Source organism: Cheilinus undulatus, linkage group 7 (assembly GCF_018320785.1).
Source record: "Cheilinus undulatus linkage group 7, ASM1832078v1, whole genome shotgun sequence".
Lineage (NCBI taxonomy): Eukaryota > Metazoa > Chordata > Actinopteri > Labriformes > Labridae > Cheilinus > Cheilinus undulatus.
The window spans coordinates 32,157,570-32,384,097 of NC_054871.1; the positions used below are offsets into that span (position 1 = coordinate 32,157,570).

A 226,528-nucleotide genomic window follows, 5' to 3' on the forward strand; every position below is an offset into this window, starting at 1 on the left:
GCCATTTTAGGACATTAGCAGAGGTGTCCCTAAGCTACTACCATGTTTTCTTGACTGTGTGTCATTGTCATGTTGGAAGGTGAACCTTAGGCCCAGTCTGAGGTCCTGAGCTCTGCGGAACAGGTTTCCCTCAACCTTGACCAGTCTCTCAGTCCCTGCTGCTGAAAAACACCCCCACAGCATGATGCTGCCACCACCATGGCTCACTGTTGGGATGGAATTGGGCAGGTAATGAGTGGTGCCTGCTTTCCTCAAGACATAACATTTATAACTGAGGCTAAACAGTTCAATCTTGGTTTCATCATACCAGAGAATCTTGTTTCTTACAGTCTGAGAGTCTTTCAGGTGCTTTTTTTCCAACTCAAAGCAGGCTTTCATGTGTTTCGCAATGAGGACAGGTTTCTGTCCAGCTGCTCTGCCAGATCAGTGGAGAGCTGCAGTGATGGTTGTCCTTCTGGAAATTTCTCCCATCTCCACACAAGATCTCTGGAGCTCAGTAAGAGTTACCACCGGGTCTTAGTTAACTAACTTGCCAAGGCCCCAAATTGGTCAGTTTTGCCAGAGTCCTGGTTGTGCCAGACTTCTTTCATTTGAGATTTAGTTTGTTAGTTGACACCAACGTTGGCTGCTACTAGCTAGCCAGATAATGTTGGCTAGCTCACATTACTGTTAGCATCATACCCTTGTAATCATATCTGTTGGACCAAATTGTAATCTTAGCTTAACGATAGCTGTTGGAAGTTGTTTAAAATAGCTAATGACTATAAAAAAAGTCTGCATTATCAGTCCATATTTTTGTACTTCAAACTTTGTTCCCTGTAGTTCATTAGTTCAGGGGTGGTGAAATGACAATGTCAGATCTATTACATGTAAGACATCAAATGTAGTCTACAACACAGGAAGACATTACAGCAACAATTAAGCCAGCAAGGGCGAATACAGTCTATTGATTGATGTCTCTGCAGTTTCCTGAGTGAATTTCACACAAAATGTGAGACAGAATTAGCATTGATGATTTGGCTATGTGAGCAGGCCTCCCACTGTCTCCTACTCTCAATTATGTCTGCATGAACCTCCTCCAACCTACTGACTCAATCAATGGCATATAAAGAGTATTTGGCTATATACAGAGTAGATGGGGTATTGGAGAGGAACCAGCACCCTCTTCTGGAATCTAGGTCTCAATAATGTATTTTTAAAAATGTCATTTCAAGGCTTCAAAGTGGAGGAGAGGAAAGTTGGACTGAGAGAGCAGGAGGAGAGAAGAGGAGGATCAAGGGGCCTCAGGGAGTCATGGCTGACTCACAGGGATTGCAGGGCGGAGGTTTCACTGCTGCCTTGTGTTTGGTTGTTTAGGGGTTGTGTGTTTCTCTTTTAACTGGCCTTTGGAGAAGCTCCTCCACCACACACATATACAAATCTAACCTACACATATACACGCAGGCTCTGGGGACGTCTCCAGAGGCAGGTGCCGAGAAATGGGCTGAGAAAGGCACCCATTCACTCTGCTCTGAATTTTTCAACCTGTGATTAATTATAATTTGGCCTCACAAAGACAGGGGCTGGGGGAATTCCTCTGTTGGTCTGGACTGCAACTTATTGTGTTTTTCCTTCCCGTGCAGGCTGATGCCGGGGCGGAGCAGAGACCTAACAGGGATTCTGGATGCCTGTGCGTCTGACACGGACCCTCGCTGCAGGAGCTGTTGCATAACATGAAAGTATTTCATGTGGAGAGGAAGAAGTGTATAGACTGGAACATAATGTTTAAAGCTCAGCACACATTTCAGGTTAAAGGAGTTAATGTGGCCAGAGAAAGCATATGACTAATACTTGTTTATAACCCCCTAAGACCCTGCATTAACATTGAGGACATTACATTTAGGCTTTCCTGCAGCATAATAATTTCTGCTATTAGAATTTTAGAGAAAATTGTCTAGAATGTCCACTGAAGTTTAAATAATTTTGCTTGAAATGTTGGGGTAGTTTAATATGAAAATTTGAGGAATTTTCATGGAAATTTGGGGGAATTTGCTTTTGTATTTTACAGTATCCAAGGTGCTTTTAGTCCAGTGTTCTCAGTTTCCATAGTCAGTGATGGTTTGATGTGCCATGTCATCTACCGCTGTTGGTCCACTATGCTTTATCAAGTCCAGAGTCAATGTTGTCAGCCATCTTCCAGGATTTTTAGAAGACTTCATGCTTCCATCTGCTGAGAAGCTTTATGGAGATACTGATTTCCTTCTCCACCAGGACTTGTCACCTGCCCAGAGTGAAGCCAAAACTACCAGAAACTGGTTTGCTGACCATGGTGTTACTGTGTTTGACTGGCCAGCCAGCTGGTCTGACCTGAACCCAAAAAGAGAATCTCTTGAGAGATGCCAAGAGGAAGACAAGAGACACCAGATTCAACAAGACGAATGAGCTGAAGGCTGTTAGCAGAGCAAGCTGGGCTTTGTAACACCCCAACAGTGCTACAGACTGGTTGGCTTCATGCCACATCACATAGATGCAGTAATTTGTGTAAAAGGAGCTCTAACCAATTACCAAATCCGTATGACTAATACTCTGAGATATTCTTATATTTTGAGATAGTGTTTTTTTTAGATGCACCTGTATATTTGTATATTTTGAGGGTTTACTTTTGAGGTCTGGGTGAAATTTGCTTTGATTTTGGGGTTTGTTTTTTTCTCTGTATTTTCATGGATTTTTGTGGAGCTAATTTCGACATTTTAATGCATGGAAATTTTGGAAATTATTTGTATACTTTGGGGGATTTAACTTGGAATTTGGAATGATGTTCTTTGAACTTTCGAAGAAATTTTACAGAAATTTCACAGAATTTTAAGGAATTTTCAGTCTTCATGGAATTCTGGACAAAACCTTTGTAGATTTTTGAGAATTTGCTTAGAAATGTTCGGGAGAATTTGAGATGTAGTCTATCTCAGAACGGAAATACACACTAAAACTTTCGAAATAGAATCAGATTAAACTTCCATTGAGGGTAAGGGTTAAGGTAACAGTTTGGATACCAAAATTTTAAAGTTAAAAACCTGACCTGCAAAACCTGAATAAATAATAAAATAAAACATTTAATAAAGTCGAGTTAATAGTCTCCTTTCAGGAAGACAGCTTGTCAAAAACACTTGAATGCAGCCAGCTTAGCTTATGTAGCTTTGTTAGCTTTGTTAGCTGTGTAGGCTACGTAGCTTACAGAGCTGTGGAAATAAGAGCACTACACAGCTACCAGAGCAACATAGTAAATGTTAATCTCACAAAGCAGCTATGTAGATATGTTATCTGCGTAGCTAAGTCGTCTTTAGCTTTGTTTGCTAAAATTCACATTGCTAAAGCGAACTTAGCTACATTGGCTTATGTACTTACAGTACTAATGTAACTAGCGAAGCTATGTTAGCTTTAGCTAAGCTAACGAAGATATAGTGAGACACAGATCTTAGAGCTACTTCTTAAATATAATTACATATACATAATTTACTCTTGGATTAGACCCCTGACCTTCTTTCTGTTTAATTTATAAAATGCTTCTTAGTCTGTCTGTTTACATGTGGTTATTTCATGAATGCAACTGTCAGACTCTGTTTATGAATAAAGTTGTATTAAAAAGAAAAAAACAAAACTGCAAATTACAGCACTTCCTTTCTGAGACATACAGCGTCTCAGATGAACGATCTGTGAGAGTCACCATCAGAGATATTCAGTCTGCAGCCGGATCTCTCTCATATAAGTGGGAGAAACTGAAAATGCTTTCAACCATAAGCTCAGGTCTTAGGAGTTAAAGGAAAAAAATATTTTAATGTACTTGTCCTCATATGCTTTCATGATCAATAAACATATCCTAATTACATGCTTTCCTAACATTTCATTCAATGCTGTGCAACTAATGCAGTACAGACTAATGAAGGCCTTATGACTGATCTGTATCAATACAAATTTGTCCGGAGATCCACTGGATATTCAAGTTTTTGATGTGATTTTTTTTTTGATACCGTAAAATGAACTCTTAATGTGCACTCATATTAGGCGCCAAGCACATCTGACACCCAAAGTCCGCTCAAGTATCTATCTCTTCCTCAGTTCAGGGTTTGTGTCTTCAGAGTGTTGTATGTAGCAGCAGTGAGTCCTTTCAGGCATATCTGTCGTTCATTGCTGTAGTGGGAGAGTCGCTGTGTGTAAGCATGTAAAAAGTCCAGTTACCAACATTAACACATGCAATTTCTGAGGCCTAAAACACTGCTTATGCGTGTAAGGCCAATATGTATGAAAACCTCCTTTTCCAAAACAAACCCTGCATAGAAAGGCCTGAGTGTGCCCTTGTATCTACATTGAGCAGGTTCTGTTAAGGAAATCATCCCTTCCATGTTTCTACAGTGGCCCAGAATGGACAAACCAAACACTGGTTCAAAAAAGGGCCCTTCACATTTTCAGGACATTGTAGATGCTCCTTTGTATTTTAAATACCAGCAATGGTTGTAATCTGCAATAAAACACAAATAATTGTTTGTTTGAGTTTACCCTTATGCTCTTGTGTACTTCACTTTGGTGCATCTGTTCTTTAACATCATCTGTGTGGGAGAAGAGTAAGGATGCCAAATGTTAGACAATACAAGCAAATCCTCATGTAAAGCCTATTTGTTACAGATACATTAACCTCCTGGCTTAGGGATCAGTAGTTTCATCATAGATTTAATCTGTAACAGCTGATATGATATTCTCATATGATACTCAGAGGTATATGGTAAATTGGGCTGCCCTCTAGTCCTTAGGGTTTCAGAGTTTGAATGACAAAAACTAACCGACCCTGTTAACAGCAAAGAGAAACATACAGTTACATCTGCACTCAGACTGTAGACAGCTTGCTCTTTATGCAGAACAGTGAGTATGACTTGGCACAGGAGACTGCAGCTTAAACCTCCCCTGTGTTAACCAAGAACGCCCTTGATTAACTCATCGCTTCTGGATCCACATCCCACTCATTCATTTTTGATTTTTTAATAAACAGAATAACAAAAGTTCATGTGTCCTTTGCTGCCTAGAAAACAGATATACTGAAGTAAAGCTCTGAGCTGTCTGTGAAAGTTGTACTTTGACCGCACAAAATATAACATCTCAACTGAGTCAGATGATAAGTGAGTCAGATAAAACAAAGAGGTGTGTCAACTTCGACCCCAGCTGGTGATTGTTGAATGGGAGATACCCACTAAGAGAAATAAAAATCAACTTGAGTCTGAACAATAACCATATCGCACATAAAAACCCAGTTTGACAGGCTACTCATCTAGTGATCCATCAAGTCCGGAGTCAAGAGTTGTTGAAAAAAATTATTGGAGACTATTTGACATCACAGCCCTCTAAGTCCTGTGGATGGGGATTTGGCATTTATGCTGTGTATCATATTAAATGGAATACTTGAGAATATAACACACTGTGCTAAAAATTTGAAATATTGGTCAAGGTGGAACCAGATCTTTGCTTTCAAGCAACATCTGAAGAGTGAGCTGATAAGCTGTTTGAGAAAAGTTCTGATAAAATACAGTCAATGAAAACCCAAATAATAGCAAATAATAACACGATCATTGGTCTTAATGATTCTGCATAAAAATGTTCTCATAATTTTAATGCACTGATCATTATAATTCATGATAATAATTATAATTTATAATGATTATTATAACCAGGAAGCCAACAGTGAAAAGGATGTTGATGTTTAAAGTTATATCACATTTAAATTTTCTGTTTATACAATAAAATATGGATGTAAATATTTGGAGTTGTATAGGAGATGGACCCTAGATGATTTTCAGGTTTCAAACTGAGCTGTGGCATATGCAAGTTTGGAAAAGGCTGCCTCATAACCTAACCATGGGCGGAGTGAAGGGGGGCTTACGGGGCTTAGGCTCCAAATGTTTTCTAAAAAGCCCTGAATCATTAAAAGTGCAGTGTGATATTTAGCCTAGTAGTATTTAGCAGAACAAACTTGGTAAAAATCAAACATTATATTTATATAGGCCACCTTTTGAATGAGCTTTGTTAGCCGTAGGTGCTTGCTGGGTAGCTGAATGTGTTTCACCGATCGTCGCCAGAACGTCTTACAGTTACAGTTCTCCACCTCATAAATCAAGTCTTGTGGACTTAATATGAGGGATAATGTTTGAAATGTCTGCCCAACTATACAACTCTGCAACAGCAGCACATAAATCTCACTTTTTGGGACAGCAGTGCTAAAATTTACCTAAGATGCTAACACTAAACGTAGCACAAGCAGACCTGAACATAAACACTTTTCTTAGTTTGATTGGTTGATTTGGTGACTTAATCAACATGTCTAAGCATACTAACATGATATTAAACAGAGAGTATTTCACTGAGCTGGAGATAAAATCAGGAACACAAAAATTCAGAAGTCAGATACAGAAGGAGAGGAGATGATGATATCTGAACTACATGTGGACTAGGGAGGATTAAGAGGAGAAAATTTAATGTATGGGGCTGTATTTTTCTCCTGTAGAAGACCCAGAGAGCCATCTTTCCAAATCTTCTTTAATTGTTTAATTAACTTAAATTGCTTCCTGGGCAGATGTAATATTTACTTTAACTGTTATCAGGATTGATAAGCCCGGGTAGTTAACTCTTTTGGCTCCAACGCTGACCCTTACACTAACAGGAAGAGTAATGTGATTTTATTTACAGACTATGTGTGTACTTCCGTCCTGACAATGGTGGTGTCTGACCACAGTGGTCTGCAGCTAGACCTTTTCTGCAACTTTGCAGCCCTCGATGATGAATGAAATAAAAAATTTAACTGATAGTGGGTGCAGTCGCCACCTGCAGGCCGGTGAAAAGAATACCGCTTGAATGTAATTTTGGATTTGCTTCACTTTTGAAACAAGAGGTCCGCTAGTTTCTCATCCACCACTCTGATCTCCACCCTTACACAATGACAGTACTTCATATTGAATATTGCTGCAAAATCATCCAACACTTTACTGATAAATGATTTCACTCTGAAAAAATCCACTCACAGCAACAGATGTGGTTCACTGTTCTGCAAAAACATTGATTTGATTTTTTAGAGATCATTAAATCAGGCATTTCTTTTATAATAAATAGGTTACATTAGCCCATAATTTACAAATAGCAATACACTCAGTGCTGATAATGGGCATCATTTATGTCTGCACATTTAGCTCATTGAGAGGACAAACTGGCTCTTATGGCAGTGTGCTAAAACATGCTAAAAGTAAACGCAACATCCTCATTACTGTAAGTAAAATTTCTCCTAAACAAATCATGATCAAAATCCTTGAATTTCTCAGTTTATAGGTAAATGTACCGTCTGTAGCCGGCCTCCTAAAGAAGCTTGCAGTAGTTAGAAAGTGCAGAGCCCGTACCCGGCATGCCTTCCCCATCTTCCCCCCTTCTCTCCTCATGTTTCTGAGGTCAGTAAACAAGAAGTGTGTGTTTCCCTTTAAGGAGCCCCCACCTCTTGCAGAGTGGAGGGAGGAGCGGCAGGTCTGCGGAACAGCGGCTGAGGAGGAAAAAAAAAAAAAATCCAACTGAGGACGGTTTCAAGTCCCCCCAATAGAAACTGTGCCTGATTTGTGGCCAATGTTGGAGATTTAAAAAAAAAAAAAAAAAAAAGCAGAGAAAGAGAGGGAGGGAGAGGAGAGAGAAGGAGGAGGGAGGGGGGAGGAGGAGAAGGAGGGGGGGAGGAAAAAAACACTAAAGGGGTAGCTATGGAGATGGAGCGTTTTCCTGGCTGCTTTCTTTGACAGGTGTTGAGTGGGGCAAAAGTCTTAAAACAGAATCCAGCATGTACGCCAAAGGTAAAGGAGCAGTCGTCCCTTCCGATAGCCAAGCGAGAGAAAAGTAAGTGAATTATTCGCTTTATGTTGGAGTTTACCTGCTTATCATGCAGGCGAGGGGGGCAGAGGAGGGTAGAGCAACTTTTGAAACTAGGTACTGTAATTTAAAAGGAGTGTGCTGTACTAAAGTGCGCTCCTGCCTGCGGTTACCTCCTCCCCTCTGACCACCTTAGAGGTGCGCCTTTTAAACTTTGTTTCCCTTTAATTTGAGCTCTTGTTTGCACTTTTGCGTCCATGCACTGGACATTTACTAAAAATGTGCGTTTGCTCACACTTCTTCCTCTGTAAATCCGCGCTACATTTTGGAGCACAGCAATGCATTTTATCTCAGTATGAATAAGACACCAGTGCAGCATTAAAAGTCAAAGAAGTCTATTTTATTTCTGGTGCTTCTGTTGGGCTTTGCGCGCTCGTCTCTTTCCGCACAGACTGCTCGGTCCACTTCTGTAAACTTTGAGAGATCTAGCTGCAGGATGGCTGAATTATTTTGCATGTAGAAATGTTGAGCTTGCTCCGGCTGTTTAGTGTGTTCTTGAGGCGCATTGCTGGGCGCAGTAAACCTGGCGATGAAGGGAAAAGTTTTGTCCCGGTCAGTGATAAACTTTTTAGCATGTACTCTCTCAGAGAGTCATGCTGCAACGAGCATGACGATTTTATATTTGCAGGAGCTCACTTTTATGACAATACTGTTTAATTAAGATAGTATTGCACGTGTGCTGATTGTTTTTGTGTCTAAATTCGCAAAAATCAGCAATAAACATCATTTGAAAATATAGTGCTGCTCCATCCTGCTTTGCAAAGCTTGCAGCTTTCATTTCACATTTTTCACAATAAAAGCACCAGTGTCCATGCATGCTTTTATCTGCTACATTACGATCTAAAAGAAGCATACATCTTTTTAAACGTCCGTCTTAGATGAGGGTCTGCCTCCTCTTTATTTCTGCTGCTTAAATGATTTATTTTTGTGACCAGTCTCAGATTTGGACCTTCTTTGCATCCCTCTCTGTCAGATCGGTGCAGTCTTTTATCATCATTTTCTATTTTTACGCACTAAACAGTCAGAGGTTGTAGGAGTCAGGAGGGATCCCTGCTGGGATGCAGCTCTAATCTGAAAACAGTCAGGTCCTGAGAGGCTGTGCTGCTACACACATCATACAGCTGTAATAGAAACAACATTTCTTTAGAGACTCTCTCATATTATTATTTTTGATGCATTGCCGTGTCACATTCAATTGATTAAGCTTTCTAGAGATGTGGCTCGCTTATGTGCTTAGTGTAATCTTCCTCAAATACTTTGTACACTTGTGGTGCCACAAGCGTTTAATTTCACTCAGATTATTGGAAAATTGAGCAGCTCTCTGTGTGTTTGTGTGTGTTTTAATGCTGAGGAGTGAATCCTAAATGAAAACAGTCCCATGTGGTTTTATGAACAGCAGGCAGAGTGACCTTTGATCTGGCATATGATGCTTTAATATTGCATATGGACCACGAGCAGACATCAGGGCTGCTCCTACACCTGTTTGTGTGCTGCAGCTTCATTATACTTTATTTACAATATTTGGAGCAATAGATTATTTAAATGCAGTGTTTTTTCGTTGCTTGTTCAGGCAGCGTGGATTATGTTCCATGTGTCATTGGGAGTGAAATCTGTGCAGAGGCAGCATGTATTTCAAATGATAGTGTAGGAGGAGGATTAATAATTTAACTCATAAGAGATACAAGTCTTTAGAGACGTGGAAATGATGAATGCGTCTGTGTTTGTGAAGAGCAAAATCCTTTCGTTTTTTTTTTTTATCCTTGTTTGCTGGGTTGTGTTTAATTGATTTATCTGAAACTCCATGGTAAATATAACTCTTAAAATCAGTGCTTATGTGTCATGAAATCTTGTAATGTTTGTGTGTCCCAGCAAAGGTCTATAGGTAACATCCACACATAATGGACAGCACTTGCCCTCTCCCCTCACCTGTCTAGTCACACTAACCTGCCCTGCAGGGCCAACACATGTTTCCTTGTAAATGTGGAGCTTACAACAGCTGCCTCAATGCATCAGTGAATGAGCTCATATTTATATTTACATATTCATACAGATCTTTACATATTCAGATGCTGAAAAGAGAGCGCCCCGGATGGACTTGTACACGATTAAAGCAGATTCAATCGTACAGTTTGACTGAATTACAGCTGGAGGATTCATTTTGTACACTTACTCAGTGACATTATTTATATAGTATGATAGCTTTTGTTAACTACACCTTCAGTTTAATGAAGTAGAAGCTGGTGATTAGCTGTCAAAGTTCAGCATATCATCTCTAATCAACAATCAAAAATATCTATCTACTTATATGAGACTCTTTAACCTCTTTATGCTTACCACAGTTACACCGTTAGGCAGGTAATGACTAAACACCACTCTTATAAATTAGAGAGTGGTGTCAGAGAATCGGACTGAAGGATTTTGTTTTTCCAGGTTTGTGATTTTATAATGATAATGTATGCAAGACATGCATCTGATCAATTCGTGCCACAAGCTGGGGTGCTGCCAGGAATTATGGGCCACATGAAAGACATCACATCAGGGCCCAAACTAACCCTGCACAATTGACAGATATTAAAGAGTGTAGACTAGAACCTCAACATTCAGAATTGTTGCGAGTGTTTTTGCACAGTCAGGACAGTGTGAAGTGGAAGTTTTTTACAAGTTTTGATTGAAGACGGAAAAATTGCACATTATTTTGTTGCTGTGGTACACAGAAAAATCACCAGTGTTAATTCAACCCACATAGTGTTAAATTTCACACTTTATCAAAGTTTATATAATTCTGACTGGTTTCAAGCTTAGTTTACACTTTGTAAAGTGTTAAAATTTTAACTGTAATGTTGTAGTCTCTAAACACAGTTGTTTTTACACATTGAAGCATACTTTTAACATAATAAAGTGTTATTTCCTTCACTCTGTGTGCAAATTTGAAGTTTTTGCAATTTTAATAATTGGCAGTTGAAAAGCAATTTTCATACTTAAAGAGTGCCACGTTTTTTTTAAACTCCTAAGGCAAAGTAATGTGTGTAAAAATCAGTACACCACTCTTACTGCTGATTATAGGTGGGAAGTGACTAATTCAGTGGATCACTTCACTCATGGTGCAAAAATGTCTAAGCTAAAAAAAAAAAAGCAATAATACAGTGATCACTGTACAACAGGTAAGATCTAAACACATCTAAAACATCCAGCCCAAGGTCATGATGGGAAAATCTTCTCCAATTTGAATTGGCAGTGGACAGAGTTTAAATCAATGCACTCTACAGAATTTAACTAACACTGATGATTATCACTGAACCAGAGTTATTCCAACACTATTCTAACACTCTGCCCAAGGGCATGATGGGAAAACTGTTCTGCAGATTTGAAGTGGCAGTGAGACTTAGATCATGTGACTCTACAAAGTTGGATGAACACTGTATCAATCAACACTGTCAGATGACTCCAACACTGAAGGCCATTTAATTCAGAATGGAGTTAAAATTATGCTGTGAGTGTTAAAATCAGCTCTGAAATGTTTAACAAAGAGAATTCGACACTCCAATGTGTGCTTTGTGGCTGAATATCGTCTTTTTTACAGTTAAAGTAAGAAAAGAACACATCTTTATCAGGGAAGATTTAAACGAGTCATCTCTTATGTTGATGTATGAAAAAATAATATATATATTTTTTCAGGGCCCCTGTCAGGCATGGACACTTAGAGGCATCATGACTTTTCTGGTGGCTACAAGGAAGATTTCACCAAGGGAAATATTTATCAATGTGCAAATTTAGATGGCTTCCTTTAAAGTTTATTAGGTGTTTTTTTTTATACTGCTCTTATTTGGGGTAATTTGTGTCATAAAACCCATTACTTGCTCATACTTCAGTATTCAACTCTTTTCTAGACCATAAACATGGTCACAATGGTATCATTTTATCTGCCAACAGTGCTTGCAAATATCTAATAAAACTGATTTTTCTGTTTTGATACAAAAACACAAGTCCAATTTGGACCCCCAGTTGGGGTATCTTTTGTTTTGAACTACCCAAAATTTTCAGGCAAAGTTTTACTAAATCTCTAATTGACATGAATACACCAACAGCATTTCAGTACCAAGACATTACCAATGTATTTGTGCATTTCATACATCTTTCTCTCATCTGAAGATCTGAGGTCATTACACAACTTTCTTGTTATAAATCATTAAAGTAACAGAGATTGTTTAGATAAGAGACATTGAAATGAAAAAGTATCAAACATTTTGACTACATTTTTTAATACTATTTTTGAATGTTTTTTGAGTAGCATTAGGCTGCCAAAACTAAGTGTTAGCTACACCAATATGTTTTTTAAATCATTTATTGAATTCACGAAACTTCAGGAGTAAGTCTTGAAAAGCCTTGATGTGATAGAGACCTATACGTGCTGTAGTGTTGTTTGTGCTTCAGGTGCGTTGTGTTTGTGTTGGTATTTTACTTCCTCCCATATTGTCCTTGAAATGATGAATAGAGTTTAGTTCAGTGAAGAGTTTTCTGACTTGCTTGCGCTACTGTATGTCCTTTAGTGTGAAAAATGTTAAAGAAAAGGTAAATGCTCCTCTATGATACAGCTCATCCTCCTGTTTCAATGCTTCAGCTGTCACCTGAACCATTTACACTAGTTCTCTACACAAAATGTTTCAATTTACAAGCTCAAGCGTGCATCAGAGTGTGTCGCTACTGTCCACAAAGCCGTGCCAGCACAGTGTGTTTGGATTTCCTGTAAAACCGTGAAAGCTTGAATTCAACCAGTTTGTTCAGAATCACAACATAAAGATTTTAGTCACACGCACATTTCTCACACATGTGGATCACACTACCAAGGCCTCGCTGCGCTGAAGGTGTCGAGTCTCCTGATTGATTGTCTGGAGGAGTGAAGGGTTTTAAACTTCATGGTGATCAGATGTAAAAGAAGAAAAGATGATGTTCATTATAATAGTGATAAAGGTTGAGAGAACGTGTGTCCTTATGACTCTGAGAATTAATTACTCACCACACTTTGAGCAGAGTTTAATTGAATTTATTTTGAACAGGTTATACAGCAGCTTCACTATTGTTTTTATTTCATTATTTAGTAAATGGGACTGCTTTCAAAGAAGAACCAATGAATCAGGCGTCTTAATTAAAGGTGCCACTTACAAAACATTAAACAGTTTGATCAAACATCTCCTTTTAAAAAGCCTTTTCTTCGTTTGCGTCTGCTGTCTCATCCTCTGTTTGTTTACAGACATTTTTGTGCAATATTGAGTGTTGCTGAATTTGTTTGGGAAAGGAGCTTCAGCTTGAGAAACTTCAAGTTAATCAGCTTGTTTTGAACACGGGAGTCTTTACATCCTCCACTCCTCCTCTGGCTCCTCCCATGTATTTACATGCACTTTAATGGGGATCTTCAGGTCTGAATGCATGGTTTTGATTCTACACAGATGGCTCTGCCATCTGCATTTTAGCCTTTTGAAGGCAGCATAAAGAGCTGCGCACTGACATAGGCAGGAATATTGCTCTAAAAGTAAAGAAACCCTTGATTTACCCTCGGCACCCTTTGGCTCACAGTGCTTCATTCAGAGATGTCAACAGTCAATTAATGCTGCTATTCGTCAGCTGCTTTGGGTGCATCCGCACAAATTTGTTAGTTTTCTTTCTTGAAATAAAGGAGAGAGTATAAATATTGAGACTCCGTGCCTGAAGTTGTTAATCAGTTTGGCAACACGGTGCACAGAGGAGAAGCTGCTTTTCTTTCAGAGAGAAAATGATGCATCTGAGCTGAGAGAAGGTTAAGACAACTTCCTATGTGTCTTAAAGATAAACTAAACAACAGAATCATGTTTTAGTGAACTGTCTTCATTAAACCCTGTGGGAGGGGAGACTGGTGATAACAAAACTATGTCAGCTATGTAGTAAAATCTCTGCACACAGATCATGATAGTTCTCTCCTCGAAGTCGTGTTTGTGACTTTGCTGAAACCATCAGACAGTTGAAGTGTGAGGTCAGAGGGTGCTGACAGGTGAGCCTGTCCACAGGTAACTTTACTAAAACTGTTTTAGCTCCTGTACATGCACTTCAAAAATCAGTCATTAAAATATGTCCTCACAGAAAGTTATCCCTCTAGGATGAGAACTGGAGTGATTGGGGGTCCTCAGGAGGAAGGAAGTGTCATAAAACGGCCAAGCAAAGATGTTAGAGGAGCAAGAGAATCTGAAGAGATGATGACAGGGCCTGACTTTATAACCAGAGATGAAAACGAATAACATTTACTCAAATTACTGTAATTGAGTAGGTTTTTGTGTACTTCTTCTTTTTGAACATTTTGAAATAAGTACTTTTACTTTTACTTCAGTTTTAACAGAGTAACTGTACTTTTACTTGAGTACAATAACCCTGCACCTTTTCCCAGGCCTGCCCACAGAGTTTGCTGGGCCCAGAAAAACCTAGTGCCTGGGCCTTCCCCAGTTCAAACTATTACTGGGTTCTGATGTTCAAATGAATTATTCATGCCACTTTTAGACACCTTTTTTATCTTTGTTTCTACCCATTTTAAAACCCTTTTCTAAACTCATATTGTCTCTTTTAACCAAATCTTTTTTTTTTGCTACTTTTGAGGCTCTTTTCACTACTCTAGATGCCTTTTTTGTGACTTTTTTTTGCCACATTCAACCCATTTTTGCCAACCTTTGCATTTTCATGCCTCTGTAGCCCATTTTTGCCCCTTTTAACCACATTTTTTAATTTTCCCTACTGATTTTTGCCTTTCTTAGCCCAATTTTGCCAGCGTTATCCCATTTTTTTAACCCCTCTTTAGATTGTTTTCACCACTTTTTGCAATCTTTTGCCAATTTCCAGCTTTCTTTGCCTCTTTTTTCAATTATTAAATTAATTTCCCCTTAGAGTTGTTTGAGTTCCTTCTACTTTAATCTTAGGCATCCTGGTGCTTTTGCACATCAGCTTAGCCATGACGTCTGACAAAACATCCCTAATGGTTTATATCAGTGTGCTCATCCAGAGTGCCAACATTACAAAAAAAGGCATTTTTTGAAATGGGATACTTTAAAAAACAGCTATACTGTACTACAGCATGAATAAATGGAAAAATAATATTTATTTTTGTTGCTTATTTTTCAGGCCGGATTTAAAATACGGCTTTACAGATTAACTTTTCAATTGATTATGATTCTCCTTGCCTCCATGCCCCCCCCCCCCATTTGTTTTGGCCCCAGAAAGCGCTCCCCTTTTCCCCTCTTATGGGCTGCCTATAGCTTTTTCGACCTCTGTTGACTACACAGTAGCACATAGCAAGTAGGAATGCATGATATTGTCAGCATGATATCAGTATCTGAAGGTATTAGTTTCTCTTGGTATCTGCAGATATGAAAATTTCCACCAATATTTACAACCAATATTTTGGCTATAAAAATCTGTCTTTATCAGGGGTAAATATTGGCCTAGTAGCAAATCAGTTTGGAGCTTTAGGCTGGACTAAGAGACCTACATAAGCTGAAGTCTTTTTCTTTATTCATCATTGTACTGAAATTTGTCCTTTTTTTAGCTTCAAACTTTAAACTAAGTTTTTTAAGGACCAAAGTGTTAGGTCTAAACTTAATTTCAATATTGATATCAGTATGGGCTCAAATAAATGTGTAAATATCAGCAAATCTGGTATTTAACCAGAGTAACTGTACTGCTAAAGTACAGTCGTAATGTACTTTTTCCACCTCTGTTTATAACTATGCAGCTTGTAGTAAGTCATATGCACAGTGACAACAATAGAGTGGAGAAACACACTGGCAAAGAGAAAAGATATTAAGCATGAGTATGTGAACTAAAATCAAACTTGTGGTTGCGTGTTGCTCCAGGATTGTCTTCCCATCTCCTCTCTGGCACATTTGCTTCTTTCTGTGAAATCTCCAGAATATTTCCTGCTGTGTTCAAACATCTGCATCAGACTTTTTACTTCCAGGTTGATATGAAATATGCCTGTGGAAAGTCAGGGTGAAAAGTTTATGTTCACACATGCAGCTCAGACCTAAAATTTCTGGAGTTTCATGAATGTGTAAAAGGGCCTGAGTCAGGCAGGTGCCGCTGGTGAGAGAGGTACATGTGTGTGTGTTTGAGTGAGTAAATGCACATATGCGTGGATTAACCCATGGCTAAAGCGGGGTGTGTTTACACGCCTACTGACAGTGATTTGTTTTGACAAAGGAGCTGCCATAACAAAGCCAAGCAAACATAAACAGAGTGTGCAGAGGGAATAAGCGGCACAGTATCACAGGTGTCTCACCTACATCTCATACATCACCACTACAGTGTCAGATCTATACTGTCTTTATACTCTGTTTATAAATATTAATATTGAGGAAATCATATCTGTGTGTATTTGATCCAGTGGCTCTTTAGTGCACAGAACAATAAATAATGAATGGTATATATTTTGTACGGGCCTTACTTAATCCTCCTCCATCACTTCCTGAGTCCATACCCTACCTCTGCTGGCCCCTTCTCTCGCTGCTGAATTATTAAAACAAAGACATGAAAGTTAATTTGCTAACTGTTCGTGCTTTAGCTGACTAAACTCAGCAGCCCAGATGCCCTTGTCTCTTGGGGCGAGCGGTGGTAAGGGAAGGCCGGCCAGGGGCAGCCCGGGGGCTAAATGTCAGGTGTGTTTACCAGGGACAAGGCAGCGGGAGAGATCTCCTTGATGTGTGGACACGGAGCAAAGTGCTAGTGAGGCCGCATGAGGTTAAGGTCAGGAGAGGGAGGAAGATCAGAAATGGTGGAACAGTTTGTTTGTTCTTTGAGATACAGTCTGACAACTCTGCAGTCAGTGGAAAATAAGGTTGGAAAGATTTTTAATCTTCAGCATTTTTAAATAACATGCTTTAGCATGATACAATGTCTGTCATTTCAGTAATTCAAAGAATGAAAAGTGGAAAAGATTTCAAGAGCTGGTCTTTTTATTAAGTGCTAACAAGAGGATTAGATCCAGAATCTGCAATCTGACTGAATTGCAGAAATATGTTGCTATTGTATTTGTCAGTGTAAACACTTAACAGTGTTTGTGGACTGTAAGATGGATCAGTGGTTAGTGCTTTTGCCTCGTAGCAAGAAGGAGTTGTCTGTTCTCCCCTGTGCATGGGCTGGTGCTCTTCCTCCCACTGTCCGAGGGCAGACTCATTAGGTGATCAGTGTCCTTAAATTGCCTGTAAGTGTGAGTGTTTGTGGTTGTCTCAGTTTGTCAGGCCTGTGATTGACTTGAGACGAGGGGTAAAAAGTACCTAATTACATTCACTCAAATTGTTGCAGCTAAGAAGCTTTTCTGGTCATCTTTGTGCACATTTTGAAATCAGTAATTTTACTTTAACATTTGTGTATTTGGGGGGAAGTATTGTACTTCACTGCATATTAAAAGCAAAAGCTTAAAGTAAAAATGAGGAGGCTCTAGCTCTCTGACAACAACATGAAACTGGCCAGTAGTTTGGCTTTGACTACAAGTGATGGTCAGTAACAGAGAGAATGACTCCACATCACATCCACAAACAGCTGTTGCATTTCACTTCATTACAAAGGTGTACATTCACCTAAACAGCCTGGTTGGAGATTCATATTCTCATTTTGTTAGTGCCAGTAGGTTCTTTATAGGTGACGCCACGCAGCAGCCGAGAACTCCCCTCTAGGGGCAAGCAGTGATTCTACATAAAGAAACGCTTCCAACGCTACTATGCTACTTTCTGTCCCTAAAGTAGTCAAATATTAGGGCAAATTAATAATTTTAAAGGGCTTCAAAAATGCACAGAGAAACAGCAGCAGGCAGGAAGCCTTCGTGTAACGTCTGGACAAGCGGTGTCACACAATACTCATGTATTGTCCTTTTCTACACAGTGACCTGGTTTGGTTAAGTACAGTTCAGTATGCTTGTTGTGATGGGAAATCTGTATCTTTTTAGAGATCCAGATCGTTTTGCTCAGCTCAGTATAGAGCTAGTTGTTTGGCTCCCAAACGGCTCTGTATTTGGTACCAGTTGGCTTTTTAAATGTGGATTAAATAATGAAAATTATTGGAGGAAAGGAAATTGGCACTCAAACGGAAGCTAGTAACAGTGGCTCACATTAAAGAGCCATTTTGTAGCACAGGCTCGTCTTGGAACAGCACATCTTTCGGTTGAAAGCACATTAACACATTTTTGTGACAAAATGAGGATTTTTTTTTATGTTAAAGGGGCTCAGCTTGCCTCTTAGCTCACTACAAGAATCCTCAAGATTCTTGCCTACCTCTTGACAGATGCTCTGGCACACCCTCTAACTCACACACACACTAGGAGGAAAAGAGGAAAAGTTGAGCAACATGTTTATTTGTAAACTTTACAAATAAACTCGTGGCCTGTTTTGCTACTTGAACATCACTAACCATTTCTAGCAAAGCTGCATTTAGTACATGTTAATCCCTGTGATTGTAATTTCTATTTAAAGGAGCCCAAACATCACATCCATGCCTGTTACAGTCCATATTAGTGGCCACAGCATTAACAAACACTGGGATGAGGTGCTGCTAGCAGGAAAGATCTGCCTTTTTTAAATTCAGTGTCTGCCTCGAGAGTCATGCTGGTATATGTGACAGCAGCAGCATTGCGAGTAGCCTGAATGCTTTTGCATGCAGTGGTGTTAAGTTCTCTGACTACTGATGGAGAGATCAGGCAGACTTAATGTAGATTAGTCATAGAAACAAGAAAACAGGCTGTTCTGGTTTTCATCAAACAACACAGAGGTGGTGGTAGGACATACTTCAGCTAACATGACTAACATTGCTTGTCCTGTGATTTGTCTGTTGTGCATGCATCCATTGCGATCAGGGTTGTAAAATGATTTATCATATAGCTCTTGCCCATGATCCCAAATGGGATAAGCAGTATAGATAAGAGATAGTTGGTCGGATGGATGCAGTGCTTGAATTTTATTTGTTTAAAATTTCCCCAGTGGTAAGATTGTATTCTGTAGCTTTAAAGGAAAGATGCAACATGTTTTGTATCCTTCACATTCATGGAAAGTACAGCTGAAATTATATTTCTTTCGCTCAGACAGATCTTGTTCTATTAATAAAGCATCTATTTTTTAACAAACCTAAAGCTTCTGTGAGTTTGTAGTGATTCTGGCGATGGACAAAAACTCACAAATATCAGCATGCTTTATTTGAACAGTGAAAATGTATCACTTATTAAAACGTTTCTGCACTGTTGATCTACTTGTCTGACACTTACCTGGCGGTAGTGTTTCCAGCCATTAAAATGACTTGTATATAAATACTCAGTCTGTTGCCTGATGTTCTTGTTTGTTTATGCAGCTCATATAGAGACATTACTTTCAGTGTGTTTCATAACTGGTTAAAAATAGCTAACAGGAGCTTTAATGGTTAAATTTTAACTGAGAGGAGAGAGTGAGAGGTGCAGAAGAGGAAACATGAGATATGGAGATCAGTGTTGTGGTTTGTCTTGTAAGCATCTCATCTTTTATTCCTGAGTGACATGTGTAGCCAGTGCAGGGTTCACAGAGATGAATTCAGGTTCCACTGAGGTAAACATCAAGGCCCTGACCTTCATTTCCCCTCTGACACAGCTCTACTGTACAGTACAAACACCTTCTCCTCCCATGTTTCCTTCATCTACCTGGCCATCCTCAGGCTCTGCTCCATCATCCCCCTCCTCCAAAAAAAAAGTCTCCTCTTCAGCCTAGTTACATTTACTGCTTCTGACAGAGTAACAAAAGGTGTCCCCTGAAGCCTGGATTGAATGAGTGTTTTTAAATAATGCATCACAGCCAGAGCAGGTGCCCATCGCCGGGGCATGGAGCCCCTCAGATCACGCCAAGCCCTGCTATGAAAATTTCATTGCTGCGGGAATCTCAATTCTACACAGTGAGGACGGGGTGTAGAGGAGCTGAAGTCTTCTAGTGGGTGTTTTAATTTGCCAAAAATTATTTTGAAGTTTAATAGTAGATCTTTACGTCCTAGGTGATGGGTCTATGTAAAGAGAGATTGGAGTGTCAGCATTAAAGTGAATAACCAAAAACCTCCAAAAAAACACAAGAAGGCACTTCAAATAATATTACAGCTATACTCACTTATCTTGATGATCACTCATAGTGTAGCAAGATTCATACAGATAGCACAGCCCTGGGTGTCAGCTAGCAGGCAGTGGCTGCCTTCCCAGTTGCAAGAGGGTTTTGTAGTTATGTACCATGCATATAATAATTAGATCGATAAGCCTTCACTCCAATGAGCGTGTGTGCTTGCCTGACTGTGTGTATGTGGAGCTCCTGCTGTTCTGTGCTCTCCTGCACTCCCGCAATGCTGAGACGCAAAATGAATTAACACACAGGGACTCAAAATTCTCAGTGTTGTGGATGATAATATTCAGACTCCTGACCATTGTACCAATCAACCCTTCTTTGAAGGCTTTCAACAAGATTTTGGAAGCAGAATGTTGGAATTTGTTGCCATTCATTCTGTAGAGTATTTATGAGGGCAGGCACTGATGTTGGATGAGGAGGCCTGGCTCACAGTTGCTGTTACAGTCCATCCTAAAGTTGCTCAATGTGGTTGAGGTCAGTGCAGGCCGGTCAAGTTCTTCCACACCAGACTCATTAAACCATGTCTTTATAGTCCTTGCTTTGCACACTGGTGCATAGTCATGTTTGAATAGGAAAGGGCCTTCCCCAAATGGTTTCCACAAAGTTGGAAGCATAGCACTGTCTAAGATTTCTTGATATGCTGAAGCATTAAGATTGACCTTCACTGGAGATAAGAGGCCTAGCCCAAACCCTTGATCAACAGCTCATTACCATTATCCCTCCTCCACCAAACTCAAAGTTGGCACATTGCAGTCAGGCAGGTAATGTTTTCTTGGCATTCACCAAACCCAGACTGGTCCATCTGACTGCCAGAGAAGTGTGATTCGTCTCTCCACAGAAATACGTTTCCACTGCTCCATAGTCAGTGTTGGTGTTCTTTGCACCACTCCATCCACCACTCTGCATTGGACTTGGGGATGTAAGGCTTGCATGCAATTGCTTGACCATGGGAACCCATTCATTAAAGCTCTGTTTGCACAGTTTTTGTTCTTACATTAATGTCAGTGCAAGTTCAAAACTCTTCAGCATGGTATCATCGTTGGAAACTTTTATGCACCCTGCGTCTTAGCAGCTGTTGCCCTTGCTCTGGGATTTTTTTGTGTCTGAGTTGCAGTTGTTCCTAAATGCTTCCACTTTCTTATAATATCACTTACAGCTGACTGTGGAAAATACAGGAGGGATGAAATATCATAGACTGTCTTATTGCAAAGGTAGTGTCTATCACAGTACCACACAAAGTCACTTAGCTCTTCAGAACGACCCATTTTGTATCAGAAATGTTGGCAAATGGAGCCTGCATGGCTTGGTACTTGATTGAAACACCTGAGTTCAATAATTAACAGGTGTGGCCAAATACTTTTTCCATATAGTGTATAAATACACTATAGCCAATACAGGATTTCTAAGACTGATACCAAAATGGATTTTAGACTAAAATCCCTGATAACTCATGTGTGATAACTCTCTAAGCAGTAAGGAAAAATATTCACCTTTTCAATTGCGCCATCATATTGTGTTAGAATGTCTGTTCTGATATACTCAGTAGACTGCTTTTATTCTATTTGTCTATTTTTTTACAATAATAACATTATTCAACAATATCTCACATTGTTGTGCAGTGACAATCAACGTTTGTGTTGGTCATTGTCTGCAGGAAGCACTACAGGTAGTGCTGGGAGTGTTGTTTAAAATGGAGACTGAGCATACTGTTATAAAACAGTTTCTGTGTTGGGCTTGAATCTCCTGAGGAACTTTTGCTTTGTGTTTATTTCTTATCTCTTTGCTGATCTTACCCTGGACAAGTTTGATCTGTGTTTTCTTACAAAATTAGAGCTACCACCATGGTGGTGATATGCCTCTCTCACGTATATAAATGTCAGATAATGACAGTACAGTGGTAGGTAGAGAAGATGAAGGTAGTAATGAAGATTTGTTTGATAGTTGGTTTTTTAAAGATCTCATAAGCAAGGGATAAACATGTGGCTCAATGACCTAGACCAGTGGTTCTCAACCATTTTTCCTTGGAGCCTCCCCTACGCATTTCAAAGACAAGCTGATATATATAAACCCTAAGACCATTCTATAAACAGTTTTTTAAGTGCTTTGTCATGATTAAGGGGTCCTAGGGAGTCCCTGACCAAAGGTTGGGAACCACTGACCTAGACCTTTGACGATGTTAGTTCATACTTGAGTCAGAGTGGACATTTGTGCAAAGTTTGAAGGAAATCCCTCACAGAGATTTTAAATATTGTATTTAAAAACAAGAGATAACACTAAACCCAATGACCTTAAACTTTGACCTATAAGCTACAAAGCTTGAAGAAAAATCCCTCTAAGCATCCTGAAATATATGAACATGAGGCCAGATGATAAATTCATCTCTGAGTCATAGTGAATATTTGTGCAAAGTTTCAAGATAACCCCCTTAAGTTTTAGTGTTACAGTTACAAGCAAGGGATGAACATGTGGCTCAATGACCTTGACCTTTGTTTTCCATAATATTATAAGTTCAACTGTGATACCAACTGGACATTTTTGCTAAGCTTGAAGAAGAACCCTTAAAACATTTTTCAGATATTGCATTTACTAACAAGAGATGTACATACAGTAAGGCCTGAGAACCAAAATCAATCAGATCATCATTGCCTCAGACTAGAAATTTGTGCAAAGTTTCAAGAAATTCCCTCTATAGATTTTTTGAAATATTAAGTGCACAAGTGAAAACCCCCAAAACAATGCCTCCAACCTTTGCTAATGTGGTCACTGAGAATGAAAATCTCATCGACAGATTTACAACTCATCGTGGTGTATCTTTCATCCATCCATTAAACAATGATTATTTACTGCCATAAGTATTATAGAACAAGTTTACTTGATATTACCTGATTAAACATAAACGTTTATTTATAAATTAAACTGTGAATTTTTAAAACAAAATTTGTATTCAAATAAAACACATAGAACAAATGAGATTGGGTTTAATAAAAGTTCAGTCATAAAGTGGCAGCGTGTGTCTATAATGTTATTTGGTGGTCAGCAGGCACTAAAACATGGTACTTGTGTACTTTCCCTCCTTTCCCTGAACTCATTTTAAGCCACAGTCTTTGTTCTTTGAATCATCTTGGACTTAAAACAAGCAAGTCATGAGTTAAACACACCTTTAGCAGTTATTTCAGCTAATATAAGATGAATCACTGCAGCACTGAGCTCAAGACACACCAAAACAATCCGGTGCAGTCGACAGGGGCGCTTTCTAAAGCGAGCACGCTTGCTGTATGTTACTGTTATTACAGACGTTAAACTTGGAGAGGAGAGAACACGTTTGACCTCTTTATGGTGCTTTAACGCTTTTAACATTTTTTTGCATGTATATTCTACAAATTGTTCTTTCCAGTTCATATTATTAAATGGCAACATTGCTTGGTCCTTATCCACAAAGGTGTGAAAAGAAGTGAAGTAACATGAACAAATCCCACAGAACTTCAGTTTTATGTTGTTGTCTTTCAGATAACACAAAATTGAACATTTTAGATCATGCAGAAACACAACACTGGTCAGTTTATCTTAACAGCATCTCCATTTGAGGTCAATATTAAACATTTACAAGACACAGTTTGCTCCACTTTTGAGCAACACATGCATGCTGTAACTGGGTCTTTATTAGTGAGAGACACTGACCCTCTCTACGTCACTGCATCATCCCAACATCCACACACTGTGATGAAACTCTCTGTCCGATTCTGATTTCCTCTTTTAAAGGTGTGTTTACACTTCAGTGTTGGTACAGTTGTTTCTGATGTAAGCGAGAGAAATAGAAGAGGTGATAGCATCATCTGTCGAACGCTACTTGAACCTGTTCTGGGCCGGCTGTAGAGATCATTTTATGTTAGCAGGTGGTTGTCAAGATTTTTTGTTGAAACTCAGAGTTATCTCTGAGAGGATCAGGAGTCAGGTCATTCACCTCACCAGCTCATCATTGATTCATTCAGTATCATCAGGTGTCAACCCAAATAACTGTGTCTGCTCTGGCCTTTTTGCATGCGATCAGCATGAAGAAAAGCTACCTCAGTACTCAGGAACACATCGGGTCTCCGCTGCTGTTTCAGACCTGAATACAGTTGTACTCAGACGCTGTAATGACTGTCTAGACTTCTTCATTGTAGTTAAAATACTGAGGTTATTCATTGTTCCTACACAAGGAAAAAGTTGATTGGTGGTGTTTTGTCAAGTGAGGACTTTGCCATTTTTGAATATCTACTAAGTTGATGTTTTTCTCAGGTTCATAATAACACATTTACTTATCATTTGAGTTTTCTCTTTTAACCTGCTGTAGCAGTTTTGGACCAAATTTGCTCATATTGTTAGAAGAGTTGGTAATACTAACAACATACTACATGATTCTCAAATCTTATCTGATTTCAAAAGCATGGGAGACGGCAAGCCGAAGGACAGTTTCAACCTGGTTTTTACATTATGATGTTCTGAACTCACACCTTAGGCAATTTGGACAGACCACACACCGGCTGTTTGTTGTAATGATTTTATACACCAAATCTCACAGACACTTACAGGATCAAACATGCCTTCAGAAGTAAAAAACAAACCTGATGATGATCAGCATCATCATCAACAGGCGTGTTCTGTTTTGCAGCGAAAAAACAAGGAAAGAATATGGGTGAAATCTGGGCTGAAGACGGGACAGTTGGTTTTCCATTTGTGAGCTGTTAAAGTACTTTGCATGGTTGGTGGAGCTACCTAGTCTGCTCATCCTCAGTGGCCAGGTATTCCCTCTGTGACAGCCCTAACCTGAAAATGTTATTTACAATGCCAGATAGAGAAACCGTGACCCAAATTTCTGATATTTTTTCTCAACCAGATTTATTTAATGAGACATAGTGCTGTTTGGACCCCAGATAGTACAAAATATGACAAAACAAAGACTGAAGAAAACACCCAAAGGTTTCTGGCAAAGTATGGTAGAAGATTCCTTAAAGTTTCTGAGGGTGTTTCACACCTAAAAGCCTGGACCAAGGTCCAGGACAAGGCTCATGCTTCTGTTACATTGTATATATTTTTGGCTTGGGTGGTTTTGGTTCACACTGTAATTATGACTTTGCATGACAAACCAATGTGAAATCGTCATTAACTACATAGGTTATGTGTCCATATTTTACACTCATTAGTTGATGTCCACACGTTGAAAAACACATGTAGCTTATATATAAATGAAAGGAAAAAATAGTCATTTCCACCACCATACTACTGTTGATTTACCACCACCAACATTGCCAACTCCAGGACATTATATCTCGCATTTTGTTTTGGTGTTGGATTTCCTTTTTCTGGTTCTCATGCTGTCATTTCCTGTCACGGATACTGAGGTCAGAATCTTTCAAAATAATGCTTTCATGTGGGGCGTGAACTGGACCGTGATTCAGTTTGGTCTGGACCGAACCAGTTGATTGGTCCAGACCATGGTTCGGGGAGGTTTCATACCTGTCATTTAGGTTTGGATCAAATTGAAAAGTTTGACAGTCTGGACTAGATGATGTAGATGAGTAAACACCCTGAGACTCATTCCAGATCAGATTCCAAAAAGTTTTTAGGAAGGTTCTCAGAAATTCATTTACGTTTTCAGGTGAAAAACCCTGTCATATTCCTTGAAACCCCCTGGCAAAGACAGCTGAAAGGTCCTGTGAAAAGTCCTTTTAATCACTGTTGAACATTTTACTTTGGGTCCTGGTCCAACAGTTGAAAACCGTTGATCTAATGTTTAGCAAGCCCAAGACATCAACAAAAGAAGTCATAGGCATGGATCGGCTGTTTAGAGAAGGTGAGCAACCACACAGTTCTTCCAAAAATCAGTCACCTTGATACAGAAAGATTTAAAAACCAAAGAACTCCTTAATTTTTAACAATGTAACAGGTTGTTTCAAGGGTTTCATGATAGGTTTAAAAAGTCTATCATTACTGTGGAAACAGTGGAGGATTCATCAAAGACTGCATTCAGCTGCCACTGAATCTGTTGCTGCATTTCATTCAGGCTTTGTGCTGCTTACTTGTGTGTTGGGCCACAGTTGTTTAACTGTGGTAAATGGTAAATTGACTTGAGCTTATATAGCGCTGTCCTAGTAGTCTAACTCAAAGCACTTTACATCACAGTTCACACCTATCCATTCACAACTTTTCACTTCATCACTCCACATTTACACACTGATAGCAGAGGTTGCTATGGAGAATTCATACCCATTTACACAGCAGAGGGAGCAGTGGGGTTAAGTGTCTTGCCCAAGGAAACAAAGTCATGTGACTGCAGGAGTTTGGGGTCAACTCCCAACCTCCCAATTATGGGACAACTGGCAGTCATCCTGCTATAACATCGAGCCTCAGACATCTAATTGTGTCGCTGAAGTGCTCCAGTAATGTGCAACCCTATCCCCCAACCCCCCACCCACATAATGTTGTGACTCTACAAGACATTTCTGAAAATATCCATAAGTTGTATTTTTAAAAACAGCAATGTTTTCATTTCATAGATGAACTTTCCAAAATGAGGCATAAAAACAATTAAATCTGGCCTTCCTGGTTAACGATGTAAGCAGTCCAAGAGTGCTTTGCAGGTACCTCACAGTGTGAACCAAAAGGCTACTTTTGTGCAACTGTTATCCCTTATCATGTGAAATTCATCCATTAAACGAGAATGTTGCTTCACTGTTAGGTAAATACACCTTATGGAGTGCAGTTTTTGTTAAACAGACTTCTCAAATCAAAATAAAAGTCAGCTGTGGAGTTGGGCAGAGTCGTTGCTGTTTAGACTGAGAGCTCCCCGACTGCAGAATTTACTTACATTTCAGACTATTTTGTAATTCGTAGCAGGCAGTGGCTTCACGGTCTTATATTCTTAATTTAATCAGACATTTATGGATAAAACATTTCTATCTGTAGAGAAAAGACAGTTTCATATTTTATGCCAAAATCTTTTAATGGTGGAATCTTGCATAATCAAAATTTACATCACCATTTGAAAATCATTAGTGAAGCTTTCTTTTTTAAGTGTCATTTGCTATCAGAACACAGTAGCAAGAGGAAAAGTTGTAAATGTGTGTTGAATCGGTTTAGAAAGGTGTGAATATGTAGATGTATGACATGTTCTTTGCCTTTAATACTCAAAAGAATGACCTCTTGTTGTATGTTAAGTTTGTTTTTATGTCCAGTCCTAGTCAAGCACTGCAGTTTTTTGCCTCTTTGTTGTATTTTGCTGTCATTGCTGTGTTTTTTCCTATGATTGACCACCCATAGATCTCATGTCACTCACATATATCGGAAGGGCTCTGCTGGAGCTATAGAGGCCTTTTAACTTGTTAGGTTGTGAGCTTGAACTCCAGGGCGATGCCTGGATGCTCAGTCTTCTAGTCATACTTCATATAATCCATAATGACAAGACATGAACTGATCATTTGAGGACATTTTTGTAAGAGGAGTTTAACATTATAAATACGTCACACACTGTTTTTTCCTGCCTTTACATCGTCATTATTATCATCACTGACCTCTATATAAACCTCAATTATCATTTAGGTTCCCCTTATCTACAATGATGTTGAGTTCCAGAATGAAAAGTACAGATAAAAAGTATTACTATAAAAACCAGAGTGTTAGCTAAGAGACAAAAAGCCCTCACGGAGGTGAAATGCTCTGAAAATTGTCACAGAGAAATGAGAGAGTCAGTCTTAAGATCGTTGTAAATGACACATAAGTATAGACATGCTTATTATGCTGAACAATAACAGGAATAGTCGAAGCAGTATTCTAAAACTTGTTGGACTGGAGTCAGTGGACTACAGGACGACACATCAAGAGGAAAGGAAAGGAGGATTTTTTTTTTTTTTTGTGGGTGAAATCATGCTCTTTTAAAGGCAAATAAAATGTAAAACTCTAATCTCTAATGCTGCATTTTCCCCTCTGTCTCTTCTCTCTGTTTTCCAGGTTAGCTTTATACGTGTACGAGTATTTGCTGCATGTTGGCGCACAGAAATCAGCACAGACCTTCCTGTCAGAGGTAAGACGTTCATCCAGCTTAACTTCCTGCATGTGTGATTCCCCTTCTATTGTACAGCCGCGGATGGAATTCACATTATAAGTTGTTCTTGGTTCAAGCAGCTGGAGCAATCTTACCACAAGCTTTAAACGTAGATAAGTCTAAAAATATTACTACTTTAATCAGCCAAGTGTTTTTTATGACTTCTGAACAGCAGCAATGTTCTTCTGACTGTTTATTAATTAAACACAATGTAAACATGACATCAGTTGGGCTGCTTAATATGATTACCCGCCCTTGTTATTAGCTCTCATTTGTAATCATAAACACTGTGTAATTAGAGCAGTTTGACATATTGTAAGCATGTGTTGTTGCTCACTTTCTGCCCTGACATTTAAGAAGTGAAGCTACTCTGTGCCAAGTTACATCTCTAATATTTGACACAGTTCCAAACAAAGCCACATGTCCCAGGTCTGCTTGACTTATTAGATTCATATGAGGCCTCTGAACCGTCCATGAGGTGAGGCCTCTGATGTGTTGCATCCTCTTCCTTAATGGACGTCTTTCCTGCTAATAGTTCTGTGTTAAGTACATCTCCTGCACCACAACTCGGCTTTATTCAGCTTCACTTAAAATGAATTTAAACACAAAGAGAGTGCCATTCACCTTAAGACTGGCATCATTAAGATGACTTTTTGTGGGTGTATCTCAAATCTCTTAAATAATCTGTCCTCAGTCCTTGGTTAAACCAGTAGGTTTATGACCTGCCACATTGATTGCTGTCTATAAAATCAACGATATGATTAAATAATATCTGAGGTGACAAGGCATCTAATGACAGTGGATTATGTTTTATAACTCTACATTAGTCCCACAATGTTCGATTAACACGGCTTTATAGGGAAAAGATAAAAAATTTGTGAAGTCCACGAATATTTATCACTGACTGAATAAAGTACTGTTTAATCATCCTGATTTCTCATTGGTTAGATACTAAAGTTATTTCCTTGATTGCTTCAAGAAATGAACTTATCTGATGCTATAACAGTTTATACGACATAATATGAAAGCTGAGAGTTGTACCGTGTGCATTTGTCACATTAAAAATGCATCAACAGATGTTAAAATAGATTAAGATTAAACAGATTTAACAACCACAGGGCGATCTTTTCACAGATTACCTAAAATAAAAAGAAGTAAAAGAATCACTGCAAAACGGAGAGACAACTGATTTAAAGCTTTGTAAAACAAAACTTCTAGATAAGGGAGTTTCACATCTATCTACCTCTATGGCTGTTCTAGGTATGAATGACCATTTTAAAATTTTGGATTTATTTATTCATTTTTTAACAGCAGCTAACTTGTTACACCAGACAGACTTTTTCATATATCTCATGCATCATGGCTATATTTCACATTCATCTGAGAAAGCTCCCATAGAGTGCGTGTGGGAAGGGCAGGACTTTAAAAAAAATTCTTGGAAGGTGATTGGAGGAACATTCTGTGCCACATTCATTACGGGCCAATCAGAGCACCAAGACAAAATTAGGTTGTATGCATGCACAGCTGCAGGAAGCTGGACAGGCAAAAGCTGCTGTATCTACCATCAGAGAAGCATGATGTGGATGATACTTATGCCAAGGCCGATCAGGAGAAGAGCGAAAACATGTTCTCTGACATAAATAGAGTTACAAACAGTTTGTATTTTCCATCTCTTAGGGCTAAAGGTGAGGATTCCCCAGACACCTCTTTTCCTGTCTGTTAGCTAAGCTAAGCTAACTGACTGTGGCTTCATGTTGACAGAACAGAGATTAGAATGGTATAACTTTTCTTATCGTACTCTCTGTACAACAAGAAAAAAAAATGTTTTTTAAATTGTAAAACTGAAGTTTTTGTCCCTCAGAAACAGAAGCTTATTCTGTGAGAGAAAAAAAAAACTTAAGAAAATAAAAGCAGATACCAAAAACTAACCAATATCCTCCCCAAATCTCTGGTTTTGTACGTGTCAGTCATGCAGAAACAGTCTGCCTTTGAATGTAGCGAGCAGGTAGACAGGCAGGCCACATGAAGAGCAGAGATCCTGCAGGCCGGCCCAGCTGCCAATGACCACAAGCAAGTGTCTGAAATATGAAGCAAAGACTGTTGAGCAGCAAGGAGAGATAAAGTGGACAGGGTGCAGAGCGCCTCGCTCATTTCAGGGTGAATCTCCTCTCAGAGATTAAGCGTTATATGTGAACTGCTGGAAAGGGCTGCAGCTCTGGGTAGCACACTGATCCACACACACTTGTGGAATCAAACATGGACAGACCGGATTAAACAACACAAACACACACATAAACAACCCTTGTCCACAAGGCGTGCATGCCAAGACTGCAAAGTCAATTTGACGCCAGTTGTCTCAAATGTTGTGCCTGCAACGGTATATTGCTTAATGATAGTGTTTATTTCAGCTGTGCTGTTGTTTGTATTGAGTTGTTTTAAACAGCCACAGTGAGTGTATTTGGATTAGACAGTTATGGATACAGATGGAGCAAACAGCAATTTCACCTTTCCCCTTCATGTAGCTCTTGTTAGCATGTGCTAAGTGTTTATGTGCTGGGTATCTGAGGAAAAGGTGCAAACAGACACGACCTGATCTTCTCATTTACATCAGATGGTGTAAAAATAGCATGTTAGCACTTATCTCATGTTCTCAAGTTTTCTCGAAACAAACTTGAGCGCCCTGTCTTTGATTTTTGATTTAAAAAAAAAATCAAACCATATTAAGAAAAACTTTGATAAGAAAAGGGATAAAACATGAATAATACATGCAAGGAGCTTAAATAATGCTCTGAAAAAACAAGTACAATGCAAATTTTACAATATTTTTAACTTCATCATTGGGACTAAAATGCACTGCAAAAACAGAAATGATGCAAAATTCACAGGTAAAGCAGATGTCATTTAAATGTTGCTGCTTAGTTGTAATTGCAAATTTCGCTCCTAAATGTGCTGCAAAAACAGAAAGGTTGCAAATTTTAATGCACATTTTTATTCATATATGCATAAAAAATAAATCAGTGCATTTTCCACACAAGATTTCTGACTGCAGATCTCTTTACTTCACAGTAAAGGGGTCTCTGGTTCAGGTCTTGGTTTTGGCAGAAATGGAGTCAACTAGACAAGATTTTTTATTATCATTTCAAATTAATTTACAAAGTTATCTCATTATATCATTTCCAGAATACACTAACTTAATAAGCCGTGTGTGTTAAACCTAAGTTGAACTTAATATGTATTTATATAACTTATAAACAGATGGAGCCTGGCACCCTCCCTGAGATCTCACTGACCCCAGGTTGGGAACCAAGGCATTACAAGTACCACTACTTTCTTTTTCTTGCATATTGTTCATAAAAATGCATCACAAAAACACAAATGTGATGCAAAGATTACTTAGAATTTACACTCATTATGTGGGATTAAAAAAACTCTGCAAAAACAGGTATGACGCACTATTTTGCACATTTTTTCCAACACACAGGGCATGAAAAATGCACAGTAAAAATCAACATATTGCAACAAGTTTTGACATTTAAAAAAAGATTTTTTTCTGTATGTGCAGTGTTAATGTGAAGCCAGTTTGTGTCCCTCAGTTCAATTTTTTCTGTTATGCATCTGTTGTTTGAGGCTCATTGTTTTCTGTGTGTGCATGTAGAATTTTTCAGTTTCCACCCATGTACATCTCTCTTTTTCTCACGCACACACAGAAATACACACCAAAATGTTTAAATATACAGGGACATATATTCTTGCAGGAATACTGAAAGCACACACACCTGCACAGTGCCATCTAATGAGAGCGCTATCACCTGGACTCTCCTTCCTCAATTAGCCTCTGTTCCTCTTCACTGAGGCACAAACACACACACAAACTACACAGCCACATTTATAGTATACACACAATAGACTCGTGTCCCCGAGAGGACTTTGCTACTCTCTGCTCTCCTGCACAGCGCAGCACTCAGCTCTTTAGCAGCATTAAATCAACAGGCCCGGCCCACATACTGCACATCACATCACTATAAACTGCACTGGGGAAATCTATAGAATAACAAACAGAGATCTGACGCTGAGATCAACTTTTCTTTGAATGTATAGAAAGAAAAAGCAGGCTAATCTTGCTGCTGTCATGCTGCCCTTACACACCTGGCTGAATAATGTATGTATGCAAGGAATGTGTGTACAGAGTCATGTCAGAGGGAGTGTGTGAAGCAGGGAGCAGGGTCTCCTATCTCTCTCTGGATCTTATCTCGGTGTCCAGATACAGACAGGAGCTCTGCTGGTGTGTGAGGGCAGCATAGAGGGCCGCTGCTTCAAGACAGAAACACTTTCTTATCCACAGACTCCTCGCTGCACTGCACTCCACCGTGCTGCCCGCTGGCCTATTTTTCCGTCCCACTATCAGTCTGCCGCAGTCCGTCTGTCTAAAGTCGGACTGACAGTTGAGCAAAATGATTACATTATGCATAAAACATGCAGCAGTGTCTAATTTTTCAACTCCCTCTTTTGTCTTCTCTCCTCCTCTTAGATCCGATGGGAGAAGAACATCACACTCGGAGAACCGCCAGGATTTCTACACTCATGGTGGTGGTATGTATATGTTCATTCTTCTCTTTTTGACCACCTATGTTTTTCTACTGCTCACATTCACACAGTACAAGTACTCTTGATGGTCTGAAAGAATGTGCAGGGGTGGAGAGGGAGAGTAATTGCAGGGAATGCTGAGTGCATCATTTTACACATGTTTAAGTGCTGTTCTCCTGGCGTCCCTCTGATTGACAAGCGAGCTAACTCTCTATACTCGCTTAGTTAAGCTGGAACTGTTTATTTTAAACCTCATATCAAAGTGTACTGTTCAATCAAAGACAAATCAGACACAACAGGAAGTATGGGTGACAGTATCAGTCCCTGCTTCTAAGCCTACATTTATTGACATTTTGCATATATGCATGATTAAATGAGACAAAATAGGCTTGTCTGTTTGCAAGGCTGCTAAAATGTACAGATAACATCAGTAGACAGTATCTAAGTGACAGCATAGTAGGCAGAACAGTGGAGCAGTCCTATTAGAAAGACAAAGATCCTCTACACTCACATTTTTAAATGCCAAGTTTGTTCAGTTTTACATGTCTTTCTGATCAAACCTTGGTTTTGGTGCTTCAGACCTGTCTGAGGTCACTCTGTGTGCTTCCATGGATTGAAATCAGTCACATATAAATAGGGCTGAAACGAATCCTTGAATTATTTGGGTGATTCAATTTAAAACAATTCTCAAGGCATATTGTCTGCCTCGAGGCTTTGCTCAAATCAGTCCTGTATCCATATACGCCCATGCTGTAAGCTCGGACATCGCGCTGTGTGTTGCACGGCATGCAGTGTTTCGCACGGACGGCTATTTATGTGGCACAATGCACTTGTTTTCAATGTAACTAAAACGTAACATGCATGATTTGATGTGTGTAAATCAGGAGGAAAGAGAAGTTGATGCAGTGACGTTTACAGGCACACGTCCTGTGTTACGCAGCTGGTGTGGCTTCATGGCAAATATGGCACTATGCCTGCACCGGTGAACCTACGCAGATCTCCGACTTTATGCGCTGCCTGCATGACTCGCTGGTGTAAGACAGCGCTCAGTTTGTGTCTGCGGACTTCAGGGCATTTCATAAACTTCTCTGATTGGCCCTACAGCTTTTCCAGAAAACTGTCAGGCGCCACGATTCAAGTCCTGTTTTGGTGCTTTTCCCCTCTCTCTCTTCCTCTCTTCTGTGTGCACATGTTATACATTTAATTATAAATAATTTAAATTCAACGCACTGACGTCTTGATTACAGCGTATTTTTCAATACATTTCAGCATCTCGAATGATTTGATAATAATAATTCATTGCACTTTGTAAAATATATTTTCTTTAGAGAACCTGTTAATACCAATTTTTAATACATAAGTAGTTCATTTGAGGGGCCCTGTTTCTTTTCTCATTTGTCTAGTACTACTTCTCTTAAAAATGCAAAAAAGATTGGTAAAAAAAAATGCAATGTTTCTTATTGGAGTACTCGATTACTCACCAGAAGAACTGATAGAATACTCGATTACAAAATGAATCGATTACTGCAGCCTGCATATAAATGGCAGGAAGCAAAGTTTCTGGCCTCTTTTTAATACCCACAGATGACTGTCTTTGGTAAATTGTAGTGATGTACTTCAAGTCAAACTGCATTTAATTTAAGCAGATATCAGTCTGACTGCTAGGACTGGCTGCCGAGATGCATCCCCACAGCATGATTCTGCCACCACCATCCTTCACAGTGGGGAAAGTGTGTTTGTGGTGGTGTGCAGTGTTGTCTGAAGGCCAAAAGACACCAATTTGGTTTAATCAGAGCGAAGAACTTTCTTCCACTTGACCGTTGAGTTTCTTACATGCCTTTTGGCAACTCTAGTGGAGATTTAATCTGAGTTTTCTTCAACAGTGGCTTTCTCTTTGCCACTCTCCCATAAAGCTTCAAGAACCCAGGAAACATTTTTTTTGTATTCAAAGCTTCTCTCATCTCAGCTGCTGAAGCTTGAAACTCCTTCAGAGTAGTCACAGGTGTCTTGGTGGCTTCTGTCACTAGTCTCCTTATTCCAAGGTTATTCAGGTTGTGAGGATGGCCTGATCTAGGCAGATTTAAACATGTGCCATATTCATTTCATTTCTTGATGACAGATTTGAGTGGAATCTGAGGGATGTTCAGGGCTTTTGAAAGGTTTTTTGACTTATACTTTTCAATAATCTTTTCTCTGAGTTGCATGGTGTGTTCTTTTGTCTTAATGGTGTAGCGGTAGCCAGGAATACTGATTAACCAGTGACTGGACCTTCCAGACACAGGTGTATTTAAACTACAGTCACTTGATACACATTCACTGCATTCAGGCAATCCCCATTTCACTAATTGTGAGGCTACTGGCACCAATTGGCTGGACCTCTGTTGAATTAGGTTAGTCACTTAAAAGGGGGAGGATATTTTTACCATCACTTATTTAACCTTTTATATTTTTTGATAAATCAACATCACGTTGTTTTCTAATTGACATGAAAGAGTTTTTTTTTTAATAAAAATGTTTCCAACAAAAAAGCCACATTATATTGAGCACGATTGATAAAATCTCTTTATCAAGAGGGGTGAGAGGGGGGTTATGTTACACAGTGTTTGGCCGCCCTGTGCGACTGAGGGAGCCTGTCCTGGTGGTAATGTGGCATCAGTGCCTGCCTTCATCACGTGACTGTGAAACCAAAGAAAACTTGATGATTGAAGTCTGGAGTTATAAGGAGTACTTTTTTCCCCTCTAGTTTCTTAGCAGATCTGTCAAAGTCTATATATGATAAATATCAGTAAAATGGACCTCACCAAACTGAAAAAATCACTCTGAATGAAGCTGACTCTCTTGGTGTTAACATTTTACTCACTTTTGACCTAAAGATGGAATGCAATTTTGATGCAAATTGTGAAAATCTTGCATGAGGCCTTTGGAATGGACTTGGTTCTCTAAGTGAGCTGGATGTGACGGTTTTGGTTGCTTTAGTAATTGCAAACTTGCAGTCGTGTTTTTCTTCGTTTAATTTCTAGATTTATTCATTTTTCTATTTTCAAACTGTTTATTTTTCTTTTGTTAAATGTAGCTAGTTATATCTTACAAAATCCACTCTTTTGAAAATGGTACAGGTCTATTCTTTTGTATATGTCAAAATGTGGGCTTTCAACACATCACCTCAACTATTTGTTGGAAAAAAAAAAATCGGTTTACATTTTAATGTAGGAGGGAGGATTTCAAATATATAACACGTGCATTATTATGAAAATATCTGATTTAGTGAGGACACATTTGCTGGATCCTTTCAGGGGCCCGATCATTACTGAGAGCAGGCCTGCTTGCAGTCACATCAGGCACATCTTCTGACAATGCTGAAGTAGTTGAAAAAGCTGAAATTTTCTCAACAACACAATTAAAAGACATGACCCAGGCCAAAGTTTGTCTAACGACAAGTAGCAGCAATGGCTGATATGGGGAGGGGCTCTCTGATTTGTGGGTAGGTGGACCAATCAGAGAGCCATCAGGAGCTGATATTAAATAAAAGGATAGCCCATTTTTAAAGCAGAGTTAAACGCGTTTCCAGCCTGGTTAAACACTTTCTGTGTAATCTCTTTGTGATTGGCGCTATGGCTCATTTGACTGACAGATGGGCACAGTGTAGCCATTTGCCAGGTGGCAAGGCTGTGCCCTGAAATCCACTTTTTTCAAGCTTTGCTGAAAGTTTGTTGGAGTTGGCATTTCCAATATTGCAGCCACCATTGCCAGGCTTCAGAACAGTCTGTGTGGGTGCCACTCCCTTCCCCTTAAATTTTCTATAGTCAAACTTTGTAACTTTTTGAACTGACTTAAGAAACCAAAACATAAATGTGGAATGATCTTTTTCAAGGTGTTCTTAAAAAAAGTCATATTTCTTTATGATGAACAGAGGGCATTATTTTCATGGCTGGAAGGACATTGTCAGTGGGCTTCATGCCTGACACGTACACTGTTTCTCTCCATGTCTGAACGAGAAGGATTGGGAACTCCCACATGTAGGATTCCCCCTTTTCCAGTTGTCAAGCCAGAAGCTAAAAATCCCTCTAGAAGAGGGAAGCAGACAGGCAGGCAGGAGGAAGCTGGGCAGCTGGAAAGGATGTAGACAAAGAATGAAGCAGGCGAGCAGGCAGGGAGGTTGAGAGGCTGAATCCTCTGCAAGGCAGCACGAGAGCCAAAAGTGAGCTGGGATAAGAGGTTTGACAGGGATCGCTTTGTTTGTCATTCATGCTATCCTGCTCATCCCCATAGCCCCCCCCACCCCCCGACTGGCCCTGTATAATAAACCCGGACGTGCCGCTTCATTCATTCATTCTCTCCCTGGCCCCTGTGTGTGTTGTAATTGGGCAGCCTGTTGACACGGTTCATAATGTTCCTTAAAGAGCCTGGCTTCTCTCAACCTGACAGCACTCAATTGGACAGCTAGCTGTAATGCTGACAGAGTGACATACACAAACATACAGTCGGGTTAAGTTTGCCCTCACCAGAGCCAGAGAAGACTCAGGGAGACTGGAGAGAGCGCTGGTAGTCGTGTTCAGACTGTAATGATGTGTTTTGGCTGTGTGGGGGACGACCCAGTGTCTGTGTGTATATTTGTGAGTGGGGCAAGGCTCCTGTGTAGTATGACCTAGCTGAGGGGCGTCTGTCTGGGCCACGCAGCACGTGGACATGCAGACTCACTGGGGGTGGGGTCCGGCTTGGGGGAGAGGGGTTGGGAGGTGGAGTTCTGTGTCCACCAAGCAGACCCCCCTCCAGCCCCCAAAACAAAAGCTCCAGATGGTAGGAAAGCCACCAACCTCCCTCGTCCCTCACCCTTCGCTCCCCCCTACCTCAACCTTTGTCTGGAGGCCTGTCCCTTTGTTTGCGGAAGAGAGACCCCCGAACGGATTAACTCTTTGCATTCCAGCCTCTTTTGTGTTAAACAGACAAATCTAAGACCCCGAACCCGCCGCCCGCAAGAGCAGCCCCGCCCCCGCTGTCCTCCTCCTCAGCACCTCACTGGGGTTTTCTTCCCTCCTGTCTCTGCGGCTGCTTCCTGTAGGATGGCGTTGGTGGTTGTTGATGGGTTGTAATAGGGGGAGGGGGTGATGTTGGGGGCGGCCGGTGGTGGGGGTCACTCATCCACATCTGTTGTTATGGGTGGAAGGATAAAGAAAAGGCTCAGCGAGGGCTGCAGGTGTTGATTGTGTCATTAGCTCCTTTTCTATTGGCTGCTGCTAGTTGTCTCCTCCTTATCCCAAAATCGATGGCTTTAACCAGTTTTCACTGGATGGCCTCCCAATCCTCAATACAGACCCTCCTCCCCCATTCTCAAACCCCCATCCCACACACACATTAAAACCTGAGCACAACAACAGTATTTTTCTGTGTAAAGGTTTTAAGATGGAATTCTTGTTTGTGAGGATCGTGGAGTTTAACCAACCTCTGCTCATGAACCTGCTCGTTGTAACCAGCGGTTCATGGCCTAGCAAGAGATGGACTGACTCTATCAGTTACATCAATTTTAAGTGTAATACAGTCTGCTTTTTTACAGTCTCGTTTTTCTGACTTTACAGTATGTTTTCATAAAAAGAAAGAAAAGTGGTTACAGGTGGACTAGAAGCTGTTAAAGAAGTCACAGTGTGTTTTTCTGTTGTGTGATATACAGTGTCTCAGATGAACGGTCTGTGAGAGTGGCTGTCAGGGATGAACACCTTGGCCTGGCACCCATAGAAGAGGTCAGCTTTGGCACAGTATGGTTTCTCTTGCATGAGAACATGCAAGCGTATGGACATAAAGTATAATGGATGGGAATCAATCTACTTTGCATTATAGTGTAATCAAGAAGTATTAGGGGGCTGGATCTTACCAAAACAGCTCTAAATAAGCCACAAAGTCTGTAGTGTTGCCGTCAGGAAAGACTATGTTAAGAAAACTTGTGTATTTTAAAGTGAAGATGTATGTTCAAGAGGTGACTGTGCCCAGGTGCCCAGTTAGTTCAGGCCAGTGAAAGACTAAAAAGGGGAAGCAGTCCTGCTCAGTATGGGCAACTGTGTCTAGTGTGAGTTAAACATACAGAGTAATAATGGGGTTAACCCTCTTTATTGTTGTCAAAATGTTGTGAGCCTTCATCTTCCAATTCATCTGTCATTGCAGCATAGGCATACCCAATTAAAGTTTATGAGGGCACTCCATGCAGACTTTTCTGACATTTTCTGGGAAAGGTGCATGTTTGAATGCAAACAGTTAAATTGGTTGATCCCTATTTTTATGCCAGCCCCTTAATAAAAAGTTTGTATAAAGTATAGATGAGTCAATGCGTGAACACAGAGGGTTAAAGTCTGTAACATTCAAGAGTGAGCTGACCGGTGATAACCACTGTTCATACTGAGTGGAATCTGAGCGCTGCTATACTCGTCTTTCTACTTTGTCTTGCTGAAAAATCCTTAAACATGTTGTAGTGATTCGTTCATTTCACACATGCACTACACATCTGAAAATTCCCCAAAATAGTCCAGGTAATAGATTGCATGTGTGAAGGAGTGGCAAAAAGACTGTTAACTGTTGCTGACTGTGCTGCACTTGTTGTACGTGGGGTGTATGTGAGGTGGATCTCTGTAGTGCACATCAGAAAATGGGGCTCCCCTGAAACCAACTGTATAATTAAGACACTGGAGGATGAATTTAGATGAACTGAGTGGTTTAACTGATATCAGTTGTTCTGAGACAGTAGGAGTTGTAATACTTCTGATTAATGAACCGAATTGACTTGTAGACAAAGACTGCCTATTCAGGTATTTAAATAAATATTTTTACTTAACTTCTATTTAACCAGATGAGAACCCTTTGAGACTGAGATCTCTTTCACAAGGGTGATCTTGCCAAGAGGTCAGCAGCACACGTCCTAATAAACAATACAGTTTCAAACACATATGTATTATAGCTGTCCAGAAGTTCTCTCAGGTGTCCACCATGACTTTAAGTCGTACCTAACCACACACGTAGCACACTGTTGTTGCATCTTTCAAAGCAGTCAGTCTTTTTGCGATGACAGTTGCTGTAATTATTAGCCACAGTCCAAAGGGAGAGCTCCTGATTTACCTGGCACTGTGATGTGTTTGTTTCCTCCTGCTTGATGAATGCTTTGCTGCTACCAGGAGACTTGCTGCTACTTGAGTTGAAGTAATAAAGACAACTGGAAAGGTTGTGTTTCCCCGCCCCCGCTCTTTGATTGTAACATTTTTTCCCATTAAGAAGAGCCGGGTCTGATAATAGGAGGAGATGAAATGGTTGTTTAGCTGAAACTTCACTTTTTGAACTTTTTTTTCTATCTCCATCTGTCTTAATTTCTGTGTTTATCTTTCTCCTGACTCTCTGACTGACTGCTTTAAGACACACATACACAGACAGGATTATCATGTCGACCTGCCACCAGCAGCCGTGTGCCTGCCTTTCTGTGTCTTTGTTTACTCTCCTTATTATAATGGGAAAGCACATTGTAACCACCGTCTTTGTCCGACCACAGTTAATTGCAAATAATTATCGTGATGGCATTTAATTTTAGTAATTGTCTTCTTCTGGACGGCTGGACGCTAATCCCTTCCTCCTCTGTTCTGGATACAAAGTGTGTGTTTGTGTGTGAGTGTGTGCTCTCACACAGCCAGGCTCGTATTTTTGAGCTTTATTTCTTATTTGAATGAAGGAAAAAAGAGTTTGCATGACCCTAAGCTGTAATTTAAATCTGCCCCATGACTCCTCGAAGTAGAAGTCTTTTCTTTAAGCTGAGTTGTGTGTCTCGACTCCCTGTAATACCATAAGGAGCTTCCCATGATGAGCTGATTAGATTGAAATGATTAGATAATTGGATAGAAAATTTACTATTACAAGGGGGTGCAGAGAACAAGATTTCTTGCAGATTGCTGCAGCTAATTAACCGCAAATGTTGACTTCCAAGATAATTTCTAAAGATTAGTGTTTCTGCAAAGGAAGAGACAACAACGATGACAAGGGTTTTCTTTTTAAATGTGGGTGGGATTGTCAAATATATGTAAACAATGCTCCCATCAAGACTGGATTCAGGGAAGCTGTCATAGACTGTATATGTAGATAGACAGAGCGACACCATCCTGGGAGTGAAGCCAAAAGAGTTATGTTTCCTATGTGTTTCAAAGCTAGAGAAATTTTTAAGATGATCGCTGTAACAGTCCATGCAACAGTCAATGCAACCGCCATGACAGGGCTGCTGTAACAGTCAGGAAATTGTGGCTGTGGAAATTCTGTGTATTAGGTCAAAGAGGAATGCATGAAAAAGCCAGGCAGGCTACTAGAAGCTGCTCTTTATGTTTCTGTGTCTCATTCCTGTGTAGTGCTGCTTGCCTGTAATGGACCACAATTATACTCTGTTATCGGCTGTCTGTTCTTTCACCCAAGCTCCACCCGTAAAACGTACCTCTACTCTATTGAGGAGTGTTTTTGTTTGTTTGTTTGTTTTACAAAAATGACACTATACTGGCGCCGCTTTAGCTCTTATGGTAGAGCAGGTGCCCATATACAAAGACTATAGTCCTCGATGACCTGGTTACCAGATTGAATCCTGGTCTGGTCTGTATGGTGCATATCTTTCCCTGCTTTCTCCCCCCATATTTTCTGTCTCTAACCTCAACTGTCCTGTCAAATACAGCCCCCCCCACCCCCAAAATCTTGATCTTAACCTACTCCGTTGAATCAGTAAACATACAATTTTGTGGAGAAATTTTAATTTTAACATAATGTGGGAGAAAAGCTGTGAAAATGGCTCTTCTTCTGGCCTTGTGGGCAATCCCAGAACTGTGGCCCCTTTAACAGCTTTTCTCCCTTATCATGCAAAATTCATTCATGAACCGAAAACTTTATGTTTATTTTTAGTAAAAATTTAATACGGAGTTCAGTTTCTATTTAAGACTCCACGATTCAAAATAAAAAGTATTTTATTAGTGAACATTTTGAATTAACCCCCAAAGGTAAGACAACTACCAGACCGTCTACTTCCCTGCTCGTCTCTCAGCTCCACTTGACTCGGTTTCTCTTTGAACAGAAGACGCTTGGTGTTTTCTACATTACAAAAGGTTTATATTTTGGTATCAGCCAACATTAGCATGGAAATATCAGCATTTATTAGCAAAAATCCAGTATTGTGCACCTCTATTCTGCAGTCCAATCAACCAGCTCTCTCCCTTCCTTGTGTCTTGGCACAACAATGAGGGGGTGTTTTGGTCTCACTTCTGACAGAAGTAGACTGAAGAATGTTGTCCTTATTAATATGCAGTCAGTGTTTTGGATTGAAATAGACTTTTGCCAGACAAGCTTTTTTTTTTCCAGATAATTCAGCCAATTTCATTAAAACCAAAGTTTTATTTTGTGATCATCTGTTTCTTTAAAGTTTCCTTTTATCCACCATTTTCCACTTTTACTCTACTGAAAAGATTTTTTTTTACCTAAAGAATTAATACCAAAACAATGAAAGTCTTGGTTTTCTTCAACTCTCGTCTACCAGTGATCCTGCTTCAGATTATGCAGAGACTTTTTCCCAGACGCGCTGGTCAGCTGTTTGAATCATAATTTATTTTAGACCCAACAGGCAGTGAGATTTTAGATCACCTTCCCTCTGCTCCTGCGCTCCTTCTTGTTTGTTTCTTTTCTCTTTTAAACTGTAACCTGTGTCCAGTTTCATTTCCCTGCAAGCTGATTGGGTTTGGGATGATTGCACTTTTTCACCACAGCTCGTGTCTGATGGAGCAGCAATCTCTTAAACAGCAAGCGATGGATATAATAATAAAGTCTTGCTCTGTTGTTGAGAGGGCAGCTTAACACGTATATGACCATATTAGGGGTGTGAATCTCTCCTTCTCAAGACGATTCGATTCCAATCTCGATTTACAGACTAGGATTGGATTCACTTACGATTCATTAAAATGCAGAATGATTTGGTCCGATACGATTTGGTCCGGTTCGGTCCTATTTGGTCTGGAACAATCTGATTGTAGAATCAAAATAACTTTTTGCTTAGAGAAAAATTAGCAGAAAGGGGAAAACAAGATAATTTTTTGATAATCCAAGCTCAGATGCTCAGATGTATTCATCATGTCACCAAATCAGTCACTCCCAACAACACGTTACGGCTGTAAACCCCGTCAATAAAGGGGCTGTTGTTACGGTGATAACTGAAGACTTCTCAGAGTTTTAACTCAGAAAAGTGTTTATGTTCGGGTCTGTTTGTGCTGCGTTTGGCATCAGCATCTTAGCTAAACTTTAGCTCCACCATCTCGACAGGTGAGATTTATGAGCTGCCGTAGTTCTTAATCGATTTTCTTCAAAGCGTACAGACAGGCAGACATTTTGAAAGTTATCCTTCCTTCATATAAAGTCCACATGATTTTTTCCTGAGGTGCAGAACTGTAACTGAAAGACGCTTAGGCGACGACCGGTGAAACACATCCAGCTACCGAGCCAGAACCTACGGCGAACTAAAGGTAAAAGGTCACTGCGGGTCGCGCAAGATTACACACGCTGAGCCAGAGCATGGCGCAACGGGCTATGTTAACAAGCAGCAGAGCCTAACTGAACCGATCTCTAACATTAAAACCAGTCCAAAGACTGGTTCGTGCTGCATTTTTACCGATCCAGCGATCCTCGGACCAATGCACTCGGACCACTGACGTCAAGATCAGTTCACTGATCCATATCGGATCATCTTTACACCACTAGACCATATGCTTCATGGACTGTAATATATGTGTTGTGTTGAATTGTCTATTTGTTGCCCACTATCCTTCATAGGAACCATTGAGAAATGAGAGACAAATCCTGTAAAGCGATAAATTTAAACATCTTTTCTGATATAAAATGACCTTCCTGTTACAGGTTTGCTAGCGAGTTTCTCTGACAATCAGCTGATATTTTCTGCTCCATTCTGCAATCTGTCAAATCAAGTGTCACAGCCACTCCTAACATCAGCACAAATGCATGCTTCAGTTTATTTGCACTTTTTCAAACAGCGTCAAAGACTTCCTCTCATGATTTCAGCTGCTCCTTTTTTATTCTCTGTCCATGAAATCAATATCTTGAAGGAGAAGTCCTTAATGGGGACCGGCTTAGCAGGTACTTAATTTCAGTGTAGTAATTAAGGGGTCCATTTGGAGAGGGACCTGGTGGCCCCTGCTGCCCTGGAGGAGCAGGATTGGTCTAATTAACTAATATGAGCATGGCTGATTGGGCAGTAAGTAACATAATCACAGCTGATTGGTCAATAATGTGCAGGTTGCCGGGGCAGGCTGAGAAGAACATTTGGCGACCCGTCCTTCCTGTTGAAAGCTCTGTGGAGCTGGGCTGCAGCTTCAGGAGGGACTGGAAGAGGTAGTGCTGAAGAAAGAGGAGGCTGTGTATCAGACTGTTCTGGGCTTCAAACAGCATTTTTTTCTCACTTTTTCAACAGTGTTGAGCATTCAGTTATCTCATGAGGCAGGTTAGTAGAAAGTCAAAGGTCTGAAGTAGAGGTGTTTAAACTACAGCCTGTGGCCCATTTTTAATTAACTAGTAGGAAATTCCAAAAATGAAATAAAACATGGCCCACATTAAAGTGTGAAACTTGTCCCCTGTTGTACTGTAATTCTTAGTTTTGACACTTGGTGGTGCTGCTGTGTAAATACTGTAAACAAACATTTTGACCACAGTTTTTTTCCATGACTAATGTGAGATGACTGCTGTTTTCTTATTTTGTGTCTGAATGTGGAGATGAGCTGACTGTGTCTCCCCTCTCTGCTACATGGAGTGTCATTCTCATCCTGACCAGGGGTGGATCCAGTATTTACCAGGGCAACTGGGCCTCCCTGAAATCTTTTTGGTTAACTCCAAAACCAACAGTAACCGCTGACTATTTGTCTCATCAGCCATTAATGGAAAGCTGTGATACAGGCTGTTTTTTTTTTCTTTAGTTAAATTGGATATTGGAGCGTGTCTTAACCTTCATTGGATTGGTTTTACCAACTGTAAAACTGCAGATGGGCTTGCTGTTAGGCCGTGCCCCATTTATAACTCCATCCACTGTCCTCCTCTCTAAAATAATTGCATTAAAGCCCCCTTGAATATATCTTAAAAGATATCAGTCCCTGTGATTCTTTTATTTAGTGTGTGTGGCCCTCAGTGGAATCAAGTCTGGGCACCCCTCTTGTACAGGGACCTAAATGTTGCATAATTTACCAATAAATAGTGTTATTGAGTAAGAGTAGTGTGTGGGTTTCTCTTGCAAAGCGACAGAATTGAGAGGGGTCTGGCTGTGGGCCACCACATCTGTCAGAACTGAAATACATGCAAAAAAATTCAAAATAAAATTGGATGACTTTCATTTAGGTTAGGGTAAAGGCTAAGTTAAGGGTTTAGTGACAAAAAGATAAAAAGTCAAAAACCTGACCTGCAAATCTGATTACAAAACATTTAATAAAAGTGAGTAAACAGTCTGCTTAAAGGAAAAAGTTTGTAATCCATGAAAACATTCTATCTTGAAAATGTAGCTTACATTGCTCTGTTGGGTAAGCTATGTAGATAATGGAGCTACAAAGCCAAACATATAGCTAAAGCTCACAAGATACGGATATCTATTCTATCAAAGCTAACATTAGCTACTTAACCTTAGTAGCTCTGTTATTTATCTAGCTCATAGCTACATTAGCTTCATTGGCTTATGTAGCATTATATACATAGCTTGCATAGCCAGTTCTTACTTCTAAAACAGGTCTGTACATAATTTACCCCAGGATTAAACCTCTGACCTTTCTCTCTGTTTTTTTTTTTATGAAATGTTGTTTAATGTAATGTTTGCATTTTAGTTATTTCATGAATGTAAACATCAAACTTTGTTTATGATTAAAGTTAAAGTGGGAAAAAAACCTAAAACTAAAATTTATGGCTGTCAATAGATTGAAATTTTAAATCACAATTAATCTCACAAATTTCATAGTTAACTCGAGATTAATCGCAAATTAATCACACTTTTTTTCATCTGTTCTAAATGTACCATACAGGACTATTTCTTAAAATTTAAATACTCTTTTCAACACAAGTGGACTACCACAATGTAGAGTCAAACTTTAGTCTTCTAGAAGTTAACTCCTCTGTTGTTCTCAGCAGCTTAACAGAACAGCAGATTTCATCATCACACATGTAGATAAAGAACATGGTCAGTGAAGTTTAAATTCCTGTAAAGATCATTCCTGATCCTTCTCTGTGCTACTCAAGAGAAAAAGCAAGTAATTACTTGTAAGAAATTACTGTCATCACACAAAATAAGTCTCAAAGAAGTCTCAGTGGAGTACTTTTTAGATGTAGTAAGAGGACTTAACCATCTTTTCATTCCTCAAATCATAGAAGAGCTACAGATTTAATCTCAAACCATTTTTTTCTTCATAAATAAAGGGTACCCACAGTTCTAATAATGCTTTTCACCTTATATTATGATACTCTACAGAGCTCATTCACTGCTTCACTCTCAGGCTCACCTGTAGCACCTCAGCTGAGTCTTTTACACTTTTGGAGCATCTTGATTGACTGTTTTTTTTTTCTTGGCATTTATTTACAGTTCCAATCGATCATTTTAGTAAGTTCCGTTTTCTCAGAATACTTTCACTTTCAAGCAGGAGCTGCGTGGGGATCGGAGAGGGGTTAACGGAGAAGTGATGGGGCCAGGTAACAGTCAACAGTCAATATAAAGGGTCAGCGCAGCTGTAGAGCTGGTTCATAGCGGATATAAATAAATGAATAAATCACACTAGCCCAAAAGTGCGACGGTCCTCCAGGAAATGCCCAGTATGCCAGATAGCGAGTCCATCCCTGCTTGCAAAGTTGTCTAAGCGTCTCTGTTGTAAACAATCCAGCATGGCTAAGGGGGCGGCTCTCTGCATTGGCGGTGTGGTCATAGAGCTATTTAAGACTACTAACTCCTGGTAACTCAGTTCATGTCGACAGTAGGAGCAAATAATTTCGGTTTTATCTGGCATGATCTGAAAGTTGAACCTGCCATTCAAAAGTCTCTGTCCTTTATCCGTTTCTGCTTGCTTGCACTGCGCCGCTTCCTGATCTCACAAACTATGGGATGGGTCGAGGGTCACACAGAAAGCGCATGCGTTAATCGTGCGACAAAAAAATTAGTGCCGTTAAAAATAATATGAGTTAATGCGATATTAACACGTTAACTTTGACAGCCCTACTAAAAATATGTTGTACTGGAAAAATTCTGTTCTAACCAGGGATGTCCCGATTCCAATCGGGGTCGATACAGCTTTTTTAATTGATCAGTGATGTGGAAATACTTCAAATGCGAGAGTGAAAACAGTCCAGTGGCCTCTTGCAGCATCTGTAACACGACCGTTTCGCATGGCGGTAGCAGCAGAGCTGCGTTTAACTCTACAAATTTGATCCGTTATCTCCGAAGTAAACATGCAGCAGAATACGGTGACTTCACAATAGCAACAGGCAGCTTGCCGAAGATACACACTCCCAACTTTGAAAGAACAGACAAGTACCCTTGAGAGAGTGATATGGCAAAAAGATAACAGAAAAGGTGGCTGAATTCATCACGTTGGACAACCAGCCCATCTCCGTGGTGGAGAATTTGGGGTTTTCCCGTCTTTTTGGACCCACGCTATGCCTTGCCGTCTCAACATTACATTACTGACACTGGCTACCGGAGCTGTACAACAAAGTACGTGACAGCATACTAGAGAATTTAAAATTTGATTTTATGTTTTTTACAACAATATTGGCTGTACTGAGTTAAATGGAATAAGTTTGAGATATCTAGTAGTAACAATTGAAACAGTAATCTAGGTAATTATGAGTATCGGATCAGGACTCGGTATTGGCAGATATTCAATATGAAAAAATCAGATCGGGATCGGAGGTCAAAAATGCTGATCGGGACAACTACTAATTCTAACAGAAAGACAGTTTAACAGAGAGGTCTGTGAGAAAGGCTGTCTGAGATCTGCAGTCTGCCGCCAGACTGTCTTGATAGAATTTGGTACAAAACCTTTTAAAACATCATCAAGGTCTTCTTTCTTGTCTTCTACCTCCTCTGATGCCTGTTCCAGCGTGAGTCTGTCTAGACTTGCTTTTTTACCAGGGGACTGAATGTGGCTTTCCCGGTATCTGAGTATGCAGACAAAGGTCAGCATCTTTGAGTCCTCGGTCCTTCCAGTCTTACTTAACTTTTGTCAAGCCTGGATGTTGACTTACAGCCAGAATTGTGCCAGATGGACTCTTTTGTAACAATTCACATCTACACATCTTTGGGTAGCGTGTCAAATGCTGGTGTGCTCAGGTGTCCTGTACAGGAAAAATCAGGTTTATGTATTGTAAGTAGTTGCTCCCCTGGAACTTTGCATGAAATTTGGCTATAGTGCTATTTCCTGCATATTCATTCTAGTCATCTTTATAACAAGCATTTGTAAAACCTGACATCTGCTTTGGAAAAATATGTTGAACAAGTGTCACCAAACAATTAATTCAAGAAGAAGAGTTTTTGTTGTACCAGATTCTACCTTGGTTTTTGAAAAACGAGAGTGCAACTTTTATTTGTTCACATCAAATACTTAGCATGTCTCTTTTGACAGATAAATACAAAAACATAACAAGCAGGCTGGAAACAGAGATTCTGATAAAAGAATGACAAAAACAGCCTACAGTATTGTACGGAAAATCCACGTTTTACATACCAAATATGCTCAGACAGACTTTTTCAGGGATTTTTCTGATGTTTTAAACAGTTTTGTCACTTAAATTATTATTTTTATGTGGTAAAATAAAGCACACCCATTTTAATCACAGATATTTATGAAAATTAAACTCTTTTTTTAGTACTTGAAGAGCTGGGTAATTGTTCCCAAATCCACATCATAAACAAACAAAGCAGAATCATGAGTGTGTCTCACAGTGAAGTGTCTGACTGCTGCTCTCTTGTCTTGTGTGTACAGTGTATTCTGGGATCTGTACTGCGCCGCCCCGGACCGAAGGGAGACATGTGAACATTCCAGCGAGGCCAAGGCTTTCCATGACTATGTGAGTGAACTTCTCTAACAGCTCGGACACACGCTTTTACACATGGTTCTGAGCACATGCAAGCGTATGCAGACTGTGTATCAGAGAAGAGGCTGTTCTGTGTGCGATAATGCTGCTGGTTCTTGTTTTGACATGTCTGTTCTGCTCTGGATGGGACAGACTTGGAGGCAGACGTCTGAAATAGCACGCGTTTAAAAATGCAGCACCGATGAACACTGCTTGTATATTTTATAGGAAACCCCTTAGACTTCCAGCTTTTAATTTTTAAAGTCTTTTGGAGTCTTTCTGCTTCCTTTCACATGATCAGCCGTGATTAGATATCACTTTTCTATCATGTGCTGAAGCTCTTCTGCTGGCAGCCAGCGCTGCCTGGCTGTTAATTGGTCCACTCAAGGCTTCACAAAAAGGTCAAAGCACATAAAGCAGCTGGCCGATCACACGAGCACATTAACGCACACATTGACCAACAATGCATGAGCACGGAGAGGACACATTTAGAGCTGGCAGACTCTGATCGTTGTGGCTGCAGGGGCTGAACTAGGTGATCAAAGGTCAGGGTCCATGGCTCCTCTAAACCCTCTCATCTTGTGGAGCATAGGAGCAGTCGATCAGTGACCTATTGAGCACAAAAACACACTAATACACAGCGTTGTTGAAGGGGGTGATGTGTGAATTGTGGGTCATTGTTGGTGCAGCTCTAATTATCACAAATGATGACTAATTTTAGGAGATCATTGCCCTTTAGCTTCTGATTTTTGTAACAGGGGTTTGAATGTGAATTATTTTTTCAATTAACAATGAATATTTCACATTTTATGAAATAACTGTTTCATGAGGTGTTGTCTGAACTCTGGCTGCATAAGGAATCATATGACCACTGCAAAAGTGCAAGCTCTATAGTCACATAGCGAGAATGCTTAATGCTGTCTCTGTTTTTTAAATGTCCATGGAGCTTGAAGATAAAGCTGCACATTCAACTGAAATGGGTTCATTACCTCCGCCAAGGAGGTTATGTGATCAGGAGGGTTTGTTTGTTTGTTAGTTTGTCAGCAACATAACTTAAAAACTTATGGATGGATTTTGATGAAATTTTCAAGAAATGTCAGAAATGGCATAAGGAAGAACTGATTAGATTTTGGGAGTGATCCGAATCACCATCTGGATTCAGGACTTTTTTTTTTTACAGGATTCTTTACTATTGGAGATAGGGCTAATCGCTGAGGTCTGCGCAAGTGCTTTTGTAGTTATATTTACTTAAATCACTGCTGTACATATGGTTTTATTACAGAACATGAAATGAATGATGGCACACAGCGTTTAAAACTATTACAATTCTCCAGCTGGTCCATTGATTGGCCTCTGTCGTATGTTGGCTGGGCTCCTGAAAAATCCTGTGAATGTCCCCACCCCATTATTGATATTATTAATGCATGTGTATTGGATAGGTAGCATTGATGCTCTTGGCTAACAGTAACCTCATGTTGGAGCTAAATAGTGTGTTAAACTATTATCAGGTTCTGATATTGGAAATATTTATTTGTGCTACCTTTTTACACTTTTTGCATGTTTTCTGCCCATTTTACTATTTTTGAACTTTTTGCCAATGTTTAGCCACTTGATGCCCATTTTTGCTGCTTCAGTGTTGCACTTTAGTTTCATTTTGCTACATTTTGCCCATTCTTGTCACTCTTGACCACTTGTAACCCATTCTTGTTGTTTTTCCAGCCTTGTTTGCCATCTCTGGCCACTTTAAACCCATTTTCAACTGTTTTTCTCCATTTTTGCCACTTACTGCCCATTTTTTCACTTCTTTTTGGCCGTTTTTTTCTCGCTTCTTGCCACTTTTGCTGTTTTTTGTTACTTTGCAGTCATTTTACCAGGTTTTGTCAACATTTAAATGATGCTTTGTGCAACATCATACGCTGTAACCCCCCAGGGCCGGTGATCCCTGGTCTCTTGCATGTAAAGTTTGGGAACACCTTTTCTAGCAGATGTCCACATCAGTAGAATATATTTGTAATGTGTTTCTTGATGGCCCTGATGAAGGCCATTGGTCTAAAGCTGTTACATAAACTTCCAACTGTTGCTGGAGCTTTCTTTTCCCACATGTCAGAATATAACACAGGACAGATAACCCTTTCATTTTGTGCTTTTCAGAGTAAAAGCCCAGCCTGGCATTCTGCATGGAAACTCCTTTCCTTTGTACAGAATGCTTTTATTCTGAATTTTTCCTGGCTCAGGTATACAATGAATCGAGTCATTTGTAGGGAGATTTTGAAGTAAAAATTGACGAAGAAGGACAGGGCTGCGACAGCAAGGACACACAACCAACATGCTGCACACATACACCTGGACCACATGATAAATGAAGCTATTTCAAGATATCCAAACATACTGAAGTTTTTATGTAAAATCCCAGTAAGCTTCTCTTTGAAGCAGTTAATTAATATTATCACTGAAAATATCAGGATTGAGATATTCTGCCTCATCAAAACCAGTAATATTATTAATTCACTCCTCTAAAGAGAAGCTTACTGGGTTTTTACACTTAATATCATTGAGTCTTATAGTCTTAATTAAGACATGAATATGTCTTAATTGTGTATTTTGTGTCATTTTTAAAATAAATTGTACTGTATGCAATTATTTTGTTTACTTAACTTAAGATACCTGTAATATCAAAACATCTGTGTTTGTGCTGTATTAAAATAGCGTTGCTTAAAGCCCCTGGTCATGCTGTGGATGTCCCAAGGGGCTGAAAACAGCTGCCAGTCTCAGGGAGTATTACAAGGCCTGAAAAGGCCTGGACAAAAGAAATGCCATTGAGCTTGACCTTGGCTCCCGAGCAGCACTCGTGTCATCATGTGTCGAGCTTAACTCTGGCTGCCTTCCCCTGCCTCTCCAGCCCTTGGTTTTGGCACATTGGGCTGTCTGATGAATTCTTAGCACCCTACATACACGAAACTTAAACACATGACTGTGTATGCATGTGATAGTACATCTTATCTAATATAATATCACAGTACAGCCATATTGAGCAGAATGAAAATATGCTTTAATGGTATTTTTGCCCATATCAAGCTGGACAGACTAATTGTACTAGTAGTGTATGTTTCCACCTGTGCAGAAGTGAAATGAGAAATGGATTAGCAGTGGTGCTATTCTTACCATGCTCTCTTCATTCAGGCTGTTTTAGCCGTTAGCCAGTCATCCATTCAGCTGAACTCTCTTATGAGGTTTGACAGCAAAAGTGTGAGCACTTGTCAGCCAAACAGATTACATTTGTTGTGCATGTACTGTGTGTGCGTGTTGGTGTGTGTGGGCGCTGGTTGATTTGTGTCTCCACTCCCGTCAGTGTGTGTGTGTGTGTGTGGGTGTGTGTGCGTGTGTGTAAATGTGTGTGTGCACGTGTTGGACCACCATAAGATTAATTACATGGTTAATTAAACCTAGTAGTTAATTAAATCTGACAACTGTGTCTAATTAATCTAAATGCAATATAATTTCCTACACCTTTCTCCAGAGGTAGGCCAGCTGGATACCTGCATGTCAGCTCTTTCACGGCTGCTGTTTGACAGGCCTGGACAATATACAGCTGAACTTCACGTTCTGTGCCTGTAAAAAGACACATTTGAAAGGTCCACGGCTGTCTGTCTTTGGCTGCATGAATCATTCAGCTGACAGTCAGGATCATTAACACTGCTGAATGTTTGACCCCAGAGGAGATCAACAAAATAAAGGAGCTGAGCCTTTTGGAGTTAATTTGACTCACTGAGGTCTTGTGACCTTGTTTTTAACAGGCTAATATAACTTTGTTGGAGTTCAAGGACTCAGCCTGTTATTTGATCTTTGGCCTGGTTTAGGGTCATGAGGTAAGAGGGAGGAAGATGCCTGAGGAAGAGGGCTGATTTGTTTGGTGATGGGCTGTTAAAAAAGGATATTTTACTTAAATTTGGTGTTTTCGTTCAGGTTTTTGTATGCTGTTTCAGCACATTTGACTTATCATTGACTTTCTTTGAGAAAAAAACATTTAAATGTGGGCCTACTGAATTTTGTTTTCTGATGTAATAAAATGGCAAATTAGATTTTGTTCATACTGAAAGCAAAGTGACCCACATTGGATCGTTTTTCTTGACAGTGTGTACAGCACATGCAGCAAATAAAGGTCAGCTCTTTTGCTGTATACCCTTTGACTTTGACTTGTAACTCTTACACAGCGCATGTGACTCAGTATGTTTACATGCACAGTAATAGCTCAATCAGGCTATTTTACGGGACTACTGTCCTTTTCTCATGCACAACAAGAGAGTTTGATTATTGACAGGAGCATCTCCACTTTGGTAGAATGTATTATGCCCCTTTTAAGCTAGTAAATTTGAACCTTTTTGTGGACCTTTCTATCAAGTTAGCCAGCTTTTAACTGTATTTATGTTGAACAGTCAAAACAAGACAAAAGCAGACTAGAGCGTTGAATTCTGTGTTAAACATTTCAGAGTGGACTTTCACCCCCAAAGGTTAATTTTGACTCCTTTCTGAGTTAAATGCCCTTCAGTGTTGGAGTTACTTTACAGTCTTAATACATTTCAAGTCGAAGGGGCGGTTTCTGGCAGATTATTGTTGTTTTTGATGTTCGGGACCATCCACACAGACGAGTTTGGGAGTATCTGCAAAAGTATTTTATCTTATTGGCATTTTATCCACATGGAACCGGTGTTTTGGGAGCCTGAAAATTTAATGTTTTGAATCAAGGTCCCAAAGTGAAGAAAGTCTGTATCCGCCATTTCATTTCCATGTGAACAATCAAGTGCATCTTTCCTGAAACTATTACATAACAGCCTGCATGCGCAAGACAGCTAACAACATCAATAATGGCAGATTACATGATTGTGTCTTCTGCTCCTCTACTACCACCATGAGGAACAGATGGTCATGGAGAACAGCCCAAGTTCTTAGATCCACCACAGAGTGCACCCAGAAGGGCAGCCAGGAGAATGTTTTGCATAAGAGAAAGTTTTGGGTGTGCTTGCCTCATAATCTTCTTCTCTGTTTTTGGTGTTTTTCGTGGCAGCGTGACAGCGCCACTTACATGCCTGGCATATATACTACAGTGTTTTCAGTTTGTTTTGAATGGTGCAGTGTTTACCGAAAACTTTTTCTAAATGAATCAGAAATATGTTGTTTTCATCTCCATGTGGACAAGGCTTTAAATAAATCTGCACCTTGATCTCCTGCATGTGCCTCGGAGTGATGTACAGGAAAGGTTGGTGTGCTGATTGTCATCATAGAGTGTTTTCTGACTGTTCATACGTCTCTTTGTTCCATCTATACAAGAAAACACCTGACTTTAGGGCAGGTGTCCAATACAAAATGGAAATTATTACTTATTATGAAAAATGCATAGTAATGGGTCAGTAAATAAAAGTCTTGAGTTATCTTGTACACATAAAAACAAAGAAACAAACAAACAAAGATACAGAACCCTTTACATAACCCTGCAGATTTAATCCACATGGGTAAAAATACATTTTTTGTTGGTCTTGCACCATAATATACATTTCTAACTGCATGTAAACGCACTGGCCGTTCTGTCTGGAACAGTAGACTGCTAAAGATGGGACTCCTTAGATAAGCCAGCTTCTCCTTCGTACTGATTTATGTGATGTCATGTCCCACGTCACAATTTTTAACTTAGAAAATATGATAGGGTTGATTAATGTGAAGAGATAAACAGTACTAAAGATTAAGTCAAAATTGAGCATTAAGTCTTGCAGTGTGAATCTCTTCTTAGATCTCTTGAGTGTCATTTTTTTGCACATTTCTCCAAGACTTACAGTCATTTCTGGATTTTTGGATCTTCATTTTGCAAACAGACTCATGCATCTGTGAATAGTGTTTAGCTGCACAGCATGAGTTGGTAATGACTGACCCAGGGGGGCGCTGCTTTTTAGTCATGCTATTCCCTAATAGGAAATGCTTCAGTTTTAAAACATTTTTTCATCCTGTTTGATTTGCTGCTTTGTCGATCATTAATGCTAAACTGACGGCCAACAGTGAAGCATGACAGTAGTGTGTTTGCATGCACAGAGGGTGTGGCAGCACCGTAATGCACAAGTAGGTGCGTGCACGCTTTTGTGCCTTGTGTCCGTTACTGTTTGTGTGTCTGTGTGTGACGGGAGAGGGGGAGTGGGGTCGCTGCGTGTGAATCCCTCGGGTGATGAGGGGTCTGTCTGTCTCTGATTAACTCCGGCTCCTCGGTCCCTGCAGACCGGCGACCTGATCAAGTCTCTATCACGGCCCCCTTGCTGATAACAGCTCCCTTCCCAGTCCCTTTGGATCACAGAGTGAAAAACAACACAACTCCCAGGAGCCGCACTCGCTCCTCTGTGTGAGAGTAAGAAGAGTCATAAGATAAATGATTTTGTTTTTCTGCCTGTTTTGGTCTTTAATAGTTTATTAGCGGTGTGGTGTTGTTGACACAGGCTGTTAAACTGATATTTAGAAATGTACTTTGCTTATTTGTTTCCTTGAACTAATCTGGTTGCTAGGCAACATTGAGCCAGAGTACAGTCTTAGTTACAGATTTGGTTTGGCTCAGCTCAGTTTGGCTCAATTTGGCCCAGCTTTGAAGGGACTTCTTACTCAGCCTTGTCCTACTGGCCCTCATTGTGAGCGCTGATGTAGACTTTGTGGACTCTCCAGTTTTGGGGGAAGATAATGGAATATAATGTGCTAATCCTCAGATCTGGGGACTGGTTGACAGCTAATCCAGGGGAATGCTGGGATTGGAGCCCTGGCTGCACTCCCAGAACTGGAGGCCTCTTGCTGGTTGGCTTCACCCCTGGATGGTGAATGTGCAATCGTAGCCACTCGAAGTCTCGCATAAACACACGCAGGCACACTTTGTGTGGGTCTCACACACCCACACTGGAATGCAAATGAACGCAAACACTCAAAGCGAGCAGGATGACAGTGTATCATAGCGTGCTGGAACAGCCTGAAGTCTTGTACCTCACTAAAGTCATTTAAGTGCTCTCTCTTGTCGTCTTAATTGTGGGAGTTTTGTTTCTGTCCTTCCTCTTCACACTGCCTTTTAATCACGTTTATTTCCTAAAAGAGATCCGCTCCTCTTATAGTCCTCTTTTCTTTTCTGCTGGAATTTGGATGTTCCACAAAAGAGCACTTTGTTGAGGAAACGTGTTTGATTATAAGAACATGGCACGTCTTTAGTAACTCAATATGAATGATTAAAGGACGGCAGCTTTGTGATGAAGAAAGCTTACATATTGACGCGCAGACACATATTCTTTCTCACATAAAAGTGGGCAGAAGAATGAGTCTCTGTTTTCTCCCTCTCAGACACTCTCTTACAATCACAGACAAACAGTCTTTCAGGAAGCGATACACTCGGCCGTGTTGTCACAGACGTTTTGCTTGGCCCCAGCCGGGAGGTCACAACCCCAAACATCTGCAATTCATGCCAATCTGGGTTCATCGCCCGCGGATTGTTACAGATTTAGTGCCACAAGTGCGTCACTCACATCGCAGCGCTTCACCGGCTCCACTCAGCTCTTGGCTTATTGATGAAAACTGTCAGGATGATGGGGGAGATGGAGGAGGCGAAGATGGGCATCAAAACATTTTCTTTAAAACGTCACAGCTCGGACAAAAATAGATCATATTTGTAAAAAATAGAGCAGAAAACATGTGAATTTGATCTGGGTCTGAAAAGATTTTCAAACAGTACACCAAAACGCACTGCCTCTAGCTTTTTAACCAGAGGAGAATGGCTTTTTCTCTGTTATGTGCCATTTTAACTTAAGTTTAACTGAATTGATTTGATTGATTAAATTTTATTGAGTCATGCATTAATAATATGTTCAGCCCAAAACAGCCTCACCGGACACAGTCATTAGGAGACCAGACACCAAAAACAGACACATGATATTAGAAAGAAGCGACACTGTTATATCTGTTCTTTCTATGCTATACAGTGCATTTGAAAAATATTTAGACCCCCTTCACTTTCTTCAATTTTGTCATGTTGCAGCCTGATGCTACAGTAAAAACGAATAAAAAATAAATATTCTCACAAATCTACACTCAGTATCCCATCATTACAAGGTGAAAACAGAATTTTAGAAGTGTTTGCAAAACGCCCCACTTGAAATTAAGCTCAGGTTCTTCCCATTTCTCTTAATTGTTGCTGAATTTTCCAGTGGTTTTGCAACAGGTCTGAACTGAGTGTAGATTGTTTAGAATAAATCAGCCATCACTTCAGGCTGCAACATAACAAAACTGAAAGGTGAAGGAGGTCTGAATACTTTCTAAATGCACTGTTTATTGCAAATGGAAAAAAAATACTGGCAGTTAATCCAAATAAAGGCATTGAATTTCTTGAGACATTTGAATTTTACTTCCTTTTTTTTTTTTACTTAGAAGTTGATGTCTGTTTTTAATTAGGCCCGGATTATGTGGATGCAACATGAACTGGCACGCAATCCTCCCCTTCTGCCATAAATACGGGGGGCAGACCGATTATTGGCCTGGTTGATTATTGATCAGCATTTTTTCCCCCCCGATAATCAGCCAAAATCAATTAATTTAGAGGTGTGCAACTTTGGCTTAACTGCAAGGTGTGTCTTCCTCTCTGGTTTTGTTTTCACTCTCTACTGTCTCATCAAATGTCCTACCCACAACACCATCACACAGCTACCAGCCAATCAGCTCTGAGGCCTGGGTGGCACTCAGACAGAGAGTGTAAGGCATCACTTCCTGTTTCCTGCTGCAAATGTGTTGCTCTGTGCTATTTCTGATGCTGACAGGGGTAGTGCTAAATGGTTTATTTTCTGCAATTTTTTGACATTTTAGTTTTACCACACAAAGTAATTTTGTTTGTCATAACAAATGCATATCAGTTCCAAATACTGGAATTGTGGGGCTCAGGTGGCCCAGTGGTTAAGTCGGGCCTTATATGGCAGCCCGGGCTGTGGATCTTTTTTTAACCACATGTCTTCCCCCGCTCTCTCATTGCTGTTTCTTGCTCTATCCACTGTCCTAACTCATATAAAGGCAAAAAGAAAAGAAAAAATCTTTAATAAAGGGGGGACAAAGAAAAAAGGGAAACTGTTTCTCAAACGAGAACCAGCTTCAGCTCATCCGTGAAGGTCACATGACAACTCCTTCATAACTTAACTTGCCTTAAGTTGAGTGGTCATTTCATGGCCCTACAAGATTAATTTGTAAAATAATACATCATTGTGTCCTTTAAAAACATGTTTATGACAAAATGAGGAAGAAACGCTGTTAAAGAGGCACTACTTGCCTCTTAGCTCCAGCCCTATCCATTTGTAATACCAGCAGCTGCAGTGTGTCGTGTTTTTTTGCTTGTCCCTTTTCAGCAGACAGCATGTAGGGATACCAAGCCGCAATGAGAACGCTGTGGTAATGGTGCAGAGGCTGTTTGCAGAACAGGAGGGCAAGGGATTTCAGTATCAGGGTGTCTCTGAAGATGTATCATTAGTTTACAGTATGGATGCACATACTAAAGTTCACTTTAACTGCCCGCTAATGCAACACCTAAACAGAGCCAGAGTTTTGTGTATGTGGGCACACGTGGGTGCTTAGTGTCCTCAGTGGGTGAAACACCCATGAAAATGTTGCTATGATTGAGAAATCTAATTTCAAGATTCTTAATAAGTTAAATTAAAATTCTACTTTGATTTTAAATGATTGCAAGGAATGCATATTGGTTTGAAATTTTAACACAGAGTTTTATTCTGGACTAGTGCAATCAGATATTTTTAGATTTGAGTTTTTGCAGTGCTGGCATGATCTGGTCCCATCCCAGCATGCATTACGCACACAGTTGATAGACGGAGGTGCAGTGTAGGCTGTTGCTCGGGGATCCTGTGAGAGGGTTAAACATTTGTTCTGCTGGACCACAGTAACAGGTGGCACTATGGGAGGAGTGGTGCTCTGTAAACAAGCACTGACGGCCAAGCCTTTGTCTGGACTCTGTGTGCCATTTCATTCGTGTTTCCATCTCCACTCCTCACCTCGTGCTCTTATATCACCACATCACTCTCATCGCTTTAACGCCACGCTCACATCTGCTTAAATCCCGTCCTGTCTTTGTCTCTGGACGTTTCTACCCATCCTGCAGCGCTTCTCTCCTCTCAGGTCGTTTACAGCACCAACACACCCCGCCATCATCATCCTCCTCCACCTCCCCCTTGCTGTTTCTTCCCTTCCCTTCCCTTTCTTATTCTCTCCCTCCTTTTTACCTCCCTCCCTCCCCCTCTCTTGCAGAGGAGATTGATTGGGTAATCTGGCGAGGTGCCAGTAGTGCCCGCTTTCTTGCTCGGGGGAAGGAGAGAGAGAAGTGGGGGGCAACATGACGACATGCAGGAATAATAATAACATCCACGATACAGGCAGAGTAGGTAAGAATGAAGGGATGAGGGGAAGGAGGAGAGAACGGCAATGTCTTCTTCATACAGATTCTCCTGGACTTTTTTAGTTTAAATATAGCTTACACATGCCACAGGATTGTATCTCCATTTCTCTATCTGTCTATCTCTCCCCCCTCCTCCGTTAGCGCCTGTGTCGTCTTTTAATATCAAACAGTGCGTGGAGTGCAGGCTGCAGGCAGACGGGCGCTGAGCGAGAGGACGCCGTCTTTGTGCGCCGTTGTTTACCTTTGTTACCGTCTAAATGAAAAAGGCCAGTTGGCTCCTCTGTCTGTGTATACCTTTTCCCCGATCTGAAGGAAGCAACAAAGCCTGAAAGTGCTGCCCTCAAGCTGTGTCTGTGTTCGGCTGGAGGTCTGCGAGTGACAGAGGCAAAAAGAAAGATCAAATATTGTTTATGATTCCCCTTCCTTGCAGGTTCATCCTGGGATAGCTTTAAAATGTGCCGGGGTGTAAGCATTTGATCTCGACTCGGCGAGCGAGGGGGCTCCCGAATGTGTGTTTGACAGAGACAGACATGAAGACAGACATATGGAGACGACGAAGCAGGGACAGAGACAGAGAGGAGAGGGAGGGAGATGTGTCAGCCTGCGGGAAGAAAGAGGTGTCTGAAGTCACTGGGGACTCTTTTTGAAGTCTGCATTTTTCACAGTTTTATCTGAGTTTTGGTGCGAGGAAAGCGGTGCATCTCGCTAGCCAGAGCGACGTCAATTCCATGAATCCACCTGAGCAAAGTTTTTGCATTTACTCTCCCTCTTTGCACGTGGATTTCCAACTCACTCCTATTTAATTTCCCTAACCCAGTTACCCTTGAATGCCCTCTTAGTTGCAGCATCATCATCCATAAAATTTAATGCTTTAAATGAATACTGCATTCTGGGAAATAGTGGAAAACTCCTCTGGGGGGCATTTGTTTATCTCTTCCAGTGAATGCTGCCAATTCCTGCTTCAGTGTAGTCATTTTCAGGAAACAAATTATGGTTCAATAATTAAAAAAAGAACATTTATCACTTGTTTTTCTTGACTGTAACCAGTTCACTGTGGAGAATTAAAGGGAGCAATTTGTAGAGGAGGGGGGGTTGGAGGTTTGAAGTTAACCCTCCATGCCGGGGGTGTTTTCATCAGTGGTGTTTTACACAGACAGTCCAAATTCTCTACACTCCGATTCATGCTGCTACCCTGGATTTACACCGTAGTCTACACCATACATCTACATAGCTCTGCACTGTACACATGTGACACGCGCATGCTTAAAATGTGACCACATGGGGCGCAGATGGCCTAGTGGTTAGGGTGTGCTGCATGTATGCAGTTGGCCTGGGTTCAAGTCTGGCCAGTGGCTCCTTTCCTTCATGTCTCTCCCCCACTCTCTCATCCCTGTTTCTGATTGAATCCACTGTCCTCTTCCAACAATAAAGGCATAAAAAGCCCCAAAATATATCATTAAAAAAAATGTGACCATATGTCACAATGAAGCAGACTTCAATTCCTGTGATAGGTCCATTGTTAGCTCTGCTGACTGTCAGTCCTGGAGTATGTCTTCTAGCATAAACACGTGCCTGAACTCCCGGTCAAATGCTAATTTAAAACTGTAATAAAGCCTCAAAGCTTCCGGTAGCTTCAGTGAAGCTACTGCCTTCCTGTCAGAGCTTTCCCCCGGCACTTTGCTGGACGTAAATATGAGAAGCTTCAAGGTAGCATCAGAGGAAGAGTGTGGTATCGCAGATCTTTTTTTTAAAGTAACAACTGGGAATGAAGTTGTATGCAGGTAATTGATGGTTATACTCAGATTTAACTAACTATTTAACTGAAGTGATGAGTAACCATCATATGGGGCTTTCACACTGGGGGCCCGATACCAGATCAGAGTACTCTTGAGGCCAAAGTCTGGTTCATTTAGGACAGTAAGAATGAAGACAAACCGCACTCAGGCACCAGGCCCAGATCCATTTGGGAAGGTGGTTCTTAGGGCGATTCAAGTGGACACGGATCTAATGAGATGTGAGTGTAACAGCGCTGCGATACAGCACAGAGAGTTCAACAGAGGCAGTTTGTTCACATTTCCCTATAAACAGTCACAAATGCACTTTACAGATGACAACAAGTTAGAGTCAGAGAGATGAGTTTCAACCTTCCTTGAGCATCCTTCTGTGAATTTGCATTTTCTTTAACTTTCTGGCTAAAATCTTGGAGCCTAGAGCTGAGCACACTGGTGTCATAATGAATGGTTACTGTCTGGAATATTTTTACTAGAATTTTCCTCTTAAACTAAGTCATTTTCAATGTTTCAGGAGTTTTCTTCAAAGTTTTCCTCCCTGGTTGAATTTCCAGCTGCACAGCTCCCCGTTCACTCTTCCCACTGCAGATCTTGGAGCAGCACTCCATCGCTGCCGTTCCTCATTAGGCCTTAAACACTGACGATGGTTATGAGGATTGTCAGGCAGGTCCCAGAGAGTGATACTTATCTTTAAACACACACTCCTGTTGGTTCACTCTGGGAGCTAAGACACAAATTCTTTCTTTTTTTTTTTCTCTCCAAGTCCCAAAATTCAATCAGCTCATACTGCAGGCAGCTGCTGTAATGAATGTAATAGAAGAGAAGTTTGATTTTGAGGTGATTGCTTGCTGTCACAGAGGTCCTGGAGCTGTCAGTTGAGGAAGTTAGTGTTTGATAAGTTATGCAAGTTGAATACAAGAACAGTGTCGTCCTGTTGAGGTGTATGAAGACTTCTTTAAGGCAAAATTTAGTAGGATTCACCTCATTTAAGATTACGAGTTCACCAACTTTACTGAGGAAAGAACTGGTGAATTTTATGACTCTGTCACACCTCATGCAGATGGTGAAGCCAGTGACTCTTTCATTCAGATGCATGTTATGAACTTAAAGCATTTTCCTCAAAATATGACGTTCACTTACCTGGACTTTGTTAGCTCAGCAAACTGAAACTTAAAGTTTTGGAGGAACATGATATTTTTACAAAGTTCTCCATTAAACACCATTTTACTGCATGCTAACATCTCTGGATTTCTACATTTAAGGTGTGTTTCACTCCTATAAACACAAAAATAGTGGGGTTTCCATCCAAAAAACAGAAGTTTATGCCTGTCTCTGTCCACTGCTCTTACATGGGCATTAGAAATCGACATATCGGGTGACTGGCGCTACTCTTAAGAAAAAATAGTCAACAAAAGCAAGAAATACTGCAGAAGAAGAAGGCTCTACGCCACAGTGCATTCTGGTCAAAAATATATTGGAGCCTAGTGAGGAGATAGACCAAACAAAGCAGGATTTAACCAGCAGAAATGGAGAGTTTTGAAAAACTTTATCCAAACCTGTGTGCTTCCACAGGAGTTTTCGCAACAGCCCTGTAGGTGCTTACTGTTGATCCGTTGTTTAAACTGCTTCCACGGCAAATGCCAACTTTTTCCAACTTCTCCCAGTGTTTAAACTTTTTTTGCTGCAGCTCAAAATTTTTCAAATGTGAATGATTTCCAGTCAGGTTTTTTATGTGCAAATTAAAATTGTGCATTAAAACTGGTGGATGGAAACCATCCATCATCACTGTCAGACATGACTGTTCTTAAGCCAGGGGTCGGCGACCTGTAGGTTGTAATCTACTCATTGATGTTTCAGACATAAGGATTAGATCTCTAATACTATCCATGCATCACGCCTAACTCTGAGATTCCTGGACCTCTTTAGTTTTCATGAAATTTTCAAATTCTCAGGAAATCAAGCTGTTGAAAATGTGTTTTAAACTGGCACACACTGTTCCAGTCTTACACTGATGGTTCATTTAAGTAGAAAGTGTGAAACTTTTATGACTTTCATTTTAGATTAGACCAGGAGGTCTCGTATTTTTCTATGCAAACTGCCTCCATTATCATTAGCCTGAGGTGAGAGCCCCCTCGCTAAATTCCTTAAAATGTCTTTACATTGCAGTGGAAAATATCAGATATTCAACGTGTTTCCTCTGAATATCTTCCCTTATTTTAAAATAAGATGAATCATCTTAGTCTGTCATTTTATTCTGTTAGGGTTTTTTTTGTAAACTGTCTTATAATTGGAGTCTTCACAATCATCAGCAGTTAAAGTCTTCCTAGAATTTTTCCCCTCATTCATTAAATGAAATTTCCTTCTTTTATTAGTTGTATTAAAAAAGACAGATCCACTGTAAAACCAAAAAGTTGAAAATACTTAAAATATTTATGGTAAGTGATTATGTCAAAGTTTTTAAGTAGTGGAAATACATTTTTTGAGTAAGACTCAAGTTAGAAAATATCATTTCATTTTACTCATTTGTTTTATTTATTTCTTAACTTTTATGTTTCATAAACTCAAATTTATTACCAACATTTTGAAATATAAGTTCTACATACTAGATTCAAGTGATTTGATGATATTTAAAATGAAATTCAGCTCACTCTTTGATACTCACATTTATAATAGGCTCAATGTTTGTTTGACTGCAAGTAACAGAAACTGAATTTGACCCAGAAAGTTCCCTTCTGTAGAGTGCAGTTCATCATTCGTGCTATGTTGAAATAGGTCCTCACAGTTGGCAGGGCAACTTCACTCATGGTGCAAAAGCATCTACTGCCCAAGGAAAAACTCTGCAGATTAAGGGATGATTTAAAGTAATTTAAGGACAGTGACAAATAATTTAAAAATGTGGTTTTAATGGTTTTTATTGGGACATTTTTGGTCTTGAACACTCTGAGTGTGTACAAAGACTGTACAGAGCTTGTGACAGGTTCTGGTTTTACAATTGAAAAATTCTGTTGATAAAACATACCCTTCTAAATATATGATGTCAGTCAAAATAATCAACAAATGAACAAAAAGCTTTAAATGTCCTCAACATCCTCTGTTGGTTAAGCTTTGCTGAGCTTTGCAGACATGGAATCTAGCCAATCCATCAGCTTTGCAAGGTTAGAAGATTTTATATACCACCCTAAATGTGGGTCAAATTAAATTATATATATTGAAAAGTAAATATTAGCTGTTTTTTATTTCGTTGGGAATTTGTGCTGGTAGATCTTGCTTTCTCTGCAAACCTCTACTGTGGATCTTTTGTTGGAAAAGGTTGGTGACCACTGTCTTAAGCTGTTTTCAACAACAACACCCCTGAAAGGTGGCGGCCATGATGTTTGCCAGTGTCTCGGGTGAAAGAAGGCCTGAAGTAACAGATTTTGCCTCATGCTCTGTTTCATTGGATGGGATCACAGTATCAGTGAACAAATTTCACCTGCAGGCTTGGTGATCACACCTGTTGCCTACCACTCACACATTTTGAATGTCAATAACCTCGCTTGCTCATTCTCAGTGAATTGCCTGAATACCTGAATCAGCTGACACGTTCACACGTTGCCTTCATGCAAGAGTAAGTGAAAACACAATTAGTCTCCCATGCACTGATCATGTCCATAGGTGTCTTTTGATACCTCTTTTCATGTGCTTTTCTTGATCATTCTACTTGTTGCATGCTTGTTTTTGCAATGCTTGTAGTTACAATACCATTCCCCCAGTGAGCCAGGGGGGCAAAGCTTTTTAACAACTTAAAATGCAAATGCAGCAGCTTTAAATCACTAAGTTAATTAATAAGAAGCTTCACCTCCTCCCTCAAGTCAGAGCTGCTTTCCTGTCTGACACTCTGGAGTTTACTGAAATCTTCTCTTTCTAATAAAAGTCACTCTGTTTTTTTCTTCTTTGTCCACTCTTTCTTCGTGCTCCCCTCCCTCCTTCGCCTAGCCTCTCTTTTTTTGTGGCAGCGGGCAGGCTTGTTTCTGGCAAACGTTGCCGTTTGGCTCGGTGTGTCCCTGGCACAGCGTGTGCATGTCTCTGAATGTGTGTGCTGTCTGCCAGTCCACCAGTCTCAAGTACCAGCTGGGCACCCAACTCACAACCAAAATAAACTGGCCATGCTATCAATGAGCGCGGCGCGTGTGCAGGCCTGTGTTTAAGCTTGTGTTTGTGCGTGTGTCGATCTGACACCCTGCTTATTAAGTCTCATTGAACCAAGTGGTGAAACAAACACAGTCCTGCCTCAGATGAATGCCTGAGATGTTTCGCCCGTCTCAACTTTGCATTTACGCTGAGGCCCTCCCTGCAAGGATTAAAGACTAAAACAATTACAAAGACTGATTTGCAATTCAAATTCTCTTAAATGCAGACTTAATCCCCATTTTCCAAAGGCAGCAACACTGAGAGGCAGAATAAATGTGCAAAAGAGAGCCTCTGTCGGGGTTTCTGTTGCTAAAATAACACTTATAAGTTATAGTGAGGGGGGATAATGAATGTGCTTTGAGCTGGATGAGTTATATTTGGAGAACGGTTTGTTTCCGTTAAAAGTCTTTGTAATGACGGGATAAATGCTCAGAATCAGCAGGGGAGGTGCTGATTTTGTTCAGAGAGACCTACTGATATTCTCAGGAATATTTGCATGTGTGTATTTTGAATATTCACACCCGGTGTTAAGGTGTCCTAATGGCAGCGGCCGCTGTGAGCGTTCTTTACTGCCACCGAGGGTATATTTACAGACAGCGACTTTAATGCGGTGTAATGATTATTTTTATTCCAGGTACTTCGGCAGCCCATTGGCTCTGAGTAGAATGACTCCCTATTGGCCTGCTGATTACCTCTGAGGCTGCTGCCACACCTGGCTCCTTCAAATCTACTCTCTCTCCAATGATACACCTTCAGAACCTGCTTTGTTTTATTGCTGCACCCTCATCTGTTCACATTTTCTCCTTTTCTTTCCCACTATCTGTACAGATGCTCTAAATGCAACATTACTTTATTATTGAGTTCTGTTAAAAACAGCAAAACCCGCTTAAATTTGCTTGCATTTTCTAATTGAGGGTAGCACACAAACAAATAAACAGTTTACTGACTCGTGATAATACTGAACACTAGCTGCTGCATTTCTTTTTGTGTGTTTTAAGTTCATCTTGGTTACTTCTTTGTCTTTCAGGAGAATGTCCTCCTCTCTGCTCTCTAGATCTTTCCGACAGCTCTCACCTTGAGTTTGTTTGCACAACAATCCTCTTCATTTTTTTGGCAGACTGAGAACCATTAAGCAAAAGTGGAAGATTGTTTTTTAAGAAAAAAAAAATAAGTGGATTGTGTCTGATGAGCTTTTATTTCATTTTCAGATCAGCTGATCTCACACAGTGTCTTTCAGTGTCTCAAACTGCTCATTGTTCTTTCTGGTCAGAAATTGAAGCTCCACTCCTGCCAGTGTTGCAGATGTTGCTTTGTAAAACAGAGAATGGGTGTGGTTTATCGTTGCAAGACATCCATAATCAGTTGGACTAGATTACTATTCTACCATTTCTCTTCGTGTTTGTATCCATTTCACTTAAATTACAATCAAGTTTGTCTCGTTACCCATTTCAATCAGGACCTCTTCTCAAGGAAAACACAAGATTTGTCAACATTTACTTTATTAGCAGTCATTATTGCACTTATTGTTCTTCATATTTGGCTATGCTGATAGAACAAATAAAAGAAAGAGATGTGACTTCTTCACATAACGTGTTTTGTGCCGTTTTTTGGAAGTGGCAGGGGATTGCATGAGATTGGTGAGGTGCTGGATGAAGCCCAGAACTCTGTCTTGTAATTTGGTCTGGTAGATACCGGGTATGTTTTCCCTGGTACTATGTTGGTACTGGATTTTGATGCCCATCCCTAATCACATTTATCATTTCAGTAGATGATTGATTATTGCTTTAAGTTTAGATTTGCCCCATAGGGGCAATAGAGCTGAATGTGCTGCATTGTGCATATGTGAGCATTTGTTTTCCAGAATGAGCTATACTGAGGTTTAGCCAGCCTAAATGTCAGTGCAGGGTCAAAGGTCACCCCGTTCAGGATTTATTCTTCAGAGAGGGGCAGAAAATCCCCCAAAAATCCACATCACGTCCGTAGTTACAAGTGCCAAGTGTGAACTTGCGACCTCAGCGCTGCTGTCTGTGTAGAAGCCTTCAGATCAGTTATTTATATCTCTGATGATTAAGTTCACTGGGTAAATAGGGCAGCACATCTGTCTGGTTATTTACTGAATGTTTGGACCTATTAAAGCATCGGTGTTGATGTGTGAATCCATGAAGAAAAAGAAATTAGAGGAGAAGGTAGCTGCAGACATGCTCTCACACTCGACACGTGCTATTCCTCTTTTATGCCCTGTGTGCTGCCTGATCTGTCTTTACACTGTCAGATATTTTCTGTAAAAAGTGACATTTGGAATAGAGAGATCCACAGCACTGCACTGCACTCTGAAAAGGTCAGCTTTCACCGAACTAGCGAGTGTGAGCTAGAGAGAGAGAGAGAAAGAGAGAGAAAGGTTCAGCTCGGTTTGGCTGAATAGTCCATACATTCCTGCTTTGTGTTTACTTGGTTTGGCTGATCTGAGTGTCTCCCTCTCTTCTCCACTGCTCTCTTCTGTGCTGAACCGTTCTGCTGGATGCTGTAATCTCCTCAGTGCATGGCCAGATTACTGTCTGCTCCATATTGTCTAGTGGTGGGCTGCAGGATGGAGGGATGGCAGGAGGAGGGGAGAGAGTGAGGGGATGGAGCTGGCTCTGATGTGCAGCTACATGAGGAAGATTACCTGATTTTTTTATTAATGTATCCATCTGGATGTTTGCTATATTTAGTTTCTAGTCTGTTTGTGTATAAAATTTAAGAGATTTCAATCAAGGAAGAGATTAAACACGTGCTTTTTCCTCAAGAGTTGTAAATCCAATCATTAAATCATAATATAATGTAAGTCTGATTAGAGAGTATTAAAATATCAGCACAATTCCCTTTGAGACTAACACTAAAAAATTCACTCTGCTATTTATCAAAAGCATGATTTTTTTATTGAATTATTTTCAGAAAAGGAAAAAATAAAGAAATTTCAGCATTCATTGTGGTCCCCTCCCCGCCAGCTCACCCCCTTCCACGCGTCTTCCTCTCCATCTCTTTCTGTCTCCTGTGCACTCGGCGCAGAAATGATTTCCATTCCTGCTGAATTAATGAGGTTCTGCTGAACTGAGAAAAGGCAAGGGGAGTGTGTACACACACACACATACACAGTCTCAAACAAACACACACACAGGTTCTCTACTACAGCCATATTTAAGTCTATATCCACACTCACTCATGCACACAGTGAGTCACTGAAGCTCGGCCACTTTATGCCATTTCAAAGCACAAACAATGTTTTACTGTAGAGTAAATAAGAAGAAGTCCACATAGAGTCAGACGGCAACAAATTTAAGCTAAAACTGAAGAACTGGATTAATGTTGCACATGCAGTATGAACACATAATGTAAACATAAAGAGCCATTCTTGTGATTCAGACGACCAGTTTTAAACACCACAGTGGTCTGGAACCTTTGGAGGCTGTGAAACACCCAAAACCCAACATCTTTCCACGCACATCTACAACATAAACCCTGCTTGGACTAGGGCTGAACAATTTGGGAAAATTATGTAACTGCAATTTTTATCCCCTAATAATAATGCAGTTGAGATTTAACATGTGATTATTTCTTAAGTTCCTCATCTTGTTTGTTTCTCATCAAACAAACAATAACCCATTCTATATTATAATAACCAGGTTGGCCACCTTCAAAGGGGACAAATAGTGCTTTTCAATTAAACTGAGTGGCATGGCTCTACTTGGTTTGACTTAGCATGGCTGCCCAGCTGATTTCACACAAACCTTCATCAGCTGACAGCCAGCCAGTTTATTTTCTTCTGCCACTAATCTAGCAAGTTTTTTCTAAAGTTTGATGCAGTGGTTGCTGCTTAAACATGTCTACAAGGTGTTTAGTTTAGATGTTTAGTTTCTATGATGACGTCATAAAGCTGATATGATGCTCTGTCCGCGCACAGTTGCATTCACATCTCATCTGAACCGTGCCAGAGTCCACTTGAATCACACCCAGGCCACCTCCCCAAGTGGGCCCGGGCCATTTCATTTGCATTCAGATCCAGGACTGGGCCCCAAGTATGAAAGCACCCTGAGATACCTTTGTGGTGCAACCTTAAGTACACCCAAGATGAACCTTGCGTACAGCATGGTGAAACCAGGAGTACACAGTTCATCTTACTTAACTGGTAGAGCTTAATGCCCAAAAATATTACTGAAGAAAGTACTAGGAGTGTCCCTGACCAAGGCTTTATAGTCAAATCTGATTGGTCAGGTTTTGCCAATAGTTAACTTGAATGTTAATTTGAATGTCTTGCTGTTTTCTGCATTGATCCATATTCTCATTTGCAATGTAAAAGCTTAATCACATTGTGACCGTATTTGTTTTCTAAACTTGGAATGACCATATTCAGGACTCAACCCATCCATTCAGTCAGTCCCACCTTGTCAAGAAACACACAAGACTTGCGGTTATACATTTTTCTCTTTATTAACAGTTATTGATTTGCTCTTATTGCTGTTAAGTATATTTGGTGGTGTGGCTGTTGGTACACACATAGGCTGTGAGTCATGATTTATTTTGAAAACAGGCAAATCTATGTAAAAATAGAAATTTAACACCCCTGCATTGCTGGAATGGAAGGATCCTTGTTTCACAAGCAGGTGTTCGACTCTGGGATTAGTCGTGCCTGAGGCTCTTTTAAAATAATGGCTGAATATCTGACCATTTGGGGTCACCCCAGGGAAATTCTATTTTCACTAAATATTACCAATCACTGAATCTATGTAAAACATGGCAAAGTATCATAATTATGTGATAACTAGAACTTAAGCCCAATTAGTGTTTTATAACAAAGTGACATAAGGTGGTGAACTCGTCAACTAAAACACATACCGATTATTGTACACCGTTATTGGACTGATGAAATTACCACAGCCCACAAAGTCATCATACACATTTATTTAGTACAATTACCTTGAATGGTAATAGTAGGTTTCCTCTGTCCTAAATTAAAAGTTACACCTAAACTAGGCTAAATTTGAACTTATGCATAACTTGTGCAAGTGAGCACCAATGTCAACACACTTTTCATCCAAACAGACACAGAGCATCCCTCCCAAACTAGAGTCCCAATGAACTGACGGGCGCTCTGGTCTGGTTCCTGCATTGTAAACACAGACAGTCGGAGCACAAGTGAAGGAGCACAGACAGTCAAAAGGATGTAATTGCAGAGCGAGGAGCCGCTGTTGTTTTGTGCCAGCATGTGTGCCACTTGAAAGCTCCATCATGGACTGGCTGAACAAAGAGGAGCAGAAAGTAGTGGCTGATTCAGCTGAGGTGCAAACTTCTTGTCCTGATTTCTTCCTAAAAATGTGAATAATGTGTGGAGTGTTTTAGGGTAAACCCAGAGGCAGAGAAAAAAAACACATCTGATCACATGCAAAGCCAGATAAAGAAACTGATCATTCTTTATTTATTCTAGCGTGTTTTGTCTCTCCTGCATTAGAAGCACATGATCGTCGACATACAGTCATACACATAAATGCACTCTCTCTTTTCCTCGCTCTCTGCTGTTTCAGTGTTTTTCTTCCTCATTTATCATCACTGAAGCAAAGGAACCGATTCCAATTTCATGTGTTTTCATTCCTCTCCTCTATTTGCTTACTTCTTCATGCCCCTGTCTCTATTTTGATCTCAGGCAACCAGTCAGCAGTCAATAATCTGTTAAATAGCATTGATTGCCACCATTTAGTTTCCTGGCCAGCTACTTAGGTTGTAAAGCTGATCAATGGCTTTGAATGGGAACCACCTAGATAGCAGATTGACTGCTGGGACGTGCGCTGCAATCATATCATTTGTCTTCATTTGCTGTTCAATTATTTGTCGTAATGGCTGCTGTCAAAAACAAACCCCACGCTGGCCCACAATGGCACGCAGAGCTCTAAAACTGAGGAGAGCACGCTGCGCCGGTGTGACTGACTCGCTCCGCTCACCTTGACTCCCCACAACCCCCTCCCCTTTACTCACACTGCTGCAGGAGAAAAGACATATAGTAAACAGCATGAGAAGAAGAGTATCACGTGTCCACATGAGTGCAGGCGCGAGTTCCTGTAGACGTTGAGAATGTGTGTGACTTGTGAGTGCATGCAGATGGAGTTCATGACTGGATGTGTTGGTGAAGTCTGACCCAGACTGGACTTCCTCTGCCCAAGAGCCCCTTCCTGAAATCATCAATCACTCGTAGCCGGGCACAGACGTCGCTGTGTGGCTCCACGTGTGTGGACACATATGTGTGGGTGACTTTAGTTTCTATGAGAAACTTTCAGCTTACCTTGATTTTTCATGAGGTTTAGAAGTCCTTTAAATGATGGAGTTTTTTTCTTGTCATCAGCCTATAACACATAAAAATTATAAATCTAAATAACTAATTTTCATCCTGTTTCCTCATTTTCTCTGAAGAAATGTAGTTCCATATTGATTGCACTTTTTCATGACATTTTACTTTAAATTGCCTTTCTCAGGCCATTTTTTTTTCAATGTTGTTTTTCTTTTTTAAACAGTAGTTGTTTCTTAATTTTGGATTGCTCATTTCAGATCAAAAATCTGTTGGCCATGAAGTACACCAACTGTCTTGGCTGCTCACCATTGGAGTACAGTTTCTGACAGAAGGATCAGGATGTACACTTTAGTTTGCTTTAAGCTAACAAATATAAAGGAAATTGCCTTACAGCCAGGAATGCTTGTGTAAAAGATTTGATCATATTTTGGAAAATAGATCCACAGTTTGTGCTTATCAGGAAAGACTGTGCAAAAAATGCTCCCTGTGGTTAGACAAGAAGCATGCTTTAACTTTCTGGGAGATGGTTTCATTCATCTGTCTATATAATGCATATCAAATAAAATGAAATTTAGTTTGGCTGCTACTTACTCCTTAGTAGCATAAAAGTGAATACGAGGGTATACAACAAAGCTTTTGACTAGAAAGGAGGAGGCTGGGGTGGAGGAAGTAAAGCTTTTCCAGCAGCAGTGCAGTGTGATTAGCACTAGGGAAGCAGGAATTAGTGAGAAGGATATATTCTAAATGAACTATCTTGTTGCATTGCAAGGTTTTCCTCTATGTCAGTGGTTTCTAAAGTGGGGCTTTGGGCACCCAGTATGCTTGAAAAAAAGAGATATTTGAAATGCGTTAAAATGGTGTATCTTGGCCATTACTGGAAAAATATACTAGAAACGGTACAGTTTGAAGCAAAACTAAAGTTATTAAGTGAGATTTGTGCTTAAATGTAAGTAATGTTAACCAAAACTCACAATAATACAAATTTGCACATAATGATTTGACTCCTGTCACTCAACACTTTATAATTAAATGGAAGACTGTGACACAGCCACATTCACTCTTGACTTCTTATGCCACATCTTTCATACTGGTCCCTCAATTAAATCTCTGCCCCTCACTTCATCCCTTTCCTTCTCCTCCTTCCATCTCCCCTGGTTTTATTGGGGCAGGGGTGTCCCCTTCCCCTTTTCTTGTTTGAAGTGGCCTCTACATATACATCACAGCCTGCGTCTTGCAGGATATCCTCCCTCTTCCTGCCTCTCTCGCTCTCTCTCTCATTCCCTCCCTCTCTCATCACCCCTCTCTATCAGGCGGGAATGTGGAGGAGGGGAATACCTGTTAACTCTATTTCTTTTCCACACTTTAACACTCTTCACATGTACCCAGCAGCCATGCTCCCACACACACACGCTCATGGATAATAATGTTAGATGTGTGCACTTCTAAGGCGCAGAGAAACTCAGCTTCACATGGTTCAGAGTTTGTTGTCATCCATTAATGCAACAGTCAAATTAGACAACAGAGAGGATATTGATAGTTGATTAGAATGGCATTTACTGAACTCACTGGTGATCTGACTCGCATTTTACTGTATTTTTACTTCACTGAGACTTCGTTTGGACCTCAGAGTTTAAAATCTGTGCTCTTAAAATACATATTAGCAGTTATGTTATTGCATGAATACTAAAAATATGACAAAAAAAACTTGTGTCCGTTTTTTGTTCATGTAGTTCCAACTCATCCAAAATACATTTGGATTTTAATGTTGAATTCTGTGTTGTAACTGAGCGTCAGACTTGTGTTTGATGACTTGAGTTCCAGTGCAATTACATGTAATCGGTCTATAACTGGAGGACAGTAATACTCTGCTTACTGAAACTGTAATGCACACAGATTGGCTTGTTTATTTTATTTCCATTAGATTCATAATTGCAGTTTAACTTCATTAGCAGAGCCGAGTTGCTCATCAAGACTCTCACTCGCAATATTTTGAGGAAAAATAAACATCACTGCCTGTGGAAGCTGGATGTGGAAACTTTTGGTGAGAAATGGTTTATTTGAATGATCTATTAGTTATGACAATGTCATGATAATATTCTATAAAGTCATCAGAGTCCCTTTAGCACTCTGTTTACCACAATCAAGGAAGGAGAGCCACTTTAAACTAATGTCTCCATACAAACTTTGCAAAGCAAAAGTTAGCAAAGATTTATTTACATAGAATGTGATTCTCCCGATCTCTCAGCTTTAGCAGATTGCAGAAACATTCTATTTTTTCACAATCTAAGATTGTACTTGGAAACACTGCATGTTACATAAAAGACAGTTTTATAAGGAAGCATGAACTTCTACTTGAAGCTGCTGTTTTGTTGCTGTACTCATTTCAATGCCAAACCCTGACAGTGGCGATTGCGGCTCAGGAGGTCGTCTCCCAATTGGAAGGTCGTGGGTTTGATCCCCAGCTGCTATAGTCACATGTTGATGTGTCCTTGGGCAAGACACTTAACCCCAATTTGTTCCCACTGAGCAACCATATCAGGTTGAGGTGTATCGTTTCTCCTGATAGAAAAATACATTGCGGTTTTGCTTACATTAAGAGTGAGACAGCTTTGAGTTAGCCAGTCATCTGCATACATCTAAATCTGTAACTCTGGGCAGATCATTCATGTATAAACTAAACAAGATCAGTCCTAGGATTGATCATTGCAGACTCCCAACATTTCAATCAACAAAATATGAGCATGTGTCATAAATTCTTGTAACTACAAGACAGCCATAAAGCTATGGGTATAGGAATTTATAAGTATTGTTGATCAGTTAGGGTCAAAATCTTGACTTTTTGAGAACAAATTCATTCAAATTTCAGTTCTATCATTTGCTATTTTACCATTACCCTTCACCCACTATCCCCTGACCTGCTTATTATTGTGGCCTCACCAGACATTTCCATACTATTTGGAGACATGCCACTCAGCTCCTCTCTAAAGTGTATTTAATAAACAGTAAACCATTGTTTTGGTTCCATGCATGAATTTCACATACTGAGGAAAAAAGCAAGCTGTTGAAAGTGACCTTGCTGGTTAACACAGCGCGCAGTCCCACAATGCATTGCTATTAACTAGGACAACTTTCAACAGCTTTTCTCCCTCTTATATGAGTAATCTTTCTCAGAAATGAAACCGGTGCTTAAGTAAATTCACTAAATCTTGCATGCTCTATTGAGGAATTCATAAACAACCCAACAACAAAAAATCTATAATCTTGACCATTTAGTTTCATCCATTCACTCAGGAATTCATCAATAATCTGTGCATCTCCATCTCTGATATCTTGAGAAAAAACTTGAGCCTGGGATAGATCCACCTTTCCTAAACTTGTCCAAGTCTCTGGAAGATGCAGCAAAGGCCTTTGTGCTGATTGGTTACTCTGAGCACTGTGTCATTTCCTACAATTTCATACAAAACAGTTTTCATCATGGCATAAATTCGAGAGCGTACTTGTACATAGTTTCCTGTGGTTCATTATGTTCACCACAGACGCTCTGCCACCAGGATTACCCCTCTGTCCTTCATCACTCCCTTCAGTAACACGCTTTATTTGACTCTTATTCGTCCTTAATATCTTTCCTTTATGAGATTCATTATTCACTTCCTCCTTTCCATTCAGCCCTGTACTGCCTCCCTCTCCTTTGCTCTCTCTGCTTTTCTCTCTTTCCCTCCTTTTCTTCCAACTCCTTGTTTTCCCCCCTCCGTGCCCTTGTTGTCGTTTTGCTGCTCCCCCTAGCTCTCCCCTCCCCTTTCTATCCTCCCCTTCTCTTTCTCTCTTCCTCCCTCACTCTCCTGTCCTTTATCTTACATTCCCTCTCTCCATCCTTCTGCCTCTTTTACTCCTCTATCCAGCCCTCCTCCCTTCCTCTTCACCCCCCTCCCCTCTCTTTCTCCCTCCCTCTCTCTCTCTCTTCGGCTGAGGACAAGGAGGTGAAAGCCAAGCGGATTACAGTGGCAGTTTAATCTGGCTGACCCACCAAGGGATTGCTCTCTACTTTGCTGCGAGGCTACAGGGCTGGGGGGCAGTGGGTGGGATGGAGGGGTGAGGGGCAGGAGGGAGAGAGGAAGGGGAAGGAGACCAGGTTGTCGGAGGGGAGGAGGGAAGGAAGAGGGAGGATGGGACTGGTTTCATTTTGTAGAATTTTAGTCTGGGATGGGGCAGAAATGCTCTCCAGGACAGGACGGTCTGAGCGCAGAAGTGTGCATCACTGTGTGTCTCTCTGTTGGTGTGACTGCGTGGTGCCAGAGGTGGGGGAAGGGCTTTATATGTTATTAAGAGATGGAATATTAATGCTACTTTGCCTCTAATTTTTTTCCATCTGTCATCAAGTTGTCCTCTGAGCGTGTGCCTGTCTAAGTCTATGAATAGATACTCTTCAGATATTAACAGACAATTAGTCTGTTCTGTGTTTCAAAGACCAAATACAAAAACGTCCTTGGTTTGATTTTTTCCTCTTCTTTATTCTGAAAAACATCAAAATCTCATTTTTACTCCATCTTGTCAAAGTCATTCAAACTCATGCTGCTTTCATGTGAAGTTAATGCCCAGACATAGGCCTCGCCAAATTTATCAGTTCAACGAACAGCGTCTCTCGCAGCTTCAGGTCATTTGTTTTTTGTTTTTTTTTTTACTTCTATTTTAATCTCCTGAAATTTCAAACATGAAGAGGGAGGATAATGTGTTGATTAACTATACGTTTCAGCAGTGGGGAAGAAGGAGGGAGAAATATGAAGTCAGAAGTTTTTTTTAACAAAAAAAAAGTATGTTGAGTATGTTTTTCCACAGAATTATTGACAGATGTTTTAAATTATAATTACAGGCTTTCATAGTTGTCTGACTGAAGTAGAAGTTACTTAAAATCACATGTAGGATAGGAAAAAAAGGGTCTTGAACTTAATGATAAATTATTGAAGTATTATGAATGAGTGCTGCTGGCAAAAGAATCCGCGGTTATAGAGTTATGTAAGGATGCGAAAAGATACACAGTCACATGGTTGAATTGGTATATCAAATTTGCCAGTGCAAGATCTACAAGTCAGTTAAACTAATTACCTATCACTTTTTATAAACATGAGCCTGAAGTCAAATAGACAATCATTTTAAGGATTTTGGGAGGGCCAGTCAGATTTTAGGGCCCCTGCTGACCCCAGCGATCACTGGCTTCACCCCTGGAATGCCACTGGTATTATTTGCTGCCATAGTCCATCATGGCATTATAAATCAAGATAATGTTTTCTTTTGGTGGGCAATATGTTTACTATTTATAGTGATGTCCTAATTTAGTCACAGAAAAATAAATTTGGCTCATCAAAATGTTTGTCTACAGAATTAGCATGGCAGCACCACCACGTGCTGAAACTACTTAGTACAATACAGTTATGCACAAGCTTTACATTCTGATATGGGCCATATTCCAGTTTATTTATAGAATTTGCTAAGGGCCAATCAAAATGGACCCCAGGCCGCATTTGGTTCCCAAACCATGGTTTGGACACCCCTGCTCTAGACCATTTATTAGGCTCAAAACATACCTGCTGACACAAGGACCCTGTCATGAAACTGTCTGTTTTCTAAGTGTTTTCTTCTCTTTACTCCATTCAGTTAAATGCAGTTTAAATGAACTTTATTCAAATGAAGAAATAGACACCTGGGAACATCCGTAGACTTTTGAACCCCTGTACAGCTTGATACCACATTTGTTTTTTGTTTTTAATGCATTTGGGTATTTTGTACTTTTATTTAGACAGAAATACAGTGGATAGAGTCAGAAACAGAAAAGAGGGAGTAGAGGAGTGACATGCTGGTAAGAAGCCACAGACATGCCTTACACACCAGGCCATCTGCGCCACTACATTTGTTTTTTACTGTCAGGCTGGAAACATGTTCATGTGTACTGTAAAAACTGGCATGAGCTCTAATGGGGAATACTTGGTTTATGAAGCCAGCCTCAAGTGGTTCCTGGAGGAACTGCAGTATTTTTACATTTCAGTTCTGGCTTTATTTTCCAACAACAGAGGTTGCTGTTTGGGAAAAAAGTATGCCATAGCACTGCTGTATAGCTGAACCTTTTCTCTGTGAGCGTATGTTAACAATTTAAGGTGACTAAGAAGAGCACATCAACATTTTATGAGCTCTTCTCCTCTTTCATTTGGACATTGGCAGCTTGGCAGTGAGATGATATGTTATGGAGACATTTTAGTGAGGTCACCCAAAATAATGGGGAGAGAAAAAACAAGATTTTCATTGCCTCTTTGACTGCACACACCCTCCAACCCTTTGTCACTCCTACATTTTAAAAAGTACCTGTTACATTATATTTGAAGTTTGTTACTATTTGATTCTTGTTGTCAGGGAAGTTGTGCATAGAGACTTCTCCCTCATACAAACCTTTTACTCCAACAGAGGCTAATTTTGTGGCGCCGCTTCATTGACTGCAAGAGAAGGTAATGTTCCTCTCAAGAGTTTTGGCCTTGAACAAACAGGATGTTAATACTTGTAAGCACATTTTACACAAAAAGTGCCTTAACCTGCGCATCAAGTAGCAAAAGTGGAAACATCCTAATAAAGGAAAGTTAGACCCCAGCCTTGGGCTTGAATCAAGAAGCAGTTCTTACAAGGCTGTGTTTTAATGTCCTAAAAGGGTTGTTGTACAGTGCTGAATGCAGCGCAGGGGTCTGTGCAGTGCTGTGCCTGCCGCTCTGTTTGCCTCTACAACGCCTTTCATGTCCCTCATATCAGCCTCCCTTTCATCAGCCCACCCCCGCTGTGCCGTTTCGGAGGAGGGGTCCAGTCGGCGAGCCGGATTAGCTTCCAACTGGTGCTTGTCCAGATTCTGATTCTGAACGGGGAGGGATGGGGGCTTTAACCAACCTCGCATTAGAAAAAAGATGGAAATAAGGAGAGAGGAGAGAAAAAGAGCTCCTGTTGGGCCGATGCTCCTCTTCACTTGTTTACCTTGCAATTAACGGGCTGGATTGCCCTGTGGAAAGGAAGAAAGAGTCAAGTGTGTTGACTGTGGAGCAATAGGCCACCACTGATACAGATAGAGGAGGGTTCATTATAGCAGAGGAGGGGGAGCAAGGGGTCAGTTTAACACCTGCTCTGTTAGATAGATATGTACACACACACTGTACAGCATTCAAATGTGCAAAAGAAACCCCCTCCTACTGCGAGAGTCATGGTCAGGGCACAGGCGATGGCTTCGACCAATCAGCAACAGATGCCCCCTGGAGATAAATGATCTAGACTGTGAGTGTGTGTGTGCCACAGTGGTCAAAACAGACCCTGGGAGCTGCTGTCATCGTCACACCACACTGTGACACGACCGTCCAGGGAGCTTATTTTAGGCCACACCAGGTGCAAGTGTTTTGGGCTGGTTACATGATCTTTGCTGTGACTGTGTGTGGGTCAGGCCCGTGTGCGTCTGCGTGCTGAAGTCCAGGAAAGGTCAGAGATTGGGTGGAGGTGCCAGGAATAAAGCTGTGAGATGCCGGGGTGTCTGCGGATCCATGTGGGGCGCACTCACTAGCATGCAAGGCCTTAAAACCCAGAGACACAGAAGAACAAAAGCTGGTCAAAGTGGGGCAGTTTTCTACTCCCTCCCACCACATTCTCCTCCTCCTCTTCCTCCTCTTCCTCGCATCCACCCCCAGTACTGTTTTCCTCTCTCCTCCCCTCATTTTTCCTCCTCTCTTCTCTCCTCTCCTCCTCTCTCACGTAAACACGATGCTGCTTTCTGGATCTGGGATGCCTGAGGGACAGAGCACAGACAGGAGCCTCGTCACCATGACAACAGCTTCTCTGAGCTGCCTGACACCCAGACGCCATTGGCTGAGGGCTGGTGGGGGGAGGGGGCGAGGACGAGGGGAGTTGGAGGAGAGAGAGAGAAGAGCGAGGGAGATGGAGAGAAAAAGAGCGGGGCTAAGTTAAGCAAGGGGTAGAAAGAGAAAAGAAGGGGAGGAGGTGGGAGTAAAGAGAAGGAGATAACGGAGCCAAACGACCACATTTCTCCTCACGGGGCTGCTTCTGTTAATGTGCAGATTTAACATAAAGAGAGAGGAAGGGGAGGGAGAGGGAAGAAGGAGATGGGGAGGAGCAGGAGAGCAGCTAGTGTTAAAGGTTTTGGTGGCATGTGCATAAAAAATCTTTTCAGATTTGTGTAATCAAGCTGCACGTCAGGTTTGTGTGTTTTCTTGTGTGCATAAATATTGTGTGTCTTTTTTGTGAATTGTGAATTTTGAGCTTATGAGTCACTGTCTGCTGCATCTGCTGTTGCTGCTCATGCTAGTGTTTCCATAAGGCCTGTTCCATATTATATTTAAATGGTGTGTTACTAATGGAAAACTCTCACAATAGATTACTTCCCTAAAGACCACGCTGTTGGTAGAAGTTCACATCCTACTGGTCAAAGGTTATTTATCAATCTAGGTTATAACAGTGACAATGAGTTTTATGTTATTAATTTACCTGGTGACATAAAGAGTGCTATGTTTGTTATGTACAGAGACAACTTGTCTCATGATATATGGTGTAAATGAGAGATGTGATGGTATTTGTCTTCAGGTAACCATCACAGTTTGGGGGTCATGGTTCGGTGTACGTAGTCATATGACGAATAAGTCCAAAACAATTACAAAGGAAACTAAAGCAAACAAATGTGAACAGATCCGAATTGTTGGAAATCCTTAAAAAGAGTTAACCGTCATCTGGAAATAGTTTTAATTTCATTGCCAAAAGAAACTTCTATACTGACCAGTAATTTTGCAGTTTTCTGCTTATTTCACATACCTACTACGCGTTCAGTTTAAGCAGGGTTATGAAGTAAAATAAACTGTAGTTTTAAGCTATGCTTGGTTCAAACCTCCACACTGTCTGTCTGCTGTATTTTCCAGCCTTAAAGTTCCTGTAAAGTGATGAAAAAATTGGTATTTTAGATTTGTTTTATGACAGGCCACTGTGTTATGAACCACCAGGCCAACTTTCAGTCATGAAAAACATCTCTAAGTTTGTAAAATTAAGCTTCAAAATCATGAAACATATGGTAGTAATATCTGCTCTGGGATGGTGTGGGCGTGTTGGTTGAATGAGCTGAAGCCACGCCCACTCAGAAATACAATCCCCTCAAATGTAAAAAAAAAAAAAGAAGATCAGAGCGCAACTGCTTGGCTCTGTGCCAGACCTTAGAGTTACTGTTTTCTGGTAGAAATCTCTCTGTTTTAATGGCCCGTAGTTCCACTGAGGCCGTGTTAATTTTGGCAGCTATTTTTAAGTTTAGTCTTAGTTTTAGTCTTTAAGTGAAATGTCTTTTAGTTTTAGTCACATTTTAGTCATCTCTATCCTTTTAGTTTTAGTCTAGTTTTAGTCATCATGATGAAAACTAAACTTAGTTTTTGTCAGTTTTAGTCATCTCAGATCTATTTTTGTTAGTCTTTGTCTAGTTTTTGTCATGGAAGAAAAGGCTGTCGACGAACATTTTTAGTCATAGTTTTAGTCAACAAAATTAACACTGCACTGAGACTGATATTTTTGGGAAATTTACCTCACAATGATTAAAATCATAGCATGTAGCTGACTGGTAACTTTCATTAAGGGCAGTGATATGTGCTAACAACAGGCTGCATTGAGATGAACTGCTCAGTGATTTTAAATCATTGTGGCATTTAGGGGACGGTTTAAATCCCCATCAAGATCGTGATGCCATTGGCTCAGATATTTGCCCTGCTCAAATAAAACCAAGCCAGGAAAGAGTTAAAAACTTGCTAATGGTCTAAATCTAATAGATCTCAGTTTTTCACATGTTTACCGTAGCCTTATTCCAACACATCTTATGTTGAGACACAAAGTTTGCATTTCACTTACATGGACTTCGCATGCTTGGTTGATGGATCACCATCCTGCATAGGCATGAAACATCCCAGTTAAAATACAGATCAGAATTGGCTATATTGATTAAGAACAGACTTCCTATAGAAACCAGTTGTTGGTGGTATGTGGTCTCTGGAATCAGTAGATTGTTGATGTCCATTTTAATAATTAATGAATGATACAAAGATCCACAAAGACAAAATTTCAGGGAAAATATTTAATTTGAAGGACAAACCAATCAGCAGCATTAGAGAAGAACGAGAAAGTTGCTCTGGGCAGGGGTTTGTTGTACTGGAAGCTGGTAGCAGTGGCTGCCACTGGTAGACTGGGTCATATTTCGTTAATAAATAAAGATCAAAGAATGGCACTGAAAACTTTTCATTACTGAAAAGATGTTTTAACTCCTCTCCCGCCATCCTTACGCCCACCAAGGAGCTCCATTACCAGGCATTTATCAACAATTAAATGACGTTTCAAGCAAGCATGCTCTTCTTCAGACTTGACTTTACTCTTCTCTCAACATGCTTTGATATGAGTTTGTGATAGTAATGGGTGGGGTTTAGTCGTACTGTGAGCAGGTATATATAGTGGCCACTGGTGTAGCTATTAGCTTGGATGTAGCTACAGTTTAGCAGCAGTTTTATCAGAAATCGGCCACATTTCTATATCAAAACAAAAGTAAAGAGTCACATTGAAAGCTTTTCTTGGTGGAGAAGATGTTTTTGCCCTCCTTTCTACCAGCCTTGACATGAGATTTATCCACCAGCAAGCTCCCATGTTCGTTAACTATGACTGCGCCTGGTGAGCTCAGGTTACTACCGGAGCTGCCCATGTCACTCTGGTTGGTCTGTAATGACTGTTGCAGACAGGGCTTTTGTCCAGTCACCTTCTGAGGAATTTCTGAAATGTCTTGCCCTTTACAATCACTTTGTAAAGGAAGTTTCCCACATGAATGTGAAAATTAGAAAACGACATAAGGGCAAATATTGTTCTTTAGCGGCACAGGAGTAGGAGTTATCCTGTAAGTAAAAACCATTAGCATATTTTTACAGCTCCCACTTTATGAATAGAGAAATACATTATTCTTCTCAGTGACTTGTATCAAAGGACACATAAAAGCTGTCAATGTTTGTCTTCCTTGTTGGTGCGATATGATGGTAAAAGCATCAGAGCAAGCAGGCCGCTGATGTGGCTTAAATATTTTCCAGTGTTTGCATTACTGTACCTGCAGAAAGGCTGTGAAATGCAATGCACCATGTTTATGTGTAGCTTGGCAGCCTGCCGGCACCGCTTGGAGGGGAAACAGCAAAATGAAAAGTGTGTGTGGAGCAGAGAAAAGAAGGGATAGTGTGTGTGTTTGTGTGCCGGGTCTTCCTGCAGCTCTGTGATCACTGGCATATTTAGACTAATCATTGAAGAGGGGCAGCATGTGTCTCCATGAATATGATCATGGGTGCTGCATGCTGTTTGACTGTGTGCATGTGTGAGTTTGTAACCGACTCACACAGGGGGCATAAATGTCTCAGGCTGTGCTTGCACACGTGTTAGTAGATCCATTTGCAGGAGGCCGAGTTTTACTAGAGAGAGAGAGAGAGAGAGAGCTGGACGACTTTGTAAATCAGAACCAGAAGTTGAGTGACGGAGCAGAGGCTTAGACGGGGGGGGGTTGATGTGTTTCCGGATTGTGTATATGTCTGCTCTTTGGGGTGTGGAGGTGAGGAGGTGAGGCAGGAGGAGAAAGGGTTAGGTGTTAAGTGTGTGAAAATAGTATCCCCCTGTTTTCCTGCACTAGGAGTGAAGCATGTTTCACCTCAGCCATTAATCCTTTTATTCTGACCAAACAAAAAGAAGAGAAACATCGTCTTCTTTCTCTCCTTTTTTCTTCTTCTCTTTTTTCTCTCTCTCTCTGCTTTTATCTGCTCTGTTTCCCTCCTTCTTGTTCTCTTCTCTCTGCTGCTATCTCTCCCAGCCTTTATCTCTGCGTCTGTGTATGTGCTTGTCGTCCCCTTTCTGCTTCTCTCTCTGTGCGTGCTAGCTCTGTGCTATGCTGGCTGAGACGATGCTGGGGATATTTCTGTCAGCCTCTATTTATTTATTGATGCCGATGCTGGTGAGAGTTGGCCTGCCTACATGCGAGCTTGTGTTGAGGGAAAGCGAGGTGGAAATCTTTTTACCTCCCCTTCTTCATCTTCCTCCTCCTCCTATCTTCTCCTCTAGAGTAAATATTTGTCTACCACCGTCCTAATGACAGAGCAGGGCAGACCCAGGAAGTGTTAGCTCTTTGACCTCCAAACAGCCGGACGGGAGGTAGCTACTCCGTGAGGATTAAAGGGCCGGTGTCACCGAAATGGATGTTTAAATCATCCCTGAAAGAGCACCTCCCTGACGACAAGCTACGGCAAGCTATGAGCGCCATTGCTTGGCAACTAAAGTATTTCCCGGAAGCAAGAATGCAAATAGAGCATGTTAATGTCAGATTTCATCATGCGTCAGGCCCCACTGAACTGCGTCTCGACTGGTGGTCCAGAGGTCAACACGTCCTACCGAAGCAGTTTATCTCTCAGTGTGTCATCCAGAGACAGAAGGGGGGAGGAGCAAGTGGAGGTGGGATGGTGAGTATGGTTGTAAGGTTCATGTTTGAGGGTGGTACAGATACAGAAACCTTACAACCACACTCTCTCATCCTTCATTCAGTGAGATGAATGTAAGTTAAATTAGCTGATCCTGGTCTTCTGTAGTTTCTTCCTCTTTAATTTTGTTCTCTAGCATGGTCCTCCCAGATAAGACTCCTGTGCCTACAAGCTAAAAGTTTATTCTTATGCACAAAGTTAACAGTCTACCTACTGATGATATCTACTTTACATTTATACAAAGTTGTCTGTTTATTTTTAGCACTGCTGAAAAATGATGTAATGAAGCCTAGCTTCAGCATGCAGGACATGGTAGTCATACGCCTAGCCGTGATCAGCTGACAGCCAGCTGATCCCAACTATTGCCTCCCAGCTCCTACAGCCAATCACAACTCTTTCTCTCAACACAGTGGTGTATTTAAATACGTCATACTTCTCACTAATCCCTGCTTGGATTTATAATGATGCATTATGCTGCTGCTAGCAAAGCCTCACCTCCACCACCCCAGCCTCCTCCTTCATAACATAAAGCTTGTTGCATCCCTATACTGAGATTCACTCTATTATGGATTAATTGCTTTTGAACAAATTTTTGAATGTATTCAGTACACATTGTCATTAATGTATCCATCCATATGGACATTTCTAGTGATGTGCTCCCTGTACCCCCAAAACAACAGTGCAAGAGACTGGGGACCCCCAACATCCGCAGAGGTGGTTAAAGCATACCATGTTGAACAAAGCATCAAGTAAAACTGCATATTATAAGGAATTTTTGTATACATTACTTACATTTAGGTACAAGTCTCACTGAAAAACAATTTACTTCTGGCTTTTTGTTGGGGGTTGGGGGTTCCCAACTAGAAAATGTTTAAACTGTCTTAAACGCCTTAAATCCTGTGTGTTGATTTATATTGCACTTAACAAAGTCTACAGCATGCAGTTTCTATGTAGCTTTGTAGCTCTTTTAGTACCATCTGCTTCACTATGTGGAGTTTGCAATACTGCTAGCTATCAGGGCCCGAGTTACGCTTTCAGCCCATGGTGATATAAAGTACAGACTCAGACTCTGAGTGTAACTTTGCACCACCACGAATCCTTTGAGTCTTTTTGATCAAAACAACACTCCACAAGGTTTATTTTTTAACTGTTTGTTTTTAATAATGCATGATTAGGACATAATGAGGGAGTAGGGTTGCCAACTTGTGTGCATAAAGATATAAAGATAAGGGACGTCCCACACTCCTCGGGTCCACAGCTTAAGTGAATTTTATTCAAAGACGCTACAGTTTTACTGGAGTACATTATTCTTTCAGTCTTTCTTCCCCTTTAAGTCATAATTTAAAAGCAATGTTAGCACAGTTTGGACTAAAATATTTGTCATGTGTCCATTTTATGTACTGAATGTATGCTTTGTGAAGTGGCTTTGCCAGTGGGTTTGACTTTTAATCATGTTGCATTGGGTGATGGGGGAATTTTGCTGTCGGATATAGTATTCCAGACATGGTAACACATTTTAAGTTAGGTCTAAAGCGTAACACTAAATGTTAATTACCTTTGGATTGTTGCTGAACTGACCACTTACGCGGTGCAATACATTTTGTTTACATAAAAGCAGTAATGAGAAGTTCAGCTTTAATGAAAAGTATGTGCTAACAGAACAGATTATGACACAACATGGACATTTTTCATGTATTAACTCTATAATGACACATACTTAGCTTTCATGCACTTCCTGTTCAGGATGTCCCTGGTTTGAAGCAAAGAACAGTTAGCCCACGACACAATTTTAAAAAACACATCATCAACTTGTAGATTAGTTAGAGTCAACATGCACTGGCTTCTACACCAGACTTCATCTATAGACTACATATTTGGAGAAATCTTCCCTTTTATTTAGACTTTCCTTCTTCTTCTCTCCCCTTTCCTGATTTCTCTTACTCTCCCTATCTTTAACTTTCAGTTTTTCCCTCATTCCTCTGCACGCCCCAGGGCCCTCAGAGTTTCAGCAACGTGCCACAGACTGTCCATTGTCTTGGGAATGTGGTTTGCTGTCTCCCCTAACCTCCTCCTCCTCCTCCTGTCTGGAGCAAGTCAGGGTTAGGTGCAGTATGACTCCTGGGTCCTTGAGGCAACTAGATTTAAAGACTAGGACCTGAACCTTTAAGGACCCGTAACAGGAAACGCTGATGAAACCAAACTTGGCATTAGACTTGGTTTGATTCTAAACACTGTTTGGAGCAGACGTGATGTTTGTGGTGTGTATTTGTCTGTTGTTACAAGCCTGTAAGCAAAGAGACGCTCACTCCAAACGGCTTTGTATATGCGTGGTTTATTCAGTCAGGAAGTGCACGACATGTTTGATATTCACTTGTGTAAATTAATGTTTCTGCTGGCTCGGAACCAAACATCTTTTATCTCTGAAGGCAAACAGCCCAAAGAAAAACTCTTTTCTAATTTCTTTAAAACTTAAGAAGTTTGGCAGGCATTTGTCCCCCTTAAAAATCAATATCAGACAACAAAATGCACAAATGTACTTGCTTGAGTTCGTTGGGCATGTATTACCCCATTAAGTCTTTTTGTCCGCTATGTAAGTTTTTATCATAATGAAGAAAGACAGGGCTCATGTTGAGACTTAAACGCTAGTACTATACAGACCTTTTAGGCATGTTTTGGCCAAAAATTGTGGCTTTAGTAAGGTGTAGATGTGGTCAGTAAGCCCACCTGAGGGCACAATCAGGGAGGAAGAAGGATTGGCAGAACCATGATTGTGCTCTAGATGTCCTTGCATATTGTCAGAGACATGGCAAAATAATCATTTGAAAAAATAACAAAGTTTACATGTTTAGGGCAGAATGAGGGATGAATGTGGTGAATAAGCATGGCCTCAGGTGCTGTCCAGGTGGGTGGTAGGATTGCAGCAAGCCCCTGGTTGTGCTGTAGATGCCCCAAGGGCCCGAAAACTGCCAGCAATCTCCTGTCATGTTACCAGGTGGAAAAGTCCTGGAGAAAAGAAACGCCATCAAGCTTGACCTTGGCTGCCAAAGGAACACACGTGTTGACATGGGTCAAACTTGACTCTGGCTACCCCCACCCCTTTCCAGCCCGAGGTCATGGCACATTTGGCCCTGTAGTGACTCCTTAGATCATAGTGTCTATCTACTGCCAGCAAGACTAAAAGCAAAGGTGCACGATTAATTTGAGTCCCTCAAACAACATGAGAGTCAGGAGTTGGACATGAGTCATGCAAGCTAAACAATAAACAAGGTAAAACACTGCAGCTACACCAATCTAAAACCACTCTGATTCAAACTTTGCATTTTTTGGTTACACAAAAACAGTCTATTACAGAGGGGGTAAGAGTGTAAGGTAAATGCTGAAAGCTCACAGCTGGTAAAGTTAAGGTCCTTTACGGCTAAGCATTACCTTCTAACCTTGATTAATTGCCTTCAGCTTCAAAAATTATGAAAGTAATTTTTATTTGTGATGCTTATCAAAAAAATTCACAAACTTGAAATCGAAAGAGATTATTTTCAGAACCCCACCCCCCAAAAAAATACATTAGCTCCTGGTCAATGAAACCAATGTGATGCTGACTTCCAGGTTAGCCAACAAAACTGCGTCATCCCTGCAGCCCTCTATTGGTGTGTGTATCTCTCACACACCCAACCCCCTAATGTCTGGCGCTCAGGAGGACTGCTCCTATGGGACAGCCTCTTCCTGCCTGGCTCGACACACAAACACATAGAAACACACATATCCTCTAAAATAGAAACGGGGTGAGTGGCTCAGACTGGTGTGAGATGGTTTTAAATGTCTGTTCAGCTTCTGTTTGTTTCTCAAGTGTCAGACAGACTGAGAGTGGATGGTGAGAATTGTCTTAAAGTGGAATGTTATAATACAAAAAAGATTAATAAGTCATAGTCTGTAGCTACACTTTCTTCACCCAACTTTTCTCTCCTTCTGTCTCCCCTGCGGTGTTTACTCAGCTCATTTTAGCTATTACCACTCTACGCAGGATAATATATGGTAATTTCTATAACCGTTTGCAGCTAAAGACGTCTGACTGCAGCTTTGAGGTCCACCACGTTGCTTTAGGCGCTGAGGAATGTGTACAGCCCGACTGTAACTCCGTCTCCGCTCTCTCTCTTTCTCTCTTTTTTCTTTCTCTGCATTCACAGAATACTGTACCACCTCCTCCCTCTCCCTTTCATTTTGCACCTTCTCAGCTCTGCAGAAATAAAATCCAGTTGTGTGAGCATATCATGAGACAGAGAGCGAGAGAGAAAAGACGTGAGCAGAAAATATGAAAGAATGCCAAAGAATGAGGAGGAGGTAGATATTACTAACAAGGTTGCCAGAGACTCTTTTCATTTTTAATAGTCCCGTAGGAGGTCTGGCTGATAAAGTGTTATGTTATATTATTAAATCTTGGCAAAGTTTGAGCTGCAACAGATTCCATCAGTAGCAAGTGTGAAAGTGAGTCTGTAGGTTAGATAAACTGCAGCAAAATAAACGGACAGGATCCTTCAGCATGTGAATACACAAGAGTGTTTCCTTTTTGAAGCTTTTATATTTCAACAATGTGTTTATTTGAATAGATAACAGATATCAAGCACTTGTGATTAGCTAACACCAGGGAGGCCAATGTTTTCATAGGGCTGAGGTCAGCCTTTGCAATGTTTTGAAGTTATTAGCCAACCAGGAACTCCCAACACATCAGAGTGTTCATCTTCAGCCTGGCACAAATGAAAAGATTTTTTAATTTTAAGCCATTTCAATAATGTGAGAGACCCCACACATGACAACGTAAAAAAAACAAAACAAAAAACTGGTTTAACAGCAATGAGACGACCAAGACAACATTCCACACACTAACATATTCATTCACTAAAAACAGTCTCAACTCTGAAAAGTCTAATACAACTTTATACAAGAAAAGCTAAATGTGGCTTGTTGTTAGTTACCTCTTGCTCCACTACAGTTGCAACTTCGCTCCAGTTCCTCTCCTTGTCAGTGTGATTGTGGTTTTAAAGGACCAGTTGTATTAACACTAATATTGTTGCAACAAATAAACAAGCTGACCCATGAACACTGACCTTAACGGAGTCAAGTGAGGCCTACAGGTCTTTCAATGTTGTTCTGGGTTCTTTTGTGACCTCCTGGTTGAATCGCACTTTTCAAAGTTTTCTCCATTTGTGGATAACGGCTCTCATTGCAGTTCCCCTGAGTACTGAAGTCTTAGAAATAGCTTACCATAGCTAAATAGCTAACCATTTTCAGACTGAGAGATGTTGTTGTTTCTCATCTATTCATGAATTTCTTTAGTTTGTGGCATGCCATGTTGCTTTTGAGATCTTTCAGCCCTTTCCCTTTTTCGATTTTAAGGGATGTCTTGATTCAACAGGTCTGGCAGTAATCGGGCCTTGGTGTGACTAGTGAAATTGAACACCACTTTCCAGCTGGTCCATTTCTGATGTTAATCTTACTTTATGCTTCATGTTTACTACTGCTGCCATGGCTGTGTTTGTTGTGCTTCCTTCTTCAGTCAGCTTGCTGCCTGATTGGCTATCCTTCCTTTCCATGCAACATTCACAGAGTGCTTGCTTGGCTGTTCTCTGTGTTCCCTCCACACAAAGGTATTGTAAATGTTGAACATGTTAGATATTTAAAATTAGGATGGCCCTGATTGTCTGCCAAGCAGATCCTGGAGGCTAAATTTCCCCTTAGCACACCACACCACAGAAAAATCTGGCAGGATAAGCTGCAGAACCATCAGATAACCAGGTTGTTGCCGACTTTGGTTGGAGGAAGAACTGGGCCCAAAATTCCCGCCTTAAAGATTGTTCATTAGAATGACTGACTTTTGTCATTCTGTGCATTTATGTTGTGCCTCCACTGCTGGCATGTGGGTTGTCATTTTTTAACTACAAAATTGTTGAACAAACAGAAGATTATGTAATGCAGAAGTCTGTGATCAGCTTTGCCTTTTTTCTTGGACTACAAAAACTCCTATCGCTGATGATTCATTTGCACTTTATAGAGAGCAAAGGGAAAATGGAAGGTGTGGTCTACAGCAAGCTCCAGTGTTTTTTTCTGCTGCTTGTGTGTTTAGCGCCTGTGTTATCATTATTTCCTCTGGTATTGCTGGGATCAATGAGAACAATCATTTTGCCGATTACCGCTCTGCTCTCATGTCAGTTTTCCTCTGGTTTCATCCACATTCATTTCTCTCAACTTTCCATTTTTTTTCTTGCAAAATCTTTAAGACATATTCTTGAATTTACAGAATATGGAGGCATCATAAATCTAACAAATGTTTGCTGAATCTTATTTGTGTAGATTTTGTGTAACATATCTGTAATCTAGTGTAAACACTTGGTAGGATGTAGGAAGGTAGAAGTCTTAACCTAAAGCAAATATATATTTGCAGATATGTAAATGTCACTGTTGCACATTAAATGTCAAAGTGTGTAGTGCACACACAGACACATCTATATGTGCACATGTGTGCTGCCACTTGGTTATAGGTTTATGAAGCATGTTAGCATAGTCACATGCTCTGTTACTGAACTGTACTGCTGCTATTTATCATTAGTCATAATGTTCAGGGCATATCTGGAGTCTTATTCCGTGATGAAATGTTAATAATGTGCATGGCTTGTGATGGCATGTTGCCAAAGGAGTTTTCTTGATAACTTTATACTGCTGTTTATTTAGTGAGTTATTTTGATTAAATTTAGGTGGGATTGTTGTTTTTGGTTACACCATTATTGTTTCTTGTCCAACCATAACTGGACTTCAGGCCAGAGCACTTTGTCAAGAAACATACGATTTAGGGTTGCAATATTTTTCAGCATCAGCAGTTATTAATTTTGCTCTTATTGACGTTATTTATTTTTGGTGATGTGGCTGTTTTGGGATCCCCTAGCCCTTCCATTGGCCTTTGTATCAAGCAGGAACAGGAGGAGAAGCAGCAAAAAAAACCAGAGCAGAGCAGGCATCAGTGACAACAGAGTGGCACTGATGAAGTCAGAGGCAGGAAAAGAGGAGCTGGGCTGGAGGACAGTTGCAAACTTGCAGCAAAGATGAGACAGGCTAAAATATGGACGCATAGGTGTGATTAGCCAATCAGCTGGCCGTCAGCTGATGGCTTGCATGAGATCAGCTGATCTCAATTATGTTGCAGCGTTGTAATCTGTAAGATTTGAGGGAATCCACCAAAATACAGAGTACAGAAAGCTTCCTCCATATCCATATGTGCTTTGAACTTAGAGCATAAATGGGTATGAGTACAACTTGAAATCATACTAAATTGACTTTCATCAAGACAGATTAACACACCTTAATAATGATATAATAGGTTGATTTACTCTTGCATGTTTAAGATGTAATCTGACCAGATTTGACCAGGCAATCTGTGCAAGCTCCACAGTTTCTACAGTGGGCTTTAAAGCACATGTCACTGAGTATAAATGCTAAGTATAGCAGAAGGCACATCATCTTCCAACTTTGGATATCACTGGGGGACAAAGTGCTCACATAAATTAATGGATTCTCCTGCTGTGCATGTACAGTCAAATTGCCTAACTGAGCTATAAATGTATGACTTTATCGTGCATGTAAACACAGTGACTGTGCATCCCTTCAGAGCTTTTAAACATTTCAGTGTTTCATTGACTGCAGACACTAGAGATCAAACTGCTCATCCTCCAATTAGGGGGCAGCCCACTTTCCCCCTGAGCCTCTGTCACCTCAGATATTTCCACCAACAGCAGGGGGAAAAATGAAATACAGTAGATCCATAAATGTAACACACTTCCTCATGCACAGCTTGTGTCAAAGTGTTTCAGCATGATGTGTGCCATCACCTGTGAGATGGCCTCTGAGGGGATGATCTACCTGCTCCGCCCTGATCCGCAGCCTCTCTGACCTGCAGAGGAGAGCCCTGACTGACGCCCCGCTGGAAACAGACTCCATGTCCAGACTCAGAGAATAAGAGCGGTGGTGGCGTGACACCAGGCATCCTGACAGGAGACAGGAAGGAACATGATGAAGTAGTTTCTCACTCTTGTTACCTTTCATTTTCTTCTTCCTAGTAGCTTTTTCTTCCAAGCTCATAGCTTTCTTTAGTGCCTTAATCAGCAGCATTAATAATCTGCAATTAGACATATAGCTTATGTGTAAGTCTGCTTCTTTCATTCTAACCATGTTTATTCGTGTTTGTGTGTGAGGACAAGCGTCATCGTGACACCCTGTCCTCTGGTTCTCTGGTGGCTCTCCACCCAACACCAACTGCCTAATGAGGGAGTGAAAGGCCACAGGCTGAGGGGGGGTGGGGGTGTGTATGTGTGTCTTTGTGTGCGTGTAATTAAAGAGCAGTGCCAGCAGGGGGGACCTGTGTTAGAAAGGGTCACCAGAGCGAGCAGCAGGCCATCGCCAACCTCTGGTCATTATCTACCAACACAGCCAATAAAGGCTTCTGAGTGAGTCTGTGTCAGGAGGCCAGCAGCTAAATTACTTTACATCAATACTCCATATGTAGAGAGCACACACTTTCTACATGTTTGTGTCACTTTCATTTAGCCTATAGTTTAGAGGTAATTCTCCAAGTAGGACTAAGTTAAGCTCGCTCTGCTTGTTTTATCAGTGTTGTTGCTGATGCTGTGCAGCTTAAAACATTACAGTTATCATTATTGATTAAAATATTTACAACTATTCCTATTTAGCAAAGTAGGTCCTCAGACTTTCATAAGGAAGGGAAAGGTCCATCCAAAGCCTCAGAGAACAAAAAATTTTTGGTTTTGTTTGTTTGTATTTTTGCTACCACCTGAAGGTGTTAAAGAGCTGAAAACAGATCAAGTGTTGTCAGCTTCTCTTGATAAGTTGGTTATAGATTTGCAAGGATAAGAACTACAGAAGCAATAAAAACTTACAGTTATGTTCAGAGCTAAAGAAAAGAGTATTACCAGAAAATTTACAAAAGTTGTTTGTTTTTAGTTCAGGGATGAGAATGATAGAAGGAAATTTAATTTCAAGCATCAATTTTACTCAGCTAGTTTAATGTCAGTATTTCAAACATGTATGCACTGTTGTGAAATTTGACTTTAAATCGTCCTACAAGTTCTTCTTGGTGTTTTTTAGTTGACTTGTTTTCCTTTATTTATCCATGTTGTTTTGTCTGTCATGTGGTATAGATCTCCTCGCCTTGGTTCTGTCAGCTGCCATCAGCCCACAGAGAGTCACCACATCAATATCATGTTTACAAGCAGCAGAAATTGACAACAGAATCGTCTGTGTTTCTGCATTTGTTTGTTTCATCTCGGAGCAGGATTTTTTCCAGGCGTCTGTGTGCATATACGTCTGCATGATTGTGTGTTTATTGATGCCATCTGCACTCCAGAGTGTGTTGTCTCTCCCGTCAGGTGGTGTTTGCGTGTGAATTGCCATGAATGGTTAGCCTGAGAGGAAGCAGCGGGAGTAAAAGCAGGTGCTCTGGGGCTGCAGGGGGAGAGCCGGGCGACGTCCCCCCAGTCGCAGAGCCTTCCCCCTGGGCTTCTAGCTCTGAGCGGTGCCTGGGTAGCTCCGAGGCTACTCCAGGCTCATGGGGCTTGGAAAAGGGAGATGCTTGGGAGTCATAGGCAATGTAGGGAGGAGGGATATGCACGTGTGTTTGTTTGTGTGTGTGTTCTGTGGGGGGATCCCAAGCAGATTTGTTTACCGGTAATTAATTCACCTGATTGACATAGCAGCTGCTGGAGCTATGGGAAGGCAAAGGCATGTGTGTGTGTGTGTGTGTGTAATATGTACAGTATGCTTCCATGCATTGTCACTGTGTGTTAGCATACTTAGCTATACCCCTGTTGTGTGTGTATCTCCCGCCATCGAAGGCATTTCCAGGGCTGGGACTCGGGTTCCTGGCAGAGCTGCTCAGCAGCTCTCCGTCTTCCATCGATTAGACCCGTCTGTCGGCCGACAGCCCTGCTTACACACTGCTGCCTCCCTGCTAATCTTTATAGAGTTGACTCCGCTGACAGAGTTATTGGAGCACTTGAAGCTGAGGGGAGAGGAGGAGGAGAAGGAGGGCCATGACAGGAGAACAAATTGGGGTAGATGTGAGGAGATGATGAGGGTATTTCTGGTTTTTAGGAGCAGAGATGCAAAGAAACTGCATCTTTAGACCCACAAAGAGGTACTCATTCATGCATGAGTACATCTCTACAGTACACATGCATGTTTTTACCACATTTAATAGAGAAGTTGGTGTTTTTTAATTAAGCCTCTATCCTTTCTCTACTCCCTTTCAAATCAAGGACAACTTCTTTACATTAATGGCCTCAAACCGTCTGCTTTTTCAGCTGTATTCACAGTTTGTGCTTTTTTTGTCAGGCGCTGGAGCAGACAAAGAGTGAGAGAGAAATAGAGAGACTGTAGCAGATATAAACAGAAGAAAGAGATAGACACGCAGAGCCCTTGAGTGAATAATGTAAGCTAAAGAAGAACTGGACTGGACTGTGTGCGCGTGCGTACAAACTTTATGTACACAGCCTTAGGGCGCCAGTGTGGACTTTCTAACATTTTTATGTGTTTGTGCACACTTTACAGTGTTTCTGTGAGTGTTTAAGATATGAAAAGTGTGCGTGGGGGTCACTGAATACTGTACAGTCAGTCCAGGCCGGTTCAGGCTGAGCCCCACACACATAATCTCAGAGACATACTCACAGAAGCACTAACAGGTCGGTATCAGTGTTGTTGTGGCCAGCAGGTAGCAGTGTGTTGGCCTGCTTGTCTGGAGCCAGATAACAGCAGATCCATTACCCCCTGGAAGCCGAGGTCTGATCGGCGGACAGATAGAGCCGCTCACTCACTGTCTGTGGGCAAACCACCGGGCAGCCAGCAAGCCAGCGGGCCTCCAACATGGAGCTAAAGAGGATCACAACCAGGGGCAAGTTGAGAGTAGAGCCCTCCTGTTCGAGGACATGATCAAATACAGACCTGATGATGACTACAAAAGGACTATGACTATTCTTTATTTACTCAAAGGACAAGACAGTTCAGGTTCAGGCTGTTTCATTTGTACTCGTAGGAAGTCATGGAGGAGTCGGAATATATGCTGGTCAGTAGTGTAAAACAGTTTGTAGCTCAGCTACTGAATCTGGGTCAAATTAAGGATCAGACAAACAGTCTAGTCCAGTGTTTTTCAACCTTTTTCTGTTAAGGCATCCTTTAAACACTCAAAAAGTCTCAAATCACCCTGTTCAACGTGAATTGATTAAAAAAAAATGGTGGGAGAGTCTGAAGTACCAAGGCCGTTAGCGAACATACATCTATACATTTTATTGTAATCTGTTTCACAGAGATGATAGGCAGATTTAATGCTTTTGCAATGCTACTGTCAGTCATTCATCAAGAATGACTTTGACCATTGACTTTGCAGATATTTATATGACAGTGCAGCTCACAAGTGTTGTATTTCAATCAACTCCATTCTTGCTTCTCAAGTTGAAAGTTGCACTGTAAACAATGGGTACACCAGAGGCGAGAAGTCTTGGTCAGAACAACTTTGTTGCATTCTGGTAGCAACCTCTGATGCCTTTGGGTGATGGTTGCTCTCAAAGGCTGCCTTATCTTCAAACAGTAGCTTAGTAAAAGTAGCCAGCTGTTTCCCCCTAACTTTTGATATTCATTCAGAATGAAGCTAACATAAAATTACAGGTTAAACAGGTTAATGCATGTCAAAATGGCCTCAACCATGGTCATTTGGCCACTTAGCTCACTGGTGGAGCTAGACAGTAATTGACACATTGACACATTGGTTGCAGGTTTGAGTCCTGATCCTGGCTCTGTTTGGTGCATGTCTTCCTCACTCTCTCTTCCTAAACTTCCTGTCTCTTCTCAGCCGTCCCACAGATAAAGGCCAGACACCCAAAATAAGTCAAGAGGAAGTTCTTCCATGAAATAGAACTACTCCTTTAAGCAGATCGATCACTGATGTCCAAAGCAATCGTGAAGCCGCTTAGACCTTATAAATAGCCTTCAAATTTCTTTCAGAGATGCTAAAGGAAGCTGCAAGTATTTCCCTCTGTTTGATTAAAAAAAGTATGTTTCCACTGAGCAAAAAAGTTGGTACTGTTGAATATAAACTGGGAGAAAATAGATCAAATTTTCTAAACAGACATTGCATTAATTGCATGAAATTTCCAAATTTTGGACATTTATTTCCAATGATGATTAATTGGTAAACATGGTGCAGAACTGACACAAAGGATGTCAAAAAGGCATCATCAATAGTTAAATAAAGCTTGTGAATCGGGGAAGTCTTTCTGAAAGTGTAGATGAATCAAGAAACTGTAATGTAAAGGTTTTATGGAGTGCAGATGTAGACAGAGGAGTGTGCTGTATGTGAGGAGTTAACACCGCTCAGGTTTGTGCATCAGGTCTGTTTGTGTGCACAGAGAGAGAGAGAGAGAGAGAGAGAGAGAGAGAGAAAGGGAGAGATAGTAGCAAACAGGGCGACTATCAAAAGCCACAGGCTGCTTTAAACTCCATCTCTGTTTCTTCTTCTCTCTTTTTCTTTTCTCTTTTTTTCCTCTTATCTGTCTCTACCTCCCTCTCCCCACGCCCCTGCTCTCTCCGTGCTCCCTGGCCATGCTGATGATTGACGGCCTGAGGGTTTTAATGGGCACTGGAGAGCAGGAGCTGAGGTCGGGGTTGTCATGGCAACTAGGAGAAGGGGCCTTTTGCTGCTGCTTCACCTGAGTACTGTGGAGCCTCGTTGGCTGGTGGAGGCAGGCAGCCACACACACGCACACACATGCTGGCCACACATACTTGCATGCCAGCATCACTTCCATTCACTCTTCCTCCTCACGGTGAGATGCCCTGCCGTTCATCCTGCTACCTCTGGCCTTCTCTTTTCCTTTTCACATTTTCGTTCTCTTTTTTTTTTCTTTTTCTCTCTGATGATCCCTCATAAGTTCATGCTCAAGCCACAGCTGTGTGTGTGCTTTTTCTGTTTGTGGTGGTGATGGGTTGGGGGGGGATATACAGCATTTGGCCTATTTTCTTGCCCTCCCATTGTTCAATAACAGCTCACAATCACATAGTTTAAAGGGTCCAGTTGAGATAAAAAAAAATGTCTTAAATCCCTCTGTGGGTTTGAAGGAGATTTACCATACTCATGTCATACTGGTATATTTATTTCATTACAGAGGGCTTCATTAGCACAAGATTCAGGCCCCACCAGTGTTTTTTGTTTATTTATTTATTTATTTTTTGTTGGTTTGTTTGTTTGTTTTTTTAATATGTGAATAGACGCCCATTCCACCAGGGAACAGCCCAATGCTAGTATACATGATACAGTAGGATTTCATACAATATGATGGGTTATAGTGTCATGTGATGAAGCAAATTTTGTTTTGAAAAGTAACAGTATGATAGATACAATACAAAATGCAAGACAAAGAACACACTATACAACATGATGCAGTGGGTTGTTATGCAATGAAGTGCACTGTGACTCCATGCCATACGGTTCCATATGAAATTATATGTACAGTTCACTACAATATATTATATGATACAATAAACTACAATGCAAAAGGATATGACACTGTATGATTTGATCAATATAATGCGATATAATACATTACACTGCAATACAATACAACACAATAGACTATGATACAATACCATAAGATACAATACAATACAATACATTACACTGCAATACGATATGATGTAACAAAATATGCTATGATACAATATGATAAGAATACGATACAATACACAACAATACAATACGATACAATAGAATACGATACGATACAAAATGGTACGATACGGTATGATACCATACAAGACGATATGATACAATAAGAAATGATACGATACGATACGATACGGTACAATACAATACGATATGATTTGATATGATACGATGCGATAAAATATGATACAATACAATACGATACGATATCATACAATTAGATTTGATACAATACAATATGAAACAGTATGAAACAGTATGATACGATACAATACAATACAATACGATACAATACAATCTGATACGATACGACACACTACAGTATGATATGAAATGAAACAATCCAATACCATACACTATATATATATAGTTATTACATGTAACAACTCAGTATGATCTTAAAAGAAACTCTTTCTACAATATGAAATTAAATAAAACAATAAAAAAATTTGATACAATACAAGTCAGTTTGACATTATGACATGATAAATACTATATAACTTGAAAACAAACAGCATTTTTGGCTACAAGAGAAAATGAACTTAAACAAAATAAAACCAAACCATACTTAACAACCATAGGATAGGATATATCATTTCTTCGTTCATTCAAATCTTAAATTCTATATATTGTGTCATTTTACTCTCACGTAACACGTAGTAAATCTACCTTGAAGGCGTATGGCCTTGTGTCTAATAATCATATCTGAAGCTGAGTGAGTGGGCGTGTCCTCTCCCAGCTTGTCCATGACATTCTGAAAACATTGTCTGAATTTTCTGCCAGAACTCTGGGGTTTCTTAACTCTTTATGATATTTTCCATAACTTTTTAGGAGCATTAATAGTAAGTTCTTGCTTCTCTGCCTTCTGATTTGGTAGAAACTCTTGACTTCTTCTTGCTGCTGAATTTTGAAGAAGCACAGTTCACTCTTAAGCACACAAATACAAAAACAAATGCATAGACCTCAGAGAACTATAGAAGCATCTGTAGCAAACTGTTCCTCTCTGTCTGACCTCTCATCACCCTTTAAGATATCCATCCATCTCTTCTTTGCTCTATCTCCATCTCTCTTGTTCAACAGCTCTCTCACTCTCCTCTTCTTGCTTTTTTTCCTCTGTTTCTTAACTCTCGGCTTGTCCATGACCGCTCTGGATATGTCCATGTCCACACTCTACAAGTCTCTTATGATTTTTTCAGAGTCCCACAGATTCACACCCTCTTACCAGTGCAGTTTGTGTGTGCTGCCTCATGGCCCCGGGGCCTGTTAGTTAGTGTCTGGGCCGTGCAGGTCAGCCAACGGATGGAGGGATTGTTTGCTCTGGAAGTGAGTGAAGCTCATGTTGCGGTGGAGGAGGGGCTGTGGATGTTAACGTGTGTACATTTGTGGATTTTGGGGGTTTTTTTGACAGCTGTTATTGCTTATTGGGGATTTTATGGAATAAAAAATGCTACTTTTCTTCTATAAAGCATCTGTGTCTCTATGATATCTATGGGATGTGTTCTGGTTCGTAACTCGTAGATTTTCTCCATATTCTGACTAAAAATCTGTTCTTAACATGACATTTTGTTTTGCTCCTTACATTAAGCCAGCCATGTGTAAATGTTGAGCTCTGACAAAGCAGTTATGACCGCACACTGACCGTCTGCCTCACCGCCTCAGAAGAAAACCACAGTGTCACATCTGTCATCTCCTCAATGTTGAAAATCATTTTAATTGAGAGCAAGAAGACAAAAAAAGGAAAAATGGCCAGAAAAATATTTTAAAGGCCATTTTCATGCATGACTCACATGTTGTGTTGATTTATAGTTTCCTTTCTCTTGTTTTTCATGACAGATGGCAGCTTGTTGTTCAACAAAACATTAATAGTCAAAGGCTGGGTATTAAGGTTTAAATGTGTAATCAGATATATGTCAACAACGTTAAAGATAAAATGCAATGAGAGTTTTCATTTAAATAGTTTTTAATCTAAAGAAAAACACATTTTTCCTCCTTAAATCAAGACACTTAAAAGTGTACCTTTTGAAAACTTATTTAAAGACCTGTACCCTGGGGAATTACTGGAGGAATTTTTATTCAGACAGCAACTAAAAAATGTAATCTCTAACAATGAGGCAAATCTGGTTCACTTAAAAGCTGTTTAGGTTAAATGTTTATATTCACATTTTCACATAGTTTTCATCTGCCAGCTTTAATTTTGAAGCTTAAAAACATGTTTCTGTACATTTATATGGAAATCCCTGTGCCCTTATTCCTACATTTTCATCTTACGTTTTTAAAAATCAATTTGGGGTATTTAATGCCTTTAGTTATCAGGTAGGACAGTGGATAGAGTTGGACACAGGGATGAGAGGGTGGGGCACAGACATACGAGAAAGGAGCTGGGGACAAGACTCAAACCCAAGTTGCCCACGTACATGGGGCGTGCCTTAACCACTAGGCCTTCTGCACCCCTTAAAGATTTATTCTGGGGCTTTTGTCTTCATCAGAGGGACAGGGCAGTGTATAGAGCTGTAAACAGTAAAAAGCCACAGGTCAGACTTGAACCTGAGCCACCTGCATACATGGGGTTCAACCTCTGCACCCATCGTTCTCTTATTCTAATTAAAAGATTGAATTGGCTTTATTGGTTGGCTGGCAGGGCTGGGTATTTCCAACAGCTTCAATATATGATACGTATCACGATACACGTTGATTTGGGAAAATAAATATGTCGTAATGTCTTACACTGAATTTACAGCAGCTGGTCTTTATTGTAGAGGATAACAGAAGAGGAATAGTTAAAATGTCCCTACACTTTAAAATAGTTAAATTCTGATCCACAGAGATCTGAGTAAATTCAAAGTGTCTATTAATGAATATGAATGTATTAATAAATGCAAATACAGTAATATTTAACTTAATACATCTAAAATTGCCCTCTCTGTTGTTTCTCTTGCTGTTGCAACCTCCACCAAGGAGGTTATGTGATCAGGAGGGTTTGTTTGTATGTAAGATAGTTAGTTTGTTTGTTTAATTGTTAGCAACATAACTCAAAAAGTTGTGGATGGATTTTGATGAAATTTTCAGGAAATGGCAGAAATGGCATAAGGAAAATCTGATCAGATTTTGGGAGTGATCTGGATCACTGTCTGGTTTCAGGAATTTTTTAAAGGATTCTGTACTATTGGGAGATAGGGCTAGGTCTGCGCTCTCCGAGTGCTTCTCTAGTTTTTCATCCTTTTCACGTAATGTTCTGGTTTAACTTTACTGTAAGCCTACTTGTATGTGTAAGAATGACTTATCTGCATAAAATGACACCAAAGTTTCAGTGATGAACCCACAAGTGGGGATAATCAGCTGTTTGAAGCCTTGGTAATCAGCTCCACTGTTCGGGCCATGTCTTTATAAATAAAGCATAAAATGCTGCGTCTGATCTTCTGATTGGAAGTTGAAAGAAACTGAGTATACAGCATCATTCAATGCTGGTTGGAATGTCACAGATTAGCCCGGTTAGCCTAGCTGTTGTTGCTAACTGATAATTTACTTAGTGTCATGTGTTGATGAAGATTAGTGTTGCTTCAGTGTTTTACCTTGTTTATTGCACAGCTTGCATGACTCATGTCCAACTCTCAGTGTTGTAGTACTCAAGTCCAGGACTCGGACTAGAGTCCGACTCCAGTCCTGATTTGCGGGACTCGTACTCGACTTGGACTCAAGCGCTGATGACCCGAACTTGGACTCAGACTCGAGCTTTAACTGCATCAGGACTCGAGTATGAAGAGGAGGACTCTAACCTTTTTTGCTGAAGACTATTTTATTCTGAAACATTTGTTGTTTTTGTGTGAAAAAACCTCAAATAACTGATGAATGTTCACGCAGCGCCCGGTGTGTGTTCACCTGCACGCACGTTCACGTGTGTCTAACCTGCTGTCTGTGAAAACAACCAGAGGAGAGAGAGCAGGAGGAGCAGGCAAGCCTGGGTGACAGAGAGAGGAGCTGATAGGTTGATAGGTAGCTTAAACCTGTGGTTCTTCTCTGTTTAATTTAATTTGGCTCTAGGTTTTAGGTACTGCTGACTCATCTAGAACTCGAACACTGGTAATGAGGACTTGACTCAGACTTGGACTCAGGTCAAGAGGACTCGACTCGGCCTTGACTTGGATTTTTCTTTGGTGACTTGGACTCGACTCGGACTTGACCACTTGGAACTTGGAACTCGACTTGGACTCGAGGTTTGGTGACTTGATTACAACACTGCCAACTCCTGACTCTCTGCTGTTTGAAGAAATCTGAAATAATCCAGTGTCTTTGCTTTTAGTCTTTGCGTCTTCATCATGCAGTTTTATGACTGTTGCCATCTGCTGGCTTTTTTGTCAACTGTACCATGGGATGTATATTTTATAACTGAATTAATGGCCATATCAGTTCTGCAAAGTCTGTTTCAATATGCGCATCAGCAAGGAGACCATGATGATACATTGCCGTTTAGATTTTTTGAGCACAGGCCTCACGTCAAAGTCAAGTCAAAGATTATTAATATAGTACATTTAAAAAAACAACCTTAGTTGACCACAGGCCTGTCAGGTGATTCAGGTTTTCGACTTGTTCGAAGCCTCAGACTTTCTCAAATCATGCATCTTGAAATGAAAGTTTTACTGATTTTCCCATGATTTATGTAACTAATCATTTTGTATCAATTATTGGTAAACGCTTCATTGTTTCCAGAAATTTAGCAAGTTAACATAGTTGGAAGTCTTGTAGACATGAAGTATTCCACACAGTATTTTTCTAACTTTCTGTGGCTAGAATAACATTTACACCCTATGATCACTGGTTTTACCAGTTTTCTTACATGCACTCACAAATTTCCAAAATTTTTCAGCCAGCCAGACCCTTAAATTTTTCTGAGTTTCATGTTCATCTGTGAAATTTTACTGTCAGACAAAGGGGGACTTTCAGGTAGCAGGACAAGCGCAAAAATAAGCAGCAAGAAGGTGGACAAGCAACAGATTCTAATGCTATGTTGGCAGTTTTCACCTGCTGTCAGTGCTTAATGGAGTCAGTCATATTCACAGTATGAATGGATGGCATAGTGGCAGACCAAAAACATAATAAAGCAGCTTCTTTAGAGGAAAAAAGGCTGAATTTGAAATCGGGTATGAATAACATCATACATACCTGATCACTTACAGTGAACCCTGAATTTTCCTGCCAAGTTCCCACATAAGCTTACCTTGATTTCATTTGGAAATTTTACCCGACAGTGTCAGGAAAAAGTCTTTGTAAGCCCATATTTTAGGGAAATTTTCTGGGTTTTGATAATGTATGTTAAATATGTTGTTTTTCTTATTTTTTCCAGAGTGCGGCCGCTGCTCCCAGTCCAGTGATGGGCAACATGCCACCCAATGACGGCATGCCGGGCGGACCCATGCCCCCAGGTTTCTTTCAAGTAAGAAAAAAGGAACTTTATATCTGGCTTCATCCCTTCCCCTCAACCATCGCACACACCCAACAACAGCTCCTCCCATAGCTGCCGCTAAGCTTATCCTTCTGTCTCCTCCTCCTTTTTTAGCCTCTTTAGCTGTCCTAATCCCTGTCCAGATGTGTTCCCTCCTCTGTCTCTCTGCCTCCGTCCCATATGTCCATGCTCTTGCTGTTAACTCCTGGTGCTCTGTGTGACACTGCAAACTGTTTTTTAAAGACTTTTATCCGCCCTGGTATGAAATGTTGCCTTAGTGAACGAGTGAAAGTGGCAGTAGGTTTTTTTTTTTTTTTTTTTTTGTGGGGTTTCTTTTTTGGTTGAGGAGAGAAGAGGACAGGAGAGGAGAGGAGGCTATTTTCTCTGGTTTGTGTTGCTTCACTAATTCCTCCTGTCATCACTGTTCTCTGAAGGCTGTCTCTGAGGCTGACGAGGTCACACACTCTCTCTCCCGCTCTCTGTTTCCATCATTCTCTCCATTCTCCCTCATACACAAACATGCAAGCACGCAAGCCTACTTTGACAGTTTGACACACATTAGACTAGTAACACTTTCAGATTGGAGGTTTTAAAATATCTGCACCTCCGAGGATCTTCACAGTTACAGCAGAGGTGAAAAGGGAAATGAAAACTGTTTTTGCATGGAGCTCCTGAATTACTTTGAAGACTTTTAAAATATTACTATTAGGACTATCATTGAATTGAGAAATGGCGCTGCAAACATGATGGAAAAATCAGATCACTAATAGAGATTTTGGGAGAACTGACATTTTCATGAAATCACAAGATATAAGGTGGCTGCCTTTTCTAAATAAGCAAGACAAGCTTACATCTAAGAGGTTATTCCAGGAATAATTTTTAAAGTTTAACTCAAATTTGGCAAAGTCTACAGCTGCTGACAGCAGTTAGCTTCACATAGCATGAGAACTAAAACAGATCACTAGCCATGCCGTATCCAAAAGTAACAAAAACTGCACACTTCTTTCCGAGCGAAAATCCTCAAGGTGAAAAAAAAATAGCCTTGATTGTGTATTTTTTCAACAAGTCATCCATTCAGATTGCAATGTTTTGATTATTATATCAATAGTTGTGCACAATTGGCTGATGCGATTGACAGGCAGGTATGTTGCTGCTATTTTCTAGAGGGCTTAGGGACCCTCCTCAGGTCCATATCCTTGCCTGTCACATGATTAACAGAAAAATAGTTAAAGATAGCAGGTGTTTTCACAGTGTATTTCCACAACAGCATCGTAATGAAGCTTAGCTGTTATTGATAAAGCAGCAGCTGGACATTGCACAGCAAAAACTGGAGTGTTGAATTCTCAGTGTTAAAGATTTCCGAGTGTATTTTAACTCTCAAAAGTGTGGTTTTGACTTCATTCTGAGTTATTGGCTTTCAGTGGTTATTTGACAGTGTTGCTCCATTCAGTGTTAATTCAGCTCTGTAAAGAGTCAGTTAATCTAAGCTCTGCCCACTGCCTTTTTAAATCTGGGGGTTGGATTTTCCCATTATGCCTTTGGGCAGAGTGTTTAGCTATGTTTTAGATTTGTTTTAGATATTTTTAGATTTATTCATTTATGTTGAGGTGTGTGTAGACGTTCCATTTGCTTATGTTTCTGGTGAATTATTATTGTTTTAATGTTAAACACTTCTGCACCAAGAGTGAAGTTATCCACTAAGTTGGTCACTTCCACCTCACATTGGAAACCTTTTTGAAGTAGGAGAAGTGATTGCACTGTGTAAAAAAAATAAACTTAAAGATACCTAAAATGTATTTTTTCAGGATTATATAAACTCAGAAAAAGTGTTTTAAGTGTTTAGTGTTTTTATTCAACGCTGGGAGTTGGGAATGACTCTGATTCAAGAAATGAACATTTTCAAAAGTGTTATATTAACATTTTAAAAAGTGTATAATACACATTTATTTGACATTAATTGAATTATATATTGTAGGTACTATTAAGATTAGTTACTTAGATTAAAAAAAAAGAAACAAAATGAATAAGTAAGAGGGTATAGCTGGATTTGCAACAAGCAAAAATGAGCTTGACTTACAACTGACACTTTTATCAGTTTAGAATTTGTAAAAACCCACTGACAGTTGTAAAGGGTGACCAATGGCACTGATTTATGAATAATTGAAATCAGGACAAGTGGAGATAGAATGATATGCCAATGATATGCTTTTATTGTGAAGGAAGTCTCTCCATCTTTTATTTCTCAGCTTTTTAGTTACATTTCAAGTCCAAAGTGCTTATATAGAAATTAATTAATTGATTTAAAAGTGTTTTGATTTGTCATTAGGGAGACGGTGGTGGGTTCTGAGCCTAGCCCTGTTGAGAGCCACCGCTCCAACTGATACTTTGTAACAGATTACCACTAATACTGATGGTTAAGCCTGTTTAAATCTTCTGCAGGTGGAGGTTTAATATGTCATATGTGTTAATACATAGTGTGGAAATGATTAGCCTATAGCCTGCATTGTCTTGTTGATTGGCAGTGTGTTGTGTGCTGTACAGCCTGCGTGTTTGTGTGTCTGTGTGTGTGTGTGTGTGTGTGCGTGCAGCGGTCGTAGAGAATGTTAATGATGTATGAGCAGCGAGCAGGGCAGGGAGAAAGCTATCTGATGGTGTTGCATGAGTGACATTGCTTTCCATAAATAGACCCTGTGTGCAGCAGACAGACAGACAGACAGGATGGGCAGAGGGGAGAGCAATATTCTCTCTGTTCTTTTCTCAGTGCTTAGCTCAGCTAATCTTAGAATTAAAGCTTTTAAAGTAAAGAAATAAAAAAAAGAAAATAAGAGTGTGAGCAGAAAGCCAGCATAGAAAATAATCTCTGCACCTTTTTCAGTACTTTGCATCACATTGTCTTAAATCGCACAAACTCCTTTGCCAGGGCATCAGCGTATGTAAATGTGTGTCCATATGGCATTTTTCAACCTCAGCCAGGATTAAAACCACACACACAGCTAAGGTAGCTGCACTCCCTGGTGAACTAATGGTTGCGGTCCGTGCTGAAAGTGCAGGCTGCTGACTTTTCTGCAGTTCATTTAATCATTCAGGTGAAAGGGACACGGAAAAAATGTATTCCCCTCCCACATATTGTGGAGAGTTTACTCTCACTGTCCACATTAGTAGTGTTGAGTACAAAGGGATTCACAGCTCAAACATTTTTTGATGTTTTTGATTTGGAATTGTGAATGATTGTATCCAATAAAAGGAGCTTTAGTCATTCGCCTTTACAACTCTGGGCCAGCCTCCTCTCACCACCTTCTCTTTCTCCTCTCTCCTTGGCATGCCCGGCATCCTTCTCCATGACATTTCCTCACTCTCTCCATTTCCCTTGTCTTTGAAACTATTATTTTCTCACTCTCACACGCACTGCTTCAGTGACACATGCTTACTCACCGACTCGGTTATGTGTGTGAACCGTTCTTTGTATTGTGTGTATTGCAGAATTTTTCCCAGTTGGTCTATCGGGGTAATTAACATAGGTGACCCCAGCACTGTTATTGGCTACAGTCCTAGGAGGGAGTGAAGAGGGGGCAAAAGAAGGGACAGTGGAGGAGATGAAGGAGGAGGAGGGGGGGGGGGGGGCCTGCTCCCTTGATCTGTAGTTTCAGGACGATCTGGATGCTGGACTCTATAGGTGGGAGACACAGGAAGGAAGTGAAAACAGCAGAGAGAGTCTGTGATAGTGCGAGGATGTCTATACGTTTGGTATATAATCCTCTCTCCTCCTAGAGAAAGTCCATCGCTGCTGCATCATGGCCCTCTGGGGAGGACGAGCAAAGGGGGAGATGAGGGGGGAGAAAGAGGGAGGAGCGGCTGGGAGGAGAGTTAATGACAGGGAGAGGGAGGAAAAGAAAGCAGCGAAAGGTGGAAGAGAGGAGAGGACACTGAGACATCAGGAAAGTCTTTGATTCTCCTTCACGGGGGTGTAATCCCAAATATGACAAATGATTGATTCACTTACAAATGGAACTTTAATAAATTAGAAATATTCTACTGTTTGTTTTTTTTATTTTTTAATGAAGAAAAGGAGGGAGAATCAAGAAGAAACAAGCTCAAATATGAGTGTTAGGCGTTTGTCCAAGCAAAAGCAAATTAGATCAAATCTCCTCTTTAAAGACTTTTATGCTCCATCTGTCAAATAATCCCTCTTTGTTGACCTTATTCTCTGATCTACACGCGCTACGTCAGGTATGCAAAAAAAAAAAAGAAAAAACTTAATGCGCTCCATTAAGTCTGAAACCAGTTAGGGTGGGGCAGCTGCCTTTTTTTAACTGTAATGTCTCTTCTTGCCAAAATAAGGATCCAGAGTCAAGGGCAGTATGTTTTACTGCAGGTAATTGCAGCTCTTTAGGGACAACAGCAAAAAAAAAAAAAAAAAAAAAAACACCAAGAGGATTAGGTTTGATTACACATTTAAGAACAAGCAACCCAGGTATCAAAGGCAAATTTAAGAAGCTGTTCAAAGCTGACACATGGCAGCCACAAGTGGAATTAAGGAGACATCTGCTCATGGTAATTTATTTATCAAAGGTGAGATTGATCTCAGGGTGGTCAGTTGTTTAACAGAGATAGAGATAAAGTGGAGGTAAATAACACGGCTTTAAAGCTACTGTGAGGGGTTTCTGACTGGATTGGAAACAGATTGAAATTAATATAGATGCGTCTATATGAGAAACAAAAGCAAACTAGACTATCAGCATAAAGATTTTTATGAGGTTTTTAATGCTTGAAAAGGCTGCATTTGGATACGTGTCAGATGAGGCATGAGTATGCTTTTAATACTGCAAGATTCTTGATGAGAAAAACTTTTGACTGTTAAAAAGAAAGTAGAATTTTTCATTCAAAAAACATTCACATGTACAGGACAAAAGCAGCAAAGATACAGTTCCTATTCAAAGTATTCACCCCCTTTGATGTTTTTCCCTTTTATTGATTTTTTGTAAATTGGATTTTTTGACAAAAACAAAAAAATCACAAAAAACCCTCTTTAATGTCAAAATAAAAACAGATTCCTACAAAGTAATGTCAATTAAATACAAATATAATATATATAAAAATGTTAAAGAAGTGACTGCATTCACCCCCTTCAAATCAGTATTTAGTAGATACACCTTTGGCTGCAATCACAGCACTGAGTCTGTGTGGATAGGTCTCAGTCAGACTTGCACATCTGGATACTGCAATATTATTCCATTCTTCTTTGCAAAACTGCTCTAGAGTCGGGGGTAAACAGGCCTTTTTAAGTCCAGCCACAAGTTCTCTATAACATTGAGGTCTGGGCTTTGACTCGGCTACTCCAGAACGTTCTCCTTGTTGTCTTTAAACCATTTTGTGGAGATTTTGCTGTGTTTTGAGTCATTAGCTGGGAAATAAATCTTCCAAGCCATAGTTCTCTCACAGACTGAATAAGATCGTCCTCTAGGATTTTCCTAGATGTTGCCACATTCATTTCACCCTCTACCTTTACAAGCCATCCAGGGCTAGTTGTCGAGAAGCATCCCCTCAGCATGATGCTGAACCACTGTGATGAACAGTGTTTGTCGTCTGCCAAACACATCTGATGGCCTAAAAGCACCATTTTGGTCTCATCAGACCAAAGAATGGTGTTCCACTTGACCGTGAAGTGTCCCACATGCCTTTTGGTAAACACTAGTCCAGATTCAATGTGAGTTTTTTCTTTTACATTGGCTTACTCTTTGCCACTCTTCCATAAAGCTTTGACTGGTGAAGAACCATCAACAGTTGTTTTCAGAGTGTCTCTGATCTCAGCTGCTGAAGCTTATAACTCTTTTACAGAAGTCAGAGGTGTCTTGGTGGCCTCTCTCACTAGTCTCCTTCTTGCATGGTCACTCAGTTTGTGAGGACGGCCTGATCTTGTCAGATTTACAAACATGCCATATTCCTTCCATTTCCTGATAATGTGTGTAACTGAACTCCAGGGATGTTTAGTGCCTTGGAAATGTGTCCACATGGTTCCTCACAGTAGCTTTAAAATTAAGTGGTTAAAGAATGATGGCTTGGGGACGTTAGATCTCTTTTTGTGTTAGGTATAGACTATATTTTGTATTATTATGGGTGACTGAAAGATAAAAATTGAACTCCAAGGTGTTTTTTCTTCACACAAAACAGCACACACATTTCCCATACTGTGCATTTATCACAGTACCTTCAACTTCTTTGAATTGGTTGACAAAAGACACCAAAAGAAAGCTTTTCTAGACATTAAGGTGTCCTTTTTTAGACTTAACTTGTGAATAAAAACAATGAAAAAGACAGATGACATTGTGATGGAAAAATTTTTACTTGCCTTCAAGGGGTCAGACTGTCTTTGACTGTTATTGCCACTGCTTATCTGAGGAGGACCACCACAAAAAATATGACATGGAGTGATTTTTCCTATCGTACCCCCTGCAGTGCTTTTCCTGTTTTTCACCTGATGCAGTTGTCAGTTTTACGCTCACATTGTTTGAAAAGCAAATTAACTTTTGCTCTCATTTGTGCTCATGAGTGTGTTTGTCTTGAACTGAGGAGTGGTGAGGTGCAAAGTTGTTGTATTCCTATCTGAGAAAGGAAAAACTCTCCTTTGTGTGTACGCTCACATGTAGTACATCCAGAATCACATACGGAAGTGCACACACAGACACCCTTTCATTTAACTAGGTGCTGAATTGCTTATAGGTCTTGTACATAACTAAGAGGGTACCGACAACCAAAATGAGAGGGGTCTGGCTACAGACCGCAGATCTCAGAAGCCCCCTCTTGCTTACTGTGAGATACCGCCTCTGTCAGAACGGAAGTGATGTAATTTGCCGGTATTTCCAGTTTTAGATTCATTAATTCAGCCTTATTTATAAACAAATATTGGCAATTACATTCATGAAATAACCACATTACAGATTAAGCAACATTTCATTAGTCAAACAGAAGAAAAGGTCAGAGGTCTAGCGCATTAGCTTTAGCTAAAGCTAACGTAACTACATTAGCTACATAATTAACAATACAGTGCAAGACAAAGTAACAACATGAGCCTAAACAAGCATAGTTAAAGCTCATATAGCTACGTTTGCAATGTAGCCATGTTTTTTTGGCATTTACCTTTTAACTGTTTTGGCTTATTTTTAAATTATTTCTTATTCTTTATTACCTCCGCCAAGGAGGTTATGTGATCAGCAGGGTTTGTTAGTTAGTTAGTTTTTTTGTTAGCAACATAACTCAAAAAGTTAAGGACGGATTTTGATGAAATTTTCAGGAAATGCTAGAAAAGGCATAAGGAAGAACTGATTAGATTTTGGGACTGATCCGGATCACCGTCTGGATCAAGGAATTTTTGAAAGGATTCTTTACTATTGGGAGATAGGGCTAACGGCGGAGGTCTGCACTCTCCAAGTGCTTCTCTAGTTTATATTCTTTCTTGTTCTTTATTTCTCACTGTGACACTTAATTAAAAAATCAGGATAACTATTATTTTTAATAGGCTAAAAAATGTAGCTGAAAAAAGTGGTTAAAAGTGGTAAAAATAGGACAACAGCAGCAAAAATGGGCCAAGAAAGGCAAAAATTGGCAAAATGGCTGGGAACAATGGTGAAAAGTGGTTAAAAGGTGTCTTATATGGGTTAAAAGTGGCCAAAAAAGGCATAAAGCAGCAAAAATGAGATAGAAGATGAAAACGTGATAGTGGCAAAAATGGGCCAAGCAAGGCAAAAATGGACTGAAAAAAATGAAAAATGGTTAAAAAAGTGGGTTAAAAGGAATTAAAAGCTTTAGCCTCGGCTGCGTTAGTGATTTAGGGAGGGCAAGCTTTTAACCTGTAAGCAACCTGTCTACCTGGCTTTATCAGCTTTTTGTTATTAGTCTTTGTGGGTCAGGTTTTACTTTTACATTTTGGTATCTGCTTATCCTAACGCTTACCTTAACTCTTTCCCTAACAGGAAGTTTGATTGGATTTTATTTTGAAAGTTTTAGAATATATATTTCTGACAGAGGCAGCATCTCACAGTATTGGTCTGCAAGAGGGATCGTCTGAGAGCTATGGTCTGCTGCCTGACTGTCTTGGTCAAAATGGACACTGGAAAGACTGTCAATGAAGTGTCCTTTAACACTAGTCTTTATTATAATAGGCCACAACAGAGATTACGGTTTAGATCTGCCCTCTTTGTAAAGTGTCGAGATAACTTTCCTTATGGATTGGCGCTCTAAAACACAGGTTTGTTTATTAAGATTGATTGGTAACGTATCTCCATCATGCATGGGTTATTGAGTACAGTCAAGGATTTTAGAGGAGAAAATAGATTAATAGGTCTACTTTTGTTTTATGTTGAGCTCACATACATTAGTAAAGATCCAGTTTGGTACTGTTGGTGAGTTTCTACTGCGTCTTTTGGTTGTTTCTGATGTTGTGGGAATACTACAGTGAAAAATAACTTTAATACTTTTACAAAACACAGTGTCCCATGTTTGTTGTTTGGGTTCAGTGGCTCAATAAAAGGACAGAAGTGGAATTAAGTCTAAAAGATACAAAAGTCAGGTGTTTAAATACCATTGCACCTGCTGAAATGTGACCTCAGTTTTTTAAGAGAATGAGAGGCAACACTAAGATTGATTTGATTAATGTCACTCCAAAAACACACCCATGTATAATCAAGCCATTTAGTCCAACCTCTTTGTGCTTTGGGTCTGGGTTCACATCAAGATTGCACGCCATCAAGATAGCAAAATGTAGAAGGACACGCCCCAAATCACTGTGTGCCATGCGCTTCAGACAGCATGCCTTACTCTGTTGAATGATGGCCTTTAGACATAAAAGGCATAACTTAACATTTTCATGAGCAGTTGTCTGTTTTAGTTAGTGTCAGATTTCGTTTAAACTCTGATTTCTCTGGACTCTTTGTCTTCTCCTTTGCATCCTTCAGCCCTATCAGCAGCACCTTTCTGATATGGTATCAGTTTAAAGACAGATGTAAGAGCTGCTTTTGAACACCCATGCTCCCCCTGTGAGTGAAAGTTCAGCTGTGAGCTGAGCGTTCCTCTCCACTAAGGCAGGGATCACAGGTATATATAAATCATTTGGTGGCATCCTAACATGTTTAAACGGCTGTCAGCATTTCCCAGCCATCCTCTGGGGAGAAAACACCCCTGATGGCGTGTTGTGTTCATCTGTGAGCTGACGTGTTGCCATGCTGTATACCATGAGCTAGCAGGACAGACCCACTGCTGCCACCACCGCTCTCTCTGGAATGTTAGCAAGGAATGACAATGAGTGTGTGTGTGCGTTTCTGCGTGTGTGTGGTGCTGTTCCTCCTGGCTTTGTTTGTTGTGTTCACTGATGCAGGCTGCTTTGTGTTCTCGCTCTGTGTTTGTGTGTATATGTGTGTGTGTGTGGAGGAGTTTGACGGCAGATACACACTGCCCTCTAGTGTTGGCAGCTGTAAACAAAAAAGAAAACTCCTTCATCCTCTTTTCTCCCTCTCTCTGTTAGTGGTCCATGAGGGGCAGCGGTGTGGGTCTTCCTTAAGCTGAAATGAATGTTTTGTGTGTGTGTGTGTGTGTGTGTGTGTGTGTGTTGGGGGGGTTGTGTTGATAGGCTTGTGGTACTGTGCCAAGCTGTTATCTCCTTAGCCGGGTAGAAAATGATTTTATTAATTGCTTCATTTAACGCTCCTGGTGCCCCCCACTCTCCTTCCCTCCTCCTTCTTCTTCCCCCCTCCTACCCATATACACAAACAACATCGTGCAAATGCACTTACTCGCACACACTACTACTTTCAGACCCACCCTCAGACACCTCTGTGACAGTGGAAATGTTCCGTCCCTCCGCCTCGCTCTGAGGGGACCTGCAGAGAGAACAGTGCGGCCATAAAGGCCATATGCTGGCCCATTCAGATGTAATAGCAGGAAGGCCCAGGGAGGCCCAGCCAGAGGAGCAGTGCTCCATTATGGCACATTATAGAGAGGAGCAAGAGAGGGAGTCTGAGTGTTGTGAAAATGTGCATTTATGACATTGTAGGGTTGAAATGTGTGTACATAGCTGAATCCAAAGGAAGATAACATCAATTTGGCAAGAAAAAAGGAGAAGAAAATGGTTAAATCTTACTTACTGTCAGTTTATGTCAGGGGTGTAACAGTAAACTCAAAATGTGATCCATATCATGATACAGGGTTGATAATGATTTTATCTTTTTTTTACATGTTATGAAAATTTAAGAAACTTGAGATTTAAGCTAATTGTGATGCTTTTGGTTAAACGCATTCACCATAAAATTCAAACTATTGCATTTCTCTTTTTTCTTGATTTTTCTAAAACTGTATAGTTACTTAAAAAACAATAGGTAGCACTTTATTTTAGTGGGCCCTAAATACCTAGGTATTTTCTAGTTATAAGTAGTAATTTTTATAAAAAATTAGTAATTTTTTATTAATAATTATTAAAAATCAAGTAGCAATAACCCCGTAACAAGCTGGCATTTTACCAAGTTATAACCTGTAAATATGGTAATATTAAGGTGAATATCCCTAGTAATAATGTAGTAATTATCAAGTAATTCCTTGTAATATTTTCGCAATTCTTTGGTAATTAGGTGATATTTTACCCTAGCCCTTATCTTTACCCTATACTAACCTTAAACCTAACCCTAAAGGTTACTGGAAAACTACTGAAGAAGAACTTGTTTTCATTTAGTGGGCCATAATAAATAAATTACCAGGGAATTATCTAGCAAATCAAACAAAAAAATTATCTTCTTTCTAAGAAATAACTTGTTAAAATATCACCAAATTACCAGTGAATTGCCAGAATATCACAAGGGTTAGGTTTAGGTCAGGGTTAAGATTAGGGTTTGGGTGAAATTCCACCAAATTCCCAGAGAACTGCCAGAATATCAAAAGGATTAGGATTAGAGGGTAAGGGTTAGAGTAAAATACCACTAAGTTATCTATGAATTTCCAAACATCATTATCGAATAAATATTTCCACCTGGTAAAATATTATCTTATTACTTGGTAATTACTACCTAATTCTTAATAATTACACTTATTACTATAAAATAACTAGGTAATTAGGGCCCACTAGACAAAGTGTTACCAAAAAATGCAGTTTTTTTTAAATCAAGAGTGACTCACATAAATGTGACTGCTTAATCTGTTAAAGTTATAGGAGAAGAGCCTAATGGCTGTTTCCCACTGGGTGCATGGCAACCCAATGACTGCAGTGTTACAGCTTGATTTTCATTTTGGTGTGCATTTTAACAAGTAAAGGCTTTCAGACTGCATGTGTGAGCACCACGTCTCATCTGAGAGTTTAGGAAATAGAAGGCTTGCATATTTTTTCCCTGAGCCACGCACCTCTCTCAGCCAAAACTGAGAGAAAATTTTTAAACAGAGAGACATATTTACTGTGTTTTCTCTGATATGTATGTCTGCATTGGTGGAATATGTTTTCAGCATGTTTCTTGATGACTCTGATGAACAGCAGAAGCCGTACAGTGCCAGTTGTCCTGAGCTACAAGTGTCGCTGGAACTTTCTGTTTCCACAAGTAGAATACGTCACAGAGAAGATAAACACAGTGCAATTACAATTCCATTTTAGGTTTTTTAAAGTAAAAGCATTTCTGTGGAGAATCTTACATTAATCGTACAAAATGTTTTTATTCTGAATGTTCCTCTGCTCAATTATATAATGAAATCACAGATTAATCGAGGTAAAACTTATGAGGAAGGACAGGGCAGTAACAGCAGGGAAACACAGCCAACATGCGCCTGATATGAAAGCTGTGACGGTGCAAGCTGGAGCTGACAAGTTGTGATTAAACAGAGAATCCCAAGAAATGAAGATAAGTCAGCACAAATATCCTCCTGAACAACAAAAAACCTAGCTGTGTGTTTTCACCACTTTTTTTTACAGACTTCCAACTTTTTCAAAAACCTGAGAATTAAAAAAATAAAAATGATTCTTTCATTCAAATTCTCTGAAAATGAAAATGAAAACTATCCAGTTTCTCATTTGTCAAATAATTGTTAGTAAAACGATGGAGTGTTTAGGCCGAATAGTTGCTAATAAAAGGGATTAAAGTTACAATTAAATTGAGACGCCCAGTGAATGAAGATAAGTCAGTGCAAATGTCCTCCGATACAACAAAAGCCGAGCAGCGTGGTTGTGTTAGTGTTTGGAGAGGAGCAGACTGCTGCAGCTGGATCTGTGCAGCCAAACCCTGCAGGGGTGTCTTGTTAGACACACACATGCAAGCACACGCACACACACTCAGACTGGCACGTCAACAACAATAACCTCTGAGGTCAGACAGAGCTAGCGCAGCATTAGCCCCAGCATGAACCTGCTGAGAGACAGAGCGAGCCCATACAGCTGGTGTTAACCAACCAAAACACACACAGACACAAGTACCCACACACACATCAAGGACAAGAAGAACAACCACAGTGGCAGTCACCAGCTTCATAACTCCTGTGTTTGTAACTGTACATATATTTCCAGAGGGTTGAATAGATTATTGATTGGCTGCTTGGTATGTTGTGGGTTTAAAAATGGTCTTATTGAAGACTTGAATGCTTTTCATGGTTCTTATGGCACTGAAATGAATAGAATCAATGCAGCGAGGCCTTTACACTGCTGAGTCTCGGTAGTTCAGGAATCAGCTGCTACAACAGAACTCATCCTTCAAACTGCTTTTATTGTTTCCACGTGCATGAATAACGTCATCTCTCCCACCAAACGCTGCCCTCTCTCGGCATACCTGGCAGCCGTCACTCTGTGGGAACATGTGTGTCTCACGCTGTCAGTCAGGCATGTTTATTTTCCCCTCTGTGGCAGCACCCGCAGGTTCTGGTGCTCGGCTCTGTCGGCAATCCACTGTCCCAGCCATGCCAACATGAGCTCTCAGACAGGGAGGGCAGGGCAGTGGGCAGTGTGGGGAAGGGAGGGGGAGACAGAGGGGAGTGTTAACAGAAGGATTTGAGGGAGAAGATGCAGGGGTCTGTGCTGCAAGAGAGACACAAGTCATTTATAGGTTATTAATTAAGAATAATTCAAATCAATTGATGAGGAATTTTACATTCCTTCACTTTACTGTGATTCACAGTGATGGAACAAATAGACCAGGCCTATTCAACTGGCGGCCCGGGGTCCACATGCGGCCCAGAACCAACCCCCAAGTGGCCCAGTCTGTGGTTTTGCCAGAGATGCAGAGGGCAACCTATTTCACAAGTTTTCATAAATTCCCACAGTATTTCAGGCCATAAATGCAACACTCCACGTAGCCTAGCAACAGTCTACTTACAATGCACTGCGTTGTTTTGAAGCATGGCTAGCAATGCTGACAGAAGCAGAAGTCTTTTTCAACTGTAGTACAACTGTGCAAATTTAGTTTTAATGCACTTTAAAATATGCCTGGATAAGATGTGACAAAAATTATTTACAGAATTTCATTTTTTCATTCTATTTATTCTTTTTTTATTCAAGTGGAAAAATAAACATTTCTAGGTTTTTCAGGTTATGTTCAAATACAGCTTTGTTGTTGTGTTTTTACGTGCCTTTTGATGTGCTTTTGTCATGTTGCCAAATTTAAAAGGGAGACTATGACTAAAAAGTGCATATTTTTTCATCAAATTGATCTGTATTGGTTTGAAATTTTACATTACCAGCTGCTTACTGGGCGCTGAACATGTCCGGCTAGTTACATTTCTCAATTTTAAAATTTGGGCCAGTTGAATTTGTAATTGAAAAGCCCTGACATAGACGAATGAGCTGGAGGCAGTACATCGTCCACATCAGTCTTCCAAAGGACTAATTTCCTCTTCAAAATAAAACTGTGCAATAAATGATATAAAATTACTTACAAATCTGTACAGATAGTCCTGATTTCTTTAATTTTTTTGCATATTTATCACACTTAAATATTTTAAATGATTTTTTCATTTATAAAGGGAAAAACGCCATCCAAACCTACCTGGCCCTGTGTGATAAATCATGAATTCACTGTGATTAACCACAATTTTTGAAAAAGCCAAGTTCAGTTTTGTTAGCCACCCCAAGGCCTGATTACTACCAGACCTGTTGAATCAAGAAATCCCTTAAATAGAACCAATCTGACAAAGTGAAGTCAGAAGCCATTTCTGCAGCTTTGGGACTCCAGCAAACCATACTGAAAGCCATTCTCCACAAATGGAGAAAACTTGGAACAGTGGTGAACCTTCCCAGGAGTTCCAGCCTACAAAATTACTTCAAGTGTGCACTGGTGAGTCATCCAGGAGGTCACAGAAGAACCCAGAACAGCATGTAAAGACCTGCAAGCCTCATTTAATTTAGTTAAGGTCAGTGTTCATGATTCAACGACAATGGGACTATTCCATTACATTGGGTGGCTTGGTTCTACTTGGTTTGACTCTGCACAGCTGCCCAGCATGGCAGGGGATTTGCTTTAGCACCACAACCAAGCTACCTGTTGGAGGGCGTGTTTAGCACTGATGACACAGCATTTTGAGTCAATGATGTTAAATAACTGCACTTCAGTATTGTTTCGTTCCGACAGAAGAAGAAGAAGCACCGTTTGGTTAAGCTGTCCATGCTGTTGTCCCGAGGTATTTTAAAGTTTGGTGCAGTGGTTTCTACTTAAACACATCTGCGAGGTGTCCTCGAATGATCAAGAACCAATGTGATGTCATTGCACTTGGGGCCACAGTGGGCACACTTGGGCCCTGCCCCAGAGCAGGATCATTTGGGGCACAGCTTGGCATCGCCCAGCGCAGCAAAACTGATGATGGAAAAGTAAATCAGCATGGCTTGGTTTGAATCAACACAGCCAAAAGTCATAGTGGAAAAACCCCCTCAGAAAGAGACAGGGCAAAAATGGCATCCATGGGAGAGTTCCTGGGCCAAAACCACTGCTGACCAAAAAGAAACCGAAAGGCTTGTCTCACATTTCCCAAAAAACATTTCGATAATCCCTAAGACCTTTAGGAAAGTATTTTGTAGACTGAAAAGACAAAACTTGATTTTTTTTTGAAGGTGTGCAGCCCGTTACGTATGGCGAAACTAACACAGCATTTCATAAAAAGAACATATCAATAGTCAAGCATGGTGGTGGCAGTGTGATGGTCTGGAGCTGCTTTGCTGCTTTAGAACCTAAGGGACTTGTCATAATTGATGGAACCATGAATTCTGCTCTTCTCATTCATCCTGAAGGAGAATGTCAGCCATCAGTTCATGACCTCAAAGTCAAGCACACTTGGGTTATACAGCAGGACAAAGATCCAGAACACACCAGCAAGTCCACCTCTGAGTGGCTTTAAAAAAATAAGAAAGTTTTGAAGTGACCTAGTCAGTTGAGATGATGTAGCATGACCTAAAACAGGCCATTCGTGCTGCAAAACCCTCGAATGTGATTGAGTTAAAACAATTTTGCAAAGAAGAGTGGGCCAAAATTCCTCCACAGCGATGTGAAGACTCATTACCAGTTATGATAAATGCTTGCTTGCAGTTGCTGCTGCCAAGGGTGGCACAGCCAGTTATTAGGTTAGGGGGCAATTACTTTTTCACATAGAGCCAGATAGGTTTGGATTGCCTTTTACTCTTAACATAATTTAAAGACATGATACATTTACTCTGGTCATCTTTGTCTTATATCAAGACTTGTTTGATGATCTGAAACATTAAAGTGTGACAAATCAAAAAAAACAAACAAAAAAAGAAATCAGGTGGGGGCAAATACTTTTTTCACAGCCGTGTAGGTGGCTAAAAAGTTAAAATTAAGTGTTTTTTGCTGATTCCATCTTATTTATTTTCATGAATTTGCAAGCTTGATATTATTATAGACTTCATATCTTTGGATTCTGGACAGATTTCAAGGACAAAATGCATATGAAAGCTTATGAAATATTTTTATCTTGTTGTTTGTACATGTGATTGAGAATTATGAAAATGTACCTTTATGCACATGTAAGAGATCAATTAAAATCAATGAAATCAAATAGAGTAATCAGTTCATATTGTTCTATTATGTCCGCAAATTTGCCTAACAAAGTGAAAGCAAACATTTCTGTAACCTTGTTTGCCTAGAGCATGGTTGTGTTAATGTTAGGTTTCTGTGTGTGCATTTTTAAGATTACATTTCACGTGGGTAATCCCCTAATCCTTTAGCTTTTCACTGTGATGTAGGTACACACCTGTTGAAGGAGCAGCCCACATCAGACTTTACCTACACACACTTCTAAGCCAGCACACACTCCACACTTGAGAGAGACAGATCCCGCTTTCACCTGTTCAAAAAGATGAGCTCTCATATTCACACTGCACATCTTATAAACACACACATGCACCTGCAGTGTTACCTGATAGCGGAGAGTTGGGGTAGATTAGCCTGGTCTGGCAGTGGGTGGTCCTCTCTTCGTATTGATGTTCAGGTAGTTCAGTTCTCTGCTGGAGCAGCTGCTGGAGGAGTCAGATGAGGTTACTGTTGAAAAGACAAAGAGGTCACACAGTCTTCTGAGCCTTCATTCACTTTAATGTACTTAACTTGGTGCCTGCGCTGAGAGATTAACTTCAGAGATGGATCATTCAGAAAGAGCAGTTCACATACCACTGACTGAGGCATCAATCCAGACTGAATGATCTCACTTCTCTTCTGTTTATGTCTCTGTCTTTTGCCACAATGATGTTTGATTGGGTTCAAATATTTGGCAGATCTGTGTAGAGTTAAAGACCAAAATAAAGCTTGCTTTGGCCATGACTGTGAACCACAAAGCAGCAATGCTGTCAAACTGAATTAGGAAACATCCTGGCATAATTATGGCAAAAAGGCAATTTAAAGTCTAGACTTCTTGAATTGATCTGACCTCATCTTGGCAATCAGCTCCTCCTGTTCAGAGGAATTAATGTAGACGTCTACAAATATACATGACAAATCGTCTAAGTGGCTTACTCATTGGTGTAACTGAATTAACATGACGGTTGAATTTTAGTTTTACATGTAAGACATGCTGTTACTGTTACTATATCATGACTTTAATTGCACTTTGACCTGCATTTAGCTTATTTTGAGCATTTGAGGACAGAAACATGAAGAAACAAACCCTTGAACTGTAAAAAGTTTGTGCTACTTCTTTGGCACAGAAGCTGCTCATTCATTGTCAGCAGGTCAATAACTGACTGACCTTTCAGCACTTGTTTGGATGAACTGACTTTTTTGATAGAAACGGACACTTTTCTTTTTTCTCTTCTTCATTTCAAGAGATGTATCCATGTTATCCATGTTAAAATGATTTTCTTGGTTTTATGTTTTTGGCTTGGTAAACAGTGTCAGAAATCAATTGAACAAATAAAAAAAAGAGGTTAAAACTTTTATTTTGTTGTCAATTATCCATGAATCTGTCAGGATTCTTACCCTTTTTACAAGGGATAAAGCAACTAATTTCTTTTACTCAGGCTACTGTAATTAAGTAGCTTTTTGTGCACTTTTCCTGTTTTGAGTAGTTTTAAAATCACTAATTTTACTTGTGCCTACTTTTAGGGAAGTATTGCACTTTACAAGGCTCAATTCCAATTCATCCCTTGCTCCCTCCATGTATGCTTACTCCTATATTTTGCACATTGACATTTAGGGCTTGTGTCCCAATTTTTGTTGGAATGGAGTGTTGCAGTGAAGTGCCAGGGCTGTATGGACCTTCAAACTGAAAGTTTTCAAAGGCACACCGTAAACCCTCAACACATTATCTAAAAATTCTGACAGCAATCCACTATCATAATTTAATGTTTTTGTTTTACTGTATTATTGCCCTTTTGATTTTGATGAAGCATTTTAAAAATTATCAACAAAGAAATGCCCATTATTGTTGTTGCATCTGTTTACCTCCGCCAAGGAGGTTATGTGATTGGGTGGGTTTGTTTGTTTGTTCGTTTGTTTGTTTTTTAGCAACACAACTCAAAAAGTTGTGGACAGATTTTGATGAATTTTTCAGGAAATGTCAGAAATGGCATAAGGAAGAGAGATGGCAGACATGAGTAACTTCAATCCAAGCAGCATTTTGGGTGTGTTTCTATTCAAAGTTTGGGAATTTATAGAGTTTGAAAGAAGCATGCCCGGTCAAGGAGACAAGTCGGAGCATAACAGAGAGAAAGACAGTGAATTGTAGCGATAATAATCACAATGCTGGGAGGAATAGAGGAATATTCACCCTCTGCCATGACTTCCAGTCATCCAGTGAGACTATGGGTGAGACTGTCAGTGCATCTGTTGGCACCAGCAGGTAATGCTTCCGCTGTGAAAGTCCACTCATAGCAAAGCCAATGCTTTGCCTCACCGTGTGTCCATCCCAGCGGGGAGGGAGTCATCGGCGAATGCCATGGTGGGGGTACATGGGGATGGATCCAGAAATTTTTTTAAAGGATTCTTCACTATTGGGAGATAGGGCTAATGGTGGAGGTCTGTGCTCTCCGAGTGCTTTTCTAGTTTTGTTAATGCGATCAGTGACATATCAGAAACTCCCATTTTGTAGGGGAAGATTTTACCATCTGGGGGAAAAGGGCACTCAATAATCAGGGGGTAAAAGTTAGAAATGGGACAGAGCTCGAGAGTTTTCCCATTACATGCAATATGTGTCGATGCACTGCAGTTTAACCAAAACATGTACCTTCAACTAAACCATATGGTCAAAGATTCATATTTTCTTGCTTTTTCCCATTAAGGAAAAAATATATTTTACTTTTAAGTTTTGGCTAATTAATTAAAAAAAAAAAAAAAAAGGATTTCCTTTTGAAGTTAAGATTTTTCCCTTGAGACTTTTTTGTAGACATCCTTGAGCTGAATCTGCCCACCAAATTTCTTTACTTTGAGTGAAAGTCACTTTAGCGGCTATTCTGTAGAAGCACGAAAGCTGCTATTAAGGGCTATTAAGGTGATTCCTGAGGGCCATTTGTGTCACCTCACATTTTTCAGGGCACACATATGTGTGCCAATTTTCTTTTGCTTTTGAGCATGTTAAACGGACGTTTCAGTATTTTTGAAGTTTAGTCATATGAGGTACATAGCAGTGGTAGCAGTAGTAGCATTAGCCTCCAGAGATTTTAGTGAGCATTGCTCCTTTAAGAAGAACTCGCTGGTTGTACCAGCCGGGAAGCTAGGCTCTACAGCGTAACAGATGGGTACAGTTTCTAGTGGAATTTAGCAAGTTTTTTGGTAAAAATGTGCCACGAAACAATGTTGGCTCAAATGTACATGCTATTTAAAACTTTTTGAGGCCTTTTATTTTTTACCTCTGTGTTTTTGTCACTAGTTTACAATGCAGCCTTTGGCTAGCGGTGACATGCTCTTGCATTGTCTTGGGGGATTTATACAGTCGATTCTGTGCAAATGAAACGTGGATTTTAAGATACAATGGGGATACATTTATGGTGAAACAAAATAACCTGAATAAATCCCCTAATTTGTACATATTCTGTTTTTACAGCTGCAAATAAAAAAGAAGAGAAAAAGATGCACCGTGCACAAATGAATGAAGAAAAGTTACACAACTGAAATGTGGCTATGTATTATGGCACATTAGTAGAAAAATAAATCAGTGCCAACACATATCTTAAATATCTGTGTTGTTTCGTATGAAAAATATTATCGCAGTAGAGGAGTAAGAGTTTTCATATAATTTCACATGAGTTGAGTGAATATGACTTCAATAGATAAATAAATAAACCTCTTTTACTGTGTAAAATTGACATGTTCCCATCATGCAATTGTGTGGTTTCACCAGCATGCTTTCAAGGTCCAAAGACATGTTAGTTAGATTGATATATATCTCTAAATTGCCCTTAGGTTTGCGTGGAACTTTGTTGGGGTGTCTCTGTAGGTTCAGGCCAGTCCTGGTCATACCCTGCCTCTCGCCCAGTGACAGCTGGGATTAGCTCTGACCCCGTGTGATTCAAGCCTGTAAATGTTACATCTCCTTTTAAGTGAATAACTCCTTAGCTGTCTGTCAAAATGTGGTTACATACATGTCAACAGTTCCCAAGAAAGTCATATTTTCATAACATATTACTGACATCTTTTTTAACTTTCTTCATCAGGGTCCTCCAGGATCTCAGCCCTCCCCCCACACGCAGCCCCCACCACACAACCCCAGCAACCCCATGATGGGACCTCACGGGCAGGTAAACATTGACACTCTTTCCTCATCAACTGTGTTTTTGTCCTCTCACACAGAAACAGTGTACAAACAGCACGCAGGTCTCTTGTTGTGCTAACAGCCAGGACAGGCAGCCTCCATGATGGTTGGCCGGATGAATAATTTAGCTGTGTTGGCCCAGCTGTAAGGAGCCGAGGTGCATCTGGAGGGCCTCCTCTCTCCCTCAGCCCTGCACTCACCATCCCATAGTCCATCAATAGAGCATTAATATTGCAGCAGAGCCTGACATGGTGCAGCTCTTCGTGCACAAACGCACCACAACATGATCAAACGAGGAGAGGAAAGAAGAGGAGACAAGGATAGGAAGGAGGAAAGAGTAGTAAATCATCCTTTCCTTGGTATAAACGGGATTATATAACTCATCCTCCACTTGGCCTGTACTCACATATCACACGCACGCATATGCATAATTACTATTGTAATCCAGTCTCCTGTTGTATTTGCGTTGTCTGCTCTTATCTCTGTGTGAAGATGATGATATGAACATTTCTCTGCTGCTCACGCTCCGTGACCAAAAGACACAACTCTTACACAATCGGTATTCATATCAGTGTGTTTCCCCTGGATGCTAAAAAAAAAAAAGCAGAATGAGTTTGGAATTAATTCCTCTAATACGACACTGGCTCAGTAGATTTGTATGTTTGTAGCTGCAGCAGCGTAGGTAACTCTGAAAACCACGTGTCTGGAGTGCTTTACATTATTCACTAGTCATGCACTCACTCTGGATGTTTCTCAGTTTTTTTGTCCACGCTCTGCTGAAACATCTGTGTAAATGGTGCCTTCATTTTCTGCCATACATCCCACCATCCTGGCAGCATTTTTGAAGTGTGGTTGTAGAAGCTCATAAGAAAATGACGCACACAATACAGGCATAATGAAAAACAGTCCTTCACCTTTTTCTCATCCTCCTTCCAACTATGTCACACTTTTCTTCCTCCATGTTTTTTTTCAACCACTTATTTCTTCCAGTCCATGTTTTTACCCTACATCTTATCTGTCCTCTTTTACCTTTATCCTAATGGATTTAACCACCCGAGGTCTTACTTTCCAAAACTTGACAACAGGCCCCTCCTCTTTTGTAAACCTGCAACAGTGCATTGTTCTTCAACACAATAGCTCCCCCTGCTGACACACAAGAGAACACTGCTGAGCTTGGCAGGTTGGATGAACAGTGAGTGGGGGAAAGCAGCTTAATTTAGAAGGACTGAAAAATGAGAGATAAGTAACTTTTCCTTCACCTCAGCATAAGAAGAAAAACATAAATAAACAAAGAACTGACAGTACAGACAGAAACCGTAAAAAGAATGACTGTGCATTTGCCATTCAGAAGTGAAAAGTCTCTCTCATTAATCTTAATTGAGTACCTAATCATGATAAAGTAAACACAGAACGTATTCAGACCCTTTACTCAGTACTTAGCTGAAACACAGAGGTTGTGGGAATTTTCTGCCATTCTTCTTAACAAATCCCCCTCAAACCCAAATTGGATGGCAACTGTTGGACAGCCATTTTTAGATTGCTTCAGAGATGTTTTGTAGTGTTCAAGTCAGGGGTCTGGCTGGGCCACTCTAGGACATTTACAATGTTGCCCCTAAACCACTCCTGTGTTGTCTTGGCTGTGTGCTTTGGGTCATTGTCATGTTGAAAGGTGAACCTTTAGCCATCTGAGGTCCTGAGCACCGTGGAAGAGGTATTCATTAAATATATCTCTATAGCTTTCCCCCAAACCTGACCAGTCTCTCAGCCCCTGCTGCTGAAAAAACTCTCCCCCGGCATGATGCTGCCACATTCACTGTTGGGATGGTATTTGGCAGGTGATGAAAGGTGCTCGGTTTCCTTCAGACATAGCATTTAGAATTGAGGTCAAACTGTTCAATATTGGTTTAATCAGACCAGAGAAGCTTGTTTCACAGTCTAAGAGTCTTTCAGGTGCTTTTTGCAGAGTGGACAGGGCAAGCTTGTTTTTTGTAAGCAGGCTTTAAAGGCTTTGTAATTATGTTTTGCAGGTCCGATTTTTGGCTTTTAACTTTGGCTATTGTAACCCTTACCCTTACCCTAAAAAGGGTCGCGGCTGTAAGAGATGTACAATCTGCAGCCAGATCCCTTGGATTAATGGCACGATGCAAAACATTTTTCTTTTTACATTTTCCACAGCAATGATTCAAAATAAATTAAATATGTGACTCAAAATCAGAAAAAAAGAGCAGAAAAAGGTTACACAATGTTTTAATCAATAAGACGTAAAATATTTTCAACTGGTGTTGCAGTATTACCCCAAAACCAGAAGTTCCTCATGGGAGTTTTAATTTACTTCTTCTTCTGCACTGATTTAACAGGGCTGTCTGAAAATAAGACAATTTTATGTTTCATACAGTTTTATGAAGGTTCTGAGATATTATGAAATTGATTTAAAGATATGTGAAACATACATTTTTCAAATCTGCAGTATTTAGAGAAAACCATCATTCTCTGATATTGAAAAAATATTTTAAAGCTATCTGTATAAATAAATCTCTAGATTTCATGCTAAGTTAATATGATGTACTTGAATGTTGTGTTTTCTTTTGTACATCTCAGCTTAGACTGCTGTAATGACGCTTAGGGTTACAGACTAGTGTATTTTTGGTTTGTGATCCCCATGAAATAAAGTAACTTTTGTCTTTCCTATTTCCTTCCTGTAGCCCTTCATGTCTCCACGGTACCCAGGCGGCCCCAGGCCCTCCCTCCGTATGCCAAATCAGCCTCCTGGGAGCATCCCCGGGTCACAACCCCTTCTGCCAAACAGTTTGGACCCCACCAGACCTCAAGGTACTGGCAAACAACTGATGTTATTTCAGAGAGGTTGCACTTTTCCACTCTGTAGGGTAATCTCATATCAGCCTCTGAACAAGAGCGCTCCCTCCTCATTTATGGAATTGTTATTGATCTAAAAAGAGCTGCCATCCTAACAAGCTGCACTGTGTGTGTCACTACAGGACATCCAAACATGGGAGGTCCAATGAGAATGAACCCTCCTCGAGGCATGGGAGGAATGGGCCCACAGGTAGGTTCCATTTTATTAATTAAACAATCCTGCAGAATAAAGCACACTGATCTGTCTACAGTTTATAGAGAGTATAAAAGGTCAGGATGGTGGATAATGTCCTTTTCCAGTTTGTAGCTGCCAGACAGCCAGATTTGGTTATTGGATTGTCAGTTTATGAACAAAAACAAAGTGTGTTCGCCTTCATTTGGACCTGCCATAAAAGCAGCTATAATAGCAAATGCATCCAGATGATCCTCTGCTGAGGATAAAATTCTGGTTCAGTCAGCCTCATAACTTTGCCGCTAAATATCCAAAGCTCTCTGATGATTAGCTTGGCTCCGACCAGATCTCAACCACTGCCAGCAGCCGTTCCACATGTTAAATCCTACTTGCCGACTCTCACCTAGGGGACAAACAGAGGCGGAAAACTCAAGCTGCTGTGAGCAAGCCACCACCAACACATTTAAACCCCAAACTGGTGCCAAGTTTGGCGCTGTTGTTTTCCTTTTATCATGTTATTTTTTGTTGTTGTGATACATAAGATGCTTAAACAACAGTGTCCCTTTGAATAACCATTACCAACCAGCTGCTGCATTCTGCACCCAACCACCACCCGCTCCAACATCACCTCACACAAAGGCGCACACGCACACAGACACACTCTCCCCGTGCCCCTCGGCCCCTCTCTGTGCCACCCTGGCTCGGTGACTTTGGCAGCGAGCGCACCAGCAGCTGGTGTGGCATCTGCTCGACAAGTGTAATCGTCTGCTGAACAAAACTCTTCCTCTGAGTGAAGCTGCTCTCTGGCCTATCCCCCTACTCGTTCACTCTCTCTATATCTGTCTCACTCACTCACACTAACACATACATACATGCACATACACAGACATGTTAGCATGCCAAACCCGCCTGCTGGGCAGCCAAGAAAACGTACATGCAAACACACAGAGGGGAGCATGCTCAACATACAGACGCACACCCACACAGAGCTCAGATATCCCATAATTAAACAGTAGTTAGTGGGAGACATGATGGTCGCTGACCTTCATTAAGATTCAAACATCTAGACAGAGCAGGTGTGGGACGGCCCGCTGACTGTGTGTCTTTTTGCAGAACTACGGCGGAGGGATGAGGCCTCCTCCAAACTCCATGGGGCCAGGGATGCCCGGCATGAACATGTGAGTTAACTTAAGAATAGAAAGTAAATATTTTATTTATTCTGTTGCCATGGAAATAGCCCAACTTTGGGTTAAAGCCTTTCTTTTTCTAACAGAAAAGATCTTCTGTTGTCATTGTTCTTGCCTTGTTTCAAAACTGATGAACGTTTTCAAAAGATCACTAAAAAAGAATTAAATACATGGTTTTTGCTACATTTTTAGAAATTATAACTTTTAATTGAAACTGTGCTGTATTATCAACTGAATAAATCTTGTAAGGTAAAAGATCAAGTAATGATTTGCTGTTCACGACTGAGCCTGCTCTACGAATTGGCTGTTTGAGTGCTAGTTTTCTTTCCTCCATCCTTTGTTGTTATACAAACCACTTTAAAAAAGCTAAACTAGAACAAAATGAAGAGCCATTTGGGAGCGAAACAAAAGGCTCTTCTGAGCTGAGCCTAATGATTTGGATCTCTTACAAGAGACAGATTTCCCATCACAACAGGAACATCAGTGGGGGAAAGTGAGAGGCTAGATAGACATCAGCTGAGGCAACATGGGCAAGATCAGAGTTTAATGTAAACCACATCAACACTTTGAACGTTTGGCATAGTCGTAATCAGCTGAAAGCATGACCTTTTGGTAGCCTTTCTCTATGCAAAACATCCCTACTTGCTTCCCAAGGGGAGCTCTCTGCTGCTGTGTGACACCATCTGCAAAGAACCTGTAGCTAAATCCAAGCTAGTTGCTTCACTGGCAGCAGCCATTGTTTACTGGGTTGCAGTATAAATAAACCACGCCCATGGCTAACACTTCGTTCTGCTTGAATGATTAGTCCATCAATTCTAAGAATGAGCACAAGCGTTTCAGATTGGAGCTTTGCAAATGGATATGCCTAATGACAGAAATGGAATCTGGCCAATCCATTGGCTTTCCAGGTTTAAGTCTGCACACTGTGTTTCTCCTCATGTGAAACCTAGCTGGTGTTAGCAGTAATAGACATTAAAAACTAAATTTATAGAAATTATTTTTCTTATTGCTAAGGGTTTTATTTGGATTTTTAGGTCATAAAGAGGCATTAGGATGTTTTTCAGTCTGTGGATCAGTAGGTAGAGCTGACCATCTCACAATCAGAGGGTCGTTGGTTCGATCCCCAGCTCCTGCAGTCACATGATGTTTCCTTTGGCAAGACACTTAACCCCAATGTGCTCCCATTGCTTCATCAGTGGTGTATATGAATTGGATGGCCAATTTTTCATCGTAACCTCTGCCATCAGTGTGTGAATGTGGAGTGAATGGGAGTGAATGGGTAGGTGTGACCTGCAGTGTAATAGCGACTAGAAAAGGTCTCTACAAGCTCAAGTCCTTTTATGTTTCCTCCCTTTTAAACTAATTTGGTTCTATAGTTCAAATGTCTTGCCTGCCACATCTCTTCCATTGAATATCTGTGTTTGTTTCCTCAGGGGTCCCGGCGGAAGAGGTCCATGGCCAAACCCCAACACCAACTCAGTGAGTCATCCTCCTTCGCATCTTTATCTCCAACATGACTGAGAGTGTTTACGATAACAGGGTCTCATGTTTTGTTTCACCTTGGGCCTTTTCTCTCCACAGATAGCTTATTCATCTTCATCTCCAGGCAACTATGTGGTAAGTGTCCCGTCATGGACTCGTGTTCAACCACGGGCCATAAATTACCTGTCATGCAGTGATATCTAACAGGCACGCTGCCATCTGAAGTGCACTCAGAGCTCATTTCTCTTTTTTCTGTTCACCCCTCAGGGCCCTCCAGGGGGAGGCGGCCCACCAGGAACTCCTATCATGCCTAGCCCTGGAGGTGAGTTGTATACCTCAGTTTCTTTTCTTTTACTCTTATCTAGTGTTCAGTGAAGAAAGACTGTGTCTTAGAAACATCAAGCCTGTTCCCTGTCAGATACATATAACTCTCTGAGAGAAACAGGCAGAGACATGCTTCAAATACTTCAAAAATCAAGTTTTTAGGAGCATTTTTTAAGGTTTAAATGGTTAAATGTTGTACCAAGCCCAATGTCTGTTGAAAAATTCTACTTAGAAAATTCTAATTTCTTTTTTCAGTATGGGACATGTTTGATTTCCTCCGTTTTTTCTTGAATTTTGCAGTAGTAGTAATGAATGATCACGCTCTAGCTGGCTTACAAGGAAAAACAACCTGTAGAGACAGCAAAAGCATGTGAAACACAATCTGCCAAAATGCCATCTCATGCATTAAAGTGCAGCCAGAAATCAGTTTGAGATAAAAAATTTCAACTTGAGCGACCGCTCTGCTCTGGGCTGTTTTGTGAAAGCCGTATAGTTCCTGGAGCACATCAGAAATGATTGATCTGGCCTCTATTCAACAGAAAAACATTTCAGAGTACTTTTCTTTTCTTGAGAAGATAACTGACTAAGCATACGTTTTTATTTTTTACAACTCTGCATCATCATGTTGCTATTTCAGCAAACTTAAGACCTATTAAGCACAAGTAAATCTCAACAAAATTGGTTTTGCTAATTGAACCGTCAAAATACAGAGTATGAAGTCATGTCTTGTAGTTGTTCATCACTAACCACGCTCTGAAGTTTGTCATGGTTTTCAAAGACATCCAGTATATCATCATGATACAATAGCTGATGCTTTCAAAGACAGCTCTGCCCTTGATATGGAATATAATTTGAAGCATACCTGGTTAAGATTATAGTTGTGGTTGTTTTTGAGAAATGGCAAACAGCCTTGAGCTTGTGTAGCACTTTTCTAGTCTACTGTACCTGTGACTTCTCAAAGCACACTTAGTAAGACTGTAACACTGCTTGAACTCATGGTGATACTTGTGGGTCATTATGATAATATTATAAAGATACAGTCTAGACCTGCCCTCTTTGTAGAGTCCAGTGGCGGACACTAAACACTGCATATCCACACAAACACACCATTCCCACTGTGAGCATGGTGGTGGCAGCATGATGCTTCTTAAAAGCCGGCCCTGGATAGCTTGTTAAGGCAGAGGGTTAAATGAATGCAGCAAAATATAGGAAATTCCTTGAGGACAATCTTATTGAGTCTGCAAGAGAACTGCAGCTTTGGAGCTTTTCAAGCAAGACGATGACCCGAAGCATACGGCGAAAGCTACGTAGAAATGGTTTAAAAACAACAAGGTGAATGTTCTGGAGTGACCATGTTAAAACCCAGACTTCAATCCCATACAGAATTAGTGTCTGGGTTTGAAAAGGGCTGTTCACACCTGATTGCTGTGCAACCTTACAGAGCTTGAGCAGTTTGAAGAGTGGAGTAAAATTACAGTGTCCAGATGTGCAAGCCTGATGGAGACCTATCCACACAGACTCAGTGCTGTGATAGCAGCCAGAGGTGCATCTACTAAATGCTGACTTGAAGGGGGTGAATTTCTTTGTAGTCATTATTTATCTTACATATTTTAATTTAATTGACATTACTTTGTAGAAATATGTGTCCACTTCGACATTAAAGAGTTTGTATTGTTTGTTGTTTTTTTGTTAGAAAAAAAAACAAATTCTATCAACCATCACTGACTTATAAAAATCAGTAAAAGGGTAATATATCGAATGAATACTTTTTATAGACACTGCAACCCCTGACCTTTCAACTGAGAGATGACCGACTATCCACTGAGCCACAGTCGCCTCAAGTAGCATTTTTTGTTAGCATTTTCAATTTAAACCACATTCTGGACGTCATTCTAGTGTCATTAGCTTGTTTTTTTCTTTGTATAAGAGCTGTAGGGAGAAAAAAAGAGAAAAAGAGGCATTTTAGTATGTAATCCATCTCAGCTTTGACCCATCAAAGTAGCATCTCCGTGGAGGATAAGCTGAGAACAAAACGCTGCTGGCTGATCTCCTGTAGATGTTCTCTTTCTGCTGGCCTGTGGAGAGCTTCTTTTTGTGTCCACTATTTATTATTTATATACGTACCTCTATTGTGATACGTTGCCGGGGCAACCTTTTGCACAAAACGCTCCTGCTCACACGTACACTGGGAGGGGAAAACATATTTCCACCGCAGTCGCCAAGACTGTGCACGTACCATCACACATGCACGAACCTCGGACAAAAATTCACACCTCCCACTCAGTACTGCCCCCCTCCTTCAGTCACGACAACACAAGCTAGATTCAGGGACAATAACAGGCAAGATCTCTCTTCACTTTACTGGATCCATCTCCTCTTCAGTCATAAAAACTGTTAGTCCTATTTTTTTCCTGCTGCTCTCAGGTCAATGTATTTCTCCCTGCAATGTCAGATCAAGGTCACCTCAGCTTTCGGAATCTTTTCTGGACAAACACACAGACACAGGGAGTGACGTTGACACAGCGTGTGTTGGTTGTTGCTAAGTTGCAAGAGTGTCCACATAAAAACTTGCTCTAATCTCCTGATTGTAGGAAGAGGAGATAATAGGTTTCTTTTACTGCACATTGCCTTGTATAGACTGACTGACTGACAGACAGATTCTCTGTCATTATGCACTGGCTCCTAGAGGAGCAGAGTTTTGTCATGTGCAGCTGAAATAACATCATGTATGGGCTAAGCTGAAAATGAAAAATTAAACCTAAAACATGTCATATACAGTGCAACTCTGATCATTTCTGTGCACCTAAGCTTTTTTCCCCATTCATCACCTAATCCCAGAACTACAAAAAGCATGTGTCTTTTCATTTTAGAACAGTTAACAACAAATTAAACAATTTGAACAGAGAAAATAATGCAAAGCTGATCTGTAACTATTCTGATTTTAAATATCTGACTGCTCTTTTTCTACAGATTCAACAAACTCAAGTGAAAACATCTACACAATGATGAACCCTATCGGCCCAGGTGGAAATAGACCTAATGTATGTAACATTTAATTTTTTAAAGCTATTTCATAAGTTTAGCATTTTTTTTTATTTAGATGCCTTAAATATCCTCCTGACCCCCTGCATGTACATATGAGGACACTGATTTTTGTTTTTCTGACAACATAGTATTTCATTCTACTGTTAGGATTTTTTAAATATGTTTAAGGTTAAAAGTTTAAGTAATTTACATGAAGTGTCAGGGATATTTGCCTTGAAATTTTCAAATTTTGGGGATATGTTTGTATTTTTTGGTGAGTTTGATTAGAAGTTTTGCGTGGACTTGCTTTGAAATGAATTTGGGGAATTTGTTTGCATTTTGGGGGGATATGGTCGGGGTTTTTGTGGGGAGCAGGGATGTCAATTTCATGGAAATTTAAGAGAATATGTTTTGGGGGAGTTTGATTGGAAATTTTCCATAGATTTCCATTGAAATTTGGGGAAATGTTTTAATTTGAGTCCATTTTACTGAAAGTTTAGGATCAAATTTGCTTTGAAACTTTGGGGAATTTTCATGGAATTTTGGGGGAAATTTTCATTCAGATCTTAGGCTTTTTCAGAAAGTTTTCCTAAAACATTTGGGGATTATTTAAGCAAACTTTCTTTTTGACTTTGATTGGAATTTGGGAAATTTCATGAATTTCATGAAAATGTAAGGGAAATTGTTTCAGGGTATTTTGTTTAATTAATTTGGGGAGAATTATGTAGATGGTTTAGGATTGACTTTGCCTTGGATTTTTTGGGGAAAATGCTTGAAAATTCCTTGAATTTCATGGAATTCATGGGGTTGTTCTATTATTACTGAAACATTTTTTGGGATTGTTCAAGCCAATTTGGGAGGGATTTTTAAGTGATTTTAAAAGAAATTTCAAAGACTTTTCATAAAAATATTTCCTTGGAAATTTTTGAAAATGTTTTAGGGAATATGGGGGGATTTTTTAATGCTTTGGAATTCCAACTGGCCGACACAGCCAAAACTTTAATCAAAAACCTCCTCAGTGATGTGTTATCTCTGCAGAAACAGCCTTCCAGAGAAATGTTGTGCTGTTTGTTTTGGAGCAGCCATCTTAAGCACTTTAAAAATATTTTGTTTGTGATAAGGATTTTGCAAGAAAAGAAAAAATAGTTTTGTTTTGTGTTGTACAATACGATAAACCTATTGTCCTCATAAGCAGACATTTTTGTTAAAACTACTGTATGTCCTCTTCAAAGACATGACTTAGGTTTTGTACTTTTCCCAAATAAGTAGAAGCTAAAACTGAATTCCAAATGTAAGGTCAGGTCTCAGAAAGATATACTTTTGTCATACTTTCTTTGCTAATTGTACGGTTTCCTTTAGTTCCCAATGGGACCAGGTCCTGATGGGCCCATGGGTGGAATGGGAGCGATGGAGCAGCATCATATGAATGGATCACTAGGTAAGAAGCCAAAGACCCAGCAGAATGTGCATGTAACAAGTGTTTGGTTTAATCTCTGGAGTGCATAGAGTGAAACCTGTTACTTCCTATGAGAAAAGATATTTAGAGGTAATGCTCTGCCCTCTAGTGGGTGGTAAAGGAAGTATCTCCTTCCTCCTGGTATTGAACAAGGCTAAATCAGATCAGTGGGGCAGTGAGAGGGCCGATTGATCGTGTTGATGGATCAGTGAAGCTGCTGCTCATCAGTATCAGAAACAAATAGCTTAATTAAAAGATGTGAAGGAAAGGCTTGTACACATGAACACAATATCCTGAACTGATGTTGGATGAGCAGCTGAGGATTAGCTTCTCTTTACCTCATAATGATTTCTCTTTTGTCCATCTCTGATCACAGGCTCTGGTGACATGGATGGGTTGCCAAAGGTGAGACTTACCTTTCAGTCTGTTTGTCTATTTGTCCCTTTGTAAAAGATCTGTGCCCTTATTGGTGCTTTTGTGTTGATATTGTAGAATTCTCCCAACAACATGGCGGGCATGAACAATCCTCCGGGCACTCCGCGAGACGACGGAGAGATGGCAGGCAACTTTTTAAACCCATTCCAAAGTGAAAGTGTGAGTATAAAGACAAACATCACACTTAAAACTGGGACTACTAGAAGACTTAGTAAAATCCACTTCAGCAGGGGCAAGGCAAGGAACAAGATGTTTAATCCCTAAATTCCCTAGATTACATTCATATTGGCAGAGTGGATGTAGCTAGATCACATTTAGATCACAACAAAAATGTATTTCTTATTAATATAATTGATCACTTTGGTCTGAGGTTCATTAGCAAGACAAATAGGTTTTATCTCTAACACCTGTTCATTTGTGAATGTATGCTGTCTACGTTCACATTGGGCTGGAGTCACAAATAATCAAAAGACACCACTCATTTGTGGACTGAACTAATTGTCAGATTTTCTAACCGAAGGAAATTTTAAAAAAGACCACTCCAAAGATATGTTCCATTATATATCTCATGTACACATATTTCTCCTCCCACATACAATATTATTTTATTATTGTAGTAATTGCAAAAAATAATGACTGTTAAAGTAAAACAAGGTGCAGTACTTTTAGACCAGAAAAATGAAACCAAAAATAAGAGACCACTTCAAATTTCCAAGACAGTCTGGCTGTGGATTGGACACCCTCTCTTGTAGACCACTATAGTGAGATGCTGTATCCGTCAGGACAAAACTTTCAAAATAAAACTGATCAAATTTATGGTTAGGATGGCAAAAATTAAAAGTAAAAAATATGACCTGCAAAATGTAATTACAAAAGGTTTGATAAAGTGGCTGCTTCCAAGAAAAAGCTTATCATCTATTAAAACACTTGCAGCTAACGTAGCTAAGACTAAAGCTACTGAAGCTGTATTAGCTGCCTAAGCTATGTGGGTAACGTAGCTGAAGACTGTGCACTGTTTACAGTTTTGCAAATCTCTTAAACCATTATCATATTTATGTAAAATAGCTACATAGCTAACATAGCTACATAGCTAACATAGCTACTATAACTATGTAGCTTACGTAGGTAACGGTAACAAAAATATATTTTCTATGTTAGCCTATGTTACGTTTGCTAAAGCTTAAATAGCCATGTTAGGTTCATAGCAGCATTACCTACATTTTATCAGGAAAAATGTCAGAGATGGTTAAAAAACTTTTTTTCCAGGAGTGTTCAACACAGCAAACAGAGTTTCAGACAAAGACTGTGATATACAGAAAACACAAAATATGTAGTCTAAATGCATCATAGGTAAATGATAATTTAAGAAAGAACCACATTTGTGAATTAATCAAAACATCTACAGCCAGATGTGTCTGCCTCCAAGTCTTTCATCCTTCTCTTATAAGTGTCCACTTAGCTAAATTAGCTACATTAGCATAAGCTACATTTGCTAATGAAGCTAAAGCAAGCCACTGTTGGATTGACTACTTCTAAAACATGTGTACACATTATTTAACCCTGGATTACACCTTTATTCAGTTGTATTTATGAAACGCTGCGTAGTCTGCAGTGTTTGCAGTGTGGCTTTTCCATGGTTGTAACTGCCAGACTTTTTTTTATCAATAAAGTTGAATTAAAAAAAAAAAAAAGTCTAGAAGAGGAACTTTCTCAGTAATAAATTACATCACTTCCATTCTGACAAATGTTGTGTGCCACAGTTTTGGTCTGCAAGAGGGGGCGAGTAAGATCTGCAGTCTGCAGCGAGACCCTTCTTCAAAATAGAAGAAAATTTTGGGTGGGTGTAAAGTGCAGTGAAAAAGAAGCTACAAGTCCTGTATATTTGATTTGTTTAAAGAAAACTTAAGTAAATTTAATTCTTTAGATTTTATGGTCAAAGAGTGCAAGTATCTTCTTTATAATAATGTTTTAAACAGGTTACATAAGACTGACTTTGTTCAACTCAGTGTTTCTGAGTAAAAATGTTAGTTTTTACAGTTTACAAATGTTTGACATTGCACACTGCTGTCACAATCAGAACTTAAACTCAGTAACAGAAAAAACAGTCGAGCTTTCACAAGAGAACCCAGCAATGACTGAAAAAAAACGTGTAGCATTGAACTTCAGACCTATAGCAGACCTGTAACTACTGTTAATTTAACATGAAATTAGACAAAAAACAACCTACAAGCCAGTCTGTATCTGCTCTTTTTAATACATTATTCCAAAAGATCTTGATGCAAGAAGTCTTTATGTTAACTTGAGCTGATAGTCAGTCTTTAATATTTTGCACTGATTTCTTTAATACCACTTATAAACACTGCATGCACAAACACCAGCATGCAAACAGACCATGTAATATGCTTTCTCTGATGCATGGAGAGACTGTCATAAAGTGATTAATATGAAACTGACATTTTGTTGCATTATCTTCACTGTAATCTGTTATTCCTTAACATTTTCCCCCTTGGCTGAACTCTGCTTTGCTTGCATCTGATTTACTGACATAGAAAACAAATAGGAAAAGGCTAATTATGTTAAATGTATGCTGAGGAGGTGAAGTTTAGTTGGTAAACTGCTCTTATCTTGTACTGGAAAGTATGAGAAGTTTAACATAGTTTTGGCTTATCTTTCTCCCCCTCCCTCTCTTTTTTCTCTCTTTACAGTATTCACCCAACATGACGATGAGTGTGTGATTTTTTTTTTTTTTTTTTCTTTTGTTTTATTTTATTTCTTTTTCATCTCCCCTTATCCCAATCTCCCTCTCCGGTGGTGCGACTTGCATTACCCCTCTTCCTTCCCTTCCCTTTCCCTCTTCCTTGTGGATGGTGTGCTGTGCCACACAGCCCCTGGGGATGCCCCTGGAAAGCAGGACTCCCCTCAAGGCCCCCCACCCCAACGCCTGTAAAATGGGTGTGAGAGCATGAAGAGTCCGCCAAGCGAAAGGAAGGATCTTTTTGTCTTCACTTCTCGGGTCTCAACACAGGTCCTAGGACAGCAAGAGACTGTCTCTCCAAAAAAACCCAAGCCTGCCCCTGTGGGTGGCATTCAACCCCAGTCAAGAAGACATTTGCATCTTCTACCACTCCTTCAAATCATGCTGATCATAACTCATGAGAGTGTGACTGATGGAGGCTGAAACCTCGTTGAAAAACTCTGCTCCTTTGGCGGGAATGATTTTTTAAAAAGACAAAAAGAGGAACTGATAAAGTTATTTTAGGACATGAATTGTTTTCATTCAATGTTTGTATTTTTGGTTTCATGATGGTAATATTATTGTTATAATTTTCATAATTGATATTATTCTACTAATGTAGTTTTGATTTCCTGTAAAGGGCACATTTTATCTCAGCAGCAGCATCAACAATGACAGAATAAGCACACAGTGGAAAAATGCACAATAATTTTCTGTTTACATGATTCTAGGTTTTATTGTTGTTTGTCTTGTGTTTGTGTCAGTCACTTTCACTTCACACACTTCTCCCTACAATCACCCATAGCTTCAGTCGTTGCTGTTCATATGATTGTAGCACTAAATGCAAACTTTAAAGGTGATCTAGATAATTGTCCACGCTATTCAAACAGGCTTTTCTGATACAAAGTGTCTGCTGGATGATGCTACGTCTTGCTATCTTGTCTTAAAACGCCCCATTCTCACAGCTTTCTATGTTTTTACTGCCTGGAAGTGGCTCAGGTGCCAGTTCTCTCAGGTGCCAGAGTAAGAGAGCATCACTTCTGTCGATGTAAATAAGACATATTTAGCTTGTATTGTGGTTGTTTTGTTTTTTTTTTAATATTTTTGTTATTTTAAATTGTCTGTGAATACCAGAAAACTTGGTTCCTTCCCTTTCATCACTGTTGACTCCAAGCGGCACTTGTAATCCCACCCAGGAGGCATTCTGGTCCCTGGTTGATGTCTCCTTTTGGACTCCTTGGATATTATGGGACCTCAAATATGCTTATGGAGTTTTCTTTTTGGACGCAGTTCTTCTACATAAATGGGACAATGGATCAGAGTACTGCAATGCTGTAGCAGCCCTGATGACAGGAGATCAGAGGATGCACCTTGGGGGTCATTTGACCATGCAGCCAAGTCAGTCTAAAGAAGAGGAAAAACAATGGAATACTTTTTTACAAGGCAACCCATGGGGGAGGGGAGGCAGCAAAATGGAGGGCCCATGGAGTTGAGGAAAATCATGGTCCATTGTAAAGTTAAGCTGTGATCACCATATTTTATATTTAACCCCAATATTAACCAATCTTATTAAAGAAACAAAATATATTTTTTATTTATTTATGCTGTAGTAAGTTATAGCCTTTTTGAAGTGTTAAGTCCCTTTTCTTAAAACAGAATCACCTTTTGTGGTAATGATAACAATGTGGATGGGCACATTGACTAACCATTTGGAAAATAATTAGCTGAGCCATAATGTCTACAAACAGCAGGATGCCATTATACAATAGTTATTCTATTATTAATTGTGAAAAGAGGCAAAAAGGTGAAAATTGGCAAAAATGTGTTAAAAGTGGTTCCGGTGGGGTTAATATGGGTGAAAAGTGGCAAAAAAATGTTTCACAGGCACAAAATTGGGATAAAGTGGCCAAAAATGGGTTAGAAAAGCCAAACGGTAAAAACATTGGCAGAAAAATGGTGAAAAGCAGCTATAAAGTGGCATGAATGAGTTAGAAGTGGCAAAAATTGGCATCAAAAGTAGTTAAAAAAAGGGGGGGGTAAAAATTTGCAAAAATACGTTAAAAAGTGGCACGAATAAAAAATTTGAACATCAGTACTCAATAACAGCTTGACACTCCAAAATGAGCTAACCAATAGCCAGGACGCTAGCACCAATGCTACTGATCCAACACGTGCATTAATATCATCAATAAATCACAACTGGGAAGGGACCCATTCTCTGGGTTTGTCAGGGGCCCAGTCAACTCTGTTGGCGGGCCTGCTTTTTTAGAGGGTTATGTCATTTTTTTGTGTTATTTTCATCAGATTTTGTTTTGTTTTAAATATATTCAAATGCAAGCCCATAGAATCTGCACACAAAGAGAAGCATTGTGACATATCACGCTATTTAATTTGTCTCTCTGTGTATGTTGGGTGTTCTCTGTCTCTGAGTCTCTCATGGTATCACTGCAGCACTTCTGTCTTTAAACCAACAATAACTAAACAACCATTGTAGCCTCTATGGGTGATGGTGATTTATCAATTTTTCTGATATCAATGTGAACAGATTGTACCTACCAGGGACATCTCCAGGATTTGGCTGTCGGTGGGAAACACTCCCTCTCTCTCTCTGGTGTTTCTTCAGTATAGTGACACACACCTCCCTCGACTTTCCTCCTTACTCCACCCCCCCAAATCGTCTCCCTTTCTTCCCTTTAATTTCCTTTTTTTGTAAATACTGTATAATGCATTTTGATATCATTGACATGTTTTGATATGTCAGTCACTACCAATGAATACAGCTGAAAGTAAATTATAAATAAATCTGTCCATGTTTTTCATAGAGAACGGATGCGCTGACTATTTGGCTCGTGTGGCTAAAAATTTCCATAAAAATGTATAGAATACAGTGACACAATAAATGCAGACTGTATGCTAAAGATTTGTATGGTAGGGAGGATAGGACAGAGAGAGGACAGGACAGAGAGAAGCAAACTGTGGCGTCCTCACTCTGCCCTCGTCTCCTCATGTTTTACTTAAATGTTTTATTGGCTGTCAATGGTTTTCCAAAGGGCATCTTCTCAAAAATGAAAAAAAAAACATGGGACCTCTTATTGCAGTTTTTAATATGAAGGATTTTGTCAATTTAAGAAAACTTTTAAAAAGACTTATGATAACCTTATTTTAAATTAAAACTAGATCAAAAAGTAACTTTGTCCTTTGCTATTCGCTCCTGTTCTAACGTTGTATAGATTGAAGCTCTCTCACTGATCCTCTCTCAGTCCTCTGTGTATATCGATCGTTGGCCATCTCTGTACTTCTATTGTGATGTATAATACTGTACCATTAGAAAGATTTGCTGGTTGGGTGGGATGGTTATGTTGAGTCGGGGAGGAATGGGGGATTCAGGGGGAACGGGAAATGAATGACTCTCCTGTACCATTCATGGTCCTTTCTGATGACACGGCAGTATTCAATATGAAGCAGTCTGTCTCTTGGGTTTGCTTTGTATTTACATGGTAGGATAGTTCAGAATCTTGTCTTAGGGACTTAGGTGTCTTGTGTAGGTAATAAAGATGTTCTTTGTATGTTTCTTTATATTGTAAAGTTTCTTTAGACTGAAAGAAAAACAGATAATTTGCTTATCAAAAAAGAAACAATGCATCAATAATAAATGTCATTTGATTTTTCCTTGTTGTTTGACTCTCTTCCATTTTGATTTTAAACTCTACTCACACAATGAGAAGTTAGACACAGCACAGGCACAATTTAACACAAGTCTTAAATGTAAATCATGTTAATGTAAGGACATGTGGAAGACAAGGATTTACCTTAAACGAGTTCCTCTGACTGAAAGGTTGAAGGATAGGCTTGCCTAATTTAAGATAGGATAGTAAGATAAGAAAAATTTTAATTCTTCTTGGACTCTTCACTGCAGTTACAAAGAGGTTAAAAATCATTCATAAATACAGATCATAACCACAAAACCCATATCAGCTTCAATTCCTTGTAACAGTTTCCACATCTGCATAAAAAAGGCAATGGCAGCAACAGCATATTGATACATTTCCAACCTCTTTGCACAGCCTTTCTCACCTGTTATTCAGAATTTTAATGGATATAGGTACAAATGATTGAACATTTGAGGGTCAAATATTTGACCCATTTATAAGTTTATATTGGTCTCAGAGGTCACCAAAACATGCCTGCGAAGTTTGTTGCTGAAAAAAGACTCAAGTATTGGATTTTTGCATATCTTAAAACCCCTCTGTTTCAGCCCTGCTCAGATCGAGTTGTTTTTGTGTCTGTGGCTTTAAATGTTACTGAGCTGTCTGACACCGCCCCTGACTACACCGCGCTCAGGAAATGGATGTGGTTTAATGGATGTGGCTCTCCTGATCCTCTTCTCAGCTGCCAGCTGAACTTTCTCCCTAGTGGGGAGGGCCAACCAGAACTGGGGGCGAGGTTAACTCCCCACATGACATCATGAGGGGAAAACCTGAGAACGGCTTGTTTCAACACACATTTTCTGAAAGGTGGAGAAAGAGAGGGGAGGAGGGACTGGATTTTTCTGATTCTTGGGGGGGGGTGGACAGGCCAGGCAGTGGTGCAGCACTGGGGATATAGATACAGTGCTGTGAAAAAGTGTTTCTGACCTTCTGGATTTCTTATTTTTTGCATATTTGTCACATTTAAACGTTTCAGATCAACAAAAAAATTATATTAGACAAAGATAATGTGGCTGAAACAAAATGTAGTTTTTAAATGATGATTTTGTCTATTGAGGGAAAAAAGCCATCCAAACCTACCCAAAAAAGTTAAAAAAAAAAAAAAAAAGTAATTGCCCCTAAACCTAATTACTGGTTGTCCCACCCTTGGCAGCAACAACTCGAGCATGAGTTTCTGATAGCTGTCAGTGAGTCCTTTATATCACTGTGGAGGAATTTCAGGCCACTCTTCTTTGCAACATTGTTTTTAATTTAGCCACACTGGAGGGTTATTCAGCATGAATGACCTGTTTAAGGTAATACCACAGCATCTCATCTCTCGGACCATTGTCCTACTGTATAACCCAAGTGTGCTTGAGCTTGAGGTCATGAACTCATGGACAGACATTCCCCTTCAATATTTTCTGGTAGAGAGCAGAATTCATGGTTAAATGAATTACAGCAAGTCATCCAGGTGGTCCTGAGGCAGCAAGTAGCCTCAGACCATCACACTACCACTGCCATGTTTAACTGTTGGTATCAAGGTTATTATAGTTAACTAAAACCAACTTAATAACTAAAACTAAAATTCAAAAATCATTTTAGTTAACTGAAACTAAATGAAAACTAAGCTTGACCAAAAAAACGAAAACTAACTTAAAACTGTATAGTGCGTTTACAAAACTAAAATAAAATAGAAATGGAGACAAAATATCCTTAGTTTTAGTCTTTCACACAACCACACCGACTGGCACCTACACACAAGTCTGTGGAGTGTAAAATTGCCTGATCTGATTGGTTAAGACTTCAGACAGTAGTTTTATGTCTGGAGTTGTATTCAAACATCATCATTAAGTAAATAAAATGATAAGTGAAGAGTAGCCTGTTTGAATATGTTTTTAAAAATGTATTACTTTCGCTCAAACCCAACAGCTATTTGTAAAAAATAAAACTAACACTAAAATTAATTTAAAACTATACCAAAACTAAGCATTTTTGCAAAATAAAAACTAAACTAAACTAACAAACCAGCAGTCAAAACTAATAAACACAGAAAGTGAAAACGAAATAAAAATAGAAACTAATGAAAAATCCAAAACTATTATAACCTTGGTTGGTATGATGCTCTTTTTATGAAATGTGTTAGTTTAACGCCAGATATAGCAGGATGCATATCTTTCTAAAAGTTCAGTGGAGTGATCTTGGTAGGCTGGCCACTCATGGGAAGGTTTGCCACTGTTCCAAGTTTTCTTCAGTTGTGTATAATGGCTCTCAGCATGGTTCACTGGAGGCCTAAAGCCCTAAGACCTAGCCCTAGTCCTAAATTTGCAATTAGCAAGAAACTAGAGAAGCTCCTGTGTGCAGATAAATACCTGATACCAAACATAATAATACAACCCACTAAACCTCTGAGTGACCTTCAAAAGCAAAAACAAGATAGACCATGAAAAAGGAAAACTGATTATTTCAAAATAGGAATTTGTAAGACATTTAATGCTGCCACAGGATAGATGACTCATGTGTTAAATAACATCTCAATACTAAATAGGCCTTGAGAAAAAAAAAATCCCAAACACAACTTGCACAAGTATAGGGCAATTTTAGTTCAGGGCAATATCTTGGTTCACAGAGGACCCCCATGTTAATGCCTATCACAGAAGCTTTAAATCAACATTCAGAGGCAAAACATTTAGGAATAATGCAAATTTATGAGACAATGCCCAAGGACCACATTAATCTGGAAACGGATCTGCTTAAAAGGTGTTGTAAACAACAAAATAAGTAAATGACTGTATTGACAAGTTGTTTCTGCCCACTCAAAACCTCGCAAGTATACTTTGAACTTTGTGCTGGCTACAAACCCTCTGTAGCAACAAAATATATACAGAGAAAGAGCTGATTTTCTACAACAAAAACAGAAATTGAAGTCATTCAGTCTATCCGAGGCTAAAGATTAATTTGCATCGTAAAGCCATGCAGATTTATAACTCAAGGTTAACAGGAAGCATGGTTGAGGTGAAACAGGACTGCAACGAAGTCCGTTTCATGTTGGATGTTCAGCAACACATTGAGGGTCTATTGGTGTCCTCCGCTCCAACGCTAAACAGACTTCATCATTGTGGAGGGGAGATTGTCCAGGACCAAAACAAGCCTGTGCACTGATAGTGTTAGAAGGTAATGTTCTGTTTTTTTTTTTAAATGTGCTTATAAGACATGACACGCTGACGAACTCGCTTTATCTGGAGTGGATATAATCACTGGTTCGATGCAGGATAAGAATTCAAAAGTCATTTAATGTAGGCTACAGTAACATTGACACCTAGCAAGATTATAGCTAATGCTAGTTTGCTCTTGTAAGCTTCCTCGGCTAAACTCTGCTAGCCTGCTAGCTGTTTGAACAGAAAGCGTGTGATAACTTGTCAGAAACTTCTGGAAACGTGTGGCTGGCTTTGCGGCCAATCACAAATATTAACTGTTGCTAAGGAGCGGCAACAGGTGAGTTGAAATTGTAATAATTTTGCAGTTTTGTTCACCGTTATTCATAGGCAGTTCCGTTCTGAATGGTTAAGTGAAGCAGTCGTTTATTTCAGTGTTGTGCTAGCATGTTAAGAAGCTCACTCATCTAGCAGTGGATGAATCAGTAATTCAGAATTTAACTGTGTCTCTAGCTTTGTGGCAGATGTTTGAAACGACATCGTGGTTGCTTTATGAAATATTCTTAACCATTTTGTTAGTGTACTCTACCGATGACCGACAAGGAGGAGACCATGGACGTCTCTGACAGCTCTGACAGTCCGCCATCAGCTAAGAAGAATGGACGGACCTCGTTGCTGGACAGTGGAGAAGATTTTGAGGTTTTGGATGAGGCAGATATTGACGACGACCCCCCTCCTTTGGAAGATGCAGGGGGTGGGAAAGGGAAGCAACCGGAGTCTAAAGAGGAAGATGCAGATGCAGACGCAGATCATTCAGCTCCTGTGGAGGAATGGCTGGATGTATTAGGTAGGCAACAAACTGACAATATGTGAGGTTGTGCACATTGCTGACAGGGTGTAATCTAATCCACACACTATCCTCGTGTTCAGTGCTGCAGCTACTGATTAAAACCGACAATGTTATTGTTCAGGTAATGATCAGCTGAAGAAAAAGGTCCTGGTGCCTGGAGAAGGGAGAGACAGTCGACCACTGAAAGGACAAAATGTTAGAATTAATCTTAAAACATGCTTGAAAGATGGGACGCTTGTGGAGGAGCAGCCTGATCTCACTTTCACTCTTGGAGACGGAGATGTCATTCAGGTAAAAACAAACCCTTTGAGATACGCTATAAATTTGAAGACTATCGAGAGATCAGAGTGTTTTCAGTAGTCTGGGGTAAATTTTATATCTTACAATGCAATAGTAATGTTCGTCTTTCAGGCTCTGGATCTCACTGTGCAGCTCATGGAGATGGGGGAGAAGGCACTGATCCAGACTGATGCAAAATACGCGTTTGGTGCACGGGGATGGTAAGGAAAGGTTTTAACTTCTGACTCGCAGCTTTCATGTAAACGAATACTCATTCCCCGAGGAGGCATAATGCGAATCCACTTTGATTTTATTCCCGTACACATGTGGACAAAGTTGTTGATGCCCTTCCATTAAAGAAAGGAAAAAAACTGTGACAGTGGTCACTGAAAACTTGAAGCTGACCAAAATAATGATAAACTTACTGAAAATTAACTAAGGAAAATCAGTCATTGCTTTTGAATTGTGGTTCCACAGAATCGTTTTCAAACACAAAATTGTCTGTTTCAGCCCTTATTTTGTATTCAGTGCATCATTCAGTGGAAAGTGTAATTATCTTTGAAAGCGGAGTTCAGCTGTTTTTAGACCTTCCATTTTGCATGTAGGAGTAATAGAGATACAGATGATGACGTCATACATGACACATTTGATAAACAAGCACTTAGAGGATTCTACCTCACAACACACTTTTTATTTGTTATGAGCTTGGTTTTTAATATGGTCCAGATGCATCTTTTAATTAGGTGGTTAAACACTCTTAATGTTAGCCCCTTATTATGAAATGTATCATTAATTACCTCCGCCAAGGAGGTTATGTGATCGGCAGGGTTAGTTAGTTAGTTAGTTAGTTAGTTAGTTAGTCTGTTTGTTAGTTTGTTAGCAACACAACTCAAAAAGTTATGGATGGATTTTGATGAAATTTTCAGGAAATGTCCGAAGTGGCATAAGGTAGAACTGATTAGATTTTGGGACTGATCCGGATCACCGTCTGGATCCAGGAATTTTTTAAAGGATTCTTTACTATTGGGAGATAGGGCTAATGGTGGAGGTCTGCACTCTCCGAGCGCCTTTCTAGTTTCTCACTATTGTAAACAGCTGGTCAGCATTTATGGCACTTTATTAGAACCTAGTTCCTAAATGACAGGAGTCACATGAGACCGCACCAGCTCACTTATTCCTGTCACTTTATATTCTTATGAGTGCATAAGCTCTTATTCTAACACATGATTGAATTCTCAGACAACACTACAATTTTTTCTCTGGTTAAAAAGAACAGTGACATATCTGACAACTTCTCAGATTAAAAAGTTTGTGAGTTGGTGTAAAGAAAACCATGAATGTCAATGAGACAGAGGAGATGGTTTGACCCTGGGATTCACCCTTAAAGGGATATTTCAAGATTTTTGAAGTTGGTCGTATGAGATGCTTGGCTATAGTAGTGGCATTAGCCTCCAATGGTTTCCGTGTAATTTGATCCTGTTTTTACAAGCTCGGAGAGAGCTGGTGCATAATGGCTGTAGATGGGAACGTTTTATCTGCGTAAATGAACAAGTTTTATGAAAAAATGGGGCAAGAAAATATGTTGGCTCGCCTGTGCGCTGTGTCGAAACCCCCTCTGTGTCAGGCACTAAATTACAATGCAGCTTTCACCATTTTGTCTCCTTCCGCCTCTGCACACTGTTTACTGTTCACACATCTGCCGGTCAGCTGTGTGGGTCGCAGTGTAGCGGGGTTAAGCATCGGTTACCACAATGCATTTTAAAGTTTTTTAATCCGTTTTCTGCAGATACAGAAGATGCCGTGACCTTGCATTTATTCAGGCTGTTTAAAGAAGCACACCTCCTGGACACCATACATATCAGCCATTAGAGGAAAAGGCAAGAGTCATAAGCCTACCTGGATGACAAATTTCCGTTCGGCCCTTCAAGTTGGCGTCTGTTTTTCCAATTTATCTTCGGAAAGTTGAAGAAGGTCTGCAAAACACCGGTGTTTAGTAAGGCAGGTAATTCTGGATGGAGTTTGATGCAGACTGCAGGCGTCTGTGAGCCGCTATCCTCTGATTCAGTAATGTCCTGAAGAAGTGTCGCATCTAAGTCCCACTTATGACAACTGTAGCTTTCCAAGTGAGTTGACATGGGTTCGCATTTTCCACACCTACACTACCAGATAACTCGGGATCTCTCCTGCTCTAAACTTTCAAATGAAGTTTCTCTGGTCTGACTTTCAGCCCGCTGTTGAAGTCTGGTCCATCTGTTTGAGTTCTTCTTTAGTGTACTCCAGTTCATGCAAATATCCTCTTGTATCCTCAGTAAACGGCAAATTATCATCACTCGTGTCGAAATTGCTCGTTATCTTTGTTTTAGCTTGATGAGGTGTTATTATTCCTGAAGAACTCCACAGACCCACACAGCTGACCGGTGGATGTGTGAACAAACAGTGTGTGGAGGCAGAAGGATACAAAGTGGCGAAAGCTGCAACGTAAATTAGTGCCTGACACAGAGGGGGTTTTTGGGAGAAATGAAGCGCTGTGTACATTTCCGACACAGTGCACAGGTGAGCCAACATAATTTCTTGGCCCACTTTTGCGTAAAACTCGTTAGTTTACGAGGACAACACGTTCCCATCTACAGCCGCTATGCACCAGCTCTCTCCGAGCTCGTAAAAACAACAGGATCAAATTGCACGGAAATCACTGGAGGCTAATGCCACTACTATAGCCAAGCACCCCATATGACCCAACTTCAAAAATCCTGAAATATCCCTTTAATCTGTGGCCATCCACTGTCAAACCATCACTCATATAAATATCTTGTTCATCTTAACATTTTATGATCTGAAACCCACTTAAAAGAGCTTTTGCACATTGCAACATCTGTTACGTTTCTTATGCCTTGAAATTTTAAAGTTTGTTTGTAAGCAGGCTGTTTCTGAGAGCCTGTTCAGATATGCTATCACAGCATAGTTTGGTAACCTGTGTGTGCAGTTAAAATTAAAACTGGTCTGCCTGATTCAGACTACATGACACATTGTGAGAAGTAAGCATCACACAGCATTGCAGAGTAATTTTCAACAGGCTACTCTAAAGCAGGCCAGTAAGACTGTCAGTAACCCATCCCATGTTCACATATAGCATATGAGCTGCGGCCCTCTGGTGAGAGGTTTAGTGGTCCCAGTTGTAGACTGAACAGCTTAAAAAAATGAATCCCTATGCCTTTTTAGCTTTGATATCATGGTAAATAAGGTTTGATTTGTCTTGTCGTCTTTTTATTGCTCAGCATGGGTGAAGCAAACCAGGAAATTTCTCACTTTGTAGGATCATAAAGTTAATAATGATGTTGCCCTTAACTGCAAAAATTTGTTCTGTTTCTCCTTCCACCTAGTTCTGAACCTGAGATTCCCCCAAACACTGAGTTGTCCCTCGAAGTGGACCTGAAAGAAGCAACTGATGCCCCTGACCTGGAAATGCTGCCCCCTGCAGAAAAGATTGCCCTAGCCAGCCATAAACGAGAGAGGGGAAATGTTCATTTTCAGCGTGGAGATTATGCCTTTGCCGTCAACTCATATAGTATTGCCCTGCAGATAGCAGAGTCAAGCTCTAAAGGTGAGTCACAGGCCAGAGACATTTCTTGCTGCTTGGGGGTGGGTATCTTGTAAGTAGGGAAGCACCACAGTTATATAGTCACTGCTCTGTTATTATTTATTTATCCAAGTTTTGATCCTGTAATTGTTACATGATTGAATAATCTCAGCTTTGGCTTGTCTTGTTTGATAAAATGCAGATGATTTATACATTGTTGGATTATTTTTAGAACTGGTTTTAATCTTTGGTTTTGTTGTGCTTACTTTTTCAGTGGACATCAGCCCTGAGGAGGAGAGTGAGCTTATAGATGTAAAAGTGAAATGTTTGAACAACATGGCAGCCTCTCAGCTGAAACTGGACCACTATGATGTAGCACTTAAATCTTGTGTCTCAGCCCTAGCACACCAGCCAGACAACATAAAAGCACTTTTCCGCATGGGCAAGGTAAACAGTTCTTTAATCCTTTTTCTTTCCCGGTTTTTCTCTTGAACTTGTTTTCAAAAATTTAAATTGGGTTTTCATTTAAGGTACTAGCATTGCAGGGAGAATACACAGAAGCCATTCAATCTCTGAGGAAGGCTCTGAAGTTGGAACCCAGTAACAAGGTACATTTCTGCTCTTTACATGAAGTTTGGAAAAACATAACTTGTAGTATGGGGAAATATTCTTCCTTGTAGCCAGTAGATGGTGCCATAGGGTAAATATCAAATGGGTTTGTAGCACAAGGTCAGGTGGACTGCTGATTCATCATTTCAGAGGATCTGTTTTCATGTTGTTGCTGTAAATAGGTTTTTCCTGAACTTCATCCATATCTTATACCTAGCCAGTTTTACTATTGTGCAGCTTACTCAGTTTGGCATGTGAGGTTCCTTTGCCAAACAAGGCCATCTGACAGAAATGGTCTCAGTGTGTGGGATTCTTGGACCAGCTTTGAGCTGCAGCAGGACGGTTCTCATGCCCAGAAACCCCCACTTGTGTCCTACACCAATCTGTCTAACAGCACACGGCCTGGCCACCGCTTAAGCTTCTCATCCAACACATGCAGATAAGATAATGGACAATTCCTTTTTTTTATGAGAATTTCGTAGGTGGGTTGTAACTTAAATGAGTCTGTTTTATCTAAGTAATGGGAATAGTTGGAATACTTGGTGTGTCAAGTTTATGTTTCAACAGTGAAAATTGGTGCAAATGAGCTTGCAATTTATGTAATCTAAAATAAAAACACGATTAAGAAATGTACCCCTAGGTAGCACTTTTGGAGATACGCTGGTCACTGGCGAAGCCCTAGAGGACAGAGAAAAACCTGAATTAACATATCTTTCTACTCCTAATTCCCTGTGTACCAATAGCCATGCAAACTGCTTTAACCCCATCTCTCTCTCTCTAGTTTGTTTATGTTTCCATCTGCAGAAGGATTACATCTTAGGTGCATATGCTGAATTGTCCATGTACAGCCTGAATTATATCGGCATATTACACATCTCACAGAAAATGTTACATTTTTATTCAAACAAAATATCCTGGTTACATACCTGTTTAGAGCTGCCAATGTCACATCTAACCCTGATAACATTTTTCATGAAACATCTGTTCTAGACATTTGGAAACTAAGTTGACTGCACTTGGTGCATCTACACTATGCATAACAAATAGGTCTTCAGTGCCAACCTGCAAGTGAATTCTCAATTGCCTACCTGTTATGCAAATAACAGCCTTGACATAATTTCCCTGGTGCAGCTATCCCTGCATGCTATGTGCAGTGAAGCCGAAGGCAGTATAAATAGATAGGAGTAGGTTAGCCATGTGCCAAGGGATCAGTGGTGCCTCTTTAACAGCTTTTCTCCATCATCTTATTACAAAGGTGCTTTTGATTAAAACAATGATATACTGTTTAGCAAACAAAAAATGTAGGGTACTCTTTAGACTGCAATGACAGCTCGATTCAAGATGCAGCAATCGAGAAGTGATGTGTCATCTGCAAATGGGAGCTGGCTCCTGTTGTTTCCTGCATTCAATTTTTGTTGTTTTTAAAATGACACCAAGCAATAAGCTGTTTGGGAGCTGAAAGGCCACCCCATATGACAGAGCTGAGCCAAATAATCTCTAAAAAGAGCCAAAATCTCTATCACTACGAGTGAGGCTGGATGGACATAAGTAAGAAACACTTTGTTCTGACTGATAGACGACTACAGATTACGTCAGTCTGGAGAAGCGGTCTTTATGCATGCCAGGGCGTGTTGCATCTACACTACCAAACCAATCTAGATGAAGGCATTCCAGACCACATCTGCATATAGTCTGATCTAATGGATATTAAATAGCCATTGGTATGCATTGTAGTAGTACGTCCACACCCAGCATTAAGGATTACCACTTGGTATCCCATTGCCCAAAGTGGATGATATTGCAAGATATAAATCCTCCCTCTCATCAAGTTTTTTGTTTTTAACATGTTTGATTATACCTCAAAATTACCCTGCAAACTAGCCTCTCATATTGCATTCTGAATAATGCAATATTCAACTATTACATTTCAGAATTTGTGTGGAAAAATTAACATTATTTGTTTACTAGTCAAGGCTTTGAAAAGTAAAAATCATAAACTGAGTTCAATTGTGCTCTTGCAATTCGACAAACAGATTACAAATTTGTGACATGCAGTGCAGAGATGAATGCTATATAGATTTGTCCAGTCTGAATTTCCACACTCACATGTTCATGGAGAGTGAGTGTTAGGGGCTATCACACTACCAACTCATCAAGTACCTGAGGGATCTGATGAGGTCTTTCCAAAGCCAAATCACACACATTTCTTGAGTCATGCTGTCTGTAGAATTTCCTGTGGGATTAACCCAGAGTTCAATGTGAAGTTGATGATGTGGAGGATGTGATTGCCATGCCTCCCGCTAGATGTAAACACATTTTAATGTACTGAATAAGCATTAATTAAAGTTTGGGGGAAAAAGTAAACAGGATGTGCAGACATGTTTCAATCTGAACAAAACGAGCAGGAACGTGAAGGAAACAAAAACACTTGTAGGTTTATTTGTAAGTGACTTGGCCATGTGCAGGTAATAATATGAGTTATTTTAATCTCTAAATACTAAAACAGGATTAAAATGAATGGCTTAAACAGACTTTTTGTAGTTTGCTGGGATAAATACACACTGTAAAAGAAGAATTAAAATGTCAGCCTTTTTGCATTTTGGCAGTGTCTTTATTTTCCCTCATACACTTTAAAACTGTTGTGAGATGAGCAGTTTATTTGAAAAAGTAAACTTGTTTTTATTGCTTTAGTAGGGGAAAGACTCCCTGAATAACCTTGTGTTCTAACAACAAGAACAGTGGGTGCACTTCAGTGACAATACCAGAATGCTGCCATTATAATCAATGAGGCGGTCTTAAACAGGCACAGGCTTCATGGACTGACGGTATGACGCACCATTGCTCTCTTCTCCAGGCACCGCCAGACATGGCATCTTTATTTTTTACACTGATGTCAGCCATTTAAACCCGCTATTTTCCACTCAAATGGATGAGAGGATATTTATTTGTCTGGGGTTTTGTTTACTTTTTGACGTGTTAACGCAGACTTGACTGTTCCAGTTCAGACAGCCTCAAACTGTCTCATCACTGTGTTTGAGCACATGTTTGATGTTAGCACAGGGTGTGTGACATGTTCCTTTACCCTACTTTATCCTCACCCCGGGGACAAGTCAGTGCCGTCTCATTTTTTATTCTGTCATTTCAGCGATTAGCTGATTGCACAACATTGGTGCCAACTTGCCACAGACAGTCTACTCAAACACAGCGCTGTAGATATACTTACTCTGGTATCATGTATGAACACTCAAATTATCGAGGTAGGAACTCTTACAGGCACGATGAGCTGGATCATAAATGTCTGTAAAGGTAATGCATTTAAAAATGACATCATAAATTGAATATTTATGGTTACTCTAAATATTGTTGTCTCTGAAAGCTCTGGTTTGCTTAGTCACTTACCAGCTCAAAGTGACTCAGATGTGAGACAGTGATGAAACAATAGCTGAAGCCATATCCTGGAAGCATTTGGACATGTTGGCCAAATTAAAGACGCATTTTATGATGCAATCCCACCATTTCTTGTCAGACACCAAAGAACAGCATATAATCTTTTTCCCATTATTTATATGTGTTGGATCAGTGCCTCATCCATCCATCATGTTAACAAATTATAATTACACCCTTGAAAATTGGGATTTGGATGTCAGTTTTTTTGTTTTTGAGACTGCTTTGGGACAGCTCATATATTTTGATGTGGCACTACTGTCATCCTGACAATATCGTGTAAGAAAGGAAATCAACCTGAGTCAGAGCTTTGTTTTTGTCTTCCAGACAAAGGAAGGGCTGTAGGGCAGCACAGGGTAAAACCCAAAACGCAACAGTGCCATCTGACGTGCCTCAAAACATTCACTCCCCCTTATTTACTATGGACATTTCCTCACTGGCGTCAGCCAGATGCCCATGGACACACTAAAGCACTTTAGGACACTGCTCTATTCCTGACGCCGCTGGCCACGGTTGATGGAGTGTTTCCCCAAGAACAGCCGTTTTGTCTGTCTCAGCTGCCATAGTGGCAGCTCAGTTTGAGAGCACAGCAAAAGAAATTTAGTGCCACCTTTTGTTTAAGGTGTAGAATATAACGGAGGCCTCTGCTGCTGGTGAAATACCACTGTCCCTATTGTTTTTACACTTACCTAGTGAGGCGGGGAGGCAATCCCTCAGCTGACTTTTTTTTTGTTGACAGTCGGCATCTTGCAGAGCTTTAAACACAGATAAAAACAAGCGTCACCTATAGACCTGTTTTCTCAGTGGATGAAGGCTGTTTTATATAGTATACTTACAGGAAAAATACTTCTTTTTTGCAACGTCCACCCCTTTTTGCCCCTTCCATGTTTTTGTTTTACAATTCCGCTCTTTTCACCCTTGGTTTACTGGCAGGCATCCCCCAAGAATCCCTGTTATACGTCACAATGCAATGAACTATGGGTAATTCCCTCACGCTAGGTCTGCAGAGATGCCCACTCAGGTAAAGGGTGCATGAAGGGCTCAAAAAGTCAGCGAGAGATCCCTCACGCACTTTATGATTTGACAGTGGGACAGCCCTGAGCCCTCACGGACTTTGCGGGAGCGCGCCGCAAAGTCAGTGAGTGTGGACATTGGGATTGGGCCTGTGTCAGGGATTGCAGTCGAGGCGCATCAAATGACATGTCCCACTGGTCCGGTGATGCGTTTTAGGCTCAAGTGCTGTTGAAGAGGGTTCCTGGTTTGAATATCAGCCAGACAGGGCTTTTCTGTTGAGTTTGTTGGTGTTCCCCTAAGAAAGGATGTGCGTGAGTTCTCTCCAGGTACTCCAGCCCCCCCAGCAAAGACAGGCCTGTTAGGTTTATTGGTTACTCTAAATTGCCCATAGATGGGATTTGGGCATGCATTGTTGTTTTTCTCTGTATGTCGGCCTTGTGATTGACTGGGGACAAGTCCAGGGCATACCGACCTCTTGCTCAATGATGACTGGGAATTGGCTTGAGCGCCCCCAACCCCCAAAAGGGTTACATGGTGTGTAGGTGTTAAGCTGTAGACAATGGATAGAAAGAAGAATATTTAAGATTTGAACTGGAGCTGATTTGTCCGGTCTTTCTCATGGTTGTAACAGAACTATATTTTTTAATTTTCATTAGGACTGTAGTAAAGGCAAATAATATTGTTTCTTGTTTAGATATTGGGCCAACAAAAATACCCAATATTTGGTGAATACTCACATGATTATCAAAAATTTAAGGAAACTTTAGTCTAAATTGTACAAATAGAATTGTACAACTAGACAGTGCTCTTTCTCTTTCACTCATGGAAGCTTGTGTTTAAAAATGTGGCAGTGATCCGGATCACTCCCAAAATCTAATTCGCTGATTACTCCCTCCCCGGTGGGGTGGAGACACGGTGAGGCAAAGCATTGGCTTCGCTACATGTGGAAGTCATGGCAGAGGGGGAATATTCCTCTATTCCTCCCAGCATTGTGAGTATTCCCGCTATAATTCGCTGTCTTTCTCTCTGTTACGCTCCGACTCATCTCCTTGACTGGGCGTGTGTCTTTCAAACTCAATAAACTCCAAAACTTTAAATAAGTAACTCTTGTCCGCCATCTCCTGGTGTCAAGTGGTAACAGCGCAGACCTCCACCATTAGCCCTATCTCCCAATAGTACAGAATCCGTAAAAAAAAATTTCTGGATCCAGACGGTGATCCAGATCAGTCCCAAAATCTAATCAGTTCTTCCTTATGCCATTTCTGACATTTCCTGAAGTTTTCATGAAAATCCGTCCATGACTTTTTGAGTTATGTTGCTAACAAACTAACAAACAAACAAACAAACAAACAAACCCATCCGATCATAACCTCCTTGGCGAAGGTAACTATAAAGACCTTGTGTTGTACTTCTGATTTCTATCTTACATCAAAATAATCATTTTATCAAATTGTTTTGAAAGACCTGATGTCGAAAAGTATCCCCTTATCAAACTTTATGACGACCTATGTCTCTTCTTTGTAGACAATCCACGCAGAGCTCTCCAAGCTGGTGAAGAAGAACTCGGAGCAGAGAGGAGCAGAGCAGGCCATGTATAAGAAGATGCTCGGTAACCCAACCAATGGCAGCAGCACACAGAAACACAGGGCCAAGGCTTCATGGGTGAGACAGTCATTCCTTTTGATTAAACAGAAATGCTTAGAGTCAAGGGAACCCTGCTTAACTCATTGAGTGCCAGCCCTTTTATAAAATGGAAAGTGGCTTGTGCCAGTGTTTTTGGCCATTTTGAATCATCTTTCAAGACCTACAGAATATTTTGTACTATGATTCTGAAAACACCAAATAGCTCAAATGAAAGAAGAATCTCTCTATTTCATCATGGAAAAAAACGTTTGTTTGTAGCTTGTTCCGTTCTTGATTTATCTTAAGTTGAATAGAGGCTAGTTTCCCCAAAAAGACCACTTTTTTCTAGAAAGCTGAGAAAAACGCATTTTTGTGAAAGAGAGTCTGTCAAGCAAAAAAGTGATTTGAATGTTATAATTTTGCCTTCAATAACATAAAAGACATCTGAAAATTGTATTACAAATGTTATTTTATTGTAAAATAAATAACAGTGCTTCCAGTCACTGTCATGCCATTCACACTCTGGAACTGGACGGCCTCCACGGGACCCCCCTATACGCCCACGTCCTTCTCCTGCTTGTTGCTGTATGCATCCAGCTGGCGAGCAGCTGCCTTATTTCTCTGACGCACGGGGGAGACCTTGAGGCATTCTTTAGCCTCTTGGCCGCATAGACAGATAAATTAAAGCGCCGATCCCTGGATTTGCTGTTGTTAAGTTCAGTGTCCGTTTCAGTGAGTAAGCGATTTCTCAGGCAAAAGTTTAAAGTTTCTTCCAGCGTCTAAGTTAGAACTTTTAGCTTAGATTACCTCCGTGACGATCGCTCTGCTCTTTGACCCCAGGGTCTCCACCTCTGATGTTTGATCTACCATCACTTCCGACTGTAGTGTTCTGACTGCGTATCCCAGAAGCCCCAAAATTACTCACAGGGAGCGTGAGGGCGCCCCTTTGTGCCAGCCGCCAAAAAAACATATTGACGTATACGTCTATGGCACACAAGCGTTGGTTTTTAAATGACATATGTATACGTCAGTGGCACTCAATGAGTTAAGAATAATGTAGTTGCAGTCATATCAATATTTAAAATCTGGTGGGTATCTTGCTGTGACTTTTCCTAAAGTGCTATGATATTATCTAACCTGCTTAAGTTTTACTTAACAGTCTTTTGTTACTTTTTCTTTCCCCAGGGTCTCAGCTGGAAATGGCTGTTTGGTGCCACTGCTGTAGCCATTGGTGGAGTAGCCTTATCTGTCGTTATAGCTGCTAGAAATTAACCCAAGTCATTCCTGAAGGCCTGACCAAGCCGCAACAATGTGAGTGCAGAAACACCAGAAGAAAATCTTCTGACTTTGGGCCGAAGGGGGTTAAAATGCCAGTCAATTGCTTCTTCACTGTCACTCTCTTTTCTCTGCTATGTTTGAGAACTATGTGACAAATAATAAAACATCAATTCTTGCACATGGACACTGTATTTCCAACCTTATGACTATCAAGGTTATGCATATCTGTCAGGATGCCAGACACTGTTTTCTTTTGCTACTGTTGATTTGCCTTTGGTAGATACAGGTCAATATTTGCATTAAAGGATTAAAACATTACTATAGATTATAATAGTCAGTATTTCAATATTTTCTCATTCACAATAGCTTTGGTTTTCTGCTCCTATATTATGCTATGGTTTAAAAGCATCAGGCAATGCAGTGAATTTATTATTTCCCATAAGAAAAAAATGTGATTACACCTTTTTTTAATTGTAATACAATGATTCATGTTTACTAGCAAGCTCTCACATCCCTCAACTGCCTTTACACTTTTGTTTTAAAACTCAGTTATGGTTGGAATTTGGTATGATGATAAAATTAAGGATTTAAAAAATATCCAATAAAGAATACACATAAGAATAAAATTAAAGACAGCACCCATAACAGTGCAATTAAGCAAATGCACCACACTGCAACCTCAAGAAGAAATGCCAATCTGAGCGTGTCAACAAGTTTCATACGTAAAGTACATGACTGTGTGTACTGGACTGCAGTTCAGTTCTTGGCATTGTGATATTCCAACTTATTTATAAATCCTTATACAAAAGCACCCACTAAGGGAGATTTCGTGTTTAAAGAGTTGCTGTTGCTTCTTTACAATTACAGATCGTGGTTCATAGATTTTGTTCAGTGATGTTGCAATGAAAATTGCAAAAGTGAAGTTCATTTTTATCCAGTTATGGTCAATAATACCTCAGTTCTTTGTCATTAAAACCAAATATTGAAGGCAGTCCCTTCAGGTCCAACTTTTGCTTTGTATTTCTTTTCTTCTCCGTGTGTAGTTTTTCTTTAATTTTGTTCTCATAGGTGTTAATTTATTTCACTGTTTTTGATTATTGCTTCCTTGTTGCAATTAATGTGAAACCAACAAATCTTTAGCTCCAACAGAGTAGATGAAAGATGCACAGAGCAAATAGTTGCTTTACTCTAAATAGTTGGTGACAAACGAAGTCTTCAATGAAACTCCTGGCATTCCCAGCTTTTGTTAATTTTATATTCATCACAATAAAAAAATTTCTGTTATCAAACTAACGTGTCTTCTTTGGTTGTCACTTTTTCTGATGTGTCTCTAAAACATCAGTTGTAATGTTCCTGTCATTTTGTAACAGTTACTTTATCTGAAGGGAGATCTTTATGTATACTTGGTACGTGGGATTAAAAGGGGGAGGGGGGCATTTATTTATCATAAAAATGGCGTCTAAGAGTTAAATTATAAGCATTCTGAGCATATGATACATCTTTAATCGAAATTCATAGCTATGTTTGAAAAACAACCATGCCTTGAATAAACAAGGTAGATCTTTATTAGACACATCCAGTGTCAACTTGTAGTATGTCTAATTTGTTTTATAGACGGACATTCCCGGGTTTATGGATACTCCCCCACTGTTTTTCACACATTGACGTTTCGCTGACGTAATCAGATGACCTGTCGTTTCCCCTCTTCCTGCGCATTACCGACGTGCAGTGTTCCCCTGTAAACGCTGCTGTTTTTCACTTTATTTTTCATCCATAATTTTACATAAGAAAAAGAACATATAGTTGTATCATTTAGCAAGAAGTGAGCGAATTATGAGCATAAATTGTGTTAATTTAAAAATTGGTTAAAAAAAATACTTTTAACGAACATTCAACATTAATAAACTGTTTTTTATAATGAATTATACTATGTTTAATATTGTGTATATTATTTTTCTAACATACATGTGGCTAGTGGAGGTTTTCTTTCTGCTGAATGACTTCATCATCAGTGACTAGTCATTGAATATTCATTGAAAAGCAACGGGAGTTCTCAGTTTACGACAGAGTGCGTCCGTGCGCGTGGTGGGAACGGTAGCAAGATGGCGGCGCTGAAGGAGGAGCAGTGCTACGGACTGTCCTGTGGAAGAGTGAGCAACGGTAGCAATGTCTCCGTCTTTCACGTTAAACTCACTGACAGCGCACTGAGAGCGTTTGAAGGCTACCAGAGCAGCAAGGTAAATGGCCTTTTTCAGTAACGTGACATTTCGGTTTGTATTTGAAGTGTGTCCGGGCGTTTGTGACAGGCAGACAGAGTGAGGTCAGTCCCCACTCTGTCTGCTGCTGCCTTCATACTGTGAGACACAGCAGGCTGACAGAGGCTGCTCAGTTTGGTCTGAAAAGTGGCTATTTTAACGACCAATTGCTCTCAGCTGGCCAGGCTCACTGCTGGTGAATGTAAGGGTGCTGTTTAGCAGCTACACCCAGACTATTAACACCATAGTGTTCACTCAGTCATTTAGCAGGCTTACTACTCACTGCTACTGAATACTGAGCTCTGGGAGTTATTTCATTTTTAGGGTGTTTGCTTTAGTTTGCGCAACAGTTTAAACTCCGTTCTCTTGATACATAGAATTTCTAAAATATCGTTATTAAGTTTTGAAAATGTTTACCGAAATTATGTAGCAACTTTAGCCGTGTTTACAGATGTTTCCAGAAAGTTTGTTAAGCTGTCAAAAAAAATCTGTCGAACCTTGCTAGCAAAACTAGCCCAGCAGCTGCCCAACAGAAGCGGCAACAGCTATCATTTGGTGTACATAAGCCATTTCTTCCCATTGGCTTTGATTATTTTCAACGGTATCTCAGGGAAAACCTTATCTTATCTGAATATCTAATGACATCATAGTAAATTATGTGGAAAAGTACCTAGCATTTCGTTTGAAAGATGGCCATCTCCTTTCCCAACCCCCTCACTGTTACCACAGGCTCATGTTCATTTAATAGCCCGAGAGGTGCGTCGAGGTTGTTTAACAGTAGATTTTACCTTTTTTTTTATTCATAACCTGTTTTTGAAGAGGCAAATTCGACGTTTAGTCAGTGAAATGTGCTTCTTGCTGCATGTGCTGCTGCCAGTGCCTGCTGGTCAAGATATATAAGTCTGTTGATGGCCATCTAATGTTTCAGCTTCTATAAATATTTGACAGGGAAACCTGGCAGGCCAGCAGGACAGGGCCTTATCTCCAGCTTCAGTGACTGTGTGCAGCAGGCCTGTAGCTGATAAGCATAACAATAAAATTGTCATAGGTAATTGGGGGACTACTAGGGTTGGAGTGTTGCTCTGATACATGGAACAAATACTCAATGCATAAGGCACACCTCTTTTAACTCTTTACAGAAATTGCAACAGTGAGGCAGTGACTGAATCCCTTTAAATTTTAAAAGGACATTTATCAGTTGTGGATAGGAACTGATGTCATATTCTATTGACAGCATGTTTCAACTGTATGTTTTAAAAAATAATATTCTGTTTTTTGTTGGTTTTTTTTATAGATTAATTTCAACTTTTTCTTGTGCTTTTGTATTAATAGGAAATAAAAGCATAATTTATCTTGACACATAAATCGTGCAACCTGAAATACCTGTGCTGATACAAACAACAAAATAAAAAAATGATACAGCTAGTGACTGGGGGTTGGCAAAATATTGGTTTGGCATTTATAGTGATACAATTATCGAAATGCTGGTGCTGACGTGGTGATAAAGCTCTACCTTCTAGGGACACTGTGATGAATAGTTTTGTGATTGTCAGTTATTGCAGAACCTCTGTGTTGTGATAATATTGTTTTTGGGTGCAACGGTCCACAATCTTACAATAAATTGCCGAAATATTTCTTCTGCAAAGTGGGCAACAGTGTAAGATATGGTGCTTGGAGACTGCCATTTGAAGGCAGTTAACATGGGCATAATTGGTGGAATAAGTTCGTCATGTGAATCACTGGAGCTTGTGAGCCAGAACAACACTGTGTCATATGTGCATACGTGAGTGTGTGTATGTATGTAAAGCTCCTGCTGTGTACTTGCATGCTGTTCCTCCCTCATTTTCACAGCGCTGAAATTCAATGAGAATTCACAAACTGGGGCACCATTATTACACCATTAAGTATGCAGTGTATAAATACAAAGGTGGACTAATAGCTGTTACATTGCTTTACCTAACTGCAATATGTCAGCAGCTATAGGTTCAAAACAATTCACTATTTGACTATTTCCTGGACTCATGACAAGTGAAATTTGATTTGTATATGGAGGCAAGACTAAGTAGTTGGTATCAACAGAATTAATATTGGCAGATTCTCCTTAAGGAGTGACAATTTTGCTCAACCTCTAGCACCATTGTCTTATTATAATCCACCCATCCATTAATCACACCACTTGTCTGGTTTTCTGAGAATACTGGATACATTTCTTGCTCAGTTTCAGGTTTTTCATATTCAAATTTGGATCTTTGCATGTATCTGATGTGTACAGAATTCCAAATTCAGTCCTTAAAGCAGAAAGTTGTAAGAAAGAACAAAGAAACAAACTTCACTTCTAAAAACTAGAGATGAAGATTGAAACCCAGGTCCGTGAAGACCTGGTTCTGCGACCCGAAAATTTGTATCTTTTAGCTTATTGGTGTCACTGATTGATCCTGCAACCAGTGCGTCAAGGACTATAACCTCTGTATAGAGGCACCTGTTCTACCAACTGAGCCAAACTGAGCCCTGCAGGACATTTTTCTTCATTTGATTAGCACAGTGCCGAAAAATACTCCAGAACTTTGTAACAAGTCGCGTTAGTTAAAATGTTAATCCAATGTAGGAATCTGTGGTGAGAACAGCAGAATTAAAGTTAATTATCAGACAACGAGCTGAAAGAAAACAGAAATTCTGTTTTTGACGAGAATCTTCAATAAATACAGTTGTGAAGATGAGGAATGTGTATCTCAGATTTAAAATTGAAAACAAGAAATTGATTCATAACTTTTGAACTCAAATCTACTTGGTTTATACCACTCTTGTTATACATGTACTGTCATGTTTTGTCTTTCCACCAGACAAGGGAAAAGTATCAATAGTGGTATTGATAAGGTCTCAGATCAATGGGGAGTATTGATAACAGTATCAGTAAAGAAAAAATATGTCCATCTCTACATAAAACTCACTTTAGGGTGTTAGGAATGATGCTGAATAAAGACAAAAGACTTTAGATGTCACAGGTCTGTAGGTCTAGCCTAAATTACCACTAACTTATTTTTTTCTCACAGTAATATTTACATCTGATAAAGGCAGATTTAGTAGCCAAAATATCTGTTGAAAATATTGGCAGAAATGCTCATGTCTGCCGATACTAATAATTCACTTCCTAGGCCAACATTTGCAGATACTGATATCATGTCAATGGTATCGAAACAGAGAGGAGTCATGTTTTACTTGCATTACTATGCCGCTTTATTAAGAATTACCTTTGTAAGACTTGCAAGATCATTTAGGCTGCATTGCACAATGTATCTTTTCTCTGTTATTTCAATCAAAACTCTCACAGTTTGACAGATCAAGGCCATTGAGTAATCAAGTGTATGCATATTGAAGTTGTGGTGGCCTGGTTTGTGGTGGAAGTTCAGAGCATTAGGCTGATAGTGTGTTGCACCATTTCAGGACTGCTACGTTTATGTAGGTTAGCATGTTCTCTTAACTTATTTATATGTACTGATACAGACATGAGCAATAAAGGGCACAGCCACAGCGCCTTCACAGGATGACGCTGTGAGCATACATTAAACAACCCATATGGCACACAGGTGTACCACACAGCTGAATTCATTATGTTATCTGTGTGTGTACATTTATATGTAGGTGTACCAACGGGAGTTCTTTTCTGTCAGCAAAACCCAAAAGTGCCTGGAGTCATTGATATTTAAATGGCACTCTGAAATTCAAAGCCTAACTAAATCTAGCAGCAGTATTTGGTTTACAATTAACACATAAAAGGTGCACAGTATTTATTTCTGTGTTTACACAGAAAAATGTGGTTAGAAACCTAGGGCTGCCTTCTGCTGTCAGAGGGTTTCTCAGTTTCTTCTTTACATGGCTTGAAGTTGATTTCTTTTGAATTTCACCCGATATTTGGAAACAATGCTGTGACATTTTGAGCCCTAGCCCTTCATCAAACATTAGGGCTAGGGCCTGAAACATAACATATGTGGAGAAAATCTTCATTAAACAAGCTTCAGAGCAGCCTCTGGTGTGCTGGCTTATGTTTCTGTTTAGCCTGTGACTTTTCTTGGTTCAGCTCCCATCACTTAACCCTTTGGGATTTGCGTGCTTTTTAACTTTTTTTGAAACAATGCTGTGAAACTCATCTGTATGTGATGTTATGCTGCTTTTCAGTGTTAAATCACAGTGGGACAGCAACTGGAGAGAGTACATAGTTAATGGTTCCTTTTGTGTTAACTTTTTAAGAGATCATTCCATTTCATTACAGAGGTACTGCAAACGTCAGTACGGTTTTGATCAGACAGATATTACTCTTCTTGAATGACAAAAAAAAAGCTGGTAGGACGATCTATACTTCTTTGATCAACAAAAATCAACTAAATGGTTTGAGCATCAAGAGTCTGTCAGCCCAGTCCATACTCTTTAGATTTTTTAAACATATGAAGTTGTTGCTGAGAATCAGCACCTCCAAATCTGAGGCCATGGTCCTCTGGATGCCTCCTGGATGCCTCCCTGGTGAGGTGTTCTGGGCAGGACCCACTGGGAGGAGGCCCTGAGGGAAGACCCAGGACACGCTGGAGAGACGATGTCTCTCGGCTGGCCTGGGAATGCCTTGGGATCCCCAGGAAGAGCTGAACGACCGGTGAGAGGGAAGTCTGGACTTCCCTGCTTAAGCTGCTGCCCCCGCGACCTGACCTTAGATAAGCAGAAGAAGATGGATGGATGAAGTTGTTGCTGTTTTTAAAGTTATTCTTTAGTAAAGAAATAAATGGCTAATTTTTATCAGACAAATGTACAACACAGACCTAAGCTCAGATTGCTCTCAGAGTAGCTCGAGTATGTTTTAGAAGAGCTGAGCCCTGCCAGCTTCCTCATAATTCAAACGCTGGCCAGCTCCCAAGACCAGGGTTGAACTGGGAACTCAGTAAAGGAAGAGGAAGAACAACAGAGTGACACCCACATTTCAATTTAAAAGCTGTGACATGGTAAAGGAGGTAAAACATGAAGTGACCTTTTTTTCTATCTGTTTGAGTAGAAAATGCATGAACCTCAGAAGGCCCATACTTTTATAAGGAAGCTAAAATCCTGCTCAAGCAACATCATCTTTTTCAGAAATAGTAGATCCTGGTTAGCAGCCAAAATGTTTTCACTTAGTCTTCGTAAATGCATTTCATTCTTCTTTTACTGTAGGAATGCAGGAAGCTCTTTACCTTGCTGATATTATCCTAATAAATGCTAACTAAACTCTAAAATACTTTGGGAGATTTAATCATCTCAGTATCTTTTTAAAGCAGAGAGTATATTCTGTAGATACTTTATGCATTCCATGTAGCCATAGCTGAGTGTATTGACTGCTTCCTGGATGAGACGTGACTGTCAGCTGGTTCCTCTGTCGGTGCGTCTGAGGACAGTGAACTGGAGCTCCTGCTGCAGGAATGACAGCCCAGACATATTTTTTCTCCTTTTTTATTGGCTGCAGCTTAAGCAAGGAAATGAGTAAAGCCAGTAAAGCATCATCAAGCTGAAGGTTATGGAGATTACTGAAAGGAGTCCCTATTTGTGTCTTTGGGTGAAATGTTGTAACCTTGCAAAGCAGATGGATACGCCTGCTTCCTTGTTTCTCACTGGCGAATCCATCTTGCAAAGCTTCTGTCTGAACCGTTTGGGCCCGGTTAGAAAGCGACGGGACCAATCAGCGATGAGAAGAAGTACTTTCTGGTGTGGTGGAGTCATGATGTAAGCATGCAGCAACAAGAGGCCGGTGCAATTATGGTGGAAGACAATAGTGTGGATGCTGCTAAAGCGCCAGTTTAAACAGAACTTGATGACATTTCTTCGTTAAAAGGAGAACAAAGAACAACAGTGAGTTGTTTTCTTTTCAAAAACGACAAAAGTCATGTACTGACATGTCTAGGGCTGCAGTCAACCAAAGAAAAACTTGGTCAACTAAAATCATACCAGATCATCAATTAATTGATTGGTCCTGGGACGGACCAAAATCATCCTTTTTAACAAAATGTTGCCAAACTGCTGACTTTTTTTGACATGTTGTCAATTAACAGGAAACAGAGTATAAATCTGCTTCACAGGCTTTGCTCAGTGGGAGGGGCCTAGTGACGTTGTTTTGACTTTCTGGGTATTCAACCTGTAATTAATTACCCTTAAAGGCATGAGTAAATTATATTTGAATAGTTATATTCATAGTTTTTTTTAATAATATTTTTTAAGACTAGATAACTGAAAAAATATAAACACATGACGTCTCCCTTCTCACCCCTGCAAAAAAATGGATTCTTCCAATTAAAGTAGCAAGTGTGATTGTTCGACCAATTGGATTTTGGTCAGACATGAGGTCATCGACCAATTAATGGACCAATCGACTTGAGGCTGTCAGCCCTAGACATGTCTATAGTTGCCATGTTTCACGTTATTCCTTGGTAGCTGCGCATGCGCACCTCGATCGCGGCTACATCACATCGTTTTGTTGCTCTGATTTGCCCATAAAGATGTGACAGACAGAACATTCATCCAATCACACTGAGTTTTTTCAAAGCCTCCGCTCTTTCCCAAATGCTTAGTATTGAAGGTTTTCCAGATGGATGTGTGAAACATATCCATCTGGCATATCAGGTTAGAAATGTTGTGTATACAGGGACATACTAGAAAAAGTGTTTGGTAGCTCTCTAGTTTTTTCCTTAATTGTAATAGATGTGGTTGTTTGATAATTCCAGAAAGTCCATGAAAAAAAATCACATATGTTGGTTTAGTATTAAGCTTTGTCCCATTACATTTATGTGTGAACTGACCCCCATCTTGTGTGTGCGCACTACAACACTCTTCCAGTGAGAGATGAGTTGTCCTATTTAAATGTAGAACCCTTTTGTTAGCCTATGTCAAGTCTTTTATCTTGGTATGCAGTAAAGGATCAGCAATTGTAAGCTGGAATATATTCACCTTACATTTTTATAATATTCATCACAGTAGTGGCACCCATCTAGATTTTGTCAATCCATTGTGTTGTAATTGTATTTTAAGCTCTGAAATTCCTATGGTGATGGAGTCTTTGAGCCAGGTCTATTGTAGTGCTGTGCCATCGGTGATGAATGTGTTGAATTAAACTTTATAGTTGACAGAACCAGCTAAACAAGACACCAATAAGCATGGCATGCCAGTCAAATTATTCTGTGACAGTCCTAGAAGGAAGAACTGCTTCAAAGTACTGACTGGAAACTACTTGGCATTTGTAAATAGGATGTGAAAAATCTGGAATATTTTGTTTGGCTCTGATTATAGGTGAATAACATTGTCAGGAATTTCTGACTTGCATCACAACCACAGTAGGGAAGGACTAACTGCTTTTTATGAGTCAGCCATCTAATCTGTATTTACTTAATCTCTTCACCAGGTAAAAATACACCTTTAGATATGTGAATTTGTTTGAATCTACTATGGTTTTCCTGAATTTCTAAAAAAAAACAAAAACAAAAAAACAGCAAGCTTCCCCTCAAATCTTCCCAAGTTGGTTGCTCACTTAAATACCTCACAGCAAGAGGCTATCCCGGGTAGACCAGAGTGTTAGGGGTCTCAGGAGGGGAGGTATGGCACAAAATGCACTACATAGAAGTGGCAGATGAAGCAACAGAGTCTGACATTAATGTCTTTTTTTGTTGTTTTATATCGATGTTATGTGTAGTTTGACATCGTCTCAATGTTCATTTCCAGCTCCACTCTTATCATTTTTTAATTATTTCTCATTTCATTTTCAGTTAGTGATTGTAACTGATTTTGTTTTTGTATCACACTGGCGAGGGTCCAAGCAACCTGAGCTGATACTGAAATGACACTGCCACTGAGTGGTCAGAGCGTATCGTTACTAGGAAAGTCACGAGTTGGATGTCTGACATGGAAATCAAACCCCTCTCCTTGCCAGCTTCATACTGCTGTATGATTTCTCCTACTCTCCTGTGATTTGCAATAGTATGAGGTCTCGCTGCTTGCAGTGTCTCTGGAACAAAACTTGTCTCCTTGCTGTGACAAAAATCCACAGACTGAGAACCAGTGCACCACTGCCTTAATGTTTGATTCCTGTTGTGTTTGATGTCACAGCGGTTTTGACCAGCCACGCAATGACAATCACACCTACATTGAAGAGATACTCGGAGTTGACTGATAATGTTTTTTTTTTTTGATCCAATACTTATTATTAGTAGTACGATAATGAACTACCCCTACTTTAGAATGTAATGGATGGTGATACACTGATTGTAAAAATCAGGGCCGAAGCCGATAATGATATATAATATATTAATTAGGCCAATACCGATGTCCATACTGATGTTTTTAATTAACTGTTATTGTTTGATTTTCTTTTCTATTTACTTGTCTAGGCCATGGATAAAAATTACTACTTTTATTGTTAAAGAGCAGTATGATTCCATTCTTTATTCCTTTAGAGTGGATAAATTCAACCATAGATATTTACAATATATCTTTCTATTTAAACTCATTTCAAAAAGAAAGATACTTTTTTCTTTTTGAAAATAACTGCTGCATAGACCCTTAAGCCTGAAATAAATCACTTTTTCAAAACCAACCTCAGCATTAACTATATTGTTATAAACAGTCAAGTTCAATCTGCTTAAACATACTGTGATATTAGAAAAAATGTATATATCGCCCAGCCTTACCTCCTAGCCTAATTCTTAGTAAGATGCCGGTATAATACCCCGCCCTACCTCAATATCTACTTGTCTGTTAGATGCAGATATATTGAGTCTGTGATTTTGTTCCAAGAGGCTGTGCATCCTGTTAAAACGTAGCCCATTATTCCACTGGGTTGAGGCATCCTGCTGCAGTCTTTTTGGCTTTATTCCCGACTGCACCTGCACCATCTGCAGGTAAAAGTAGGCAAAGGGAGGATGTGTAAAGTTTCCTATTTTTCGGCCAATTGCAACCACATCAAAGACACGGCGTGCTGCAAACTCAGCTGATCTGAACAGACGACTGGAGGGTGTGCACAGCAAAAACTTGTCAGACTGCTATCTTAGAGTGCTTTTGTCATATTGTAGCATTAGCTCTCACCCTACAGCTGATGCCGATGTTACACTGATGCATTGGTGTAACACTTGTAGAAAATGAAATGCCTGCCTGGTGCCAAAAATACCAAGTAGAGTTGTCAGAGTTGAGCCAGTACCACATAAGGAAATGCTGTGATTGGCTCTGGTAGCTGGAAGGCAATAATTGGTAGCAGCTGGCTATCAGCTGATCGTGGTTAGGGGTATGACTTCCGTGAATTAACACCAAGCTTCATCAATACGAGGCAGAATGAACTAGGGCTGAACAATTAAAAAAATAATAATTGCAATTGTTTTTACTGATGTTGCAAATTTGTTATCAATTTTTTATCAAGAGGATTATCACTTTTATGTCACTCATTTTGATTAATCTCTGCTGCTGCAAAATATGTATGTATTAAACTGGACACATTTGAAGTTAAAGTTGAGACGAAAATGTGCAGGCACAGTAGTTGTGAAAATGTGTCTTTCTTTGTGTCAAACATGCAGCTCACACCAAACCTTTCGGGAAGTTTTCATATGCGTTGTGTGTTAATGCATCGTATGAAATGTACACCTTCTACACTTGGGGTTGGAACTGCAGGATAACTCAGGATATGACACAGGTCTGAAGTGAGAGGTTTCTGTGTAGTTGAAGAGGAGCCCTAAAATAAGAAGTTGTGGTGACAGACTACAAGCTTCACTAAGGATGTCTTGGTTCCACTCTTGAGTCTAACTGCAGCATTCCTCCTGTCTGACCCCTATGGGAATGGTATGGGCAGTAATGGAGACTGGGTGGGGATTTAGTTGCTTGACGGCTGGTCAGCTTGTGCCCGTCCTGTGGTTATTTAAGGAATGCTGACTCCCTAGTTTTAACAGATCACGGGATGCTGCCAGAGATGACCATAACCACTAAAGCCAAATATCACTCTAAATGTCATGGTGTTCCTATGTGTAACTATGTCAGCCTGGTGTCACAGAGCAGACTCTCTGACCTGTTGTGTCTTTTTCAGCACATCAGACAGTGAACATTTTTATCTTTAGTCAGCAAACACACTTTGTTCTTATGGTTTTTGACCAGCACTGGAGCAGTATCAAGGTTGTAAACAAGTTATAGTGTAAAGATTTTTTTATTGTATTCTGAGAAAAAAAAGTTTTTTTAGTTTTTATGCCACCCAGAATATGGAAATTAAAATAATGAATCACCACTCAGACTTGATGTCTGAAAGATTGCTGCATCAGTGCAGAAAAACCTAAATGAGGCTAAGCCTTGAATCACTGAAAAATCACATTCATCATTTATTCACTGATCTCTCCTCTTGTTTTTGCATTGTGAAACCACTTTATCTTAAGTTTGAGCTGTTACCAGTCTATATGCACCATACCATGACATACCATTCATCATATTCACTCAGCGGACTGTTTCTCCTTGTGCCAAGCTCAGAGCTCAAAGTCTATTATACACTTGTACTGCTGTGTTCTAGGTCAAAAGTTGTATAACCACTGCAAACAACAATTCAAGACAAAACATCGTATTGGACGACCTGTTAGCAACTTTAAAACCAATACTAGAGTTAGCACACAGATGGTTCATATTTAATGCTACTTAATTTGACAGTGTTACAAAACATTAAATAATTCTTTAATGATGGTAATGTAAGAAATGATGTATGGTAATAGCTATTGGATTCATAAATATCTTATTTTACATTGGAAGGCACTTGAGGATTGTCCCAACCCATTATCTTTTTAGCCACCGATCAGTCAGGAAGCTGTGAACTGAAACTGATTGGTCGTTTGATGTTTACATCTCTTGGTGCCTGGAGTACAGTGTTTTATGTAATAATACACAATTTAAGTGTATCTAAGTATGCATGTTGTGAAGATCCCTCTGTCTGTTAACACATCATACCTTCAGTAATGATGTGTGGCAGTGGGACATCACCAGGGATGCATGATGTTGTTGTTTTTTTTGTTTTGTTTTTGTTTTTGTTTTTTTGCTTTTTTTGCAGATGTCTTGTATGCCAATATTAACAAATTCATTTTAACCGATACAGTTATCAACACCACAGTATGTATGTTGTCCATACCTAACACTTCACTCCCTAAAAACCACTTTAACATTTAAGGATGAACAAAGAAACCATCTTCAGTTCTTAGAGAACACACTATGTTTTCAAGAATGAGGATGAACAAAGAAAAGACTTCAGCTGACATCTTTGTACTGCCTAAAACTCCACAAACTTGCACAGCCAATATTTGCAGCCAGTGTAATGGTTGTGAATATCAGCAGTAATGTTCATAGACTGTTTGCCAATTCATTCAGATATTATATTATATTCAGATATTATCATGCATCCCTAGATATCATACACTGAATACAATATCTTTATAGGGGAACCTTGTTAGAGCACTGCTGCAGGAAAGAGGAAAACTGGACTTGTATGGTGAATACACCTATAACGGAAAGATCTATTTACACACTAATTACTCCACTACTTCCAAAGTAACCATGAACAAGCAATCTAATTCCTGCAAAGACTTACTGAAAAAAAATTAATAAGGTATTGACCAAGAGGTGCTACAGCTTATTGTAAAGTTAGTGGTAGCATCTGTATGAAAATAGTCTGGAATTATGCAGCTGTTTAACATGATGATTGTTTTTCATATGGGAGCATAAGACTGGGAAAAATGGGTGCTTTATTCTTCAAACAAGTTTTTTTCAAACAAACATCCTTTCTAATTACAGAAGTCTGTGTTGATTCATACCAAAACATACATTTCTTTCTGACACTTAAAGATTAAGTAATCCAGATAGAATCAAAGTCATAGGTACGGCTGACAGCTTCCATTCGATTGGTCAAAAAGCTTTTGTCTGACCAATTTCACCCTGTTCAGCGATCCCAGAGCATCAGTGCGCAGAGCCGTGGATCGGTGAAAATGCAGCACGAACCGGTCTTTAGACCGGTTTTAATGTTGGAGATTGGTTCACTTAAGCTCTGCTGCTTGTTTTCACAGCCCGTTCAGCCATGCTCTGGCTCAGCGTCTGTCAGCATAATTTCAGAATGTTAGCACAGGAGGCCTGGCATTTAGTCTGTTTTATAAATAATATCAAGTGAACTTAGATTATTATGAAATTATCTTGTTTTCCCCTTTTTTTCTAGTTTTTGTTAAAGCAAAAAGTTGTTTTAATTCTGTAATCAGAATGTACCGGATTGAATCGGATTGGACCAAATCGTTCTGTATTTTAATGAATCGTCAGTGAATCCAATTGTAGCCTGTGAATTGAGATTCGAATCAAATCATCTTGAGAAGAAGAGATTCACACCGCTATTATTTATTTATTTTCTTTACCTGAATGACCAATCAATTGGTTGGTGCCTGGGTGCGATTTTGGTTGACCAAGTTTTTCTTTGGTTAACTACAGGCCTACTCATAGGCTACGTTCACACTGCACTTAAAAGTGACCTGAATCTGATTTTTTTGCTCACATGTAACTTGTATCTGATTTTTTTCTGACAGTGTGAACAGCACAAATCACATTGAATCTGACCTTTTCCAATCAGATTCAGGTTGTCGGATGTGGTTCTAAATCAGATACATATCTGATCTTTTGGAAGTTGATTGCAATGTGAACAGGCAAACAAAAAAATCACATTTGAGAAAAGATCAGAATTGAGCATTAAGGCCTGCAGTGTGAATTTACCCATAGTCTCTGATAGCAAATCAATGCGGGAATTAAATCAGCCTAGATGGAGGAATTGAGATTGCATTCTTCCTGTCTGATTGTGGTCATTATGTTGGTTCCTTGAGCTTATTTTTTTACAACTCTAATTGGGCTTACATTGATTCAGGTCCAGCAACTAAGTTCTGGCAGGAGACTACTTTTTGTGTCCGTCTGTTTCAAGCTGAGTAAAATTCTTGTAATTCTGCAAAATTGTATCTTCTACTGATTTGAGAAACAAGTCTTCATACAAAATAAAGGCATGGTACTTTATAAGTACTATTGATAGATTCTAAGAAAAACCATCAAAACACCAAAAAGTTGGGTTGTTGTGTTAAACATGAATAACAGAATACGGACTCGATAATGCTTTTCAAAATTGAAAACTGTATACACTGAGAGAGAGACTTTCCAGTCCAACAGTTAGATGCTTTTCTTAGATGAAAAAGTGAGTCAACACAGTGGTAAACATGTTCCAGTCCCAACTGTTTTTGATGCTGAAATTCAAATTTGTATTTTACACCTAAAACTTAAGTCCTTTGAACATTTTAAAAGTCACATCTTTTACCCTTTTAAGACAAGTTTATGACAAACAGGAAAAAAACTCCAAGGCACTCTCTTTAAGCATTAAACTGCCTTTATTTTCACAGCATGGTCATGTGTAGACCTTAACAACACACTTTAACGCATTTCAACATCAAGCCTTCACCAGGAAGTTAATAAACTTCCTGATACACAGAATGTGTGTGATAGTTAAATTAGTCAGTTTGAACGTTGAATTTCATGACTTTGTGCTTTGCTCAGTTGAATAGGTTGAAACAGATTGACAAATCACTATACTGTTTTTTTTTCACGTTTTACACGTTAGTTTACCAACTTTTTGGGACTGGGCTTGTAGAGCAGTAGGGATTTTTAGCATTTAGTAGACATTTTTGTCACCATATCTTGTCAGCTACAATGCCCAAGGCAGTGAAAATTTTAAGAATCTAAGATTTGAAGAGGGTTAAAACAAATGTAAATTGATATATATTTTTAATAGTGTTGTTTTCCACCTGTGTTGAACCTCAGGCTTTTCATTGCCCTCCTTCTTTTGACTTTTGAACATCTGCTGAGTCACTACTTTCACATCACTCTCTTCGAGCTCCCGGATAACTACAAGAACTATAGACAGAGTTTTACACGCAGGAGAAAAGTTCAGATGTTCATCTGTTTAATCTCAAACCTGCACACACAACCACTTTTGAATGTGGTGTCCCATCACATACCACAGGATAAGATTATGTTGTGTGCCAGACAAAGCCATGCACAACAAACAGTAGATGTGCAATGCATTGTTTGAATGTTATCCATTTACGTAAAGAAAAAACATAAGGCCACACTTGTTGTTAGCTACAAGTCCTAAATGGTTCTTTCTCAGATTCTGTTCATATTTTACAAAGTTATGATTTTTTTCTGTGACCCATGCAAGACTGCAGCCTGTTTACAAGGCTGCTAACTCTAGTGTTTGTCTCCTTTGTAATGAGACTAGTGTACTGTATGTTAACACTGAATGTTTAGGTTATCAATTGTGTCACCACTAATACACTCAAGTCAGTTATAACCTCAAATACACAACTGATTTAGTACTACAAGTGGGATCTCATGAAGACTCCCTCTATTCTACTTATTATTTAAAAAGATTAGTCCTTTGTATAGTCTGTTAAATGTTCGTGTGAGACTCTTCGTGCGTCTTGCCCTGACAACAAACACAAGACTTTTCCATTTGAAGACCAAGATCAAAGGTAGCTCTGCATTCATGAGATGAGAACAGTGAAAGCTTCAAAGGGCTTCTTGCAAGCAGTGAGAAGCCAATTACTGTAAATACACCAACAAGGAGCTCCAATTAAGCTTTTGTGCTAGTGTGTTACTTCAGACACTTCTCTCACACTCTTCTGCCACAGATATTTTAAAGGTTTGGACCACATTTGACATGCAGCACAAGCTCCACAATGATGCAATAAGAGTAGAGAGAGTTGAGACCTGTGAGTAGGGACACCCAGTACAATTTTAGCCCTACCGGGTGTGTAGCACAAAGTGCTCGCTCTCCTTTTGAAATTCTAGATGCTGTGGAACATCGGTGTGATGGTAATGCTACTAAACACCTGACAATTTAGGATGACACTGCCATACCCAGATGGATTTTGACATAGCTATTCCTGTGCTAATCTACTACAAAGCAAAGAAATCCCTTGGCAGTACAACTTGAGAGCTAGAGTAAAGGACTGGACTTATCTGAGGATATCATTAGTCTATACAAGTCTACAAGTCTTTATAAACTGGCAGGCCATTTTCCTAGAACTGTACAAAGTTTTGTAATGTATGTTGGGTTTTTTGTACACTGAAACTTTGGAACTTTCAGAGTTTGCTGATAAAATGTTACAAATAGTACTGTTAAAAAATTTCATCGTTAAGTCATAATTAATCAGTCTTTTAATGACCGTAAGCTTGTTTTCTGAAATGTTTTCTGGGACTTTGCCCTAGCTGGCAAATCTTGCTACCGATATTACTTACTTGATACACATGAGCAGGTTTTAATGTGATAGTGCTACTGTCTGTTGGTCAGTGTAAGCCATACTTCTTCTTCCTTAAGTTAATGGTGGTTCGCAACCAACTTGAATAGATGCATATTGCCACCTACTGTACATGAGTGTGTAGCTTACGGGTGACAGTTACTTCAGGTTACACTCTACATTCTTACAAAGTAATAATGGAAGAATATGACATTTATATTTTTTGTTCTAGACTAAAAGAGCCTTAAAACAGTCTCTCATTTTCTCACCTCTTCCTAAAATTCCGTTCAGACTCCAAGCTGGTTCTAATTCATAAATTCTGTTTCTTAATGCATTTCTTTCTGTTTCATATTTTCTACACTTTAAGACAATGTGTTCAACATTCTCACTTAGTTCTCAAATGTCACATTTTTGTGATACACACTTTCCCATTAAATGAAGGGTTGATTGTAAACCTGTGTGTCCTAATCTAAGTCTAGTAATTATTACTTCTTCTCGTCTGCATTTTCCTTTGTAATCTTTAATGTTAACTGAGTTTTGGAAATTATAGTAGTATATTATTATAATCCTACATGGATCTTTAGATCCATCAGTAAAAACTGGGACATAGTAGTGGAATTGTGTACTCAGGTGTTCTTTGACCAAATGACCAAAATCAGTTATATTTCTTAACGTCCACTCATGCTTTAATTTAAGAAGCTTTAAATCTACTTTTGGAACTGGAAGTAACCGTGATGGAACATTACCCCATATAACATTAGGTGCATATTTTATACAATTCAAGTTTTTCAGCTTCTAAATTAATGTTCCAGCCAAATCCAAATGTCAGCTTAGTCCAATAAGCCAGAGACAGCTTCAAACGTCTCAAATATAATGGTAACTCATTAGATTCTACCAGTAAAGCATTGGTGGGGGTTGTTTTAATTGCCCCTATGCAGAGTCCTAGAGCTCTGAATTGTATTCGGTCAAGTTTTTCTATGTTACTTCTTGCTGCTGAACCATAAACTATATCCACAGTGATTACATGACTGCATTAATGCTCTATATATGTCCAGAAGCGATTGTCTGTCTGCTCCTCATTCTTACCTACAGACTGATGTCATCAAGTTCAATACTTTTTTACACTTAGTTTCAACCTGTGTAATTGATTGATTGATTTTCCAAATACATTTTTCATCAAACCATAATCCTAAATATTTGAAATCACTTACCCTTTCTATGTTTTGTCCATATAGTTTAAGCTCTGTTTTATCAATCTTTCTCTTCTTGGTAAAGATCATAAAGAATGACTTTGAGTCTGACATTTTAAATCCCCAGTCATAGGTCCATCTTTCCACTTCCTTTATAGCCTCCTGGATACATTTAGTTACATGTTTGATGTTTTTCCCTCTTTTCCATATAGCCCCGTCATCTGCATAATGGGATGATCCCATGTCTCCACCAGTTTTTACAAAGATGTAATTTATCATTATATTAAAAAGAATCGGGCTGATGACACTACCTTGAGGTACAGTAAGCCATACTGGCTGGTGACGGACTTCTTATGTTAATTGATGGGTGCTGGTTAAGTGGGTGCCACATCAAAACGCCACTTACAGATTGTAAGTCTACAATAGCACCATATCAAAGTTTGATAATATTAATAGTTCTTATGCGTTTTGTTCACAATGGTGTGGTAATTGTTTCCAATTATATGCTTTCACATTGCATTGATAAAGGCCTCGTTTATACTACAACATTTTCGAGTGAAAACGCAAAAGTTTTGTAGCGTTTTGGCTGTCCGTTTACACGGCAACGGCATTTTGGTGCCTGAAAACGAAACTTTCAGGAAAAGGGCTCCAGAGAGGAAGTTTTTCAAAACGACACTTTCTGGAAATGCACATGTGCAGCTGTCAAGCACGAGTGTTGCAGCACTCCAGGAACCCGGCCTCGGCAGCTGGAGTCGAGCCATCTGATGTAGTTTACTGCTTGTCATGTCACAGACAGCTGGATTTAGAAACGGGACATTATTCTCGTTTAGAGGGCTATCAGTGCCAGTTTCTTTAGATAGTCATGCTATTAATTTTGGAACTGATTACTTTTACCTTTTTTATCGATCATCATGATAATCACCGTCATCATCATCGTAGTGAGGCAGAGAAATTTCACGGCTCATATTAACACAAAAAACGCTTTGCTAGATCAGTCTTGTTATAACGTAGATATCTGCTGAGAATAATTAGCTAATTCCCCACGGATAAATTCAGCTCCTACTGCCTTTAACTTCTTGTGGGTTTTCTCATAAAGCGCGGCACTGCACATGAGCGCAGCCGGAGCCTTTTTTCAGAATTATATTTCTATTTTCCTACATATCTGCTTCTCGGAAATCATTTAAACTTTATCTTTTTTCTTTAAGTTTTAATAACTAATTTCAGCTCGTAGACTCCACCAGCTACATATCAATGTGCAGCTGATGGAGGAGACAGGATTAAAGCTTGAAAAAAGATAGTTAATCACTTCCAAGAAGCAGATAAAATTGGAAAAGGGGAAGTAGAAATTTTGTTCTGAAAAGGCTATCATTCTTTTCCTGCGCTAAAAGCAGGAAGTGCTGCACTTTCGGAGAAAATCTAGGAGAAATCAAAGGCTTTAGGAGAAAAGTTTTTCCCTGGAAAATCAAAGAGTCTTAACAGGATTTCGTTATAATAAAACTGGTCTGGCAATGCATTTTTGTGTTTATATGTGGCGTAAAATTTTGCTGCTGCACTACGATGGTGATGAGGAGGAGGATTTAGTGATGAATTACTGCCGTGCACACGTGTTTGATAAAAATGTTAGATATTATCAAAAACACATGAAAAACACTGTCCTTGTTGTAGAGACAGTTTTATTGTGCAGTAAATCACCTTACTAAGGCGTTGTTCTGTTTCCTGCGTTCTCATGTAGATGGAGATTGTTTTCAAAACGTTGCTGTGTAAACGTGAAACTTTTTGGAAACGGAAAAGGAAAACGAAGCAAAACGTTGCTGTATAAACAAGGCCAAAGTGTGAGAATCACGGAGTGCAAACACTTAGAGGGCACACATGCACATAGAGCTGTTCTATGTTGTTGGTTCTGACATTTCACATTGTTACCATTTTGCCCCTGTTGCTACCTCTGTTGGCAGATCAGGAGTGGAATGTCTTCTCCCCACTATTTCTTCTCTGTGCGTAACACATTGCAGATGAGTCATATCAGAGGTGCCTTGAGCTGGCAATCTAGAGGTTAGAGTCCTCATCACACTGGTCACAGGATTGACTCTCAGTCCTGTCGATATTTGAAGCATGCCACTCTTAAGTGCATTTCTTGCCTCTCTTAAGGTGTCCTATCAAATAAGGCAAAGGCCAAGAATAAATTAATAAAAAAAAAAGACAAAAAGCTTGAAACATGCAAAAATCTGTGAATAAACCAATTATGTGACATTTGGGCAGCCTTCAAATTGTGGGTAAGATTTGGCAGCTGTTAAGTAGTAAATTAACTTGACATGTTTACACCGCATGTCACACCTTACCATTCACACCCATTCACTCCACATTCATACACTGATAGCAGAGGTTTCTATCGAGAATTGGCCATCAGGATTAGCTTATCCCTTGATACACATACATATACATTTGCACGCCACCAACACATCAGTGGGAGCATCATGGGATTAGTGTCTTGCCCAAAGACCCATTTTCATGTGACTGCAGGAGCTGGGGATTGAACCCACAACCTTCAGATTGGGAGACAACTGACCCTGCCTTTTAGCTATTGTGTCCAACTTAAAGAAAAATCTCAAAGTCAGGTTTAGAGTGCTAATTTTAACCCTTTTTTTTTTTAGCCAAATAAAAGTTCAAACTTACTGGATTACTGTACTATTTCACTCTCTTGCAGAGTTTAGGACTGATTTTTTTCCTCTTAATCCAGATGTAATTGTTTTGACTGACTTAGTTTTTTTTACATGATTGATTGATTGAATGATTGAAATGAAAATGAAATTAGATGTCATTTGTAGTGGTAAATTGCATGGCTGATTTTTGGCATTGGAATGTGGCTCCGAGTTAAAGTAACTTTTCATTTAACACACACACGACAAGATAATTGTTATGTTATTCTGCCTGATTACCTCTTTCTAACCAAAGTCACAGAAGACACAGATTTTAAGAGACTATCTTGGCATATTTTCATTGGGTGTTAAGTGGGATCTTTCCCTCTTTAATCTACTTGGAGGATGATTGGTGTAACTCTATTTTTAAATATTAAACATGTTCAATACTGACAAATAAATTCTGTTGTGTGAGGGGAACACGGTGGACAGCCAAGAAGGCATTAGTAGGAGTGTTTTATGTGAAACAGAACATAGTGAATCAGGAAGGATGCTAACCCAAGGAGGAAGCACAGCAAACACAGCTGTGGCACCAATACTAAACATGCAACATAAAGTAAGATGGTTAGAAGTGAAGAACTGACTGAAATTGCTACAGAAGTGGGTGTAGCAGGTAGCGAACAGCTTGCCATATTTAAGCGTGATTTATGCTTCTGTGTCACGGCGACGGCGTAGCTACGCGTAGCCCTCTGCGGCAACGCGAACCCCTATGCCATAGGCTGAAGCGCACCTCAAAAAAAGTCCTAACTACGCGTCGCGGCGACACGGACCGCAAGGGCTGTGATTGGGTTTGGCATTTCTTCATCCAGGTCCCTCAGTGGGTGAACCAGTGTGGTAAATTCACCTGTTCTCAGCCTCGACTCGTTTAGTGGTCATACACCTCCGCAAACATCTTCCCTGTTGCCTGTGCTTCAACATTTGCAACAAAAGAATTTGTTCGTCGATATCAATGAGCTCCAACTCCAAACACACCCGCTCCAGCTCAGTCGCCATTGTTTACTGTGACCGGAAGAAAACGAAGGATTCGGATGTGACCCCTCTGAAACCACACACACACACACCCACACCCCCCTAGCGGCATGGCGGTGAATTGCACAGCGACGTGTTCCCTTGACGCAGACCTTTGAATGGCCAACGATGAAGCATAAATTAGGCTTTAGGCCTAGCTTTTATCTTCAGTTTGCCACAAGTTGTGTTTGACTGTACTGGATTTGTAGTGGGAGTGGAGAGATTGGTTGTCATTGAGAAGTCTTTCATCTCTGAATCTGTGCTTCTCACACCAAACACTGTAAGAACAAAATGTTCAAATCTGTCATTATCTCACCATGTGTGGGGCCCCTCATATTAAACACATCAGTTAAGACTTTAAAAATCTCATGTGAGGCTTCAATCTCAGAATATGTTTTAACATTTTGTGATTGGCGTTACAAAATAATGTCTAAAAAGCTGTTGATTCCTGTGATCAGTATTTGCTTTGATTATACCACAGTGATATTCAATCTGAAGGCAAACTTATTAACAACACTGTAAACACTTTAAACACAGGCCGGGTCTATGCTAGGTCTAGCTGATCCTCAGTTGCTGGGTGGCAGTGTGTGGGAACATCCACAGCCTTGTCATCGATCCACGGTCGGGACCCGTACTCTGTCCCTAAGGTTAGCTCTGTGGAACATTCTGGGCTCAGGTCCCAGTGAATAGTGACATGTCAGCAGCCCATTCAAATGAACAGGCTGAGGGTAGCACTATGTTAGCAGTGCTGGGCTGGGGCTGGGAGAGGGGGAGGGCACAGGGCGGGAGTGCTAAAACTGGTGATGTGTTTAACACTGCAGGGGTAGACCAGGGAGTGTGTGGCTCCATGAAAGGTCTGCTGTTCCTGGATAGGCTCTGAGACTTTGGAGCTATGGGCAGGGTGACACATGTACTGTGGGATGGTGGCTTCCTACCTCTGGTGACTACTCTTCTTTTTTTGTTTAAGTCAAAAGGGTTTGTACTATGTTAACTGCTGTTTCACAGTTCACCATGCCCCCAACTCTTTAATTCAGCTCCAAAAGGTAGTAAGTAATGACTATGGATAACATACAGTCTACAAAAACCCAAGCAGTTCTGTAGTCTGCAAATGGAAGAAGTGGTGCTTTAAGCATGCTCACCATGTCCACCTGTGTCTAAAAAAATCTTGAAGACAGGGTTTTAATGATCGCTCTGTTATGTAGTTTACCATGTTCTCCCTGTCTGCAAGTTAGCATGCTAACATTTAAAGCAGTCTTACTGGAGAAATAAATACCAGGCAGGGTCCGACATTAACGGTTGCCCGAATGCCAACTTCAAAAAGCCGACGGGCAAGCAGAACTTGTAAGGACTTGCCTGATCAGGCAAGCATGACTGAGCTTTTCTATTCATTAATTTTATTAGTAGCCAGACGCAGTGTGTCATTGCCTCCATTGGCTGAGCGTGTCTGCTGACATGCAGACAGCTGCACAGACTTTAACTAAAACCCTTTATGACGTTAAACACTGTCATCAGTAAAGATTCACGGAAGTCACATCAATAAATCTGTTACCCACATAAAAAAGACAGGCTTTAACTTCCAAATTTAAACATTTATTATTTTAAATCCGTATTCTATTACCGTCGGATGCGCTTGACGGAGGAGCGTGTGTAAAAGAAGAGAGCAGAGGAAGTCCGCCAGTGGTGCACCTCTTCAGTAGGCTCATTCTTTGAGGTGTGCTGTCTTTTGTTCAAATTGAAGCTTCCAATTTCCTCGTTTTAACTTTTTCTCCAGCCACATCCTGCTGATGCTCTCTCACACCCAGATCTTTTGACAACTATGCCGATGCGCGTCATCAGTGAGCATAACACACGTGGAGATCACGTAAAATCTAGTGAAATTTGTCCAAACGTGGGTGTTTTATTTGATCTTTAATGTGCTAATGATCATAAATATTGTCAAAAGAGTAGAAATATAAAACCAAAGCTCCAAAAAGAGGCAGGGTGAAACGATGTGTCTGGAGAGCTGCAGGTGTGAGGCAGGGCTGGTTTTAGTCATTTGGAGCCCTGGGCAAAGACCAATATGAGGCCCCCCCCCCTTCTACTAAAGGATTAATAATGAGTGGAAAAAAATAAGAAACTATCTCTTTTATTGTAATAAATCCACATAACTCCGGTAAATACTCCAGTGTGAGATATAAATAGCCAAACATAATCAATCATTTTCTTTGAAAAGCGTCAAACTCAGCACATTCTAAGATCTTAAAAAACCTTTGGAACTTTCATAACGCTGGTGTTGGGCCAAAGATTGGTATCTCCAAAAGGTTCACTTTTCAGGGAATGAAAAGTTCATAATTTATAAAAATGATAAACATGATTTATAAAAACAAATTAAAATCATGAGAAATTTAGATTCAAGGTTTTAGCCTGATGTCAGTGATAAATAAAGGAAATAAATGCTCATTATCAGTGATATATTGGTTCTTCTGACATTATACAGACATTTGTATCCCATTTAACCTCTTAATCTGTAGTTGAAAAGAAATAAAACGGGATTGGTGGTTAATTATCTATTTACCTTACATTCCCGATTTGTATTGTGGCTCTCACTAAAGTATTTTTTGGACAGTGTGGCTCTTTGGTAGAATAAGGTTGAGTACCACTGGTCTAACTGTTACAGTTACAGCGTGGAACTGTGAAATGGTACTTTAAAGGGGCACTATGTAGTTTTGGGGAAGACATTTTTAATCAAACAAGAAAAATCTTAATTGGTTGATTTTCAAGTGTCAGCAAAATTTCTTCAGTTTCATGATGAATAAACCAAATAAAAACAGAAGAAAAGCACCATTTTATACTTGGTGCATATGTAGCAGACCCTGCCACCTCTCTAGTAGTGTCAGTGTTTTGCTGACCTCATTTTCCTCTGAGAATAGTTGGGTTTATCAGTTACAAAAAAATATTTCTGCGTTTGTATTATTAGTATTGTAAATATGAAATTCCTGAGTTTGAACTTCTTTGGAAAACAAACTGGTGAAGCTTTCACATTGCACTGATCTGTACAAAGTTAAATATAATTTTCAGTGGGCTAACACATGGCTACTAAATACAGTTTTCTTTAGAAAGAAGTGTTGTGTATTGCTTTCCACAGTCGACAGGCAATGGATTTTAGTTCTAAATATGTTGTGAGTAAAATGTATGCACTTGACAGCCAGAAAAGTACCTTCTGGACAGGGCAAGTAGGAATTTAGATGGGGCAAGTAGATTTGTGAAGCACTTGCCCTGAAGGACAAGTAGGCAAAAACCTTAATGTCGGACCCTGCCAGGAATGAATGATAATTTTGAAAAAATTTACATGATTTGAGCATCTTATTTCTTCAGTAACTTAGATTTTTATGAGAATAATAATAGGCTTTGATGTGGTGGACAGGTGAGATACTCTGTCGATGTGTTTATATAGTTGGAAAAGTTTCATTGGTGTGCGTGTCCAAGAGTCTGATTTTTAGCTGATTCAGAGAAGAAAAAGTTTGAGCCGCCAGACTCACTTGGAAGTTGAATTTCAGTCTGATTGTCATGCAGTGTCCAGGGGGCCAACCAGCTGCTCCTGACTGGTCAGACTTCTGGCATGTTTGATATTTTGGTTGTATGACTGCATGCTCCCTCAATGAGATCAGGACCATGAGCAGAATGCTAAACTTTGGGGCATTTTCTCCTTTTGTAAACTGTCGGACAGCATCTTCAACCATCATGAAACTAACAGGAATGCCTTTTTGATGTGCCCCCCCAACTATAATAAAGGAAATAAATGAGCAGGAAAAAGGCCTACCAAGGGATGTCCAGCTGACATGGAATATTTGTTATTACTTAGCTACTTGTTGTGTTTGCTGGTTATGCTGTTTGTGTGTTGACCTCATGATGATCATGCGTCTTGAGTGATTCAGTAACTCATTGTAAGCTGACTGTTGTAGTCTGCTTGAAGTGTACGCCCAGCTTAACAAACCTCGACAATATGGTAAGAGAGGATTTAGCCTTGCATGTACATGCCTCAATCAGACCAAAACTGGACAAGGCGTTTTGTGCATGCTCCACAGTTTTGTCACTGGACTTGACTCAGAAGTTGCTAAACATGAATGCTTAGCAAGGCAGAAGTCAAGCTGTCATCTGACTTCAGTTATCACCATAAGCAAGAGGGATAGGGTGTATTGTTTTTGTTGAATTGTAGAGCATGTACAAACTGTGTAGAGCTGTAAAATTTGCCAGTGTTTTTTTTACTATAGGACAACCAGATTACCACTTGCTAACTTGTCAATATCCATATACATGAGGCAGACATGCTCACCAATTCATCAATTGATCAGCTGTTCATGTATACAGTAGTCCAGTTAATTACCTAATCCAGTTTAGCTTGACTTTATTTAGCATGTAAACGTACAGAATGGCACTGATTGGTAATTGAAGTTAAATTAGAAGTCCTAAATGTTTGACTCTTGGTAGGTATTAGACTGGCCAACAATGTCTGTAAAGTGAGCAATTTCAACTTTAATCTCATCATGGCTATGTGTTTACCATAGCATGAAATTTAGACTCTGAGTATAAATTTGAACTTTAAATTAAAGGGTTGAAAGTTTTGGTACAACTAAATTAGCACAGAGGGCAGTCTTTGTAAACAGGCATCTTTTCTCTGGGTCAGGATCAGGCTGAAATAAAAGACTTTGATGGTTCTGCCCCCCCTGAAACTTTTAGACCCTCCTCAAGCACATTTTATCCATTAAACCAGCACAGGAGAGGAAGTCAGAGTGACTCTCTCTTTTTTCATATTTTCATACATTTTCAAATTTAGTCCCTATAGTTGGTGAAATCTCAATCATTTCTCACATTCTGAACTGTGTGTTCCTGTGGTGAAGGTATTTCTTTTTGGTGCCATCCATGTGACATCAGGGAAACTGACACTCCTGAAGAAAGTTTAGGTTGGCTCTTCAAGGGCCGATGGTTTTGGGTGGTGCTTCTGTGTGTTGTGACTGCAGGCCAGCTTCAACTGAAGCGTATTATAAGAAGAGCTGATAGTTGTTTTAAAGCACGAGACTCGAAACAAATTAGCGTCTGTTTACTCTATAATTGGACCCCAAAGGTTCAGGATGCCTTTAACAATGTAACCTCTGTTTGAAAAATACCTCCTGTATTGCCTCAAAGTTATTTTTTTTACTTTGTAGAAAAAAGGAGTTGTTTTTTGATTTAACCCCTATTTTAAACCATAAAATAAAAATGAATCTATTGTTATAGAAATCGAATAATAAACGACAAACAGTAACCCAGAGTCAGTGGATCTGATACTAAAACAGATGAAAAATAAGTCAAAATTCGTCTCAGCTCTTTGTGTTTACCTGCTTTTCCAAAATGAAATGACACCCTGGAGGTCATTACTCTGTGTTTTTATTTCTTATATCATTATGGTGATCTTATCATTACAGTAATCTTACCTGGCAAGTTCACTTTCAGGATTATAAGGTTTGCAGGATTGCTTATGCTTATCTTGTCAGCCTGTGAGCCAGAAATCTCCAGTTTTGCATCACATATGGAAAAAAGTGGAATATTCTCACAGTTAGGCAAGTTTTTTCATACATCCTAATACCTGGTTTCTGAAATCAGGCAAAATTTTATGATCTGATCTTTTTTGCTTTAATATAAGATCAGTTTGCCTTCAGCTCTATTTTAATAGCTGCAGTACAGCCTTCCTCCCTCACATTATGGCCAGACTTATCTGAGCCTTATTTGGGGCTATTGTCTGTGAAAATATGTGAAAAATGTCAGTGTTGAGCTCCAGCTATTGGGTGATCTGTCTGCTAGCTGATAACCAACACACAGAACACACTCATGCACTGTGATTTCTGTTTCCGTTTTTTTGAGCCTTTGTTTTTGTTTGACGGTGACAGCAGCTAACTACTTGAATAGATTTGTTGAGATTGATTTGCCGCCTTAAATTTTAAGACGCTTGTTTGATTGGGTTGAGCAACAGAGGCGAAAGATATTACATATAGACAATATGTAATGGAGGGATAATATAAATATACCCAATGCAAATGTAAGGTTGTAAAATCCTAGATTTGTAATATTACACAAGTTTTTTCCTTAAAAAATTAAATATCTTCCTTAGTCAGCCTACATGATGCTAGTTCATAGAGGACCTCAATAAATAATCATAGTACCTGATCTGCTCTCCCGCTAAAGGAAGAAATAAAGTCTGTTCTCTTCATAAATTATGGCAGGTCTAATCTGTAACTTTGTAACTGATGATGCATCTTAAAAGCTGTGTAATGCTAAGAGTAGGTATTCCTACTCAGACTGCCTTTTTAAGATATGTTTTTGGGCTTTTATGCCTTTTTTTTTTATAGAGGACAGAGGATAGAATCTGAAACAGGGATGAGGCCACTAGGTGCCCCTCACACTGCCTTTTTTAAGGAAGACTCATTATTAACACTTAAGTCATGTATTTGTCTTTAATACATGACTTAAGTGTTGCTGATACAAATGGACTGTGGGAATTCTCTGAATTCTATGCCATGATGTGTTTCATGTGACAATAATGTAACTTTTTGTCTCACAGGTGCTGTCATCACGACCATTGATAAGGTTTAATGGCAACCAAGGGGTAAGAACATTTTTCTCTCACTCTATCCCTCACATTTTTCTCCTGTCTAAATTATGTTTTCTTTCAGTATTTAGAAGCAATATAGTAATAGAAAGATTAGATCCATAGATTTTTACATTTGGCTTGAGAATCAAGTGACTTTTACTTTGTCTTGACTTTCAGCATGGAAACTCAACTCACACATGACCACACAAAACTCACACAAACACATACACTAGCTTTCTCACAAGACATGATTATGCCAACAATGGTGGCAGCTACAAGCAATTTTTTCCCCCTGAAGTGACACATCTATGTGATAACTTAAAGGAACTGTGACAAGGAGACACAAGACAGATGCAGGCGTGTCTTTACCTTCTATGAAGTGTCATGTTGTCTGTCATCCAGCTTGATCATGATGTACTCCTGTCACTGTGACCTGGTTTGGGGAAAGTTTGCCAGCTACTGCTGCCACAGGCCTCGTGATTTTGTTTATTTAGCTCAGGCTTCTTAACCTGCCAGATGACAACTGGGTCCCTAAACAAAACTTGTCTGGCAGGAAAAACACTTCTTAACCTTTTGAAAGCATGTGTTCACTGTGTGAACTGAAGAACAGATGCTCCTCTGATGACTTTTTTTTCCCCTCTAATTCTAGATCACACAAAAGGCTGCTCTCTGTTGATGTTTAATTGTTTGAGGCTCACTGTCAGTCCTGTTTTTAAAGAGAAGCGGAAGAAACAAAGCTTGAGTCAGAGCAGACTGAAAGCAGCAGGTGTGTGTAGCAGCTAATAATCACCACTGCAGAAGAGCTAAAGTTACCTCTGCTGCCTCTGGCTGCCTTGCTGCAACAGGGGCAAGTCAAGAAATGCACAAGGGGATGATGAACATGAAAACAAATGGAGCTGTATAAAACATATTCTGTGTTCTATTTGCATACAGGAATACTTGAAACCTTCCTGCAGCTGGTTCCTGCTTGCTTATGATGTTGACAGAATTCACACCAGGGTGCAGTTTCTCATTATATCAGCATTTAACAGTCCACATATAGACAATAAACATCCTCGTGCTCACATTCTCTGTACGTGTAGCTTGCATGTGTGAGCCAACCTCGTCATGCATTCAAAGATGGTTGATAAGCATGTGTAATGCAGAATATCTCCTCTCTTAGCCCTCCAAAAGGGATGCTTTTCAGGCCTGCTCAATTCATTGACTCATGATGATGATGATGGTGCTGATAAGTCTTCACATGATCAAAGAACTATGACTGACAGCAGTTACTTACGTTTAGTATGCAAGCTTTCCCCATTGAAACTCAGTTTGCATTAAAATTATGTCATTCTTAGCTGTAGGTTATATTTCATGATCTGTGTGTCAGTTCTTAAATTCAGCCTAGTTTGTTTGGACAGATCATTTGGTCAGACTGTAGTGAGTAATAGCAAAGCTAGAAAGAAAGATACACCTTGCATTTTAGCCAAAGTAGCAAACCTTTGAATGAAGGGATTTTGGCCGATTATTGGTCAAATTAAATGCTGATACCAATAATCGGCCAAAATCCCTTCATATTGGTATCAGTAATCGTCCAGACCTATCAGTCTACCCCTAATCTCTGTAAACGTGTCTGCAATAGCAGCAAGGTCCTGTGATCGTAAATGGACCTTTTTGTGCTGGCAGCACCCACAACCTCAGTTTTAGAGCCCAGAAAGTTAACTCTCTGGCTGTCTTGGAAGTGACCATTGGGCCTGTTGTAAATCGCTTTGTGTTTTTTTTCTAGTTTCTTTTATTTAAGGAAATATCAATTATAAAACATTGAAAAATTGAAAAGAAATCTACGTTTTGCATTCACAGATGAGTCAAATCAGTTTTTCCTTCATCATTGTTGTTGACAGAGTTTTCATCAGAAGTCCCTCCCTCTTGATTTGGATGCGTTGTTGAGGGAGGAAAAAAACATGAAATATTCTGAAAGTTGAACTTTTAAATTGTGAATCATCCCGTCAAAAAAAAAAAAAAAAAGATGATACTAAGGGCATTTTTGCACTGAGCTGCTGGGCACAGAATATGAAGGGCGGCATTGATTTTGTATTAAAAACAGGAAGGGATGCACAATATTGGATTTTTGCCAAAATTCGATATGCTGGTATTCGCAGATTCATTTTAGCTTATACTAATATTAATATCAATATTTATATTGGTAGTTCAGACCTAAAGAAACAATTTTTAGTCTGCAGAAACAACTTCAAGGTTGAAAGAAAAAAGGTGAACAATGTGTGTGTATTACTGATAAGAGCATCCTCACAAAGGTGGACTCACTGGTCAGTGTCATTAGGAAATGTTTTGATTTAAAATATACATACAAGAAGATTTGTTGCAAGAGGCCTTAAACTGCAGGGAGGACTTCAAAGACACACAGCTGTTTGGATCATAAAGATGTGCAAAAATTTTATGTTAAAGGTTTGGAATGGTGTTGGAAATAAAAAGACTGGTTCATTGATCTTATTTACTTCTAAAGCTGGAACTCTTTTACCTAACACACCTGAATAACAAGCAAACACTGCTAAGAAGCAGCTGCACTATCACATCATAGCACAATACCTGCAAGCAAATCATTCAGTCAGTGCTGCAATGTTACACATACACAGAACTCATTGTTCACATTTATTTTTAAGGCTGGATGTGCTGCTCAGGGAATTCACTGAATGCTTTCCACACTCTGTTAGAGTTTGACTGCAGCTGTAGCCTTGGACATTGCTTCATTATTCATTGTGTTAGGTTGGATATTTTGAAGCATTTACTTGTGGATATTGTGGGTAACTGCTTCGTTATGGTCTGTGTTTTCTTCATTTTTTTCCACTAGAACTTACTACTTAATTTAGCTTTCTGCTTTGCAGGGACTTAGTATATTATTGATTAAGTATTTTCTAGGGATGAGCCATTCACAGAGGTCACAGTTCAATAGAAATGATGTTCAACAGGAAAAGGCAACAAATGTCCCACATTCATAATTCTACCTTTGTCCAATTTATTCTGAAGTGATAGAAGTGCAAGATACAGTTTTTTCTTCTTGTGTCATTAATAGGGGTGTGACGAGACACTTATCTCACAAGAGAAAACGAGATTTTACACTTTTTTTTAATATGGAAAAACAAAATACATAGGTGTAAAATATGTCCTGAAAACTGAAAGTCATAATTGCAGTGCATTCGGGTCTATTCAAAAATGTTTAAACTAAGCACTGAGTAGGCCATCAATGCTTCCAAACTGAATGTCTTGTCTAACTCTGACTCAAACTGTACATTTTTATGCCCTTCAAATCAAACCTTTCATTGTAACAGCCTACAAAATCCTTGATTTACTACATATGCTCTTGTCACTACAATTACAATAACTATTTTTAACATAATATTTAATTATATATAACAAAAGCTTTTGGATTATTTTGAAAGTATTTTAAGCCCTATTTTCAACCGGCTTAAATCTAAGGAGCTGCATCAGTAAAATCAAACTATTTCTCATCCTCTTTACGGACATCCACATTTAAAACAATCAAAAGAAATATTTCTGTCAATAACACATTTGCTGTTATTAAGAGAAATAGATTATTTTATGGTTTTGTGGTCTTTTTTCTCATATGAGCTTTAACAGTGTTGGACACGAGCATTGGTCCACACAGTCACACCCCTGGTCATTAAGAGTGACCTGTCATGTTTTGTACAGAATGTAGTGTTTCAAACATTAAACCAAAAATAGGAAAACAAAAAAATGATGCAAAATAAAAAGTATCGCAGGAATGAAAAACATCTTTATGCCTTTAGGAAGAGTGTATCTTCTATCTGATTCCTGAAGTGTCATAGAAGATGTTATTGGTGCATCAGGCAGTGCAGCGGTTATTCTGCTTTAATGTTACGTCCCTCTTTGGACAATTTTACGTCACTGTTCTATCAGCTGTCCACACGTTGTGCTTGTAACTCAATGCGTGACTTTATAGTGAAGAACTTTTTAGAAACTGTGTTAATTTTGGCAGCTTTTTGAAATGTGGTCGTGGTCCTAGTCTTTAGAATAATATCTTTAGTTTTAGCAAAACAAAATCTTTGATCTTTTCAGTACTTTTGATGCTTCAGTCTGCTGTCAGTATAGAAAACAGTGAAGAACATGTCTTTGCTACATGAAGTCAGACTGTCTTAAATGAGCAGATATTTAATTTATAGCAACCTTTCATAAAGTATAGTATATTTACATTTTACCTGTGTTATTTCTCATGAAAGTCCCATTTTCCAGTTTTACACATTATGTAGCAGACCTGATGTTTTCATCTGACATTTAGGCTCTTGAAACTGTAAAGTAATGCTTGTTTCTCACTGATGCACTGATGATTTCACCATGTGAAGGAGAAAACTCTGTTGGTGTTGAGATTTTAATGCTAGTCAGAGGTGTGAAAGTGGCTAAATTGCAGAGCAGATGGCTTGGCTGTCGCAGTGAGATCCATCCATTCACTCATGTTCATTCATCTTGTACAGCTCTCTCTGAGCTCTGACCAAGTACAGGCTTGCATGCTAAGTTATTACAGCAGAGAAAGGATTGAATGATTAAAATTTTTGATGCTTTCTGGGTTCTGGTTTTCAACTGCTTTATCAAAACAGATACAGACAAATCTATGCATGAACCAAGGAGCCTGTTTTCACTTGCTTGGACACTTTCTCCTGTACCATTGGAGTCTTTTGTCATTATTTTCTGAATGAAGTAAAGGAGCATCCTGCTTTTCTTCATTATCACTCCTCAGCGTTCTTTGGCATTGAGGATAGGGATTTTTGCTGTTAATATTCTTGATTTTGGCTTCTATCTCTTTCTGATTTATTTTCAGTCTTTTTGCTCTCCGTCTTTGCTCTGGTCTTGTACAGAGGAGTGCGTAGGGGTCAGTTCCTCTCTAACAACCACAGCCTGAAAAGAGGCATTGTTTGCTAGATACCCAGCAGCTGGATTGGAAATTAATTTTTTTTTTCCTACCTGCCACTATGGCTGGTGGATTAAAAAAACTTCCAGCCATTCGTTGTTTTTTTGTCATCCACTTTATTTTAACTGGAAGAGTAATACAGTGGCTTGCTTATAATCATTATAATCAAGGCCTGTGCTATGCCCGGCTGTAGCCAAGCTGGATTGGAACTGCTGGAACAAAAATCTGCCCCAGGATTCTTTAACTCACCCCGGCTCCTAACAATTGACCAAAACTGGACAAGCAGCCTCCACCTAAATGCATCCACTGCTCCACTGATTTACTCTTTGCTGATTCCTTTTAGAATAAAGGCTTCCATGGTGTACAGAATATCAATACTGAAGAAAATGTATAAGAATTGATCGTCTGAGATAACGCCCTGGTGTTTTTAGTAGTCATTGTCATCTAAAAATGTATCTTATTTTACACTTAATATGGCAGATTTAGAATCTAAAACTAGCACAGTCCTCAACATCGAAAGCACTCCAGCACTATCACATGTAGGAAGGCATACACACTGAAAAATAATTTTGTAAATTGACAGAATAAATGCAGAAAAGGAGCAGGAGAAGCTGCAGAGAGAGAGGTGAGGGGCAGGCAGAGAGAATGTGCATGGAGATAAATGAGCAGAAGCAAGAGGAGCAGGTTGAAGTTCTTTGTGAATAATCATAAATTAGAGAGTATGCTGAGGGGACACACTATATAAGCCCAGGCTATAAAGAAAGGAAAGGAAAATTTGGAAGGGGTGAATACTTCTTCACAGCGTCATGCATTATCTCTCCGGCCCTTCATACGGATGCTTCTTCAGGAAGTGGCCCCCATTCCAAAATAATTGAATAGCACTGATATAAGCTCATATAATTATATCATTATATCATGTAATTTTAACAGGCTGTTGTGTTTCTGGAAATATTTTCAATAGACAGCCATAAAGTTTTCTTAATCTTCATCATATTTAATGCTTAATTCCTGTACCTTGAGAGCAAAAGCTAACTGGAGTCAAATTCCTTGTTATGAAAGCATACTCGCTTGGCCAATAAAAGTGATTCTCATTCTGCTTTGACACCCACTCTGGCAGGAGGAGACCAGGCCCTGTGATGAGTGAACATGTGGGTCTGCATTACCCTCCTCATAAAGTCAGAGTAGAGGAGGAAAACAAAAATCCAATTTATATTGTTTTCTGTCACAAATATTTTTGTGATAATACTTTTATTAAGAAGCAAAAAAACAAGCCGATCAGCACTCATCCTTTTATGTAAACGCTGATGAAGGCCTCTGGCTGAAACGCGTTTGTTGTTTGCTACTTATAGTGTCTTTAGAATAAAAAAGTGTAAAACTTTCTTTTTGTTTTGTTTTGCTTTGTTTTGTTCTGTTTTATTGCTTCTTAGTGTTTTGTTGAGCCACCACCGATATTCTTGCATTTTGTTCAGTTGAGCTTGCATTCTCCTGTTAATACTTTTATTAAGGCCTACACTCTATTGGCAGATGTGTCAAGCAATTTTTTTTGTAACTTTATTTTTTCCCCTTTTTTAAATTTTACATAGTCCAGTTATTCATTAGTATCACTTTCTCAATACATGTAGTCCAGTTCCTCCAGACCATTCCAGTGTCTGTCTATCTTTTTGTCTGTCTGTCTTTCTTCTATGAATGACAGGGTTGGAAATGAACTTTTTTGCCTGCCTGTCATATCAGGAGTAACTTAAGGAGTGTATCTCGTAACAGTATTAAGCGTACAGTCTATCTATGCTGTCAAAAAGGCCTCCCCACATATTAATGAGTCTGACGTCTGAAAGATTTAACAAATAATAACCAGAAAATTATTTAGGAAACTGTTTATTGTAACATATAACATATTTATAATAGGTAAGATGATGTATTTTGGTAAATGTTAGGGGTGCATGATAACTATCGGGTCGGTAATTATCGGGCCAATAACAGGAAATTATTACGTCATTCCGATAAGTCCGATATCATGACGACTAGCCTCAATAACATATATATTTTTGTCAACACGGAGGTGCTGGCATTTGTTTTCTTTCTCACGAGACTACACATTCCGAAACAGCAGGTGGCACCGCAGTACACGACCCGCTGTTAAGCACCAGAGAAGAAGAGGAAGCAGCCCCTCTGCTAAAATGCTAACAACACAGTGGTGTTATTCAGTATTTATGGGGAGGATAACACGACTGTGTGTGTAGAATTTGCCCTGCAAAGGTCACAAAGAGTAGAAAGAAGTCCTTGATGGATCTTATAAGTCACTTAAGAGTCATCATCCCAACGGTGTTAAAACAAAGCGGCAGGCATTAGGACAGAGTCAGCAGCTAATACCAGGCAGAGCACTGATCGTAAGCAGGCATTGAAAACTGCAGATAGTTTGCCAGAGCCAAAAGGCGCAACGTTATAGTAACAAAATCAGTCTGAAAGTCTCCTGATCCATCGCTACTCTCATAGACGTATACCTGCCAGCTCTGTTTGACGTGGTTTCATTCAGTCTGATCAACGTTAGGAACAGAAGTTTAGCCACAGACCACGGTGGACTTTACATTTTTAACCGATCTCTGATATAGGACTAGGAAATTATCAGTTATCGGTATCGGTTCAAAAAAATACTTATCGTGCGTCAGGCGCTATGAGAAACATGAACACGAGGAATGAAAAGACAAAAGGGGTCATCCATCAGTTTATTGGGTCCTGATGAATGAATGTTAAAATGATTAAATGATTGTCAGGTGACTTACGGATGTGCTGCTCAGTCAGTCTGTATAGGAACTGATCCCCTCCGATATTCACGGCACACCTGCCCCTACACACCTGTGAGGGACCGTGTGTAATTCTGCCTGTTGTGGTGAGAAAATCAAGAGGAAGTTATTGCAGATATAAACCCAACTGTCGCTGGTTTTAACCATGTTTCCAACCGGTTTGCCAGTTTGCAGCATGATATACGGGGGATTGCAGGATTTCCCTGCATTACAAGTGTCAGACTTGTTGCGACAATTTAATCAATTGTGTGTGATTGCTGCAATCTCGTGCCCAAATCCAGTGCTCGTTAAACTATCTCAGACATAAAACAAGTGGGACATCGGTTCATACACAACTTTAAGGGATAAATCAGTTGCATTAGAGAACTCGCTTTCATGATACTGTCAAAGCATCCTAGCTAACATTAGACCCCAGCTTGTTTGATAAAGGTAGCAGGTATAGACCTGCTCTATAGGAAAGGTATCCTTAAATGACTTCTGTTGTGATCTGGTGCTAAATAGAAAACACAATTAAATAAAACTGACTCAACGTTTGGAGGGGAATGGTAGGGGAAACACTGCTTTTCATGTTTATTTCCTTGGACTTTTAGTTGGTGTGTCAACTTTTACATTACATCGCTATCTTGTATGATCTCCAACCAGTGTTCTTTCTTTGGAGATTCAGCTTTTTACAAAGTCCTTGCTTTTTTACAAACCACAGTTAGGATTTTGAACAGATATCGATCACTTTTTTTTTTTTTTTTTTTTTTTTTTTTACTGTTTCTTCACTGGTTTCAAGGTACATGACAACACGACTATTTGGAATATCATAGCCCATCATAGCGTTCTTAGGGTGCTTTCAAATTAGGGGTCCGGTCCCGGATCCGAGTGCTCTTGAGCCAAAAGTTCGGTTCGTTTGGGTAGTGTGAATGCAAACGTACCGCAGTAAGGCACCGGGCCCGGGCCCACTTGGGGAGGTGGTCTCGGGTGCGATTTAATTGGACTCTGGCACAGTTCAGATGAGATGTGAATGCAACCGCGCTCGGATACGGGACAGAGCGTCGTATCAGCTTTATGACTTCATCATAAAAACTAAACTTCTTTCAACAGCGTGGCAATTTATTCACATTTTTCCTCAATAAAAAGCGGAAATCAACAGAATCCGGTCAATAAATGATCTGTTATGATTTACCTTACAGATGAGCACAAGTTGGAGTCAGTGAGAGGAGGTGCAAAGGCAATTAAAGTCTCTTGTCACCTCAAAAACTGCTTTATCTGCGCAGCGCAAGCCCATTTAATCCTCTGAGCTGCACATAGATGTGCGGATATGAAAAGCGAAGTTGCTGGCATCTTAAAAAGGGATTTTAATCCTCCATGGCTGCTGGATGGACTTTTTGCAGGGTCAAAACAAAAGCAGTCTTCACTCAGGTCATGACCCCAGTGGTTGCCATGGTAGCTTCTTCTTCTTTCTCCTCCTACATGCTACGTGCATACCGCCACCTGCTGTTTCAGGCCAAGTAAATATGCAAGTGGGCCCAGGCACGGTTCAATATTGCTAGTGTGAAAGCAAGCCTGGGGGGGGGGGGGGATTTCGCCACGGCGCAGTTCGAAACAACTAGGCCTAGTGTGAAAGCACCCTTAGTAGTATTTACAGAATTCCAGAAAGGTTTTAAAACAGAACAGCTCCAGGAAATGTGTATGGTTGCTCTCTTGGTCTCCACAAAGCCTCCAGCATGGTTGTGAGATTTTTTTTTTTACCTTAGTCAAAGGTCTTAAGACTTTTGTGTAGTCTTGATGCACAGTCAGGTCCACAATCAAAGGAGTGTCGGTCTTAATCTGCAGCATTATGAAAAACCTGATGAAGTTCTTCCACGGTTTCAAGCAAATTCACCTGACACTGCTAAAAAGCATTTGTATTTAACCAGTGGTGGGTTCAGATTTCTAACCCTGCCATTCAGAATAAGAAGATGCTGTCTGCATGTAGAACATAGAGGGATTAGTTTGACTACCTGTTTATAATACACTCCCATCGCTGGAAAAAGCAGACTGTGTCTGATAGATTAGTCTGTCCATTGTTGGCCCTTACGCTTTTTTTTTTTTTTTTTTTTTTTTTTTTTACTGTTTGGTTTAGATTTAGTGACAACAGCTGGCGAGGGCTCTCAAAGCTTAGCAGGGTAGCAGGGACTGAACAGCAGCTGTTGCATGCAAATGTTGAATTTGACTAATGTAGAATTTAACAGTATTTTAGACGTGCTGATTAATATCAAGAGCATCTTTTGACAAAAATATCAATATAAAAAATTAAATTTCAATATTCCAAGTTGAACACAAGCATATTGCTGTCAATCTAAGTTGAAACACCTTTGTCAAAGGTCTTAAAAGACTCTTGTGTAGTCTTGATGCGCAGTCAGGTCCACAAACAAAGGAGTGTCAGTTTTCCTTGTAGAGATGAGCCGTTTTCTTAGAAACTGTACTCCTTCATGGATGACTGAGGCAATGTATGAACATCGGGGTTTCATCACACGTGTTTGTCAGCAGAGCGTGAGCCACTTGTTGTGGAGGAGCTGTTTTTTTCCCCTTCTCTCTCTTTCATCCTCTACGATGTGAGTCAGTAAGTCAACTGAGTCAATCCCCTATGCTTTGCCTCTTAGCCAGTTCCTCTGCCTCTTAATAAGATCTGGATCCAGATCCACACACTCAACCTTTTCTTCTCAGTGTTTCTACAGTAATGAGATCGTGCCAGCTGTGAGTTTGATGGGTTGGTTTGTGACATCATGGCATGGTGCATCTTGTGTCCATGTTGATCCTGATCCCACTTGTAAACATTATACATTTTAAACAGACACTTTTTCCTCCTTCACTTTAGCATTTACTTTTGAGACTGAGCATAACCTCCACCACAATCATAAGGAAAACAATATGTAACAATACTCCTGCCAGTTTCTGTGCAGCTGCTGTACTTCTTAACTCTAGCTCTTTAAAATGGGACTGTTGCTCATCTGTTAACCTCCCTGTCTGTGTGGGTAGGATGTTAAGATAAAATCTATCTGTTAAGCGCAGTATCGCAAAGCATCATGGCATCAAGGTAAATGGCAGGACAGAGCAGCATTGCACTATAGAGCTGGTTCCATTTGTTTGCATGTCAAATCTTTTTCCTCTTTAATGCAAATTAAATAGGACAGCAATACAGAAGCCAAACAGTAGAGCTCTGTTATGGGACTATTTATGGATCAAAAAAGTGGTCACATCTTCCCTCATGTCAACCCTTGTCTTTTCTTTCAAGTCAGAAGTGACCAGTTAGATTGGATGATGGCACAGAAGAAGAGCAAGTGGCTGGTAAATGATAAACAGATCGAGATTCTGTTTTTGGTCTTGGCTTACTTGATCATGTGAGGCTTAAAAAGCAGAAAGACAGAGAAAAGTGAGAGCCTGCTGCTCGCTCGCATTATTTCACACTGAGAAAGTTGCAGATAGATGGTATGATCATGTGACTTGAGATAAGCATTATGACAATTCTAATCACTACTGCCTGCCATCTTCTCTGCAGGGAGCAGCTCACAACAGTCCCATCTCCTACATGTGAAACACACACTGAACAACCTAGAAACTTAAGTATAGCCAAGCTACCAATACCTGCTAGTTTGTGCTACATAAATTTGGCTGAGCAGTTAATCCAAATTTAGATTAAATGGCAACATGTCCTACTTCAATTTTCAACACACAGAAGGTGCAGTATTTCTTTAACTTGAAATGTGTCAAAATACCGGTTTAATACATTCAAGTGTCTATTTCCTTAGATTAGTTAAAAAAAAAAAAAAAAAAAAACTCCTTTCTCTGTTTTCCATGTTTGCTGCACCTGCGGCACATATCTGGTCTGGCTCCTGCCATCACGGCTTTTATACCAGCTGCTCATTTTACCTCACCAAGTCTCCCTACAAGTGTGTCAATTCATTATAGCCCAAAGCTAGGAATAATTGAGAATTAAAGCATTCTGTACAGGTGAGGTGATTTTCCCGAACAGGAATGCCAAAGCAAACTTTTATTTTGAAAAGCACAAACCTAAAGTAACCATGCAGTTTAATCCGGCTCATGACTTGTGCTTGCATCTGCTGATGCTCTCATCAGTCTGCTAAAACAAGGTAAATGTGGCTGTTTTCTGTTCCTTTTCCTGTCTTTTTTTGGCCAAGAGACGCACGCAACTCATGCTACAAATCAGCAGGCCTTCTATACCGTAGATCCTCTGAGCGTGAGACATGGCAGTCAGGCAGCACAAGAAAGCCTTGACTTGTTATGTGTGCACCAAAAATGAAAGTCAAACCGTGGCACAGCTGTTGCATGGCTGCCACACACCCAGTCTGAAATGGCTGTTAAGAGTTTTCATGAATGGTAAGTTGAGCTAGACAACCAAAATAATTCACACATTATGCTGTAAATGTATAAAATACTGTTACAAGTTGGCTCTTTGTATGTGACTGAATGCATATCAGCTCAAAGTTTTGTCCTTACTCAGTGGCCTTAAGTTTTCTACTTAGTTGAGCTTGGTAGCGTTAGCTTTGTTTCAAACATGATCATAAACTTTGTGAAGAATGCTGTTGGTTCTTTCTGCACTTAAGCATCTCCTGGCAAAGAGACAAATTGAAAGTATGATTTTCAAAACTTATATTCCTGTATGTTGTCATCTGGAGGCAGATAAGCTCCTAACACGGTTTCCAGAAGTCCTTTGGCTTTAGTGGGTTGGTGTAGGAGGGTTTAAATATTGTGATAACGATTATTAAAAAAGCAGTCTTTACTTGATTAGTTTTTAGTTTCAGCTAAGATGAGCTACTGTACCATCTTTAGGAGCTGCAGAGGCAGCATGTGTTAAGTTATACGTGAGCAGGTTATCTTGCATAAATAAGAGCACAGGTCTTCCAGCAGGGCAAACAAAGGACAATGTATTTATTTATAGTTGGCCACCTGCAGCCTTCACGCGGGTCTGGACCTTTGGTAAACAGAGCTTTGCTGTACACAGTCTGACCACATTCAGTCTCAGCTGTGACAGAGGAGCCTGTGGGTCCACTCGTACAGTCCAAAATGACTCCTCAGTCCTGTCCTATCCACTTTTCCTTTACCTCAATGAAAAATGTAAAAGGGTGTGTTTAAGAGGACAGGAAAAGACAATCGTGGTGATAAAATATCTGACTTTACTCACAAGGGATGTGATGTGAGTCTGCTGTGTGAGATTTACAGTTTACTGATGATGGACTAACTGAAAATCTCACCTGGTATGTTCTTCTATCACTACATCCCAGGGTGATGCGATTGACTTTTATAAATACCTTGAGTTTTTGACCGATGAGTCGCTGTCTTTTAAGCTTCATATTGAGCAACTTGTAAAGTAGTTTAAAGCTGTGGCTGGGTTTTATCTCAGGAATATATCTTGCATTTTGTTTACTGCTAATCAAAGACTTACCTCTGCCACTTTTATGCCTCTGATGATTACAGTGATGTTTTATAGATGCATGGATCTTCTTAATGCCTTAAATCTTTGGATACTCTATACCATGGGGCACTGAGGTTCAGTACCAATCTAAAGTCCTTAACTTATCATTGTACTCTGTATGATGACACTGACCACACGCATTGTCATGCCCTTATTTATAAGGCTATACTCAATCTGCTTCCATCACACTTGTGTGCTTTTTATTTATGTGAAAAGTGCTGGGAGCTACAGTCTTCACTCTGTGACTCAGTCACAATATTTACTTTAGCACTCTGTGCCCAAAGTCTGTCTTGAAATGGGTAAAAGGAGTTTTAGGTACGCTGCTCCTGCAGCCTGGGATCTACTACAGAAAAATGTGTGTGTAGATAAGCAAGCGTCTTTAAATTCCAGTTGTTCCAGTTGTAACACTAGTATCAGAAATACATCCAAGACTGCTGAAAATGTGGGTATTGCTATAGTTGAGTACACATGTTCATGCACCAATCAGATAACGGTGTTGTCATATATGACAAGAAGTGACACAGTTTAATAATTGTTGAATAATAAATTGTAGCCTCTTAATTTTGCTCTTGAAACTACCCATTCCACCATTCCATTAATGCTGTCCTTGCCTTTGTAGCCCTTACAGTGTTTCTAGCAAGGGTGGAACTTAATTTCTGCAGGTTTTTGTTTGTTATAGTTTTATGTTGTTTGTGTGTAACTCTATGATCGTGCTGTTGCCTGTCTTAGCCAGAACACTCTTATTATATCATTTATCTCAATGAGGTTTCCCTGGTTTAATAAAGTTAAATAAAATAAATTAAAATGTTTTTCATTGTAGCAGATTAGAGATGATAACCTCAGTGATCAACATAACCTCACTGGGGTCTTTACAAGGTATGACCAACCCCTTTAGATTGAGTTTTTTAGATGTCTGTGAAAGTCTGAACATTTAAAAAACACCCGGAAGCTTTTATATCCCCAAATAAATGTCATAACATTTTTTTTATCATCTTTCCCCCCATTCTATCATGAATTTTCTCTTGTTTATAAACTGTTTACATCTTAATTTATAGTCCACACTGGTTCTGCCCTACTTTCAGCTTGTATGAAGCACTTTGAACTGTAAACAAACCCACTCCACAATCACAGATAAATATTTTCTTTATCTTGTTTGTCTTGAGAAAATAATGCTTACATTTCAGCCAGGATATTTTAACATTACCAGAACAGCAGAAATCCCTCTTTAAAGGCAGAGATTAAACATTTACCCCACTTACCTTTAATATCTCTAAAAACTGACACAAATGCTTATTAGCTGATTAATTTGAGATTATTGGCCTGGTTTTCACATCTGGGATATTCCTCTGTTAACTCTCCTCATATTTATCCAAGTTTGGCTGAATGAAAAGGTTATTTATTAATTCAATGACGATGACGTTCGGATCTACCACAATCATATTAATCATGTCAAAGATTTCCATAAGAGGAACATCACTGTAAGCAAGATGACAAAAAGGAATTGTGGGCTGAAAAGGATTGTCAAGTTTATCCTTTGCTTATGGAGATAATAAAGAAAGCAATGAGGCACTTCTCCTCATCGACCAGCTCTTCTCATGGCTCCTCTTAAATACTTCTAGGCCGTTTCACTCAATCAGGATCCTTCTTAACCAGAAGGAATATTTAACGTACCAGTGAGTGTCAGGCTCAGGCTCCAATTTAAGGTGCTGGTGAGGAGGAACACTGAATCAAAAATATTCTTTATGTTCATCCACCCCCCTACCATCCAGTGCCTAATCTCATTAGTGTAAATTTGTGACATTTGACAAGTAAGACATATGTGTTCTTACTTGTCAAATGATTTCCTCTATTTGAAGAGTGTCCAGCTCTCTGATGTGTTATGTAGAAATAAATGTATTGGTGCAAGAGGAAGATTCAGAAACTTCACAGAGACAAGAAGACTGGGGTTCTCTCTTAATTTACTTTGTAGCAGCTGCGGTCATTGACAAATGCACAGGTCAAAGACAAAGAATGCGCACATTGACAGTCTTTTATACACTTGACGCCCGATCCAGGGAGGCACCCCATGTGACCACTTCAGTTCCATAAAAGTACATTCCTTGACCACTATTTCTGGTAGGCTGCCAACTAAGCCAAGCTTAACTTTGTTACATCATTCCAATATAAAACACAATATTTTCTCACTAACACTGATGATTGTAATTTTGTAGAGGCAAGGAGCAAAAGTTGACTGTGGTTAACTCCACTTCCTCTCTTCTTATTTTTTTATTAACACCTGTAGTGTGTGGGAGCTGGGAGGAAGTTAATTCTGAGGGTGGAAAAGGATGAGCATATCCGTGTTGAAGGCCAGACTGCAGAAATACTTCTCATAGTTCTAATGTTCGAGTAATTTACCTGCGGTTCCTCCACTCACACGTTTGGAAACAATTAGGAGCAGTCTGCACTGCAAAGACTGCTCCAGTGTTTAAATGCTGGATAACAAGAATGTGGCAGGCTTAAAGCTACGTTCTGTGAGGTTTTCATTGTTTTTAAAGTCAACAAGAAAATTCTTGTGGCGTATTCACAGCTGTGCTTAGCCATGGCAAGGTGTCTAAGTCAAAGGATATAGCACTTTTAAAAAAGAAAAGTCTGAAAAAAAGCTGTGAAGTCATACTTTCTGCAAACTGTTGAGATTATTTTAATACAAAACTCTAACATAAAGGAGAAAATGCATTTACCAAAGCTCTGAGGTCAGAACTGTTCATACAAATTAAACTTGTTCAGGGGAGTTTTGTTTTCAAATGTATGTTTTTCTCTGTCTTTCACAGAAAATTTCAATACCACGGTCAGAAAATTCCAGTGAACTGCAAACATTTACTTTCTATTTGTCCAATGTGGGCAGAGATAACCCCCAGGGCAGCTTCGACTGCATCCAGCAGTACATCACAAGGTAAGAGAAAGCACTGAGTCTCACTCAATTTTCACTCCACTGTCTTTATCAAATCTGCTCATGATTCTTCTTCTTTTAGAAACATGTAGTCAGTAAAATTGTTGTCAAATTTACATCAGTTGTGGGTTGGCCAAAAATTCATGGCCCAGCTGTTTTGGTGCTTGCTTTAGATAAGCAAGCCTTTTGTGAGTTTCAGCAATCATCTAATGAGTGTTACAGGCTAAAAATGTGTTTGTTTAGGGTAGTTGGAACTCCATGTTTACCTGGTAGAAGCTTAGCTCCTTAAAGCCTAATAACTCAAATAATAGCCAGAAAACTCTCTTTTTTTGTAACTGAAATGTTTAGAGAAATTTCCATGAATTTTCACGGGTTTTTTTAATCACATTTGATACATTAGACATTTTTGGTAACTGACAATCCACTGGAGGGCACTTTTATGATTTATAAGATTGTTTTCAAAAGGTTTTTAGGTAAGTTAGTAATTATAAATTAAATAGAGGTCTCATAAAAGCGTGCATCAAATATGATACAATAGGCTTTAAGGGGTTGAAAGATAAAACAGATAAACACCATGGGACTTTTGCTGCAAGTTTCAGCTTTATTGGCATTATTATGGTAAATGATGATCTTCTCATGCATAATGTCAGAAAGGAATATGAATAAAGTGTGTTATGGTGGGGGCATACTTGCTGTTAAGTGTGTCTTAAATTTATTTTTTGAATGTTTGTAGGAACCCTGATTATGGAAAATTCCTGAAAGTTTCTGGTAAAATCCCAGATAAAATACATAAAACATTTCTGGAAGATTCCCTAACATTTCCTTTGAAAACTCCTGAAATATTAATGGAGAAAATTGCTGAAAGTTTCTGAGAAGTCATGATAGTCCCTTATTCATTCAGAAATTTCTTTAGATTTAAAGGCAAAGTCCCAGAGAAGAGTACCAAAATTTTCTGATGAAAACGGCAAAAGAAAAACTTTAACTTAAACTTAAAATCGTAAGTTTCCTTTAAAAAATCATACACAACATCTCCTTTTGTTTGGATAAACTCAGAGTAAAAATTGTTGAATAATTTAGGGAAAAAATTATGCCAAGCTTGTTTATTTCCTCTCTGCCATCAAAAGCTTGAACAATGAAACAAAGCACTAAAAGAGACACTTAGACAAACTTGTTACCCACTGAAAACAGCCTAGCGGTCCACTTTAGGGTCACAACCCACCAGTTCACAACCACTGCTAGAGTTTCCTCCAGTAACATTCATATGGGCAAGTATATTTACAGTCACGAAGCAGACAGAACTGTACGTGAACACAAGGTTATACAGCAAGTATGTCTCCAGCCTTGAGGCCTTCAGTCATAATTCAGTAATAACTGACCTTCAGCATGTCTTCATTTCAGTTAAGAGTATTTCTCTGCACAGTTAGAGCAAATAAGGAATTCAATTATTTTGAATACTTTTTTTGGAATAGGCTGTAGCTGTTATATAGACTACAGCCTCTCCGTCCTTGCCTTGATTTGAATTTTAATTGTTGTCTTACAAAGGTTTATCTCTGGTGTTTAATTTGTCTTCCTCAACTTTCACTGATTTCAGTTTATTGTATGTACTCCTACTTGTAGTCCTTCATTTTTCCTCCTTTCAGCCATTAATATATTTTCTATAGCTGACATTTTTTTGTTTGTTTTTATTCCTGTCACGTATTCTTTTGTGAGGCATTTATTTGTATGAAATATGCTTTGAAAATTTATTTGAGCTGAGTTGGATTAAGAGTTGCATTGACACAAGACCTGCTTATTATGTCGGTTAGGCATCTGGCTTTTAAATTTGCACACTATTTTTCTTGCCTAACATGCCCCAGTGTGCTGACTGACTAAATGAACGGGACCAGATGTCTGTGCTAAAAGAGAAGGAAGTAGAGAAACAAAAAGGGAACAAGAAGACTCCACATCTTGACTTTAAGCTTTGGACCCAGTTTTTTGAAAATATTTTGAGCCATTGGGTCATGTGAAGTTCATCCACTTTTCTGATTGAATCCTAATCAACCTTGAGATGGGATATAAAACCCAAATGACAGAGCTGAGCCTTCCGCCGACTGCGCCAGCAACATCTCATTTTCTGCCAAATCCTCATCAAAGTGGAGGCGAATCAAAGAGAGCCGAAGAGTTAGGACAGCATGGGATTTGATGCGGCAGTGAGTTGTACTGTGGGAACCCACAGTTGAATGGAAATTTAAAAAATAATAGATGTGCCCTAGGGGTGTTTAATGGATCTCATCTGGAGAAGGAATGCCTGGTAAAGGGATGGGTTATTGTAGATAGTGAGAGGTTAAAGGTTAATGCTAAGAATTACCGTAGATTTTGCTAAGTACTTTCAGGTCTTTATCCCTAAAGTTTGGAGAATGAGTTGGTTTATTTTTTTGTGTGACTCTCTCATCCTCTCGTTTTGGTTTGGCAGTGAGGGGAGCATTCAGCTGGACTGCCTGGGTGGGATTCAGGACAAGATTACAGTTTGTGCCACAGACGACTCCTACCAGAAGGCCAGGGAAAGCATGGCCCAAGTCGAAGAGGAGACTCGCAGTAGGAGTGCCATCGTCATCAAGCCTGGGGGAAGATACGTAGGTGAGAAGAAATGGTGCAGAAACATGCAGAGCAATGAACAGAAGACTGTTGAATATGCTGGTGTGATTATCCACAAGACTTTTAAAGGGTTTTATGATTGTGGAAGTAATTGTTGACGTTTTTAAACCCTCAGTGTAAAGCACCTTGAGCTTTCCTGTAGTGAAATGTGCTAGATAAATGAGGTTGCTTGCTTGGTATGTGGAGACGAGCATAACAGGGTTCCCATGGATGCATTCAAAGTCTTGTAAAGTCTTGAATTAGATTTTTAATATTTAAAGTCATAACATTTCATGTTAAGTTTTATTATTTCTTGTAAGAGGCCTTAAATTTTGATTAAGATGTATCTGAATACATTATCAAACATAAAGCTTCTAGTTATTCTTTTAATGTTATTTACTTGTTCACATGACAGTTTATATCATTCACAGCAGCATATTATGTACTCATTCATAAACCTTGAGCTGAAGAGAAGAGCACAGTGAAGTGCAAGTTAAGCAAATTTGAATTTGATGGTGATTACTGTCTCTGTGGTAAAGCATTTAAAACGCCTCATGCACACTGACCCTCCATTTCTCTCATTTGAACTCACAGCGGTAGTGTTGACTCTGTGCATAACTCATCAACTCTCAGCCTTCTTGTTTAAAAAAACAAAACCCTGCCTTCCCAGACCTGCTTCACTGCCACTTCACTGTTTAATGATTAGTCAAAATGTTTAGTCCTTGAGTGCTATGGACACAGTAGGAGGCAGTACAAGAGTCATTTGAATCTGAATCACCTTAGGAAAAAAGTCTACTGTGGAGGAGGTGATGAAAGATGTTGTTTGTAATGAAAGGTGAGCTTGGGTGGATGTAGCTGTGGTAAAGATCAGTGCGTGATCCAGAGACTGAGTCATCTGCGAGCTCTCCCAGCCTTTATCACTCACTGAGCTGAAAGATGTGACAGAAATAGATTTATTTCTTGCTTAGATTACCATTATTTAATGTTTCTTAGCACTGGCTTACAGCCAAAAGGAATTGGATGAGTCCTTTTTTTTTTTTTTTTTTTACCAGCCTTTTTGTTTCAGTAGATTGTTGTACAGAATTCCTCCTGGGATTCTTATTCCTCTCTACAAGAGATTTTTTTTCTTTGGAATGATTACATTAACACCCCCCTCCTCACTACCCTTGAAATACAACTTTATAAGGAAACTGTAGATAAGATTTACTGAACAAATCTATAGAAATATATTTCCAAAAATTGGTATGTAAATTTTAGTAATCTACCTGACAATTTGTTTTTTATGTTTTTGTTCATTTCCACTACTCCTCTGCACTTCAGGTAAGAAGGTTCAGATCCGTAAACCTGCACCTGGCCTCTCAGACGTCGCCCCATTAAGGAGAACGTCTCGACCGGTCATCATCTCCAGCAGCACCCTGAAGAAAGGCACAACTCAGCACAGGCCGCTCAGAGAGCGTCTGCTACACCTGCTGGCCCTCAAGCCTTATAAGAAGCCTGAGCTGATCCTGAGGCTGCAGAAAGACGGCCTCTCAGCATTAGACAAAGACTCTCTGGATAGTCACCTGCAACAGGTCCTGAACATAGAAACACCCACATTTATTGCTCCAGTATTTTCACATGTACAAGTTATTCTTCAGATTATTCACTGCTGAGACTTAGAGACTCACCTGTAAGTCTTTGTTTCTTTTCTAGGTGGCAAACCTGAATGGGAGAGACAACACCTTCACATTAAAGGACTTTTTGTACAAAGAAATTCAGAAGGACTGGCCTGGCTACACAGAAGGAGACCAGCAGCTACTCAAGAGAATACTTTTCCGGTATGTTAGAGCTTTGGAGCTCACACATCACCCTATTTAATGACAACTCTTGGTGACCCTTATTGTGAAGTTAAGGGCATAAATTTACTTTTTTATTTGTTCTATTTTTTGTTGTGGTCATGTTTACATTTGTTAATATTTTCCCTTTAACCGATGGTGTTTGGAGTCTTTTGCAGCATTAATGATTGGTTATTATGTGGTGCATAGGGTTGTAATGGTTCACAGAGGTCATGGTTTGGTTCACACGTCAGTTTTGGGGTCGGGGTTCAGTCCAGGTCAGTTCATCAGGAGGAAAGCAACATAAAGTCTCAGATTTATGATTCCAGGTTTCCCTCGTGTATTACTTTTATCAGACAGTAGTGCAGCCTACAGTTTGTTCCATCTAGTGTTATTTATAACTTCCTGATGGCACAGCCTGTGTTGTATTAAACATGAGACAAAGAAGAGGAAAAAACAAAAATGTGATACAAAATAAGAAGCAACACAAAACTTAATAGCGTAATATCTCCTCATTCAAATGGATAAATCCAATGTGTCGAGATGCTCGTTAGCTGTTTTTAATGTTGTTAGCAAAGAAAGAGCATTACTGCCACCTAGATTGGAAGGTAAATACTGCCATGTGTGATTGTAATTTTTTCTCCCTTCAGGCATGTTCAGTGCATGACTATGTGGGCTCAGCTGTAACCCCCAAACCAACTAATACAAGTACTGTCACACCCCTAGGGGTGCACCGTATCAGCCTCTGAGCAACAATAGTCGACAGTGTAGAAGTGGATAGATTTTGTAAAGTAAAAGCTTTTGGGACTTGGTATATTGAATTTACTTCTGTTGAATTTTCTGTACTTTTAGACTCATCTGACTTATAGTCAGCTTATTGTGTGACCTGGAATTTTGATGCTGTAAAGCTCCTTTTTTTTGTTTGTGTTTACTCTCCGGCACAAGTGAAACCACAAGATGATGGCTCTGGTATGTAAGAATTATGGAACTGCTCAGCATTGTAGAAGTCAGTCTTATAAGGAATGGCATTTTTGTTTTATGAAAATAACCAGTTAATAAGATGGTTTGGATCTACTATAAGGTCAGTTCAGACTGATTCTACTATTTTAGATGTTATATAAATATAAACGTGGATTATAGTTTCTGAGTGCTTCACTGACTGTCATCTTAGTGTCGTATTTGTTGACAGCGTGAGCTGCTGGCATTCTCCCCTGTGGAAAAATTTAGTTTCTCACAGGATCTGGGACACTAAGGAAAAGCAAGCTCCCTTTGGCTAAATATAGACCAGGCTGCAACACTGGGCTCTTAGTTTGTGTTTACACAGTGGACTCCAGAATAGTTCCTATTCATGATAAACTGAATTTACCAACTCTGGTCAAATAAAGTGTAACAGTTTTGAAGATATCTTATGCATGAAAAAGCAGAGACTTTAATGCTCCATTTTACAATAACCCTGCAGCAGATACTGTCTAATACATGAAATTTGCAGATTATTTGAGACTGGTATCAGTTTTAATAACTTAGGAATTTTAAAAGTTGTTGTTTTGTTTCAGTTCATTTGTATACATTACAACTCTTACATTTGATTATGCTGTTGTTGGTTTTCCGACATAGATGTCCTTATTCTCATTTTATTTCTCAAGCTATGTTAAAAAAAAAACACTCTCTGCTCTCTATCTCTGCGTCTCTCTTCAACCGTACTTTGAGCTCCCTTTTTGAGTTTATCAGCTGACTTAACAACCACTGCCTCCCACCTAACACCACCTCCCCCTCCTCAGCTCCTCTAGATTTTTTGAGCTAATGCAGTCAGTCACGCAGGAGCAGCACGGCAACACGACTGGAACGCACATGATGTAACAGTGTTCCAGCACATGCTGATCCGTGTGTGAGGTGGCATCGGTCCAAGGTTCAGCCATAACCGACAGCCTCTGAGCTCTTGCTCTTGCTCGTCTATCTGACCGTCCCTGAAGACACACACACAGACACACACCCTGATTGAACTGGGGTGGGTGTTGACAAAACTCGATGTACCCAAATGCCCTCTTTTGATAATGTTGTCAGCTGTGGCAGCAGCATCATGGTACAAGCAAAGTGTTCTTTTGAATTCCTGATTGGAATATCATGTTGGTGGCAGTTGCTTCCTGTTTTATCATTAAAATCTTATCCAGCACTAAAACTCTGCTCAAGATAGCATACAGAATTTTTGTGAAGAAGTAGTTGCTTGCCTAAAGCCCTCTACTAAAGATAAGACCTTATCAGTGGGTTATCATATTGCTAATTGAACCTTCTGTGGTTTTGAAGTAGTCCTAATTGTATAAATGTTTTCATAAAGATCAAAATCACACTTAACAGTATTTTATTTTGTTTTCTTTTTCATGACCATCACTGCAGCCTCTGGGTCAAATTCTGTCAGAGATTTACAGCATGCAAACCTAAAATACCTATTTGATGCACATGATATCATGAGCAGAGTGTATAGTTACATCCTTAGTCTGAAGTCTTGTTCACATTTGACACCGAAAGGGTTCAAGTGAACAACTCTACATACAGCTGTGAATAAAGAAGAGATGGTCAGATATAGTGATATTAAAACAAATAAATTCTTGCTAAAATCCAATTTGCTGACCATGTTGTGAACTCCAAAGTGTGCATACTCAAACAGCATCAATATTCAAAGTAAGCTGTATACTGTCCCACTTCCTCTCTGATTCTGCAGACACTGACTTGTCTTGAGCTTGTTCAAAGAACTGTCAAACTATTACATTAACATGCAGTCAAAGGATTTTTTTTCTGTTTAGGGAAGAAAACCAGCTATTATGCATATTAGCAACACTGCAGCCTGTTTGTAAACAGATCCAATGTTACGAATGCTGTATTGCCTGTTTTTTTTAAAAGTGTGGCTATGATAAAATGCTGCTCTGTTAAGTGGACCCTCCTTTGCTCTGTTGTCATAGTTACTCTCTGAGCTTCACAAATCAACTGTTGTAGCTTGTTTTTGATGTCCTCATTTATCTACAGAATGAGATTTTCACTGGCAGAGCTGGCATTTCAAATTTGAAGGGCATTAATCACTACACGTATATTGCACATTGGCTTTAGCCTTTGAGATTTCCGTAAAACAAGTGAACAATAGTTACACTCTTATAAAAGTAGGAGATGACATCAAGCGGTAGTTGGACTTTTAAGTTATTCAGAAATTATGTTAAGCTCTGTTATGTTTCATGTTTTTTGTCTCTCCTAGGAAACAGAGCCAGGCCCAGAACAGCTCTGCCCCTCCATTGGAGAGCCCGCCCAAAGAGCTGGCCAGCAGTTCACCATCTCAGGTGAGCTTCTCTCTTTCACCTGTTCATTACTCCTTTACACTTTACTCTGCTTTCACTCTCCCAGCTGTACATACAGGGGCTTTTCTTTTTCTGTGACTATAATATTTCAGAATAGTCAAAGGTAAACCATAGGCATACAGGGCATGAGAACACTATGATGTGCAATACCACTGTTTAACATTGTGATAACAATATAAAGTGTGATAACAAACGTGTAAAAGTTTAATTCCTATATTTGTCTGCTCTTCATGTTTTATACAATACCTGTGTTTGCAACATGCTTCTTTTGCCTCTTAAAAGCTGTTGTTTTAACTACTAAATTTGCCCAACTTTACCTGAGGGTAGAAGATGACTATCTGGAACTTCACATTAAAATGGTGTTAAAGCATTGCAATTACACTCCACCTGAAATGGTCACATGCTAACTAGCAAAGTAAATTCAGAATCCAGACTTCTGCTATGCATTTACTGCGCTTTGCTCATAAATAAATTGAAATTAATTTAATAGCCCAAGTTTAAAAAAATGCACTATGGTATGCAGATTTCTAAATTACAGTTTTTCTATAAAGATATTAGAACTGTGAACATTCACTGGGATTTAAATGCTGTATTTCTTTAATCATTTTATTAATGTACTTCTCTTCTATCAACTACATTGTGTAAGCATTAGTTTGTCAAATCTGCAGAATGTAAATTAACTCTGCATAACTTCTACTCCCTCTTTTAGTAAACACAGCACACAAACAAGCAAATAGTACCAAAGAGTCTTGTTTAGATTCAAAGGTATTAAAGGTAAGCCAGTGTGCAAACTTAAGATAGGTGAGAGACAGAAGGCATACATGGTCGGTCCATGTCCACAAAGAAGAAAAACTAGACAGAATGACCAGGAAATAATTTCAATTGCTGCAAGTATTTGAAGTGATTAAGGAAAAATTCTCAGTTTGCATTCCAATAAAGAAAATCCATTGACACCGCTACATCTCTTAGCAAGGAACAAAACATTACTTATGTGCTTCAGACATTTTCTAACGTATGGATCTTAGTCAAACTTTTGATCTGCTGCTGCACACTCTACCTGATCAAATGAATATACTATGATTCTTCAGAAGCTATGCCTGTCATCAGGCAAACCCATTTTGCAAAACTCAAATCTGCACCATTTGTGCCTGACCCAAAAACGGATCTGGACAGTCAGCATGATCCTAGGAGAACGAGGCAGAAGCTATGGGTGGAGTTTAGTTGTGCTGGAAGCTGTAGGTAATGGCCATCACTGGTTTTGGCAATTGACTTGGATGTAGCTATTGTATAGGTTAATTGCAAATGATGTCATGCAGCAGCAATGCGGATTAAAGGGTTGAATAAGCAGGTACAATAGCGGTACAATGGCTGCCGGTGGAGCAATCAGGTCAGATGTAGCCACAGCAGCAGTTTTATCAGAATAAGACCACAGAATAAGAGCCACACAAGATTGATTAATATTTTATTTCTTTTTTCTTCATTGTAAATTCAGTCACCAAGGTCTTTACATTTTCTTTCTTTTGTGTCCTGTGGCAGTCATATGTCCAAAAACTACTTTTGCATAGCAACAGACCATGTCCATGCAAACAAACATGAGTAACAGAAAAAGCCTTGTTTTCCCAGTTCATTGTACAATAGCAGAACTGTGCTCTGTCCATTCTGCAGTTTCTTCATTCAAATCATTAGATATTTTTTTTCAGTCTTCAAGAACTGTGGCATCTGTTTAGTTTAATGGTTGAAGCGTGTGTCCCATGCAGCAGCTAAAAACCTCGAGGGTTCTCCTCCAGCACTTTGACCTTTACAGTTACCCCCCACTCTCTCATCCCCATTTCCATCCCCAATCCTGTTAGAAAGTCATAAAAATCACACCTCAAAAGACAGAAACTAAAAGAAGATTGATTACATGGACAGTGCAGGAAAAAAGTTTCCAAATAGTCTTTTTAAGAATTCATCTGAAGAGCCTTGCATGCCCAAGCAGAGCTAGTCGTCTTTTATTTTTTGAATTCCAGAAACCTCTTGTGCTTTGGTTAGGACGAACACATAACACAGTCATTGGCTCAGCTATTCCCAAAGACATGAGTGTCTACCAGGTCAAATGGGACTCATCTGTAATGTAACCCACAGTATTGTGAGGAGACAGCACCGTCATCATAGTCTCAGTGTTACCTACAACATAATTTATCTGATACTTATTTATCTCTGACTCTTCCTTTGTTTTAAATGTTTCTTTACATGTCCATCTGCTTACTCTTCCCCCTAACCTCTGCTCCCTCATCTGTCCTCCTCTACAGCTCAGACCGTGTGCTTACACAGACCCAAAGTTTTTCTTTCACTCAAAGATGAATTAAAATCTAATTTAACCCTATTTTAGGTCCTGCTCTTAACACTGTTATTTTTCTGACAGAAACGGCCAAATGCTGACTTCATTGACCCTCTCGCCAACAAAAAGCCCAGGATATCACACCTCGCCAGCAAGGCTGCAACAGCCACAGTTAATGGCAAGCTCAGCACCTCCAACGGAAGAGGAGAATCGGGTGGAGCGCAGGCAGGAGTGGTGGTTTCTATGTCAGACGGCGGCATGACATCCAGCTCCATGCCACTGCCCATGCTGGACATCCCTCGGCCCTTTGAAGCGTTGTCAGACGTCAGCAACGACTCCAGCCACAACGGGAGAGACTGTGACTCTCAGGAAACAGCCGTGTCTGAGAGGCTCAGCCAGCCTCCTTCACTGTTCTCGAGCACAGTGACACTCACAGCGTCCAGCATCAGCATGTTATCTCCCAAACACACAGTCCTGGACGCCCCTACAGACAAGAGTCCTTCATCCTTGAACAGCAAATCCAGAAAGAAGTCGAAAAAGCATAAAGACAAGGAGAAGAGCAAAGACAGGGAGAGGGTGAGAGAGAAAGGGCAGGAGAAGGAGAGAAAAAGTCGTGAGGAGCCTGTACCTGAGCTGAACAGAGCCTGTGAGCTGAGCCAAGGAAACCTCAAAAGCAACAGTATTCCACATAAAAGCACAGGTGAGCACAACAAAGACAGACATATCTTTAAAAGGTACTTTATTTACAGAGATATTTCTGAATAAAAGTAGAGCCCTGACTATAGTTAGTCATCAATGTAAGTAGGCGTGTAGCACCCTATAATGTAATAATTTCCTGAAAATGTAATAACGCCTGAAAATGTAATAACATTTGCACTTAACTCGATGGAAAATGTAATAAAACCCAATAAGGTAATAACTTCAATAATAATGCAATAAAATATCCTGATTGATATTGTATCAACATTTTTTTCAAAACTGATAATGTAATACTTGACAGATAATGTAATATATATGTTCATTTTCAGTTCAGAGTTCTACATTTTGTGTTTTAAGAATCTAAGAATGTTATATACACTGGATTGAAACAACAGAATGACTATTGGGTAAAATTGCAGACCTTGAGTACCATACAGCCATATGCACATGTGCAAATACACAGGGACATGCAACTACATCCTGGTCTTACTGAGTGGGTGATGGACTTACGTCCTTGGGAGAATTCCAGCTCAGATAAGCTTCTGAGCAGCACTGGAGACCCCAGGTAACTCTTCCCTAAACATACAGTGCTTAACAAATTTATTAAGCCACCCTAACCCTAACCAAAGTAAGGTTTATGCCACAGCTACCCTAAATTAACAGCATTGGTAATTACTAAAATCATTTTTTATGTTTCTGCAACAGTTTATACACCAATATGTAGAAGTTCTTTAACCGAAATGATATTTTTAATACTAAAATATATTTATTATTGTTATCCATGAATTTTCAATATACTGATTTACAAAAAACTGAAAAAATAGTAAAGCACATTATTATTTCTTGATTAATATTTCAAATTATAGTTACTTACTTGCATTCCTGAACAGAAAAATTAGTTTTAGTGGTTGCATGTTATGCTTGATTCATTTCTGACTTCTCAGAGAAGCCCAGTGAGCCGGCTCAAATTTGGGTGAATTCAGTTTGATATTCCTCATTCCTGTTCAAAATGGTAAAACGTGGAGGGCTGACTGAAAATGAAAGAGTCAGCATTAAAGCACTTCATGATGCTGGGTGGTCTTTGAGACAAATATGACAGGTGGTCTAATAAATTTGTTAAGCACTGTACCTCTTCACTTCACAGATTTCCAACAAATCATTACCTCATGAAAATGGCCACAATCCAACAAAACAAATTTCAGTAACATTTCATTTGAAGAGGGTACACATAAGCATTTATAACATCTACATACACATTACATGACACGTGACATAAACATAGGCCTACATATCCACTCATAAATGGTTATTATATCACTTTCAATGTCACATTGACATCTTACTCTATGTCAAGTGTTATAGTGGTCAGCTGACATACTGTCATAGTATATTATGAGATTTACCTATAAGACAGTCAGCTCTTTAACAGTCCAACAGGAAGTTCAGTTTCTTTGTGGTCAAAGCTGCAACAACTGGTTATTACGGTACTACAAAGATATATACTGGAAATAGATTGTTGATGAACGTGGATACTGTTAAATGACTGTTTCAGCATTGCAATGCAATGAATTGCAATTCATACTACTAGTCTACATATTTTAGCTGACTTGATACCCTCTTAATGTTCATGAGCAGTTCTGTTTCATTTTGTAAGCTACTCATCATAATGTTGTTTACCAGTAATGTAGTACCATTATAACCAGTTGCTTTTTATTACATTTTCAGGAAATTATAACATTATAGGGTGCTACAAGGCGATGTGTCATGTTTCCATTAAGTGGCTCACTATTTGGTTGGAGACCCCTGCTGTCTATCTGTATGCATTGGATAAGCCAACAGATAGTACTGAGGATTAAGCACATGACAAATGAATGCTGTAATAAAAAAAAAAGGGCATTTTATGGTGCTGCCTTCTCCATTGCATGACAGTAGCTTTTAACACAGACACATAAGAGATAACTTGACTTTTTTTTTTTTTATCTTTGACCTTGTTTCAGATCTAAATGGAATGTGCAACAGTACCAGTATTTCTCTGTCAGCACCCGAGGTGGCAGACTATTTATTGTGAGTATTTGCCAGTTTAAAGTCTTATTAGATTATACTTGTACTATCCTTTTGTAATCTCCTTTACAGATTTGTAAATAAAGAGATTCCAGATTTGATTCTTTGAATCCTGGATTCAATGAATACGACATCCTGTATGTGCAGGGTGAGCAGCTATTACAGCAAAGTCACGTGTGACCTCTGCTGACCTGGACCAGTCAATGTATTCAGCTGTCATTAGAGGATCGGTTCCAGAATCTTCTTATAAACTCACAAGGACTGGGAGCCCTGTTTGTCACCCATGATTCCTACAACCATAGTTATATACCTAAATTTTGTTGTATTTTGTCCTCCCTGAGCAACAGAGGTGGCACTTAAAGCACTGGATGAGCTACACCAACAAAGTCAAGAGGAAACCCCAAAATATCCCCTACATTATTACATTGAAGCTGAAGAATTTAATAAAGGGATCACATTCAGCAGATGGGGATGTTCACTATGTAAAAAGAGAAGATGAAGGTGCTCAGCAACACCCAAGAGGCTGTGGCACAAACGGCCCTCAGTGGTGCTCCATCAAGGTTGCCAGTGATGTGGAGAATCCCCTCTTAAAATGGCATTGCACTCCAGATGTCAGAGGGCAACCAGCTGCCCATTATGTCTGGTTGATAGTGTCTACAACCAGGCAGGACAACCAATGGAATAGCAGTGCTGATGTGTTGTCTTCTCCCCCAAGTCAGAGGTCAAGGGTTACAACCTGTGACAGCCAACTGTGTTGCTGTCAGCTTGAAGATGTGGACAGGAAATGGCCACTATGTGCACCCTCAGGGTAAAGGTGGAAAGACCAGAATCCAATAAGGAGCAACAACTCCAGGATGAATGGCCTAAAACAACGCTCAGGAGCCATGTGCCTGTCTGCACACCAGGCCAGGAACAGATGCCACCTGTTTCCGTGCTGCATTTGGCCAGGCAGCAAACTGGCATACAACATGGTCCTGCAGACAGAAATAAAACAATCTCAGTGGGTCAGATCCTGCAGAGGCCAAACCCACAGCTCAAAATGGCGAGGATTGGAGTGCCAATCTGCCCCCCAACTATAACAGGAGATCCCTCCTGTCTTGAAGATGCCACAGAAGTGGAAACCACGTCCTCCCCAGCTAGAAGGCCAACAGAAGAAGCCTGTATAACACCATCAGAACCAGAGGGAACAGAGGAAAAGCATACAAGAGACCACCTGGGGGCCTCTGAGGGCTGGTCTCTTTCATGCAAGAGGACCAATAAGGGAAATGGGTTTGTCTCCTCTTTTGTAAAAAGGTCTATTTCTGCTCTGTAAGTGAGACCCCAGGTGCAGGAGTAGGTAACACTCCCCTGGAGAGAGCTTGCCCTGAGACAGGAAATCTCCTGATTTTACTCTCTTGATTCATACATTGGTCTCAGGCTGGTGAAGTACAGGACTGCCCAAGTTAAGTGTTCCTGGACCACCTGCTGCAACTGTGTAAACCTGGTCCCTGCTTGATAATTTATCTGAAAAATCCCAGTGATGTTGTCCAAAGACATGTTTCCCTCTGAAGCATGGTAGAGATGACTCAGTAATAGGTGCACATCCTGCAGATCTAATACATGACATGGTCTGTGCAGATCACCACCCAGTTTTGTTCAGTTTTGCCAGACTGTGCCTGAGAGAGAGGCATGGGTTTCGACAGTCTTTGTAAGCTGGAGTCAAGCCCATGATCATGCCCTTCTATATGAATTACTTCTTTCTCCAGATTAGGAAGGCACCACCAAGACACCTTAAGTGCTTATGCCATCTTGTTCCTACACAGGACATTTTTAAGTGTATGTCACTATTTGAAAAAATCCAATTAAATGAGAAGTGCTGTCACTTTAGAAGACAGAACACAACTGAGTTGATATCACTACAATGTGGAAACATCCTGTTAGCTCAAGAGGACACTATTTGGCTGACTGTAACAAAAGTTACGAAACACTGCTATGCTCAGTGTGGCCCAAAATACCCCCATACTCACAACTTCAGCTGTGATCTGGAGAAGGATGGTGATCTGAAGGCTGAGCTCATGCAGCCCTTGGAGGGTGACTGAAGAGATGCAGCAACAACCAAAATGGTCACAGGGCTACCAAGGACTAGTTCCAGAGTGAATGCTAATATGGTTGTCCAACACCCCTGGCCATGAAGATGTAAAAGAATAAATCCTCTGACACTGGAATATATGGACTAGTCCAGGTCAGCAGAGTCACATGTAACATTGCTGGAATAGGTACTTGACCTGTGCATGTATGATGTGGTGTCCAGTGTTTGCAGCACTGCCTTGCAGCCAGGAAGGACAAAATAGAAATTCAGAATATCTCATGCAGTCAAACCAGATCAGATGCTGAAATGTAAAGTGTCCTGGTTTCTGCTATAGGTCTGGGTAGCATTGACTGAAGACTTATAAGCAGGCTTGGATGTATGATCGACAATCAGTATACAGAACTCCATTCATTACAACATCCATCAGCTCCCATCTGCAGTAATCAAATGACCATTTACATAGCTCTATGAACAGACATCTGCATGCAAGCACAGCTAATAATTGATCTTTGATGAAACATTTCAAGTAAAGCAAAAATGTCTGCTTTGTGCTGTGTCACAAAAGCCAATCACCACTTAGATCACCAGGGACCCTGGAGTGCATCATAAATGATCAACATGACCTCAATTCAGTAAAAACACACAAAACATGAAGTTTTTTTTTCTTTTTGACAAAATTTGGATTTTTTTCCAGATGATATAATACATGATATATATGATGTTTTGTTGTTATTTTGGCCAACTCGAGACAAGACTAGCTATTAAAATAAATTACAAGAGGAGCTGTGTTTAGTGATCAAAAGTGTGCATACTGGTGTTGTAAGAAACAGGAAGTTGGTTGCACAATTCACCAACATAATCACTAACCAACTTATTAAGTTCAGTTACTTGTAGTGCACTTTTGAAAGCAGCCCATGTTGACTAAAATCTGTTAGAACCAAGTTGGGCAGGAAAATTAGAATAAAATGATTTAAAAAAAACAAAACAACTCAAAGCAGCATCATAAAAAGTATTAAAAATCAATTAAATCCCAACACTACCCACCACAACTTTCTTAATGACAAACTGTGGCCCAGATTGCTTGCATTTTTCAATCATAAGTGCTATTTTAATGAAAAATTGGGCAGTTTTGACATGGAATGGAACTAAAATGTAAGCGAACAATGAGATGAAGACATCCTTAAAGATAAAAGCACATCACAGACTTTTTGCCACATGTTTTGTTTCCAGGCACATCTCTGCGACCCCCAAAATGGCTTTGTGACCCACTTTTGGGTCCAGATCCACCAGTTGAGAACAAATACACTAAACATTTGATTATAACAAGCAAGAACAGAGATAAAATAAACCCCTCACTCCAGACAAATGCCTGAAAGGTCTTGACTTTCACTGTTATTTTCTTTAATATCTTTTGTAGGAAGTACACAGTGATCGACTCTCCAGAGCAGCGTCAGAAGTACAAAAATGATTTCAACACTGAGTACAGTGAGTACAGGGATCTGCATGCACGGATAGAAGGCATCACCCGGCAGTTCACTGTGCTTGACAATGAGCTCAAACAGCTTCAGCAAGGCACAGACAAGTACCAGGTAGACACACGTGCACACTAACAATTTCTCCTATCTCACTTGACCGCTATAAAGTACATAAAACGTAACCAAACCTCATTCTACCTTTTTTGTGTATTTTTTTTTACAGACAATCCACAATCAGATACTTGAGGAGTATCATAAAATTAAAAAGGTGAGTTGATGTTCCATTAAAAGAAAGTTTGATGGAATCATTCAGTTATATGATCAGATTATGACTATGTGCTTTTTCTTTTGCAGACTAATCCAAACTATAGTCAAGAGAAGAACCGCTGTGAATATCTACACAACAAACTGGCACATATAAAAAGACTTATTGCTGAGTACGATCAACAGCAACTTTAGAGCTAGTTTGTTAGACATTGTTTCCCTGTTATCTCTGGAAACCAAGCAGATAAAGGAAAACTCTGGATTCCGCTTGTGCTAAATAAATGTTCTCAAGAAAGATGCCATGAAGGGAGTATTCCCCTCACCGGGGCCAAAGGCTCCTGTGAAGACTGAGCAGGACACAATCTGTTTCTCTCTTCCCTTTCATTTTCTTTTATTTTTCTTTTTTAAGAGGTGGGCCCGGTCCATCTGTGTAGTTACAAAGCATCCATTAAGAAAGGTTCTTTTTGGCTTTGTTTTTGTGGACAGCCCACCCTGCTTATATTGCACAGAGGTCTGATGGAGCCACATAGAAAAGTGTTCCCACTTTCTTGGGAGATGAGCCTTCAGCTTGTTGGCCAAATGTAACAAATTTGTTTTGAGTTCAGAGAAAATTAAGTGAATTTTCCCATTACTGAATCCAATGGTTTGGACGTTGAATTTCTTTTTATTTATTATTCACACTTAACCGGGGAGGGGCTGGGTCTGTTTTACACTCCTCAATATCAGTACTTAAAAGCTGTCTCTCTTATTTTCTGTCCTCACATCTTGAATGTTTGCCAGTATTTTATTCAGAAGCTGCCTTGCCCATTTGAGCGTCCATCTGTTGGCGTTAATTGTTTTTCTCTTTTGAAGAGATGCAGTTATAACTATTGATTAAATCAAAACAATGCCTCCAAATGCACACAGTCAGATGCACTTTTTTGCATCTGGCTTTTTCTTTTCAAAAATCATGAGCAGATGTCTTAACAGAGGGATGTGTTTGCAAGTTTTCAGCCATTGTTGAGCTGTCTTTGAGCACTGTCCCTTCACTTAGTTGTTTAGGTGGTTACAGCAGAGGTCCTTCGTTATGCTTCATTAAATAGCTCTCTCTAATTGGTTGTCTTTTCAGTTAAGGTCATGATGGCTTTTGTAGCAATAGGATTGTTAAATATTATCTTCATGCTTCAAAAGATCCTTGAATTGTAAGATGATGCAGAGGAGGGAGCGGATCTGGAAGCTTTGTGTTTCTTAAAAATGTTATCAATTAGCCACTGTTCTGACATCTGAGTCACCATCTTTGTACCCTTTAAGAGTTCAAGTTGTGTTTACAGTGTCTTTAAAAAGACCAGTTGTTATCTCTGCTCATCGACCCACATGCTAGTCCATCGCGACGACTGTTAAGACGAAGCCATCCTTGATCACCCTCCAGGGAGAGCATCTCAGAGAAGGAGGGCTCACCTGTGACCAGTTTTTGCCTTTTCAAATGTGATGTCAGATATTCATTCAATTTATCTCCTGGATCAGCTCTCCTCTCTGAGGCGTCAATTAGAAATGCTGTTTCAGAACTTTTCCCTGACGGACCAGCGTGTCGAGTTTCGTCAGCGAATGCATTTCTTTCTATCGACCTTTTTATGTGAATATGAAAAAAATCAGCACTTTTTTCTCCTGATCTTGCTGTTACCTGGAAGGTTTTTTGTCCAGTGACCTTTCTCTTTGTCCATCAGAGTGCATGCTTTATGAATGTGTGTTGTATCTTTACTTGAAAAAAAACTGCCCAAGGATCTTAGAATCCAAGGAAACGCCTAGTCCACTTGAATCAGTATGTAATCAATCCGCCATGGGTCTGACCAGCATGTATACCAAAGTGCTTACAGAGTGGGATGAATCGAAACACTGCACCAAAAGATGGCAAAGTAACATGTTGCAGTATTCTCTACTTCTTGTTATCATGTGTTTTCTCATAATTTATCATCCAGTTCAAACTCTTTCACTGTTTTCTTGTTAAAGTAACAGGAGGGTCCTTTGCCCCCGATTGGATTTATGCATCTTGGCTTGAGCATTTTGCTGTACTGCCAGGCTTCTTCTTGTATTAGCCCTAATAAAAACACTACATCAAAGCCTGTACTGCAAGACCCATCACAGTGGCATCGCTGTGATTCTGCTGCTGAGTCCACTCAGGCTGAATCTGTAACTTTAGGGGGGAATCTCACAATACTCAGCCCTGCTGCCTTTAACAAGAAAAACGCCACAATGTTTCTTGTTTCCTCTACATTTTTCTTGACATGATTACTGTATTACATCTCTATTATTACTGTCAAATTCCATTTTGAATGAGTTCATCAGTTAGCACATTTTTACTCCAACGGAGAGTGTTTGAAAGTAACGATATGCCAGCACAGGAGTACCGTTGTTATGAGTTGATAGTGCCAAAATGACATGTTGTATTGGTTTTTTTCTTTCATTTTCTGACTATATACATGCTGCTGTAAAAGCAAAGAGGGCTTTGGAGAGGAGTCGTGAAATGTTGGCGCTAAAAACCCAAAGCACGCTTTTTGAAAAATAAAAAAAACATAAGGGACTGGGACTGAAATTGATCTTTGTTTCAATAAAAATTCTTAAAATGCTTATTTGTGAAATTCTGAAACTGGTTGTCTGTTATTTTCAGCTGAATTTAAGTGTCTTCTGCTCCATTAAAGACACTCAGTCACTTTGTTTGCAAAGTAACTGAGTGTCTTTAATTAATGCTAAAACTTTCCTCTGAACATAAGGGTACAACGTTTTAATTCAATATGAATAGTGCTAAAGTTGTTGGGTTTTTTTCAGGTAGATACACAATTGCACAACCACGTTTTTTAGAGGATTGTCAGTCAAAAGAACAATTGAAGAGGTGCATTGCAAAAACTTAAATATCATGAAGTTTACTTTTTTTCCTGTGATTTAATTCAAAAAGTGAAATTTCTGAATATTCTAGATTCCTCTTATACAGATCTTGAGGACACACTTTCCATGATACGGCCTCTGAGGACAGCCAGCCCTTTCAGCAATGGCCTTCTGCTGCTTACTACCCTTGTGAAAGGTGTCAATGATTGTCTTCTGGACGATAAAGTCAGCAGTCGTCCCCATGATTGTGTTTGTGTGTACAGACCAGAGTGAGAAGAAAGGCTTAGAAAACCTTGAAATGTTTCACTTTGTAGGAGATGACTCTTGAACATATGGAAATGTGTCTTTCTGAAGTAAATAACAGGAAAATTATTTTTTACATGATATTCTATATATTCTAACCATTTCATTTTGAATCAACGAAAAGACACCTAAACTCGAGATATCCCATTCTGTAAAACTTCCATAAGTGGACACTGATATATTCCAAAAATTTAGTTTCACTGGACTTGTTTCTACTCAGTGTTTGTTTACAGTGATGAGGCCTGTAGTAAAGAGGATCTCCTGTAGATGGCAGCAGTTTACTCCAATTTGTTTGCAAAGCCTCTGCACAAGACTGGCACTCCTTTTTCAGTGAATAAAAACCACCAGATTTAATAGAAACACTTGGATTCCTTTGGTTTCACTGGTTAGTCTCGTTTCTCCTGAGAATATACAGTTGTGTTCACCTCTGCAGTGTCTGAGAAGACCATTAGATGTGTATTGAGGGTTGTTCTGCATTGGTGTTCAGTTGGTGTTTCTTTTAACGCATGGGTATCCTCTTATACCCCCTGTGTGTATTGTTTGCTGACAACTCCATGCTTTACAGGGAAACACATATCCAAAAAAGACCCTGGCATGGCGGAGGATGCTCCTGTGAGGCACCCAAGAGGACAGGGCTCGCTGTAATCTGACACACTGTGAAAGATCCCAGAAATCTACATAGCGACTGTGTTCCAGTTGGCTGGGCTGAGCTGTGCCTGAGCCTCGCTATGCTGCTACTGGCTCCCTTCCCAAAGCTGGCCTCAGAGCTGCTGGAGGGGGGCCTGGTCAGTGAGTTCACTGTGGCAGGCTGCCATCTCTCCTTACCTTCAACATACAGCAGCGTATACACTGGCACGCTCACACACACAGCGCAGAGATCAGCTCCACTTCTGTGCTTTCAAGGTTTTAAATAGACAAGACTTATTTTGAAAAGGATTTCTGTGTGGAAACGCAGTGAGGTGTCTTCTCTTTAGATTCTCGATTAACACAGCGGGGCAGTTCTGCAGTGTGACAATGTAGGCCATGGTTGAAATAAGGGTCAGTCAATTATGTGAGGTAATTGGGATGTGTGTGTGAAATGAGGGCATTTCATAATAGACTCAATTAATGTGGTTAATATTTTGATGAAACCTACACATCTCTGTTTCTATCCACAGAAAGGTGACCTTAGATTCATGAATCATTCACGTAGGTTGAGAAGAACATCTCTGACTCCCAGTACCATTTGTGGGCAGCTTTGAAAGCTGTGATGAGAACACAAACGACCAAATTAGGAGTGCAAAAACAGCATTTACTGTCACAACTTAAAAAGATAAGATCACACAATAACTGCTAAGTATTCGTCATTGTGCACGTTGATGATACCAAAAGTTCAAGTTCCTGTGAGGAACTTTTGATTTGTGCGGATTTGGACAAAATCTGAACTCTCTTAGCCAAAATTATATCTACTGTTATGCTTTATTCTAATTTGAAACGTGTGACCCTCATTGAGAATCTTTCCCTTAAAAATGGATTTCCTTAGTATGTTGTCTGCAAGTTCGACACCTAAACCACAGCAGCAGTTTAAGTCTATAAAAAAATCCCTCAGACAGCTTATAATTTTTTAAAGTTTTTAAAGGTCATATATTTTTCCCCTTTAAGACAAGTTCATATTGGTCTCAGAAGTCCCGAAAACATGCCTGGGAAGTTTGTTGCTGAAAAAAAAAACTCTAGTATTGGATTTTTGCGTGTCTAAAAACCCCTCTGTTTCAGCCCTGCTCAGAACGAGCTGTTTCGGTGTCTGTGGCTTTAAATGTTAACAAGCTGTCTGCCTCACCCCTGATCATGCCCCTCCCAGGAAATGGATATGGCTTAATGGATGTGGCTCTCCTGATCCTCCTCTCAGCTGGCAGCTGAGAGGAGGATCAGGAGAGGAGGGCCGAACTTTCTTTTAAGAGGGGAGGGCCAATCGAACCTGGAGGCAGGGCTAACTCCCCACATGACACCATGAGGGGAAAATCTGAGAACGGTTTGTTTCAGCACACATTTTCTGAAATGGGGGGGGTGGTCTGATTTTTGGGGGGATTGTGGACAGGCCAGGGGCACATATTTTTGTTAGAAAAGCCCGAAAAACTGTAATTTGCATGATATGTGACCTTTAATGAAATACAATCAATGTGATAGCTGCAGTCTCATCTATAAAGGCTAAAGCATAATATTTTTAGGTAACATAACGAAATCAATTATGGCTTTTTGTTGAGAAGCACTGACAGTAGGTGGTGGAAAGACTTCAAATGCCTCTGGCTGTACTTGTGGTGCAGATAAAACGAGCAAACAACAGCAGTTTACTCAGGAGAGACTTAATACGAGTTTAACACTGATTCATTTTGGAAATGTTTGAAATTGTGAAATGTCTTTGGCCAATAGACTCCATTTAGATTTCTTTATTAACTTGAAGGGGTAGTGAGGCCAACAACAGGAGGATAGGATACCCCCTATGGAGTATAGACACTGGTGGTGGTGATGGAAGGAGTAAGATAACATGAGTAAGACTTCTGAGGAGCTTGACCCACACACTGATGAGATGACTTGGAAACAGCTGTGAAGGAATGCAAGATGCACAGAGGAGCCTGACCTGGATACTAATGTGATGGCTTGGAGGTGGCGATGAACTGCTGTAGGATGGTGTGAAGGTGCAGTACCTGGACACTGATGAGATGTAATGGAGGTGGCTTAGGTCAGTCACATGTTCCAATACTTCTGTTCACATGAAAAATGTGTGAGTTCCAACAAAAGGTGCCATCTTCTATGTCGTGTATCAGATCCAGATTAAATATCTGAAAATAAAAGCTTGTCTCATATTCATCCTTTGATGTCAAACCCAAATGTTTTCAGTTTACAGCAACAAAAAAAAAAAAAAAAAGGAATTGGCCTCAGTGTTCGGATACTTTTGGAGGGAAGTGTATACCTCTATGATGTTCTTTTTTCTAGCTAATCTGCATTGCTGCCAAGAATAAGTCTTGCTATACCTCTTGATTTTGATAAGCCTTTTGGCTTCTAACCTCCCTTGTGCAATGTTTGGTTTAATTATCTCAAATTGTTCTTATTTGTTTTGTAATGTGCAAATGAATAAACCAAATTAAAGCATTTGACATCACTACCCGTTGCATTAAAATGGCAGCGTACATGTGAATTCATTTTTTAACTTCTCAAAATGTATAAAACCTAGTGTGTTTCTTTTGACAATATACACATAAAAGACAGTAATGTTTCAGTAATAAGTCAGCATGTCTTAGTATGCAAGGTTCCTTTTAACTGAGAGAAAACTTCACTACTATTCACTGATGTTAAACTTTAACAAGAGTATTATTATTATTGGTCAGATTATAAACCACTGATACAAAGTAAGTGTACCGAGGTATAAACTTTGATAATATTAGAGATTCACAATAATATCAGCATGACATTTGTATCAAAAGATATGAAAATTTGTGTCAATTTTTACAGCTAATATATCAGCTGTAAATCTTAGCCATATGCACAAATAAGTTGACATAAGTTGAATACCCACTGACAGGGGGATTTCTGTAAAATGGATCAAACATTGAACCAATCAAGACAACCCCCACCCCCCTTTGACAATTTTCTGGGGACTGGATTGGGGGGGTTGGTGTGGCCCTCATGTAGCCAGTTGTTTATTTCTATCAACATGCTGGGGACTGTGAATGGAAATGAGAAATGCACACTGTCCCCTATAATAAATAAATAAATAAATACAGGACTGAAGTTTTAGGTCTCTATCCACAGGTATTGGTCTTGGTATCATCAAAAAATAGTTTGTAAATCCAACACATCGACAAAAATCTACATCCCTTGATAATATTAAAGAAATATAAACATGGAATCACATCTAAGACTATTTGATCTACACTTGTTATTCCAGAAAAAGACTGAGTGCAACAATAAAGCATTCAAAAACTACAAAGTTCAGTTACTGTAGCAGGTCAGATGTTGTGTGTGTGGTATAAATGCTTTATGTAATTTGATTTTATGGTTGCTCGTCAAGCTTTTCAGCTATAATGCCAGGTCACATTCAGGCTTCACATGATTAAACCTCCTACACAATGCTGGCTCTGTTTCGAATTGCCTTACTCCATGAGCCAACTTTTATGAATGAACTGAGGACATTTCTCTCCATAATCGAACCATTCAATCTAAAATGGATACGATTAATCATTTTACCACAGACATTCCTAATATTATATTCAGACTTGTAGAACATTTAATGGCCCTACTTTATTTCTTTGAGAATAGGTCTGCGGCAAGTTTCAATTTTAAGGGACATGTTTAAAATAAGTGGTACTGTTAAACACATTATGATAGTTTGTGTATATATATATATATATATATATATATATATATATATATGCGTTAACTCAGAGTAAAGGATGCTCTTATCTGTCATTTTAAATGTATTCACATGTTTGTTATCAATACCTTCACTTAAAAATGCTTGTCTTCCATCAACATTTGTGTACAAAAGTAAACTATGTGTTCTTTGGATTGAATATAATTGTGCCAGTTGTTGTCTCTGCCCTGCTCTAAATTAAAAATGATGAGAAAATAAACTCAGAGTAAATGTTACAATCTTTTGAAAGACAATGAATGTCTGAAACAGTAGCACTACATCCATTGTAACAAGGAGACACTGTACAGCCAATGTACTCAACATTTTGGGGGGTAATTCTTATCACATACAAGTGCAATCATTGATAAGTATGAACATTCCCTATAGGCATGTCAGTTTTAGGACCGAGGTGCTGCTCTCTCTGGCTCGCTCCATTCTCTGCTGCATGACA

At 39.8% G+C, this 226,528-nt stretch overlaps 3 protein-coding genes across 5 annotated transcripts; all 3 read left to right on the plus strand.

The window, feature by feature from the left end:
• The first annotated feature begins 7,756 nt into the window (after window positions 1-7,756).
• On the plus strand, window positions 7,757-138,745 carry ssbp4 (single stranded DNA binding protein 4). 2 transcript variants are annotated; one of them, XM_041791851.1, is made up of 17 exons: window positions 7,757-7,884; window positions 28,035-28,107; window positions 32,657-32,718; window positions 48,711-48,795; window positions 103,176-103,265; window positions 123,373-123,456; window positions 126,173-126,299; window positions 126,467-126,534; window positions 127,630-127,694; window positions 129,137-129,182; window positions 129,285-129,320; window positions 129,453-129,507; window positions 132,480-132,550; window positions 133,893-133,971; window positions 134,366-134,394; window positions 134,482-134,583; window positions 137,130-138,745. In XM_041791851.1, exons 1-17 carry the CDS (start codon window positions 7,829-7,831, stop codon window positions 137,157-137,159), a joined length of 1,158 nt encoding a protein of 385 aa, XP_041647785.1. In that variant the 5' UTR covers window positions 7,757-7,828; the 3' UTR covers window positions 137,160-138,745. The 2 variants fall into 2 exon arrangements, with proteins under 2 accessions (XP_041647785.1, XP_041647784.1); XM_041791850.1 differs by having other exon boundaries at window positions 137,310-138,745.
• A 5,217-nt stretch (window positions 138,746-143,962) lies between these two features.
• fkbp8 (FKBP prolyl isomerase 8) lies at window positions 143,963-157,966 on the plus strand. Of its 2 annotated transcripts, none has more exons than XM_041791436.1 (9): window positions 143,963-144,018; window positions 144,579-144,846; window positions 144,971-145,140; window positions 145,261-145,349; window positions 148,509-148,729; window positions 148,980-149,152; window positions 149,236-149,313; window positions 155,297-155,434; window positions 156,581-157,966. In XM_041791436.1, exons 2-9 carry the CDS (start codon window positions 144,591-144,593, stop codon window positions 156,665-156,667), a joined length of 1,212 nt encoding a protein of 403 aa, XP_041647370.1. In that variant the 5' UTR covers window positions 143,963-144,018; window positions 144,579-144,590; the 3' UTR covers window positions 156,668-157,966. The 2 variants fall into 2 exon arrangements, with proteins under 2 accessions (XP_041647370.1, XP_041647369.1); XM_041791435.1 differs by lacking the exon at window positions 143,963-144,018 and adding an exon at window positions 144,065-144,339.
• Window positions 157,967-158,756: 790 nt separating this feature from the next.
• On the plus strand, window positions 158,757-220,319 carry ell (elongation factor RNA polymerase II). The gene is made up of 12 exons (XM_041791457.1): window positions 158,757-158,910; window positions 185,720-185,764; window positions 201,755-201,876; window positions 204,326-204,489; window positions 205,807-206,057; window positions 206,179-206,303; window positions 209,542-209,623; window positions 212,046-212,661; window positions 214,658-214,724; window positions 218,207-218,378; window positions 218,488-218,532; window positions 218,619-220,319. The coding sequence occupies exons 1-12, from the start codon at window positions 158,776-158,778 to the stop codon at window positions 218,721-218,723; spliced, it is 1,929 nt and encodes a 642-aa protein (XP_041647391.1). The 5' UTR covers window positions 158,757-158,775; the 3' UTR covers window positions 218,724-220,319.
• The last annotated feature ends 6,209 nt before the right edge of the window (window positions 220,320-226,528 follow it).

Excerpts from the sequence above, each read along its gene's own strand:
- fkbp8 (XM_041791436.1), top strand. The coding sequence starts at position 144,591 with ATGACCGACAAGGAGGAGACCATGGACGTCTCTGACAGCTCTGACAGT. Across the intron at positions 148,730-148,979 it reads AGCAGAGTCAAGCTCTAAAG|TGGACATCAGCCCTGAGGAG; the intron begins GTGAGTCACAGG and ends TTACTTTTTCAG. Across the intron at positions 149,314-155,296 it reads AGTTGGAACCCAGTAACAAG|ACAATCCACGCAGAGCTCTC; the intron begins GTACATTTCTGC and ends TCTTCTTTGTAG.
- ssbp4 (XM_041791850.1), top strand. The coding sequence starts at position 7,829 with ATGTACGCCAAAGGTAAAGGAGCAGTCGTCCCTTCCGATAGCCAAGCG. Across the intron at positions 48,796-103,175 it reads CCAAGGCTTTCCATGACTAT|AGTGCGGCCGCTGCTCCCAG; the intron begins GTGAGTGAACTT and ends TATTTTTTCCAG. Across the intron at positions 103,266-123,372 it reads TGCCCCCAGGTTTCTTTCAA|GGTCCTCCAGGATCTCAGCC; the intron begins GTAAGAAAAAAG and ends TTTCTTCATCAG.
- ell (XM_041791457.1), top strand. The coding sequence starts at position 158,776 with ATGGCGGCGCTGAAGGAGGAGCAGTGCTACGGACTGTCCTGTGGAAGA. Across the intron at positions 206,058-206,178 it reads TGGATAGTCACCTGCAACAG|GTGGCAAACCTGAATGGGAG; the intron begins GTCCTGAACATA and ends TTTCTTTTCTAG. Across the intron at positions 218,533-218,618 it reads AGTATCATAAAATTAAAAAG|ACTAATCCAAACTATAGTCA; the intron begins GTGAGTTGATGT and ends TTTCTTTTGCAG.